Source organism: Rhineura floridana, chromosome 7, assembly GCF_030035675.1.
Source record: "Rhineura floridana isolate rRhiFlo1 chromosome 7, rRhiFlo1.hap2, whole genome shotgun sequence".
NCBI classification, from domain to species: Eukaryota; Metazoa; Chordata; class Lepidosauria; order Squamata; family Rhineuridae; genus Rhineura; species Rhineura floridana.
The window spans coordinates 154,807,868-155,052,277 of NC_084486.1; the positions used below are offsets into that span (position 1 = coordinate 154,807,868).

The window sequence follows — 244,410 nt, forward strand, 5'->3', positions numbered from 1 at the left end:
GCAAGATTTCCCCAGCCCCCCAACAACTAGCCCTCCCTATGGCCTTGCACAGGGGCAGAGGGACTCCAGGAGCACAGGGACTCACCCCCACAGCTCTTTACTTTGCAGAGAGCAGAGCATCCCACAGAATCATAGTGCCCCTTCATCCATGGGGCCCACGCCTGCTTCACAGAAGAGGAAGTTCCCTCATCCTGATGTCTATGGGACAGTGGGGCAGGAGAGAAACAAGCTTCTCTCTCTCTCTCTAAGCCAATGGCTCAGCAAGGGCTCAGGCGGTGGTTTCCACAACTAGGAGCAGGTACAACCTCAATGCAGCCCCAGGTGCCCTAAAGGCATCTTCAAACCCCACGAGCGTATTTGTGGCTACACGGGATGCCATAGGCATGACTGATCCGGTCCCTGTTAGGCCAGCCACTTAAGCATTGCCAAATATATACATATATATAGGATGCCAATTTGCATAACATTGGCATAATTACTCAAATTTAAATGTGAGGGGAAGATGGTGATCCAGAGGCCTACTCAGTCTGGAAATGCTCACTGGGGATGCCAGGGGGCACTCTAAGGGCCCTGCAGTGAGATCTTTCTTCTGATGGTTCTTCCTCTTGAAACTGGACTTGGGCTGGAGAGCCCATCAGACAGAGAACTGTCCTCTGCCAAAGGAGGGCACGTGGCCACCCTGCCCCGTCTGAAGAGCCTGCAGTGGGCACTTCCTTCAGTGGCCTCCCCTGCCCTGCCTGCAGCCTCTGCCACTCCATAACTCTTAAGATGTTTCTGGTTTGCTTGTTTTGAAAATGGAAATGGACTGCCTTGAACTCAATCCCGACTTATGGTTTACCATTGCCTCCCTCTGAGGCTGAGAGGCAGTGACTGGCCCAAAGTCATCCAGTGAGCTTCATGGCTGTGTGGGGATTTGAACCCTGGTCTCCCAGGTCGTAGTCCAACACCTTAACCACTACACCACACTGGCTTGTTTATTCTTACGTGAAGATCTGCTCTTTTAGCCCTCATATGCAACGCAGGGCAGCTTACAACAGTTTAAAATCACAGCACAGTAAGAAAAAAATAAAATATACAGCCTGGAAAATCCTTCTTGGGTTGTGTTTCTGTCCTTGAAAACTATCCCCGGAAGAAGTTTCTGTGGCCACAATGGCTCAACAGCCCCCAGAACACGTGGAATGGATTGCCTGAGTACCTGCAGAGCAAGACACCTTCCTCACCCGCCCCAAGGGGGGCACAGGTTCAAGCCCTCCCGAGGAACAAAGGAGACCCCTCCTTTATTATTATTAATAATTATATAATTATATATATATATATAATTATATAATTATTAATTATTAAAGCTAGATTAACTAAGCACATAGAAGAACAAGCCTTGCTGAAGCAGAGCCAGCATGGCTTCTGCAAGGGAAAGTCCTGTATCAGTAACCTATTAGAATTCTTTGAGAGTGTCAACAAGCATATAGATAGAGGTGATCCAGTGGACATAGTGTACTTAGACTTTCAAAAAGCGTTTGACAAGGTACCTCACCAAAGGCTTCTGAGGAAGCTTAGCAGTCATGGAATAAGAGGAGAGGTCCTCTTGTGGATAAGGAATTGGTTAAGAAGCAGAAAGCAGAGAGTAGGAATAAATGGACAGTTCTCCCAATGGAGGGCTGTAGAAAGTGGAGTCCCTCAAGGATCGGTATTGGGACCTGTACTTTTCAACTTGTTCATTAATGACCTAGAATTAGGAGTGAGCAGTGAAGTGGCCAAGTTTGCTGACGACACTAAATTGTTCAGGGTTGTTAAAACAAAAAGGGATTGCGAAGAGCTCCAAAAAGACCTCTCCAAACTGAGTGAATGGGCGGAAAAATGGCAAATGCAATTCAATATAAACAAGTGTAAAATTATGCATATTGGAGCAAAAAATCTGAATTTCACATATACGCTCATGGGGTCTGAACTGGCGGTGACCGACCAGGAGAGAGACCTCGGGGTTGTAGTGGACAGCACGATGAAAATGTCGACCCAGTGTGCGGCAGCTGTGAAAAAGGCAAATTCCATGCTAGCGATAATTAGGAAAGGTATTGAAAATAAAACAGCCGATATCATCATGCCGTTGTATAAATCTATGGTGCGGCCGCATTTGGAATACTGTGTACAGTTCTGGTCGCCTCATCTCAAAAAGGATATTATAGAGTTGGAAAAGGTTCAGAAGAGGGCAACCAGAATGATCAAGGGGATGGAGCGACTCCCTTACGAGGAAAGGTTGCAGCATTTGGGGCTTTTTAGTTTAGAGAAAAGGCGGGTCAGAGGAGACATGATAGAAGTGTATAAAATTAGGCATGGCATTGAGAAAGTGGATAGAGAAAAGTTCTTCTCCCTCTCTCATAATACTAGAACTCGTGGACATTCAAAGAAGCTGAATGTTGGAAGATTCAGGACAGACAAAAGGAAGTACTTCTTTACTCAGCGCATAGTTAAACTATGGAATTTGCTCCCACAAGATGCAGTAATGGCCACCAGCTTGGATGGCTTTAAAAGAAGATTAGACAAATTCATGGAGGACAGGGCTATCAATGGCTACTAGCCATGATGGCTGTGCTCTGCCACCCTAGTCAGAGGCAGCATGCTTCTGAAAACCAGTTGCCGGAATCCTCAGGAGGGGAGAGTGTTCTTGCACTCGGGTCCTGCTTGCGGGCTTCCCCCAGGCCCCTGGTTGGCCACTGTGAGAACAGGATGCTGGACTAGATGGGCCACTGGCCTGATCCAGCAGGCTCTTCTTATGTTCTTATGTTCACCCTCTGGGTCTGTTCCTTCGGACCTGACTGGCAAGTAACCTGCTGGAGACCATGGTGCCTCTTCCTCCTCCTGGTCCTCTGATGTTCCATAGCTCTGTTGCTCTTCGCAGTTGGTTCATCTGTTGGTGCTTTTATTTCTAGCTGTGGTCTCTATTTTAAGGTGTTGTCAGCTGAACAAGGGGGGCACGAGATCCCACTCTAAAAACATACCAAGCCACCAGAAGACACTCCCCGGAGCCTGCTGGGTCAGTCATGTCCAGACTCTGGAGACAATGACATTCTTCTCCCTCCCTGCCCACCCACTCCCTTTTTGTAGGTTAGATTTGGCTGGGGAAGAAACTACAGAAGGCGGAGGTGGGGGGAGAGGCCATCTGTGTGGACGCCTCCTCCTGATCCGCTTTGAAGAGGAGCTTGGCTTAAAGTGTCCTGGGGAGAAATTTGAGGCAAGTGGAGCAAAATCCCAGTTTCATTAAATGTTTGCACTTTTCTGACCATTCAAGGCTTTCTGTTCCTGCTAGAGAGGGAAGGCAGGCCCGGTGGAGGAGGCTGCCTCTTGCAGGGTTTCTACCATAGTGGATTCAGGGCTGGCCCAGAAAGAGAGAGGAGCTCAAGCAGGGTGTGTGTGGGAAAGAGCTGGAGAGCAGAGCAGGAGGAGCAACAGCCCCTTTCCCTCTGACTGGAGGCTGATGGTGCCCCCCTGACACCGCTCACCAGAGACACTCTGCCTGCCCCTTCTTGCAGCGCCCCTGCTGCTGTCTGCGGCGGGTGGTGTACTGGATTGTGTTGGAAAAGGGTGTGTGGACTTAATCCTCAGTGGGGACCGGGACCTGGTGCGAGATGTAAGTGTTGTTGAACCGATTGGGAGCAGTGACCACAGTGCTATTAAATTAAACATACATGTAACTGGCCAATTGCCAAGAAAATCCAACACGGTCACATTTGACTTCAAAAGAGGAAACTTCACAAAAATGAGGGGATTGGTAAAAAGAAAGCTGAAAAACAAAGTCCAGAGGGTCACATCACTCGAAAATGCTTGGAAGTTGTTTAAAAACACTAAGAAGCTCAACTGGAGTGCATACCGCAGATCAGAAAAGGTACCGCCAGGGCCAAGAAGATGCCAGCATGGTTAACGAGCAAAGTCAAGGAAGCTCTTAGAGGCAAAAAGTCTTCCTTCAAAAAATGGAAGTCTTGTCCGAATGAAGAAAATAAAAAAGAACACAAACTCTGGCAAAAGAAATGCAAGAAGACAATAAGGGATGCTAAAAAAGAATTTGAGGAGCACATTGCTAAGAACATAAAAACCAACAACAAAAAATTCTATAAATACATTCAAAGCAGGAGACCATCTAGGGAGACGATTGGACCCTTGGATGATAAGGGAGTCAAAGGTGTACTAAAGAACGATAAGGAGATTGCAGAGAAGCTAAATGAATTCTTTGCATCTGTCTTCACAGTGGAAGATATAGGGCAGATCCCTGAACCTGAACTAACATTTGCAGGAAGGGATTCTGAGGAACTGAGACAAATAGTGGTAACGAGAGAGGAAGTTCTAAGCTTAATGGACAATATAAAAACTGACAAATCACCGGGCCCGGATGGCATCCACCCGAGAGTTCTCAAAGAACTCAAATGTGAAATTGCTGATCTGCTAACTAAAATATGTAACTTGTCCCTCGGGTCCTCCTCCGTGCCTGAGGACTGGAAAGTGGCAAAGTAACGCCAATCTTCAAAAAGGGATCCAGAGGGGATCCCGGAAATTACAGGCCAGTTAGCTTAACTTCTGTCCCTGGAAAACTGGTAGAAAGTATTATTAAAGCTAGATTAACTAAGCACATAGAAGAACAAGCCTTGCTGAAGCAGAGCCAGCATGGCTTCTGCAAGGGAAAGTCCTGTCTCAGTAACCTATTAGAATTCATTGAGAGTGTCAACAAGCATATAGATAGAGGTGATCCAGTGGACATAGTGTACTTAGACTTTCAAAAAGCGTTTGACAAGGTACCTCACCAAAGGCTTCTGAGGAAGCTTAGCAGTCATGGAATAAGAGGAGAGGTCCTCTTGTGGATAAGGAATTGGTTAAGAAGCAGAAAGCAGAGAGCAGGAATAAACTGACAGTTCTCCCAATGGAGGGCTGTAGAAAGTGGAGTCCCTCAAGGATCGGTATTGGGACCTGTACTTTTCAACTTGTTCATTAATGACCTAGAATTAGGAGTGAGCAGTGAAGTGGCCAAGTTTGCTGACGACACTAAATTGTTCAGGGTTGTTAAAACAAAAAGGGATTGTGAAGAGCTCCAAAAAGATCTCTCCAAACTGAGTGAATGGGCAGAAAAATGGCAAATGCAATTCAATATAAACAAGTGTAAAATTATGCATATTGGAGCAAAACATCTTAATTTCACATATACGCTCATGGGGTCTGAACTGGCGGTGACCGACCAGGAGAGAGACCTCGGGGTTGTAGTGGACAGCACGATGAAAATGTCGACCCAGTGTGTGGCAGCTGTGAGAAAGGCAAATTCCATGCTAGCGATAATTAGGAAAGGTATTGAAAATAAAACAGCCGATATCATCATGCCGTTGTATAAATCTATGGTGCGGCCGCATTTGGAATACTGTGTACAGTTCTGGTCGCCTCATCTCAAAAAGGATATTATAGAGTTGGAAAAGGTTCAGAAGAGGGCAGCCAGAATGATCAAGGGGATGGAGCGACTCCCTTACGAGGAAAGGTTGCAGCATTTGGGGCTTTTTAGTTTAGAGAAAAGGCGGGTCAGAGGAGACATGATAGAAGTGTATAAAATTATGCATGGCATTGAGAAAGTGGATAGAGAAAAGTTCTTCTCCCTCTCTCATAATACTAGAACTCGTGGACATTCAAAGAAGCTGAATGTTGGAAGATTCAGGACAGACAAAAGGAAGTACTTCTTTACTCAGCGCATAGTTCAACTATGGAATTTGCTCCCACAAGATGCAGTAATGGCCACCAGCTTGGACGGCTTTAAAAGAAGATTAGACCAATTCATGGAGGACAGGGCTATCAATGGCTACTAGCCGTGATGGCTATGTTCTGCCACCCTAGTCAGAGGCAGCATGCTTCTGAAAACCAGTTGCCGGAAGCCTCAGGAGGGGAGAGTGTTCTTGCACTCGGGTCCTGCTTGTGGGCTTCCCCCAGGCACCTGGTTGGCCACTGTGAGAACAGGATGCTGGACTAGATGGGCCACTGGCCTGATCCAGCAGGCTCTTCTTATGTTCTTATGTTCTTATGTGCCCGGAGGGGGAACCTGGGACGACCCTCTGATGCCAACTGCTAGTCCTGCTGGGCACTCAGGGCCCCATAGGATGGCAGGCTGAGGAAGAGGAGAGTTTGCAGGTTTGCACATGTCTTTGTTCTACTAAAGGACTGATCCAGTTTATAATTAATGTGCTGTATTTATGCATTTCTTTATTTAAAATATTGTTCTCTGCTATTGCTGCCCAAGGCAACTTACATAAATCAAGCAGTAAAACAGCGTAATACAACGTTTTTAGCATCCAGGAGACAACAGAACAGTCAAATAGCACTGATGATGATGGACTGCCTTGAACTCTATTCCATCTTATGGCGACCCCACGAATAGGGTTTTCATGGTAAGCGGCATTCAGAGGGGGTTTACCATTGCCTTCCTCTGAGGCTGAGAGGCAGTGACTGGCCCAAGGTCACCCAGGGAGCTTCAGGGCTGCATGGGGATTTGAACCCTGGTCTCCCAGGTCATAGTCCAACACCTTAACCACTACACCACACTGGGTCTCAAATAGCACTAGAAAAATATATAATTGCAATAGAGAGTGAGAGAAGCCCTCCAATCCCCACACTGTAAGGCCCAGGAGAACCAAAAGGTTCCTACACTTATTTACTTAAAGACATGTATGTGCTGCTTAATCAAAGCAGTGAGCCATTGTGGTGTAGTAGTTAGAGCATTGGACTAGGACCTGGGACACCCAAGTTCAAATCTCAACTGAGTCTGAAGCCTGCTGTGTGACCTTGGGCCAGTTATTAACGCTCAGCCTCACCTACCTCACAGGGTTGTTCTGAGAATAAAATGGGAAGGGGGAGGAAGCATGTATGCCTCCTTGAGCTCCTTGGAGGAAAGGTGGGATATTAATGTGGTAACAAATAAATAACATTTCTAAGCGGTGTACATAAAAATAGACCATACAGAGAATAAAACAAAAGTCAGTCACCCTAAAACCAAACATGGGCACCGAAGGATAAAAGAGAAGATGATGGCACCCAGACCTCTCTGGGGAGGGTATTCCAAAGGCAGAGCACCCCCACCAGGAAGGCCCCGTCTCAGGTCACACATGCCCCCTCTAACTTCTGCAGGTGGAGCAGAGCCCAAGCATTGGCCTCAGAGAAGGGCAGGTTCCAGTGGGTGGGAGAAGACTCCCCTCTGGGCATTCCTCTCGTGCGCTTTGACGGGCACGAGGCTTTCTCTTCCCCTCCCATTTTATCCTCACAACAACCATTTGCCATGGTGGTGCCTCTCTGTAGCCCACCCCTCCAGGCCACCTAGGGAGGGTCCTTCCTGGCTGGGCAGGGCTTCAGCCTGGTTCTCCTCTTGCAACAAGAGGCTCTCCTTAGGCTGAACTCCCAGGAGGAGGAGGGGGAGGAGGGTGGCCTGGCTTTCCCACCCCAGAATCAGAAGCAAAAGGCTCAGGGCGAGGCCGTGGCTGTCCTGAAGGTGCATGTTGGGCAGCAGGGGTGGGATGGACGAATGAGTGGAGCCGGGCCCTGAAGGTGGTGGGGGCAGCAGCAGCCCTGGGAAGGATGCCCACAAGCTGCCTACCCCTGCCTGCTCACCCTCGCCTCCCGCTGCCACCACCACTGGCATCGCCCTTGGTCCTCTCACCGCACCTGCAGCCACCCAGCTTTCCCTGTGGACGTCAGCATCTCCTGCCTGCAGCCATGCCAGGAAAAGTCAACTCCCCAGAAGGGCTGAGAGCACAGAAGCTATTTCTGCCAAAGGAACGCTGGAAAATTACAGCCTGCCTTGCCCTGCCCTTGCCAGGAGGACCTAATGACGGCCTACTTGGGATTCGCCCACCGGCCACAGTGGCTCAGCAAGCCTCTCCTGCCCCAAGGACTTCATTCATCCTGTGGAGCTTCTCCTTCCTTCTTAACCTGGGCAGCTGTTGCTTCCACGGCAAGGCAGCGTGCTTCTGAATACCCGTTGATGGAAACCAGGGGTGGGTGGGTGGGGAGAATGCAGGTCTGGCTTGTGGACTTCCCATTTGGGCACCTGGCTGGCCACTGAGAAGAACAGACGAGCCATTTTGGCTGATCCGGCAGGTTCTCCTTGAGTCCTTGCAGCTGCCTTTCTTGCCCTCAGTCCAGATCCTCACCTGAGCACTGTCCTCTGGCATCAGAGCAGTAGAGGGTTCCCTTAGCCTGTTGCCCACCTTGAGCCAGCCTGCCTTTTAGGGCAGCCCCCCCCCAGCCCTGCTGCTACCAGATGCTCTGCCACAGGGCTGCATCTCCAGCTCACCAGGTGGTCAGCATCAGGAGGGTTCAGCCGGTGGGGCAGACAGATTCCTCCTGCACCCAGAATGCTGGCTCTCCCCCTTTGAAAGCACCCATGGGTGAGCCTGAGCCAGTTCAGTGGGGAGTCAATTTGCTGTTGCTCCTAACATCCTCTTCATAGAGAAAATGGCAGATTATTCCACAGGATGGCAACGATTCAGCTGAAGTAGCAGCATAACCAAACTACATTTTGAATGGGGGGGGAGTGTTAGAAAGGAGTGCTTCTGCCACTGTGAATGGCCACACTTTGGGGTTATTGTTTATTATCATTACTTATTCAATTTATATTGCATCCTTCCTCCCAGGGCCACAAACACACCAGTGACAAAACAAGTTTTTTAAAAAATCCTAAAAACAGTTTAAAAACATTCTCTCAACCAGTAATCTCAGGGTTGCTGGGGCTACTGCCTTTCAGACATCGAATGTCTGGCTAAAGAGGAATGTTTCTACATTGCTCCTGGAAGTCAACAATGAGGGAGACAGACACACACCACCAGGGTGGGCATTCCACAAATGGGGAACCACCACCAAAAAGGCCTCTCATGGATCAGTGCCAACCAGGCAGCCCCCAGTGGTGGTGCCACCAACAAGGCCTCACTTGCTGATTACAGGGTCCGATATTGGGGAAGGCGCTCTTCTAGGCACTTGGGTCCCAAGCAGTTTAGGGCTTTATATGCTAGCACTAACACCTTGGATTTGGCTTGATAGCTCAAGGGCAGCCAGTGCAGCAGATTCAGGGCTGGTGGCACATGGTCCCATCAGGCAGCCCCACTTACCAGCCTAGTAGCCACATTCTGCACTAGTTGCAACCAGACTGTCTTCAAGGGCAGCCTCACACATATAGTGCATTACAGTAGTCCAGACGGGAGGCCACCAGAGCATGCAGGTGGATCAGCCTCAGTTGGGCATAGGCACTCCTAGCCACAGAAGCCACTTGAGACTCTAGCAACAAGTTGGGATCCAGGAGTACTCCAGACTACGAACCTGCTCCTTCAGGGGGAGTACAACCCCTCCCAATACAGGTCACCCACCTAATTCCCAGACACAGGAACTACCCACCCACTGCACTTCTGTCTTACCAGGACTCAGCCTCACATTATTGGCCCCCCTTCCAGCCCATCACTGTCTCCAGACACTCCAGGGTTATTCTCTCTCTCTCTCTCTCTCTCTCTCTCTCTCTCTCTCTCTTGCAAGCAAAGTCATTCTCTGCAGGCAACTCAAGAACTGGACTACAACTTGGGAGACCAGGGTTCAAATCCCTGCACAGCCATGAAGCTCACTGAGTGACCTTGGGCCAGTCACTGCCTCTCAGCCTCAGAGGGAGGCAATGGTAAACCTCTGAATGCCGCTTACCATGAAAACCCTATGAGTAGGGTCGCCATAAGTCAGGATCAACTTGAAGATAGTCGCACCACCACCATCAAAGCTCTCATGCCTCATTCCAGCAGGGAAATCAGATCTGCAAGGATGGACGGATGGCGGCAGCTGCAGGCCAGCTGTGCTGATATGGCCTTTTCCAGGGACCCCATGTGGGTGGCGTGGGGGACAGATTTGCAGGTATAATCCAGTTTGCTGTGTGTGTGTGTGGCCAAATTCTCAGTGGAAATGTGAAGTGTGTGTGTGGGACAGAGAGATCTATTTGTGGTCCAGCTGTTCTGAGAGAGAAATAAGTTTTCTCATTGGTGGGGAGGGTACCAAATGAAGGTGAGCCATCATCTGTGTCTAACTGAAAAAGGCAGAGAAGATGAGACAATGCCCTTGACAAGTTTAAAATGGGTTTCAAACACCTGAGGCAAGCTTTTGAGTCACACAGGACTGTTTCTCATGCTGGAATGCCTACACTGTAGACTCCTCAGCTAGAAAGCACCCGTCCCTCACAGCAGCCTTTCCAAGGCCCACAAAAGGTGCCAGGCAACCCCCACACACACACATACATGCCAGAGGGGGACAGGCCCAGGCCCAGTCAGTTTTGTGTGCTGGTGAACATCCCAGATGTCCCAGGCGCTTACTTTTTGTTTCCAGAAAAGGCTAGAAGGGCTTCTGCTGCCTCCCTTTTCTGGGGAGGGGCGGGAGCGTTGCCTGACAAGAGTCCTTTCCTCAACTTTCTCTCTCTCTCTTTCATAAAGCACGTCTTTTATGATGTGCTCACAAAAGGACACACTCTGGCAAGAAGGGGGTGGCGGTTTCTGTCTCCCGCGGGCCTCAAATTCAGTGACCAAGTGGGGGATGGGTTCAAACATCTCCCTCCCCCCCAATAAAATAAAATGCAATCCGGCTTCTGCAGCCCCCTCAGCTGCCACATGCGCTTCAGCCTTGCTGCTGCTGATCCGATGCCTTTCCTAAGGGATGTGCAGCTCTGTAGCCCCTCTCTTGGGAAGGGAAGGCGCATGTCCCGGCAAAGCGCCAGGAGGAAGACGGCAAAGGAACAAGGCAGCTGGGCTGGCCGGGAAGCATGCCAAGCCGGAGGGGCGAGGCAGCCTTCTGGGGACGCTGGGCGGCCTGTAGATCCGATCAGGGGACATGCTTGCCGACTAGAAATGCTGAGGACCGCTCTGGCCCTCTGACTGGCAAGAGGACTGTGGGTGCCTCCAGTCCAGACTGTCAGGATTTTGCAGGAGGGATTCTGCACACCAGAACTTCAGGTTTGCACACTTAAGGCCCTAGACAACAAATCCACTTAAAAATGGACTTTTTGCATTTTGGAAAGTGACACGGAGATGCATTCAAAAGTGTGGGATCAATTAATGATTAACAGAAAAATGTGTAAACACCCCACAAGCAAATCAGGGTGAATGCAGGATGCAACCTCCTTGTTGCATAACCACCCCAGAAACAAATTAGAAGTCATGCTCAATCAAGAGTGAGCACAGTCTGACCACTGTGTACGTTTTGTGCAAGCAAATGAGGATGGATGCTGAATAAACAGGTCATTTGTGGGAGCTGTGTGTCATTGAATAATTTCCTGTCTACACCCAAAGAAATCTTTGCTGTCCATTGTACTATTCCTGATTATTCTGATTTCTTCCTTTGATGTTTGTTTGTTAATTTATATAACCTGTTGTTCTAACCCACATCCCACAAAAGAGGGACTTGGTTATTTCACACAAATGTGATGAAAAACTCCTAAAATAAAGAGTTGAAAAAACAAGAACTGGGAGATCTCAGAGCTGGACAAGGCTTCTCTCTGCCTGCACTTGGAATACTGTGTACAGTTCTGGTCGACTCACCTCAAAAAGGATATTGTGGAGCTGGAAAAGGTTCAGAAAAGGGCAACCAGAATGATCAAGGGATGGAGCAACTCCCCTGTGAGGAAAGGTTGCAGTATTTGGGGCTCTTTACTTTAGAGAAAAGGGGAGTCAGAGGCGACATGATAGAAGCATATAAAATTATGCATGGCATGGCGAAAGTGAATAGAGAAAAGTTTTTCTCCTCTCTTAACACTAGAACTTGTGGACATCCAATGAAGGTGAATGTTGGAAAATTCAGGACAAAGTTCTTCTTCACACAGTTAAACTCTGGAATTCGCTCCCACAAGAAGCAGGGATGCCTAACAACTTGGAGGGCTTGAAAAGAGGGTTAGATAGATACATAGAGGATAAGTCTATAAATGGCTGCTAGACATGATGGCTGTGCTCTGCCTTCACTGTCAGAGGAAGTAAGAGTCTGAACAGGCAGGAGGGGAGAATGCTCTTGCACTCAGATTCTGCTTGTGGGCGTCCTTTTGGGGCATCTGGCTGGTCACTGTGAGAACAGGATGCTGGACTAGAGGGGCCCCTGGCCTGATCCAGCAGGCTCTTCTTACATTCACCACGATGGTATTTCCAGGGCCTGCCTGCTCTTGCAGTAAGTGGCGGCCTCTGGCTCAGAGTGTGGTCCTAGGAAACTCTTGTCCTGGAACATTTCTGGCCTCAGCAAGGTCTAGGTGGGCCTCGTAACAAGCAGGTTGAGATTGTGCATCCAAGAACTGCAGGGGGGGCAGAGGAGCCCAAAGCAGTCCAGCCTAGCAGTTCACGCACTTCAGTACTGCGCCCAACAGCAGCAGGGATGTAGGGGTGAGACCAAGCTACAACAGGAACAAAGCCAATGGACAGGAAGAGATGGGAGGAGCAGGGGCTGCCACCAAGGAGGCCAGTGGACACACTCAGTGCTGGCATGGAGGAGGAGGAGGCTGGGACCCCTACCCAGACCAGGACACACTCTGGCCACCTGGGAGAGCCTTGCAGAAAAGCAGCTTCACCTGAAGAGCCCTTCAGGAGGACTGAGCTCAGGGTAGCCATCAGAAGAATTAGGGGCAATCGTCCTTGAAGGTGCAGCTTTGGGTTAACTGCTGGGAGACAGGAGAGAGAGCAACCAGTTCACCCCTGTGGCATAGAAGACTGTAATGTTCCTCCCCTGGCACCACCTGTCAGGCTCCCACCCGTGGCTCCCACCAGGGAGAAACACAGTTTTTATCGTTTCTTTAGCTCACCCTAGCACAGATCTCACAAGATCCCACTGCTAGGCAGGACCACCAGTCACTCCCTGTAAAAAATACCGTTGCAAAAATGCTGTTCGATTTCCCTGGTAGGCTGTCTCCAATAACCAACCAAGAACGAGAAGTTAGTCAGTCAAGGGTTTAACTAAGTTTTTATTCTCGAGAATAGAGACACTCTTACTATGCTTATGCATCAAAGTAAGTTGTCTGGCCATCACTGGCACAGGTCTGCTTTTATACATTATTTTACTATGTTTTTGCACACTATGCTTTTTAGAAGATGCAACAAGATGAAACTTAGAAAAGGCTACTACTCTTTGGCTGTATGTCATTCTCATCTATATCAATAATATCTACGTCAGTAACATCTACCATTTACATCAATAACATCTAACATCCACGTGGATAAGATAAGAAAATACGTAGGACAACTACGTCAATAAGATACATATTTTCAAGCTAACATTGTTCTCCTAACAAGATACATGTATCTAAGCTAACCTTCTGTTTTTCTTTGCCAGTTTGTCAGCATATTTCATTCCAAGTTTTTAGAAGGCCTTGAGACCTCTAACATAGCTATACTTTGGTTCAGCATTACATATTATTCACTAATAGGCAAAAAACATTGCGGTTTAAGAATCTATAGCCCACAGATATTTCTACCAAACTTTAAAAAGCAGGGAAATTGGGCAGCTCTAGTGAATGCACCAGGGGAGCAGGAGACCTGAACTCCTCTCTGAGACATTGTACTGCCCTATAAAGTTGTCAAAATGCAAACACAATTTGGGTTGGTCTTTCACAGTCCAATCCACTTCCTGTGTAGCTTGGAATAATTTGGTAACATGTGCCTCTGAGCATATGGTGAGTGGTGGCAACACCTGTAATCAGCCCAAATAATAGAAAGAAGACATGTCCTGTGCTGATCTTGTTTTAGCCGGGAGGAAGCAACATTATTAAGACAGTTGATATAGTTCAGATGGTCACTTTAAATATGTCTGATTTACTTTGCAATTTTAGTGAAGTTTTCTATAGGAAATCATTTTCTTTTGCTTTTGTTTCTATGAATATGTGAAGTACAGCAACACTTTGCAAAATTTATACTAAAAAACCTCCAAACAATAATTGTGGAATAATGGCACTGACTTCTGCAAAATAGTCTCCAGTGGACCTCAGAAGTGTCTCAATTTGCACAAGATAAAACAGTGGGAGGTGAAATATATTCTAGCAAAATTCTAGGTGTGCTCTATGTTTTTAATTGATCGTGAACACCTTGCCTTAAATAAAGTGGTTTAAACATAGCAGGCTGAAAACATGCATCCTCTTTTTTCCAACAACTAGAGTCATTGCTGAAGTACCACCCTGTTCAGAGTTTGTCAGTTAAGGTTTGTGGCTTCCTTTATGGAATCAAGCCATCTCTTGTTTGGTCTTCCAGCTATTCCGGCTTCTGTCTAGCTGCTAACAGCTGAAGGGCAACTTTAAGGGCTTGCCACCACCCTCCAGCTTGCATGTCTCCCTTCTGATTGTTCTTCATTCTTAAACCACACTTGGACCGGATGGCTCTTCAAACAGATAATGGTTCTCCATAAAGTAGGACACATGGCCACCCTAATTCTGGAATGTGTGACATGAGGCTAAAAAGGGAGAGTCTCACCAGTGTGGTGTAGTGATTACAGTGTTGAACTAGGACCTGGGAGACCATGGTTTGAATCCCCACACAGCCATGAAGCTCCCTGGGTGACCTTGGGCCAGTCACTGCCTCCCAGCCTCAGAGGAAGGCAATGGGAACCCCCCTCTGAATACAGCTTACCATGAAAACCCTATTCGTGGGGTCGCCAGGATTGACTTGAAGGCAGTCTGTCTCTATGTTTCACTTGTGTCTGAGCCAAGTGACATTCCCTGCCCAGCGTGACCTCAGCTGGGACTGATGTAAGAAACAAGAGAAGTGACAGGTGAAGAGTGGCATCCTTCTGGTGGAACTGATCAGAGGCTTTGATCCTCTTCTTGTGCAACAGTTATTCCCCACAGAGAAGTGCACCCCCGAAAGTTATGCTGGAATGGAAACCCACAAAGACCTTTAACAGGGTAACAGCTTTCTAGAACCTCCAGCTTGCAAATCTTTCACCAAAACCTGTTTCAGAAGATCCAAAATGTTGCACTCCTGGCCCTTCCATGGCTGTCCAGCGAGAATGGTTTATCTGGCTGCATTTTGAAGCAACTCTGCCCTCGGCTGGACACACCTCCCTTTCCCCACTGCTGACTTCAGACCTTTCAGGACCAGACCAAAGTGTGGCCAATCACTGTCTCTGCCTGACCCTACAGCAAAGCGTTTCCATTGGCCACACCTGAAGGGACAACGCATTGATCCACCAATCATTTGTGAAATCTGCCTGAAGCTGAATTAAAAAAAAAAAGGCACTCAAGCTGATCCCACCAGATTTTACAGAAAAAATGGGTGAGGTTTGACCAACGTCGTCATCGTGTGCCCCCATTTTCAGAAAAGAGAGGCGGAGACACACTGGAACCGGCAGAACAGTGGGCGTGTCTCTGCCCCAAGGGCTACAAGGCATAGCAGAAATAAATGTGTCTCTGGGTGGAAACCAGGCTGGTAGCTTGTTAACATGATTTTCCTTATGCCTGGCCAGCAAGCAGGTGCTACCTTTTGCTATGAGGTGGAAACGCCTTCTTGACTCACCTGTCCTGCAAGTTCAGCAGAGGAGGCAGACTCAGGAGGGCATTACTGGGCATTAGCATCCGTTACCAGAAAGAGCCTTTAAGTCCTCTGATCTTCTTGGCCTTCTTCCTGGGGATGAGTGTATGCGGGGGGGGGTGAGGAGGAGTTTGCATAACTTGGCCCTGTTCAGCCTTGCAGGTCTGCATAACCTGGTGCCTCTCAGCTTTGCGGGTGAATGATTCCCACACAGGAGGGTGCATCTTCTGCAGTCAGTCACTTGCCCTGCTGGTTCCTTGGTTTAGCACAAGGTGGAACCTGCAGGAAGCAAAAGATAAAGAGGGCCAAGAGGTGAGAATTGAAAAGGCGAGGATCGTCTAGCAGGATCAGACTAAAGTTGCTGCACTTCAGCACCCAGTTGCCCAAAGTGGCCTCTGTTAGCCAAATGCTTGAAGGCAAGAGCTGTCCCCTGATGTTTGTCTGTGGCATTTGGTACACTGCCTCTGAACATGGAGGTTCTATGGAGTCATCATGACCAACAGGCTCTAATACACCCTCCTCTACGGTGAGTGTCTCAAATCCCCATTTAAAGCAGCCAGTGGCCAACACCAATCACCACCTCTTGTGACCATGAATTCTGTCAGTTAATTAGTCACTGTGGAACGAAGATCCTTCATTTTGTCTGTCCTGAATCTTCTGCCGGTGGATGACCCTGCTGGGTTCTAGTGTGATGAGAGAGAGAGAGGCTTCTCCCTTGCCTCCTTCACACCAGGCATGTACTTCTACGCCCCAGTCATTGTCATCACCATCTTATTGAGGATAATAACGCTTCCACCCCACCCTTCCACCCAGAAGGCCTCCTTGGTCATCTCTGGCCAGAAGGGCTGCCCTCACAATACCCTCCTCCAGGTGGGATGCATGTGCATATTTACCTGTGGTTCCTGCAGCAGCTCACAGAGCTAAATTTAGCCCCTGGAAAGGGTTATAAGCTTTGGCTTTCAATCCTCCAGGGTTAATTGTTCTCCCAAGGTGACCCCATTAAGCCAACTGCTTCTCCTCCTCCTGCTCTCCCTGCTTGGGGGCATTTCTCTTTTGCCTTTTGCCTCCCTCCCTGTCTTGACCTGTAGCAAGATGAATGGACCTGGCAGCCCTGGGACAAAGCCAAACCTTGCAGCTTTGGAGGAGCCCTCCTAGTCAGGCGGCAAGAGCAGGCAGGCCCTGGAAATACCATCATGGTGAACATAAGAAGAGCCTGCTGGATCGGGCCAGGGGCCCCTCTAGTCCAGCATCCTGTTCTCACAGTGACCAGCCAGATGCCCCAAAAGGAAGCCCACAAGCAGGATCTGAGCGCAAGAGCATTCTCCCCTCCTGCCTGTTCAGACTCTTACTTCCTCTGACAGTGAAGGCAGAGCACAGCCATCATGTCTAGCAGCCATTTACAGACTTATCCTCTATGTATCTATCTAACCCTCTTTTCAAGCCCTCCAAGTTGTTAGGCTTCCCTGCCTCTTGTGGGAGCGAATTCCAGAGTTTAACTGTGTGAAGAAGAACTTTGTCCTGAATTTTCCAACATTCACCTTCATTGGATGTCCACAAGTTCTAGTGTTAAGAGAGGAGAAAAACTTTTCTCTATTCACTTTTGCCATGCCATGCATAATTTTATATGCTTCTATCATGTTGCCTCTGACTCCCCTTTTCTCTAAACTAAAAAGCCTCAAATGCTGCAACCTTTCCTCACAGGGGAGTCGCTCCATCCCTTGATCATTCTGGTTGCCCTTTTCTGAACCTTTTCCAGCTCCACAATATCCTTTTTGAGGTGAGTCGACCAGAACTGTACACAGTATTCCAAGTGCAGGCAGAGAGAAGCCTTGTCCAGCTCTGAGATCTCCCAGTTCTTGTTTTTTCAACTCTTTATTTTAGGAGTTTTTCATCACATTTGTGTGAAATAACCAAGTCCCTCTTTTGTGGGATGTGGGTTAGAACAACAGGTTATATAAATTAACAAACAAACATCAAAGGAAGAAATCAGAATAATCAGGAATAGTACAATGGACAGCAAAGATTTCTTTGGGTGTAGACAGGAAATGATTCAATAAAAGGTCCTCAATTGCAAAGATGTATCACTGAACACCAAAGTCAGGATCATTCAGGCCATGGTACTCCCGATCTCTATTTATGGATGTGAAAGTTGGACAGTGAAAAAGGCAGATAAGAGAAAAAGACAAATAATTGGGTGTTAGAACAAATTGAACCAGAACTATCACTAGAAGCTAAAATGATGAAACAGAGTGTAACCCATGCTTCAGTTATTGTTTATAAATACAGCATGCCTGTGTTTGCTGGCATTGGGTGTGGCTGTTACCCTCCCCTCTCTTCTAGAACCAGCTATAGGAGGATGCTCAGGAAGTACCCTTCAGGGTGGGCTGGCTTCTCTGAGAAGATTCTAGCAGACCAGCCCAACTCCAGAAGAAGGAGCTGCTCCAGAAGGGATGGGAAGGCCAGCAATCTTTGTGTTATTCACAGGCCTGCTTTGGTTGCTTTTAGGAGCCGAGCAGCGACGGTGGAAGATTTTGTCTCCTGCACAAGGAACTAGAAGCAAAGAGAAAGGACTATGAACGCATCGTTCTGTTTGGGGTTATTTTTTTTTATTTATATCTTGTTAATGTTGTAAAAGAGAAATTGTAATTTCTGCACTGCTATGAAGCAATAGCAGCCAGACTGTTAAGAATATTAAGATTAAGAACATAAGAATAAGAACATAAGAAGAGCCTGCTGGATCAGGCCAGTGGCCCATCTAGTCCAGCATCCTGTTCTCACAGTGGCCAACCAGGTGCCTGGGGGAAGCCCGCAAGCAGGACCCGAGTGCAAGAACAAACTCCCCTCCTGAGGCTTCCGGCAACTGGTTTTCAGAAGCATGCTGCCTCTGACTAGGGTGGCAGAGCACAGCCATCACGGCTAGTAGCCATTGATAGCCCTGTCCTCCATGAATTTGTCTAATCTTCTTTTAAAGCCGTCCAAGCTGGTGGCCATTACTGCATCTTGTGGGAGCAAATTCCATAGTTGAACTATGCGCTGAGTAAAGAAGTACTTCCTTTTGTCTGTCCTGAATCTTCCAACATTCAGCTTCTTTGCATGTCCACGAGTTCTAGTATTATGAGAGAGGGAGAAGAACTTTTCTCTATCCACTTTCTCAATGCCATGCATAATTTTATACACTTCTATCATGTCTCCTCTGACCCGCCTTTTCTCTAAACTAAAAAGCCCCAAATGCTGCAACCTTTCCTCGTAAGGGAGTCGCTCCATCCCCTAATTTTCTTCAATATATATATATTTAATTTTAATCCTTGTGTTGTTGTTTGTTTTTACTCCAACTGTGGAAGGGAATCACACTGTCAGAACAGACTGAACCCGCCCACCTCTCCTATGTAATGTAGGGATATTTGTGGGTTACAAGAGGTTATCATACTTTGGACACAAGAGATGGATTGATTTCATAAAGGAAGCCACAGACCTGAACAGGGTGGTTCATGACAGATGCTCTTGGAGGTCGCTGATTCATAGGGTTGCCATAAGTCATAATCGACTTGAAGGCACATAACAACAAGAAGAAATCCTGTACTTACCAGGAAGTAAGTCCCATTGAACTCAGTGGATAGATATGTATGCACAATTGAACTGTCAGAAGTAGAACTTAAGAGACATAACGTAGGTAAACAGAAAATGCACATATCAAAAGTAATCCACCAGAATAAACGTTATCCCTTCTCCTACAATTAAAAATGTGGCCTTGCCCAGCATATAGTGAAACTATGGAATTTACTATCACAAGAAGCAGTGATGGGCATCAACTTGGATGGCTTTAAAAGAGGATTAGACAAATTCATAGAATCATAGAATAGTAGAGTTGGAAGGGGCCTATAAGGCCATCAAGTCCCTGTACAATGCGGGAATCCACGGAGGATAAAGCTACCAGCAGCACCCAGCAATGATGGCTCTGTTCTGCTTCCACCGTCAGAGTCAGTCTGCTTCTGAATATCTGTTGCTGGGAATACGAGCGAGGAGAGTGCTGCCGGTACACTCAGGTCCTGCTTATGGGCTTCCCTTTAGGGCATCTGATTGGCCACTGTGAGAACAGGATGCCAGCCTAGATGGGCCACTGGTTGGATCCAGCAGGCTCTTCTTATGTTCTTGGATGTATTGCAACAAACAAAGAAAGTTACTTGTGGGGCCCTACAGATCAGGGATAACCAATGTGGTGCCCTCCAGTTGTTGTAGGACTACAATTTCCATCATCCCTGATAATTGGTTCCAGGGCTGGCTCCAGGAATGCGGGGGCCCTTGGGCATTAACCTGCCCCGGGCCACTCTGCTTCCCTTCCATGATCCCGCGGATTGCAAGACGAACTTCCGAACCGCCCGCCATCCCTAGTGCTTCACCTACCTTTGCTGTTCATGCAGGGTTGCCATCAATAAAGATGGTGGCCGAGGTTTCCATAAGGGACTGAAGCCTTTGCTCCCATCTTGGTTGATGGCATGCAGCGCACGCATTGCTGCCATCAACCAAGATGGCGGCAGAGGCTTCAGTCCCTTACGGAAACCTCGGCCGCCATCTTTATTGATGGCAACCCTGCGCAAACAGCGAAGAAAGGTAGGTGAAGTGCGGGGGATGGCGGGCAGCTTGGAAGCTCGTCTTGTGATCCGCGGGATCACGGAATGGGAGCAGAGGGCCCCTCAGGGGCCCCCCAGGGGCTCCTAGAGCTGCGGGGCCCTTGGGCCAGTGCCCAACCTGGCCGCCCTTTGGAACTGGCCCTGATTGGTTATGTTGTCACGACGCTGAAGTTGGTTCCTAGTTCCCAGTTCCTTGTTTGCTTAAAAGTTCAAAATACTAAAAAACAACAAAAGTTAACAGCTACAGCAACTCCATAGGAAAGTTAACATGTCTCTGAACCCCAAAATATATGTTGGGGTACCCCATATCATATATCGCTATGATCTGGAGACTCTCCCCATCAAGAATAATAACAAATGTATTAAGTCAAAATTATCAGGCTTCTGAAATACTCATAAATGCATAATGATGTCATAAAATCATAAAAAATAAGTAACTGAGGGTGTCCACCTGAAATTCTGTTCTTTGTTGTTATGTGCCTTCAAGTCGATTACGACTTATGGTGACCCTATGAATCAGCAACCTCCAAAGCATCTGTCATGAACCACCCTGTTCAGATCTTGTAAGTTCAGGTCTGTGGCTTCCTTTATAGAATCAAGCCATCTCTTGTTTGGCCTTCCTCTTTTTCTACTCCCTTCTGTTTTTCCAAGCATTATTGTCTTTTGTAGTGAATCATGTCTTCTTATGATGTGTCCAAAGTATGATAACTTCAGTTTCATCATTTTAGCTTCTAGTGACAGTTCTGGTTTAATCTGTTCTAACACCCAATTATTTGTCTTTTTCACAGTCCATGGTATGCGCAAAGCTCTCCTCCAGCACCACATTTCAAATGAGTTGATTTTTCTCTTACCCGCCTTTTTCACCGTCCAACTTTCACATCCATACATAGAGATCGGGAATACTATGATCTGAATGATCCTGACTTTGGTGTTCAGTGATACATCTTTGCATTTGAGGACCTTTTCTAGTTCTCTCATAGCTACCCTCCCCAGTCCTAGCCTTCTGATTTCTTGACTATTGTCTCCATTTTGGTTAATGACTGTGCTGAGGTATTGATAATCCTTGACAAGTTCAATGTCCTCATTGTCAACTGTAAAGTTACATAAATCTTCTGTTGTCATTACTTTAGTCTTTTTGACGTTCAGCTGTAGTCCTGCTTTTGTGCTTTCCTCTTTAACTTTCATCAGCATTCGTTTCAAATCATTCCTGGTTTCTGCTAGTAGTTTGGTGTTGTCTGCATATCTTAAATTATTGATGTTTCTCCCTCCAATTTTCATACTTCCTTCATCTTGGTCCAATCCTGCTTTCCGTATGATATGTTCTGCGTACAGATTAAATAAACAGGGTGATAAAATACACCCCTGTCTCACACCCTTTCCGATGGGGAACCAATTGGTTTCCCCATATTCTGTCCTTACAGTAGCCTCTTGTCCAGAGTATAGGTTGTGCATCAGCACAATCAGATGCTGTGGCACCCCCATTTCTTTTAAAGCATTCCATAGTTTTTCATGATCTACGCAGTCAAAGGCTTTGCTGTAATCTATAAAGCACAGGGTGATTTTCTTCTGAAATTCCTTGCTCCGTTCCATTATCCAACGTATGTTTACGATATGATCTCCGGTGCCTCTTCCCTTTCTAACTCCAGCTTGGACGTCTGGCATTTCTTGCTCCATATATGGTAAGAGCTTTTGTTGTAGAATCTTGAGAATTACTTTACTTGCATGGGATATTAAGGCAATAGTTCGATAATTACTGCATTCCCTGGGATCCCCTTTCTTTGAAATTGGGATATAGAATGCTTCCAGTCTGTGGGCCATTGTTTAGTTTTCCATATTTCTTGATAATTTTTTGTCACAATTTGGACAGATTCAGTCTCAGTAGCTTGTAGCAGCTCTATTGGTACAGGAATACCCCGCTATACGGACCTTCACTTTACGGACACTCGCCAGTACAGACATATTTACAGGAGCACCATTCCCCTGTTTACGTTCGCTCGCTTTGCAAGAACGGACACCACTGCCCGATCAGTTTCCAACTACAAACTTTTTCTTAAAATAAGGCCTACTGTGTTTATTTTAGTTATAAATGCGTTATTTACATCAGTTATGCCCGTATATGACGATTGCAGAGCAGTACATGCATTGATAAGTGAAAAATGGGCTTCACTTTAAGTACATTTTCGGTTTACGTACTCGCTCTGGACCCATTGCGTATGTTAATGCGGGTATTCCTGTATACCATCTGTTCCTGGTCATTTGTTTCTTCCAAGTATTTTAAGAGCTCTGCTCTGGGCTGGTACAAATCATACACCCCAGGAAAGGGGAGGGTGTCCTCTACGAGATGCCAGTGCTTCCCGCCTGGCCCACAACTTTTGCTGGGTGCAGGGCAGGGATAAGGGCATCTATGCACCACCAAAACGGACAAAAAGATGTTGGGGGAGGCTGATGTTTTGGTGTATATCTTGAGAACCAGACCATCTAGAAACGTAGGGGTTTTTTAAATGAAAGCTGAGAGTCTGGAGATTAGGGTGCTTTACCTGGAGACCCAGAGAGGACCCCAAAAGTCCAGAGTCTCTAGGTGAAAACTGGACACCTGGCAACCCTACTGTCAGGCCTCAGCCTCTTTCCACACAGACTAGCCCTGGGCAAGTTTATTTATTTATTTATTGTATTTATATACTGCCCCATAGCCGAAGCTCTCTGGGCAGTTTACAGTAACTAAAAACATTAAAAACAAATATACAAATTTAAAATACACCTTGTAAAAACAATTTAAAATACAATTTTAAAAATTTAAAACAATTTAAAAACACATGCTAAAATGCCTGGGAGAAGAGTTTTCAGGCCTTTGAGCGGCTGCCCGCTATGGCCTGTCCTGATAATGCCCCATGAGTCACTCTCAGGGGAGTCCAGCAGCCGAAAAGAGGCGGGGGGGGTCAGGAAAGGAATTTCCTGCTCTATGGAATCTCCAGGCCGGGTATGTATGTGTGTTTTTTTCTCTCTCTCTCTCAATAACAGGGAAAGCTGGGAATATCTCTGTCAAAACAGGAAATCCCCAGTTCCTTATTGCAGGCTCATGGACAAGGCAGCCCAATAAACAAGGCATGGGTTAGAAAGGGTGCCTGTACAGCAGAGCATCATGGGAGAGGAAGTGTGCCAAGATGGCACATCCAAGTGGCATGAGGGAGTCTTCCCTTTCCCCTCTCTAGGTGGGAACAAGATTGCCTGCCCTCCCAGGGGCAAGTAGCAAGCCCATTCCTTTAAATGCATGCATATTGTGGTGGGCTTCCTCCTTCTCTAATCAGGGGAAAGTTCACAGTCAGTGTGACTCAGGTCTGGTTTTCTCGAAGCACACGGCACTGGAGATGTGTGACATTTTCATAATATTTGCATGCATGCACTGATTCACTCACACAGCCTCTCATATCAGTCTCCCTCTATAGTTTGTGGGGAGGTCACCTTCCTTCTCCAAGTGCAGATGCCTTTCTCCTGTGGACATACAGAAAGGTTGCTTGCTATCTCACAAACATTCCCCTTCCATTAAACATCACCCAGACATCCTGTGCTATTAACAACCAAGGAAGCCTGGCCTGTGGCCCTGACAATATGTTGTTAAGCAAATAAAGATTGGTGGCCTAGGATTAACTCTAACTCTTCCCTCCTTCATCTGTCCAGAATTACAGCAGCCAGTTGACAGTCTGTGATTATGAGGAATTAGCTCTAGGGAAAGGCTGTTCATAGAATCATACAGTTGGAAGGGGCCTATAAGGCCATCAAGTCCAACCCCCTGCTCCATGCTGGAATCCAAGTCAAAGCATTCCTGACAGATGGCTGTCCAGCTGCCCCTTGAATGCCTCCAGTGTTGGAGAGCACACCACCTCCCTAGGTCATTGGTGCCATTGTCGTATGGTTCTAACAGTTAGGAAGTTTTGCCTGATGTTCAACTGAAATCTGGCTTCCTGTAGCTTGAGCCCATTATTCCGTGTCCTGCACTCTGGGACGAAGAGATCCCGGCCCTCCTCTATGTGACAACCTTTCATGTACTTGAAGAGTGTTATCATATCTCCTCTCAGTCTTCATTGACCGAAGGTTTTGCCTGCAGTTCCTCAGGCAGCTGGGGGAGCACAGCTGTGTCCATCACACATCACCCTGCCTTAGGTCAAGTGCACGAGGTCCATCTAGCTCAGTATTGTCTACACCAAGTGGCAGCAACTCAACTGTCCAGGTTTACAGACGGGGTCTTTCCAAGCCCTACTTGGAGATGCCAGAGATTGAGCCTGGGTCCTTCTGCAGACCCTTCCTCACTGAGCAAGAGCTGCCTCACCCCACCCCCAAGTCTACAATTTGTGCTTGAGTCAAAAACACCATCGTGAAGGCACAAGGCAGGTACAGGGATTTGGTGCTGGGGTGAAGGTTCCCCACATGCACAAGACGCTTGTGGGAAGGTGGAGGAGGGTGTGTGCAGGATCCTGAAAGCCCTGCGATGAAGGGGAGGCCTGATTGTGGTCTTCAGTATTAGAGGCCAGCGCCATGATCTTGAGACTGCTGCTGTTGCCCTTGTGGCCACACTGAGTACACCAGGGCTCTGCTCATGTTCTTGCATACATGAAGGTGGAGCAGCCTCTCTCTTGCTCCAGACAGAGAGCCAAGGGGTGGAAAGGGCAGAGAAGCAGATTTCATTTGAACATCTGGAGACCAAGGGAGAGAGCCAGGGCCCTCTGGCAGTGGAACAGCATCTGCCTCCTCCTGCTCCTGAGAAGGTGGTGGTGGCCTCTCCTGCGCTATGGAGGAATTTAAGCAGAGGCGGGGGGGGGACATCTGCTGGGGCTGAGCAGGGAGTTGGGCTAGAGAGTGGATTGCCAAACATTTGGGTCCCCGGAGAAACTCTTGCGGGCGCCACATGTACGCTCCAGCCAAGCAGACACCACAACTTACTCTAAGGGCTGCACTAGGATGCTGCTTTTGAGCCTCTTTTTTGGGGGGGGGGAGATTTTGGCTGAACAGCCGGAGACTTTTCCCAAGGGTAAAAGCCAGACCCCTCTGGCAGTGGAAGAGGGTATGCCTTCTCCTCGGGAGAAGTTAGCGGTGGCCTTTCCTGCGCTGTGGAGGAATTTAAGCAGAGCCAGGCAGACATCTGCCAGGAATACTGGAGCTGCATCCTGCATTAACCTGTGGGTCAGACTAGATGACCCCCAAGGACCCTTATAACTCAATGGTTCTTGTGACAAAGGGAAACAGCTTATCTGAATTGTGCCCCCCAGCCTGACCTGTCTTCTGTAGCATGTAGGCACCCTTGTTTTGATGGGGAGTGGGGAAGTGGGGGTATTCTCTAAAAAGCCAGCCTCTTTCTTCCTCCTGTCCAGTCCTCTGGGCTCTCTTCAATTGCCAGACTAGTGGACTCTTTTGCTATCAAGGTTGGAAAGTGCTTTATTTGAGCAGGGGGAGGGGTTATGGGGAGGTAGTGGGTAATGGATTTGGGCACTGGAAATGTATGCCCTCTGCCATTTGATGGAGGAAACGAGGCAGCCTTTCTGCCTAGGAAGTGCCCAAGGGAGTCATGGTGTGGGAAGCAGCAACAATGTCCTTGCCTTACTTCCCTCCCCCCACCCCCATTCCTGGCAAAGAATGCTTTAAAAATATTAGCTTTAAAATATTAAACTTCTGACAACCCAGAAAACATCACTTTGCATTCAGATGTTCCACATTTGCTGTTGTACATCACACTTCCCAAATGTTTTGGAATTTCAAAGTTGAAAGTCCTAATCCAATAATAATAAAATACTAAAGGAGGCGAGATTCAGCCAGAGCATAAGAGCATGTGCCCATCAACTGCTGGATCAGGCCAAAGGGGCCCATCAAGTCTTCTCTCAGTGGCCAGCCAGAGGCCCCGTGAGCAGGACACAAGCGCAACAGCAGCACTCCCCCTACTTGCCATATCAAGTAACTGGCACTCAGGAGCATGCTGCCTCCCACAGTGGAAGCAGAACGTAGCCATCTTGGCTAGTAGCCACTGATAGTAGCTTTATCCTCCTAGGGGAGAGTCTGGAGCTCAGTGGTAGGATGGGTGCTTAACATAAAGAAGGTCCTCCCAAATTCCATCCCAGCAATCTCTTGGGTGAAGATGACGGAGGAGAGCCTTTTCTGCCTGAAGAGCTCCTGCCAGTCAGAGGATGCAAGATTGATTGATTAGTTGATTGATTGAATTTATATCCCAGCCTTCCTCCCAAAATAAGGCCAGAGCAGCAAACAAAAACAGTAAAAGCACTCTAAAACATCTTAAAAACAGAAGACTTTAACACATATTAAAACAAAAGAGCTTTAAAAACATCTTAAAAGGCAGTTCCAGGACAGACACAGACTGGGACAAGGTCTCTACTTAAAAGTTTTCTTGAAAGAAGGAGGTCTTCAATAGGTGCCAAAAAGATAACAGAGATGGCACCTATTTAATATTTAAGGGGAGGGAATTCCACAGGGTAGGTGCCGCCACACTAAAGGTCCATTTCCTATGTTGTGCAGAACGGACCTCCTGATAAGATGGTATCTGCAGGAGGCCCTCACCTGCAGAGTGCAGTGATCGACTGGGTATATAAGGGGTAAGATGCTCTTTCAGGTATCCTTGTCCCAAACTGCATAGGGCTTTCTGCTGCAAAACTAGAACCTTGAACGTCAGGTGATTCAGACATTACAGATAATAGAGCTGGGTATCATCAGCATACTGCTGACACTTCGCCCCAAAGCTCCTGATGTCCGCTCCCAAGGGCTTCATATTGATGTTAAACAGCATGGGGGACAAGATGGTACTGTGCGGCACCCCACGGCACAACTGCCAGGGGGGCAAAAGACAGTCACCCAATGCTATTCTCTGCCAGCGACCTTGGAGATAGGATTGGAACCACTGTAAAACAGTGCCTCCAATACCCATCTCACCAAGTCGGCCCAGAAGGATACCATGGTCAATAGTATCAAAAGCCACTGAGAGATCACGTAAGAATAACAGGGTCGCACTCCCCCTGTCCTCCCGATAAAGGTCATCCATCAGGGCGACCAAGGCCCATTCAGTCCCATAACCAGGCCTGAACCCAGACTGGAATGGGCCATGATATTTGGAGCAATAGGCAAAGAGGTGGGCCCTCCCATGAATAGGCTAGGCTGCTGCCCTCAGGTGGAGTGGGGAGGGCTTTGCCCCATCCTCTGCAGCACCGGAGGAGGAGGATTCTGCTCCCCCAGTCCAGTCAGCTTTTGGACCTGGGGGGGTGTCTTCTCCTGTGGCTCAGGTAGCCAACCATCTTGGTCCAGGCCCACTTGGCAGAAAACAGCTTCTTGGGCTTGTGTGGCTGGCAAAATGCTGAGGTCCAGCTCCAACGTAACCAGGCCAAACAGGTGTGGGGTCTCTGTTCTGTTTCCACCCCACGGTTCCTCCGAGAAGCTCGGAGTGACATCTGCCTGGACACTCCCATGCAATCCCCCCATGCAATCTTCTAGCATCTAGGCTCTGCTCAGAGTCAGACCCCAAAGCCTGAACTCTGAAGCTGCATCATGCCCCTTCAGATGCATCTTTGCCTGAACGTGGGCATCAGGTGAATCCCAGTTAAGGTCTGTGTATATATACAGACACATGCGGCATCTGGAAATGCAGGCCTGTGAGTGACACCATCGCTGCTGAAGATTCCCGCTCTCTCCTGCTGGCTCCTGGGACATGCCCTTGCTAGTATGCAGGTTGCCACGTCCGGATGTTGCTGCTCCCCAGAATGGAGAAAGACCATCAGCTCAAAGGGTAGGCACAAAGGGAGCCAGCAAGCCATGCTGGGAAGTGATGAGCAGGCAGCTGAGCGGAAGACCAAGGGGTGATGCTTCCGCTCTGCCAAAGACGCCGCTGTTCCCCCCACAGGAGTCAGCCCAGGAGGAAAACAGCTGCTGTGCCGGCAAACAGGAGCAGCTCCAAGTCTGTCAGAGTGGCACCTCTCAGTGTTTATGAGCAAGAGGGCCAGCCTGGCCCAGGAGCACAGTGGCAGCGGCAGCAGCAGCTCTGGCCTTACCGGCTGGGCCATCTGGCAGGTACCTGTTGCTTGCTAAGGCTTGTGCTGCATCAAACCAGGTGGCAGATGGAGGAAATGGTGCAAAGAAAGAGGCTGCCCCTCCGGGCCCTCTTGGGAAGGAGGAGGAGGAGGAGGAGAGCAAAATCATCAGCCCAGCCAAAAGCTTGCAGCAGGAACTCATTCACCCCACCCCACCCTGCTTGAGCATGGCAGCCGGGAAAACAGGGACTCACCGTGAGACTTGCATGCCTAGTGCACCATTTCATGTGGAAAGGGGCACTTGTGAATGTGGTTCATGCAGGATGGGAAGTGCAAGTGGCAATTTTAAAAAACTGAATGGATACCCTCCCTATCCAATACGGGGTTCTTTGAATTACGGGAATGGGAAGTCATCCATACTCGACTTCCAGGACTTAGTTTGACCCATGGCTTAGCCCGGGAACACTTGCTGTGAAAAAGAGTTCTTCTGACCTTGTGCAGAGTGTCTTTCCACAACCACTCCTCACAGGGAGGTTTTGTGCTCTCCTGGGCACACAGCAGTTAAGAGCCCAGATTGCTGACGATACCCACCTCTGTTTCTCTGCAACATCTGAATCGGGAGAGGCCGTTGCAAGTCCTGGACCGCTGCCTGGACTCGGTGCTGGGTTGGATGAGGGCCAATAAACTGAGTCTGAATCCTAGCAAGACAGAGGCACTGTGGGTTGGTGGTTCCTGAGTTCGGATAAGTGGTCAGTTGCCTGCTTTGGATGGGGTCATACTCCCTCTGAAAGAGCAGGTCCATAGCCTGGGGGTGCTCCTGGATCCATCCTTGTCGCTAGAGGGACAGGTGACTTCAGTGGCTAGGAGTGCCTTTTACCAGCTTTGCTGGTAAGACAGCTGTGGCCGTTTCTGGACCAGGATAGCCTGACCACTGTTGTCCACGCACTGTTAACCTCTAGGCTGGATTACTGCAATGCGATCTATGTGGGGCTGCCATTCAAGTTGGTCCAGAAGCTGCAGCTGGTGCAAAATGTGGCAGCATGACTGCTCACTGGTGCAGGTTATCGCCAACATGTCACTCCGCTGCTGAAATAATTGCACTGGCTACCTATTAGCTACTGGACTAAGTTCAAGGTTCTAGTTTTGGTGTTCAAAGCCCTATACAGCTCTGGACCAGGATACCTGAAAGACCGGCTTATCCTTTATATACCCAGTCAATCACTGCACTCTGCAGATGAGGGCCAGTGCCTGAGGGTGGCCAGGTTGGGCCCTAGCTGAGGGCCTCTGCAGCCCAGAGGGGTGGGAGGGTAGCGTTCCCATTTTGCAATCCGCGGCAGCATCAACTCCCAACCCTTTGTAGATCACAGAGATGGAGCTCCGAGCCCCCCCATACAAGCTGTGTGGATCCGCAATGCCCATCCACATGCCCCACAGCCCCACTTATCTCTCCCATTGGGGTGAATGCTGTACGCTGCGCTTGCATACCTGCCATCAACCAAGATGGCGGCGGAAGCTTCTTTAAGGGGCTGATGCCCCTACCGCCATCAACTAAGATGGCGGTGCAGGTATCAGCCCCTTAGGGAAATCCCCGCTGCCATATTGGTTTATGGCAGCCATGCACGCACAGCATGCAGGGGATTCTTCTTAAGGACCAACGGAGACTCTGGATGCCTGGAAGCAAAGACCAATACGTTCAAGAAGGGCATTTGATGCGGGGGTGAGGGGTGGGAGGTGGAGGTTAGGCAAAGATAAATATTTTCTCCCTTGAAAAAGTTTACAAACAACCACAATTGCAGATCTCCCCCTGAGCGGCTGCCCAGTTTGCAGGCTGGCTAAAAATTAACCGCTGTTGCTGCTTCTGTGCAAATGCGCTTTTTTGCATCTGCACAGTTGAAGTTGCAGGGGGGGCCCCCCAACACCACACTATTGCTCTGATAGGTTCCTTTTTCCCTGGCTTTCCCTGGACATTCGCGCACATGTGCAACAGTGGAAATACGTGATTGGCTGAGAATGAGGGAAGGGATATGGGGAACCGCCCATGAAATGCCCACAGCTGTAAAGTCCATGGTATTGCATCCGAGTGCCTGAAGGTACAGTGGATGATTCCCGATTTAAAAAAGCAAATTGCATGATTTGCGGTATTGCAGGAGCGGATTTAACTGCGCGAAAATGCGCTAAAGCGCGCGGCGTCATATGGACGACCGAAAAATAATGAAAACGCAAAGCGATCATGTCACACATTTTACAGTCGTCTGGATGAGCCCTCTGTTACCTTTTCGACACCTACTGAAGACTTTCCTCTTTCAACATGCCTTTTAAGTAGAGACCTTATCCCAGTCTGCGTCTGTGTTGGAATTGCTTTTTAAGATGTTTTTCAAGTTTTTGTTTTTTAAAATATGTTTTTAAAGATGTTTTGTTTTAAGATGTTTTAAAGTCTTTTGTTCTTAACAACAACAACAACAATAATAAATGGTGATTATGATGATGATGGTGGTGATGATTGTGCCTGACATCTGTAAGAGGCAAGAGAGAATTGAATATATTTTAAGTTTTAAAACTGTAAGGAGCCTAGCAATATCTCTTTAGTTTTGCAAGTTTATGAGGAGCAGGCAAAGATCAATAAAAACAGAAGAAACCATAACCATTATATTTATTTACTTACTTATTAAATTTATATCCTGCCCTTCTCCTCCCAATGCACCAAAGAATTGTAGAGTTGGAAGGGGCCTAAGTCCATCGAGTCCAACCTCCTATATTCAGTGCAGGAATCCAGCTTAAAGCATACCCAACAGGTGGCTTTCCACCCACCTACCCACCCAGTGATTCTTATCAGGGGAACAGACGTTGAACAAGGAAAGAGGAGAAGGTGGCAGAAAGTTCTCTGGTCATGCATGGGGTCAGACTCACTACAGATCTGCCTGTCTCAAATGCACACTTCTCTAAAGCTCCTTTTGGCCTAAGCCAGGCACTAGGGAAGGCTGATCTAGGATTCAAAATTGAACTGAAAAACATGCTTTTAAACTGAGAGTGCTCCCAGGTGACTTTTTTATTGAGCATTCATCCTGATTTGTTTGCAGAGAGGCTAGACAATGTTGGGTCAACACAAGCATTAACCCTCTTTCCACTGCATTTTCCCTTCACTTCCCTTATTGCCAAAGTCCAATCTTTTGGGGGGAATCAACTTTAATTGCGCACTTGCTGATATGTGATTGAAAACAGTGACAGGCTGGAAGGGCCCCAAATTAAGGTCAACACCTGCACTTTAGCTTATGGGCTGTGCTGAAAGCTGCCCTAAGCTGGAACAGAAAGCTGAGCCTATCCTGCTCTTGCCAGGTCTGCGCTATGGCCCTTGTCAAAACTGGGTTTCGTCTAGATTTCTGGCTGAGGCTTAAGAACATAAGAACATAAGAAGAGCCTGCTGGATCAGGCCAGTGGCCCATCTAGTCCAGCATCCTGTTCTCACAGTGGCCAACCAGGTGCCTGGGGGAAGCCCGCAAGCAGGACCCGAATGCAAGAACACTCTCCCCTCCTGAGGCTTCCGGCAACTGGTTTTCAGAAGCATGCTGCCTCTGACTAGGGTGGCAGAGCACAGCCATCATGGCTAGTAGCCATTGATAGCCCTGTCCTCCATGAATTTGTCTAATCTTCTTTTAAAGCCATCCAAGCTGGTGGCCATTACTGCATCTTGTGGGAGCAAATTCCATAGTTTAACTATGCGCTGAGTAAAGAAGTACTTCCTTTTGTCTGTCCTGAATCTTCCAACATTCAGCTTCTTTGAATGTCCACGAGTTCTAGTATTATGAGAGAGGGCGAAGAACTTTTCTCTATCCACTTTCTCTATGCCATGCATCATTTTATACACTTCTATCATGTCTCCTCTGACCCGCCTTTTCTCTAAACTAAAAAGCCCCAAATTCTGCAACCTTTCCTCGTAAGGGAGTCGCTCCATCCCCTTGATCATTCTGGTTGCCCTCTTCTGAACCTTTTCCAACTCTATAATATCCTTTTTGAGATGAGGCGACCAGAACTGTACACAGTATTCCAAATGCGGCCGCACCATAGATTTATACAACGGCATGATGATATCGGCTGTTTTATTTTCAATACCTTTCCTAATTATCGCTAGCAAGGAATTTGCCTTTTTCACAGCTGCCGCACACTGGGTCGACATTTTCATCGTGCTGTCCACTACAACCCCGAGGTCTCTCTCCTGGTCGGTCACCGCCAGTTCAGACCCCATGAGCGTATATGTGAAATTAAGATTTTTTGCTCCAATATGCATAATTTTACACTTGTTTATATTGAATTGCATTTGCCATTTTTCCGCCCATTCACTCAGTTTGGAGAGATCTTTTTGGAGCTCTTCGCAATCCCTTTTTGTTTTAACAACCCTGAACAATTTAGTGTCGTCAGCAAACTTGGCCACTTCACTGCTCACTCCTAATTCTAGGTCATTAATGAACAAGTTGAAAAGTACAGGTCCCAATACCGATCCTTGAGGGACTCCACTTTCTACAGCCCTCCATTGGGAGAACTGTCCGTTTATTCCTACTCTCTGCTTTCTGCTTCTTAACCAATTCCTTATCCACAAGAGGACCTCTCCTCTTATTCCATGACTGCTAAGCTTCCTCAGAAGTCTTTGGTGAGGTACCTTGTCAAACGCTTTTTGAAAGTCTAAGTACACTATGTCCACTGGATCACCTCTATCTATATGCTTGTTGACACTCTCAAAGAATTGAGAATAGGTTACTGAGACAGGACTTTCCCTTGCAGAAGCCATGCTGGCTCTGCTTCAGCAAGGCTTGTTCTTCTATGTGCTTAGTTAATCTAGCTTTAATAATACTTTCTACCAGTTTTCCAGGGACAGAAGTTTAGCTAACTGGCCTGTAATTTCCGGGATCCCCTCTGGATCCCTTTTTGAAGATTGGCGTTACATTTGCCACTTTCCAGTCCTCAGGCACGGAGGAGGACCTGAGGGACAAGTTACATATTTTAGTTAGCAGATCAGCCATTTCACATCTGAGTTCTTTGAGAACTCTCGTGTGGATGCCATCCGGGCCCGGTGATTTGTCAGTTTTTATATTGTCCATTAAGCCTAAAACTTCCTCTCTCGTTACCACTATTTGTCTCAGTTCCTCAGAATCCCTTCCTGCAAATGTTAGTTCAGGTTCAGGGATCTGCCCTATATCTTCCACTGTGAAGACAGATGCAAAGAATTCATTTAGCTTCTCTGCAATCTCCTTATCATTCTTTAGTACACCTTTGACTCCCTTATCATCCAAGGGTCCAATCGCCTCCCTAGATGGTCTCCTGCTTTGAATGTATTGATAGAATTTTTTGTTGTTGGTTTTTATGTTCTTAGCAATGTGCTCCTCAAATTCTTTTTTAGCATCCCTTATTGTCTTCTTGCATTTCTTTTGCCAGAGTTTGTGTTCTTTTTTATTTTCTTCATTCGGACAAGACTTCCATTTTCTGAAGGAAGACTTTTTGCCTCTAAGAGCTTCCTTGACTTTGCTCGTTAACCATGCTGGCATCTTCTTGGCCCTGGCGGTACCTTTACTGATCTGCGGTATGCACTCCAGTTGAGCTTCTGATATAGTGTTTTTAAACAACTTCCAAGCATTTTCGAGTGATGTGACCCTCTGGACTTTGTTTTTCAGCTTTCTTTTTACCAATCCCCTCATTTTTGTGAAGTTTCCTCTTTTGAAGTCAAATGTGACCGTGTTGGATTTTCTTGGCAATTGGCCATTTACATGTATGTTTAATTTAATAGCACTGTGGTCACTGCTCCCAATTGGTTCAACAACACTTACATCTCGCACCAGGTCCCGGTCCCCACTGAGGATTAAGTCCAGGGTTGCCATCCCTCTGGTCGGTTCCATGACCAACTGGTCTAGCGAATAGTCATTTAGAATATCTAGAAACTTTGCTTCTTTGTCATGACTGAAACACATTTGCAGCCAGTCTATGTCTGGGTAGTTGAAGTCACCCATTACTACCACATTTCCTAGTTTGGATGCTTCCTCGATTTCATATCTCATCTCAAGGTCTCCCTGAGCATTTTGATCAGGGGGACGATAGATCGTTCCCAGTATTAAGTCCCTCCTGGGGCACGGTATCACCACCCACAACGATTCTGTGGAGGAGTCTGCCTCTTTTGGGGTTTCGAGCTTGCTGGATTCAATGCCTTCTTTCACGTATAGAGCGACTCCGCCACCAATACGTCCTTCCCTGTCCTTCCAATATAGTTTATATCCAGGGATAACCGTATCCCACTGGTTTTCTCCATTCCACCAGGTCTCCGTTATGCTCACTATATCAATGCTCTCCTCTAAGACCAAGCACTCTGCTTGACTCTAAAGCAGAGCTGAACACGCTTTGTTTCTATGGGATAATCCCCACTAGAATTCAGCTCTCACCCCACACACACACACACATCTCCCCTCTACTCCTGAAACTCAAGAGTCACTTGGTGGCAGGAGATCCCAGAATCCCAAGAGAAAGGTCTTCATGCAAATGTCTTATTAACTTATGGAACTCATTGCCTGAAGATATGGGGCTAGTCCCTACTGGCTTAGAATGGGATGTTAGTCATGGTGGTTATATGAGACCTGCAGTTCACAGGCAGCCTCCCTCCCTCTGAATATGAGATTGGGGGTGTGTGTCAGAGGCTGCCTCTCACCTTCCTCACCCCATCTCTGGGACCTGCCTGTGGCCACCAGGCTGACTACCACAGCAAGATATGTTCTGGCTGCTGGGCTGAGTAAACCTTTGCTCTGGTCTAAAAGGATTCTGCTTATGAGACAAATCCAGTTTCCCATGCGAGTGAAATGAATCGGTGCTCTCCATTCTCGATATTGGAGTTATCTCTTGGGAAGGGGAGAGTCCACAAGGCATCAGGCTTTGGTTCTATTTATGTTTATGAAACCATCTCTATATTGCTTTTCCTATAGTGTGCACCAAAGAACATACAACTTTTAAGCTGCAACAAACGGCTGCTCAGTTCTCTGTCTCACACACAGACACTTTGACTCATCTGTTCTTGGGGAGCCCTTTATGATTAGTTTCAGACAGATGCAGAAGAACAGGGACAGCCAGTGGGGCCTGTGGGAGAAGGGAGATCTTAAGGCCAGGAGCCCTTGAGACAAGGAGACCCTGCAATTTTGTCAGGAGCAGGAGACCCATGGCCAAAGGGGGCTCTAGCCGGCCCCCAAACAACTAGCCCTGCAGCCAGGCAGCCAAGTCTGTCCAGGCACGTTCCTCCTTGCAGGGAAGCTTCTGCCTGGGTGTGCGGCATTGTGCAGCATCGGCCCCTGCCTTGAGTGATGGTGGCTCCCCTCACCCGCCATGGTTCTGTGGGGAAGCTGGCTTTTGATTTCCAGGGGGCCTCACTGCACTTCAGAGGCGGCTCTCATTCATATAGGTCTTCCTAGGTTTCTAGTCCAGGCAAAGCTTGCCCTTTAAATGGGCTGCTGTTGCAGCTGGCAATGCTGAGGCGAGCCATGGTGGCTGAAGGGGAGGGAGGAGGAGGAGGAGATGTGGATGGGTGGGTGAGTTTTGCAAGATAATGCAGCAGAAGCATAACTGGGGGGGTGGAGAATGGGAGAACATGTTGTTCTGGCAGTTTTGTGTCAAGGGAGAGGGTGTCTGTGTGTGCAAGTGTCACTGACTGACTGTCCCAGGCCTGCTCTCCATCCGCCCTGCCCTGACTTCAGGATTTTTCCCTCCAGCCAAGAGGACCTTGGCGGCTTCAGCCCCGCTCTCATTTCTGCCCTCTGTCTCCGTGGGGGGGGGGGGGTTCAGTGTTCTGCTACCCCCTGGCACAGCAAAGGGTACCCGTCCTCTGGGGGTGAAGACCGAGAAACCGCAGGAAGAAAGTCTGAGGGCCACTTCATCAGCCCTCTCCTCTGCCCACCCCCACCCCTTGCAATTGCTGCATTTCCTAGATGTCCGGCTACTTTTGGCAGACCAGCCTCTTTCTCTCACATCTTCCAGAGGAGATTTCCCAAGCAATTTTTTCCACTGCCAAACGGTTTTTCCTGTCCGGAAGGGCTGCCTTCTATTCAAAACAGGAAGACCCGCTTAAACTGTTGGAGATTAAGCCAGGGATGGAGCAGCCTCCCTCCCCCCAAAAAAACACAGGATGGAGCCTCTGACTGCAGATCTCTGAATTTCAGAAGTTTGAGTTGTTGTCAGTACATTGGCTGCAAAACAGGAGAGAAGATTTGACTGGGTCACTTTGGGTTGTATTGAATTTAGCAGCCTGAAAACCTGCACCACCACAAGAACCTCCCTGCCTCCTCTCAGCACCCAAGCCACTGGGGCAAGAGCCAAGCTCAGTGGCATAGCATCTGCCTTGCATGCACAAGGCCCCAGCTCAGTCCCCAGTGGCATCCCTTGGCAGGGCTGGAAAGACCCTAGTCTGACACCCTGGAGAGAGCTGCTGCCAGTCAGTGCAGGCAACACTGAGCTAGATTCCTGACTCAGTATAAGGCAGTCCCGTCTTGCTGTTACGGCAGCAGTTGCCTAACCCCTTCCTGCCCCAGCTCATTTCCCAGTTTTCCACAAGAACTGCAAGTTCCTTCTCTCAGCCCGAGACTTGCAAGGCTCCTCAGTGCTTTGCTTCCAGGCTCTGTCACAAACACTTGCCTCTCTCGCACACACGCACTCTGAATCTGGACAGGCCTCTCTTGGCTGTTTATCTCACTGCCCCCCTGCCCCCCCTTTCCTCTACTTCCTTTACTTTGTTTTCTTCCTGCGGTGTTTGCTGAATTTCCCCATCACACTTGCAGGCCATTCAACCAGCAAGACAGACACCTTGTCAATTTCTGCTGCTGATTTCCTTTCAGCGGAGCCTCTGTGTGGTCCTGCAACCCAGATGCTTCATCAGGGCTGGCACCAGGCATGACTTTGATTCAAACTGGTCTACCAGTTGTGTCTGTTCCTGGAGGCAGTTGACTTGGCCAGTGACACATGCATTGATGACATTGAGACTTGATTACTGTAATGCACTCTATGTGGGGCTGGCTTTGAAAACGGTTCTGAAATTGCAGTTGGTTCAAAATGCAGCAGCCAGAATGTTAACTGGAGCACAGCACAGGGAGCATATCACCCTTGTGCTTTATCGACTCCACTGGCTCCCAATTTGTTTCCGGGCCCAATTGAAAGTGCTGGTTCTGACCTTTAAAGCCCTAAATGGCCTTGGACCAACATACCTGAGGGACCGCTTACTCCCATATGTACCTGTCCGGGATTTAAGATCATCTGCCTCTGGTCTCCTCTGCGTGCCTGGAGTGAAAGATGTTAGATTGACAGGCATGCAGGAGAGAGCTTTTTCAGCTGTGGCCCCCAAGCTTTGGAATACCCTACCCCAAGAACTCCGCTCTGCTCCCTCTCTGTTGGTTTTCCGGAGACTTCTGAAAATGATCTTGTTCTGGAGTTCCTTTGGGAGGGACTGAAGGTACAGCCTGACATTGATTTTATGCCTTCTATGTTAAATTTTACCTTTGTAGTCCCTTTAGTACTACTCCCTATATATGTGTGTGTGTGTGTATATATTGTATTTTATGTATTTTAATTTATTTTATGTATTTTAATTTATTTTATGTATTTTAATTTATTTTATGTATTTTAATTTATTTTAATGCTTTTGTGATTTTAGTGTTTACAATTTTATTATGTACGTGTTTGATTTTATTTTTGTAAGCTGCCCTGAGTGCCCTATTATAGGGTAGAATGGCAGGATATAAATATTTTAAATAAAATAAATAAATATTCCAAATAAATAAATATTAACAGGATGCATGCAAATATAACTGGGGCAAAATTACTGAGAGTAATTAAGGGGAAAATGAGCACAGGCTACCTTGGGTGCTGTGCTGTGTGTGGGCAGATGCGGCTTCCCCCAACCTGGTGCTGTCCAGATGTTTTAGACAATAAACGTGGCTATGCCAGCTGGGGTTTCATGGGGGTTGTGCACTGTGGAGGGCACCAGGTAAGGGAAGGCCGGTGACATTTGCCTCTGGTCATCTGGGCTTTCTATAAATCTCTAGGTGCCCAATGAGCCGCCCCCTTCACATATGCACGTTATGAGGATTACAGCTGGCCCTTGGCAGCGTCTCCAGGTGCACTTCCCCTCCCTCCGTGTCACCAGGAGTGCTGTCTACAGTTCTGATCACCTCACCTCAAGAAGGATATTGTGGGTCTGGAAAAACGCCCAGACAAGGGCAACCAGAATGATCAGGGTGGTGGAGTGACTCCCATGTAAGGGAAAGTTTAGGGGAAAGGCGAGAAAGTGTGTAAAAATAAAGCCATAAATGGCACATGGAGAAAGTGGAAGGTGACCAGGATGTGGGAGCAGATGGGCCCCTTTGGCCTGATCCAGCTGCAGGGCTCTCCTTCCTCTGCCCTTATGAGTGTGAGACAGAAGGAGCCTTCCCTCCCCTGTGGCATCTGTTGGAATAGGCAAATGTTGCATGTTCCCTTTAAGGGATATTTGGGAATATCCCATGTACCTGTTCACCATGATGTAACTTCCTTATGGGTGGGGTTAGTTACCTGGTTTCCTCCTCCTTTGTCCTGGGGGATTTCTTGCATATTCTCCATTGCTGATCAATCCACCATTGAGAGAGGCCGCATGGCAAATGATGCTCTCTGCTGAGAGCATCAATACCAAAGACTAAAGATGGACTGAATACTTTCTATTTTCTTTCATCTAAGCTACAGCCTATGATTCTAACATATGAGGAGGTTGTGAGTAAATGTTTTTATCTTTTACCTAAGAAGATTGTGTCGTTATTTATATAGAGAAAGGTGGGGCTGGTTACATTCTCACTCTGCTGCTTGTGTTTTTATATCTCTGCTAAGAAATAGGACCAACCAAATTAGTTCCTATTACTTTCTGGTATTTTTATAATACCAAACAGCATCTTGGGTGGAAATTCCAGAGAGGAGGCGCTGGAGCAATTTCCCATCTGCTTTATCCTTGGCTGGTCTGTGACCAAAATAAATTTTATTCATTCATCTGCTTTATCTGAGAACAAATTCCATGGGAGAAAGTTTGTCAGAAGCATCTTCCCCGGCTGAGTCCCTCTCAGAGCACATCAGGCAACCTCCCTGTGCAGGGAGGAGAGCATGTTTCGGGAAGGATCCAGGCTCAGGTGATGCAGCGTCTGGTGCCACTGCATGCAGGACGTCCTGGCTGGGGCCGCTGCCGTTGGCCCGCCATTCCAGGCCAGTCCCTCTTGCCTTCCCAACAGCTGCTCTGAGGCCTCTCTGGGCAACCTTCTGCCAGGGGGGCCACCAGCTTCTCCTTTTCCGTGGCTTCCCCTTTGAAGCCCCAGCTTGCCACCTGCAGGGTCCCTCTGCTTCCTGGCTGCTTCTTTTTAGAATGCTGATGGCATTGGAAAGAGTGTGCCCATGAGGGTCAGGATGTTGGGGGTCCCCCTTGCCAGCGGCAGGAGGGCATGTTGGGAGGAGAGGGAGTCTGCAGACTCTGCCCGAGGGTTGCTGCACCTCAGGTGCCTCCTGGACCTGGCCAGGCATGGAAATTTGCCAGAACTGAATTCAGCATGTCAAACGGGCGCTCACTGGCCCACTTGGAGCCAGGCACTGCTGCATCTGACACCCACCCCCGCCTCCCGGTCTGCTTCCAATGTTTGCCCCTGCTTAACACTCCAGCCTCTGAGCAGGGGCAATTTCAAGGAGCCACTGATCTGGAAGAGCTGTGCCACATGAGTGCCTCCAGTGCCCCCCCCCCCGGGACACAAGAGAACGAGAGAGCGCAAAAGAGGCGATGCTTCTCGAAGGGGGTGCCCTTGATGGCAAGCACTTACTGCTCCTTCCTATTGACTGGACACTTCACTGGCTGGCCGTGAAAGAGGAGAAGATCTTCCCAAGTGGGACACAAATGGTAGCCTATGGAGAGCTTGGAGGCGTTTCCTGGCTGGTGTTGTAAGAAACTGGGCCATGCCTTTCTCTGGTTGGTAAGGAGAAGCCAGACAGCAGTTTAGAAGAAAAATATAAATGTTTATTGAAAGGCACTCACAGAGACAAACAGCTATGTGGGTGCGGTCAACAATAATATGCTATAGCAATAATGGCGTTTTCTAGCAGACCAATTATCTTTATTACCCTACCCACATTATGGCTTCTTCTTATTTACACTTAATACTTGGATCATAACGCTGAATCATTGTCATATCCATCATAGTAAATACCTTACTGATGTAATCCTGATTGGGAGGCCATTGTGGACATATGCATGCTTGGTGTGAAACTTGAAACTTGTAATAATGATAGAAACACAAACCAACCAAACTTCCCAGCTGGATTCATTTCTACACCCATAGTACAGCCTAACTATACAATAACAGGAACATTAAACATTAAACAGTAAACAGGGTAAGATACGATCAGAAACATAGGCAATCACAGTACATCAAAAGAATAAAATACAACTGTAGCATCTTCTCTGGAAACCTTGGGGGGGGGGGAAAGGCATGGAGACTTTATTTCTCCAAACCTGCCTCCCATCGAGTGACTGTTGAAATGCCTTTTCTTCAACTGGCATGGGCTGAAACTATAACAGCCTTGGAATCCTTCATTGATATGTGTGAGGAGTTCTCCCAACAAACACTCTTGATTAAGCTGCTCTTGGAAAGTCGCCAAGCCTGATTCCAGCATGTCAGGGCAGGAAGTCCTCCACATCCTCCAAGCTTTGTCCAAATCGTCTGGAATTCTCCTGTAGCCCTTACTTGGGAAATCAAACCTGAATCAATGCTGTCCTCTTATCGAAAAGCCTTCCTCTCTTAACATTTTGGCAATATCTGCATCTGTTCCATCAGGAGGATACTTTGCAGAACCTGGGAAGGAATCAAAGGCTTTTAATTTAAAGTTAGTGAGTTCCTCACATATTTCCAATGTCTCTTTCTGCTCTATCTCAGAATATTTTCAGCCAGTCTCACTAGATTCTCTTCAGGCAATTTGTGTAATGGAAACAAAGCATCAGGGTCCCACGGTTGGGAGAGCATCTGCTGGATGTAATGTCCTTTTCACACGTGCTGCGTGTATCCAGGCCTCCTTTTTCTTTGCTTTAACTGCTATATTGGTGAATACAAGAACTGGAAAAGGTTGAACTCAAGAAATTACTACTTCTCACACATAATTCCCCCCCATTTGGTCATAACAAGGAACATCAGTGGGAAAAGACTGTGCTTCTTTAACCCTAGACTGATTACAATGCTATTCATAAAGTTCACTGAATATAATACAATACATAATATATATATAACTTTGATACCTTTCCCTGAGTAACTTTTTCCTTTGGCCTCAGAGATTTACATATCCATTTGGTCATGATTAAAGACAAACCCTATTTCAAACACTCTTTTATAGTTGATCTGGGTGAAATTTTGATTGAGTAGACTGATCAAAGCAATGAACATCTGTTTGAGTAGATTTACCATGACCCACAAAATCAGTTTGAGTTGCACCAGAAACATTGACAATATAAGGAAATGGAGAGGCCTGTTTGGACCAAGGGGTGGGGGATGACTTTAGAATACTGTCGTTGGTGCGAATTCCAGTTGTGCCTAGACCCTCTGAAGTGGATTCCTTGGTAGATGAGGACACAGCACTTTGGAGACTGCAAGGTCGATCCATGATATCACTGAGGTGACCTTTATTCACACAAAAAAAGAAAACCAGGGTGTATGGGCATCTGTAACATTCCCTCAAATTATAAGACTCAATATAGAACCAATCATTGTTTCGAATGAGGTATGGGAACATGTGTATGATTCGTGCATGTTCTCACGTAAACAACCAAACACTAAGTTGCAATGTTATTTTGCCATTGAATTTTGCACATGTCTGTACATACCGTACAACTATATATGCCTACCTACCCCCCTTTTTCCATGGCAAAACAGCATAGTCATAGGAGACATACATATACATGAAAAGACTAATATCAATTTAAAGCCAATATTCATGCTAATTTGCCACCTGCCAGATGGCCAAACACCACCATTTCCCCCTTACCACTGAATATATTTGGCGAGGATATCAACACTGGGACAATCCTAGGAGAGGATGCTGTCCCCCGTTTGTGCACTCATACCGATTGCAAGGAAATTGCTGCAAGACTCTGTACAGCCAAACAGCTTGGCCTTCAGTATTTGAAGACAGATCTTGACTGGAAGAGAAGGAGGGGTGAAACCCTCCTGCACCCTTGTGTCTGCACTTTTCGCAACCTTGTACACAGAATTAAAAGAAAGGAGAAAAACAACTTTAAAGAACTTAATTCTCTGCCCAGGAATTAAGGAACCGCAGTACCAGAAAACAAAACAAATTAAAGAAGAAAAAAATCCTTCTTCAGAAGATAAGCATACCAAAAATAAGAAAAAAAGGCTCGTTCGTTTGCTGTCTCCCTTTTAGTCAATTTGTTTGCAAATAAAATATTTCTTAAACCTTTCAAACCTTTGTTATCTGCAAAGTAAGATAAGCAGAAAACAGTCAACTTGGCTCCCCAGCCTTCTCCACACACCTTCTTCTTCATAGGGAATGTTTTAACACAGTTCCTTGGTCTCTAACTCTATCCATCTTTACACATGCTCTCACCTTCAGCTACCTTTCTTAAATCACCTAAGCAAACCTATGTTTTGTTCACGCATCAGACAGCAGGACACTCTTTAACAGTACAGCAGCAAAAGGAGCTCCAAAAAGTTTGTAAAAATCAAAAGATAAACAAGGACAAATGAGCAAAACAAAATACTTCAAAAACTATGCCTCCTTCCCAAAATGCCGAAGAACAGAAAGGTGGAGGGAAAATTCCCCCTACACCAGTGTAAAGACGAGTAGACATTTGTCAAACAAGACAGACAAACGAAAAACCCTTAATAAAAACAGATTCATGTCAGAGAATTGGAGGAAAGAATAGGAATTATGACTTCTGTATGGCTTCTGTTTCATCCTATAATCGAAAAGTTAAATGGGATAAAAGCATGAGATAAAGGTTAGACTTCTAACCATGTACAAAATGCATAGAGAAAACGCTTTCCCCTTGCAGGTGCCAGCAGAAAGTCTTGGGTCAGTCGAGGGCTGGATTCCTGTAATTTAAATTATAATTAACATGCTCAGAAACAAATGCAACCATACAACAAACTAAAAGACATGGTAGAATAATGTCAGGCTGTTTTCTAACAGGCTGTGGGGGGACAGCGGCTGTGTTTCCCTTTTGGCTGTTTATCTTCAAGTTGGGGAAAGGAAGGAGGGGTAAAGGAAGGAGGAAAAGGGGGGATTGAAATGTTGTTGAAAGGAATGTTCCTTCGCCAGCCTTTCTGCTAGCTTTTTGAAACTAGCTCCATCAATAATAATAATTTTACCTCTTTAAATGGCATAGGAAACATTTCTCCAGTATCTGGCTATTACTGCTAAATGAATGAGTGAAAAAACCCTTATCTCAGACTATCTAGCCTGCACTAATATGAGCTAATCTTCATCTGGGACAGGCTCCAAAAGTACATCAAAATCATCTGGGTTTCGATAAAGCCAATGAAGAATACAGGGACGTTGTCGTGAAAGAACTGGATATACGTCCCCCTGGTCATAATGCAAAGTAGACCATCCTGCCCGAAACTCCCAAATGGCATGATCCCTAAACACTACTCTCCATACAGAAGTTTGGTTCCAATAAAACTTGACAGTTATGGAATGTAATTCACTGTATTTTTTACAGAACCATATTGCCTTGCCAATGATATTAGGATGTAGGGCATGAAGCCGTGGCCATCCATACTTATAAGGTTGATAATCAAATTGCTGGGGATCCAAATGCTGAGTAAAAAATGAAATTACTTCTTTCATGCTACCTGAGCCTAATATAATATCTTTTAATGATTCCTGTGGACTGTCCTCTCTCTTCACATTGCTGGACTTTGTTTCTTCCATTCTCTCCTATTCTGAGTGAGCAACTGAATATAACTGAAGCTATGTAAAAAAAAGCTCTGATCTGAAACCAGGTCTCTCCCCAGTGCTGTCCTTGCAGTCCCTTGTTCCTTGAGGGCATGTGGGAGCTCTAATCTCCCTTCAAAGCACACATGTTTATCTCGCCCCTTGAGTTTTCACTCCAGCCTGGACAACACTTTTGCAAAAACAGTCTGATATCATGAAGCAGCCTGGTTGATTAACAAAGGCAGTAGCTATAGCCTTTTATTTCTCTCTTATTTTGTTGTGCAAATTTCTGTGCTCCTTCTGATAGATGAACATAGAAAGCATCTGGAAACCATATAGTTTTTTCATCAGGCACCTGAACAGTGTGGGATGTTTTGCTTTTCAATTTACCGGTTTTCTTAATTTCTTTGAGCGCTCTAAAAAAAAGGTCTCTTTTGCCTTTGCAAAAATTTGCCAATGGCCAGCCTGCACACGATCGTTATTCCAATCTGGATCGTGGGCAGGCCAGGGAGTAAAACACAGAGGGAAACATTGGCTGAGGGAAAAATCTCATCAGCCAAGGCTGCCCAGTTTTTTGTTTAGCCACGGCTTAAGAGCTTTCAATCTGCAGAAATCAAATGTCCCCTATTTTTTCCAAATCTGTTGCCTGCATCATTCAGAAAACGCTTCCAGTTGTAACATAGAAATACAAGCTGCTTTTCTTTTACTCTTTCCCGGCTGAACCCGGTAATTTTCCTTGTCCCATGCCTGTCATTATTCTTTAACGGAGTCCCTTCTGGTACTTTACTCTGGAACCCATTTCCTTCCCCAACCTTGTATGGCATTGACGCCCCTTGGAATTTCCACCTTTTTGCGGGGGGGGGTAGTCCTAGTGACAATCCAAGACCCCTTCCTTATCCCTGGGACAAGAGAGGCACTTCTTACTAAGCAGCCAAACACAAAGACATCAGGCACTCAGGCACACCACACATTCACAACAAAGCAATTTTTTTTTACCAGGGGACAAAAATAAAATAAAAAATACTTTAATTCTAAACTGCTGTGAAAATAACTCCGACCACTTTATAGCCTTTTACTTACCCCTCAGAGTCAATGGAAAACGCCACCTGTGAGACTCAAAGGATCTCTCCATGCCGGCTGGCGGCGGTCCAAGGCCACCTTGGGCAGTCCTGGCAAGCGAGGGGTGCCTTCGTGGTTGCCATTTTGTTGTAAGAAACTGAGCCGTGCCTCGCTCTGGTCGGTAAGGAGAAGCCAGACAGCAGTTCAGAAGAAAAATATAAATGTTTATTAAAAAGGCACTCACAGAGACAAACAGCTATGTGGGTGCAGTCAACAACCCCACTGTCTTTGTCGCTGATTTTTATACCCTCCAGTAAACAATTTACAGGAAGCTTACAGTAAAAGGTAAAGGTGTCCCCGCACTTATAGTGCGAGTCATTTCTGACTCTTAGGGTGATATCTTGCGACGTTTACTAGGCAGACCGTATATATGGGGTGGGATTGCCAGCTCCTTCCCCGGCCTTTCTTTACCCCCCAGCATATGCCGGGTACTCATTTTACCGACCACGGATGGATGGATGGAAGGCTGAGTGGACCTCGACCCCTTTTACCGGAGATTCGACTTCCTCCTTCCGTTGGAATCGAACTCCGGCCGTGAGCAGAGCTTCGGCTGCGTTACTGCCTCTTACCACTCTGCGCCACGGAGGGTCTAATAAGCTTACAGTAGGAACTCCAAATAAGGTAATACTACAGATCAGTAGGCATGGCACACATCCGGACTTTCCCAGATCCATCCCTGAGCCATACTTCCAGTCATGCCCTTGAACATGTCCCGAACGCTTTCTGGGTGCGTCATCAGCATGCATTGCTATGATGGTGGATATAGAACATCCGTTGTAAGATGGAGGTGCTTAGTGAAAACAGTAGATAATCCCCAAGGATGGCCCTCAAGGAGGCGCTTTAGTGTGTTAAAGGAATTAACCCTTAACACTGGGGAGTGAAGTGGAGGGGGACTTTATTTTATTTTATTTATTTATTTATTATTAGATTTATATCCCGCCCTTTCTCCCAGCAGGAACCCAGGGTGGCAAATAAAAGCACTAAAACACTCTAAAACTTCATAAAAACAGACTGTAAAATATATTACAACCGTTTAAAACATATTAAAACAAAACATCTTTTTTTGAAAGAAAAGCTTTAAAAATATATTAAAAAGCAATTCCAGCCCAGACACAGACTGGGATACAATTGGCACGTGGCTAGCACTTGAGCAGGCTGGTGGAGGAAAGGGTGCAGGGTGGGGCGGGGCAGGAATGTGGCTGTCTTGGCTCTTAGGAAAGTCCTCCGGATTTTTGCCTTCCAAACCCTCCCATCAAGGGGGGGGCAGGGGGAGCGGGCAAGATCACAGACAGCGGCAAAGGCACAGGCGGCTTTTTTTGCAAGGAATGCACGTTCGCTGCCTCTCGCTTTAAAACAGGTTTTCTTTGCTGGGAGTCGCAGCTTCCGTTAAGCTTGGATGGCTTTAAAAGAAGATTAGACCAATTCATGGAGGACAGGGCTATCAATGGCTACTAGCCATGATGGCTGTGCTCTGCCACCCTAGTCAGAGGCAGCATGCTTCTGAAAACTAGTTGCCGGAAGCCTCAGGAGGGGAGAGTGTTCTTGCACTCGGGTCCTGCTTGCGGGCTTCCCCCAGGCACCTGGTTGGCCACTGTGAGGACAGGATGCTGGACTAGATGGGCCACTGGCCTGATCCAGCAGGCTCTTCTTTTTTTTTTCAATTAATTTTTATTCAAATTTTCAAAACCAAAACAATACAAAAAGAAAAAACACAAATCAATAACTAACACAACAAGAAAAGAAAAAAAATATAAAAATATTGACTTCTGATTTGTCATAGTTCAGCTATAAATCTATAATATATAACAAGCCTGTCTCTTAATAGATTATAAAATCACCTTCCTCCAGCGGTTATCTTAATTGGTTTCAAATCTCATTAACATATCATTTTATTCTTCCACAAAAAGTCAAAGAGAAGTTTCCAATCCTTGAGATATATGTCCATCAATTTTTTTTTCTAGATAAACATGTCAATTAATCCAACTCATCAAGTCTACTAAGTCCAGTAATTTCAAATCGCTCTTCTTCCATTATCCATATTGGTTCCATCTTCCATTTTCCATCTTTACGCACCCAATAATCTTGCTGTCATAGTCATATAATAAGAGTCTGATAGGAATTTCCTTTATCACAGATATTTTCTTGCCATCAATTCCGAACGTATCACTGAAGTATTGTTGCAAAGCCGCATCTCTGTTCCTCTTTTTTACATGATACACTAGCACATCTCTTGAAGATTTTTCCATTGACACAAAACAGGGATTAAATCTGTTAACTTTCTCCATTTCAAGTTCCATCAAATCCTTCCAGTCCAGGAATTTTTTTGAACCAATAATATCTTTATCTCCAATCTCTTCAATTCCTTCAGGGACAGCGCTGAGTTCCAAACCGTAATATTTATCTCCAGGATCCATCACATCCAGGAAATCCAAATCTTTTTCCATGTCCATATTTAATCCAATCTCCATAGTTTGAACCTTGCCTTTAATTTCTCTTTCATCCTTTTTTGGTTTTCCAGATCTATCTTTATTCTCCTTTCTCATAGAATCCTGAATTTCTTTCAGCTCCTGTCTCATTTCGTCAAATTCAATTCTCAACGCTTGACTATTATTTCTCAGTTCTTGTTTTATTGACTTAATCCCATTCATTATTTTCTGAAACATGTCTAAAGATAAAGTCCCTTCTTGTACATCCATGATCTTCTTAATTGTCATTCTTAAAGCCAAAGGAACAAAACTCCTTCAATTTTCAATGTCCCAAGCAAAGAGCAGTTTATTTCTTTATCCAGTTACAAAGGAGTTAATCTTTCAAACCAACTGACGTCACACTCTAGACAGCCCTTATCTCTTATATGCCCAGAAGTGCAAAAACAGCTTTAGTTCACAGCGTCCAAATAACTAGTAGCAGAAGGAATGAGCAGATTCGTCAAAAAAAAGTAGATCAGAAAAAATAGTCCCAGACATGTGTTACACAAAAGTCTTATAAATCAAAAAGATTTTTCCTTTCTCTTCCAATCAGAAACCCCTCATCCGTTGTAATCTTTATAATGCTATTTTCCATGTCAGCTTTTTGCAATAAAAAAAAGATAGGCTATTTTTATTTTCTTCCCCCTTAGTTCCGTGAGTAAAAGAGAAGGAAAGTTTTGGCTCACCCAGGTTTTCTTAATTGCTGTTCCTTTGACAAATCTCTTTAGCTGTATAGATAAGAAAGTAATAAAGCGTAGACAGGAGAATGCTTGCCTGTTAGTCCGTCTTTCTTTAAAGAAAAAAAAAACGGGTCACTTTTTCAGCTGAGCTAGCTGGAAATCCTCGCTCCGTCCGAGCTGCTGGAAGACCTTCTTTCACAGACAATTCTGACGAATTCCAGTCTCCAACAATCACAACAAAGCTGTGTGGGAAATCTCACGTTTCTTCCTTATCCGGAAGAAATTATCCCCAGTCAAAAAAAACCCTTCTGACTGGATTTAAAACTGAAAAAGTTTCATCCAAGACGGGAGCCCGTCTCAGAGCTGCACAGGCGGAGGGATCCTCCTGGGAAGTCGATCCAGCAGGCTCTTCTTATGTTCTTAAGCTGCCACCCGGCTGCTCCAAGGCCTGTGTGGCTCGTCTGAAAGGCCGGCAGCTCTGGCACTGCCTGCCTCGCCCGCCCATCCCGGCAGCTGCAGCCTTTCATCGCAACTTCGGGGCAGAGGCTGATTGTTCTTATTTCCCCGCTGGAGAAGGCAGAGGAGCCGGGCCAGAAGCAGCTTTGCAACCAGGAAGCCTTGCAAGGGGTGGCGGCGTCGGCAGCAGCAGCAGCAGAGCTGGATCCTGCCCAGCAGGCCGCTCCCCTGGGGAAGCCCCGAGGCTTGTGGAGCTTTTTTCTGCGGGTGACGCTTTCTGTCTTTTGATGCCCAAAAATGCCCTCTGCCCCCCCCAACAGGGCCGGGAAAAAGATGTGGGGGCCAAGGTTGATTTGGGTAGTGAGTTGCGATGGGCATCATGGATGGGCAGAGCTGGCAAGTTTATGGAATGAGGCCAACAGCGACAAACCAACCCTGCCAACTTCGCTAGGCCTCCTCTGACGCTTCCTGACTTTTCAGGTGTTGGCACTTGACCTGAATCTGGCATAAGCCACGTACCCAATTGCCGCTTGATTGGTCAGACCAGTAGCCGGAGAGACAGCTGGCCTCTCTCTGGAGACACTGTCTCTAGTCTGACCCACAGGTTAATGCAGGATGCAGCTCCAGTATTTTGAAGACAGGGTCCAAAGTCAAGGAGAGTCGACCCAGCAGTGCTGTTCCACTCTCTTGTGCCCCCTTGATCCGTGAGCCTCTGAGCTCTCTGCCCTTTTTATCTAAGCAGCCAAGGCTCTGCTGTTGCTGCTGCTGCTGCTGCTGCTCAGATGGCAGTGACGTTACAGAAACCGTGGCTGTTTTTGACCCAGTTTCTCACTGCAGCAGCTGCAGGAACAGAAGGCCGAGCAGGCAGATGGTTGTCCTGGGCTCAGCTGGGCCTTCTCGGTGGCTGCCCCCAGGTTCTGGAACTGTCTTCCTAGGGAAGCACGAATGGCCCCTTCCTTGCTATCCTTCTGTCGGCAGGCAAAGACTTTTTTATTCTGATAGGCTTTTGGACTAGAAGATGTTTAAGACAGGGCCTCATAAGGTCTGTTGTATTGTTCTATGGTCCTATTCTTAATGTTTTAAATTGTCTTAGTATCTTAAATATATGTTTCATGGTTTTAATGTCACAAATAGTTTAATTCTATTTTAACTGTATGTTTTTGTATGTTTTTTTACCTATGTGTAGTTTTTATTTGTAAGCCGCCCTGAGTTCCAGTTTTGGAAAAAGGGTGGGGTAAAAATGAAGACTCATTCATCAGCTAGGGCAGCGGAGTGTGGCAAGGCCTTGCCAGTTCTGGATCAGCCCGGGGTGGAAGGGCCTCCTTTGCATGCCACGCAGCCTGTGGACGTGGCCTCTTTGCACCTCTGTGCTGCAGAGCCCCATTTGTAAGGGTTTAGACGGCCTTGCAATTGTATAGGAGGTGGCTTTTCCAAAGGGCTGCAGTGCATTTCATGTGTGAGCAAGGCTGCTCAGGGTCCCCAGGGCCAGCATAGATTCTCAAGGGGAAGGGACCCTAATGCACTCGTACAGCACGTGCCCCTTGGCTTTTCGGCTCCAAGAGCTGGGAGCAGTCGTAGCCATGTCCAGGCTATGAGGAAGACCCTCTCTGGACAGAGACCCAGGACAGCCACTGCTGCCATTTGCAGAAGCAGATCACATAGGCCAGAGACAGGCCAAGAGCTGGGGGATGCCCAGGCGATAAGGCAGGCTGCCCTTGCTATGCTCCAGAGATTAAATGTGGGGCTGAGCACTGGATGTTTGAGGACAGGAACGGCCAGCAGCCCACTGCTGTGGGGACAGAGGGCTGTTTTCAAGGGCTGGTTCTGACACAGTCAGTCCACTAAGATTTCTGCAACTGCTTTGTCTCCTACAGCAAAAACAACAGTGGCATCTTAAAGGCTAATTATTTTATTACAGCATCAGCTTTCCTATACTAGAGCCCACTTCATTAGATGTAGAAAGCGTAATCCTCAGTTGCAAAACAAGATGTGCTGATAATTGCGGGGGACTGGAATGCAAAAGTAGGGAACAGAGAAGAACTAGGAATTGTGGGAAAATGGGTTTTAGGAGACAGAAATGAAGCAGGAGAAAGACTTACTGGATTCTGTGAAGCCAATGATTTGTTTCTCACAAGTACATTTTTTGAGCAACTGAAAAGATGACTGTACACGTGGACATTGCCAAATGGTCAATATAGGAATCAAATAACTGGTAGCAGAAGATGGAGAAGTTCTATACTTTCTGCGAAAACAAGACCAGAAGCAGACTGCAGTACAGATCATGAACTGGTAATATTGAAAATTAGAGTAAAGCTAAAGAAAAACAATCATAGTGCCAAAATACAATTTAAGTAACATCCCAGAAGAATATAAAGATCAAATAAGAAATAGATTTGAGGCTTTAAATTTAGTTGACAGAGAACCAGAAGAACTATGGAGTGAGGTCAGAGACAATATCAGGAAAGAATGCAAAAAGACAATACCTCTTGTTAAAAAGAAAGACCTCAATGGATGACTGAAGAAACTCTTAAAATGGTTAAAGAGAGAAGGAAAGCAAAAGCAAAAGGAGATAGAAACACGGTCAGAACCCTAAATGCAACTATACAGCGACTAGTATGTAGGGACAAAGAACTATTATAATGGTTATTGTATAGAAATAGAAGAGGACAACAAAAAGGGAAGAACAAGAGCCCTATTCCAAAAGATTAGAGAAATTAAAGGGAAATTTAAACCAAGGGTAGGGATGCTGAATAATCAACAGGGAAACACACTGGCCGACTGAGATGAAATAAAAGGAAGATGGAAGCAATACACTGAACAACTCTATAAAAGAGATGCAAGGATGACAGATTCATTCACGGAGGAACCGTATGAAGAAGAACCAGAAATTTTAGAATGTGAGGTGAAAGCTGCTCTTAAAATACTTGGAACAAACAAATCACCAGGAACAGATGGCATACCAATAGAGCTGCTACAAGCTACTGAGACTGAATCTGTCCAAATTCTGACAAAATTTTGTCAACAAATATGGAAAACTAAACAATGGTGCACAGACTGGAAGCGTTCAATATACACCCCAATTCCAAAGAAAGGGAATCCCAGGGAATGCAGTAATTATCGAACTATTGCCTTAATATCCCATGCAAGTAAAGTAATGCTCAAGATTCTACAACAAAGGCTCTTACCATATATGGAGCAAGAAATGTGACATGTCCAAGCTGGATTTAGAAAGGGAAGAGGCACCAGAAATCATATCTCAAACATACGTTGGATAATGGAACGGACCAAGGAATTTCAGAAGAAAATCACCCTGTGCTTTATAGATTACAGCAAAGCCTTTGACTGCGTAGATCATGAAAAACTATGGAATGCTTTAAAAGAAATGGGGGTGCCACAGCATCTGATTGTGCTGATGCGCAACCTATACTCTGGACAAGAGGCTACTGTAAGGACAGAATATGGAGAAACCAATCGGTTCCCCTTCGGAAAGGGTGTGAGACAGGGGTGTATTTTATCACCCTATCTGTTTAATCTGTACGCAGAACATATCATACAGAAAGCGGGATTGGACCAAGATAAAGGTGGTGTGAAAATTGGAGGGAGAAATATCAATAATTTAAGATAGGCAGAAACCAATAATGATTTGAAGTGAATGCTGATGAAAGTTAAAGAGGAAAGCACAAATGCTGAATACCAAAGTCAGGATCATTCAGACCGTGGTGTTCCCGATCTCTATGTATGGATGTGAAAGTTGGACAGTGAAAAAGGTGGATAAGAGAAAAATCAACTCATTTGAAATGTGGTGCTGGAGGAGAGCTTTGTGCATACCATGGACTGCAAAAAAGACAAATAATTGGGTGTTAGAACAAATTAAACCAGAACTGTCCCTAGAAGCTAAAATGATGAAACTGAGGTTATCATACTTTGGACACATCATGAGAAGACAGGATTCATTGGAAAAGACCATAATGCTGGGAAAAACGGGAGTAGAAAAAGAGGAAGGCCAAACAAGAGATGGATTGATTCCATAAAGGAAGCCACAGACCTGACCTTACAAGATCTGGACAGATGCTACTGGAGGTGACTGATTCATAGGGTCGCCATAAGTCGCAGTTGACTTGAAGGCACATAACAACAACAACAATCCGCAGTTGCATGTGTGTGCGTTTGTGTGTGTGTGTGCACAGCTTCCTAACCTGGTGCCCCCCAGATGTTTTGCACTGTACTCATGGCTTTCAAGAATAGCTAAGTTTGAGCTAAAGTTGGTCAAGCTAAAATGGTTCAAGCAGAGGGAATTCTGGGATAGCTTCTGTTGGAGAAGTCCAAGGCTTTAGTGCCAGACAGGCAATTTGCTAATGTCAAGAAGATTCATCTGAACCTTATCTGTTATCTCTTAGCTGCTTCCTGAGATCAAAGTCAGGGAGAGTGGGTGTTGCAGATCAGGACCCCTGGGTGGGACTGTCTAGCCCCCCTTATCTTCAAATGAGGTGATCACGGAGGGCCCCCCTAGAATGGCTAATTGGCTCCCTCCCTGTTGCCAGCTAAACCCCATAAAAATGAAGGGTGATCCTTCAGTTACTTGTTCCTGTTCCCTATTTCCATCTACCTTGACTTACCGACAATGTGGGTAAGCCATTGGGGAATTAGGCATTCAACTTGAAGTAAGTGTATCTAGGTTAGATCAGGTTTGTTGTATTCCCTTTGTCTGCTTGAATCTCTCACTATTGTTATGCCAATATATCTCTTGTAAGCCCGGTTGAGGGCAATTAGCTTTAAAGGAAATAGATGCTGCTCTCTTTTTGTATGTACCTTTCTTTTATTTTAAACAGAGCTTGGAAAAGTTACTTTTTTGAACTACAACTCCCATCAGCCCCAGCCAGCATGGCCACTGGATTGGGCTGATGGGAGTAGTAGTTCAAAAAAAGTAACTTTGCCAAGCTCTGCTTTTAAATAAACTACCCTTTTATTAGGATCCTCCGTGGCGCAGAGTGGTAAGCAGAGTTCGATTCCAATGGAAGGAGGAAGTCGAATCTCTGGTAAAAGGGGTCGAGGTCCACTCAGCCTGCCATCCATCCGTGGTCGGTAAAATGAGTACCCGGCATATGCTGGGGGGTAAAGAAAGGCCGGGGAAGGAACTGGCAATCCCACCCCATATATACGGTCTGCCTAGTAAACGTCGCAAGACGTCACCCTAAGAGTCGGAAACGACTCACGCTACAAGTGCAGGGACACCTTTACCTTCACCCTTTTATTAATGGTGTGTTTTGCTTGGGGCTAATGACTCTAAATTCAGTCCTTGATCACTGGTCGCTACTGACTACCACTGGTTAGTGTGGGTTAATGCGCTAGAGCAGAAGGAATAACAAGAGGTCTGCTCTAGGATCTCAGTTAGCGCTCTGAGGTCCCCTTCCTCAGAGTAGGGAGCTAATAAAGGGGTGGTGGCAGTTCAACCATAAAACTCATCCTGGAAGAGGGACAGTTTGCCTGGGAAGCAGTGGCCCAAGGGAATTGGGACTGTTCTCAGAAGCAAAGAAGCCCTTTGGGGTGCTGAGGTCAAGGGACCCCAGGGGGACAATCTTTGACAATGGCTGTCTGCAGGAATGCTGGAGGAGGGTTGGTGGGACAAAATACATACAACATATATAGAAACAAACAGCACTGTTCCTGTCCAACCCTCTGCTCAATGAAGGAATACAACTTAAAGCATACCCAATAGGTGGCTATCTAGCTGCCTTCCTGAAGGCATCCAGTGCTGGAGAGCCCACTTCTTTCCTAAGTCATTGGTGCCATTGTCGTACCGCTCTAGCAGTTAAGATGTTTTTCCTGATGTTCAGCCAAAATCTTGCTTCCTGCAACTTGAGCCCATTATTCCATGTCCTGCACTCTGGGACAATTGAAAAGAGATCTGGGCCTTCCTCTGTGGGGCAACCTTTCAAGTACTTGAAAAGTGCTATCATATCTCCCCATAATCTCCTCAAGGCTAAACATGCCCAGTTCTGTCAGTTTCTCCTCACAGGGCTTTGTTTTCTTGTTGCCCTGCTCTGCACCCATTCCAGTTTGTCTGGAACCACTTAAAGTGCAGTGTCCAGAACTGGATGCAGTACTCAAGATGAAGCCTAGCCAGAGCTGAATAGAGGGGAACTAGTATTTCACACAATTTGGAAACTATACGTCTGTTAATGTAGCCAAAAATAGCATTTGCCTTTTTTGCAGCCACATCACACTGTTGGCTCATATTCAGCTGGTGATCAACAACAATTCCAAGATCCTTCTTGCATGTAGTATTGCTGAACCAAGTATCCCCCATCTTATAACTGTGCATTTGGTTTCTTTTTTCCTAAGTGTAGAACTTTGTACTTATCCCTGTTAAATTTCATTCTGTTGTTTTCAGCCCAATGCTCCAGTCTATCAAGATCACTTTGAATTTTATTTCTGTCTTCCAAGGTATTAGCTATCCCTCCCAATTTTTTATCATCTGCAAATTTGTTAAGCATTCCCTGCACCTCCTCATCCAAGTCATTAATAAAAATGTTGAAGAGCATTGGGCCCAGGCCAGGTTAAAATTGGTTGAAGCCTTGGAGTTGTACAAATTCACAGGGGGTAGGAAGAGAAAAACATGGGTCTTATAGTGCACTGTTATTGCTTCTATGGCTCTGAGGTTAAAGGTAAATGAAATGGAAACAGAAAAACAAAAACAAAAAACAAAAGATGCTTTCCTAAATGCAATAATGTAATGCATAGTGTAATGCCAGGTCTGTGACACAAAAAACATCTGTCATCCATGATATGATACTGGATGAGTGCGCAGACCTGGTGTGTATTACGGAAACCTGGCTGGACGAGGCCTCAGCTCCCATTCTTGAGGCCATGTGTCCGCCAGGTTTCCATTATGCGCAGCAACCGAGGGTAGGAAGGCGGGGAGGAGGAGTGGCAGTCATCTATCTGGAGTCTTTGATTTTCACCAGGCCTCTGCTCCCAAGGACCAAGTTTGTTGATTGCATGTACTAGAGGTTGGGCCCGAAGGGCAGTTTGGGGATCCTGCTTGTGTACCACCCGCCCCGCTGCACGGCAGACTCCCTGACCGAGGTGCTGGAGGTGGTCTCGGATGTACGAACTTTGACCCCAGAACTGTTAGTATTGGGGGACTTTAACGTACATGCTGAGACCACTCTCATTGGAGCCCCTCGGGATTTCCTGGAAACCATGGCTTCCTGGGAACTGCACCTTAGTAACACTGAGCCCACCCATGTAGCCGGTCATGCTCTCGACCTTGTATTTGTCCTGGGAGCGGTAGGAAGTGTTCTGAAGTTGGGGGCTGTTTCTTTCACCCCTGTGTCATGGTCAGATCACTATCTGGTGAATTTTGACGTCTCGATGCCACACTCCCTCCGCAGGGGTAAAGGACCTATTAGAATGGTCCGCCCTAGGCGCCTGATGGATCCAGAGGGATTCCTGACTGCGCTGGGGGAATTGGAACCTGCTGAAGGTCGCCCGGTCAAAACCCTGGTGATGGAGTGGAATGAGGGAATCACCAGGGCATTAGACCGGGTGGCTCCGAAACGTCCTCTCCCCCTGAATAGAACTCAGACAGCACTGTGGTACACACCCCGGTTGCGAAGTCTGAGACAGGAGGTGAGACGACTAGAACGCCGGTGGCGGAAATCCCGTTCTGAAGATGCTCAGACACAGGTTAGAGCAGCAATAGCCGCCTACCAGGTGGCAATAAAGGCAACAAAGAAGGATTTCTTTGCTGCCTCTATTGCATCTGCAGAGTGCTGTCCCAGGAAGCTGTTCCAAGTGGTCCGAAGCCTGGTCGGTCCAGTTGCTCAGGAACCCTTGGAACATTCTAAGGCTTCCTGTGACAAATTGGCAAAGCACTTTGCTGATAAAGTCGAGCACCTGAAGAACTCAATTCCGTACGCTGTGGATGCAGTAGGGGATCCAGAATTGACCAGCTGCAATCCGGTTCAATGGGATCGGTTCCGGCCTCTTCCTTCTGAGGATGTGGACAAGGTACTTTCAACGGTGAAGCCTACCACCTGTCTGATTGATCCCTGCCCATCATGGTTCCTTATGAACTGCAAGGAGAAATTAGGCGAAGGGATCAGGGCGGTGGTAAATGCATCCTTGAAGGAGGGTGTAATGCCACCGGCCCTCAAGGAGGCAATTATAAAACCTATTTTAAAAAAGTCCTCCTTGGATCCCCAAGTTTTGAACAACTTTCACCCCATTTCGCATTTGCCATTTTTGGGCAAGATCATTGAGCGAGTGGTGGCAAACCAGTTATCAGTACACTTGGATGAAACGGATTATTTGGATCCATACCAATCGGGTTTCAGGACTGGACATGGTACTGAAACAGCCTTGGTCGCTCTGGTAGATGATATGAGGAGGGCATTAAACAGGGGAGAATTCACCTTTCTTGTCCTCTTGGATCTCTCAGCGGCTTTTGATACCGTCGATCACGGTATCCTGTTAGATCGCCTGGAGGGATTGGGAATAGGAGGCACTGTTCTGCAGTGGTTCCGTTCCTTTCTCTCTGACAGGCATCAACAGGTAGCATTGGGAGAGGAGGTTTCAGACACTTGGCCCCTCACTTGTGGAGTGCCACAGGGTTCTATCCTCTCTCCCATTCTATTTAACATCTATGTAAAGCCGCTGGGAGCTATCATCAGGAGTTTTGGGCTGCGGTGTCACCAATATGCTGATGACACGCAGCTCTATCTCTCTTTTAAATCCTCACCGGAGTTGGCTGTGGAGACCTTGTCCAAGTGCTTGGAATCCGTGAGTGGGTGGATGGGAAGGAACAGACTGAAGCTCAATCCTGATAAGACCGAGGTGCTACTTGTGGGTGGCAGGGGAAGGTTGGGTGTTGCTGACCTGAAGCTTAATGGGGTGAGATTACCCCTGAAAGACCAGGTCCGCAGCCTCGGGGTTGTTCTTGATTCCAAGCTGTCCATGGAGGCTCAGATTTCGGCAGTGAGCCGGGCAGCTTGGTATCAACTACACCTCATACGGAGGCTGCAACCCTACCTCCCTATTCATCAGCTCCCACTAGTGGTACATGCCCTGGTCACCTCTCGGTTAGACTACTGCAATGCACTCTACGTGGGGTTACCCTTGAAAACGGTCCGGAAACTACAACTGGTACAGAATGTGGCGGCTCGTTTGCTTACAAACAGCCGCCGCCGTGATCACATTACGCCAGTATTATTTCATCTACATTGGCTTCCAGTTGTTTTCCGGGCCCAATTCAAGGTGTTGGTGTTAACCTTTAAATCCCTATACGGTCTCGGCCCAGTTTACCTGAAGGAGCACCTCCAGTACCACCAATTAAGCCACCCGACTAGATCAACCACGCAGGGCCTTCTCTCAGTCCCACCAACGAAAACAGCTAGGTTGGTGGGGACTAGAGAGAGGGCATTTTCAGTGGCGGCCCCCACTCTCTGGAACTCCCGTTTGATCTTCGCCATGCCCCTTCCATGGATACATTCCGCCAGGCCTTAAAAACCTGGCTCTTTGGACAGGCCTTTGGGATCTCCGGGGTAGGCTAATTTTTCTATGACTGTTTAAAATTAGTTATTGATTGCCCTACATTGTTCTATACTGTTGACTGCATTGTATTTTATTCTGTATTTATATTGTATATTATATTGTATTTTATTGAATTTCAATATGTACGTTGCCTAGAGTGACTTCGGTCAGATAGGCAACACAAAAATTAAATTTTATTATTATTATTATTAATATCATACCAACCACAACAAGATCCCTATGAGTAAGGCAGAAAACTCAACATCCTACAACCAGTCAGGATTCCTAACCAAAAACCAAAACTAAAAGAATCCTGGCAGCCAGTTAGCCAAGGTCACAGAAATCACCATGCAGCACAACCTGACCCGGGGGCTGCAGTTAGTGCAGAATGCTGTGGCATGTTGGCTGACATGAGTGATACCCTATCAGCACATGATACCTCTGCTCTGAAATCTGCATTGGTTGCTGATTTGCTGCCAGGCCAAGTTCAAGGTGTGCTTTCCATGTTATGGGTGCCACATAGTACTTGTTCTGCTCTTGTAAGAAATCAGTCCTTTCGTGTGGCAGCTCCTATGCTGTGGAACTCCCTGCCTATTGACATTAGGCAGATGCCTTCACTTTACTCTTTTCAGCACCTGCTAAAAACATTTTTGTTTAGGCAAGCTTACCCAGGCATGTAGAAGCTATGGTGTTTTTTATCTGTTTTTAACTCACTCTTGGTTTTATTATTTTGAATGTTTTTAAATACCTGTCTCTAACTGTTTTGCCAATAATTTTATTGTTTTAATTCCTTTTGTAAACTGCTTAGAAATTTTTTTACAATAAAGCTGTATATAAATGTTGTAAATAAAATACATAAATAAATTTCGGAGTCCCTGTGGCCCTTGGGTCTCTTTCCACTTTTAGGAACAAAGGAACCTGCCTTATACCAAGTCAGGCCACTTGGTACCATCTAGTTCAGTACTGATGACATGGACTAGCATTGGCTCTCCAGGATTCCAGGCAATAGTCTTTTTCTGAATTTTGGACCTTGCATGCAAAGCACATGCCCTACCACTGAGCTACAGCCCTTTCCCTGTATAAAAAAGTATCTTTTAAAATTGTTATTTTCAATTCACTAATGAATGCACAACATACCTAGGGCACATCCACATCATTCATTTAAAGCACATTAGACACACATTTGAAGCACATGAATCCCACTACTGAACCATGGGAACTGTAGTTTGTTAAGGGTAGTGGGAACAATAACTGTGAGGGGGAAACTACACTTCCCAGGATTCTTTAGCGGAAGTCATGTGCTTTAAATGCAAGTTGGATGTGCTTTAAATGTATTGTGTGGATCTACTTAATAAACTTTGCCTGCATGTAAATCATTTTAATTATTTTTTTACAATGGAAATTAGCTATAAAGTTTACTGGGTGACCATGGGATACTCACCATCTCTCAGCCTAATCTACCTCTCAGAATGAAAATAGCAGAGGGGAACCATGACCACCAAAGGAAGAAGAGCACACTGAAAATGTAGAGGAAGTAATAATTTACAACCATAGTGTGAAATACTTATCAGGAATAGTATGAAGAAACATTTATATAAGCATGACTGTCAAAGATGTTTATTATTTACATAACCTTTAAAGATATCTGTAGTGCAATCCTCAGAACTTGGAAAAGTTACTTTTTTGAACTACAACTTCCATCAGTCTAATCCAGTGGCCATGCTGGCTAGGGCTGATGGGAGTTGTAGTTCAAAAAAGTAACTTTTCCAAGCTCTGGCAATCCTATGATTGTTCCATAGGACTTACTGAAACAGGGAAGTGTGCGTTGCAGCCTCAAGTGATAAGGAACACTCACCCAATCCAAAATTTAGAATCATGCTACTTTAAGCTGTTTTGCAGCTGTTTATACTTTTTATGGTTATTGGATTTTAAAGGGATTTATTACCTGTTGTGAGCTGCCTTGGTTTCCAACTGGCAATCCTACCTCACAGGGTTGTTGGGAAGACTACACACACACACACACAGAGGAGATGTAAAAATGTATAGACCCCATATAATAGTTTATGTCAAAACCAGTTGGCCATTACAGAACATTAAAAAAAATAATATCAGTACTAGTTTCTTACATAATAAAAGCAGTGATACCCAGAGCTTGGAAAAGTTACTTTTTTAAACAGCTCCCATCAGCCCCAGCCAGCATGGCCACTGGATTGGGCTGATGGGAGTTATAGTTCAAAAAAATAACTTTTCCAAGCTCTGGTGATGCCTATGTAAGTTCTGCCTAATTGCTTTAAAAATAGGATTGGAGGGAGAGAGAAAAATTTACCACACAAACACAATCTTTTGCTATGTTCACTCAAAAGTCCCATTAATTTACAGCACAATCATAACCATGTCTACTCACAGGGAAGTCCTATTGAATTCAATGGGGTTTACTCTGGGTATGTGGGATTAGCATTGCAGCTTTACTCCCAGAAAAGCAAGTATTGGATTAAAGCCTCATATTGGGAAGGTTTCCAAAACATTACCCTCTTCAACAGCCCAGGAAAATTTAAATTCGTTTGACTCCTACATGAAACAGAAAAAAATACTTTTGTTACTGCTGAAAGTTATATACTTACTCAATTTATGAGATTTTTGGATAAATAGGAAAAAAACAACAGTTTTCTACCTTTGCAATGCAGTCTAGGTACTGCCTGGAGCAGAAATCCCTTGTCAATTACAACCCTGACTTCACTTATTGGCTACAAACCTGAAAGGGCAGGGTCAGAACAGCCAGCTAAGAGATAATTTCACAGAAATTGGGGGGGAGGGTGATGTTTTGGTGTATATCTTGTGAACCAGACCACCTAGAAACTTACTTTTTTTAAATGGCAGCTGAGAGTCTGGAGATTAAGCTGACTCGCCTGGAGACCCAGAGAGGACCCCAAAAATCTGGAGTCTCGAGGCAAAAATTGGACATCTGGCAACCCTAATCCGTGTATGTTTTGTGCTGCCTTCCTATGAAAAATATTCAAGACAACTTAAAACCACTGAAGTCAACAACCGAAAGAATAATCTTGAAAACACTAACAGTAATTTATACAGCCCTAAAGCGGCATCCTGATAAAAAAACTTTCACTGGTAGCTTGGGCAACTCTGTTGTTTGTTTGGACAGTCCCAAACTTGCCCATAACTCCTCTCAGCCATGTGTCTTGCGAGTGAACAAGAAGGCACAATGCAGGAGCCGCCAGCCAGCACAACAGCGGCCCCCTCCTCTTCCCCCTCATGCCCCATTCCTTGTATGGATGGTCACCACTGGCTGTCTGCTGAGGCCATTTCCTCCTTCTCCTCCTTTTAGCAGGGGATGGGCAACTAGTGGCCCGCCGAATGTGGTTAGACTACCACTCCCATCCATCCCTGGGAGCATGGCCAACCTGTCTGTTGGGGCTGATGGGAGTTTGGAGTCCAACAATATCCGGAGGGCCACTGGCTCCTCACCCCTGGCCTCGTTCATCCTGCCAGATACCCCCACCCAGGCCTGGCACATGCTCAGTTTTCAGAGAAGGGACCTTTTCATCCACTTCCCTTTGATCTGGTTGCCCTGCCTGCGCCATACTTTTTTTGGGTGAAAAAAATGATGCGCTAGTACTCAAAGCTTGATAAAAGTGCTGCAGGTGCCAGCCCCAAATGGCTGTCATGGACAGCACAGAGAGAGAGGGAGAGGTGGCAGTACAGGTTAATCAAAGCGGGGGGTGGAAGAAGCAGTGCTCAACAGACTTGCCTCCCTTCAGATTTGCCTTAGTAGCAGCAACTGGGGGGTGAGTCCCCCCCCCGGGCAAGGAGCAGCTTCAGAAGGGGGATTTGGAGTGAGGCAATGGCATGGACGAAAGGGTTAACTCTCATCCCCCCAGTGCCACACCCCCAAACTCCCCATGGCTGCTGCGGATACTTTTTCAAAGCAAGGGAGCCTCTGGCACTAGGGCTGGTTGCTCAAAGGCCTGTTGGTTTCCCTTCATGTCCCTCTGTGGGTGGGAATGTAAAGCCCAGCAGGCAGCGGAGAAAGGTGGAGCGCTGGCTTTGCATGAAGCAGGCCCCAGCCTCAATCCCAGCCTGGCAGCCTCTCCACAGGACTCCCGACTGAAATCCTGGAGAGCCACTTCCAGTCAGTAGGCGATGCTGACCGGGGATAAGGCTGCTTCCTCCTTCCTAACTGCGTCACGGCTCCCTCCCTCAGCTTATGAGATCAGGTAACTTGCCAGGAAGTGGGCACGAGTGTTCACACCCTGCCTTTTTCATCATGCCAAGAGTTCCTCTGGAGCAAGCCATTGGCCACGCATGCCTCAGTTCTGCTGTTTTTTGGCTCTCTGAGTGCCTGGAAATAAGACCTGTTGCTCGATTGCCAGTTGCAATGACTGACACATTTATCTCTCTGAACTTCCCACGTCTTCTTACTCTGTTGGAGTTCACACACAATTTTATCACTGCCTGTTGCCCGGCTTCCTCTTGTGGGATCTAAAATGAGGCTTCTGAAACACCCAACTTGGCAGCTGTAGAGAAATCGAACTATTAATTACACTCTAAAAGCCAAGCAGGGCCCATAATCTGGGAGGCCAAGGCCCAGTTGTAAATCCCGGCTGATTGCTCCAGAGCCTGGCGCAGAATGAGGCTGAGTTCTTGTGCGGCGCCCTGGAGTAAGCAGCAGCTCTCTCTGTGGTCCCAGAAAGTGGTGGGCAAGGATGGAGAGGAGCTGAACTCTGGTGATTGTTGCCTTATGTTAACCCAGACACGCCTGTTAGATGCAACCATTCCCCTTATCTCCAGACTTGAACCTCTTGCTTTAATTGTTGTTTTAACTATTTTAGTTGTTGTGCTGTTTGAATGGGCTTGTTTTATTGTACAGTTTAATTGTGGATGTTTAATGTTTTGATTAAATTGTTTTATTGTGTGTTTTAATTATGTGTGTTTATATTTTGTTGTAATTATTTTTGTATTTGTAAACCACTTCGGAGCCACTTTGGCAATTTAGCAGTAAATAAATTAATAATGATATTAAATATAATAATAATAGGGAGAAGTAGGTGTGCTGTGAGTCCAGAGGGCTTCCTTTTCCTAAGGAGGGCTTTCTTTCATAAGTAGTGCTGTGTTCCTGTTTCGGCCTGCGTCTTGCCGCTTGCTTCTGGGGCGGCCGGGTCTTCTGCCGCGGTGTGTGTGGGTCCGGGCTTGTCTGGAGGTCCTGTCTGCTGTCGCACGCTGGCGTCGTCCCTGTCGCTGCTGGGCTGGGTCCTTCGTTGTCGTTGTCGCCGCTTCTGCTGTTGCTGTCATTGTGTTCCGCGCTGCCGTTTCTGCGGGCTTTCCTTCCCCTGCTGCGGCTGGTCTGGCCAGGACGTGTTGGGGGCTCTTGTTGTTGCTGCGGCTGGATTGCGGGGGGTGCGGCTGGCCGTTGGACGGCCTGCTTCTCTCTCCGTTGCCGCGGCTGTGCCCACTGTGGCTGTCCCTGCTCTGTGCCTGATCTGTGGTTGTGGGGTGTGGCCGGGGCCGCCGCCACGGTTTGTGCTTCAAACTGGGGCTTTTGCCCTTACCATCATTATCATCTGCCTGGCGGCGTTTGGTGAGAAGAAGGAAGGTTTCATCTACTTACATAGTGTTGGACGATGTTGGCTTAGCAGGTTGAATTGTATAGTGTGATTACAATTAAGTGTATGTTGTATGTAGGGTGTAAGTTGTGTATTGTATGTTGTATGTCGTATATTATGTGTTGTATGTTTGTTCTATATATATGTTGTTGTATGTATGTTGGTTGTATATTGTTTTCAAGAAGTGTCTGGCAGCCCCCGGGGTGTAAGGGGTGGGTTTTTATTTTTATTTGTTTTATCGTTTAAGATAGGCCTGTCCAGCAGGCAAATAGGGATAGGGGCATGTGTAAACCAAGAAGGGATGGAACAGAGAAGCAGGGGGGCCAAGCTATACCAAGTTTGGGCAGCAGGTGCCGGATTGATGCTAGGGGCAGAGCATGTCAATTTAGAGGAACACGGGATAGATGCGTAATACCCATCCCATGTTCCAGGTCTGCCCAAAACCAGAAGTTAACTGGGGGAAGCAGGATTCCTACCGACCTTCGACTGCTGATGTGTAATGCCAGGTCTGTGACACAAAAAACATCTGTCATCCATGATATGATACTGGATGAGTGCGCAGACCTGGTGTGTATCACGGAGACCTGGCTGGACGAGGCCTCAGCTCCCATCCTTAAGGCCATGTGTCCGCCGGGTTTCTATTATGCACAGCAACCGAGGGTAGGTAAGCGGGGAGGGGAAGTGGCAGTCATCTACCGGGAGTCTTTGATTTTCACCAGGCCTCCGCTCCCAAGGACCAAGTTTGTTGATTGCATGTACTGGAGGTTGGGCCCGAAGGGCAGTTTGGGGATCTTGCTCGTGTACCGCCCGCCCCACTGCACGGCAGATTCCCTGTCCGAGGTGCTCGAGGTGGTCTCGGATGTACGAGCGTTGACCCCAGAGCTTTTAGTACTGGGGGATTTCAACGTGCATGCTGAGACCACCCTCAGTGGAGCCCCTCGGGATTTCCTTGAAAACATGGCTTCCTGGGAACTGCACCTTAATAATACTGAGCCCACCCATGTAGCCGGTCATGCTCTCGACCTTGTATTTGTCCTGGGAGCGGTAGGAAGTGTTCTGAAGTTGGGGGCTATTTCTTTTACCCCCGTGTCATGGTCAGATCGCTATCTGGTGAATTTTGACGTCTCGATGCCACACTCCCTCCGCAGGGGTAAAGGACCTATTAGAATGGTCCGCCCTAGGCGCCTGATGGATCCAGAGGGATTCCTGACTGCGCTGGGGGAATTGGAACCTGCTGAAGGTCGCCCGGTCAAAACCCTGGTGATGGAGTGGAATGAGGGAATCACCAGGGCATTAGACCGGGTGGCTCCGAAACGTCCTCTCCCCCTGAATAGAACTCAGACAGCACCGTGATATACACCCCGGTTGCGTAGTCTGAGGCAGGAGGTGAGACGGCTAGAGCGCCGGTGGCGGAAATCCCGTTCTGAAGATGCTCGGACACAGGTTAGAGCAGCAATAGCCACCTACCAGGTGGCAATAAGGGCAACAAAGAAGGATTTCTTTGCTGCCTCTATTGCATCCGCAGAGTGCTGTCCCAGGAAGCTGTTCCAAGTGGTCCGAAGCCTGGTCGGTCCAGCTGCTCAGGAACCCTCGGAACACTCTAAGGCTTCCTGTGACAAATTGGCAAAGCACTTTGCTGATAAAGTCGAGCACCTGAAGAACTCGATTCCGTACGCTGTGTATGCAGTGGAGGATCCAGAGTTGACCAATTGCAATCCGGTTCAGTGGGATCGGTTCCAGCCTCTTCCTTCTGAGGATGTGGACAAGGTGCTTTCAACGGTAAAGCCTACCACCTGTCTGATTGATCCTTGCCCATCATGGTTTCTTATGAAATGTAGGGAGAAATTAGGCGAAGGGATCAGGGCGGTGGTAAATGCATCCTTGAAGGAGGGTGCATTGCCACCAGCCCTCAAGGAGGCAATTATATATTTTTTTTTACAATAATTTTTATTCAAATTTTCATAAAACATAGAAAACAAAATCATAAAACATTCAAAGACAAAAAACAAAACAAAACAAAAATGATTAAACAAAAAAATAAAATAAAATAAAATGTTGACTTCCCATTTGTCACATATCAAATCAGTTATAGGTCTACAATATATAACAATCCTGTCTCTTAAATCATATTATAAAATCACTTTCCTCCAGTAGTTATCTTAATTAATCATCAAATCTCATAAACATTACTTTATTCTTTCCACAAAAAGTCAAAGAGAGGTTTCAATTCTTTAAGAAATATATCTATCAATTTTTCTCCAAATAAACATGTCAATTAATCCATCTCGTTAATAATTATAATAATCTTATTGTCATAACCATAGTCCAAATAAACATTTCGATTAATCCATCTCATCAGAATCTGTTAGGTCCGACTTCCGGGAAGGGTGACTTAGCCTGTGCCTGCTTTTGGGACGGGCTCCCGCCGCAAAAGAAGCTTATTCAGATATAAATCAGTCAAAACTTTTTTTTTTTTGACTGATGAAACTTCTCCCGGGCAGGGAGAAACGAAGAGATTAACCTCAAAGCCTATTTTTGTTGGGAGGACTAGATTTCATTGATTTATGAGACGAGGTCCAGCCGACAGAGAAAGACGGATTTTCAACAAGCTCTATCTGATAAAGCGACACGTTCATCTTTTCTTTAGAGAGAGAACGGACTAACAGGCAAGCACCCTTCTTTCTATATTTTTTTACTTGACTTAAACTGTTGCAGTAAAAGGAGATTTGCCAGATTGATCGGCTTTGGACATCTTTTCGGTGAGCTATAACTCTTCTCTGCTATGCACTAATTAACAGCTTATCTCTGTTTTTGTTGCAAAAAGCTGTCCTGGATTTGCATTCTAAAGATATACACAGAAGAGAGATTTCTATTCCTGATTTCTATTCTGAAGAATATTATATTGTCTGAGACTACTCTCTTTTTGGTTTATTTTATTTTGACGAATCTGTTTCCTGACGACGCCATTAATTGTTTCGATCCTGGGAACTACATTTTGTTTTCCTAAGCATAGTGAGATAAGGCTGGCTGCTCTGTTTATACTGTGATGTCATCAAGTTTGGAGTATTAACCCAATTGTTGCTGAAATAAGAAGTGGTTCTCTTATATTTTTCTTTTAAAATGGCAATCAAGAAAGTGGCTGAGAATCTGGAAGTAACTAGGTTTCAGAAAATAATGGATGAGATTGAGATAACGAAACGAACCCTGCGACAGGGTTGTAAGGAGCTGAAAATTGAATTGTGCAAAATGATCCAGGAGTTTAAAGAAATAGGGGTCCCTGTGAGAGAGGAGACCCTGGAGCCTGGAACAAACGTGGAACAGGAAAAAGATTTGGAATTTATGGATTTTAGAAATAAAATCTACTGTTTGGAATTCAATGTTATCTCTGAAGAAATTAATGAAGATATTAGAGATAAAGTTATCAATGGCATGGACAATCTTCTGGACTGGAATGATGTGATGGAGCCTAATATAGAGAAAACCTATGGAATTAACTGCAGCCATGTGACAAGGGAAAAACTTTCAAGAGATGAGCCAGTACATTTTGTAAAAAAGAACAGAGATATGATTTTACTGCAGTATTCCAGCAACCTATTCAGAATGGATGGCAAGAAAATATTTGGGATAGAGGAAATTCCCATTAGACTCTTACTATATGACTATGGTTATGACAGCAAGATTATTACGGAATACTGATAATGGAAGATTGGACACTGAAATTACTGGAGTTAACAAGACTATTGAAGATGGAAGATGGAAGATGGAACTAATAGGGATAATAGAATAATGGCTATTGAAATTATTGAACCTAACAGATTCTGATGAGATGGATTAATCGAAATGTTTATTTTGACTATGGTTATGACAATAAGATTATTGTAATTATTAATGAGATGGATTAATCGACATGCTTATCTGGAGAAAAATTGATAGATATATTTCTTAAAGAATTGAAACCTCTCTTTGACTTTTTGTGGAAAGAATAAAGTAATGTTTATGAGATTTGATGATTAAGTAAGATAACTACTGGAGGAAAGTGATTTTATAATATGATTTAAGAGACAGGATTGTTATACATTGTAGACCTATAACTGATTTGATCTGTGACAAATGGGAAGTTAATATTTCTATGGTTATGACAGCAAGATTATTACGGAATACTGATAATGGAAGATTGGACACTGAAATTACTGGACTTAACAAGACTATTGAAGATGGAAGATGGAAGATGGAACTAATAGGGATAATAGAATAATGGCTATTGAAATTATTGAACCTAACAGATTCTGATGAGATGGATTAATCGAAATGTTTATTTTGACTATGGTTATGACAATAAGATTATTATAATTATTAATGAGATGGATTAATCGACATGCTTTTCTGGAGAAAAATTGATAGATATATTTCTTAAAGAATTGAAACCTCTCTTTGACTTTTTGTGGAAAGAATAAAGTAATGTTTATGAGATTTGAGGATTAAGTAAGATAACTACTGGAGGAAAGTGATTTTATAATATGATTTAAGAGACAGGATTGTTATACATTGTAGACCTATAACTGATTTGATCTGTGACAAATGGGAAGTCAATATTTTATTTTTTATTTTTTTTGTCTAACTATTTTTGATTTTGTTTTTTGTCTTTGAATGTTTTATGGTTTTGTTTTGTATGTTTTATGAAAATCTGAATAAAAATTATTGTAAAAAAAAAAAAGAATCTGTTAGGTCCAATAATTTCAATAGCCATTATTCCATTATCCCTATTAGTTCCATCTTCCATCTTCAATAGTCCTGTTAAGTCCAGTAATTTCAGTGTCCAATCTTCCATTATCAGTATTCCATAATAATCTTGCTGTTGTAGCCATAGTCATATAATAAGAGTCTGATGGGAATTTCCTCTATCCCAAATATTTTCTTGCCATCCATTCTGAATAAGTTGCTGAAATACTGTTGTAAAGTCATATCTGTGTTCTTCTTTTTTACAAAATGCACTGGCTCATCTCTTAAGAGTTTTTCCATTGTCACATGGCTGCAGTTAATTCCATAGATTTTCTCTATATCAAGCTCCATCACATCATTCCAGTCCAGAAGATTATCCAAGCCATTGATAACTTTATCTCTAATATCTTCATTAATTTCTTCAGAGATAACGTTAAATTCCAAACAGTAGATTTTATTTCTAAAATCCATAAACTCCAGATCTTTTTCCAATTCCACATTTGTTCCAATCTCCAGGGCTTGTATCTTCCCTTTATTTTTTCTTTTCTCATCTCTGATCTCATTCTCCTCTCTCACAGGGTCCCCTATTTCTTTAAGCTCCTGCGTCATTTTACTCAGTTCAATTTTCAGCTCCTTACTACCCTGTCGCAGGGTTTGTTTCGTTATCTCAATCTCATCCATTATTTTCTGAAACATAACTACTTCCAGATTCTCAGCCACTTTCTTGATTGCCATTTTTAAAACCACGAAAACAAAGCAAAACAAAAATAAAGAAGAACCACTTCTTATTTCAGCAACAATTGGGTTAATATTCCAGGCTTGATGACATCACAGTATAAACAGAGCAACCTGCCTTATCTCTCTTGTGCAAGAATGCAAAACAAATTTAGTTCCCAGCATCAAAACAGTTAGTGGCGTCGTGAAGAAGCAGATTCGTCAAAATAAAATAGACCAAAAAGAGAATAGTCCCAGACAATATAATATTCCTCGGAATAGAAATCAGGAATAGAAATCCCTCTTCTGTTTATTATCTTTAGAATGCACTTCCAGGACAGCTTTTTGCGACAGAAACAGAGATAAGCTGTTAATTTCGTGAATAACAGAGAAGAGCTATATCTCACCCAGAAGTTGTCCAAAGCCGATCAATCTGACAAATCTCCTTTTGCTGCAACAATTTAAACCAAGTAAAAAAAATAATAGAAAGAAGGGTGCTTGCCTGTTAGTCCGTTCTCTCTTTGAAGAAAAGATAAACGTATCGCTTAAGCAGATAGAGCTTGTTAGAAAGTCCGTCCGGCATTGTTGGCTGGACCTTATCTCATAAATTAATGAAATCCAGTCCTCCCAACAAAAAGGAGGCAATTATAAAGCCTATTTTAAAAAAGGCCTCCTTGGATCCCCAAGTCTTGAACAACTTTTGCCCCGTTTCAAATTTGCCATTTTTGGGGAAGATCATTGAGCGAGTGGTGGCTGGCCAGTTGTCAGCACACTTGGATGAAACGGATTATTTGGATCCATACCAATCGGGTTTCAGGACTGGACATGGTACTGAAACAGCCTTGGTCGCTCTGGTAGATGATATGAGGAGGGCATTAAACAGGGGAGAATCCACCTTTCTTGTCCTCCTGGATCTCTCGGCGGCTTTTGATACCGTCGACCACGGTATCTTGTTAGATCGCCTGGAGGGATTGGGAATAGGAGGCACTGTTTTGCAGTGGTTCCGTTCCTTTCTCTCTGGCAGGCATCAACAGGTAGCATTGGGGGATGAGGTTTCAGACCCTTGGCCCCTCACTTGTGGAGTGCCACAGGGTTCTATCCTCTCTCCCATGCTATTTAACATCTATGTAAAACCGCTGGGAGCTATCATCAGGAGTTTTGGGCTGCAATGTCACCAATATGCTGATGACACGCAGCTCTATCTCTCCTTTAAATCTTCACCAGAGATGGCTGTGGAGACCTTGTCCAAGTGCCTGGAATCTGTGAGTGGGTGGATGGGAAGGAACAGACTGAAGCTCAATCCTGATAAGACCGAGGTGCTACTTGTGGGTGGCAGGGGGAGGTTGGGTGGTGTTGACCTACAGTTTAATGGGGTAAGTTTACCCCTGAAAGATCAGGTCCGCAGCCTCGGGGTGGTTCTTGATTCCAGGCTGTCCATGGAGGCTCAGATTTCGGCAGTGAGCCGGGCAGCTTGGTACCAATTACATCTCATACGGAGGCTGCAACCCTACCTCCCTATTCATCAGCTCCCACTGGTGGTACACGCCCTGGTCACCTCTCGATTAGACTACTGCAATGCGCTCTACGTGGGGTTACCCTTGAAAACGGTCCGGAAACTACAACTGGTGCAGAATGTGGCGGCGCGGTTGCTTACAAACAGCCGCCGCTGTGATCACATCACGCCAGTATTATTTCACCTACATTGGCTTCCAGTTGTTTTCCGGGCCCATTTCAAGGTGTTGGTATTAACCTTTAAATCCCTATACGGTCTCGGCCCAGTTTACCTGAAGGAGCGCCTCCAGTACCACAAATTAAGCCGCCCAACCAGATCAGCCACACAGGGCCTTCTCTCAGTCCCACCAACGAAAACAACTAGGTTGGTGGGGACTAGAGAGAGGGCATTTTCAGTGGTGGCCCCCACTCTCTGGAACTCCCTCCCATTCGATCTTCGCCATGCCCCTTCCCTGGATACATTCCGCCGGGCCTTAAAAACTTGGCTCTTTGGACAGGCCTTTAGGATTTCCGGGGAGGGCTAACTTTTTTGGGATACTTATTATCTATTGATTGCCCTAACTGATCTCATGCTGCTGTGATTAATGACTTCATTGTATTTTATCTGTATTGTATTGTATTTTACTGAATTTTAGTTTGTACGTCGCCTAGAGTGGCTTCGGCCGGATAGGCGACACAAAAATTAAATTTTATTATTATTATTATTATTAGAATCATAGAATAGTAGAGTTGGAAGGGACCTCTAAGGCCATCAAGTCCCAACCCCATGCGCAATGCAGGAATCCAAATCAAAGCATTCCCGACAGATGGCTGTCCAGCTGCCTCTTGAAGTCCTCCAATGTCGGAGAGCCCATGGCCTCTCTAGGACATTGGTTCCATTGTCGTATGGCTTTAACAGTCAGGAGGTTTTTCCTGATGTTCAGCCGAAATCTGGCTTCCTGCAACTTGAGCCCATTATTCCATGTCCTGCACTCTGGGACGATGGAGAAGAGATCCCGGCCCTCCTCTATGTGACAACCTTTCATGTACTTGGAGAGTGCTATCCTATCTCCCCTCAGTCTTCTCTTCTCCAGGCTAAACATGCCCAGTTCTTTCAGTCTCTCCTCATATTTTATTGCAGGGTGTTTGTGTGTGCTGGTCTCAGTTTCCGGGACTTTTATCCAACTGCACTTGGCTTAATTGTCAAAAGTCTATCATCTCCTTGAATCCATGATCAGTTATTACTTATGACTAATTATATATGAAGTACCTATAAATTGTGCTGTAAAGGAAAAGAAGAGCCTCATGTTACCAATGGCCTTCTCTCTGGGGGGGGGCTGTGCTTCTGTGGTTCTGCTTTTAACTGCATCCAGATGTTTGGTGCATTGTGGTCCAAGAAGCTGTAGTACCATAAATCCCAATTTCGCATGTCAGATTGCGACTCTCAAAGTGGGTTGATCCTTCAGAATATTAGTTTACACAACCGACACACTCTGAGGGTTTTGATTTTTTCTTCCCCAACTTTACCCTCAAAGTGCCTTGGAAGTGGGCCTCTGAAGGGTTTAAAACACAATTTCCTGGAGTTGATGTCAACAGACCTCTGACAATACGGAAAAGCTCCACTGGATGGCTACTTGAAGATGAGATAGTGGCAGAGAATTTGGCCTTCTTCGCGACCCTCACCGCCACACAGTAGGCACGGTTATGATGTTTTACTCGTGCCCGATCAGCCTCACAGCACGTCTTCCACCACTTGCACTCTAGCTGTTGTGCAGCCTGTTTCATTGCCCTTAGCTCACTGGTGTACCAAGGTGCAAGTTGGGCTCCACAATGCTGGAGAGGGTGCTTGGGAGTAACCGTGTCAAGAGCCCGATGTACCTTGCTGCTCCACAGCGTGACAAAGGCTTCAGCAGAGTCACCTGCTTTATCTGAGTATATAAGATTATGCATGGTATGGAAAAAATGGATAGAGAAAAGTTTTCCTTCCACTCTCATAACACTAGAACTCATGGACATCCAATGAAGCTAAACAATGGAAGATTCAGGACAGACAAAAGAAAGGACTTCATGCAGCAGCGCATAGTTAAACAATGGAATTGGGTCCCACAGTAGGCAGGCACAATGGCTGCGTTCTATCCCCAAAGTCGGAGGCAGGATGCTTTCGAATCCCAGTTGCTGGAAACTGCAGGAGGGGATAGGGCTCTTGCACTCAGGGCCTGCTTGTGGGCTTCCCCTGGGCATCTGGGTGGCCAGTGTGAGAACAGGATGCTGGCCTAGGTGGGCCCCTTTGGCCTGATCCAGCTTTGGGGCCATTCTTATGTTCTTATGATCGAAGGGGAGCTTGCTGGACACAATGCAGCTTCCATGTCTATTTTTAACATACATTTATTCTGTTATTGGTGCTCAAAGGTTGTGCCTGTCGCCACGCGTGGTACAGTGCTGGTATGGAAGAGGCAAGGCTGAGCAGCCGTGGATTATGTTCGTAGTTCATAGAGAGGTGGGGCGACATTTTCATTTGGGGGGGAAAGACCCTGTTGCAGTGGCAACCGAGACTTCTAGCTGTTTTCCTGCTGCGCTGATGGCCTTTGCTCTCATAGACTGAATCCTCTCAGGTCAGCTGCTCTTCATGGTGCTCATGGGAAAAGGCGCGCCTGTGCAATTTTGCTGGCTGAGAAATAATCTCCACCCCCCTGCTGAGGCTAGAATACAAGGGCAGCCTCCCAAGCAACGAAGAAGCACGCTGCACCCCAAGTGGGTTAAACAATCAGCAAACCATTCCAGCAGGAAAGGCAAGTCAGAAGCAGCCAGAGGAAGCGAAGCCGCAGTTGGTGCAAACTGTCTGCTGAGGCACTGCAAAATAAAACTGTGGCATTAAGGCTGACGAGCACTTGGGGGACAGGGGGGAGAGAGAGGGACAGTCAGACTGTATTCTCTGTGCGGAGTTTAATTTCATTGCATCAGCAGCTCCACCCTCTCTCGCAGGCCGATGGGTTTGGCCAATCTCTCTGGCTGCCCCTCTGACATCTGCAAATCCATCTTCTGCAGCACTATAGCCCCTTTTGCTGCTTCTCTGGGGCCAGTTAGCACCACAACAGCACCCCACACACCCTGCTGCTTCCTAGTGCACATTCTTAAAGCAGTGAAGAACATGGAATGTCATGTCTGCAGCGTTCCCTACGCAGGTGGCACAAAGGAGGCACTGAAGAATCGGGGCCATAAGGGGCAAGCAAAAAGTGCTCCAGGGTTGAGTACGCACCTGTGGAATTCCCTCCCCTTAAATATTAGGCAGGACCATCTCTGCTGTCTTTTCGGCGCCTTTTGAAGACTTTCCTCTTCCAACAAGCCTTTTCAGTTGAGACCTATCCCAGTCTGCATCTGTGTTGGAATTGCTTTTAATATGTCTTTTAATATCTTTAACCCTTTTTTTAAATTAAAGATGTTTTTAAAGTTTGTTTTTTTAAATGTTTTTAACATTGTTTTGTTTTAATGTATTTTAAGGTCTTTTTATGATGTTTTAAAGTGTTTTTAGTGTTTCTGTTTGCTGCCCTGGGCTCCTCCTGGGAGGAAGGGTGAGATAATAATAATAATAATAATAATAATAATAATAATATACTTGAAGAACATTTAAATCTCATGGCTTCCCCATGAAGAATCCCAGGAACTGGGAATTGTAGCTGTATTTTATTTATTTATTTATTTAATTACATTTCTAGACCGCCCTATAGCAGAAAGCTCTCAGGGCGGTGTACAACAAATAAAATCACAATTAAAATATGAGCAAGTGTGGAAAAAAATATATATATATAGTACAATTATAAAACATTAATAAAATTGCCATTGAGATTTAAATTAAGATCATATTAAGTTTAAAATGTTAAATTAAAATATTTAAAAATTTACAAAATTTAAAAAGCCTGGGCGAAAAGGTAAGTTTTTACCTGGCGCCGAAAAGATAACAGAGAAGGCGCCAGGCGTATCTCGTCTGGGAGGGCATTCCATAGTTCGGGGGCCACCACCGAGAAGGCCCTAGATCTAGTTGTTGATCTCCGGGCCTCTTTATGGGTTGGAACCCGGAGAAGGGCCTTCGACGTCGAGCGTAGTGAACGGGTAGGTACATAGCGAGAGAGGCGCTCCATCAGGTATTGCGGTCCGATGTATGAGGTATAAACTACCTTTCTCAGGATACTTTGGGGGAAGCCATGAATTTTGTGTGTATGGTGTGTATGCAGCCTTGGAATGCTTTTCTCCGCCATTTTTCTTTTTGAGTGGAGTGGCCATGGGCTTGAGAACAGCTTGTAGGGTTGCCTCAGCAGCTGAGGTGTTGTGTGGGGACCAGACAATGCCCCATTTTCACTGACCAGGGCTGGCACTACTGTGGCAGTAGCATGGGCACACTAGCACATGCACACACTTCCCTTTTTTGTGGCCTGGAAGCCCTTTAGTTTTCGAGGTGCCACAAGGCTTTAGGAATGGAGTCCAGAGTCTTGTCTTTCCTCCTTCACCAGCAGCCAGGCTTGTGCACTTCCACTTAAGAACATCAGCCCTGAAGCCGGATCAGGCCACAGGCTTACCTAGTCCACCCTTCTGTTCTCGCAGTGGCTAAACAGATGCCCCAAAGGGAAGTCCACATGTAGGGCCTGAGCGCAAGTGCACTCTCCCCTCCTGTGGTTTCCAGTAACAGGTATTCAGAAGGATATTGCCTCCGACCATGGAGCCGAGCATAGCCATCCTGGCTAGTAGCCACTGATAGCCTTTTCCTCTCCCATGAATTTGTCTCACCCTCTTTTCAAGCCATCTAAGTTGGTGGCCGTCATGGCCTCTTCTGGGAGCGAATTCCACAGTGTAACTATGTGCTGTGTGAAGAAGCACTTTCTTTTTTCTGTCCTCCCAGCTGTTGTGTTTGGGCCCTTCTGCATGGAGATTTCCCCAGAACTTGGATGCCCCGACCCCAAAGCAGGCGCATGATGAGACTCCGCAGAGGCACTCTCTGGTGTCCTCACCAGTGGCTGTTGATGTGTGGCTTCCCTGGGAAGAGGCAAGTAGCCAAGGAAGTCCAAAACTCCCACCGTGGCTGCACCTTCAATTGCTCCTGATTTCTCCTCCTAGGGAAGAGAGCGAGAAGGACTCCCCACCACCACACACGGATGTGCTCTCTCGTCCCCCCCCCCCGGCCTTAAGGCTGCCTTCTCCTCGCTGGAGGCAGCATATTGAGGAGGGCATCTTAGCGTCTGGAGCTGACCACAAGGACGTGACCCTCCCCCTGTGGGCCCAGGGGAGAAGTGTGTCCCTCATCAGCCCCTTCTGTGGCTGATGGGAGCCCAGGGAGGACCTGCGAGGAAGAAGATTGGGCTGCCCGATGGGAAGGAGAGTTTTTGGGCGGGTGGGGGACCCATACCATTGCCTGGTGTTACAGGAGAAGGGCACACCCGGAGTCATCAGCCAGACAGCTCTGTGTGCAGCAGCATGCTGAAGGAGGCCAGGGAAGTGGAGGAGCATGCGCGTGCGAGTGCGCACATGCACGACGGCCTCCTTTCCTCAGCCCCCCCACCTTCCTTCAGTCCTCTGTGGATGTGGCTGCTCTGCCTGACGTGAGCCAGTGACATGGCTCTGTTCAGCTTGCTTGTGCTTGCTCATGCGTGTCCTACTCCCCAGAATGACTCTCTGGGGCCAGGCTATGTTTAGCGCCCTGCCTGGCAGTGGAACCAGACCCGGCTCTGAGTGACTGCCCTCAGGCCTTCCTGTCACCCGCCTGGCCTGCCTCCACCTTCACGGGCGCAGCCCTTTGCTCCACGCGGTGTGGCCCTTCCCTGCAATGCCCCCCCACCTGGCCTCTCCAACCTGGGGCCCTCCCTGCACCTGCCTGTCACACTCCTGGCTGGCAAGACCCTCCCCTGACGGCTGCTCAGCTAGGTGATGCCAGGTGCCCAGCTCAGCCCCCCCCCAGCGACATCTGCCGGGCTGGGCTTTGAATGTGCAAGGGAGCAGCTGGTTGTCCTGCCCCCCCCGCCCCCCAGGGCCTGAGGAGGGGGATGTTGATTCAGCCTCTGCAGCGCCTGCTGCTACCAGCCAGACCAAGCAGCCCTGAGACTGAGGGCAGAGTCTCTCTCAAAAGAGGAAATAATCCGGCGGGGTGTGGGGAGGCTGTCTCCTTCCTTTCCTGCGTCAGCAGAAACACACCCTCTTTCCCTCCAAGGAAAAACCCTTCCTGCCCCCTCCCTCCTCCCCACAAGATATCACACACTTAACCCTTTCATGGCTGCAGTCACCGACCACCACTTGGATGAGAGGAGGGGCCCTTCAGAAGATGAGCACACACACACACTCCCCAGGCCTCTGGTGTTCCTATATAGGCAGGTTGAGAGGCCGCCCTCTGCAGACACCTTAAGACTCCGGCTTCGGCTTGTAAGGACAGAAGCCACATACTTCTTCGCTAGAAGATGGGCCCAATGGCTACTGAGGGGTGAGGAAAAGGCACTCTGCACATGATCAGAGGCACTCTCCTCTTCAGCAAAGCTTCTCAAGCTGCTGAGAGATCAAGGAGATGCAGCATGGCTGCCCTCTCTCCCAATGAAGGGCATCATCAGTCAGGGTGACCAAGGCTGGTGATAGGCCCAGGCCTGAATCCAGACTGAAGTAGGTCCAGGTAAACCACAGAATCATAGAATAGTACAGTTGGAAGGGGCCTACAAGGCCATCGAGTCCAACCCCCTCCTCGATGCAGGCATCCAAATCAAAGCATTCCCAACAGATGGCTGTCCAGTTGCCTCTTGAAGGCCTCCAGTGTCGGAGAGCCCACTACTTCTCTAGGTCATTGGTGCCATTGTCAAATGGCTCTTAACAGTTAGGAAGTTTTTTCTGATGTCCAGTCGAAATCTGTCTTCCTGCACCTTGAGCCCATTATTCCGTGTCCTGCACTCTGGGACGATTGAGAAGAGATCCCGGCCCTCCTCTGTGTGACAACCTTTCATGTACTTGAAGAGTGCTGCCATATCTCCCCTCGGTCTTCTCTCCTCCAGGCTAAACACACCCAGTTCTTTCAGTCTCTCCTCATAGGGCTTTGTTTCCTGTCCCCTGATCATCTCTGTTGCCCCCCTCTGAACCTGTTCCACTATTCCACTTCCTCAAAGCATGCCTGAAACTGGCCATCCACCCCCCTCCACCCCCTTGCCCCCAAAAGGGGATATTTACCACTATGCAGTAATTAAACAGTCTCCCGGTTATATATGTATTCTCTCCGGTCATAATCTTAACTCCAAGTACAAATTGGCCAGGAGGCTTTGCTATTCCTAAAGAGGCTTTGCGCTATTTATTCAGCAGAATAGTCCTGCCTTCATTCATTTCTCTCGTTAGTTTGTTAGATTGGAATCCTTTCTAGATTTACAGGTGACTTCAGCTGCCTCCAGACAGGGGCTTTATGTCGCAAACAGTTAATTCTGCTCCCCACTGCCACTGCAATGACATCTCCCCCTTGCCCCAAACAAGAGGGGAGGCCTTTTGCTGAAGCGGCAGAGTGTCTTTCAGGTACGCTGAGGACAGGTGTCTGCCTATAAAACCCAGGAAGGGAAGACTTAAAAAATAAATAAATCATTTCTGTATTGTTCGTGGCCCCCCTGATTACTTTCCAAGCCCCCTGGGGGTCATGGCCCCCCAGGTTGGGAACCGCTGCCCTAAACCAAACGCCTCCACCATTTGCCCCTCTTGCTGCAGCTGTACCTCGTCTTGCCTGCCTGACCTGTATGTGTCACGCTACCCATGAAGGTGTCTCTGCAGGCGCATGCAGGCTGCTTACATAGATATAATATAGGCAGGCACAAGTCTTGCACAAGACTGATATCTTGCTATTCTGGAATTCTGGTAGAAAGGTCTTGCACAAGTGACTGTATTAAAAAGAAAAATGTGATTATTTATTTATTTATTATTTGATTTATATCCTGCCCTTCCTCCCAGCAGGAGCCCAGGGCGGAAAACAGAAGCGCTAAAAACACACCAAAACATCATAAAAACAGACCCCAAAATACACCAAAACAAAACAACTTTAAAAACATTAAAAAAAAAAAAAGCTTTTAAAACATCTTTAAAAAAGGGTTTAAAAACATATTAAAAAGCAATTCCAACACAGATGCAGACTGGGATACGTCTCAACTTAAAAGGCTTGTTGAAAGAGGAAAGTCTTCAAAAGGAGCCGAAAAGATAACAGAGATCATTGGCGATCACTCGTGGCCGAGTAAGATTGTCTTCCAAGATAAGGTCTTTAACGGAGGGTCCGTAAGTGACTGTGGAGGCCAATTCTGGATCCAGACAGCCTCCCACAGTGAGGACATAGGTTTCCAGATGGAAGATGATCACCGTGAGGATTTGCTTGACGTGCCTTCCTTCCACTTAGCTCGTTTGTCCCTTTCGCCCTGTACTTGTGCTTCTTCAAAGTCCACAGCACCTTTTATAATGGCCGACCTCCATTTGGGACGTTCATGGGCCAAGGCTTCCCAGTTCTCGATGTTCATGTTACATTTTTTTAGATTAGCTTTGAGAACATCTTTAAACCTCTTTTGCTGTCCACCGATATTCTGTTTTCCATCCTTAAGTTGGGAGTAAAGTACCTGCTTTGGAAGATGGTGATCAGGCATTCGAATAACATGGCCGGTCCAGCGAAGTTGATGTTGAATGATCATTGTTTCAACACTGGTGGTCTTTGCTTCTTCCAATATGCTAACATTAGTCCACCTATCTTCCCAAGTAATTTGCAGACTTTTCCGGAGGCAGCGTTGGTGGAATCTTTCAAGAAGTTGGGAGTAGCGTTTATAGATGGTCCATGTTTCACAGGCGTACAGTAAGGTCTGTAGTACAATGGCTTTGTAAATAAGCATTTTGGTCTCCCTGCAAATATTCCGATCCTCGAACACTCTACGCTTCATTTGGGAGAATGTGGCACTCGCAGAACTCAGAAAATGCTGAATTTCAGTGTCGATGTCAGCTTTTACAAAGAGATGGCTGCCAAGATAGGGGAAGTGATCAATGTTCTCCAAAGTCACACCATTAAGTTGGATTGATGGTGCTACAGAGGGATTGGTTTGCACTTGCTGATGAAGCACTTTGGTTTTTTTGATGTTAAGCGAGAGGCCAAGCTTTTCATATGCTTCTGCAAAGACATTTAGGATAGTTTGAAGATCTTCCTCTGAATGTGCGGCGACTATATTATCATCGGCATATTGAAGTCCTATGACAGAGGTTGACATTACCTTACTTTTTGCTTTCAGCCTACTGAGATTAAAAAGCTTTTGTCTGTTCGATATGTGATTTCCTCACCAGTGGGAAGTTTCCCCTCAACAAGGTGTAGCGTCATGGAAATGAAAGTAGCAAATAAGGTCGGACCAATGACGCATACCTGTTTGATGCCTGATCCCACTTTGAATGGATCACTTTGAGAGCCATTGTTATCCAAAATTGTTGCCGTCATGTTGTCATGGAGGAGTCGCAAAATATTCACAAATTTATCAGAGCATCCAATTTTCAGAAGGATGGTCCAGAGAGCAGTTTGATTTACAGCATCAAAGGCCTTAGTCAGATCAATAAGCACCATATACAGAGGTTGGTTTTGCTCCCTGTATTTTTCTTGAAGCTGTCGTGCAGTGAAGTCATCTTGTCCACTGTCTCCCTGGAAGGGCGGGAACCATTTTGGGATTCAGGGAGGATGTCTTCTGAGATAGGTAAGATGGCGATTTGCGAAGATCCTTGCAAGGATTTTACTTGCGGTAGCTAGAAGACAGATGCCTTGGTAGTTCCCACAATCTGTTCTATCACCCTTCTTGAAAAGAGTGATAATTATGGCATCCCTAAAGTCTTCTGGGATCTCCTCCCTCATCCAGATTTTTTCGATGAGCTTATGAAGTTCTTGTGTAAATTCAGGCCCACCTTCTTTAAAGACTTCAGCAGGAATCCCATCAGGACCACTAGCTTTGTTATTCTTCATTTGATTAATGGCTTTACTGACTTCATCCAAATTAGGGGATGCTGCAAGCTCATCTCTAATTTGTTGTTGTGGGATTTGCGAGAAGACCTCATCAGCCACAACAGAGTTACAATTAAGGAGGTCGTGGTAATGCTCTTTCCAACGCAGTGCAATAGACTCTTTGTCCTTTAGAAGTTTGGTACCATCTATTGAACGTAAGGGATTTGTACCATAATTTGTTGGTCCATAGATTGTCTTTGCGGCATTAAAAAAGCCCTGTGCATCAAGAGCATCTGCAAAGTGCTGGATTTCTTGAGCTTTCTTTATCCACCAGGCATTATAACAGAGATGACACCTGCCTAATATTTAAGGGGAGGGAATTCCACAGGGTAGGTGCAGCCACACTATAGGTCCATTTCCTATGGTCTCCATAATCCTCCACACGTGTTGAGATGTTGAGATAATGGGTCCTCCACAGAGGGTTGCTGAAGTTCGAATGCGCTTTCAGCATCTGGCAGTTGGTGGAAATCAACACAAGCTTATTGTTTGGGTTGCCAGAAACAAAATGGCTGGGTGGGTCTCAGCCTTCCACTTCCTTTGTTGTTTGGCAGGGATTTAAGGGGCAGACTCTGCTTGTTCCTCCCCAAAGAGGGCCGATGTGGACATTTGCTAAAAGGTCACCTCTTCCTCTCTACAAAGGTGGGGGGTGGGCTCAGCTCTGTGCGGTGACTGTGCCAAGTCAAAAATCCTGCCTTTCTCCCATTCACAGCAGCCGAAAAGGGCTCCTCCCTCCCCTTGAGTGACCCCAGCCAGTCTCCCTGCCCCAACGGGCCACAGGACTTCAAGGCAGGGTTGCGGAATAAAGCTGCAAGAATATAGCGAGTGGAGCCCTGCAACGGCTGTGTGTGAGACACATTCCAAGCGTGGCTGGCTCCGATGGCTGACCTGCGATGATCCAGATCCTGGAGGCCGAAGGAGTGCAGGGGTTCCTGGAGGAGGGTCGGGGGGGAGGCAGGCAAGGCCGGTGCCAGAGGGTGGCCAGGGTGGGCTCCGACTGAGCGCTCCTGAAGGGCCGCTCCTTAGGGTGGGAGGGTAGCCTCCCATTCTGCGATCTGCGACAGCATCGGGTCTCAACCCTGCAGCAGATTGCAGAGAGGAAGCTCCTGGCACCATCCATCCAATACAGTCAGTGTGGGCTTCAATAAGGCCCCCCTCACCTACCTCTCCCATCTATATGAATGACAATCAACCAAGATTTATTATTTATTTATTTATTTATTTATTGCATTTGTATACTGCCCCATAGCCGAAGCTCTCTGGGCGGTTTACAACAATTAAAAATATTGGGGGACTTCAACTACCCGGATATCTGCTAGGAGACAAACTCTGCGAAGCACAAAGCCTCCAACAAATTCCTGATGGGCCTTGCTGATAATTTCCTCTTTCAAAAAGTAGAAGGAACAAGGGGATCGGCAATCCTGGACCTGATCTTAACTAACAGGGACGAATTGGTCACGGGAATTAAAGCGGTTGGTACCTTGGGGGAAAGTGACCACGTAATGCTGGAATTCGTGATTCTGGGGAAAGCCAAAGAAGAATATAGTCAAACATGAACCTTGGATTTCAGGAAAGCCGATTTTAGCAAGCTCAGGGAAATGATGGGTAGGATCCCGTGGCTAGATAGACTAAAGAAAAAAGGAGCCCAAGAAGCGTGGGAGTTCATGAAGAAGGTATTACAAAAAGCGCAATTGCAAACAATTCCAAAGAGGAAGAAAAACGGAAGACATCGGAAAAAGCCAATGTGGCTACATGGAAGACTGGTGGAGGAGGTAAAAGTAAAAAAGAGCATGTATAAAGAATGGAAGGAAGGACGCATCACCAAGGAAGAGTACCGCCGAGAGGCTCGGGCTTGCAGGAATAGCGTAAGGAAAGCTAAAACCCAGAATGAGCTGAGGCTGGCGAGGGAAGCAAGGAACAACAAAAAGGGGTTTTTCAGATATGTTCGAAGCAAGAGAAAGACCAAGGAAATGGTGGGACTGCTGCTCAATGAGGATGGCAAAATGTTGACGGATAACAAGGAAAAGGCAGAACTGCTCAACGCCTATTTTGCCTCCGTTTTCTCCCAAAAAGGGAACAGTGTGCAACCTTGCATCGGTAGCAATCTCAGTAAGGGGTCGGGATTGCAGTTCAAGATTGATAAGGAGATAGTCAGGAAATACCTAGTTAACCTAAATGAGTTCAAATCTCCAGGGCCTGATGAACTGCATCCCAGAGCATTGAAGGAACTTGCTGATGTACTCTCGGAACCTCTTGCCATCATCTTTGAGAAATCCTGGAGAATGGGAGAGGTGCCGGAGGATTGGAGACGGGCAAACGTCGTCCCGCTCTTTAAAAAGGGTAAAAAAGAAGATCCGGGGAATTACAGGCCAGTCAGTCTGACTTCAATACCGGGAAAGATATTAGAACGGATAATAAAAGAGTCCATTGGCAACTATCTAGATGACAATGCTGTGATTAGTAGGAGCCAGCATGGGTTTGTCAAGAAAAAATCCTGTCAAACTAATCTCATCTCTTTTTTTGATCAGGTCACTAGCTTAGTAGATGGTGGAAATGCTGTAGATGTCATCTATCTAGATTTCAGCAAGGCGGCTGACAAAATCCCCCACGACCTTTTGATTAGCAAACTGGTCAAATGTGGACTAGATGGAAATACTGTCAGGTGGATTCACAACTGGTTGGAAAACCGTACTCAAAGAGTGGTCGTCGGTGGCTCTGCTTCAGACTGGAAGGAGGTTTCGAGTGGAGTGCCATGGGGCTCTGACCTGGGGCCGATACTCTTCAACATTTTTATCAATGACTTAGATGACGGGGTGGAGGGAAGCCTTATGAAGTTTGTGGATGATACGAAACTGGGAGGGATAGCTAACACAATGGAAGACAGGAATAAAATCCAAAGGGACCTGGATAGACTAGAAAATTGGGCTGAAATTAATAAAATGACATTCAATAAAGACAAATGCAGGATTCTGCATTTAGGCCACAAAAACACAATGCATGGGTACAGGATGGGAAATACCCGGCTTAGCAGTAGTGCGTGTGAGAAGGACCTTGGAATTGTAGTGGATCGCAAGCTGAACATGACCCAGCAGTGTGATGCTGCAGCAAAAAAGGCAAACGTGGTTTTGGGCTGCATAAACAGAGCTATAGTTTCCAGGTCAAGGGAAGTAATAGTCCCACTATATTCTGCATTAGTCAGGCCTCATCTGGAATACTGCGTTCAGTTCTGGGCGCCTCATTTTAAGAAAGATATAGACAAGTTAGAGCGGGTTCAGAAGAGGGCGACGAGGATGATAGCCAGTATGGAGAACAAGTCTTATGAGGAAAGGTTGAAGGAACTTGGCATGTTCAGTCTGGTGAAGAGAAGGCTGAGGGGCGACATGATTACACTCTTTAAGTACCTGAAGGGCTGTCACATAGAGGAGGGTACAGATTTGTTCTCTGCTGCCCCAGAGGGTAGGACTAGGTCTAATGGTTTTAAGTTGCAGGAGCGTAGATTCAGATTGGACATTAGAAGGAACTTCTTGACAGTAAGGGCAGTTTGGCAATGGAACCGACTGCCTAGGGAGGTGGTGGGATCCCCTTCGCTGGATGTCTTCAAGCAGAGGCTGGACAGCTATCTGCGGGAGATGCTCTAGCTGTGGATTTCCTGCTGTGAGCAGGGGGTTGGACTCGATGGCCTACAAGGCCCCTTCCAACTCTATGATTCTATGATTCTACATTAAAAACAAATATGTATTGTGACCTATGTCAGGAGAGGGACAGGAATCCCTGTTGATTCTTCTTGGCCTCTAAGCAGCCTTCAGTCCCATCAGTCATGGTGACCTTCTGGGGAGACTGAGTTGGGGGTCCTCTTTGGCAGTGGTCCTACATCAGTGGTTGTCTCCAGAAGGCAGTGTTGCTCAGCCCCATAGAGCCACCAATGAGGGTTCCTCAGGGTTTGATTTTATCCCCCATTCTGTTTGACATCTTCATGAAACCACGGAGTGGGGTCAGCCAGAGTTCTAGAGAGTGTTGTCATCAGTCTGCAGTTTAGAAACATGTCTTGGAGGCATGAGCAATGCTGCAGAAGCCAATCCAAGGGCGCCGTAACAGCGTCTCTCCAGGTGCTGGCTTTGACCAGCAGGTTTTTGAGTAAAGCTCAGTGGAACTGCAGAGGAGGAAATTGTAATGTCCGCCAAGGACCCCTATATAGAGCAAAAGTGTTGGGCATGTTGCTCCAGCTGGAGGGAGGAGAAGGGAAGAGGGGGGTCACCCCCATGGAGGGATTTACCTGTTGGACAGAAGCTCTAATGGTTTCAGGGCACCTCGACACACCTTTGCCCAACTGATCAGCAGCTTTTCACATGCCAGCGCATGAGAAAAGGGAAGTCTGACAAATCAGGTAAATATTAATGGCATCATTAAAAGGCCACGGAGGACAACAAGAGCAGCAGGGGGCATGTGAATGTGTCACTGTCAGAAGACAAGCTGGCAGGTCATGCGCCTCTTCTCCACCCACTGACTCTGCCCCTTTCACAATCCAGATCTCCTCTCTTTGTTTGGGTGTTTGAGAATCAGATCAAAGCTTGTAGCTCTTCCAGAGGCCTCCCTTGCGGCCGCTGTGCCTTATGGTGGCTGTGTGTCCGACCTTACAGAGGACAGTCCTCTGTTGGAAGGGCTGGCCCAGTTCAAGCCCAGTTCTGTCTTTGAAGGACCCTAGGAAGTTTATCATACTTTGGACACATATGAGAAGACATGATTCACTAGAAAAGACAATAATGCTGGGAAAAAACAGAAGGGAGTAGAAAAAGAGGAAGGCCAAACAAGGGATGGATTGATTCCACCAAGGAAGCCACAGACCTGAACTTACAAGATCTGAACAGGTTGGTTCATGACAGATGCTCTTGGAGGTTGCTGATTCATAGGGTGGCCATAAGTCGCAGTCGATTTGGAGGCACATAACAACAACAACAACAGGAAGGGAGAACAGTGGTGTCCTTGATGAGGGGGCACCCACAGTGAGCAGGCACACCCAGGTCACCTGGTTACAGGCTTCCCCGCTGTGGTGAGATGTACTCATTTCAGTTTAAATGAATTATTCCAAATGTTCATCTATACATACAGATTAGTTTATGCAAACCTGTGCCCATCTTTTCTGGCGATGCCCTTGTCCAGCAAGGGATTAAGTGGCCCACCTACTCTGCCTTCCTGTCCCATTTGACCAAAAGCTCTCCCATTCTGCCCAGGAGGGACTAGTTCCTTCCAACCTTTGGCTCCAGGGGCCCCTATCCAGAGCGGTGGTCCCCAAGTGTTTCCACCGTGAACCACTTGACAACTGATAAAGGTTTTGGTGGACTGCTTAATGATTGGTCTGCTTGCTGTAGCAATTGCAATGTGCTATCGCTTCTGTATGATTTTTAATTTTATTTTTAGACATGCCGCAGACCAGCTGAATGAGGCTTGTGGACCACTACTGGCCCCTGGACCACAGTTTGGGAACCCTGCCTTAGAGGACCAGTATGCAAAGCCTACATTTATTTATTTAAGGTATTTATATACTGCTTAATTAATATTCAGAATTTCAGCATAGCAGAAGCCTTCATTTTGGCTATGCTTTTAGGTGGGGTAGGCTCCAACCTCAGGGAGTGGAGCCGGCTGCCGCTGGCTGTGCTGAACTCTCCACCGCTTGGAGCTGAGCCTTCTGTGTCCAAATCGCCATCCTCTCGTCAAGCTGCAGGGAGGCTTCGAAGGCAGCAGTGCTGCTTCACTTTGCTGGAGAGGCCTGCAGGGCCCACAGGTCACCTTTTCAGCCTATTCCCCTCCCCCTCAGTCTGGGGCGCCCAGGGGAGGAGAACTGACTCCCCTTTAAACTCTCCATGAGTATTTAGTTCTGCAAAGGAGGATTTGCGAGGTTGGAGAAGGCTGGATGATATCGCTGGATCCACAGCTAATTGATTAATTGACTGAGCCAGGAATCTGGAAATACAGACCAGTAAGTCTGACATCAATCCCGGGGAAATTTTTGGAGCAGATTATAAAGTGTTCTGTCTGTAAGCACTTTGAAAACAATGCAGTGATTACTAGAAGCCAGCATGGATTTATATACCCACTGACAGACTAGCTGTGTAAGGCACAAGGCGGTCTTTCAGGTATCCGGTCCTAAGTGATATAGGGCTTTGTGCACCAAACCAGCACCTTGAATTGGAGCAATTCTTCCAGGAGCGGGATAACATATTGGTGATCTCCTGCCCCAGTGAGTAGGCATGCCACTGCATTTTGAATCAGCTGCAGCTTCTGGACCAACCTCAGGGGCAGACCCACATAGAGCACATTACAGTAATCCAGCCTAGAGATTACCAGTACGTGGACAACAGTGGTCATGCTATCCTGGTCCAGAAACAGCCACAGCTGTCTCACCAGCCAAAGCTGGTAAAAGGCACTCCTAGCCACTGAGGTCACCTGGGCGTCTAGTGACAAAGATGGATCCAGGAGCACCCCAAGACTACGGACCTGCTCTTTCAGAGGGAGTACAACACCATCCAAAGCAGGCAACTGATCAATTATCTGAACTCAGGAACCACCAACCCACAGCGCCTCGTCTTGCTCGGATTCAGACACAGTTTATTGGCCCTCATCCAGCCCACCACTGAGTCCGGGCAGTGGTCCAGGGCTTGCAAGGCCTCTCCAGATTCAGATGTTACAGAGAAATAGAGCTGGGTATCATCAGCATACTGCTGACACCTCGCCCCACATCTCCTGATGACTGCTCCCAACAATTTATATAGATGTTAAACAGCATGGGGGACAAGATGGTACCCTGCGGCACCCCACAGCACAACTGCCAGGGGGGCAAAAGACAGTCACCCAATGCTATTCTCTGCCAGCGACCTTGGAGATAGGATTGGAACCACTGTAAAACAGTGCCTCCAATACCCATCTCACCAAGTCGGCCCAGAAGGATACCATGGCCAATGGTATCAAAAGCCGCTGAGAGATCAAGTCAGAATAAAAGGGTTGCACTCCCCCTGTCCTTCTCCTGATAAAGGTCATCCATCAGGGCAACCAAGGCAGATTCAGTCCCATAACTAGGCCTGTACCCAGATTGGAATGAGTCAAGATAATCTGTTCCATCCAAGAGTACTTGCAACTGCTGCGCCATAACCCTCTCAACCCTAAAAAGGGAGTATTTGTGACCGGTCAGTAATTGTCACAGACCAATGGGTCCAGAGTGGGCTTTTTCAGGAGCAGGTAGATCACCGCCTCTTTCAGGGTGGCTGCAACAACTCCCTCCTGCAGTGATGCATTTACCCAGAGCTTGGGAAAGTTACTTTTTTGAACTACCATCAGCCCAATCCAGTGGCCATGCTGGCTGGGGCTGATGGGAATTGTAGGTCAAAAAAGTAACTTTTGCAAGCTCTGCATTGACCACACCCTGGATCCACTCGGTCAAACCCCCTGGGCAAGCTTTAATAAGCCAAGAAGGGCAAGGGTCGAGATGACATGTTGCTGGCCGCATCATCGCAAGGACCTTGTCTACATCAACTGTTCCCAAGATGTTGCAGCAGAGGTTGCACTGGACACCTCATTGGGGACTAGAGCAGATGTGGATGGGGCATCAAGATTGCTATGGAGGCGAGCAACTTTACCCTCAAAGTGCCTTGCAAACAATTCACAGTGGGCCTCTGAAGGGTCTAAGACTCCGTTTCTTGGAGTTGATGTCCCCTGACAATACTGAAAAGCTCCACTGGACTGCTACTTTTGGATGTGATGGTGGCAGAGAAGTGGGTCTTCTTCGCCACCCTCACTGCCACACAGTAGGCACGGTTATGTTTTACTTGTGTCCGATCAGCCTCACAGCACGTCTTTTGCCACTTGCGCTCTAGCCATTGTCTGGCCTGTTTCATTGCCGATAGTCCACTGCTGTAACAAGGTGCAAACAGGGCTCCAAAATGCCAGAAATGGCACTCAGGGGCAACTGTGTCAAGAGCCTGGCACATCTCATTGTTCCACAGTGTGACAAGGGCTTCAGTATGGTCACCTGCTCTATCTACTGGAAACTTTCCAGGACATTCAGGAACCCAGTGGATTCCATTAGTCTGCAGGAGTGGACCATCTTAATCTGCCTATCATCTCTTCAGGGAAGGATCGGAGCCATAACTTTGCCAGAAGATGGTCTGACCATGACAGTGGGGTGACATCCACCCCCCCATCTCCAGACCACCCCTTCCTCCATCGGGAGCAAAACCAAAGTCAATGGCATGCCCTGCCCTGTGTGTCAGACCAGTGACAACTTGAGCCAGCCCCATGGTTGTCATGGGAGCCATGAAGTCCCAAGCTGGAACACTAGAAGCAGCCTCAGTGTGGACATTGAAATTACCCAGAACTATTGTTCTGGGCACCTAAAAGAACATAAGAACATAAGAAGAGCCTGCTGGATCAGGCCAGTGGCCCATCTAGTCCAGCATCCTGTTCTCACAGTGGCCAACCAGGTGCCTGGGGGAAGCCCGCTAGCAGGACCCGAGTGCAAGAACACTCTCCCCTCCTGAGGCTTCCGGCAACTGGTTTTCAGAAGCATGCTGCCTCTGACTAGGGTGGCACAGCACAGCCATCATGGCTAGTAGCCATTGATAGCCCTGTCCTCCACCTCCAATGCCACAGCCAAGAGGACCTCCACCAGCTCCATCAGAGAAGTTGCTGGACAGCAGGATGGATGGTACATGAGCAGCAGCCCTAGTTTACCGTCTCCTTGGCCCAACACCAGGTGCAGGCCCTCACAGCCAGCTCCAAGGCAGAGTGGTTTTCTGGTGGCAGATGGAAGTTCTTTAGACCACAGCAACCCCCGTCCCCTGTCCCTGCAGCCTGTGCTGGTGTTGCATCAAGTCAGATCAACTCCTCCCAGCTCACCCACCCAGGTCTCAGTAACGCACACCAAATCAGCACCACGATCAAGTCATGGATGAGTGTGGTCTTATTGTAGACGTACCTGGCTTTAATAGCAGCACACACAGGCCAGTGGGCACAGCAGATGACCTGTCCCGCTAAACTCCACTGCCACACTCCTGTTAGCTCTCCCTGTTTGCTCGTTCTGTTCGCTCGGCCTCTGAGAACTAGCTTGCGTGCATATCTTCTGCACCAGCTGAGACACCTCCCTTTGCTCTGCTCTGCTCAGTTAGGAGTCAGGAAACAGAGTGAAGCTCCCAGGACACACAGCTGCTGCTACTTGCATTCAATATTATGCCCAATACTTTTTTTCAAAGTCTGGAAGCCTCCAATGAAATAAAGAGCCTGAATCTCTGGTTCAGGAGGGAGGGAGGCTGATGAATTGCAGGGATGAAGAGGTGGCATCCTTCCTGGTTGAGGTAACACAATAATTCTTGCCTCTTCACATGACCCAGGGATTGTCCATTTTAATAAAACATTATTAAAGAGGTTAGGAAGAAGCTGAAAAAGCTGTTCTTGAAGCTTATATGAAACACAGGAGAGAAGCCACCCCTGTTCCCTTGCCTGGTGCGTTTTGCTGTTTTCCAGCTTTTCTGTAGCGTCTTTGACCTCATTTGTTGCACTTGCCTGATCAAGGAATGCAGCATCTTCTAAAAGAAGAGGGTATTGTTGGCTAAGTTAGTTTGAAGAAAGTGAGGAGGGAAAAGATAGGATCTTTTCCATCTATAAGTTTCTAATTTATTTATTATTTAATTTGTATCCCACCCTTCCTCCCAGCAGGAGCCCAGGGCGGCAAGTAAAGCGCTAAAACACTTTAAAACATCATAAAAACAGATCTTAAAATACATTAAAACAAAACAGTGTTAAAAACATTAAAAAAAAAACTTTAAAAAAAGGTTAATGTGTTCTTAGTTTGCTTAGCAGTAACTGTACTTGTGGTTTGTTGAACTATTTATATTTTATAGATCAATCTGTCGGAGAGTCGCGATGCTGGGAACGGAGAGTTCTGAGCGAGCTTATGTGGGTGTGTTTGAATCCTTGCTAAAGATTCTACCTTCCCTGCAAATTAGTCAGACAGAGACTTTAAGCTTTCAAATAAGAAATAACTACTTTTTTCTGGAAGTACATACTTGATAGGAAAGAGTCCTATATCTAGCTAACTAGCTAAGTTGGAGCTGCAAACACTGACCCCAGTGCTTGCCCTCATGCTTGGAGAAGAGGGAGAGACAAAAGGAATATGTCTGCTCTCCCTCACGAGAGAAAGAAGAAGACTGGGAAGGAGGGAAGGAACTGGGATCAACATCCTTTGCATATCAGTCTAGCAGGAAGGAAGAGACAGCAGGAGTTCAAAGGACAGGTATAGCCTAGCAACCAAGAAGATCTCCTCTCTAGCTATCCTTTTTAACCCCATGCAGACTCATGGGTAGCATGAGATATGTACTCTCCCCCGCTGTCAGAACAAAGAATTTGTGGCTTTCTCTGAAATTTAGTGGTCACCATTGCAACATATTCCTTGAGTTTCTGAAGCATTTGCCCCTTCTCCTTCAGCATATTGATTACAGTGAATCTTGTGAATTACAGTGACTACAGTGAATAGTCATCAATAAACTAACAATGTATCTATTTCCACCATTTGAAGGAACTGGCATTTCACAAATGTCGCTGTGAATCAACTCTAGGGGGCGCTTAGTCTTCCTTTCACTCTGCTTAGGAAAACTTGGTCTCGTCCCTTTAGCCTTCACACAGCATGTACATCTCCCCTTTTCTTGGCAGGGTTCAATTTTCATGCCTCTTACTAAATTATTCCTTTGAAGGGTATTAATCTTTGCAATGTCTTTGTGCCCAAGCCTCCTGTGCCATAGGTGCAAACATGACTTGTTACAGCAGTCCTCTACAACATTCGCTTCTGGACTTTGTTTATCAATTTCATACATTCCCTTTCTCTTAGTAGCTGTGTATATAATTACACCATCTCGAGAAATTGTGCAGGAATCTTGTTCAAATAGCACTGAACATCCTTTATTGGTTGCCTCACTGACTGAGATAAAATTATTAGAAATTCCTGGGGTCCAGAGTGCATTCCTAAGGTAAATCTCTTTTGTACCGCTTGGAGTCTGGCAAACCAGCTTTGCATTTCCTCCCCCCCTTATGGGCACTTCCCGTGAGTCAGCGACCTTGACTGAGCCTCCACGTGGGGTTAGAGTTTCAAACAGGGTCTTTGCATTTATCAGATGAGCACTTGCTCCTGAATCTACATAGACTTTATTATTACAACATTTTTCAACATGAGTTACTTGTAAACTGTTGGCATCTTTCTTGTCTGTCTTTTTAAATCCTTTATTTTGTCCTTCAGACTTCCCTTTCTTGTTGCACTGACTTTTAAGGTGAGTTTCTGAACCACATAAATAGCAGCATTGAGATCTAGCATCTTTTGATTGCCTCCTTTGTTTTCTAAATCTGCATGTGACTGGCAGTGGCCAGAAGTTTGTTTACTTAGGAAAGAGGAGACGCAGTCTGTTCCTGCAAAGTTTCTTTCACTCTCCTGAAAGAATTGTTCCCTGACTTCTGATATAATTTCATTTAAAGTCTTTTTCTGTTGTTGCAATATAAGGGGGAAAGTATCCATTGATCTTGGGAGGGAATCTAGAAACAAAGCAATCTGTACGGGCTGGTCCAGCCTCGCGCCAGCTTCTTCTGTTCCCTGGGTTAACACCATAAATTTAGTGAGGTGTTCTTCAAATGAATCATCCCTCATTTGAAAGTTAATAAGACTTCGTAGCATTGAAATTAAATGCCATTGGCCTTTTGGCTGGTGGTTAGACTCCAGTGCAGTCCACATCTCTCTGGCATTCTTACAATTTATGATCAAAGGGATTTGCAAGTTACTCACGCATTTGACTGAGGTCCTGTGCTTTTTCGTCTTTCTCCCTCCAAACGCTCCTTATTTCCTGAGAGGTATCTGGTCCTGGTTCCGCATCTCTGATCACTTCCATCAGCTTCTGTTGCTTTAAGAACATAAGAAGAGCCTGCTGGATCAGGCCAGTGGCCCATCTAGTCCAGCATCCTGTTCTCACAGTGGCCAACCAGGTGCCTGGGGGAAGCCCGCAAGCAGGACCCGAGTGCAAGAACACTCTCCCCTCCTGAGGCTTCCGGCAACTGGTTTTCAGAAGCATGCTGCCTCTGACTAGGGTGGCAGAGCACAGCCATCACGGCTAGTAGCCATTGATAGCCCTGTCCTCCATGAATTTGTCTAATCTTCTTTTAAAGCCATCCAAGCTGGTGGCCGTTACTGCATCTTGTGGGAGCAAATTCCATAGTTTAACTATGTGCTGAGTAAAGAAGTACTTCCTTTTGTCTGTCCTGAATCTTCCAACATTCAGCTTCTTTGAATGTCCACGAGTTCTAGTATTATGAGAGAGGGAGAAGAACTTTTCTCTATCCACTTTCCCAATGCCATGCATAATTTTATACACTACTATCAGGTCTCCTCTGACCCGCCTTTTCTCTAAACTAAAAAGCCCCAAATGCTGCAACCTTTCCTCATAAGGGAGTCGCTCCATCCCCTTGATCATTCTGGTTGCCCTCTTCTGAACCTTTTCCAACTCTGTAATATCCTTTTTGAGATGAGGCGACCAGAACTGTACACAATATTCCAAATGCGGCCGCACTATAGATTTATACAATGGCATTATGATGTCGGAAATAGCAGGTGGGCAAAGGCTGCTGCAGTCACAGGTGGACCGGGCTTGCCAGGGCTGAAATGGCCCACGCTCCTCCCTGTTGGCCTCAGTCTCAGAGCCTGGGGGGGGGATGGGGGGAGGGAGGGGCACCAAATATTGCACTGCACCAAATGTGGCTCTTTCTGCCTTTGTGACTCCCCCCCTGCAGGGAGTTGGCTTTGTGGTCAACAAGGGCCTCCACTAGCCTCCCTTGCAGGCAAACCAGGAAGACAGGCAGGCTCCAGAACAGTCCTGGCAGCCTCTCACTGGTCCCTCTAGTTCAGTATTGTCAACATGGACTGGCAGCATCTTCCCAAGGTTTTCGGCCCAGGGTCTCACCCAGCCATTCCCGAAGATGCTGCCACCATTGGGATTGAACCTGGGACCCCCTGAATGCACCGCTGGCGCTCTGCCTCCCACGGAGCCCCAGTGGCATTGCTCGCTCTCCTGGAAGTACAGGGGCGCCCTCTTGGGGCAGAGCGGTGGCCAGGGGGGAGGCACTCACTAGGGGACTCCAAGAAGAGCCTGGCGTGGGCATTTGGGGTGGGGGGGGCAGAGGCATTTGGGGCATCAGGCTCCACAGGGCAAGCCTCCCTGGTGCCATGACCAGTGTGATGTCCCTGTATTTTAATATCTGTAAATATGGTAAGTGCGGGTTTATTAAGCAATATATGGTAAGTGACTGAGTGAGAGGGGGAGTACATGGGCTAGAATGCTGGAGAATGTTGGATGATGATTGGCTGAGTGTTTGAATGGCAGAAGGTATAAATGAGAGGATGACAGTTGAGTCAGGGGGAGTTGTTGAGGAAGTCGGTTGGTTGATGAGAGGGATTTTGGAGGAATTGGTTGGCAGAGTTATGAGGGAGGCTTGGATTGTATTTGGCTGATATTTAGGCAATATATATATGACCAGAAACATAAAGAGTGACACTATATGAAACCATACGCTTGTTAAACATACCTTACATAATCTTGTTATTTCCTGGTGTTTATAAATAAATATTCTATTGGTTTACCAAAAGCCTGATCCTTGGCTGGGACTTTCACATCGTCTTTTGTTGTCTTTCAGGCTGTAGTTGCCTGATGGACCTTGTCCCACTAGTAGCTTACTGCAATCCCAGCATCTCCTAGGAGGATGGGCATAGCCCCCTCTGCCCCCTGAAACCCTGGCACAGAGTTGCGGCCTAGACAAAGGCACAAAATTGAGCATGAGTAAAATATGTGAAATGCCACTAAAATATGTATCAAAAATATAATTCAACTTGAATTTTATGAAATTTCTAAAATGCACTCATTATGAACACAACAACATAAAGGTGATGTCTGGCCATCAAGCTCATGTGGCCAACAATACTGAAAACAAGTTGCGTCTCAGCCCACAAAGGGTCTTCCTCAGTGGTCAACAAATGTATAAATCTCAGCATTGTCATGACAGGTGAATCATTTGGTTGGTCTGTATAAATACCACGAGCTGAGCTATCTTATCCATAGAATTTTTGGGCACGTACAGTAAGTCTGGAGAGAGATACAAGGTGGTATTTTCCTAGTGCCCCAGCCATGTATATTCCTAGGGCTTTCTCCAGATTTCTAGTTATTAAGAGTCAGCCATACAACTGTGCTTCACAGTGCTGCTGCCAGTCAAGGTAAATAATAATAATAATAAAAAATAATAATTTAATTTTTAGGCCGCCTATCTGGCCGAAGCCACTCTAGGCGGCGTACATATTAAATTCAATAAAATACAAAATACAGTAAATACAATAAAATACAAATAATCAACAGTGACAGAATAGCAGCAATTGTAATACATAGCAGCGGGGATTGAGTATATAATTAGCCCATCCCGATAGTCTCAAAGGCCTGACCAAACAGCCAAGTTTTTAATGCTCGGCAGAAGGTATCCAGGGAAGGGGCATGTCGAAGATCGAACGGGAGGGAATTCCAGAGAGTGGGGGACGCCACCGAAAAAGCCCTCTCTCTAGTCCCCACCAACCTAGCTACTTTTGTTGGTGGGATTGAGAGAAGGCCCTGCGTGGCAGATCTTGTCGGGCGGCATAGTTGGTGACGCTGGAGGTGCTCCTTCAGATAAACCGGGCCGAAACCGTATAGGGATTTAAAGGTTAACACCAACACCTTGAATTGGGCCCGGAAAACTACTGGAAAGGTAGGCAATACTGAGCTAGATGGGCCAAGGGTGTGACTCAGTCTGAGGCAGCTTCCTGTGTCTCCATTGGCATTCCCTGACCCCAGAATTCAGTGGAGAAAGCGGGGCTTGTGGGGGTGGAGGGTGCTGCAGAGAGATGAAGAAACCCAATCCTGCCTCTTCAGGAAGTAGCAGTCGGAACTTCTGCCCAATTAGGAATTGTTACATCATACACAGGGAAGACACCGCATCTCCTTGACAAGATTTCTAGAGGCTGATTTTGCAGCCCTCGTTCCAGGAGAATGCCAAAACAGCTTCCTCCAGGTAAGGGAAAGGGCTCTGAATAGAAGGGTAAAGCTTTCACTGCATTGGACAGACCAAAAAAGCATTTCTGCACACAGGGCATTGTGAGCTGAATACGCTCCCACAAGAGGCAGCAATGGCTACCTACTTAGATGGCTTTGAAAGGAGATTAGATAAATTCATGAAGGGAAAGGCTATCAGTGGCCACTAGTCATAATGGCTACGATCAGCCACCATATGTGGAGGGAGTATGCTTCCAAATACCAGTTGTGGGAAAGTGCAGGAGGAGAGAGCACTGCTCTTGCACTCGGGTCCTGCACGGGCCACTGGCCTGATCCAGCAGCCTCTTATGACCTTAGCATTGCACCAGAATGAAATGTGGAAAGGAGCCTCCCTGAGCCCTCTCCCCTCCTGCCGTTTCCAGGTTACCAGGAAGACTGCACTTCGCCCAGAGGAGCCCACCTGCACTGTCCTGCCAACATTTGAAGCTCATTTGGAGGGAACCTGTGAGAGGGCGGGGCCTTCTCGGTGGCTGCTCCCAGGCTGCACAACTCCTTGCCAAGAGAGGGCCGCCTAGCCCAATCTCTGGTGAAATCCCACCGGCAGCAAAGGTACATTTATTCAGACAGGACTTCTGCTCGTAAGCCAACATGTAAAAAGGTGGTCATTGGTGGCTTTTTATGTTTAACTGCCTCATTTTTATTTATTTTAAAAGTATTTATGAATTGTCTTTATGCCCACAAGGCAATATACAACAACTGAATCCATCAAATACTCTAGTTAAAAGCCTTGGATTGGCATCAAAGTTCAGGAGGGAAAACATTTTCTTGGGCCAAGCTGGACGACAGGCCACTTCAGAAAAGACCCTGACAGCTCCCTTCCCTCCAAAGCAGCAGCCAGATCAGGCAAAGGTCCCACCTGGTCCAGCATCCTGTCCCCACAGTAGCCAACCAGATGCCCATGGGAAGCAGGGTCTGGTGGTGGGCCACACAGAGGGCACATTTCAAGCAGGGGGGGGGGGCTGTATGCTTTTCACGTTGTTTTCTTGTTATTGCTTTTAGCCACCATAAGCACCACTGGGTGAAAAGGTGGGGTGCAGATTTTAACAATTTAACAAAACAGTTCCCTGTGGCTTGATCTTACCTGGCTTCTGAAGTGGGTGCTTAGGAGGTTCGCTCCACCCCCCCACCCCTCCTTTGCTCCCTTTCATGCTGCATTGGAGTTTGTATAGATTTAACAGAGAGAGCGAGAGAGTTTTCTCCTGGAAATGGGGCGGGCAGGCAGGTGAATAAAGCCAGGCTGGTTCATCAGTTGACACGAGCCCGAACTTGCCATGGGCAACCCTTCCTCATTTGAGGGGTTGCTCTGTGTGCGGCTGTCATATACTGGAGTCCTGGTTCCCTACAAAGGTCAGCAGTCAAGACATTCCCAAGAAGGGACTGTCCTTTGGGGAGGAATGTGAGAAGGCCCTGCAAATGACAAGGCAACCCAGGGCAGAACAGCATATTGGCAGGGCAGGCCTTGGATGCGGCAAGCACTGGCTAGCAACTGCTCCCAGCATGGCATCTCCAGGCAGCTTAAGCAGGCCCACCTCCCAGCACTGGGCAGTTGAAGAGGATGCAAGAGCCACAGGAGAGGTTATGGCTTCCTTTCCTGCAGACAGATTTCTCCTGGAGAGGCCTGCATCTCACGGGATGACAGCCTCCTGCATCCTCAGGGCTCCTAAGGATGTACAAGAAGGTACAGTCAGGCTGCAAGAGCGTTGTGCTGCTTGGCACCTCAGTCCCCAAGCGCCACTGCTGCTCAGGGACCTCAGAGGCCGCTGTGGAGAGCTTGACGAGGATGCTGACCCAGTGTGTGACAACTGTGAAAAAGGCAAATTCCATGCCAGGTATCATTAGGAAACACACTGAAAATAAAACTCAAAAAGGATATTGCAGAGCTGGAAAAGGTTCAGAAAAGGGCAACCAAGATGATCAGGGACATGGAACGACTCTCTTGTGAGGAAAGGTTGCAGCATTTGGGGCTCTTTAGGGAAAAGGTGAGTCAGAGGTGACATCATAGAAGTGTATAAAATTATGCAGGTTGGAGAGAGTTGATTGAGAGAAGCTTTTATCCTGCTCATAAAATCTTAAAAGACTAAAATTGTCCCAAGACTCTTTTGTGTTTGCTGCAGCAGACACACACAAATGCAAACACATGGCTGTCTCCTCCTGTGGACACTGGTTGCATACAGTGCGAACTCAGTGGTGTGTGTGTGTGTGCCACTCAGTTAACTTGACTGGCTGGCGATTTGGGATTGACAGGAGGTTCACCAGGGGAGGGCGGTTGAGAGGCCCGTGCCCCCCCCCAAACAGTCCTGCTTTCCCTTCCTCCCACCCCCTTATCAGGTTGCCGTGGGCTTTGGTGAACATGAGCAAATCTGCTCCACCAAGTCAGCTCCATCCCACCCAGCTTCCAGTGGGAAGAGGGGATTAAGCAGGCTGCCCTGCACATCAGCTATGGGTGATCTGGCATCTCTCCATAAACGCCCGTGCTAAAAATATTTTGCAGCTGCCGGCTGCAGTGGGGATGACAGATGCACCCCTTTGATAAGCTGCAATTACAGGACAAGTGCCTTGGCTTTAATAGTGTGAGAGACATGAGGGGTGTGTGCGTGACTCAATCCTAGGCAGTGTCATGGCCCCATCAGAGGACTCATCAGATGAGGATGACTCGGGAGTAACAGCAGCAGACCCAGGAGCAGCAGACCCAGAAGGAGACATGGAGGAGCCTCCTGAGAACCCAGCTCCTTCTCCCCCTCAGCTGCAGAGCACCCCAGACACAGCTGAAGCCCTTCAGCCAGACGCAGACAGTGAACAGGAGACTCCCCCCTCACCTGCAGAACGTAGACAGCAGGTCAGGCAGAAGAGGGGCAGGCCTGTCCACTTAAGGCCCAAACGCTGAGGGCTCACACCTGCTGACAAACCTGCTCCTTAAAAGTCAAACCTGCTCTTTATAAGGCACACCTTGGCTGCAGCTTGTGGCTGACTACGTCAGGCGTGACCGCTGTGTGTCTTCCTATCCCCTGAACCTTGACTTGGACTGATCTCTCGGCAAACTAGACCCGGACCTTCACTGACGGCTCTTCTGGATTTCTGGCTTGGCACGTAAGCTTCGAACGGCCTCTGCCCTTATCTTGCTTCCTCCTTGCTAGCCTGGCAGATTTATAGCCAAGCTGCCGGCTGAGGACTTACGGCCTGGCAATGACCAAGGAATCTCCAGCCCTGCCTGCACCCCCACCGACACTGCTGTCTCAGTGAACAGCTGACAGGCAGCCTCAGCGGGCAGCAAAGCACTCTTAGGGAAAAGCCCTCTGGATCCCGCCTAGCAGATGCTTGGCACAGCCTCTTGCTGGGACCTTGCACTTTCCAAAAGGCAGCTGAGCTGGCTGGGATTCAGGACGTGGCAGAGCAGGAGACTTCAACAAGGCTGGTGCAAGAACCACCTATGCTGCTCTCTGTTGTTCCCAACTCAGCAAACGGCCCTCAGCTGTCCTGCCTTCCTCTGGGGTCTTTTGGTGGGCTGTGGGATAGAAAGGGTATTTCCATAGTGGTTGCTGAGAGCTCTGGCAGCCCAAGCAACAGTTCAGGCTGCTGCACTCTAGTTTAAGGGCAAAGGCTCTCTTCCTTCCCAAGCTGGTGCCTGCCAGGTAGGAGGCTATGCTGGCTACTGGGAGTTACGAGTCCAAAACGGCTGGAGGGCACCAATTTGGGGAGGGCTGCCCCAGTGGTTGCTAAGCTAAACTCGCCGTTAAACAGGGAGTGTGCATGCATCGGCCAGCAGCTGGATCCTGCACCAGAATATTTCCCTGTCCTACATCGCAGGGGCATTGAACTTGTCAAGGATTATCAATACCTTGGCACAGTCATTAACCAAAATGGAGACAATAGTCAAGAAATCAGAAGGCTAGGACTGGGGAGGGCAGCTATGAGAGAACTAGAAAAGGTCCTCAAATGCAAAGATGTATCACTGAACACTAAAGTCAGGATCATTCAGACCATGATATTCCTGATCTCTGTGTATGGATATGAACGTTGGACAGCGAAAAAGGTGGATAAGAGAAAAATCAACTCATTTGAAATGTGGTGCTGGAGGAGAGCTTTGCGCATACCATGCACTGGGCCTTGATTAATGCTCTGCTCGGTTCCTGCTTTGTGTTTGGAAGGAGCGTTTGTCATGTTAAACATCCACAGGCCAGTTGCACAAAAGCACAACACTGGATAGAGAGGAATCCTGTTCAAAGAAAGGGTGCTGCCAGCATAAATAAAGCAAGCACTATTTGATTGCTTCTCCAACTCTTAAAGGTCCAGGTATTAAATATTTAGGTGTCGATTGCTGTAAGCAGGCAAACCTTGGTGGCACTTTCACTATGTTACTGAGACACCAGCCTTGCAAAGGCTGCCAAAAAAGCAGATGCAAGCACAGGCTGCATTAACAGAAGTAGCGCCCTCCAGGCCATGAGATGAGTAGCTATCCTACTCTTTTCTGCCCTGGGCAGGCCACACCCAGAGTCCGTTTTAGGATGGATGGAAACTGACCAACTGGATCATGCACAGAGAAGAGTGATGACCAGGATGGTGGCAAGGAGTCTGGGAGCCTAGTCTAATGAGGAATGGCTGAAACAGCCCAGGGACGGGGGGGGGGGGGAGGTGTGTAGCCTGGAGGAGAGATGATCAAGGGAAGGCGTAACAGGAGCCTTCAAGTATCTGAAGGGCTGCCACTCAGACTTGTTCTCTACCGCTCCGGAGGGAACGGCTAAAAGAAATTGCAAGGAGAAAGAACTGGGCATGTTCAACCTGGAGAAGACTAAGGAGAGACTAAGGAGAGATATGATAGCACTCTTCAAGTACATGAAAGGTTGTCACACAGAGGAGGGCCGGGATCTCTTCTCAATCCTCCCAGAGTGCAGGACACGGAATAATGGGCTCAAGTTGCAGGAAGCCAGATTTCGACTGGACATCAGGAAAAACGTCCTAACTCTTAGAGCCATGCAACAATGGAACCAATTAGCTAGAGAGGTAGTGGGCTCTCCGACACTGGAGGCCTTCAAGAGGCAGCCGGACAGCCATCTGTCAGGAATGCTTTGATTTGGATTCCTGCATTGAGCAGGGGGTTGGACTGGATGGCCTTAGAGGCCCCTTCCAACTCTACTATTCTCTGATTCTCAGGAAGCAGATTTTAGCTAACCATCAAGAGAAACTTCCTTAATATCAGGAGTTGTTCAACAATGGAGCAGTTTGGAGGCGACTGCATCCTATACTGAGCATGACGCTGAACTGGATGACCTTCACGGTCCCTTCCCAGTCTATGAGGCTATTATGGAACTATTATAAAATAAGAAAGGCCAAACAAGAGATGGATTGATTCCATGAAGGAAGCCACAGACCTGAACTTACAAGATCTGAACAGGGTGGTTCACGACAGATGCTATTGGAGGTCACTGACTCAGAAGGTCGCCATAAGTCATAGTCCACTTGGAGGCACATAACAACAATAACATAAAATAAGGGAGGGAGTGTGCTGACCACATTAATACAGGCCAGATAGCTGCAGGGATATAAACTGTGACTGTTGATCTACTGTTATTGAATTTTTGTAAATTGTATTGCTTTTACTGTATTTTTATACCCGTGTTTATTTTTCTTTGTAAGCCGCTGTGAAGGCCTTTGGCCGAAAGGCGGGGTATTAATAATAATAATAATATATTGTTATAGATGGGTGGGGAACCACAGCCCTCATCCTTGTCAGGCTCTGTGATGGCCACCCCTCTGGAAATCACTTGCGTTTCTGCTTCGTGGGCATGGACGTGCCGGAGGGAAGGGGGCAGCAGAGAGAGAAAGCTCAGCAGACGCAACTCTGTGCAGTCTGCCCACCCCTGGCTGCAGCTCCTGACTGACTCTTGCCCGTGAGGACGTCACAGGACAAGAGATTTCCGTTATGGAGAGGTTGCTTCCATTTCTTTTACTTAACGGGGTTCTTCTGTATTGCTTTCCCACATCAGTTTTCAAGGTTGTCTGCACATAAATAAGCATTGCAATGCCAAAATACAACCAAAACCTTCCCCATAGCTCTGTACCAGCCACGGTTCTTGCTGATGTTTCACATAATTTTTAAGGCCTCCAGATCTCTTTGCCAAGGAAGCAGAATAGCCGACTCTTGGGAACTTTTAAAGCCCAGCCCCCAGATTTATGCACGATGCTTTGCACAAACAAGTAAGCGCTCAGCCTAGAGAAAGTGCAGATACCTCCGTCTGAAAACAGGACTTGATGCTGGGCCGCCCACTGATGCAGATGCCACCCTGCCCACTGCCTGGCTACTTGGGCAGACGTTGGGGCAGGGCAGGGCAGTCACCACGTCCCCAGCCACAAGGATGTTGGGAACCTCTCTGCTGACATGGGCGACATCACCCTGGCTTGACCCGGTTCCATCTGCAGTTCAAACACTGATCAACTTTAATTTCCTCATCATAATGTAATGTATGGGCGGGGAAAGGTGTGAGCCCCCCCGCCCCTTCCTTGCCAGGTACCTCTTCCTTCCAATTCACCACACAACGCATGTGGGAAATCTGTCTAATGGTCTTTCACCACAAACATTGCTGTTCATTGCCCCAAAGAGAATCATAGAATTGGGCCTTGTAGGCCATCGAGTCCAACCCCCTGATCACAGCAGGAAATCCACAGCTAGAGCATCTCCCACAGATAGCTGTCCAGCCTCTGCTTGAAGACATCCAGCAAAGGGGATCCCACCACCTCCCTAGGCAGTCGGTTCCATTGCCGAACTGCCCTTACTGTCAAGAAGTTCCTTCTAATGTCCAATCTGAATCTACGCTCCTGCAACTTAAAACCATTAGACCTAGTCCTACCCTCTGGGGCAGCAGTGAACAAATCTGTATCCTCCTCTATGTGACAGCCCTTCAGGTACTTAAAGAGTGCAATCATGTCACCCCTCAGCCTTCTCTTCACCAGACTGAACATGCCAAGTTCCTTCAACCTTTCCTCATAAGACTTGTTCTCCATACCGGCTATCATCCTCGTCGCCCTCTTCTGAACCCGCTCTAACTTGTCTATATCTTTCTTAAAAAAAGGCGCCCAGAACTGAACGCAGTATTCCAGATGAGGCCTGACTAATGCAGAATATAGTGGAACTATTACTTCCCTTGACCTGGAAACTATAGCTCTGTTTATGCAGCCCAAAACCACGTTTGCCTTTTTTGCTGCAGCATCACACTGCTGGGTCATGTTCAGCTTGCGATCCACTACAATTCCAAGGTCCTTCTCACACGCACTACTGCTAAGCCGGGTATTTCCCATCCTGTACCCATGCATTGTGTTTTTGTGGCCTAAATGCAGAATCCTGCATTTGTCTTTATTGAATGTCATTTTATTAATTTCAGCCCAATTTTCTAGTCTATCCAGGTCCCTTTGGATTTTATTCCTGTCTTCCATTGTGTTAGCTATCCCTCCCAGTTTCGTATCATCCGCAAACTTCATAAGGCTTCCCTCCACCCCGTCATCTAAGTCATTGATAAAAATGTTGAAGAGTATCGGCCCCAGGACAGAACCCTGTGGCACTCCACTCGAAACCTCCTTCCAGTCCGAAGCAGCGCCACCGACGACCACTCTTTGAGTACGGTTTTCCAACCAGTTGTGAATCCACCTGACAGTATTTCCATCTAGTCCGCATTTGACCAGTTTGCTAATCAAAAGGTCGTGGGGGACTTTGTCAAACGCTTTGCTGAAATCTAGATAGATGACATTTCCACCATCTACTAAGCTAATGACCCGATCAAAAAAAGAGATGAGATTAGTTTGACAGGATTTTTTCTTGACAAACCCATGCTGGCTCCTACTAATCACAGCATTGTCATCTAGATAGAGGCTGCCATGGAGGCGCAAGAGGGAGCCCCTGGCTTCGCACCCTCCCTCTCAGGCCTCGGGGCCTCATTTATCAGCCGCGTGGGGCAGCTGCTCCCACCGCTCCCTTGCAGCCTGCAATGACAGCCCGCATCGGCAGGCCTCCCTGCCCCTCTCTCGGCAGCTAGGATCCTTCCCCCTCTGCCCAGGCAAAGGGGGTCAAGGGGGAGGGGCGCCTCTCGTCTGGGCCTTGTCAGACCTGGCTGGTGACGCCTCATTGTGAGGAGTGCTCTGCTGCTAAGTGCCTTTTGCCTCGTAAGCAGAAGGGCAGCAGCCAAGTCTTCCTCAGCTGAGAAGCCCCGCAGAGCCAGGCTGGGTAGGCACCTGCAGCTGAGGGGTCCTGAGGCCTCAGTCTCCCCACATCAAACCCTTTTGGATCCCTAGACAATCTTCTGAACTTGAGCCCCCAGAAGTGGCTTGACTGCTTCTGTTCAGTCCCCTACCCCACTCCTCAGCCAAGTTCAAGAGGGGGGAGCCGAGATGCAACGCCAGGGAAAGAACTGCCCTGCAGAAACCTGGACACAAGTTGCATTCCCCTTGCCTCTAGCTGTGGAGGGAGGGAGGCATGCACACTGCCCCACACCATGGGGCCAGGCGAAGAGGGCAACAGGCTCCCCTGCTCAACGGTGGCAAGTCAATGCCCAGGAAGCTGGTTCAGACCAGGGGAGGTGCTTGGTTCATCTAGTGGTGGGGAGCCCCCGGCCCTCCCGGACTACAACTCCCATCATCCCTGAGAACGGGGTGTGCTGCTGGGAGCTGCGGTCCAACAACCTGTGGAGACCAGAGACCCTCCCTTGCCCTGATCTAGCCCAAGTCGACCACCTGCCAACTCTTCCACCTTTCTCCACCATCTGCTTCCAGGCTCCTACTGGGAGAAAGGGTGGGATATAAATCAAATCAATCAATCAAATCCTTTTAATGGGCGATGCTGCTGGGGGCTGAACCTGGGACCTTCTTCACACAGAACAGGGGCTCTGCCACTGAGCCACAGTCCCTCCCCTTCTGAATTTTCCCATGATCTTCCAAAAACCAAGTTAGAGGGACGACCTGTGGCAGGATCCCCGCAGCGCATTTTCCCCCCGGTCCCTCCCCAGATGAGAGTCAAGTTGTCTTGGAATGCGTTTAATTCTTCCCCCCCCCGGAAGGGGCTGCCACGCGGTGAATGTACAGAGCCCCCTTCCATCTAGGCCTCCTGCCCCCGACAGCCAGAGGCTGAACATCAGGACAAGCCACGTGGCGAAGTCTCCCCTCAGCCCAGCCAAAGCTCAGCAGGCGCTTCCCTCGCGCAACTGGCGCCTTCAGGCCAGCCCCAAAGGTTCAAGGTAGAGGTACCAAAATGAGCCTTTTTGCCCCCAACTTTGATGCGAAGACGCAGGAGGAGAAGGCTGGGGAGTCTGGCAAAAAGGGGCAGAGAAGGGAGCAGGCGGTCCCTTTAGCATCCAGGTTTGGTCCACAAGAAACGACGTTGCTTTGGGAGCGCAGCTCCTTCATGTGCATTGCAGGCTGTGATTTCAGAGTCAAGATGCTTCTGAATCCCAGGTGCTGGAAACCGCGGAGAGGAGAGCTGCCGTTGCGCTCGAGTGCTGCTTGTGGGCTTTCCCTAATAGGCACCTGGCTGGCCACTCTGAGACAAGATGATGATCTGACTGCAGAACATCCCTCGGGCTCTTCTGTGGACGGGAGGAAGCACTCACAGCCCGAGGAAGGTGGCCTGGTCCCCAAGAAGCTTCAGCGCAGATGCCCAGAGAGGACGGCTGTTCACCTCCCTCACTCTCCATGGAGTCTCTGGGGCCCAACCCGTGACACCCATCTGCTAGAGAGGGGAAAAAAGATTGGCAAGCCCCCCCCCCGACCAGCCAACCATCTTGTGGCAATCCAGTGTTGGAGGGCTATCCTGGCTGGAAGCCCCTCAAGGGTTCCCACTTGCCTACCAAGGGGGGCTGTTCCTGGAAGAGCCACTCACAGCCGGCCTGTAGGAGCCACAGCCCAGCCCAAGACCCTCACGCTTCCCCTAAACTTCAGCTCACCAGCCAGGTACCCCCACAGTCCCTCTGCCGTGGGTGGCAACAGCAGTGGCAGTGGCTACTCCTCTGGGATGGGCGTGTTGCAGTTGCCATGATAGATCTTGATGTGGCCATCACACCGGAAGTAGCGGTCAAAGATCTCGCTGTAGCCATGCTCACGCCACCACGTGCACAGCTGCCGGTTCCAGGTGCAATCCAGAATGTGGAAGAGCTCTGGGTGCTCCATGCCCACCAGGGAGAAGAAGTCCTGGTCCCCCAAGTGGCCCTTGAAGTGGAACTTGTTGGCCAGCTGCTGGATGGCTCCCGGATCTAGCAGGCGGTTGTAGAGATCTGAGTGGCGCATAGCCTCCAGGTCTAGCAGTAAAACGCCACTGTTGAAGCCGGGCATCCCGTCTGGGGGAGGCTCTCCCACTCTGGTCCCCGGGTGCTCTTTCCGGTACTGCCACAAGATATGTCTGCAAAGAGAGAAACACAGAAGGCAAATTAGGGAGGGAGGGGCCTTTCCCTGCCTGCCCCACCCAGCTCCCCACAGACCCCCTGACTCAGCTGCCCACACCCTTCCACTGAAAACTGGCCAGCTGGTCAGCAAATGAACGCTGTGGCAAATGTGCCAGTTGAGGGGGGACCCACTGGATGCTTGGTTCAGCAGGGTTGATAAAAGTCAATTTAAAAAATCAGATTTTTTATTTAAATCAATTTTTCAAATTTAAATCCGATTTCAAAATTTTCTTAAAACAATTAGTAAAAAAAGAGCCTAGGTCAAAGGTATCATTATGAATACTAGTTATACAACTCGTAATTATATTCTGTGAATAAGTTAACAGCAGTTTATGGAGATGGTAGACAATCTGATCAGCCCTGTTCTGCCGGTGGTGTAGATGAAGAGCTGTGGCTTTCCCTCTCTCGGCCTTGCCTCTCTCTAAGGGCAAAGACAGGGAAGGTCAATGAATTGAGAATTTAAAGAGATGGAGTAGATCTGAACAATGAGACCACTGAAGTGGCAATCCAGCTCTTAACAGCAGTCGCCTCTTCTGCAGGTGTGGAGAGAACTTTTTCTTCCCTTGGACTAATTCACTCTAAGTTGAGAAATAAGTTGGGAACTGAAAAAGCAGGAAAGCTTGTATTTCTTTTCCAGACAGCGCACAAGGAAGACAAAGGTGAAGAAGTAGTCAGAGTTAACTGAACCACCCAATTAGGGTTGTCAGGTCAGAAGCATCCCAAAACCTGAGATTTTAGGGGCGGGCCCAAGTGATGTCACGGGGTGGGCCCAAGTGATGTCATTAAGCATGATACCTTAAGCATCAACCACAGTTGCATGGAGCATACAATTAAAAAAAACATCTGACTGGAAATTAAGCTAGAGATAGGAAAAAAGTGGATGTCATTCAATATAACAAGTGGTAGGAGGGAGGTGCCCAGAATGACAAAGCAATATGATGAAGGCTATATGTGATTAGCCGAAACGCGTTGGGCTTTTTATATAATTTTTATTCATAAAAACGGAATAAAATTGTGACTTTTTATCATATTGCTTTGTCATTCTGGGCACCTCCCTCCTACCACTTGGAAATTAAGATAGACATCTTAGCTAAAAGATGGAGCCTGGGTAGGGAACATTTAATCTAGCCTACTTGCTTTTGGCAAGAAGGGTTTAAGTGCCTTCAGGCCAGGCCAGTCACCAGAAGGCCATTGTAGGAAGAAAGGAGCCTAGTGTTGTGGAGATGTTAGATGGGAGCATTTGGGAGTAAAGATGGATGCCCCTGAAGGCTGCAATTTTAAACACACGTACTAAGGGACTAAGCCCCATAGAACTCAATAGGACTTACTTCTGAGTAGATATGGTTTGGATTGTGCTGTTGGTAAAGCTTGACTAGGGATCCTCTGCAAAGACATCCATATCCAAGCAGGGTTGGCAACCCCCTGTCTCAAATGCCCTGCCCTTATTTTTTAATGTGGCTGCTCCAAGCGTCTTTACAGATTTGACCCTTCACTTCAGAAAGAGGTCTGAGAAATGAGTAAGAGTAAGAAGATTCTCTACCCTTTCTGTCTGCATAGATGCCCTCATCCTTCCCCTGCAGATTTTGGAGTGGGCACCCCCAGTTACTTATTTTTTCCTGTATGTTTTGGTCTGCTTTGATTTTGCATAGATGCCCTCATCCTTCCCCTGCGTCCAGCAGAAGCTCTGGGCCAGGCAGGATGCAGTGGCATCTCGTAGAGGACACCTTCCCCTTTCCTGGGGTATATAATTTGTCCTGTCCCAGAGCAGAGTTTGGGGTGGGCACCCCCAGTTACTTATTTTTTTCTACGTGTTTTTGTCCATTTTGATTTTGCATAGATGCCCTCCTCCGTGCCCTGCACCCAGCAGAAATTCTGGGCCAGGCAGGACGCAGTGGCATCTCATAGAGGACACCCTCCCCTTTCCTGGGGTATATGATTTCTCCTGTCCCAGAGCAGAGTTTGGGGTGGGCACCCCCAGTTACTTTTTTATGATTTTATGACATCATTATGTATTTATGATAATATCAGAAGCCTGATGATTTTGATTTCTTAAATGTATTGTTATTCTTGACGGGGAGAGTCCCCCGATCACAGGGATATATCATACAGGGTACCCCAACACATATTTTGGGGTTCAGAGACATGTTAAGTTTGGTTTGAAGTTGCTGCAGTTGTCAACTCTTCTTTTTTAGTGTTTTGAACTTTCAAGCAAATAAGGAACTGGGAACTAGGAACCAACTTCAGTGTCGTATCAGTTAAATAGATTAAACAGTCGTGGGGTGGCTGCTGACGTTTTGGTGTATATCTCGGGAACCAGACCACCTAGAAAGTTTTTTTTTTAATTGAAGCTGAGAGTCCGGAGATTAAGAGGTGCTAGCTGGAGAGGGCCCCCAAAAACCAGAGACTCCGGCCGAAAAACGGAGACCTGGTAACTCTACACCCAATATTTTAAGTTTCTCATGTTGACTTGGTTGAAATTGCCTAAATTATATTTTTTAAAGAATTTTACAATTATCGAAAAACTGGTAAATTTTAAAATACACGCTTAAAGATGGATTACAAATATCTAACTTGGAATATAAATGGAGCCAACACAGCGCAGAAGAGAAAGAAAGTGTTTCATTATTTGAAAAAATTAAAATTGGATATAATTTGTTTACAAGAAACTCATATTAAGAAGAAAGATTCCAAATATTTGATTTGTAAAAATTTGGGTGAAGAATTTATTTCGGCTGGATTAAAAAAAAAAATGGAGTTGTTCTTTACATTAACCCACAATTGCTTCCTAAATTGATATTACTGGATGATAGTGGTAGATTTGTGGGGGTTGAAATTACTTTACAGGGCATAAAAATTTTGATAGTGGGTATTTATGCCCCCAATGAAGATAAAACAAGGTTTTACACAGGACTTACGGAAAAATTGTCAGAGTTTTCATATGATCATTGGTGTGTCATGGGTGATTGGAATGGGGTAATCTCACCAAAAATTGATAGACTTTCTGAAAAAAATATTAAAGAGACACAGGGTAAATTACCGAAGATTTGCTTTGAATTGATGGAAAATTTAGAATTGGTGGATACCTGGAGATATATAAATGATAACGCAAAGGAATTTACTTATTTTTCAGAAAGACATAAAACATTTTCCAGGATTGATATGATTTGGATGTCTAAAAATCTAGTGAAAGATATTTTTAAAATGGATATATTACCAAAAACTTTTTCGGACCACAATCCTGTGATATTAACTTTCAAAAAAAAAAAATCTTGGATTTAGATGGAGACTAAATGAATCTTTATTACAGAATGACAAAGTAGTACAAGAATGTAAGAAGAAATTAAAAGAGTTTTTTGAACATAATTTACATAAAGGAACAAATGAAAATATTGTTTGGGATACAAGTAAGGATTTATGAGGGGATATTTTATTAAATGTAACTGAATTTAAAAAAAAGAAACAACAGAAAATGCAATTAATTTTGGAAGAAATAAAAAAAGAGGAAGAATTGAAAAAGAATCCAACTAAAGTTTCTATTGTAAATCAAATTAAAATGTTACAGAATCAAGTATCAATGCTGACAGTTAGAGAAATTGAAAGGAAACTAAATTTTGCTAAACAAAGGACTTTTGAATTTGCAAATAAACCGGGGAAATGGTTAGCATATAAATTAAGAAAAGAACGTCAAAAAAATATTATTTTAAAGATACAAGAAGGAGATGAGATGCTGACAGATAATGTAAAAATCAAAAAGATTTTTCATCAATATTATTCAACATTGTACAAGTGTCAGGAAATCCCATCTGAAAAAATAGAAGAGTATATATCTAAACAGAATTTGCCTAAAATTACAGATTTTCAGAGACAAGCTATTAATGGCCCTATCACGTCAAGAGAGATATCTGAAGCTATAAACAAAATTAAATCAGGAAAGGCGCCAGGACCAGATGGGTTATCTGCAGTGTACTATAAATGTTTGGAGGAAGAACTCTTGCTACCTTTACAGTATACAATGAATTCTATTTTGCAAGAGGGAAAGATACCGGATAGTTGGAAAAATGCTAACATAACATTAATACCCAAAGAGGAGCAAGATTTAACTAAAACAAAAAATTATCGGCCGATATCTCTATTGAATAATGACTATAAAATTTTTACAATGATTTTGGCAGAAAGAATGAAAATAATATTACAACAATTTATCCAGGAAGATCAATCGGGGTTTTTACCTAAAAGACAATTACGTGACAACGTCAGGAATGTCTTGAATGTGTTGGAATATTTAGAACAACGAAATGATAAACAAGCAGCTTTGATTTTCTTAGATGCTGAGAAAGCATTTGATAATTTGAATTGGAAATTTATGTTTCAGGTTTTGGAGCAAATGGATTTTGGAGACAATTTTATAAAATGGATTAGATCGATTTATACATCTCAGAAGGCCCAGATAATTGTTAATGGAGATTTAACGGATTCATGTGAAATACAAAAGGGTACAAGACAGGGATGTCCATTATCTCCTCTTCTATTTATTCTGGTCTTAGAAGTGCTGCTTAGAGATATGAGGCAAGATAAAAGGATTTCGGGATTAAAGATAAAAAAAGAAGAATATAAACTGAGAGCATTTGCTGATGATTTGATAATTGTATTAGAAAACCCTTTGGAAGGAATTAATGCATTGATGGACAAATTAAAAGAATTTGGACCGTTAGCAGGATTTAAGATCAACAATCAAAAAACAAAGATGTTGGTGAAAAATTTAACTTTAAGGGAACAGAAAGAGTTAATGGACAAGACAGATTTTACAATAGAGAAAAAGTTGTAATATTTAGGTATTATTATGACAAATAAAAATTCAAAGTTGTTTCATAATAATTATGAAAAATTATGGACAGAGATTAAGAAAGATCTGCTAAGATGGGATAAACTACAATTGTCATTAATGGGTAGAATATCTGTGATAAAAATGAATGTATTACCGAGAATGATGTTTTTGTTTCAAACAATACCTGTAATATCCTCTGATTTACCTTTTAAACAATGGCAAAAAGATATCTCTAAATTTGTATGGCAAGGAAAAAAACCAAGAGTTAAATTTAAATTACTACAAGACGCCAAAGAAAGAGGAGGACTGGGATTACCAAATCTGAGACTTTATTTTGCTGCCTGCTGTTTAGTCTAGATAAAGAAATGGATTTTATTGAGGAATAAAAGACTATTGGATTTGGAGGGCCATAACCTGAAGTGGGGATGGCATGGATATCTATGGTATGACAAAGTAAAAGTAAATGTAGACTTTAATAATCATTTTATAAGACGTCCTCTGTTGAAAATATGGAATAGATATAAACCAAGGTTTTATTCGAAAATACCATTATGTGTCTCAAGTCAAGAAGCGTTTTACAGAAGAGAAATGGCTGGAAAAGAGAAATGGTTAACTTATCAAGAACTATTAGAAAATGTACATGGAGAATATATAATGAAAGAGAGAGAACAACTGACAAAGGAAGGATACAGTTCTCAATGGTTTGCCTATTTACAATTGTTAGAAAGATATAAAATGGACAAGAAAATGTATGGGTTTGAAATAAGTAAATCTGATTTTGAAATAGGTTTGTGTACAAATGATGAAAATACAATTGCGAAAATGTATAAACTCTTGCTGAAAATGGATATGGAAGAAGAACAAGTAAAAGAGTGTATGGTAAAGTGGGCAAAAATTTTTGGTTATAACATACAAATGGATCAATGGGAAAATATGTGGAAAAAAGGCTTGAGATTTACATTATGCTATAATCTTAAAGAAAATTTCTATAAAATGATGTATTGTTGGTACATGACTCCAGAAAAGTTGTCAAAAATGTATAGTAATGTTTCTAATGTTTGTTGGAAATGTAAACAACAAGAAGGATCATTTTATCATATGTGGTGGCTGTGTAAAAAGGCAAAATCATTTTGGGCACAGATAGGTAGGATGATGCAAAAAATTCTAAAGATAAATATTCAGTCAAAACCAGAATTTTTTTTATTGGGTTTTATGGATAAACAAATAGAAAAGAAATATGAAAGAATAATATTATATATGATTACGGCAGCAAGATTATTATATGCACAAAAGTGGAAAATGGAATCAACACCAACAACAGAAGACTGGCTATTGAAATTAATGGACTTAGTAGAGATGGATAAATTGACATGTTTACTTAGAGAAAAATCGACAGACACATTTCTTAAGGAATGGAAGCCTCTCTTAGACTTTTTGTTGAAAGATCAAAATAAAATGATGATATTGGGATTTGACGATTAACTAAGATAGCCTATGGAGAAAAGTGATCCTATATGTATATATTAAGGGACAGGTTTGATATATATTATATACTTATAGCTGATCTGCGACAAATCGGAAGTCAACTATTTTATTTTATTTTGTTGTATTGTTATGTTTTTGTTGTTTGACTTTGTTTTGTTTGTCTTTTGAAAAATTTGAATAAAAATTATTAAAAAAAAAAGAAAAACTGAAAAAGTTAACCATTCAAATATCCCTATATGTGTTTTATTAATGTTGTTTATTGAAGAAGAAAACTAACCAGAAGAATAACTAATGTTATTAGCACAATTTAAAAGTCTGTTTGGTGGTGGTGATTCTAGCACATCATGAGAAAATAACCATGATTAACTGAACAGTTGGAGCTGGTTCATCTCCTGAATGACTTCACAAGTCCGTTCTGCTTTAGTGCTAAAATGACCAAATTGTCATCCCATTTTTTGATGAAAATGAATCTGAAAACAATTTAGAATAATTGCTTGGGGTGTACCTACCAAAGGTTCTATTAAACACTAATGTATTTCTACTGAAAACGATTAAATAGAATTTTCCTCATTAGCGATTTAAACTGTGATTTAATTCATTAAAATTGAGTCCTTCAGAGAAGCGATTTATATCATGATTTAAATCAAATCAATGCTGGTTCCAGGACTCACTACCATACTATCAGGTTTTTCGGTGCCCCAATTCAAGGGAGAAGTCAGAGGCAGCTCTGGACTAAGAAAACGCTACTCACATTGGCACTGCTTTTCCCCACATGGTGCCGGATGGACAGAGCTCCCCGTAACATCGGACGTGACTGAAACTCTCCTCCCCAAAATGACCCCAGCCAGCTGCAGGCTCCTTCTCACCTAAGGGTGCTTGTGATGTTCCTATATTAATGTATATATGGTAAGTGTTGTTGTTTTAGAAGATACATGGTAAGTGGAGTGAAAGAGGGGGAGTGAATGGGCAGTAGAATGCGAGATGATTGGCTGAGTGTTTAAAATGGCTGAATGTATAAAAGAAAGTGAGAGTGGAATCGGGGGGGGAGAAGAGAAAGAGTGGATTGCTTGGTGGGGTTTGAGAGAGTTGTTTGTCAGGAGAGAGTGAAGAAGGAGGGAGGTGGAGTTCGGATTAGTATTGAGTAAAACCATATGCTTATGTGCCTTAAGAAGAAATCCTGTTAATCTTGTTAGTTTTGTTATCTGTAATAAATACTTAATTTGGTTTACCAAAGGCCTGATCCTTGGCTCGGGTTTCACAGACCAGAAGGGAGGGTAAGGTAATGACCAAGGCTGAAGGGGAACTGTAACAAATGGTGGTAGCGGTGAAGAGAATAACAATACCAGTATTCAGAGTCTCTGGGAATACTAGTATTGGGACGTTACTGGTGGCTGCCTAGCAGGGGGATCTGTTGAGATCTGTGCTAGAGCGGATAGGTAAACCGTAAGAGAGTGCGGTCCGGACTGGTGGAGTCCCTGGTGGTGCCTAGTAACCACGAGCAGGTAGGAACCTGACAGGGAGAGCCAGGGAAGGACGCATCACATGTGGTGTCAGTAGCGGTGGGATACGAACAACAGAGAATCCAGGTACGAACAACAGAGAATCCAGATACAGTGGTGTGGCAAACAGAAATAACAAAACAAGATTTCTCGTGAGAGTGACTGGCAAAGAGTGTGTGGCAAAGAGTGAGTGACCATGGCTGAATACATAAAAATGAAAAGAGAGGAGCTGGTGGAGAAGTGCATAACATTCAATTTACCTCACGAGGGTAAAGGGGTAGATGAATTGAGGGTAGCACTTATAGGATTTGCAACTGCCCAGCAAAAACAACCTGTCAGGGAAGAGACCCCAGAAGGATATTTAAGCAATCCCGCTTATATAGAGTACTTGAGAGAGAAGTTAAGATGGGAAGCTGAGGAAAAAGACAAGCAGAGGGAGTTGGAAGCTGAGAGATTGAGGATGGAAGCTGAGAAAATGAGACTGGGGTTTGAGGAGAGGGAGAAGCAACGAGCAGTGGATGCTGAATTACAAGTAGAAAAGTTAAAATTTGATAGAGAGAAATTTCACTCTGAGGAGACAAGGAAAGACAGAGATGGAGCAAAAATAAAAATTACCCCAAAGGACTTTGCTGTCTATGAGCCTGGTCAAGATCCTCAAATTTACCTCAGCACCTTTGAAAAAGCAGCTCAGTTGTGGGGGCTACCTGAAGATAAATACATGCAGTATTTATCAAACCTGATTAAAGGGGAATTGGCTGAGGTATACCAATATTTCCCCTCAGACAGGCCCGTCACCTATGCTGAATTCAAAGAAGCAGTGTTTAAAAGATTCAGACTGGGGCCTGATTATTTTAGAAAGCTTTTCAGAAACTGCCAGATACAGACAGGGAGGTCTTTTGTGGAACTGGGAGCAAAGTTGATGGATATATTTGGAAAGTGGATGAGTAGTGCCAAAGCTCAGTCAGTGGAAGAGGTGAAAAGCCTCATGATACTGGATCAATTATACCATCAGTTACCACCAGAAATAAGGCTCCTGGTCAAAGACCGTTCCCCTACATCTGTGCAGGAGGCCGCAGAGATGGCGGATCACTTCGCCTCCAATAGAACTGGCTGGGTGGGGAAAACATCAAGAGAGTTTAAACCCAGACCATATAGTGCTGGCAGAAGGGACGTGGTACCACAGCGAGTGAGTCCTCCAGTAAAATCCGAAGGGCACAGGACACCCCAGAGTGGATCTGTATACCCTAAAAGTGAGGAGAAATTATGCTACAAATGTGGTAGACCGGGGCACCTACGTTTTCAATGTGAGGTTGCCAACCCCATTAGTAATCCTGCTCAGACAAGGGCAGTGAAAACAGAGCCCAAGGCTTTAGAAACAGCGAAAAAGGTTCAGTTCTGCCAGATAAACTGGACAGAAGTAACAGACCTTGATTCAAGTCTGAGAGAGGAAGTGAGTGTACAAGGGGCAAATTATTGGGCATTGCTTGATACTGGTGCCGCTCAGACATTACTGAGGCCAGATTTAATAAAATCTGAGGTAATATTACCTCAGGAAACTGTGACTATCCAAGGAGTGAGGGGTCAACCAGAAAGTTTGCCTGTGGCCCTGGTGGATATGACTTGGAGAGGCCGAGAGGGCCGATATAAAGTAGGCATTAATGCCCAGCAACAAGAACCAGTAATACTGGGAAGGGATGTAATGGGCGCCCAAGGAAAGATCTATGTAGTGACCAGACAGCAAATTGGCAGAGAAAAAGAAGCCATATTAAGGGGGGCTGAAACAAACAGGGTGGAATCTGTTAACCAGCCTCAGGTCACCATAACAACCACTAGCAGGCCTGCTGAAGAAGACAAACTGTATCAAGTGGTCTCTGGGGAAGAAGCAGATCAATTCAGGGAAGAGCTGCATAAAGATATAAGTTTGAAGCAGATAAAGGAACAAGCGCTGACCCAACAGATTCCTTTCACTGACAAACTGAGGAATCAAGTTGTGTGTGAGAATGGGATTTTATATAGACTGTGGATGCCTGCTGAGAGAAAGGATGAATGTGAACCAGTGAAGCAATTGATAGTACCTAGCAAATACAGAACCAGATTGCTAGAGGTAGCCCACGATGTCCCATGTGCAGGACATCTGGGAATAAAAAAGACCAAGAGGAGATTGGCTGCACATTATTATTGGCCAAATATCTCCAAGGATGTAAAACAACATTGTCTATCTTGTGGAATATGCCAAAAGGTGGGAAAGAGTGGAGTAAAGACCAAGGCACCCTTAAAGCCCCTTCCTATAATTGGACAACCCTTTTATAGAGTGGGAATAGATTTGGTGGGCCCTTTTTCCAAACCCACAAGGCATGGCAAGAAATATCTAGTGGTGGTGGTGGATTTTGCCACCAGGTACCCAGACGCAGAAGCACTGAGATCTGTAGAAGCCCCTGTAGTGGCAGAGGCTTTATTAAAAATCTTTATGAGGCTGGGTTTCCCTCATGAAGTGCTGACAGATCAAGGCAGTGTATTCATGGGAGAAGTGATGCAATGTATGTGGAAATGTTGTGGTCTAAAACATCTAAAGACCACTACTTACCATCCCGCCACTAATGGGCTAACTGAGAGATTCAATGGCGTTTTGAAGGGCATGATCAGAAGCTATGTTCAAGATCACCCACAAGACTGGGATGAACGTTTGGGATGCTTCTTATTTGCATACAGAGAAGTCCCTCAGGAGTCAACAGGCTTCTCACCCTTTGAACTAATGTTTACTAGAAAAGTGAGGGGACCTTTGGAACTGCTAAAAAATTCATGGGAAGGAACTTTGGGAGAGTACAAAACTTCAGTAGTAGATTTTGTATTGGAATTCCGCAATAAATTAACATCAATGATGGAAGTGGTGAAAGAGAATTTGAGTCATGCACAGGAGAAGCAAAGTTACTGGTATGACAGAACAGCCAGAGAACGTGTGTATGATGTGGGAGATATGGTTATGGCATTCATACCCAGGAAACATGACAAATTACAGGCTAACTGGGAAGGACCATATACCATCAGAGAAAGGCTTGACACAGTGACATATGTAATCACCACAGACCAATTAAACAAAAGCAAAGTGGTTCATGTAAATATGTTAAAGCCTTACCATACCAGGGATGCAAAGGTGTTGCAAGTTATCTTATTCCCTGAGGGAAGTGGGCCTGAACTTCCAGATTTGGTACAGGAAAGCAAAGACAAAGGAGGGGTAGATCAAGTGGAATGGTCAGAGGAGGTGAAGGAGGAAGTAAAAGAAGAGATTCTGAGAGTTTTGAAAACCTATAGGAATCTCTTTAGCAACAAACCTGGCCGAACCAGTATAGTTATACATTCCATTGATACTGGAGATCATGCCCCAATCAGATCTGTTCCGTACCGTGTGAATGGGAAAGTTTTGAATGAGATCAAAAAGGAGGTGGAAGATATGCTGGAATTAGGAGTGATCAGGGAATCCATCAGTCCCTGGGCCTCAAGTATTGTCCTGGTTCCGAAAAAAGATGGAATGACAAGGTTTTGCATTGATTATCGGCTAATCAATAAAATTACTGTCCCAGATGCGTATCCTATGCCTAGGGTAGACGCAATGTTAGAGTTATTAGGGGCAGCAACCATTATCTCTACACTAGATTTCTGTAAAGGATTTTGGCAAATGGAACTAGACGAGCAATCCAGAGCCAAAACTGCCTTCAGTACACCAGATGGGTTATATGAGTTTGTGACCTTACCCATGGGACTAAGGAACTCACCAAGTTCATTTCAGAGGCTAATCAATACTGTGTTGCGAGGCATGTCAGATTTTGCAGTGGCCTATATCGATGACATGGCCATTTTTAGCAAGTCGGTGCCTGAGCATGTCCAACACCTGACAACAGTATTGGAGGCCTTAAGAAAAGCAGGCCTCACAATAAAAGCTAAGAAATGAGCGACTTCCGGGAAGGGTGACTTAGCCTGTGCCTGCTTTTGAGACGGGCTCCTGCCTCAAAAGAAGCTTATTCAGATATATCAGTCAGTTTTTTCTTTTTTTTTGACTGATTAAACTTCTCCCGGGTAGGGAGAAACGAAGAGATTAACCTCAAAGCCTATTTTTGTTGGGACGACCAGATCTCATTAATTTATGGGACGAGGTCCAGCCGACGGAGGTGGGACGGATTTTCAACAGCAAGCTCTATCTGTTAAAGCGAACGTTCATCTTATCTTCTAAGAGAGAACGCACTAACAGGCAAGCACCCTTCTTTCTATATTTTTCTTTTACTTGACTTAAATTGTTGCTGTTTAAAAGAGATTTGCCAGATTGATCAGTTTTTGACATCTCACTGGGGAGCCATAACTTCTCTCTGCTACGCACTAATTAATAGCTTATCTCTGTTTTTGTTGCAAAAAGCTGTCCTGGATTTGCATTCTAAAGATATACACAGAAGAGGGATTTCTATTCCAGATTTTTATTTTGGAAAATATTATACTGTTTTGAGACTACTCTCTTTTTGGTCTATTTTATTTTGACGAATCTGTTTCTTGACGATTGCCATTAATTGTTTCGTTCCTGGGAACTGCATTTTGTTTACTTAACTATGGAGAGATAAGGCTGTCTGCTTTGTTTATACTGTGATGTCACCAAGTTTGGAGTATTAACCCAATTGTTGCTGAAATAAGAAGTGGTTTTCCTATATTTTTCTTTTAAAATGGCAATTAAGAAAGTGGCTGAGAATCTGGAAATAACTATGTTTCAGAAAATAATGGATGAGATTGAGATAATGAAAATTGAATTGAGTAAAATGAAGCAGGAGATTAAAGATATAAGGGTCCCTGTGAGAGAGGTGACCCTGGAAGGGGTCCCTGTGAGAGAGGAGACCCCGGAGATTGGAACAGGGGTCCCTGTGAGAGAGGTGACCCTGGAGACTGGAACAGGGGTCCCTGTGAGAGAGGAGATCCCGGAGATTGGAACAAACGTGGAACAGGAACAAGATTTGGAGTCTATGGACTTTAGAAATAAAATCTATTGTTTGGAACTCAATGTTATCTCTGAAGAAATTAATGAAGATTCTAGAGATAAAGTTATCAATGGCATGGATAATCTTCTGGACTGGAATGATGTGATGGAGCCCAATATAGAGAAAATCTATGGAATTAACTGCAGCCATGTGACAATGGAAAAACTTTTAAGAGATGACCCAGTGTATTTTGAAAAAAAGAACAGAGATATGATTTTACAGCAGTATTTCAGCAACCTATTCAGAATGGATGGCAAGAAAATATTTGGGATAGAGGTAATTCCCATCAGACTCTTACTATATGACTATGGCTTTGACAGCAAGATTATTATGGAATACTGATAATGGAAGATTGGATATTGAAATTACTGGACTTAACAAGACTACTGAAGATGGAAGACGGAAAATGGAACTAATAGAGATAATAGAACAATGGCTACTGAAATTACTGAACCTAACAGATTCTGATGTGATGGATTAATTGAAATGTTTATTTTGACTATGGTTATGACAATAAGATTATCATAATTAGTAATGAGATGGATTAATCGATATGCTTATCTGGAAAAAAAAAATTGATAGATATATTTCTTAAAGAATTGAAACCTCTCTTTGACTTTTTGTGGAAAGAATAAAGTAATGTATATGAGATTTGATGATTAAGTAAGATAACTACTGGAGGAAAGTGATTTTATAATATGACTTAAGAGACAGGATTGTTATATATTATAGACTTATAACTGATTTGATCTTTGACAAATGGGAAGTCAATATTTTACTCTTTATTTTTTATTTTTGTTTTTTTTTTCTTTTTTTCTTTTTGTTTAACTATTTTTGATTTTGTTTTTTGTCTTTGAATGTTTTATGATTTTGTCTTGTATGTTTTATGAAAATCTGAATAAAAATTATTGAAAAAAAAAAAAAAAAAAAAAAAACAATAAAAGCTAAGAAATGCCAGTTTGGACTAAAGGAAGTAATCTATTTAGGACATAAGGTGGGGAGTGGGAAAATCACCCCCTTATGGAGCAAGGTGGAGGCAATACAAGCGTGGCCGATCCCCTTAACCAAAAAACAAGTAAGGGCATTTCTGGGTGTGGCTGGATTTTATAGGAACTTTGTGAGAAATTTTGGGGAAATAGCAACCCCCTTGCATGAATTAACAAAGAAGTGTTCTGAGCGTGTGGTATGGACGGATGAATGTCAGAAGGCTTTTGATCTACTGAAGCAAGCCTTGTGTCAAGGACCCATATTAATAGCACCAGACTATGAGAAACCATTCATCGTGGCTACAGATGCGTCGGACCTGGCGCTGGGAGTCGTCTTGCTGCAGGAGAGAGAAGGCACCAGACATCCAGTGGCGTACCTGAGTCGCAAGCTGACGCCGAGGGAGAAAAACTATTCGTCGGTCCAGAAGGAGTGCCTAGCGGTCGTGTGGGGACTGAACAAGTTGCGCCCATACGTGTGGGGACGAAGATTCACAGTGACTACGGATCATCAGGCCTTGTTATGGTTGCAGACTATGAAAAACCATAACACTATGCTGCAGAGGTGGTCCTGGGCCCTACAGGACTATCAAGTGGACTTCCAGTTCATCAAAGGCAAGGACAATGTACTGGCCGATGGACTTTCCAAGCAAGTGGCTGGGACTGCAGTGACGTGACCAGACAGAGGAACAAAGAAAGACATTTTCCCCATAGAGACTTTTGTTAACGCGACGTATAAATCCTGGAACAGGAATAATACTCTGCTGTTGTTTAAGGGGGGGGGGGAAATGTGATGTTCCTATATTAATGTATATATGGTAAGTGTTGTTGTTTTAGAAGATACATGGTAAGTGGAGTGAAAGGGGGAGTGAATGGGCAGTAGAATGCGAGATGATTGGCTGAGTGTTTAAAATGGCTGAAGGTATAAAAGGAAGAGTGAGAGTGGAATCTGGGGGGGAGAAGAGAAAGAGTGGATTGCTTGGTGGGGTTTAGAGAGTTGTTTGCCAGGAGGGAGGTGGAGTTCGGATTAGTATTGAGTAAAACCATATGCTTATGTGCCTTAAGAAGAAATCTTGTTAATCTTGTTAGCTTTGTTATCTTTAATAAATACTTAATTTGGTTTACCAAAGGCCTGATCCTTGGCTGGGGTTTCACAGACCAGAAGGGAGGGTAAGGTAATGACCAAGGCTGAAGGGGAACTGTAACAAATGGTGGCAGCGGTGAAGAGAATAACAATACCAGTATTCAGAGTCTCTGGGAATACTAGTATTGGGACGTTACTGGTGGTTGCCTAGCAGGGGGATCTGTTGAGATCTGTGCTAGAGCGGATAGGTAAACCGTAAGAGAGTGCGGTCCGGACTGGTGGAGTCCCTGGTGGTGCCTAGAGACAGGCAGTAACCACGAGCAGGTAGGAACCTGACAGGGAGAGCCAGGGAAGGACGCATCACAGTGCTCCCTTACTAATCATCACTCAATGGTATGTCCCTCACAGACGGATGCCTCCCCTGTGTCCAACTCTGCCGATTCTGCATTTATGCCCCTTGCGTGACCCCATTGCGTGACCCCTCCCTGCCCACCTCTTAGCCAGTCTGACTTCAGCCAGAAGCACCTAATGGACAAGGGGGGAATCAAGGCAAGATCAAGCCCAGGAACATTTTGGGCAGGAGCCCCAGTTTGGGCAGCAAACAGAATGGCCACGGATGGGGTGGCGGTAGGTAGCGAGTTCAAGGAAAGGCTCAGAGTCTATGCAGGAGGATGAGCAAAGCCCAAAACCTTGATCCAGGCAGGCCCGGGCGATGGGTGAAGCAAGTCTGTCAAGCATCTGAAACAGAATTGTTTTTAGAAGTTTGTGCATTTGCCGCCCTCAGCTCCTGGAAGACCGGGATGTAAGTTTCCTTAATAATAGAAGTGATAGTAGTAGCAGTAGCAGCCCCTGAGGGGCAGCTTGGACTAAGGACTATTTCTAGAGATGTAATATTTCTGGAAATTTTGAAGCCATGGAAAAAAATAGTCCCCTCCCCCATTTTTCCCCCAGAAAAGAAGATTTTTTTTGGAAATATTGAAAAAATGCAGTATTAGCACTTTTTACAGATTGAAAGTCACTTTGTTACTTCAGGAACATCAAATGTAATTACGTACAAGTTGGTTTGGCATAAAACTTTCACATTTGGTATTATTAACAGTATATTTTATTCAAACAATTATTACAAATTGAATTTACTTTTTAAAATTTTTACTTTTTTTTGTAATGGATCTACAAGATCCTGAACTGTAAGGAACCTCTTTCTTTTTGCCAGTTTATGAGGAGCAGGCAAAAAACAATTAAAAAACCCAGAACAAACCATCAATATTAGTAACAAAGAACATTATTTATGTCTCTGCTAGTCCTCCACAGTGTAAGGCATTCAGTCTCATAAAAAGAACTGAGAAAAAGGGAGAACAAGATTCATGAAACATTTTATTCATCATGCTAAAATAAAACATTCCATAATCCATTTTTTCAATGTTTCCAATTTTTTGGAAAAACAAAAACGGCTTCAGGAAAAAACGTGTCCCCCCCCCCCAATTTTTCTGTTTCCCCCCCAGGCCTTCACATCTCTAACTATTTCCTGAATGTCTTTTGTGTAGAAGAGGTGGGGAAAACATTTCAGCCCAAGGGCCACATTCCCTGGTTCCCGGGGTCCACATGGCAGTGGTGGAAGTGGGAGGAGCAACGGGTGCGACTCGTGCCTCTGCACAGTATTCTCCCTTCCCCCCAGGCAAAAGTCAGCGTTTTGGCAGAGACCTCCCTTCGTCCGGGCGAGCAACAGGCATTACTTTTCCTTCATGTTAAATTCTTTGTTTATGTTTGCTGCCCTCTACTCCTTTGGGAGGTGGGGCGGGATATGCATCAAATAAATAAATACAGCCACCATCTCCGTTCAAAGACGCATTCAGCCAGGCAAAAGCACTCCAGGAAGGTGAGAGGCCTGGAGAGAGTCTCTGGGCAGGGGAGGGCCGGCCTGCCGCCCCCCCCCCGGCTGTAGCACAGCACCACTTGCATCCAGGTGTGGGGGACGCTCAGTCTGTGCCTGCTTGTTGCACACAATCATGGGCACTCTGTGTGGGAAACTGTCCTGTTCTGAGCAGCAGGACCAGGAGGAGGAGAACAAGCGCCTGCCCCCGAGGCTGCAGGGCCCCCTGTGCCCCATCTGCACCTGCGAGAACAGCCCCTGGCACACAACTTCAGCAGGCGAGCACAGGATCCTTGGTGCCGTTCAGGGCAGCAAACAGCAAAGCCAAACACTGCTGGGAAAAGGCAACAGGTGCAGGGGGGCAGCAAACGGCAGGCTGTGTGTCCCCCCCCCTTGGAGATAGACACCAGCAGAGATCACTCCCCCTCCCCCCAGGGTGAACACCAGCGCCTGGTGAGCGCAAAAGACATCCCTTCCCTTCTGCCCCCCTCCCCACATGTCAAGGGCCCACAGCATCAAATCCTGGGAACGGGTAGGGGTGGATGCTTTGATGAAGAGCCCCCAGTGAGCACGGGGGGCAGGGCAGCTCAGCCACACCCAACGTTTACCACCTGGGGCATCATGACGACTTAAAACCAGCAGACGTCAGAACCATGAGGAGGAGGAGGCAGAAAACTAGCATCGCAATGGAGCATTTCTTTCAAAGAATTGTTTCTCAGCAAATGAACCCGGCCGGAGTTGGCCGACATCCAGCCTGACATGACAGGTCAAGGACTCGAGCAGGAGGCAAAAAACAGCCCCTAAAAATAGCCAGCCCCACTTGGAACAATGAGCCGTGTGTGTGTGAAGTGGAGGAGGTCTCTGGCCCACAAGCCTCTCTGCCTCACGGGCTGCAGGACGTGTTTGCTCCTAGTGGTCATAGGGAGAAGGCAGCTGAGCCGGCAGGAAAGCAGCCAGGAAAACAGCTCCCTGCGAGGGGCCAGACCGCTTGCCTCCCCGCTGGCTGCATCTTCCACAACCCAACAGCCAGCGCAGCCTCACTGCCCTCTGTGTCCTGGCCCACACACCCAATGCCAGCCTTGCCCACCAGGAATGCTCCACCTCCACTGCTGCAGCCCTGCCAAGGAGGCCCGCAGGAGGAGATGGCCAGAAGGCGACCCCCATGCTTGCAGGGCTCCAGGGGAGCGATTCTATCCCAGCCACTCAGAGGCCAAGGCACTGGATGGCCTCCGACCCACACACAGGCTCACGGGGCGGGGCGAGGGGGGGGGAAGAGCGGCCACCTCCACACCCACAAAGTTGCAGCTCAAGCTCGGTGGGGAACGGCAGAGCACGCTGTGATGTTCCTATATATTAGTGTATATATGGTAAGTGCTGGTTTTTTAGAGTATACATGGTAAGTAGTGAAAGAGGAGGGGGAGTGAATGGGCAATAGAATGCTTGATGATTGGCTGAATGTTTAAAATGGCTGACAGTATAAATGAAAGGATGACGGGTGAATGTGAGGTGGTGAATTGTGGAATAGGGGGGAGAAGAGAAAGAGTGGATTGCTTGGTGGGGTTTAGAGAGTTGTTTACCAGGAGGGAGGTGGAGTTCGGATTAGTATTGAGTAAAACCATATGCTTATGTGCCTTAAGAAGAAATCTTGTTAATCTTGTTAGCTTTGTTATCTGTAATAAATAATTTGGTTTACCAAAGGCCTGATCCTTGGCTGGGGTTTCACAGACCAGAAGGGAGGGTAAGGTAATGACCAAGGCTGAAGGGGAACTGTAACAAATGGTGGCAGCGGTGAAGAGAATAACAATACCAGTATTCAGAGTCTCTGGGAATACTAGTATTGGGACGTTACTGGTGGTTGCCTAGCAGGGGGATCTGTTGAGATCTGTGCTACAGCGGGGAGAGAAATCATGAGAGCGGTCCGGACTGGTGGAGTCCCTGGTGGTGCCTAGAGACAGGCAGTAACCACGAGCAGGTAGGAACCTGACAGGGAGAGCCAGGGAAGGACGCCTCACACACGCGCTCTCAGGTTCAATCCCTGGAAATGTGATTTGGAATCTATGCATCTGTTAACACAGCCTAAAACAGCATTTGCCTCTCCCCCCCATTAAATTGAATTCTATCGTTTTCAGCCCAATGCTCCAGCCTATCAAGGTCCCTTTGAATTTTGTTTCTGTCTTCCACTGTATTAGCTGTGCCCCCTAATTTTGTATCATCCACAGATTTGATAAGCATGCTTTGTACCTCCTCATTCAAGTAGTTAATAACCACGTTGAAGATCTTGGGTCACTGTCAAAAGCTTTGCTGAAGTCAAGATACATTATGTTCACAGCATTCCCACAGTCTACCAGAGAGGTTACCCGATCAAAAATTGAGGTAAGATGAGTTTGGCAGGGTTTGTTCTTGATGTTGGCTTCTAGTAATCACTGTCTTGTTTTTAAGGTGCTTACAGATTGACCGCTTTATAATCTGCTCTGGAATCTTCCCAGGGATCGATGTCAGACTAACTAGTCTGTAGTTCCCAGGTTTCTCCTTTCCCCCCTTTTTGAAGATAGGGACATTAGCCCTCCAGCACTTCACCCATCCTCCATGATTTCACAAAGATAATAGACAGTGGTTCCAAGACTTTTTCATCCAGTTCCTTCAATACTCTACGATGCAGTTTATCGGGTCCTGGAGATTTGAACTCATTCAAAGTGATTAGGTATTCCTTGATCACTTGTCTATGAATCTCAAGCTGCAATCCTGCCCCTTCAGCTTCACGTTTCCCAGGAGGGTCATAGACCCTCTTTTGGGAGAAGACTGAGCCAAAGTAGGAATTGAGCACTTCTGCCTTTTCTTTGTCATCTGTTATCATTTTGCCATCCCCACTGAGTAGCTGTGGCACCATTTCTTTTCTCTGTCTTTTACTATGGATGTACCTGAAGAATGTTCTTTGTTGCTTTTAGCATTCCTCGCTAACCTCAGCCCATTCTCAGGTTTAGCCTTCCTGACGCCATCTCTGTGATACCTGTCTAGCCTTCCTTCCACTTCCTGTATGTGTCCTTTTTCGTTTTCAGATCATGGAAGCCATATTGGCTTTTTCTGCTGTCTTCCACCTTTTTTCCTCGTTGGAATTATTTGTAATTCCAAAGGCAATTCTTTTAGAAACTCCCACCCATCATGGACTCCTTTTTCCCATTAGGGTCACTTGCCACAGAACCTTTCTTATCACTGTTCTGAGTTCATTATAATCAGCCTTCCTGAAGTCCAGGGTACACGTCAGCTTTTGCTTCTGGTAAAATCAAGAATTCAAGTATGGTGTGGTCACTTTCCCCCAGTTCCCGTCACTGCCACTTCATCCACTAAGTCATCTCTGTTGGTTAGAATCAAGTCCAGGATAGCTGATCCTCTAGTTGCTTCCTCCACTTTCTGTAAGAGAAAGTTATCCCCAACACAGGTCAGGAATTTCTTGGAGGGGCTGTATTTTGCAGAATTTGTCTCCCAACAGATACCGGGGTAATTGAAGCCCCCCATTACTACTACATCATGCCTCCTCGAAACATTGGCAATTTCCTTTTCAAAAGTTTCATCCTCGTCTTCTCCTTGTTTGGATGTTTGTTAGTAGACTCCAACCACCATGTCCCCCTTATTCCTTGCCCCATTATTTTACTCCAGGTACGCTTGGTGGGGCTACCAAGCTCATCCTGTATTTCTATGGAGGGATATATATTTTTAATGTATAGTGAGACTCCGCCTCCCTTTCTATTCCTTGTTTTTTATCCTTCAATTGCTGTATTCCAGTCATGGGAGTCATACCACCAAGTTTGTTATACCTATCAAGTCGTGTCTACCCTCCCTATATACTGGGATTGAAGCTGTTTTCATGTGTGAAATTGATGAATGAAACTGTAATGTATGTTTTATTGTGTACTCTGAAATTGCTTTGAGATGCTTCCCAGAATGCAATTCAGAAATGCAAAGCAATGTGTTTTCGCATGGCCTGCAGCTGGTGGGGGCTTAGAGAGAGAAATCCTCAGGGACCCACTTCTGAATTCTGCTGTGCTCCAAGTGCCCAGTGTTGGTACATACCGATAGACCGGCTGCATCTCATGGGCAATGCCAATAACAGCTCCTTCTGGGAAGTTGTCGAATTCTTCAAACAGTTCCCGGATGTTGGTCCTGTATTCCACATCTAGGTCCACCTGAATGATCCGTGAAATCTCTGGAGGGGAGAAGAGAGAAGTCAGCAACCTGAGGGGCCCCTTAAGCCTCCCCACTGCCATCCTCAGCAGGCACCAAACCAACCACCCAGATAAGCAAGGCGGGACGACCCCCCCCCCCTGTAGGGCTGGAACCGGATACCAGATTCTTGCTCCTCCAGTAGCATCTCCGCCGCAAAGGAAGCCTGCTTCAGTGGTCCTCCCATGTAGAAGCACCACTGCAGGCTCTCTTCTCCAAAGATAGCCAGCAGCAGGGGCCAGTGGACTCCTCAACCCACCACAGGCAAGAAGAGGAGCCTCATCGATTGTGCCAGACGGCCCCTCCTCTCCCAGGTGCCTCTGCAGCCCCCACTCCCACCCCCATTCTGGAGGGAGCAGGTAGGGCTGCCTTTCACCCCTGAGCTGACCCGGCTGGAGGAGGAGGAAGGGGGGCACCGCACGCCAACAGCTTCCAGCAAGGTAACCCCACGCCCAGCCTCCGCGAGGTCTTGCCATGCGGTGCCACATCGGGACCAGGAGACCTGCCTCTCCTGCACAGGGCTGTGGAGCTGCTGAAACAGATTCACAAAGTCTCAGCTCTCTTTTCTTGCTGCTGCCGCCTTGTCTTGGGCACCACCCTGCTTTTTTGAGACTGGCTTTACTGGACACACAGAAGGTCATTGCCAGCCTCGCCACCAGAGTCCTACAGCGGCAGGATCAGGCCAAAGGGGCCCCCTCTACCACAGTGGCCAAGCAGATCATGCCCCAAAGGGAAGCCCACAAGCAGGACCTGGACTACCAACCCCCCCAGCAACAGCATTCTATCTGGCCCCACAGTGCCCTGGGGCAATGCCACACGAAAACAGGAACTCCACTCCCACCCAGGGGAGTGTGTGTGTGTGGGGTAACTAGGACCCTAGAGCACACACGACACCACACTTGGGGCAGGTGGACGTGGCTTGGGGGGATGGCCTCGGAGGCCAAACTAGAGGCCTACCGACTCTCGGGGGTGCAGAGCTGCTGCTCATACAGAAACAAGATTCCGGGTTAGGAAAGCGACAAAGGAGCCAATCAGAGAAACAAACCATCATCCCGTTTGGACATAATGTTATTTAGGGGTCAAGGTTTGTTTCTTCCCTCTGCTAGCAGAAGCGTGCAAAGCGGGCGTGATCAACACATTCTCAGTGAATTGGGGGGGGGACATGTGGCCCGCCAGATGTCAGCGGGACTCCAACTCCCAGCATCCTCAGTGGCCGTGAGCAGTCTGGGATGGCGACAAGGACGAGAGAGTTGGAGGGCTTATTCCTCGCAGTCTGAACACGCTTTGATTTGGATTCCTGCACTGAGCAGGGGGTTGGACTTGATGGCCTTATAGGCCCCTTCCAACTCTACTACTCTATGACCCTACAACAGCAGAAGGCACAGAGAGGAGCACGACCCCTCTCCCCCCAGAGAGGCATTCAGTTCTCAGTTAGCGGCTCAAGTCCTGCAAAGCATGTGCATGGGGCGTGTGCATGCGTCTCTGGGTTAAGCACAGTGCATGTCCCCCTCCATGCTGCACCAAGAAGACAAGGGAGGGAGGGAGCAAACCTTTGTGGTATATTCTGGGGCAGCAGAGTTACCACAGATGCCTGTGGAAGACCGGGGGGGGGGGGGAGACGGGAGATGCCTCCCTTGCCACTTAAATCCCCGCAATCCCCTTCCTGTCTTCCGGCGCCAGCAGCTGCTGGCCTGAAGGCTTCTGTTGCCAGTGACAAGGGAGGCTCCTGGGAGGCTTAATCTCCTTCTACCAAATACAGGAGCACAAGTCATGTTTACAAGCGGCTTTCCAGACTGTCTGAACTGCTCAATGGCCTCTTTGGATCCTGGAGCCGGCAGCGGAAGTAGCGCCAGCAGGCAGCGGCTCCATTTCTAACGAAAGGCACCAGGGACCCACCAGGCATGTGGGAATTGTAGGAGGCAGCAAGCAGTTCAGAGCAGGCAGGATGCAGCACAGGGGTCGCAAGGATCCCACCACAGCCGCGCCACACGCTTGTGTGAGCCCCAGAGAATCAGACCTGGGAGAGAGCACCTCCGCTGCAGCAGTACCTGAAAGGCTGCCCAGCCTGGCTCTATCTGGTCCCAGGCTGCGGTCTGAAGGCACACGAGGCCACCACCTTGGTTAAGCTAAGCAGGCCTGAGGCTGGTCAATGTCTGGATGGGAGACTGCCTGGGAACCATATGCATCTGCCTTGGGATTCTTGAAGAAAGACAGGCAGGGCAGAAATGTTAGAAAATGCATCAGTCAATGTCACCTTGGTGCAACAGATTTTGCACAGGAACACCAGTCAACATGGCAGCTGCTCCTTCCAAACACCCAAAGGAATTCTAACTTCCGCAGGGCCGCCAGATGCCAGGCTAGGCCCCCAGGATGCTTTGGCAAAACAAGGCAAACTTCATTTTATTTGCTTATAAAAATACTTGCACACAGCTATTTAAATAAAAAAATTAAAGAGGTTTACAACAAGTTTTTTAAAAAATAAGTACAGTAAAAACCACTTAAAATAAAGTAAAAACAAAGGTCAACCATTGCAAAAAGACATCTCCTTAACTGACTTCATAAACCTGGAGGAAGAGAAAGATTTTCAGCAGGCATTTAATTTTTAAATTGAAGAAGCCTGCTGAATCTCTTCTGGCAGAGCATTCCAGAGAGCTGGGCTCATGACACTGAAGGCTCATTTTTGTGTCGGTGTTTAATGAGCTTCGCCAACGTGGGGGACGACCAACGCCGCTCCTGCAAATGATCTCAGTGATTGAGCTGGGATATGAGGGTTCAGGTTGTCCCTAAGGTACAGTGCCTTGCAGAAGTACTCAGACCCCTGACCAGTGCTCTCATATTACTAAACTACAAATGGTACATTGTAGTTTCGTTCTGTATGGTATTTCATTTTGAAACACTGAAACTCAAAATCAATTATTGTAAGATGACATTGGTTTTAATTTTGGGAAATGTTTGCAAGAAACATAAAAAATGGAAACATGTTGCTTGCTTAAGTATTCAACTCCTGTGCTGTGGAAGCTCCCAGATTACACAGAGGAAATTGCCCTGTTGAGGACAGAGTTACCTTACCATTGGCCTCCACCTGTGAACCATTAAAGTTGCTGTCACATTGTCAGGATAAACCCCCCACTGCTGAAGGCTCATTGGTCAGGCTGTGGATCTGAAGGAAAATGAAGACTAAAGAGCATTCTACAAAAGTGAGAGATAATGTAATGCAAATGCATAGATCAGGAAAAGGGTACAAAATAATATCCAAGTGTTTGGATATCCCAGTGAGCACAGTTGGATCAATAATCAGGAAGTGGAAGCTGCATCACACCACCCAGGCATTGCCAAGAAAAGACCTTCCCTCAAAGTCAGTGCTTGAACAAGGAGGAGACTTGTGAAATAAGCCACAGACAGGCCACAATCACTTTAAAGGAGCTACAGAGTTCAGTGGCTGGGAGTGGAGTAATGGTGCACCAGTCAACCCTATCAAGAGCTCTGCATAACACTGGCCTGTACGGGAGGGTGGCAAGAAACAAGCTGTGACCCAAAACGTATCATGTCAAAGCACGTCTGGAGTTTGCCAGAAAGCATGAGAGTACCCAGGCTGCGATGTGGGAAAAGGTTTTGTGGTCAGATGAGACCAAGATAGAGCTTTCTGGCCAAAGCTCAAAGCGCTGTGTGTGGCGCAAACCTAACACTGCCCATGCCTCAAGACACGACATCTCTACAGTGAAGTGTGGTGGCAGCATCATGCTGTAGGGATGCTTCTCGTCAGCAGGGACTGGGCATCTCGTTAAAATCGAAGGAAGAATGGATGGAGCAAAATATAGGGAAATATTCCAAGAGAACCTGCTTCAGTCCACTAAAAAACTGAAGCTTGGGAGGAAATTCACTTTTCAGCAGAACAATGATCCCAAGCACAAGGCTAAAGCAACATTGGAGTGGCTCAAGAACAAAAAGGTGAATGTCCTACAGTGGCCCAGTCAAAGTCCTGATCTCAATTCCACTGAGAATCTGTGGCGCTCTTTGAAAATTGCAACATCCACAAGCGACGTCCAAATGACCTGAAGAGAATCTGCCAAGAAGAATGGGCCAGAATCCCTCTGACACTGTGTGCAAAGCTGGTACTTACCTCCCCCAAAAGACTTCAAGCTGTTATTGCAGCGAAAGGTGGCTCTACCAAATATTAACGTATGGGGCTTGAATACTTATGCAAACAACATGTTTCAGTTTTTTATGTTTCTTACAAACATTTTCCAACATAAAACCAATGGCTAGTAGCCATTGATAGCCCTGTCCTCCATGAATTTGTCTAATCTTTTAAAGCCATCCAAGCTGGTGGCCGTTACTGCATCTTGTGGGAGCAAATTCCATAGTTTAACTATGCGCTGAGTAAAGAAGTACTTCCTTTTGTCTGTCCTGAATCTTCCAACATTCAGCTTCTTTGAATGTCCACGAGTTCTAGTATTATGAGAGAGGGAGAAGAACTTTTCTCTATCCACTTTCTCAATGCCATGCATAATTTTATACACCTCTATCATGTCTCCTCTGACCCGCCTTTTCTCTAAACTAAAAAGCCCCAAATGCTGCAACCTTTCCTCGTAAGGGAGTCGCTCCATCCCCTTGATCATTCTGGTTGCCCTCTTCTGAACTTTTTCCAACTCTATAATATCCTTTTTGAGATGAGGCGACCAGAACTGTACACAGTATTCCAAATGCGGCCGCACCATAGATTTATACAACGGCATTATGATATTGGCTGTTTTATTTTCAATAACTTTCCTAATTATCCCTAGCATGGAATTTGCCTTTTTCACAGCTGCCGCACACTGGGTCGACATTTTCATCGTGCTGTCCACTACAACCCCGAGGTCTCTCTCCTGGTCGGTCACCGCCAGTTCAGACCCCATGAGCACATATGTGAAATTCAGATTTTTTGCTCCAATATGCATAATTTTACACTTGTTTATATTGAATTGCATTTGCCATTTTTCCGCTCATTCGCTCAGTTTGGTGAGGTCTTTTTGGAGTTCTTCGCAATCCCTTTTTGTTTTAACAACCCTGAACAATTTAGTGTCGTCAGCAAAGTTGGCCACTTCAATGCTCACTCCTAATTCTAGGTCATTAATGAACAAGTTGAAAAGTACAGGTCTCAATACTGATCCTTGAGGGACTCCACTTTCTACAGCCCTCCATTGGGAGAACTGTCCATTTATTCCTACTCTCTGCTTCTTAACCAATTCCTTATCCACAAGAGGACCTCTCCTCTTATTCCATGACTGCTAAGCTTCCTCAGAAGTCTTTGGTGAGGTACCTTGTCAAACGCTTTTTGAAAGTCTAAGTACACTATGTCCACTGGATCACCTCTATCTATATGCTTGTTGACACTCTCAAAGAATTCTAATAGGTTACTGAGACAGGACTTTCCCTTGCAGAAGCCATGCTGGCTCTGCTTCAGTAAAGCTTGTTCTTCTATGTGCTTAGTTAATCTAGCTTTAATAATACTTTCTACCAGTTTTCCAGGGACAGAAATGAAGCTAACTGGCCTGTAATTTCCGGGATCCCCTCTGGATCTCTTTTTGAAGATTGGCGTTACGTTTGCCACTTTCCAGTCCTCAGGCACGGAGGAGGACCTGAGGGACAAGTTACATATTTTAGTTAGCAGATCAGCAATTTCACATTTGAGTTCTTTGAGAACTCTCGGGTGGATGTCATCCGGGCCTGGTGATTTGTCAGTTTTTATATTGTCCATTAAGCCTAGAACTTCCTCTCTCGTTACCACTATTTGTCTCAGTTCCTCAGAATCCCTTCCTGCAAATGTTAGTTCAGGTTCAGGGATCTGTCCTATATCTTCCACTGTGAAGACAGATGCAAAGAATTCATTTAGCTTCTCTGTAATCTCCTTATCATTCTTTAGTACACCTTTGACTCCCTTATCATCCAAGGGTCCAATCACCTCCCTAGATGGTCTCCTGGTTTGAATGTATTTGATGGCCTACAAGGCCCCTTCCAACTCTATGATACTATGATTCTATAGAATTTTTTGTTGTTGGTTTTTATGTTCTTAGCAATGTGCTCCTCAAATTCTTTTTTAGCATCCCTTATTGTCTTCTTGCATTTCTTTTGCCAGAGTTTGTGTTCTTTTTTATTTTCTTCATTCGGACAAGACTTCCATTTTCTGAAGGAAGACTTTTTGCCTCTAAGAGCTTCCTTGACTTTGCTCGTTAACCATGCTGGCATCTTCTTGGCCCTGGCGGTACCTTTTCTGATCTGCGGTATGCACTCCAGTTGAGCTTCTGATATAGTGTTTTTAAACAACTTCCAAGCATTTTCGAGTGATGTGACCCTCTGGACTTTGTTTTTCAGCTTTCTTTTTACCAATCCCCTCATTTTTGTGAAGTTTCCTCTTTTGAAGTCAAATGTGACCATGTTGGATTTTCTTGGCAATTGGCCATTCACATGTATGTTTAATTTAATAGCACTATGGTCACTGCTCCCAATCGGTTCGACAACACTTACATCTCGCACCAGGTCCTGGTCCCCACTGAGGACTAAGTCCAGGGTTGCTGTCCCTCTGGTCGGTTCCATGACCAACTGGTCTAGGGAATAGTCATTTAGAATATCTAGAAATTTTGCTTCTTTGTCATGACTAGAACACATATGTGGCCAGTCTATGTCCGGGCAGTTGAAGTCACCCATTACTACCACATTTCCTAGTTTGGATGCTTCTTCAATTTCATATCTCATCTCCAGGTCTCCCTGAGCATTTTGATCAGGGGGACGATAGATCGTTCCCAGTATTAAATCCCTCCTGAGGCATGGTATCACCACCCACAACGATTCTGTGGAGGAGTCCGCCTCTTTTGGGGTTTCGAGCTTGCTGGATTCAATGCCTTCTTTCACGTATAGAGCGACTGCGCCACCAATACGTCCTTCCCTGTCCTTCCGATGTAGTTTATATCCAGGGATAACCGTATCCCACTGGTTTTCTCCATTCCACCAGGTCTCGGTTATGCTCACTATATCAATGCTCTCCTCTAAGACCAAGCACTCCAGTTCTCCCATCTTGGTTCGGAGGCTCCTAGCATTAGCGTACAGGCACTTGTAAGCAGTGTCTCTCTTCAAGTGTCTTTGGCACTTGTGGTTTGGCCTGTGGTAATTTTGCCCTTCTGAATTGATATCCTGTGCCCCTGCTCTCACAATGCCTACTTCTAGGCCTACCCCTTTTAAAATTTCATCATTTCTTTGGTCTTTATCCCAGGGGGGAGGTTTATTCCGAACCGGACCTTCCTCAGCTCCTGTCAGGTTTCCCCCCTCAGTCAGTTTAAAAGCTGCTCTGCTACCTTTTTAATTTTAAGTGCCAGTAGTCTGGTTCCATTCTGATTCAAGTGGAGCCCATCCCTTTTGTACAGGCCTGGCTTGTCCCAATATGTCAGTAATATGAGAGCATTGATTACTTTTGCAAGGCGCTGTACTCTGGACCTAAGTTGTTCAGGGCTTTGTAAATTAATACAAGGACCTTGAACCTGGCTTGGTAGTGGATGGGCCACCAGTATGGATGTTTTAAGAGTGGTGTCACATGTTGCCAGTCATGTGCCCCCACCAGCAGTCCGGCTGCCGCATTCTGCACCAGCTGAAGCTTCCGAACCAGGCCAAGGGCAGCCCCACATAGGACACTTTTCAGTAATCCAGGCTTGAGGATACCAGCGCATGGGCTACAGTGGTCAGGCTACTCCTGTCCAGGAACAGCTGTAGCTGGAGAAACAGACAGAGCTGGTAAAGGCACTCCTAGCCACAGAGGACACTTGAACTTCTAGTGATAGAAATGTAATCAGGGGTATCCCAAAGCTATGGACCTGCTCCTTCAGAGGAAGCACGACCCCATCCAGAACAGGTAACTTGCCTATCTCCCGGATGTGGGAACCACCTACTCAAAGAGCCTCCGTCTTCCCAGGATTCAAGCACAGTTTATTGGCCCTCACCCAGCCCAACACTGCATTCAGGCACCAATCCAGAGCGTTCACAGCCTCTCCTGATTCAGAGATTACGGAGATACAGAGCTGAGCGTCATCAGCATACTACTGACACCTTGCTCCAAAACTCCTAATGACTGTTGCTCCCAACAGCTTCAGATAGAAGTTGAAGAGCACTGGGGAGAGAATAGTACCCTGCAGAATCCCATAGCACAAGTGCCAGGTGGCCAAGGAACACTCACTCAGGGCTACTCGCTGGACTCAGCCCTGAAAGTAACAGTGGAGCCACCGTAACACAGTGCCTCCATTACCCATCCCACTGAATCGGTCCGGGAGCATACCATGGTTAACAGTATCAAACACTGCTGAGAGATCAAGCAAAAGTAGCTGGGTTGCTCTCCCCCTCATCTCTCTCACAATAAAGATCATCCATCAGGGCAACCAATGCTGATTCTGTTCTGAAACCAGGTCTGAATCCAGACTGTGATGGATTTAGATCTTCAGTCTTAACCAGGAATACCTGCAATTCCTCTACAACCACCTTCTCCACCACCTTTGCCAATAAAAGGTTGTTGGTGACTGGCCTCTAGTTGTTACACTACATTGGGTCCAATATGGGCTTTTAAAGAAGTGGAGACATCGTCACCTCTTTAAGGGCAGTGGGCATCACACAAAGATGCGTTTACTACCCCTGTGACCCATTCAGCCATCCCACTCCAGTTTGCTTTAATAAGCTGGGATGGACAAGGATCTAATGAGCAGATGGCCGGCCGCATCACTGCAAGTATCTTGTCCGCATCATCAGGCCACATTAGCTGGAACTGGTTCCACAAGACTGGGTTCAACATTGCATTGGACACCTCTGTTGGAAGTACCACAACAGCAGGGTCTAAATCACTGCAGAGCCGAAAGACTTTGTCCTTGTAGTGTTAAGCCAGCTGGATACAGCTAGAGACCGTGTGCTCCAGAGGTCTGCCCCCCTGGTCAGGGGTGACCAACCTCTGGACCACATGCAGAGTTGTTGAGACAGCTGGGCCACTCCTCAGCGAGGATGCTGAAGTCACCCTAAGCCACCATTCTGGGCTCCTCCAATGCTGCAGCCGAGACAACCTTGGCCAGTTTGGTCAGGGAAGCTGTTGAGCAGCAGGGTGTGGGGCACTCCAGCAGCAACCTAGCCCACCCTTTCCCAACCAGTGTGCCTCCAGATGTTGTTGGACCACAACTCCCATCAGCCTCAGCCAGCATTGCCAATGGTCAGGAAAGATGGGAGTTGTGGTCCAACAACATCTGGAGGCACACTGGTTGGGAAAGGCTGACCTAGCCTGTCTCTTTGGCCCAACACCAGATGCCAGTCCCCAAAAGAGAGGGGCTTACCCAGTGATAGGGAGTGAACTGTTCAAGCCATTGAAATGTTCCACACAGAGTGCAAGACATGGAATTATAGGCTCAAGGTTACAGGAAGCCAGATTTCGACTGGACATCAGGAAAAACTTCCTAACTCTTAAAGCCACGCGACAATGGAACCAATGACCTAGAGAGGCAGTGGGCTCTCCGACACTGGAGACATTCAAGAGGCAGCTGGACAGCCATCTGTCGGGAATGCTTTGATTTGGATTCCTGCATTGAGAAGGGAGTTGGACTGGATGGCCTTAGAGGCCCCTTCCAACTACACTATTGTAAGACTCTTTGAACTCCTACAGTCACACCTCCCAAACCTCCAGTCTAGGCTGATATCACACTGAGTACCTGGGAGGGCAGATCCGAGTCAAATCTGGGCCAACCAGCTCCCCCACCCAGATCTGTGATACGTGCAGGTTGGCCTGTCCATCTGCGATCAAATCACTGACCGGCACGGTTTTATTATGGACCGACCTAGCGCTCCGCAGTAGAGCCACCGGGCTGCCGAGGACAGTGGTAGAGCACCCAGGAGTATCAGGGATGGGGGAGATCCCAGAGAGGGATATCGGGTGCCAGCACCTGCCACCACCCCTGCGATGCCTCCTTCTACCATGCCTCCTCCCCATCACTGGGATAAGATTGCTCTTTGCTGCTGCTGCTGCAGCCTGGGGCCTCCTGAGGATGCAGCTACTCTCCTCTCCTCTCCTCTCCTTCCCTGGGCAGGCAACTTCAGTCAGGTCTGAGCACCAGCCCAGGAACCAATTGAATGGCCACTGGAAACATCTGGGAAGGAGAAAATGGTCCCTCCAGCTACCAGTGTGGAACACGGTGGGCTCCCAGAAGAGGCAGCCTGAATATCGACCCCTGAGCAACTGGGAGAGGAAGGCAGCGGCCCCACTTGTAGATGGCAGAGGGGAGGAGTTCTGCTTGGAGCCCCACCAGGCCTGCCCTCCTCCACCTCCTCACCCCTGCCCAAGGCGCCCTCCTGCTGCTCAGCTCAGCTCAGCCTTCTTGTACTATGTCCAGAGGGAGCAAGCGCTCTGCAAAGCAGGGATGCTGTGTCTTGGGCAACTCAGGAAGGCCAGCGAGCCCCTTGCGCCCCTGAAATATGCCTGCTGGGGACAAGTTTAAGGCCTGGCCTCTTAACCTGCAAGCTCTAATTTCTGGCCCCTTTGTTGTGATGCGGTCTTTATACAAGGCTCACAGGCTACACCAAGCAGCCCCGCCTGACCCCCAAGGCTCTGGATGCTGAGCCTCGTTCTGGCCTCCACAAATTTACCTAGGGCTGCCAGCTATCCTGATTCCTCTCCTGGACCCTCGAGGACAGAACGCTTCAAAAGAGAAAAAGGGAGGCCAACGTCGCAAGGCTCTCTGGCACTCACCTTTAGGCATGACCCGGTGCATGGCCAGAGAGAGGAAGAAGATGGAATCGCTGTAGTAGGTGCCGGAGCCTGCGCTGAACAGCCTCTGCATGGTCTCCACGACTGGGAGCAGCTTCTCTGTCAGAACATCCACGTCATGGAAGACTATCTGGAAGGGGGGGGAGGAACAAAAAACCCAACCATCAAGGGAAGGGAAGGCAGCCCTATGGGGGCAACCCGCCCCAAAGCCCCCCCGCCAGGCCTATGGATAGGCGCGCAAAGACCCACGCAAAGAATCGCTCTCCGTGCGCATCTCTCCCTACGTCGAGCCGCGAACGCTATACGAGCCGGTCCGGACGAAAAAGTCGACGAGGCCTCCAGAGAGACCCACGCGACCCGTTTCCATTACTTTGGGCGGCGGTGCTGCTAAAAGGACCCCCGAGGCGAGGCGGGCTGGGGCGGCAGCACATGGAGCAGCGCCTGCCCCTCCACAGCTGCTGAGGGCGGCCTCGAGGGACGGGATACGCCGTTCGGAGCGAAGAACCCGCCGCACCGGGAGGGAGAGGAGGCTTCGAGGGGAGCCGACGGCGCAGCGCCCGGGAAGCCGCTCCGAGGCCCCGCCGCCTCACCTTGTACTTGAAGGGGGCCTGGCGGAGGGCGTCGCGGAGGAGCGCCTTGCCGAGGCTCTTGCTGGCGGCGTCGCTGAGCAGGTGGAGGACGAGGGCCTGCCGAGGGCCCAGCTTGCCGAAGCGCACGAGCGAGCGCAGCGCCCCCTCCGCCTTGGCCCGCAGCGCTGCGTTGCGCTCCGCCTTGGCCAGCACCAACAGCACGTGCAGCTCCGCCTCGCCCGCCGGGGGCAGCGCCGCCGCCAGCAGCTCCTCGCCCGCCTTGGCCTTGCTCTCCCCGACGGCCACGGCCACGGGAAGCGGCGGGGCGCTAGTGCGCGCGGGGCCTACCCCGCCGGAGCCCGCGTAGTAGAAGGCGCACAACACGGCCAGCGCCGCCGCCGCCGCCAGGGCGCACGGCTGAGGGCGCACCATCACCCCTGCCGCTCCTGCCGCCGCCGTCCCGGTCACCGGGCGGCGCGCCATGGCCGGGAGGGGGAGGAGAGGACCGCTTCACTCCGCCCACAGGAAGGGCGGGGACGCGGAGGCGGGGACTTCGGTATGGGGCGCTTCTCGCCGCAGGCAGTCTGCCCCCTTCGGAGCCCCTCCGCGACTGAGACGCGCCTAGCAAACGAGAGTGACCCACGGCCGAGGGAGCCGGCAGGTAGTGGGAGGACGCGGGGCGCCATGTCCCCGGCCCTGATCCACAGGCCCTGGCCTCAGAGGAGGGGGCGGGCAGCTCGGCTGGCCTTGCCCTGCCACGCCACAGCAAGCGGTCTGTCGGGCCTGCAAGCATCTCCGCCCATGGAAGAGCAGCTGTGCACGTTGCCGGTCCAGGCAGGCTGGGGGGCTCTGTGTCCCTTCGCGTCTCACACACACTTTCCTCAGCGGGGCCTTTGGGCATCATTACGGGCGGACAGGAGGCCGGGCCGAGGTGCTGCCTTCTCGCTCTCAGGTGCAAGACTGGCGCTACACGATGAATTTCCCCCGCGGGGTGTGCGCCAAGCCGAAGCACACCGCACCGGCGGCAAAGGCGAGCCCCTTGGCGGGAAGCGGCCGCCCCGTGGCAAAAGCTCAGCTCGATCACTGGGGCTGCCCCTCGATGCTGCTGGGTAGGAAGAGTTCCAACGCACAGGCGGGGCCGGGCCGATGGCGAAGCCCAGTGACTGGGCCAGGCCCTCGGCCCTTTGACCTGACATAAAAACACCACCACGACAGGCCTCCACCAGCCCCTTCGGCTACAAGGGCGCCAGCACCTCCGAGATGGGAAACTGGCCCTAGCAGGCAGCCAGCGATGCAGTCGGAGCTAGACGCACCCGACTAAAGGGCAGCAGTCCCCTGCCGTGGGGAGGGGGCGCCAGCCGTTTGCAGCCGCCGCCCGGAAATGAGCCATGCAAGGAGAGCCCGGCCTCACAACCCTCCCCGCCAGCCTGAGTCCCTCAGCACACACCCCCGTTGCCTTTCACGGGTGATACAGCTAATAAATTGCAAACAATGTATACATACACATATATATATATATTTAAAGCAGGTTTATGTATAAAAATGGGGAGGGTAGGCGAGGGCTGCTCCAAAGAGGCAGTGGGGGCTGGGGGAGTGTTTCGTCTTGCTCGTCGTCTCCCCCTCCCCCCTTTGAGGTTTCAGGGCTTCTGCATATCCGATGCCTGAAAGCGGTTCAGCTTCTCTGGATGATTGGATGCCATTTGCGAGAAATCGCGGAATATGTCCTGGTAGGTTTCATCTCCTGCAACGGAAGAGAGGAAAAGTCCTCACAGGAGGCAGGAGAGAAAAACAGGCCCTGCTCCCCCCCCCCTTCATATCAAAGGTTTGTTTCTGCTCCTCTGCAATTAACACCAAGCTCATTATAGGGAACCAAGCAAAAGACGAGGTTTTCTGAAATTCTCTGCAGACTGCTCTGACAGTTGAAGCAACTGTCAGGCAAGAACCAAATGTCCCCCCCCTTCAAAGTAGCATTTCCATTATGAGGATCTTGCACATTCCCAGCACCCAGAAAAAGCAACATTTGGCGGCAAACTCCAGTAGCAAATACAAGGTGGCTGCTCAAGGTGGCCCAGCTACTTGCTGGAAGGTGAATCCTCTACTGAAACCCCTCTCATCATCATCTTGTGAACTTTAAAGATACTTTATTTAGGAGTCAAGTGCTCCCTAACCAGCAGTCACAGAATTGCTCATGCAAGCCTTCAAAAACGAAATAAAGCATTGAGCAGTCAAGATGGCTGCCACCTATTCATATGCCGGTACTTCCCCATTGTGACTTCCAATTTGCATGCACACACATTTGCCATTCCCATTAGGTGGACGTGGTTTTGCTCTTTAATTTAAAAAGCCACCCCAAACTGCACACAAGCACTGCAAAAGCAACTTACAACAACAACAGACTCTACCTGAGGAGAGAACCTCAAAGGCAGCCATAGAGAGGAAGCTCAAAGTTAGAGGGAAAAAATAGTAATGAAAGGTGCCAGAATGACAACCGAGGAAGAAAACAAGCATGTACACGGACCCAGGCAAAAAGTACACTGAAAAGGCTACCCCAAGTGCTGGCATGGGGCGGATGTGACAAGCTGCAGGGGGGGACATACAGAACCCTCATGGCCATTTGTTTTGCAGGCGCTGCTGGCCATTTCCACCTTCTTGCATGCCTTTAATATTGGTGCCTTCATTGCAAGTCATCTTCAGAGTGATAGCAACACATTCAGTAAGTCCCAGGAGAGGTGGGAAGGGACAAGGAGGCATGGGCCTCCTGCCTGCTCTCAGGCCCACAGCACATGGCCTGGGAGGGTTTCTCTGCAGATATGCCGTGTGTTTGCCAAGATTATGTCAGTGGTTTTGCTGGGTATTATACAGCTGGTATAGCCCAGCGGGGAAGGCAGCCTGGCTGGGAGTCCACAGTCTGTGAATTCAAATCCCTGCTCGCATCTCCTGGGTGTCAAGGGCCAGCTAAAGTTCACCCCCACAGGGAGTGGCTCAGGGGTGACGTGCCCTGCCACCTGTGCAGTCGTGGGCAAGCTGCATAGTCCCAAGGAGCCCAGTTGTCCCCCAGCTGGCAATTGCGGACAAGGAAGGGGCTGGCTTGTGCAGCTGTGGCAAGCTGAGCAGGCCCTGGCCACCTGGGCTTGTCTCAGAGGGAGGCAATGGGAAACCCCCTCTGAATACCGCTTACCACAAAACCCAATTCATAGGGTAGCCATAAGTCGGGATTGACTAGAAGGCAGTCCATTTCCATTTTGCTGGGTATTTGTGCTGCATTTACTGAAGTGGCAGATCAGGAGGACCAAGGGAAAAAAACTCAAAAGGGGACCAGGCCTAGCCTCCAACACTTCCGTCACCCTATGGAAGCTGGCTCTGGTGCATTTTAGGAATGCACAAGGCCGACTGTCTCTCTTTGCAACCAATGCAGCAGCTGGAACTTTATGTCAGGACAAAGGCTGCTTTGGATGTTTGTGTTCAATTGTTGGCTACTCAAGGTAAATCCCTTACAAAAATAGAGGAAAATACAAAGCGCCCTTGAATTTCACACAGCATTGCATGCAAATATCACTAGTCTGAAACATTCAAAGTACTGCTTTAGATTAAAAGTGCAAAATTATTTGTGACTCTATTGCTGTTTCACCAACCCACAACAGCAGAAGCCCAGCTGGAAGAGTCAGCACAGCACCAACAGAGTGAGATGCTTGCAGGGACTCAAATCTGCCGGTGGCACTTGGCTGGAAGCGGAGTGGAAGACACGCAAGAAGCCAAGCATGTGAGAGGCCAGCACTTCCATACGACAATGGAACCAATGACCTAGAGAGGTAGTGGGCTCTCCGACACTGGAAGCATTCAAGGGGCAGCTGAACAGCCATCTGTTGGGAATGCTTTGATTTGGATTCCTGCATTGAGCAGGGGGTTGGGCTTGATGGCCTTATAGGCCTCTTCCATCTCTACTATTCTATGATTCCCAGTCAAGAAAGGACCCACAGCAGCAAGGCAGGCCCCTATCCCTGCACTGCCTGAGCTGGGCAGGTAAGTACAGCAGACAGCAGGGCAAGATCTCATTTCCTGGATCCAGAGTAGGACTGCTTTGGAAGAAGCTCAAGTTCTGCTGCCTGGAGGAAGACTGTGGGCAGGGACTGCTATGGGGGTGCGTCACCAGAGCCAGAACTTAGCCAGGATGCAGCTCGGCTCCATTTGGCAGAATTATGGGTTTGCCTGTAGCTGCCCTTCTTAGCGAGGACCCTGGACTCTCCTTCTGGTGATGATGGTCAGCGAGAGACAAGGAAGACAACTGTGCACTATCCCCCCCCCCACATAACTTCTCTTAATGCTCAAGGGGAAGGAAATGCTCTGGGTGGAGGGAGATCCAACGTCTGCTCCCGCTGGGATGTGCCACCCCCCCGCCAAGGGCAACCATGCAGCAAGTCGGGCCATGAGGCCCATAAAGAGCCAGGAAGCTGGCGCAGCATTTAGCCGCTGAGCAACTCAAGGTTTACCTTATTGTCAGTCTCTAACCCTGATGTCTCATGAAAGTGGCCATGCCTGAAGTCTCCAGGCAACGTCCAGGAAAATATTCCAAGCCAGAGGGGTGGGGGTGGGGTGGGGGCTCAGGTCCCAGTGCCCTGCAGAGCTGCCCACTCCAGCTAGCAGAAGCAGCACAAGGCAGATATATGCAAGGGCAGTTCATTTGCAGAACTGTACAGATCACGGAATTCAGCCTTTCTTGGCTGAGAGTCCTGGGATGTTCTTAGCAAGGAGTCCTGTTGGCAAGTGCCTCCACATCCACCTGATCCTGCAATTGCTGCCGCCTTCCCATTACACCCCTCCTGGCCATCCTGTGAAGAGCACAAGCGGGCGCTAATCCCCCCCCTGGCCGGAAGAAGCACATTTAAAAGGGGCTTCTCTGTCACACACGCACATGCACATCCCAACCATCTCCTTAGCTCTCTTGGTGTGATTACACAGCAGAGGAACATGTTGGCTTTTCAGTGTGCCAAAAGCACACCCTCCACCCTGCGTTTCTCAAGACTGATCTGTGCCAAAATGGGTTTTGTCAGGTCTTGGCACTTGTGCAGGGCGAGGCAGGCAGGGCAGGACAAGGCCACCCACTCTAGGCATGGCTTTGGGACACGAGGGGAGAGAGAGACGGTCCCTTCCTTACTCTGCTTCAGGGGCAGCAGGATGCTGAGCAGTAGTGGGTGTGAGCGTCCCCCACCCTGGGAGGTCCCAAGCAGCCCTGCTGTCTTGTCTGAGAAACAAGCAAGCAAAGGAAAGCCACACAGGATTCTTCTCTGGCTGGAGGAATTACGACTCATCTAGCTGCAAGCTAATGAACTCCTGAATGCACTTCCGGTACTGCATCTCAGTGTGGTCATTAGGGGCCTGACCTGGCTGGCCGTAGAGTCCTTCTGATTCACGCATCTCTTCGTTCATCCTGGCTAAACGCAACCTACAAGTGGGAGGTTGAAGAGAACACAACTAAGAGAAAGAGAGTGAGAGCCAGGATCCGAAGCACAGCAGGCCACCCAAACACCACCCAGGCCGCCCGCTCTAAACTGACCCTCCTTCCCTAGCCTCGCCAAGGAGGGGAAGGTCCATGGTGCCCCCCAGACATGGTTGGGCTGCTGCTCCTATCGCCACTGGCCAGGCTGGATAGAAAGACACCCAAGGGGCCACCTCTTCCCTGCCCCTGACTGTCTCAAGGTCCTCGGCAAGGGATTTTAGTTTGTGAAGGAGGAACCAAAGATTAAGAGAGTTGCAGAACAACTCAGAGGGGACTTGAAAGGACCAGCGAGGAGCATTGGGGGGCCTCCCACCAAACTGGCTGCCTTTGGTAAAGGAGATCATATCTGGATTGTGCCTCCGAATCCCAAGATGGAGATTTGGGTTCAAAGCAAAAAGAGGTTTCCTGTGGCCCAGTGGGGGAGAACAGAAATGCCTCTGCTGCTCAAAGTTCAGCTGAAATGGGCACTTCCACTCAGTGTGGAACCCCTCGCTAGAGGGGCTGCATATGTAACTAAGTGGGAAATGTAGGGCTGGACCCACCAAGCACAGCATCGTTGCTGTTCTGGGCCAGGCATTTTCTCTCTTTCTCTCTGCCTCCCCTCCCTCCCCTGGACCTTCTTAACATAATGGCTGGTCCATCCCTGCTGCTTACCATTTCTCCATCTCAGAGGCTGGTTGAAGGATATGGGCCAGGGCCCCCAGAAAATGGACCGACTGACCCACTTTCCCTCCCTCCTGAAACTTTCAGTCTGGCCCGAACTGACGGAGTTTGTTGTCTGACGCTGACCGGGGGGGGGGGGGGGGAGTCCAACGCGTACTTACAGCGTCACGATATCTGCATTGGCGGCCTCGATGGCAACACTCAAAGGATCTTTCCCTTCCTCGTCTTTGGCGTGCTGATTAGCACCTCGTTTCAGGAACAAACACACTTGCCTGTTAAAAGGAACCACACTGTTGCAAGTTTTCTGCACCGCACTTTGCCGGGACAGGAAAGGGTTAAAGGCAGCAGCCCCTGAAAGGAGGGGGGGATTCCTTTCAGATGGATTTTAGGGGCTGAAGGTATATATATAGGGCACATTTTTAGCCGGTACTTTTCATATCACTTGGAATCCTTGACAAAATAATATTTTGTAACAGCTCTCTTCTACACCCATGAACCCCCCTTTACACTTATGAACAGCAACTCATGTGAAGAGCGAATGTGCTCATAAGGGACAGCAGAATGGAGAGCAAAGTGGCCCCCACACTTGTGAAACATGAACCCCTGCCCCCCAGCGCCCACCATGGAAGCCTGCAACTCAGGATGCAATGTGGGAACAAACCATCGCAGAATTTCCAGGATTCCCCCAGTCCCTGCTGGTCACCACTTCTGCCAAAAAGCACGCCGTAGAAACATTTTTAGGACTTTGAGGAATCCTGTGAAAGCAGCGTTGCCCTAATGGAGCACTCCAGGCAAATGAGGACAATCTCCGGAAGACAGTTCCTCCTCCAGTGCTAAGAAGCGCCCAAGCGGGACTTCCGGGAAGGGTGACTTAGCCTGTGCCTGCTTTTGAGACGGGCTCCTGCCTCAAAAGAAGCTTATTCAGATATATCAGTCAGTTTTTTCTTTTTTTTTTGACTGATTAAACTTCTCCCGGGTAGGGAGAAACGAAGAGATTAACCTCAAAGCCTATTTTTGTTGGGACGACCAGATCTCATTAATTTATGGGACGAGGTCCAGCCGACGAAGGTGGGACGGATTTTCAACAGCAAGCTCTATCTGTTAAAGCGAACGTTCATCTTATCTTCTAAGAGAGAACGCACTAACAGGCAAGCACCCTTCTTTCTATATTTTTCTTTTACTTGACTTAAATTGTTGCTGTTTAAAAGAGATTTGCCAGATTGATCAGTTTTTGACATCTCACTGGGGAGCCGTAACTTCTCTCTGCTACGCACTAATTAATAGCTTATCTCTGTTTTTGTTGCAAAAAGCTGTCCTGGATTTGCATTCTAAAGATATACACAGAAGAGGGATTTCTATTCCAGATTTTTATTTTGAAAAATATTATACTGTTTTGAGACTACTCTCTTTTTGGTCTATTTTACTTTGACGAATCTGTTTCTTGACGATTGCCATTAATTGTTTCGATCCTGGGAACTGCATTTTGTTTACTTAACTATTGGAGAGATAAGGCTGTCTGCTCTGTTTATACTGTGATGTCACCAAGTTTGGAGTATTAACCCAATTGTTGCTGAAATAAGAAGTGGTTTTCCTATATTTTTCTTTTAAAATGGCAATTAAGAAAGTGGCTGAAAATCTGGAAATAACTATGTTTCAGAAAATAATGGATGAGATTGAGATAATGAAAATTGAATTGAGTAAAATGAAGCAGGAGATTAAAGATATAAGGGTCCCTGTGAGAGAGGTGACCCTGGAAGGGGTCCCTGTGAGAGAGGAGACCCCGGAGATTGGAACAGGGGTCCCTGTGAGAGAGGTGACCCTGGAGACTGGAATAGGGGTCCCTGTGAGAGAGGAGATCCCGGAGATTGGAACCAACGTGGAACAGGAACAAGATTTGGAGTCTATGGACTTTAGAAATAAAATCTATTGTTTGGAACTCAATGTTATCTCTGAAGAAATGAATGAAGATTCTAGAGATAAAGTTATCAATGGCATGGATAATCTTCTGGACTGGAATGATGTGATGGAGCCCAATATAGAGAAAATCTATGGAATTAACTGCAGCCATGTGACAATGGAAAAACTTTTAAGAGATGACCCAGTGTATTTTGAAAAAAAGAACAGAGATATGATTTTACAGCAGTATTTCAGCAACCTATTCAGAATGGATGGCAAGAAAATATTTGGGATAGAGGTAATCCCCATCAGACTCTTACTATATGACTATGGCTTTGACAGCAAGATTATTATGGAATACTGATAATGGAAGATTGGATATTGAAATTACTGGACTTAACAAGACTACTGAAGATGGAAGATGGAAAATGGAACTAATAGAGATAATAGAACAATGGCTACTGAAATTATTGAACCTAACAGATTCTGATGTGATGGATTAATTGAAATGTTTATTTTGACTATGGTTATGACAATAAGATTATCATAATTAGTAATGAGATGGATTAATCGATATGCTTATCTGGAAAAAAAAATTGATAGATATATTTCTTAAAGAATTGAAACCTCTCTTTGACTTTTTGTGGAAAGAATAAAGTAATGTTTATGAGATTTGATGATTAAGTAAGATAACTACTGGAGGAAAGTGATTTTATAATATGACTTAAGAGACAGGATTGTTATATATTATAGACTTATAACTGATTTGATCTTTGACAAATGGGAAGTCAATATTTTACTCTTTATTTTTTATTTTTGTTTTTTTTTTCTTTTTTTCTTTTTGTTTAACTATTTTTGATTTTGTTTTTTGTCTTTGAATGTTTTATGATTTTGTCTTGTATGTTTTATGAAAATCTGAATAAAAATTATTGAAAAAAAAAAAAAAGAAGCGCCCAAGCGGAGGGCAAAAGCTATGGTGCGGCTGCACTTGGAATCCTGTACCATCCCATCGAGAAACTCGGAGGGTGGTGACTAGAAATAGGGCCCCCGAACTGTGGAATGGTCTTTCCGATGAGGTGCGCCTGGCGCCGACGCTGCTATCTTTTCGGCGCCAGGTGAAAACCTTTTTATATTCCCAGGCATTTTAATGTGTACTATTAATATTTATTGATGTATTTTGCTGCTGCTTTGATTTTTGTTTACGTCTGTTTGGTTTGATTCCATTGTATTATTGTATTTATATATTTTCTGATTGTTTTATTGCTATGTACACCGCCCAGAGAGCCCTTGGCTTAGGGCGGTATATAAATTAAATTAAATAAATAAAAAATAAATAAATATTGTAGAGCTGGAAAAGGTTCAGAAAAGGGCAACCAGAATGATCAAGGGATGCAGAGACTCCCCTGTGAGGAAAGGCTGGAGGAGCATTTGGGGCTTTTCAGTTTAGAGAAAAGGGGAGACAGAGGAGACATGATAGAAGTGCATAAAATTATGCATAGCATGGAGAAAGTGGACAGAGGAAAGTTCTTCTCCCTCTCTCCTAACACTTCACAGACATCCAACGAAGGTGAATGCTAGAAGAGTCAGGGCAGGCAAAAGAAAGTCCTTCTTCAAAGCGATGGGATTTGCTCCCACAAGAGGCAGTGTGGGCCACCAACATAGATGGATTTAAAAGATGACTGGACAGATTCCTGGAGGACAGCCGTATTAAAGGCTGCTAGCCACAATGCTACACTCTGCCTGCACAGTCGAAGGCAGTGTGCTTCTGAACACCGGTTGCCAGGGGAGAGTGCTCGAGTGCTCTTGTGCTCAAGGCCCTGCTGGTGGGCTTCCCATGGGCCACTGGGAGAACGGGAGGCTGGATTAGATGGCCACTGGCCTGATCCAGCTATGGGCTCTTCTTACGTTCAAAGGCAAGGATACCTACCCGGTGTGCCCCAAGACGGTGGCGTGGTGAAGAGGGCCCCTGCCTTTCACGTCCCTGAGGTTCACGTTGGCTCCATTCTGGAGCAGGAATTCACACGTGACCAAGGAGCCCTGTGGAGAAGACCAGAAAGGAGCCATTATCCCCAAAGAGACCTTCAATCCCTCCTCAACATGGCAGAGCCACAAGGCAAGGGTGGTGACTCTGCACGTCACTTTGGGCTGCCGCCTCAGCCAGCGAGGAGGCGGGAGCTGCTGGCAGGAGCGCCCAGGAGATCCTCACCCCACGGACTGCCTGGATCAGAGGTGTGGATCTGTCCTCCGCTGTGTTGACCCAGTTGACGTCTGCCCCGTGGGCCAAGGCCTCCGCCATCTGAGGAAGGTTCTTCTGGTAGGAGGCCAAGTATAGCTGCAGCCCTGGGAGGAGGAAGCACCTGGAGTCTTTGGGAGCAGCAGCAGCAGCAGCTTCCGCTTCATGCCTTTCACCCTCTGGGAAAGAGGCCGGGGGGGGGAGGAGAGACAATGACCTTCCACAAATTCTGCTCCCAGCAGAGCCCACCATGTGCCCTTGCGGAGCAGAGCCAAAACCTCTCAAGAGCCCCAATCCATTTGAGAGCGGCAGGTGCCCACCCAGCCTGAGCTCTGCAGACAAACGTTCAGGACGTTCGTAGAATCATAGAGTTGGGAGGGTCTATGAGGCCGTCCATCCTCTTCCCCTGCTCAATGCCCACAACACAGGGCATGGCCCTCCCACTTTGTAATTCCCAGCCCTTCTCCCCCCCACAGATCCCTTTTTCAAGGCTGGTGGTGCATTGGCTGCTTTCCAGTCCTCTGGCAAGGAGGCAGTTTAGCAACGATCAATAATTTCACTTTTGAGTACTTTAAAGACTATCCGCTGGCTACCATCTCAGTGACTTGTTTTTGTTGGAACTGTTACATGCAACTCCGTCATGTGTCTTTTTATTATGTTGTAAATCACTTCAGGATGCCTCATGGGAAGAGAGTCATATATGAGATAAACAAACAATGGTTTCCACAGAGGGCGTCTCTGTGATGTCCAATTAGTCCCAATGCTGAGAGCAATCTACACTTTACACTTACTCACGCTTATCTTTTTTTTTTTTTTAAGTGCTTAAAAACTAGCCACTTTAATTTTGAAGTAAAAACACCTCTGGGGCCCTGATCTGGAACATGCTCGCTTGCCAGTTTCCTGCTGAACTTCCCATCCCACCCCCGCACCCCCTTCTGGTTACTATTTGCAATAACCAGATTTGGGAGGACAATAACAGTAAAAAATAAATTTGGGGGCGGGGGGGGACATAACTGTTTGATTACACGCTGTTTCATAGGCTGGCGCCGGCCAGCAACACCCAGCTGCCTTGTACAAGGCATTTGCTGAGACAGTTGAGGCCAATGGCTCTCTGCTGTCCTCCGTGCCGTGCTGGAAGCCGCTGTCGTTACTTCGCACTGTTTTAAGAAACGGCAGAGAGTTAGGGCAGCTGCCTTTTCACAGAGAGTAGCACAAAGGCAGCTCCCTTTTGCATTTTGCTCCCAAACCAACCATCCTGAAAAAGGGGAGCAAGCCACAGCAGTCACCAAGAGCACCCCTTAGCTCTGTCGCCACCCCCTGCTCCCCCCCAAGGCGTGCACAGCAAGCAACAGAAGGAGAGGCTGGACGTGGAGGGGAGTGAGGACAGCTCCTTCTCCCAGAGCAACGCTGCAGACGGGAAGCAGCGGAGCGGAGAGGCCACCAGAGCAGCTGGGAGAGAGGTACTTACGACGACGCAGCTTTGAGGAGGTATCAAAGTAGGAGAAGAGCGAATCTAGCTCATCGGGACAGAAGAGAGACTCCCGCCTCGCCTCGTCGCTACTTACACCAACCACTGGGGCCATGCAAGTTAGCAAAGCAGAGTGCAGCAGGCAGGAGAAGGAAGAAAGGAAGGAAGGAAGGGAGAGGAGGCCGTGAGGAGGAGGGGGAGGAAATCCGCTGTTAGTGCATGGCAGAATTTCAGCACACCCCACCCTGGCCAAAACGACAGCCAGGGAGCTTGGACGGACAAAAGGACACACACACCCGCCACCTTCAGTGCGTCCTCCAGTGTTGCTGAGTCTTCTGCATCTGCACATCTGGGAGAACTTCCGACTCCTCCCTTCCCCTCTCTCCCGATGTTCAAGCAGCTGCCAAATTTGCCAAAGCCAGCATGGTTCTCAGCCCGAGATGCTGCCTCCCTTGGCCCACGCTCTGGCACCTGGCACCAGCCTCATGAGGCTCCCCCCCAAACATCTCCTCCCACCCACTTCCCCACCTCTGCTACGAGTGCCAGAGCTCACCTTCTGCCCCTGCTTGTGGGGTCTGCCCCCTGCCTGCCCCACCCTTTGCAGCAAGACGTGCTTCCTTCCGGGCTCTCGGACCTGCCGCTTCCCTTCCCCCTTGGACTACAAGCTACCTGGCAGTGACCACATCTCTCCTGAGTTCCATGTGAAGTATGTGCTGCAGAGGAGCGTTTTGCACGCCTGCTTTGGAAGAGGCACGGAGGCATCGCTGAACTAAGGTGTCCTCCATGCAGCAGGAACAGGCAAGGGACAAATGCTTTTGATGCTGTTCTGTCATACTTATGTACGCAGAAACAGAACACAAAATCTATGACGATGTTGCTTCTCCCCCTTCCCGCCTCCTTCAAGGTATGAAAGTAAGAGAGAGAGAGAAAGAAAAGAGCGACAGAAGTTTTCTCCTGGCTCCTCCATGCTGAGCACTTGCCACTCTCAAATATAAGATGCCAATACCCTTTGGAGTTGCTGCTGCTGCTGCTGCTGCCGCCACCATTTGCTCATTTGCAGCTGGAGATTTCTCCGGGCAACTGTGCCTTTTTGCCTCTTGGCTCGGAGGCTGAATTCTTCCTCCTGGGTCTGCAGAGGCATCAGGACTTCTTTCCACAAATCTCCTTTCCACGTATTTTGCCCGGATATACTCCTCCTTCTCCTGCCTGCACGCAGAAGACACAGCAAGTGAGTGCTCAACCTGCTTCCACAGTGCCTCCCTCCTTGTTTTATGGGGGTGCCTGGAGGGATACGGGATCATTTTTATCCTTGCAAAGCCCTAAAAGAATTCACCCAATCCACATCTCCCAGAATAATGCGCAGATCAGAATGAGGTTCTCCTTCAGATTTCACATCACTCTGGATTTTGAAATGGACTGGGCTCAAAAAAGGTACCAAAATGTGCTTCAAATTATGTATTTTACACTATGTTTAGAAATATGTGGGGGTTTTGGGGGGGGTACATTCAAAAAGCCACATCTAAATATGAATTGTGTTGGCTTTTTCCAAAATGCAGATTATGCAGAAGCAGGCCAGAATTTGGGCTCCTACATGAGAACACACGCAGGCCGGAAGCAGATGGGTCCGGCCACGAGGGACAAGGCCATTGTCAGCCAGCTTCCCCGCCTTGCGCCAATCACTCGTTCCTCCGATGCAGACGTGGCTCTTGGCCCTGCCAGGAGCCAGAGCTACCAAAACTCTTCCCCTCACAGGCCACTTGACAGTTGCTGAGTGTCTTGACAGACCACTTAACGATTTGTCTGCCTTTTGCAGAAACTGTAATTCGCTGTGCTAGATACTGCACAATTTTTATTGCATTTTTAGACATGCTGCAGACCACCTGAAAGAAGCTCATGCACCAGTTGGGAACCCCATTGCCATCAACTGTCTGCCCAGGGCCAACAGCACGTGAAATGAATGGAAGCAGTGGGAGGCAGAGCAGCCCAAAGAGGCCTTTTACGCATATGTAGCTCAAGCGTGACCTTATTGGGCCTCCCACCAAAGTGAATGGTGAACAACCACTGTCACAGATCTCCCCCCCCCCGAGCAGAGAGGTAAAAGTCAAATCCTGACATTTTTTGTACTCTGCATTGGTTCCCAATGTCACTGTCATCTGCAGTTTATAAAAGCACCTGTGCAAGGCGCTGTACAAAAAAAGCAGCCCCGGCTGCCTCTGTAGGACCACAATCCAAGAAATATGACAGAGGAGGAGGAGGGAGTTTGAGGGGGAAAGGAAACTCTTCAGAAGAACCGTGCAGCAGCTGAACCAGGCCGGTAGGGGCAGGGGGAGCCCATCTAGTCCAACATCACACTGGGAAGCCAAAGAGCATTCTGCCCATTTGTGATTCCAGCAGCCGGTATTATTCAGAGGGGTAGGGCATCCAACATAATCATTGTGGCAAGTAGCCATTAATAGCCTTATCTTCCATGGTAACTATGCACAAGTAAGGAGAAATCGTAAAAATAAAGGAGCTACATAAGACTACATAAAAAAAAAAAAACAGAAAACCAAGGTATGTTTTTAATTTTGTCAAAAAAATGAGACAAAGAGGCCAGCTGAATATTTACTACAGGGGTGGAGAACTTGCGGCTGAATAACATCCGGTGGCCCTTGGCCTAGTTTCGTTTGGGAATGGGAGAAGCCCGAAACTGCTGGAGCAATGGGGTGGGTGGGGAGACAGCCCTCCACAGCAACCAGTTCTGTCCCCTTCCTTCCTCAGCACAGAGGCGAAGCGGGGGGGGGGGAGCAGAAAAAGAGAGACAAACGGCTTTTGACTCTCGTTCTCTAAAGATTATCTCCGGATTCTCTCTCTCTCTCATCCCCCCCACCAGTGGGAACGCAACAGGAAAAGGTTCCTCACCCCTATCTAAAGAGAGGGAAATCTACCAAAGGGCTCCCGAGAGTTGGAGGAAGAGGGGAGATGAGGCGGGGCCCACCAAGTACCTCTGGCTTCCAGGCTGTGGCTTCTTGACCCCCATTCTCTCCGCTTCCGCTTCATACACCCTGTTTATGATGTCATTTCCCAGTTCACACATAAGCTGTAAGAAAAGTCGTGCAGTGTTGACATGAAGGACAAACATCCACAGAGGGTCTCTTTTGCCTTTCAGCGGCATCTCTTTCGACACAGACACACCATTTCCCTTTCCTGCTCCAGAGGAACTGCTGCTTCTGCCAAACACAGCAAAGATTCAAGGATTGGGGGGGGGGCAGAGGTGGAGAGAAATCTAGTCCCCCGCCTTGGATGCAGTCCACCTCCTTCCAACTAACTGCGCAAAGGACACCAGCCGGTGCCCGGTGGCGTGGAGGCCCATTGCTGGGACCTGCAACTTCTCTGCCTGTCCTGCAGACCCCCCCAAGACCACCGCCCCATACAGGTGCCAAGTGACAGGCGGGTGGGCAGGCAGGCGGCATGTTCTGCCTCAGTGTGAATTAATGAGCAGCCTGTGGGGGCCTTCTGGGCAGTCCCTCCCACTTCCCACTTTTCTCAGGGTGATTTTGAAAAGTTATTATAAAGACTTATCTGCCACTCCAAGTGACAACGCGCATAAAACCCGAAGCAGAACATGCCAAGCGTCCAATTAAACAGCACAGAGACACCTGGAGGAATATGTTCCATTTCTAGGTGTGAGCTCCACACAGCCGTCAGGGCTGCACCAAGATGTCAACGGGCAGCAGGTGCCCCCCGCATTCTTCCATCCCCCCCCCCATGGGGATGAGTACCTTCAGAAGCTCTGGCTCCCACGAGTCGAGTGTCAAGGACCTGACTTTGGAGAAATGGACGCCCAGGCTCCTAGGGAGAGAGTGGGACAGCAAGGAACTCTTTGTGGAGGAGGGACTGCGCAGAAGGCACTGCAGCCCTCCCCTGTGGGGGGAGCCAGGTCTCGGCACAGCTCCGCCAGCCAACAGACTGCCCACCTGTGGATGCCAGAGCACTCTATGCACAGCGTGATGCCCAGGTTGATGCTGGCCCACCGTGGGTCCGCCAGGCTGCAGTCGCAGCAGGCGGCATTGCCAGGGATGCTCTGCACCCTCCGGAGGGAGCTCTCGCCTTTCAGCACCTTCTCCTTGGGCTCTGCGCTGGACTCTGGGCTGCCCATGGAAGGGGAGGGTTTCCTCTCTACCTGTGGGAGCAAGAGGGGCAGGGACTCAGGACGGCAGCCTCTCTGTGGAGCCGCCCCCCAACACAACTCTCCGGGCCCCTTGGCCGCCTTGTTCTCTGGCCTACTCCGGCAGGGCAGCTCCTGGGCACCCTTTTGCCTGCAGCCTGGAGGGTGACAGGAGGAAAGCCAGCAGCGCCCACCGCAGGCAGCCATGGCAGGCCTTAGGAGCCACTCCCCTTCTTTAAATATCTTCCACTGGCCAACTGCAGCTGGAGTCATAACACTTTCTCCACACCCAGAACTGGTGAATTGGCTAAAAGGAGCTTTCGCCACTTCAGGGGCAGCGGTCGCGCCTTTGCTCCTCAGTCCACTCGCGATGCCCCTCCAAAGGCTGCCTGCTGCCGTGCCAATAGAATGTCCCTGCAACCCGCCCTGCCCCTTCCGCTGGACGGGGAAGCAGCTCTACTTGCCTCCACACCATCCCCTTTCTCCCTGTAGGCCGTGGCAATGCTGGTCTGCACCGCCTTAATCCAGGCTTGCCGCAACTTCTCCGAATCTGCCTGAAGGATGCAACTCCTGCGGGGGTGGGAGGATAGACAGACAGATGCTGAGCCCTCACAGACCCAGTGTGCCTCACACATCAAGTGCTACTTTCACCAATCAGCGGCTTGTGGGATGGGCAGCAAGGACCACCAAGCACAGCCCTGTTGGGGACCACAGCCCAGTGGATCTCAGCTCCAGTGAAGACACGGCCCTTCTGGTCCTCTGGGGAGCCACTAAACTATCCTGCCAGTCACCCCCTAGACCTGCCCATCTCTACCTCCACCTTGAACCAACAGTTTCAGGTTCCACAAAGGACCAGCTGCCAAGGCGGCAGGCAGCACTGGGTCCGAGGACCACAGGCGGCAGGTGCCTTGGACTGAGTCAGGCCTTGGTCCCGGGGACGGAGCATCTGCGTGCAAAGGGGGCGCTCTGCCACTGAGCTGCAGCTCGACCCGTTTGTTCCAGGGACACACACACGGCTCAGCGGCCGAGGGGAAGCTGGCCTGCATCAGCCAAGATGTGCCTCGAAATCCCCAAGGAAGCAAAACAGCCTGAAATGTGCCATCAGGAGCAGGGAGGAGGAGTGGCTCCTGGCCCTTTGCCTGTGTTTGGGCGTGTGTCATGCATTCAGACTTCTTTTAAAACAAACCAAATTTGGGCCCAATTTGTATTTTAAACACATTAAAAATAAAAAATAGTGAAGTATCTTATTTAAAGAGAGCCAGTGTGGTGTAGTGGCTAGGACTACAGCCTGGGAGACCAGGGTTCGAATCCCCACTGGGTGACCTTGGGCCAGTCACTCCCTTCAGCCTCAGAGGGAGGCAATGGGAAACCCCCTCTGAATACCCCTTACCATGAAAACTCCATTCATGGGGCTGCCATAAGTCGGGATTGACTTGAAGGCAGTCCATTTTTTATTTTAGCAGCTATTCACTCACTCTTTAGTCAATTCTGCACGGGGGCCAACTTAGATAAGCAAACTCAAGAGCTGTCTGGCCTGCAACCCTTGAACTTGTCACCTCACATTTATATCCCTTCCCGGAGCTCATGTTGGCAGCTCTGGGGGTGGGGGTGGTGAGGAGTCCCATAAGCTCTCTGGGAAGGGGGGAGGTTTCCCTGGGAGACCACTCCAAGGCCCTCCAGACAGCTGCGGGACTCAGCAGGACCCTGAAGGCCACTTTCCACGGCCTGAGCCCAGCCGCTTCACCTCCACACTGGCTCTCCAGCATCCCAGCAGAAGGGAAGTCTTTCTTCTGCACCTGTTTTTTTAAACCCCCACCAAACTGCCCCTTCTTCTATAAAGCCTTCCCAGGACTCCTTACTTTGTTGGAGAGACCACCTCGAAGCAGAAGCGCCTTTCTGTGTCCTCACAGTGCTTCACTGTGCACAGCCGCAAGTCTTCAACAACCACAGTGGGGTTATCCTAGGGAGAGAAGGGAAGAGGGAAGCCAAGGAAGAGGCACAGAGGCTGCTCTGGCCTGCTGTTAGCCAGCGCAAGGGGGCAAGGCTCCACCCCTTCTGGCCGCCCTTTTCAGGCACTGCTGACTCCACCTTTGCTGGTCGGAAACGTGGGAGGGAAACCATGCCAGCCCCTGGAGGGCGCCACCACAGGGTCTGTTAAGACCTCCCACCTCTCACGGGCTCATGACCAAGCCAGCCTCCACAGCACAGGGGTTGGAAGCATCTCCTTTTTGGCTGGGGCCATTTCCTCTCCTGCCTGCAGACACTATAAAGGCTGTTGCTCCAGCCACATCTCACAATGCTAGGAAGGGGTGGAGTCTCCTGAGAAGTGGGGCCAGAAGCAGCCTTCTCCCACAGCACATGGCCGGCCAGCCAGCCAGCCACAAGGGATGCCACGGCCAAGTCCATCGAAACCTCAAGCATTTGCATTCACCATTTCCACTGGGTTTCTCGCTAGCAATACTGTTGCCTGCCCCCTGCGCAGGGAGGGAAGGAAAAAACTGCTAAATGGCAGGTGGTGTTGCCAAAACAATCATGCGCACCCCCCCTTCATGTGCTTAATACTTGCAAACAGTTTGGGTTGTCAAACTGGCAGACGCGGTCACAACCTTCTCTTGCACTCCCAGCCCCGAGAGCCCTCCCCAAATTAATGCTTTTACAGGACTCACCTTAAATCTTTTCTGGTAGACTAGTTGATTGTTCTGTATGGAAAACCAGCGCCTGCACAAACGAAGGGAGCAAAATCAATCCCACTCATCTGGCAGTGAGAGACTACATCCCAGGGAGAGAAACCACCTTAACACGAGAGAGCTACAAGCCTTCACTGGCTCAGTGGCACATCAATCAACAAAAGCAAGGAGAGTTGGGGCCTGTATATGGGAGAGGGGTGGGGGTCTTGAGGGCAAAGGCTTATTGCCCGTACTTCAGCAAGTCACCATTCGCTTCCCTCTGAAAAACAGGAGCTAAACCTCACAGTGTTGTTGGAGGGTCAGCCACCGACTAAAACTAAAGCGCTAGAAGAAGGAAATTACTTCCCCACTGAGGAATGTGCGCAGGTCAAGTCAAGGCTCCGGGGCTCTTGGAATGGAGTCCATCATGCAGAACCTCTTTTCTGGGCCAAAACTGGATGACAGGAGTTTTTAAAATTGCTACTTCCAATGGCTGGTTTGTACCCCAGTGCAGTGGAGTTTGCTTCCCTCTCATGCACAAAAACATGGAGAAGAAATGTGCATCAAAACCCACTTTTTAAAAACAGAGCTGTTCTCCCCTTGCTTTGGGGCAGCAGGCCCAATCTCATGCCTCCGAGGAGCTTGTTCCAAAATGTGTCCAAGGGTGGCTGAGCGGTTGCCCTTGAGATGCTGCTGGAATCCCTCCCAGCAGTCAGCACAGCCAATGACTGAGGATGACGTGGGAGATGGAGTCTGGCGGCATCTGGGAGGCGCTGCTTTGCTGCTGGCTCTGCCCTCCACCTGCAACGGCCTGCCTTGTGGGACGGGGGGCTCCCTGGCTCTCTTCTGTTTGGACGACTGACACTCTTGCTGCCTTTCAAAGGTAGTGCATTTGGCAATACTATCCTGGGATCAGGACTCCATCTCTCACAATTACGGCATGTGGTGTAGGAGGTCTCTGATGAGGGGCAACATTAAAGCCACCCAACTACAAAGAGGCAGGGGTCTCCCCAATTCACCCGGCGACACAACATCCCAGTTTCTGGATAACCCTCCCAGCCACATGTTAGGGCTACCCGACCGATCCCCCGTCCCTTCTCAGGGTGCCTTTCACACTGTTGATCAGGCAAGCTGGCAAAACGGAGGCCACGGAAGGCAAGGAGCCAGGCCCGGCTCCACCCAGACTAAGCTGCTTCCCCCATGCCCACTTATTCTGACTGGACTCTGGGCAGGTCTCTCCCAGCCAGCCCAGCTACCTGGCAACAAAGATGACCTCAAGAACATCTGCCTGCAAAATGTAGTAAGTGTGTGCACCCCCCCCCAAGCTGTGGGCTGTGTGACTTATAGGGCATTGATGGAAATAGATCAATAAGCATCCCAGGAATATTAGTTTGGTGGGTCAATGTACAATAATCCTGGGGTGGGCAGAATCTAGACTGAGATCCTCTGTCAGATCCCCAGGTGATGTGCAGTAGGTCATCAAGGACCTCTGACTCCCACTTCTTCATAATGGTGGCAACAACTCCCCCACCCTCTGCAAAAAAATTAGGCTGTGGAAATGAAGGTAGCATGGGAGGGGGGCAAGGCCAGGACTGGACTTGTGCATGAAAGGACTGTGAGCCCGGTTCTGCTACTGAAAATGTATTCCCGGAGGAAGATATGCCTGGGGTTGTATTCAACGTAGTGCTGAAGTGAACTCTCCTCCTTGCGCAGCAGAACATTCTCCCCCTCCTCCCCCCTAACTCTGTTCTCCAGAGAAGATCTGGGGTGGGGCACACGCAGTGGGAGGAGGGGGAAAATCCTGTTGTGCTAGTGCAGCTATATAATACCACCCCCACAGAATTAGAGAGCAAGGCACCCTCTGAGCGTACATCCGCCCTCCTCTCTAAGGAGCCACCCCTTGGCATGGCTCCAGCTGGTGAACCACGAAAAGACACTGGTCCATGCAAGCCTGACGTCTGTCCACCACTACAATAAGCCACCAACCGGCCTAAGAAGTGCCGCAGCAGCAGTGCTCTATGTCTGTCCTATGGCGCTCCCAGGCTAATAACGCTTAGCAATGCTAATGGTCAAGTGGTATATAAATGCCTAAAATAAAGTAATAGAAATATGTGGGGCTACTCTTGGGCCTGGTCTGGAAGCTGCAGCTGGACTGCTGGTGGGGACAAGCAACTTCCAACACACAAGACTGGCACCTAAAAGCTTGCACTGGCTGTCCATGTGCTGCCAGGCCAGGTTCAAGGTTCTCGTGTTGGTGTCGTGGAATTCCCTTGTGGCTGAGACGAGACAGGCACCCTCATGACTAAGATGTTCTTGTTCCATCAGTAGCGTTTGATTTTATGAATTATTTTCTATATGGTTAATTTTTATGTACGCCGCTTAGGAATTCTAATGATTAAGCAGTTTAGAAATGCCTTAAATAAATCAAAGAATAACCCTTGTGCAGTTTCTTCCTACAACGTTGGGGACCGTTGTGCTGCCTGCCAAATAATGGTAAAAGTCGTGGGGTTTGGTTAGGGAGTTCTGATTAATGATGCATTTCATATCCATAATCCAGAAGTGGCAAGGAACGCAGAGGCCCATAGACAGAGCTGTGTGGCGTCAGCAAGAGCTCCTCTGCTACATTCCACAGTGGCGGATGCATGTCGAGTGCTTAATTGACAAAGGCTAATGAAGACACTATCATTTTAAAGCAAGTACTCCACCCAAGAAGTTAGGTTTATACACGGTTAAACATTATCCCAAATTTATGATGGAAGTCATGACTGCACTTTAAAACACATCCAAAGTGTTTATTGCAAGGAGGAGAAGGCAGCAATCAAGCAGCTAATCCAGACCACGGTGCAGACAGAAAAGATGACAGATCTTCAGGGCTGCTCTGGGTGAGGTCAAAGCAGGGAGAGAGAAGGGGCTGCAATGCCGCCAGAGAACATGCAATGGGGCAAAACTCAGAACAGCCAGCAGGAAAAACAAAGGAAGACCCACAGTGAGCCTAACAGGGTTTCTTGCAGTACCAGTCGACAGAGATCAGCAAGGGAGGGGGGTTCATTAACCAGTTGGGGGGTGTGCGTGTTCTAGTTTTGTTGCTAGCAGAGATCACTGCTCTTTCTTTGCTGGGGGGCAGGGGGACACTTTCAACTGACACTTGTCTGCCTTGAAGTATGTGTGTGTGTGTGTGTGTGATGGGGCAAGGGGAACGGGCTGCTGATTTGGCATCCTGTAACGATGTACTGCACAGATGGTCATGGCCTGCTCTTCATCCGGCTCCAGGCCTGACATTAGCCAGAGGGACAGCATGTCAATTTCCAGACAAGTCCAACCCTCTGCCCAGAAAATGGGAGGGGGGCACGACCCACCTGCCCTCTTCCCATCTGGCGAGCGTGTGGCGCTCCTGCCCACCACCGCCAGAGTCGCCGCTCTATCTCCTGCTAGGCTCAGAGAGGCCCCTCCCTCATAGTGCCTCTGAAGTCCAGCGTGTGACTTCCAAGCTGGGGAAAGGGAAACTTCAGAGGGACCACCAAGGCCTGCTGAAAACCTGTAACTCTGCACATGGGAAGCCATCTACTTACCCTGTGGGAAATGGCAGAATTAGGGGGTCAGGAGAGCCCACTCTGCTTTGCTCTTTCTGCCTGGAAGCCCATTCGGCTTTCTACACATCGAATGCAAAGACACATCTCATGTTGTGCCTACTTGGTGCTATGGTGCTTTTTTTAAAAAAAAACAATAACATTTTAAACTTTTTTTTAAGATGTCTTGAAAGCTTTTTAAAACAATGATTTTAAAGATGTTTTATTTTAATGTATTTTAAAGTTTTTATGATATTTTAAAGTGTTTTTAGTGCTTTTGTTTGCCACCCTGGGTTCCTGCTGGGAGGAAGGGCGGGACATAAATCGAATAATTGATAAATAAATAAATAAATAATATCACACACCCCAGCCCCTGCTTCGACCAGAAGAGCAGGGTCAGCTGCAGGAACTGTGCATGGAGGGAGGGAGGAGAGAGGAACAGTCAAGCAGGAGATGTAGCCAGGAGGTCCTTTAGACATCACTCGCTGCAGCCTCTTGCCTCCCCAGCTTCATAATGCTTTTTGGGGGGCAGAGAGCAAGCAGACAGGAACTGAGCACCTAATGGGGACCCAGGGACCTTTCTCCCCAGCCCCTGGGAAGCCACTTCTTCTACATTAAATATTAGACAGGCGCCATCTCTGCTATCTTTTTGGCGCCTATTGAAGTCCTTTCTCTTTCAACAAGCCTTTTAAGTTGAGACCTTATCCCAGTCTGCGTCTGTGCTGGAATTGCTTTTTAATATGTTTTTAAACCTTTTTTAAAAAGATGATTTGAAACCTTTTTTAAAAAACAAGTTTTTAAAGATGTTTTGTTTTAATGTATTTTAAGGTCTGTTTTTATGACGATTTAAAGTGTTTTTAGCGTTTCTGTTTGCCACCCTGGGCTCCTGCTGGGAGGAAGGGCGGGATATAAATCGAATAATAAATAAATACATTCTAAGCCCAAGACAGTGCCCTGCGCTCCACCTCTTGGATCTGAGCAGAAAGGGGACAGTGGGCACCTACTCTGGCCATCCAACACTGGCTGCTGCAGACCTACGGCTAGAGAGGGCAGCAGCAAAGTCAGCTTCAGATACACAAGACAAAACCTCGCCACACTTCCCATGATTTTTCTTTTAAGAGAGCATGACACCAGCAATCAAGCTGATAAATTCTCAAGCCAGTCTTGTCAGAGGGGAACCTTTTTGCTGGTTCTGGAGAGGCTGAGACCTCTAATGCATCTGACACAGGTGACCCTGCAGCACTCTGTAAGCCAGTTCACCCAAAATGCCAAGGTTCCCTGTGCCATGAACAAGGGCACATCTGCGTGGAAGGGGGCCCTTTTCTCCGTGACCCTAAATCCATCAAACCTGCTTAAGCCACTGAGCAACAGGAAGGGGCCCTCCTGTGAGGCTTGTTATCCACTGCAAGTCATCAGAGTGGAAGGGGGGAGGTGTTAGAAGATTCAGAGCTTGCATGCGTGCCCAGAGAAGGTGGTGAGGAGGAGGGGAAGGGATGGCAGAAGCTGAGCAGTACCTGAGGCCATCGGGCTTTTTCCTGTCATGTGGAGAAAACGGGGAGGATTAGAACATAAGAGGGGAAAAGATGAAGAAATGAGCATGTACAAAGTAAAAAACCCAAGCAAAATAAACAGAGCGCCAGCATGTTGTAGCTCAGAAAAGAAAGTGGAGATGCCAGCCTCAGCCAATGCAAAGATACTAACCCAGATTCATTCTCTCTCTCTCTCTCTCTCTCTCACACACACACACACACACACACACTCACACACGTAGGTCAACGTTGCCATCTACAGCAACTAGGGGAAACACTGGAGTATTTGGCACTGCTTGAGAGAGTAGTTTGTGCAATATGGAGCCCAACCCTCCACATTACAGGAAATTCAACATAAATGGAAAACACAAAAACAATTAAGATGGAGGTAAACACAAAGCAGAATGATAAAACAAAGGCTAAAAGAGGGCAAAGACCATAAGAGCCAGATAAAACCAAACCAGGATACTACAAGTCTAGCCCAGAAGGCCTGGGAAAATAAGGGGGTCTTTGGCTGGTGCTGGTGGGACACAGCAGGCACCAGGCAGGCCGCTCTGGAGGAAGCGCCCGATTCTCAGGGCACCGTTGCCAAGGTGGACCTTCTCCCTGGTAGATAACCCTCAGGAATAAAGCCATCACTCCCAAGTCAAAGGGTTCAAACACGCGCAATTCCTGCACGCGTATCACTGGAAGTGACCCTGGGACCTTGTGGTGAAGAGCTTGTAAGTTTTCATAGATGCATAAAAAGATCCCCACAGGCGAAATAAGGAAAGCCACTTTCCTCAAACATCAGTGTTGACACTGTCGGCTGCAAGTGCTGGGCTCACACACATCAAACTGGCCCCGAATGAAGCAGGCAACTACCCAGGCCAGCAGCAGAAGCAAACTTTCCTACTTCTTAGGAATTGTGAACATCAGGGACATTCGGAGCAGGGAAACAAGGCACCAAGGCAACCAAAACCTAAGTCTGGCATATCTTCTCTTCTCAGTTATTATTATTATTATTATATTGTTAGATTTATATCCCGTCCTTCCTTCCAGTAGGAGCCCAGGGCAGATTCTACGCCCGTTTCCAGCATGGCAATAGGAGGTACAGGATGATACCCACTGGAGTGCCACAGGCCCACTAGCAACAGCTTGGCAGAGGCCATTCTCTGGCTTGCGAGTCTCTACCATCAGGAGAAAAGACCTGGACCCACCCACAGGAGACAGCATGGCCTGTTGCTGTCCACACGTACAGCAGCTGAGGTCTCAATCAGGGTCTTGCTTCAGTGTTTTGTTCCAGGAGAGTTAAGCCCTGCTAAAGAGGAAGCAGCTCTCTGCAATATTCATCTGGACAAGCAGGCTTGGAAAGAGCATTGGCCCACTTCACCTCACTGCTTGAAATAGCAAGCTGGAGTTGATCTCATTGTGAAGAACATGCTCGAATCTCCTTGTTTCTCATTATTCCTGAGCTGGGAGTCAAAGGGCAATGAAATGCAGCAAATGGGAATGGAGCAGGCACAACCTAAAGGGGGTGGTTTTCAAACATAGTCAGACACACCGAATTAATCAGATGCAGCAGACAATTCAATGATCCTACTGAAAGGCGAGAGATGAGCCTGTGCAGCATACCCCAACCCAAGGGAGTTGGACCGAGGCTCTTCAGAGTGACTTCACCTGCGCCCCCAAGAGCCCCCATTTCACACCATCTTCCACCACTAACATTAATCTACAAAGAGAAAGACAACAAAATCACCTGTAACTGATTTAACTTGTTGTCAGCCAAATATCATAATGAACAGCAGCAGAAGGAGCCTCCAGCCAATGGAAAGGTACGATTCCCACCCAGTATGGCCATGGACAGACAGATGCTCACAGAAAACAAAATGGGGGCTGGAAAGGTGCATCTTCACAGCCCTGCACCAAAAGGGATTCGTCCCAGTTGGGGGCAGACAGAAGAGGAAGAGGCGGCCTCAAATACCAGCCCAACGAGTTGGCGAGGCGCAGAGGGCAGTCCGCCAGGGAGCACACAGCAAAGCCCAACGCGGCGGCAGCAGCATTACCTGTTCCAGGTCTTGAAGGCATTGCTGGCTCGCTTGAAGAGGTAGCCCTCCATGACAATGCCACTGGCTGCATCAATGTTGTATTCCAGCTTAGTGTCATCACTGGAGAAGTCCTAGCAGGGAAAAAATGACACCGTCCTGTTCCACTGAAGCGCAGGAGGAGCAACAAAGAGCATCATCATCAAACAGCCACCTGAGCGTCTCACCGGCTGGTCTCTCTTCCTCTCCCTTAGTGAACCACAGAGCAAGTGGCAGCAGACCAGGAGCAAAGCCTTTCTTCCGGGCTCTAGTGTCATGACGCCACTTGCACACCTCAGTCAGCCAGATGAGCACAGGGCTGCAGGAGGCCAGCAAGACAGTAGGGAGGGAAGCCTTGCTGAAGAAGAACCCTCATGGCTTCTGCAACGGCAAGTCCTGCCTCACCAGCGTGCTGGAGTTCTTTAAGAGCGTCAACAAGCACACAGATCGAGATGATCCGGTTGACATGGTGCCCTGTACTTTCCAAAAGCTTTGGACAAGGTCCCTCACCGAAGACTCCTGGGTAAGCTTAGCAGTCATGGAATAAGAGGAGGGATCCTCTTACAGGTCAGGAACTGTTAAGCAGAAGGAAACAGAGAGCAGGAATAAATGAACAGTTCTCCCAGTGGAGGACTGTAGAAAGTGGAGTCCCTCAAGGATTGGCATTAGGAGCTGTGCTTTTTAACTTGTTAAAACAAAAATGGATTGCTCCAGAAGGACCTCTCCAAACTGAGTGAATGGGTGGTAAAATGGCAAAGGCAATTTAACGTAAGCAAATGTAAAGTGATGCAAGTTGGGGGAAAATCCACAATTTTTTCAGATATATGGTCATGGGGTCTGCACTGGCAGTGACTGACCAGGAACGAGACTTTGGGGTTTAAGTATGTGTGGCAGCTGTGAAAATGGCAAATTCTATGCTAGGGATCATTAGGAAAGGTATTGAAAATAAAACTGCTGATATAATACCTCCTACTGGGAGGAAGAGTGAGATATAAATTAATTAAATAAATAAATAACGCTGTTGCATAAATCTACAGCGCGGCCGCATTTGGAATACTGTGTACAGTTCTGGTCACCTCACCTCAAAAAGGATATTGTAGAGTTGAAAAAGGTTCAGAAAAGGGCAACCCAGATGATCAAGGGGATGGAGCGACTCCCCTCTAAGGAAAGGTTGCAGCATTTGGGGCTTTTTAGTTTGGAGAAAAGGTGATTAGGAAGGGAAATGATAGAAGTGTAAAAAAGTATGCATGGCACGGAAAAAATGGATACAGAGAACTTTTTCTCCCTCTCCCATAACACTAGAACTTGTGGACATCCAAGGAAGCTGAACGTTGGAAGATTCAGGACAGACCAAAGGAAGTCCTTCTTCACGCAGTGCACAGTTAATCTGTGGCTCCCAGAGGCAGCAGTGATGGCCACCAACCTGGATGGCTTTTAAAGAGGGTTGATTCAAATAGAGGGTAACAGTATGAAAGGCTACTAGCCATGATGGCTCTGCTCTGCCTCCCCAGTCGGAGGCAGAATGCTTCTGAACGCCAGGTTCTGGAAATCTCAGGAGGGGAGGGAGCGCTTGCACTCAGGTCCTGCTTGTGGGCTTCCCACAGGCATCTAGTTGGCCATTATGAGAACTGGACTAGATGGCGCCCCACTGGCCTGATGCAGCAGGCTCTTCTGATGTTCTAGGCACAGGGCTCATCAACATTTTTATTAATGACTTGGATGAGATGTAGGGAATGCTTATCAGATTTGCAGATGATAAAAAATTGGGAGAGATAGCCCATACCCTGGAAGACAGAAACAAAATTCCAAGGAACCCTGATAGGCATTTGAATACAGCTGACAGAATCAGTATTTGGGCTGAAAACAACAGAATGAAATTTAACAGGGATAAGTGCAAAGTTCTACATTTAGGAAAAAGAAACCAAATGCACAGTTATAAGATGGGGGATGCTTGGCTCAGCAATACGGGAGAGGTTTGGATTCTGGGACCATTCTGGGAATACTGCATTCAGTTCTGGGCGCCTCATTTTAAGAAAGATATAGACAAGTTAGAGCGGGTTCAGAAGAGGGCGACGAGGATGATAGCTGGTATGGAGAACAAGTCTTATGAGGAAAGGTTGAAGGAACTTGGCATGTTCAGTCTGGTGAAGAGAAGGCTGAGGGGTGACATGATTGCACTCTTCAAGTACCTGAAGGACTGTCACATAGAGGAGGGTAGAGATTTGTTCTCTGCTGCCCCAGAGGGTAGGACTAGGTCTAATGGTTTTAAGTTGCAGTAGCGTAGATTCAGATTGGACATTAGAAGGAACTTCTTGACAGTAAGGGCAGTTCGGCAATGGAACCGACTGCCTAGGGAGGTGGTGGGATGCCCTTCGCTGGATGTCTTCAAGCAGAGGCTGGACGGCTGTCTGCGGGAGATGCTCTAGTTGTGGATTTCCTGCTGTGAGCAGGGGGTTGGACTCGATGGCCTACAAGGCCCCTTCCAACTCTATGATTCTATACAACATGTGAGAAAGATCTTGGAATTGTTGTTGATCACAAGCTGAATATGAGCCAACAGTGTGATGTGGCTGCAAAAAAGACAAATGCTATATTAGACATCATTAACAGGAGTATAGTTTCCAAATTGCACTGGTTAGGCTACTGAGCCTAGTTCCGGACACCACACTTCAAGAAGGATGCAGACAAACTGGAACAGGTTCAGAGGAGGGCAACAAGGATGATTAGGGGACTGGAAACAAAGCCCTGTGAGGAGAGACTGAAAGAACTGGGCATGTTTAGCCTGCAGAAGAGAAGACTGAGGGGAGATATGATAGCACTCCTCAGATACGTGAAAGGTTGCCACACAGAGGAGGGCCAGGACCTCTTCTCGATCATCCCAGAGTGCAAGATCAGGAATAATGGACTCAAGTTGCAGGAAGCGAGATTTTAACTGAACATCAGGAAAATTTCCTAACGGTTAGAGCGGTACAACAATGGAACCCGTGACCTAGGGAGGTGGTGGGCTCTCCAACACTGGAGGCATTCAAGAGGCAGCTGGACAGCCACCTGCCAGGTATGCTTTAAGGTGGATCCTTGCATTGAGCAGGGGGTTGAACTGGATGGCCTTAGAGGCCCCTTCCAATTCTACTGTCCTATGATTCTAAAACAACTGAATTCAAAGAGGCAGGGAAGTGGACCTGGGGAGGAGGGCAGGCAGGGGAGAAGAGTAGAGTCCTGGCTGAAGTAAATCATGGAAACGTCAGCAGATCCACCTCAAGAGGGTGGGGGTGGGGGGCTCTACCAAAGCAATCAGATGGAAAGATCTTGGCTCAACTACTCTTGAATGCAGAGCGTGAGGAAAGGCTAGAGGACCTTCACCAACATTTTATCAGTTGCTTTAACTGGAGCTTTGCCCAACTTGGGGAGTTAGGAGACACCTAACAGGCTCAGGTTTAAATTCTTGACAAACACAATGGACCCCTCCACTTCAAAAAGGCATTTGAATACAGCTGACAGAATCAGTATTTGGTTATCAGGTGGAGAAACTACAGTAACCCTGGTTGGCAGATGGCCACCTTGAACCTTAAGGACTTAAGGATCAGGGTTGCAAGCCATGCAGCCCGTTGGAACTCAGGACTGGAGCACAGCCGGCCTCTCCTCTCCTTGCCCTTGTGCAGTCTGTGATGTGGCGCTAAGGGCAGCTGCTGCAAGAAAGAGATGAAGGCCTGCATGGGAAGCAGGAGCTCACTGGGCAGCTCTCCAGCCCCATGAAGCTGCCGGCGGTGTGCTCAGTGCAGCCATGCCCCGTGCAGGAGACAAAAGGGTCCAGACAGTTGCATCCAGCACCCCTCGCAGTAGTACCTTTTGCTGAATAGTGGAATGTTTTTGCTCCATCTCTCTTTTCTCACGTGCAGCATCTGCAGCCAGCCGGTCAAGCTGCAAAAAAAAAGGAGGGGGGATGCACACTCTTGACACTTCACGGGCAACAGAGATGGTCTTGCTTTTTGTGTGTCGAGCCCCCCCCTTCCCGTCACCCCCCAGGTATGCTCCCCGCACAGAAGACTTTCTTCAGCCTGCCTGTCTGCCACTCTCAGACTCCCATGGTGCTTTCCTGGCTTAAGGCTGGGCCAGGCCTGCCCCGCTTCCTGCTGGCTTCCCAGACGATCAAGGGGGCCAGAGATCAAGGGGGCTGCTGCATTGCAAGGACCGGCCCGAGGAAACGGTGACTCATGCCGCCAGAGCAGCTCTCGGTGCCTGGCCAGCCTTTCCCACAGCAGGAGCAAAGAAGTGGTTCTCCCCAGTGGTAGGAGCAAGGGCTCAGCTCAGACTCCCCACCAGCACAGCCAGCAGAGTCTGCTCCTCCTGTCCACTGCGGACTAGGGGAGAGAGCCATTTCGATGCTGCCGCATCAGGCGAGAGCCGGGCAGAGGACTCTGTTCAGGGAGGCTGGCCATGGGCCAAAGAGCCCGTTAAAAGGCAGCTGCGGCCGCAGGAAGAGGATGCCAAGGCATCCTTCACACAAGCGGATTGTTAAGAAGGGCCCATCGGCACCTGGATCAGGCCAAGGGGGGCCCCCAGACCAACATCCTGCCCTCGCAGGTGCCCCAAGGGAAGCCCTGGGCAGCAGGCCCACAGCGCACGTGCAGCAGCGCTTCCCAGCTACTAGTGCCTGACAGGCAGGCGGCCTCCGACAGCAGAGGGTGCACGCAGCCATCCTGGCTACTCAGCCTTCCACAACCTTACCCCAGCCCTCTCTGGGTTGCTGCTACAGCGTGCACCTCAATACCCAAGAAAGAAAAGTTGGCCTGGCACTTTCACTGGGTGCAGAACAGAGCCTACTCTTAGTGCACCAGGAAACTGGAAGGATGGGGAGCAAGGAGATGGTATTCCCAATGCCCAACTCCAATAGCGGGATTTTTATGGAGCAAAGCAGAGTGCAGGACAGCGGTGGTCCTTCAGTATTGCTGACTTCAACTCCCAGCATGGGCCAGCGGCTGAGGATGATGGGAGCTGCAGCCTGGCAACATCTGGAGCTCTGCAGGTTCCCTACCCCTGTAGTAAAGCAATACTTTTGTGTCTTTCCACTGTGACCCTGCTAGGGAGGTTGGCCCTTTGCCACATCCTCACATTGGGGGTTCAACATGTAAGCCATTCTCATCCAGGCAGAGCCCCAGCGGACCCACCCAAATTTAAGCAGCCTGCTAACGGTGTTGCCAAGTGCAGCTTACTCTAGGTCTTCCTCTCCCTTCCCTCTCCCCCCCCCGTGGCAACACCCCTGGAGGGACGAACCTGGCCACAGCAACCCATTCCATTTGTTACCTGAGCTCCAAGGTCATTCATGTAAGGTCCAAGTTCACTAAAAAGGTCGTAGCCTTGATGGAAAAAGGCCAAGTGGGCATACATGAAGGACAACATCTAGCAGGGAGAAAGGTGCAGGTCTGAGAAGACAGCGTTTAAGTTGGCTTCCAGCATCCCTCATATTCATCACTCATACCCAGGCTCTCAGGATCCCCTCTGCCCTCTGGCACCTTGCAAAACATGCCACACCCACCTTTCTCCAAAGGACACACCCACTTCCAGCAGTTCCCACACAGCGGACTGTCACTGTGCATGGAGCTCTGCCGAAGATCAGACCCCAGAGAGAGCTCAGGGTCACTTTTGTTAATCAATTCCAACTCAGCAGTTCCCTTTTTTTTTTGCATGTGAGAAGCTTACCGATTTTAGGATCTCTGATCTCCTCTTTGATTGAAGAACGTTAATCTAGGGGGGAGGGAAATTCATTGCTTCAGTACGCTAACAGAGCTAGAAGCTTCCATAGCAATGGTGCAAGACTGGCAACAAAGGCTGGAAAACAAACAGGAGAACTGCTGCTTGTGGTCAGAAGAGCTGGCAACTCAGACCAGCTCAAGCAAAGGCTGCAGGACGCATTAAAACCTGCTTCTTTTTGCAAGTCACACACTGGGTTTACAGCCGCAGAGCACCAAATTTCTAGCAAAAGCTAATGAGCTCATCAACCTTCAAAGACGTCTGGCTTGATCAGACTCCACACCAGAAGTTTCTCTCTAAGCAACTGAGTATTCAGACTTGCTATTGCTCAGAATCTCAGCTTTGCTCCTTTTCAAGCCAATGAACTTTTCCCAGTGCCAGTCTCTGAAGCCCTTCACTCAACTGCCCAACACACTTGACCTTTTTCTTCCTGCGCATCTCAGTGCTGCGCCGCTAAAAGGTCAACTAACTTTCCGGAATCACCTTTGGGAAGAAGAGTCAACATTGTTTTCAAGGCTACTTTGGAAATGAATAAATCCCTCTGTCTGGTATCAGCAGAAGCCAACAAAACCCAGACACACGAATAAGGAGACTCCACAGGACCACCCTGGTCTTCTGTGACTCAAACTGGGTATGGACAGACAGGGGAGGGTATCTCTTTCCATAATCCTACAGCTGTCCTTCAATTTATTTATTTATTTATTTATTTATTAGATTTATATCCCGCCCTTCCTCCCAGGAGGAGGCTTATACTGGCTTCATGATGGAGTTCGGCAAGTCTATGGAGATGTGGACCAGAAACCACAATCCAGCATCTCATCTGACAGCAGCCAGGCACACGGCATCAGAGGAAGAGGAAGCAGCCTCACCAAGGCACCAGCTCCAGCCATTGCAGAGCCTTCCACAAGGACGGCTTGTGGTGCACAAGCAGAGTTGGGGGACCGGGTGGAGGTGGGTGGGAACACCTCTGGAAGACTCCTCTCCCATCCAGCTCTTGCCGGGGTGGGGGATGGGATGAAGGCTATTTAAAACTTGACGGAGAATGACTCTGCTGGGAGATGGCCAGGCACCAGCCTCTTCCCTTGACTCGCCTAACAGAGCTTTCACCGGGCTCCAAGTTTCCTGCCACTCTGCCTGGCCTTTTATCTCCAGCAGCTTGTGCCCCCTCTCTGCCCCCCAACCCAGCCCTGATGGGGAAACCTGGAGCAATCTCACCTCTGCCAGAGGAGCTCCATTATCAGGGCCCCCTAGAAGCACAACAGACGTCCTTGGAGCTGAAAGACCACCTGAAACGCCCCTGGCGAGCTCACCTGCAGCACATAGTCCAGCGCAATGTGCCGAAAGCACTTCCTGGTTGCCGTCAGAAGGTTGGTGGCCTCCTCCACTTCGTGCTGCTTGTTCCTTGGAACCTGCGCATTCTTGGCAAGGGCATTCTCTTTCTCTTCGCTGACTTTCTCAAACTGCTTTTTCGCATCTTTAAATTTTCTAATATCTCTAGAGCACATAGGAAATAAATTGCCACACTCCGTTGCCCTCCTCTGCCCTCCTCTCACCCTCACTGCTTCTTGTCCTGTTTCCAGAGGACGCCTCCCTCTTAGGCCAGCACTTCAAACATGTGGAATGCCAACATTTTAACCCCAGTAGATACTGACATATTTACCTTCACAACAAGACTCATTTTCTGGAACCTTTGGCATTTTAAAGGCTGCCCTAACTCTTTCCCCAGTTGATCAACGGACATCTAAATCACATGGGATTCCAGAGCCAAGCCAAGGTCTCTGAACTTCATCTCACCACTACCAGCCACCATCATGCAGGCAGCCCTGGAAGTGAAGGCACACTTCTCTTTCTGCAACCATTAAGCAAGCCTCAGGCTTCACTTTCACAGTCCCATGAGGGAAACACCGCTTTAACTTGGTATAATTCTCAGTTAAGGTCTGTTATGCCACCTTCAGTCTGCAGGATGGGTGGGGCTGCTTTTTGGGGGGAGGGGAGAGAGAGGCAGCAGTGCCAACATTTCCAGCGGCAACAATTCAGACCCCCTTTTGATTTAATAATAAAAAAAAAGGGTTGCACCTTGGGCCAGGCTTCATTAAGCATAGCTCTTAGCAAAAGTGAAAGCTAACTTACTCTTTAACAAACATCTGAAGTTGTGCTTTAATTGATCTCTGGGTTTGGTCAAACAGGATCTGAAATGGAGAAAATATTTGGTTCAAACAAGCACCTGGGAAGTTAGACTCACACACGCTCCATGCACCAGCCTATCAAGCCCCTAAATTCTTCATGCCTCCATCGTGGTCTCCAATGGCCCTGGGCAACGCACAGCGCGTCAAAGGAACACAGGAAGATCACTGCCTCATCTAGCTCCGGACTGTCCACCACAGCAGACAGTAGTTCTCCAGGGCTTCAGGCAGGGAACCTCTCCCAGCCCAACCTGGGGATTGAACCCGGGGCCTCCTGCAGGCAGAGCAGAGATGCTCCACACTGAGCTCCAGCCCTTGACATGAGCAAACAGCTAAATCTTTCCCTTCTCTTTTTTTAAAAAACCCACAAATGATATTCCAGATTATGACGCACCACGGCCACCACCAAACCCTACACAAAGTACCAAGGGGTTGGGAACGCTTCCATGGCAGCTGACCCCTGAATGCATGGTCATCCAAAATACATCCATCCAGTGGGGCTCAGGGCTTGTGCACCTCTAAGAGAGCCCTACCAAGTTCGATCAGACAAAAGAAATCTAGAGGTGCTTTGGACAGAGTTAAAAAGACACTCTCCCCAGCCCCACGCTGTAGAACGTCGACAGAAATGAAACCCCCAAGTGAGATCAGCCAAAGAGTTATAGTGCAGCGCCATCAGGATGTTGGTTAACACCCAAATCTTTAGACAGCAACTGACTGAAGAGCACCACTCTGGGCAACTCGAAGATTACTGGTGGAAGAAAGCCTGAACTGTGTTTTTAAAATATTTTTAACTAGTTTAGAATGTTTTGACTGTGTTTTAGCATGATAATTGTGTTTAAAATGTTTTCGTTGTGACTTTAAAATCCCCCCCCATTTTGTTAAATTGTTCGGTTTTTATGTTTGCTGCCCTGGGCTCCATAGGGAGGAAGGGTGGGGCAGAAGTTAATAAATAAATAATAAAATTTCATTCAATTTGGCTGAGGAGGTGCTGAACTGGTATTTGGGTTTCATATTGGACTTGATTAAGGCTAAAACACTGAAGGTCCGTTCAAGTAAGACAGAGGTTCTATTGTGGATCGTTTCTCTGCCTTGAGGGGTGGCGCTCAAAGTGTTCTGGACAGGGTTGCACTCTCCCTACAAAGATCAGGTTCACAGTGCTGAAGTGCTGTTCAATCTGCTTTGCCTTTGGAGATCACCATGGCACAAGCACTTTTCATCAGAAGAGGCTGGTACTCCAGGTATGATTCCACCTGGAAAGAGATTCCCTGGCCACTGTCATCCTTGCATTGGTAACATCCAGGTTGGGCTACTGCAATGGGCTATTCGTGGGACTGCCTTTGAAGACTACTCACACAGCAATTGATCCAGAATATGTTTGCTAGATCTTTGCTGATAGGACCAGCCAAATGAAATCTTGCTCACCAGTCCCTGAGCAACTTTGCTGGCTGCTGACTACTTCACGGCACTATCAAAGCACAGATGTTAACCTTTAAAATCCTATACAGTTCGCGACCCCGAGTTTCGGAAGGGCTTTGGTCAGTTTTAATTCCTGCCTGCTATGCATTCTCTGGTTCTTTTTCTGTAGCACGGCTTTAATGCTCTCTTTCCAGTATTTGTCACTGTACGGTTTGAATGTTATAAGCCACCACAGAGACCTTTCTCAGGGTCAAAAGGCAGGACACAAACAGTTTTGTAAATCAATGGACCAATCAGACAAAGGGCTCTCAGGTGCAAATATGGCTTTTCTCCACTGCCCTCAATCAGCGGGGATCAGATTTAGCATATTTAAACTGACTTTTTTTTAGCTCTGTTCCCTAAATGTAAATTAACCTGACATATATGCTTCAAACAACATGGCAAGGAAAGCCTGGATGCACATTCTGCCTCCTGGCCCAAAGGCACCAGGAAGGCCATTGTTTCCACTGGAGGGAGGTTGTGCTTCCCCTTCTGAGAATTACAAAGGGCCTCAGGAGAGGCAAAAACCTCAGGCTGCAACCAAAAACAAAACAAGTGACTGTGCACATTTAAGGAACACATGTCCCAAGTGTCCAGAAAAGACTCCGGGGAGAAAAAAAACCACAGAGTACCAGGATGGATGGTTGGAAGGCTCAGCTTAGTGCTCCTGCTCCTGTTGTTCCCCAGAAACCATGAACTGGAGATGCTGACAAAGGTGACAAAGTCATTCACCATTAAGCCCAAAGGCCATGGAGATGGAGAAGCTGCTCCAAACCAGCCAGAGAAGCAGAGCTCTGCTCGTAAGGACACAACTTCCCCACCAGGGCACAAGGCAGCAGCAGCAGCAGCAGCTCCCCACCCCGGCCCCTTGCGGCAGCCACGTCTGCAGAGCTCAGCCAGCACTTGGGGAGCCACACGGTCGGGAAGAGAGGGGGTGGGGCAGCAGCGCGGCCAGGGCTCCACCAAATGACCAGCAGCTCTGCCGGAGCAGCCCAGGGGATATCCACCCTCCTGTCTATGCCACCACCCGAGACACCATGCTCTGCTCCAAAAGGAGTCCAACTGTCAAGGCCTCCCAAAACCTCGCCCTCCTCCCAGCAACATCCATGCACTTGCTGACAGCTTAGCACCTTCAGCGGAGCTTCAAGCAGAGAAGCTCCCTCAGCAATTGCCTCACTGTGTTGACTGAAATACAGTCCCACTGTGGCAAGGCCGTTCTTTAGTGTTCCTGTGTGGGCGTGAGCAAGGGAGGGAGGGAGGAGGGAGATGCTGGATTCTTAATCGCACCTTCCCTGTGCCCTGGATCTTCTTCATCACAAGCATGATTAGGAAGGGAGCAGCAGTAAGGCTGCAAGATGGAGGGCCAGGAGGAAGCACAGCACCTGCTTGAAGAGCAGCGGCAACTCCATGCTTAACACCAGCCTGGCTGGCTCCACCTGCCTGCCCTCACCTGCCCTCTCGGCCTTTCCTAAAGGACCACACACGGTGCCCGCCCTTTGCCTGGAGCATCACAAATAGTCTCCTCCTCCAAACTCTGAAGGGCAGCGGGGCAACCACAAGGCCTGCGATGACACAGAGCAGTTAGTAGCACAGCTGGAAAATGGGGTGGGAGCCTTTGCCAGGACCACGGGCTGTTTCATCTGTCCTGTGCTTGTCTTCAACTAGGTTAAAATGGGATGTTTTACTTTTTGCCCTTATTGTATGTTTTGCTTGCCTGCCTTCTAACAGAATTGTTATTTTTTTTTACTGGACCTCTTTATATGATTTATGTAATTTTTGTATATTTTTGTTTATCTTCATTATTTCCCCCCACTCTGGGATTGATATTATCCAATTAAGAGCAGGCTCCAAATACTGTAAAGAAACAAAAAACAAGCAACCAAATAAATAAAGAGCAGGCAGCCCTCGGGCCTGAGCTACGGCTCCTGAGGAGGGGTGACCCCTCAACCACTCAGCGCATGCCAGGCTGAACCCTCCAATCAAGCAAGATCTCAGGTATCAGCCTTGGGGGGCTGCTGAGAGGAGAGGCCCTCTGGGCCCACCTTGCTCAACAAGGGCAGCTTCCTGTGCTTGGTCAGTCTCTCCACTGATGCGCTGCCTCTTGCTGGCCATGTGCCTTCCCTCAGGGGGCACTCAGAGGGCAGCTAGCCAAGAGATGCCACCAAGTCAGAGACTGAGTTGGGACTCATTTCAAAGGTCCACAGTCACAGTTATGCTCCAGCAACGCACTGGTTATCCAAGGAAGCTGCAAGAATGTGGGGGTGGGCGAGAAGACAGCCCTCAGCTTCCTTCCGTCTCTCTTGCTCTTTTCTTCCGCCCATGCCAGGAAGAGGCAAGACTGACAGTTCCTTTTTTCTCTGTGCTCAGCAGAATCTGTCATAGTCTGAAACATGTTACACCACTAGGCCAGCTGCAATTAGAAAGATTCCGCTCTAGCAACGCCTCTAAATTAAAAATGCTAGAAATCAAGATGGGGATGGCAATCCACAGACTCCAGCTAGAGATTCACCCTGTTGCCTGATGGAGGGAGGGACAATGCAGAGTTTCCAGATGGCCAGCCAAGGCAGCTGAAACACAGTGCCAAGATCTATTATGTTCCAGGAAGCCTGGAACAACCAAGTCACATACGCTCCATCAGGACTTGTTTGAGAGAGAGAGAGGAAGGGAGGGGGGGAGAGAGGAAGGGAGGGGGGGAGAGAGGGAGGGAGGGGGGGAGAGAGGGAGGGAGGGAGGGGGGAGAGAGAGAGAGGGAGAGAGAGAGAAATGAAATTCACTAAAAGAGGCATTTCCATTTCTAAGTTTCTTAGAATGCCCTAGAAACATAGTGAAGAAAAACTTAAAATACATTTATAGGAGAGAAAAGCTCATTACTAGTTGTGCTGCTGCTGCAACTTACCGTGTGATAATTAATCATCTCTTGGAGGCTGTTGGAGAACTTTGTCAGGCTGCCCTGTAGTTTGGGGGGTGGGGAGAGGAACAAGGCAGGCAAGGTTATCTCTGCTAAAGGCACAACATGAAGTTACCCCAAACAGGACCAAGGTGTCACAGCCACATGAGGGGCCAATCTCAGATGTCCATTGGGATGGATGCTTTGGATTTTGCTTTTGCAAACATTCCCCTTCTCCAGTCATTCTCAAGGCATCAAGATGAGTTACAGAAATATTTACAATTTAACTTTAAAGCCTGAAGAGCCAAATATGTTTAGCTTAAGAAGGTTAAGAGGGCAGATATTGGGAGGGCCAATATTTAAGGAGGAGCCCGTCTAAGTTCAAACAACACTACCTTAAGAGCAGTCCCCCACTGGATGAGGCTACTTGGTGAGGCTGTAGAAACCCCTCTTGCTGAAGAACAGCCCAGACAGGTATCCATCAAGGATACTTTGAGCCTAGCCAAAGCTGGCAACAGGTAGCCTCCCCGACTCTGCCCCATTTCCCACCCACCCCCAGGTGGAGTTGCAGATCCTAGCTGATGGGAAGCGCTAGACGTGCTAGTTTGGGACTTTCCCAGGCAGCCCACTTTCAGGCAAGCTTTGCACCCAGCACTTACCTCCACAAGCGTATCCTTACTGGAATATTGAGCAAGGTCCTGAATGCCGTTGATGAACTGCTTGTTGGCCACGCAGAAGGCCTTCCCCGTGTCAATCATAGCAATGCAAAGCTTCACTAACTGGAAGAGAGAGGGGATATCATAATTTTAAGATCTAGAGGCACCTCTCGGCCCTGAACTTAGGTACTCTACAGTGAAGAACCCCTACAAATGCTGTGTTCTTCAGACATCTGGCAGGCTGTGAGGCGTCCTTCCCTGGCTCTCCCTGTCAGGTTCCTACCTGCTCATGGTTACAGCCTGTCTCTAGGCACCACCAGGGACTCCACCAGTCCGGACCGCACTCTCTTATGGTTTCTCTCCCCGCTCTAGCACAGATCTCAACAGATCCCCCTGCTAGGCAACCACCAGTAACGTCCCAATACTAGTATTCCCAGAGACTCTGAATACTGGTATTGTTATTCTCTTCACCGCTGCCACCATTTGTTACAGTTCCCCTTCAGCCTTGGTCATTACCTTACCCTCCCTTCTGGTCTGTGAAACCCCAGCCAAGGATCAGGCCTTTGGTAAACCAAATTAAGTATTTATTAAAGATAACAAAGCTAACAAGATTAACAAGATTTCTTCTTAAGGCACATAAGCATATGGTTTTACTCAATACTAATCCGAACTCCACCCCCCTCCTTCTCCACTCTCTCCTGGCAAACAACTCTCTCAAACCCCACCAAGCAACCCACTCTTTCTCTTCTTCCCCCCCAGATTCCACTCTCACTCTTCCTTTTATACATTCAGCCATTTTAAACACTCAGCCAATCATCTCGCATTCTACTGCCCATTCACTCCCCCTCTTTCACTCCACTTACCATGTATCTTCTAAAACAACAACACTTACCATATATACATTAATATAGGAACATCACATTTCCCCCCCCCTTAAACAACAGCAGAGTATTATTCCTGTTCCAGGATTTATACGTCGCGTTAACAAAAGTCTCTATGGGGAAAATGTCTTTCTTTGTTCCTCTGTCTGGTCACGTCACTGCAGTCCCAGCCACTTGCCTGGAAAGTCCATCGGCCAGTACATTGTCCTTGCCTTTGATGAACTGGAAGTCCACTTGATAGTCCTGTAGGGGCCAGGACCACCTCTGCAGCATAGTGTTATGGTTTTTCATAGTCTGCAACCATAACAAGGCCCGATGATCCGTAGTCACTGTGAATCTTCGTCCCCACACATATGGGCGCAACTTGTTCAGTCCCCACACGACCGCTAGGCACACCTTCTGGACCGACGAATAGTTTTTCTCCCTCGGCGTCAGCTTGCGACTCAGATACGCCACTGATGTCTGGTGCCTTCTCTCTCCTGCAGCAAGACGACTCCCAGCGCCAGGTCTGACGCATCTGTAGCCACGATGAATGGTTGCTCATAGTCTGGTGCTATTAATATGGGTCCTTGGCACAAGGCTTGCTTCAGCAGATCAAAAGCCTTCTGACATTCATCCGTCCATACCACACGCTCAGAACACTTCTTCTTGGTCAATTCATGCAAGGGGGTTGCTATTTCCCCAAAATTTCTCACAAACTTCCTATAAAATCCAGCCACACCCAGAAATGCCCTTACTTGTTTTTTGGTTAAGGGGATCGGCCACGCTTGTATTGCCTCCACCTTGCTCCATAAGGGGGTGATTTTCCCACTCCCCACCTTATGTCCTAAATAGATTACTTCCTTTAGTCCAAACTGGCATTTCTTAGCTTTTATTGTGAGGCCTGCTTTTCTTAAGGCCTCCAATACTGTTGTCAGGTGTTGGACATGCTCAGGCACCGACTTGCTAAAAATGGCCACGTCATCGATATAGGCCACTGCAAAATCTGACATGCCTCGCAACACAGTATTGATTAGCCTCTGAAATGAACTTGGTGAGTTCCTTAGTCCCATGGGTAAGGTCACAAACTCATATAACCCATCTGGTGTACTGAAGGCAGTTTTGGCTCTGGATTGCTCGTCTAGTTCCATTTGCCAAAATCCTTTACAGAGATCTAGTGTAGAGATAATGGTTGCTGCCCCCAATAACTCTAACATAGCGTCTACCCTAGGCATAGGATACGCATCTGGGACAGTAATTTTATTGATTATCCGATAATCAATGCAAAACCTAGTCGTTCCATCTTTTTTTGGAACCAGGACAATACTTGAGGCCCAGGGACTGATGGATTCCCTGATCACTCCTAATTCCAGCATCTCTTCCACCTCCTTTTTGATCTCATTCAAAACTTTCCCATTCGCACAGTACGGAACAGATCTGATTGGGGCATGATCTCCAGTATCAATGGAATGTATAACTATACTGGTTCGGCCAGGTTTGTTGCTAAAGAGATTCCTATAGGTTTTCAAAACTCTCAGAATCTCTTCTTTTACTTCCTCCTCTACCTCCTCTGACCATTCCACTTGATCTACCCCTCCTTTGTCTTTACTTTCCTGTACCAAATCTGGAAGTTCAGGCCCACTTCCCTCAGGGAATAAGGTAACTTGCAACACCTGTACATCCCTGGTATGGTAAGGCTTCAACATATTTACATGAACCACTTTGCTTTTGTTTAATTGGTCTGTGGTGATTACATATGTCACTGTGTCAAGCCTTTCTCTGATGGTATATGGTCCTTCCCAGTTAGCCTGTAATTTGTCATGTTTCCTGGGTATGAACGCCATAACCATATCTCCCACATTATACACACGTTCTCTGGCTGTTCTGTCATACCAGTAACTTTGCTTCTCCTGTGCATGACTCAAATTCTCTTTCACTACTTCCATCATTGATGTTAATTTATTGCGGAATTTCAATACAAAATCTACTACTGAAGTTTTGTACTCTCCCAGAGTTCCTTCCCATGAATTTTTTAGCAGTTCCAAAGGTCCCCTCACTTTTCTAGTAAACATTAGTTCAAAGGGTGAGAAGCCTGTTGACTCCTGAGGGACTTCTCTGTATGCAAATAAGAAGCATCCCAACCGTTCATCCCAGTCTTGTGGGTGATCTTGAACATAGCTTCTTATCATGCCCTTCAAAACTCCATTGAATCTCTCAGTTAGCCCATTAGTGGCGGGATGGTAAGTAGTGGTCTTTAGATGTTTTAGACCACAACATTTCCACATACATTGCATCACTTCTCCCATGAATACACTGCCTTGATCTGTCAGCACTTCATGAGGGAAACCCAGCCTCATAAAGATTTTTAATAAAGCCTCTGCCTCTTCCCCAGAGACCACTTGATACAGTTTGTCTTCTTCAGCAGGCCTGCTAGTGGTTGCTATGGTGACCTGAGGCTGGTTAACAGATTCCACCCTGTTTGTTTCAGGCCCCTTAATATGGCTTCTTTTTCTCTGCCAATTTGCTGTCTGGTCACTACATAGATCTTTCCTTGGGCGCCCATTACATCTCTTCCCAGTATTACTGGTTCTTGTTGCTGGGCATTAATACCAACTTTATATTGGCCCTTTCGGCCTCTCCATTCCATTTTCACTAGGGCCACAGGCAAACTCTCTGGTTGACCCCTCACTCCTTGGATAGTCACTGTTTCCTGAGGTAATATTTCTTCAGATTTTATTAAATCTGGCCTCAGTAACGTCTGAGCGGCACCAGTATCAAGCAATGCCCAATAAGTTGCCCCTTGTACACTCACTTCCTCTCTCAGACTTGAATCAAGGTCTGTTACTTCTGTCCAGTTTATCTGGCAAAACTGAACCTTTTTCGCTGCTTCTAAAGCCTTGGGCTCTGTTTTCACTGCCCTTGTCTGAGCAGGATTACTAATGGGGTTGGCAACCTCACACTGAAAACGTAGGTGCCCCGGTCTACCACATTTGTAGCATAATTTCTCCTCACTTTTAGGGTACACAGATCCACTCTGGGGTGTCTTGTGCCCTTCAGATTTTAATGGAGGACTCACTCGCTGTGGTACCACATCCCTTCTGCCAGCACTATATGGTCTGGGTTTAAACTCTCTTGATGTTTTCCCCACCCAGCCAGTTCTATTGGAGGCGAAGTGATCCGCCATCTCTGCGGCCTCCTGCACAGATGTAGGGGAACGGTCTCTGACCAGGAGCCTTATTTCAGGTGGTAACTGATGGTATAATTGATCCAGTATCATGAGGCTTTTCACCTCTTCCACTGACTGAGCTTTGGCACTACTCATCCACTTTCCAAATATATCCATCAACTTTTCTCCCAGTTCCACAAAAGACCTCCCTGTCTGTATCTGGCAGTTTCTGAAAAGCTTTCTAAAATAATCAGGCCCCAGTCTGAATCTTTTAAACACTGCTTCTTTGAATTCAGCACAGGTGACGGGCTTGTCTGAGGGGAAATATTGGTATACCTCAGCCAATTCCCCTTTAATCAGGTTTGATAAATACTGCATGTATTTATCTTCAGGTAGCCCCCACAACTGAGCTGCTTTTTCAAAGGTGCTGAGGTAAATTTGAGGATCTTGACCAGGCTCATAGACAGCAAAGTCCTTTGGAGTAATTTTTATTTTTGCTCCATCTCTCTCTTTCCTTGTCTCCTCAGAGTGACATTTCTCTCTATCAAATTTTAACTTTTCTACTTGTAATTCAGCATCCAATGCTCGTTGCTTCTCCCTCTCCTCAAACCCCAATCTCATTCTCTCAATTTCCAACTCCCTCTGTTTTTCCTTCTCTGCACCTTCCATCCTCAATCTCTCAGCTTCCATCTTCAATCTCTCAGCTTCCAACTCCCTCTGCTTGTCTTTTTCCTCAGCCTCCCATCTTAACTTCTCTCTTAAGTACTCTATATAAGCGGGATTGCTTAAATATCCTTCTGGGGTCTCTTCCCTGACAGGTTGTTTTTGCTGGGCAGTAGCAAATCCTATAAGTGCTACCCTCAATTCATCTACCCCTTTACCCTCGTGAGGTAAATTGAATGTTATGCACTTCTCCACCAGCTCCTCTCTTTTCATTTTTATGTATTCAGCCATGGTGTTTGAGTTCACTCACTCTTTGCCACACACTCTTTGCCAGTCACTCTCACAAGAAATCTTGTTTTGTTATTTCTGTTTGCCACACAACTATTAGGGATTGTCTAGTATTCGTATCTCACTGTTACAGCCAACACCTGTGACGTAGTCTCCTTTGTCACCACGTGTCTTTGGGACTCTCTTTGGTTCGTATCTGGATTCTCTGTTGTTCGTATCCCACCGCTACTGCCACCACATGTGATACGTCCTTCCCTGGCTCTCCGTCAGGTTCCTACCTGCGCATGGTTCCTACCTGCGCGTGGTTACTGCCTGTCTCTAGGCACCACCAGGGACTCCACCAGTCCGGACTGCTCTCTCTTATGATTTCTCTCCCCGCTCTAGCACAGATCTCAACAGATCCCCCTGCTAGGCAACCACCAGTAACGTCCCAATACCAGTATTCCCAGAGACTCTGAATACTGGTATTGTTATTCTCTTCACCGCTGCCACCATTTGTTACAGTTCCCCTTCAGCCTTGGTCATTACCTTACCCTCCCTTCTGGTCTGTGAAACCCCAGCCAAGGATTAGGCCTTTGGTAAACCAAATTAAGTATTTATTAAAGATAACAAAGCTAACAAGATTAACAAGATTTCTTCTTAAGGCACATAAGCATATGGTTTTACTTAATACTAATCCGAACTCCACCTCCCTCCTGGTAAACAACTCTCTAAACCCCACCAAGCAATCCACTCTTTCTCTTCTCCCCCCAGATTCCACAATTCACCACCTCACATTCCCCCAGATTTACCTGTCATCCTTTCATTTATACTGTCAGCCATTTTAAACATTCAGCCAATCATCAAGCATTCTATTGCCCATTCACTCCCCCTCCTCTTTCACTACTTACCATGTACACTCTAAACAACCAGCACTTACCATATAGACACTAATATATAGGAACATCACACAGGCCACTATCAAATACAGATGGACAGACCCTGCTTGATCACAGAGCAGCCCTGAAGCAGCTGGATCAAGGCAGTGGCCCATCCAGTCCAGCATCCTGTTCTCACAGCAGCCAGCCAGACGCCCCAATGGGAAGCCCACAAGCAGGACCTGAGCTCTACAGCATGCTCCCCACCTGTGATTCCCTGCAACTCACTGGCAACTGTCGTGCCATTAGATGACCAGCAGTTGAGGTAGCCTAAGGCTGCTGTCAATGAGGCATGAAATAGTGCAGGTGCACAACTGGCACTTGGGTTGCTCAGCCTGGGCTCTCAGATCGCAGCTTGATCACTGAGATCATCTGATGGAGTCCTGCCAGTTTTAGTCCCTCGGGTTTTAGAGGCCCAACTGGCTTCACCCAGAAGCCGGGCATGTAGGGCCACCAATGCCATGCTATAGAATGCTCCTCCAAGAGACTCACTTCCCAGCATCTCGTGAACACCTTTAAATGCCAGGAAGATTACATTTTCTTAAAATGAGCCACTCCCCTCCTCCTTTTTCGTTATTATTACTACTGCTTTCATGGCCCCTTATGTTTTACTGTACTTGCATGGTGCTGTTGTACACCCCCTTGGTATTTTATATGAGCAGGCAGTTTATATATATTTTTATAACTAAACAAACATGGACAAGAGAGTTCATAGTTCATGAAGACTAAGAGGCTTCCCTCTCTATTGGAGAAGTCACATTCTCCCCCTCCCCTCCCCTCCCCAGTAATCATTTCTTCAGCAACAGCTTCCTCCCCCCCCCTTTTCTACTGTCTTTCTTCCACCCTAATCCTCTTATCCCATTTTCACTGCTTGGATAGTCTGTCCTCCAGACAGGGAGCAAAATACTCCTGATGCTTGCAGAGAGCATAAAGACAGCCCTGCTGCGCATTTTCATGTTTCTTGCATACGCTGGGTGCCACGGAGCAGGGCCACCAAAGCTCCCCCCCCCCGGGGTCACAAGAGCTCCCCTTTTGTATGTGTGATGTATTGACTAAGACAAACCAGCCACAATGGCAAATGTGGCAAAAATGTTTTTCCCCCTTAAGAACTGGGCAAAACACCATGATGAAAATTGGTGGTGATGTTTCCACTGACTGAGGCATTCTGTGAGCAAAATGTCCAATTTTTATATTAACCTCCTTTTGAGATATGAGGACTCAAGTTACTGACAATGTTAAAAACAGACAACTTTAGGATTTTTCCGCCTTAGAAGAAGATCCTTAAACTAAACTCTGTGGGGTTTATCTTTCTCTCCTTTGGGTAGGGAAATGATTTTAAAAAAACCAATGACACTCGTGATATTGAAATTAAGGGCCTTATGGAGGGGTCAAAGTTAGCAAAAAACCACAATTCTTGTTCTTTCTTTACTTGCTTGATGCTCACCCTTTATTTGGTGCACAGTAGTTAACAACTATATAAAAATCACATGCAGGCTACAGTGAATAAAACCTTTTTTGGTTGAAGTTGATATCTTTTGTAGAAGCAGAGAAATGGAAGATCGTGCAAACCCTTGCAGCGCCATTTTTAGATGACCCCCCTTGTTTTCTGCGCCTCGTGTAATCCGGGGTGCCACATAATTTTTTCCTAACTATGTTTTTGGTGTCTCAATGTGGTTAGGAATGATATTTAATTTGGGGGGGGGGGGTTAAATGGTGCAGCAACCACTTATATTCAAATCCGGGGAAATCTACTGGAATGACCCAACCTCTTTTGCTTTACCAAGGCCTAATCAGATGTTCACCGGGGAAACTTTTAAACTCTGCACCCCTTCAGCAGCAGCTGCCACCGACAACAGCAAGATGTGTGTTGAGAGTTCATGTAGACGGTCCCACCCCCACCCCCCTCTCTCAGACCCAGACCCAGAAAACCACACCTTGCTAACAGTGGGAAGACTGTTTTCCATCAACCCTTCCCACATTATTTCATTTCCTGGTTCCCTCTTTTCATCCATCAATAATGCCTTTTGTGAAAAGCCTAAATGTAAGCTTGCAGGACACGTTTAGAAACATTAGACATGGAACAAAGGCTAAGAACAACTCTTAAAACCTGCATGTCCTTGAATTTGGGCCCTGAGAAGCTCATAATACTGGTGGCATGACATCTTGGGAAGAGCTGATGACGTGCCCAGCCACCATGGAACCAGCCAGCCACGAAAGAAGGGCCACCCTCCCCCACGTTACAGAGAGTGCATGACTCAAGGCTGAATCTTGGCATTTGACATTTCTTGCTCCAGCAGCAGAAGCAGCCACCGCCAAACCCATTTTCAACAGAGAAGTGCTACTTTATTTATTTATTTAATTATTTATTTAATTAAGCTTATATACCGCCCGACTAGCAACAGCTCTCTGGGCGGTGAACATTAAAAATACAATGAAAATAACACAAAACTGTACACAAAACTGTACAGTCTAAAATCAAAATATAATAATTTACAATTAACAGGAATTAAAATGCCTCAGAGAAGAGAAAGGTTTTAACCTGGCGCCGAAAAGATGATAGTGTCGGCGCCAGGCGCACCTCCTCGGGGAGACCATTCCATAGTTCGGGGGCCACCACTGAGAAGGCCCTAGATCTTGTCACCACTCTCCGGGCTTCCCTATGAGTCGGAACCCGGAGGAGGGCCTTCGTAGTAGACCGTAGTGTACGGGCCGGTTCATATCGGGAGAGGCGTTCCAACAGGTATCGTGGTCCCGCGCCGTATAAGGCTTTATAGGTAAGTACCAACACTTTGAATCTGGCCCGGAAGCATATTGGAAGCAAGTGCAAACGGGCTAGCACAGGTGTTATATGCTCAGACCGCTTAGTTCTTGTTAGCAGTCTGGCCGCCGCATTTTGCACTAGCTGTAGCTTCCGAATCGTCTTCAAAGGTAGCCCTATGTAAAGCACATTGCAGTAGTCCAGACACGAGGTTACCATAGCATGTACCACTGATGAGAGGTCCTCCTTACTCAGATAGGGACGTAGCTGGGCTACCAACTGAAGTTGGTAGAACGCATTCCGGGCCACCGAGGCTACATGAGCCTCAAGTGTGAGGGAAGAGTCTAAGATGACTCCCAGACTACGCACCTGTTCCTTTAGGGGGAGTGTAACCCCATCCAGGACAGGGTATATATCCACCATCCGATCAGAGAAACCATCCACCAACAGCATCTCAGTCTTGTCAGGATTGAGTCTCAGTTTGTTAGTTCTCATCCAGTCCATTGTCGCAGCCAGGCAACGGTTCAGCACGTCGACTGCCTCACCTGAAGAAGATGTAAAGGAGAAGTAGAGCTGCGTGTCATCAGCATACTGATGACAACGCACTCCAAAACTCCTGATGACCGCCCCCAGCGGCTTCATATAAATGTTAAAAAGCATGGGAGACAGAACCGAACCCTGCGGGACCCCACATTGGAGAACCCACGGTGTCGAGCAATGTTCCCCAAGCACTATCTTCTGGAGACGACCCGCTAAGTAGGAGCGGAACCACTGCCAAGCAGTGCCTCCAACTCCCAATTCCTCAAGCCTCTCCAGAAGGATACCATGGTCAATGGTATCAAAAGCCGCTGAGAGGTCAAGGAGAATCAACAGAGTTACACTCCCTCTGTCTCTCTCCCGACATAGGTCATCAAACAGGGCGACCAAGGCAGTCTCAGTGCCAAAACCAGGCCTGAACCCCGATTGAAATGGATCTAGATAATTGGTTTCATCCAATAGCGCCTGGAGCTGGTCAGCAACCACACGTTACAGGATCTTGCCCAGGAACGGAACATTGGCTACTGGTCTGTAGCTGCTGACATCCTCTGGGTCCAAGGAAGGTTTTTTCAGGAGTGGTCTCACTGCCGCCTCTTTCAGACAGCCAGGGACCACTCCCTCTCGTAAAGAGGCATTAATCACTTCCTTGGCCCAGCCAACTGTTCCTTCCTTGCTAGTTTTAATTAGCCAAGAGGGGCAAGGATCCAGTACCGAAGTGGTCGCACGAACCTGTCCAAGCACCTTGTCCACGTCCTCGAGCTGAACGAACTGAAACTCATCCAACAAAACATGACAAGACTGTGCTCTGGACACCTCAGTAGGATTAACTGCTATTAAATAGGAGTCTAAGTCCCGGCGAATGCATGAGATCTTATGCTGGAAGTGTTCAGCAAATTTATTACATCGATCTACCGATGTATCTGCCGTGTCTTGTAGGCCTGGATGAAGTAGGCCACGAACCACTTTAAAAAGCTCCCGTGGGCGTGAGAGAGATGACTGAATAGTGGCGGCAAAATGTTGTTTTTTTGCCGCCCTCACCGCTCCTACATAGAGCTTAGTAGAAGCACGAACCAGCTCATAATTGCATTCGTCGGGAGTTCGTCTCCATCTCCGCTCAAGCCGCCTCCTGTCTTGTTTCATCGCTCTCAGCTCCGGAGTATACCAAGGAGCTGTATGAGCTCTACATAGGAGAGGGCGCGCAGGAGCGATCGTGTCAACAGCCCGGGTCATCTCTGTATTCCACAGATCGACCAGGGCTTCGAAGGAGCGCCAGTCTTATCAGCCGGAAAAACCCCCAGAGCCTTTTGAAAACCTTCAGAATTCATTAGTCTCCGGGGGTGGACCAATTTAATAGGTTCCCCACCCTTGCAGAGGGAAAAGGCTACTGAAAGTCTAAACTTCAGCAAGCAATGATCTGTCCATGACAACGGGAGAGATGTAAAACTCCCCACATCCAGATCACTATCCCCATGTCCAGTAGCAAAGACCAGGTCAAGAGTATGCCCCGATGTATGTGTTGGGCCACTAACATATTGAGACAGCCCCATGGTTGTCATGGCGGCCATGAAGTCCTGAGCTGCCCCAGACAAAGTAGCCTCAGCATGAATGTTGAGATCTCCCAGTACTAATAGTCTGGGGGATCTCAACAGTATCTCCGAGACCACTTCCGTCAGCTTCTCTATCTATTGCTCTCTGAGGGAGCGTGACTCAGCCCAACAATGCCAGAGTCAGTGTGGTGTAGCAGTTAGAGCACTGCACCAGGCTTCAAATCTCCACTCAGCCATAGAGCTCATTGGGTGACCCTGGGCCAGTCACAGTCGCGCAGCCTAAGCTACCTCACAGGGTTGTTGTGAGGAGAAAATGGAGAAGGGGGGAAGCCATGTTTGTATGCCACCTTGAGCTCCTTGGAGGAAAAGTGGGACATAAAAGTACAAGGAACAAAAATGAACTATCAGGTGAGCCATGAGGGAGATTGGACGCCCCTGCCTTCCTCTTCCACTCTCACACCCACTCCGTGGTCTAGAGGACAGAACCCTCTGAGGGAGTGAAAGGAATCTCAGGTGCGAACGGGGAAGGGAGGGAGGAAGGGAAGCACACCCCTCACCTTGCCAGGGGAGTCTGGGAGGCTAAGCTGGAAAGTTTTGCACACAGATAGGCTTAAGCCTCTCATATAAAAGCCAAAAGCAGCTCCAACAGTGGCCCACCCAGCACTATGCAAATGGGCCTTGGCCTGAGCACGAAAGCAAACAGGCCTGTGGGCCCATCCTGGAGGATGGAGCAGCCGTTTAATAATAATAATAATAATAATAATAATAAATTTTATTTTTCAGCCGCCGATCTGTCCGGGTTAGGGACACTCTAGGCGACGAACAACAAGAATAAAAACAATACATATAGATCAACATAATCAAATTTTAAGCTAAAAAACCATTCATTAATTCAGAACATAAATTAATCTGTCCCAATCTTGTAGGCCTGCCTGAACAGCCAGGTCTTCAAGGCTCGGCGATAGCTGGACAAGGAGGGAGCCTGTCTGAGATCGAAAGGGAGAGAGTTCCAGAGGGTGGGGGCCACAACAGAGAAGGCCCTCTCTCTGGTCCGCACCAGCCTAGCTGTTCTCACCGGTGGGACCGAGAGAAGGTCTTGCGAGGCTGATCTCGTCAGGCGGCACAATCGGTGATTCTGGAGGCGTTCCTTCAGATATACTGGGCCAAAACTGTATAGCCCTTAAAGAGAACCGCCAACAACGCAGCTCCACACATTTCACCCCACGGAGAGACACACCCTCCCCAACTATGAGGGTTACCCACAAACATATTTTGAGAGGTATACGCTTGCTGTGAAAATAAGACTGGTGCAAGGTCTCCAGCAAGGGCACACACTTGCCCCTGCCCTGTGAGACTGCAAATGGGTGCTTATTCCTGCCCTACAGCACACTCCGTGCTAACTGTTTTCCTTTGGCACAATTGTCAGACAAGGCCTCTTGCTGCTCCTTAGAGAAGAAGGGCAGGCTGGACACTGGAGAAGGAGCAGCAGCAGCAGCAGCAACGCTGTGAATGCCGGGCAGCCTGCCAGCCAGGGCAGATCTGCCTGGCCCAGCTACCTGGAGACGGGACACCAAGTGGCTGTGTGAAGGGAGGGGATATGCCTGGTCAGGTTTAGGGGGTCACAGAAGGACAACGAAATAAGCTCTAAGCCACAAATGGGGAACCTGTGGTCTTGGCAGGGGGGCTGTGGTACTACAGCGCCCATCATGCCTCAGTGCTGGCCAGGCTGGCTAGCGCCAATGCAACTGGAGGGCTCTAGCAGTTCCCTACCTGTGCAAGGGGCTGGACTCTTACTGGGAGGATGGGCGGGATATAAATCTAGTAAATAAATAAATAAGGGACGGAAGTTAGTTGAAGCGCTTCCCTGTGGCAGCCTCCTCCCAAGGCCAACGGCGGTGGCATCCATCCTCCAGCAAGGAGCCCATCCTTATCACCAGGCAGCCATGCAACTCGCAGCAAAGGGCAGGCTTCTGAGCCAGGCTTTTCATATATTTCCCTAACCTCCTCTAAACCTCCTTACTAAACATAAGCTTCAAAAACATTTACAGCCATACAATTATCCCAAAGCATTATAGCCACAGGAACTCTGGGAGAAAGTGACCACACTATACTTGGGTTTTTGATTTTCAAGAAAGCAAAAGCTGAGAGTAGCCACACACATACCCTGGCCTTCAGGAAAGCCAGTTTCAATAAACACAGCACTTAAATGGTAAGTACGGTTCCATGACAAGCAACCCTAATGAGAAATGGAGTCCAAGATGGGTGGGAGTCTTTAAAACAGGAAACTCTAAAGGCACAATGGCAAACAATTCCGTCAAGGAAAAAAGGGGGAAGACAGAAGAAGCAGCCAATGTGGCTTCACAAAAAGCTTAGAGATGACCTGAAAACAAAAAAGGACACATACAGGAAGTGGAAGAAAGGCCAGGCCACAAAGGAAGAGTACAGGCAGGTATCACGGAATTGCAGGGATGGCGTCAGGAAGGCTAAAGCTGAGAATGAGCTGAGGTTAGCGAGAGACGCCAAAAGCTTTCTTCAGGTACATCCATAGTAAAAGACAAAGAAAAGAAATGGTGGCACAGCTACTCAATGAGGATGACAAAATGATAACAGATGACAAAGAAAAGGCAGAAGTACATGAAAGGTTCCACATAGAGGAGGGCCGGGATCTCTTCTCGATCGTCCCAGAGTGCAGGACTCAGAATAATGGGCTCAAGGTGCAGGAAGCCAGATTTCGACTGAACATCAGGAAAAGCTTCCTAACTGTTAGAGCCATACGACAATGGAACCAATTACCTAGAGAGAATGTGGGCTCTCCGACATTGGAGGCCTTCAAGAGGCAGCTGGACAGCCACCTGCCGGGTATGCTTTGATTTGCATTCCTGCATTGAGCAGGGGGTTGGACTTGATGGCCTTAGAGGCCCCTTCCAACTCTACGATTCTATGATCCTAAGAAGGTGATCCCAAAGGTGAGGCCACCTATTTCAGCATCCCCTTCTCACACTGGCCTACCAGGTGCCCCAACAGGAAACCAGTAGTTGCACGAAGCCAGCCCCAGGGAGTGGGTCTGCAGAAAGCATTTGGCAAATATTTAACCAAGAAAACTTCCAAGCAGCAATGAGATGTTGAGACATGTGGGCGGGGCTTCCCTCTCCAGTGGACAGCAAGGAACGTCCCTGCGGCTCCGGGGGGCATCTGGCCATGATCAGAGTATTTAAAGCGCTGATCCTTGTTCTGGCCTTCATACCACTCTTGGTGCATAGTTCAAGGCCAGTAAAGTTACAGCACACTTTGTGGTAAACACGGATGACCCTTTTGGAAGCTCTCTTGCTTTCAACAGGTCCCAATGGACAAGGGCTGCGGCCCCTGGGTGGTCTTGGGACCCTCATGAGTACAGAGAAACTGTAACTGTCCAGGTTAAGTTCACTCACCTTGTCTAGCTTCAATTCTAGTTCTGTCACATCTCCTTCAACTTCTTCCAAAGCAGCCCTGCAAAGTGAAAGACGGACAGTGAGACTTCACCCAGCAGACACTCTCCAAACACAGCGTGAGGTTACCAGTTTTCAACCGAAGACACTCGTACACAAAGGACTGCCAGCACTGCAACCTTGGAAAGGCAACCCTGGATAGCGGAGGGATCAGAGCCTCATGAAAGAAACACAAAGGAATGTTCCATTTCTGGCAGAACAGAAGGGCAAAAGAAACTGGGCGGGGGGAGAAGGATAGCAAATGGGCACATGCCACACTTTGACCCTGATCGTCACACACTTGAAGTCCCAGCAGCTTCAATGTAACTTGCTTCCCCACCTAAGTATGGTCAGACGCACATTTTTTGCACACTAACAGTGAGAAGGAAAAGGCTATGTAAGCAAAGTGCAAACAGCCACAACCCCAGCAGAGCACCAAGGGCAAGTTAACGGAATTATTTCCATCTCAAAGGATGCAGGAACCAGAGCCTATTCAACAGCATTTGCAAGGCTATCAGAGCACTCCCTGGACCATGCTGGGGACATAAGCGCTCTCCTGACCTTGGCCATCATGTGCCAACCCATCTCTCGGGAAAAGGCAGGGAGAGCACGCTGTTAGTGATAGAGCAGGATGGAGGACATCCTTCACTTCCTATGCCTTTTCCAGGGTGCACCTCTTAATAGCACCAAGCCCCCCCCAAAAACTCTGATCCCCACGTGGCTGCATGTTGGGTGTGAGCAATGTAGCCAACCTGGAGGTTACCAGTGCATGGATAATAGCGGTCAGGTTATCCCAGTCCAGAAACGGCCACAGCTGTCTTATCAGCCAAAGCTGGTAAAGGACATTCCTAGCCACTGAGGTCACCTGGGCCTCTAGCGACAAAGATGGATCCAGGAGCACCCCCAGGCTACAGATCTGCTCTTTCAGAGGGAGTACGACCCCGTCCAAAGCAGGCAACTGACCAATTATCTGAACTTGGGAACCACCAACCCACAGTGCCTCCATCTTGCTAGGATTCAGACTCAGTTTATTGGCTCTCATCCAGCACACCACCGAGTCCAGGCAGCGGTCCAGGGCTTGCACGGCCTCTCCAGATTCAGATGTTACAGAGAAATAGAGATGGGTATCATCAGCGTACTGCTGACACCTCGCCCCAAATCTCCTGATGACTGCTCCTAAGGGCTTCATATAGATGTTAAACAGCATGGGGGACAAGATGGTACCGTGCGGCACCCCACAGCACAACTGCCAGGGGGCTGAAAGACAATCACCCAATGCTGTTCTCTGACAACGACACCGGAGATAGGATCAGAACTGCTCTAAAACAGTGCCTCCAATATCCATCTCACCAAGTCAGCCCAGAAGGATACCATGGTCAATGCTATCAGAAGCCGCTGAGAGATCAAGTAAGAATAACAGGGTCGTACTCCCCCTGACCTTCTCCCGATAAAGGTCATCCATCAGGGCGACCGGGCCGATTCAGTCCCATAACAGGCCTGAATCCAGATTAGAATGGGTCAAAATAATCTGTTTCTTCCAAGAGTACTTGCAACTGCTGCACCACAAACCTCTCAATCGCTTTCCCTAAAAAAGATGTTGCTTTATCTTATGGCAGGCTATGCGTTTTATTGCTTCACTCTGAATGACCTAGAAGAGTGAGCTGTTAAACGTTTGTATTTTGGTACATTTATGCTATATGTATTACATTAATATTTATCAGGTCAATCATATTTATGTAGGGTAACACTTATGTAATATTGTCTTATGAACATACTCCTCTTGATTTCTGTATTTATCTTTGAACAATAAATAAATAAAGACTGTTTGACCGTATAATCGGAAATGAGATGGTGCCTGGTTCCCTCTCGGCCTTCCCTGTGCGACCATGCAAGAGGCCGACTAAGGACCTCAGACCTCCCCTTGAGGCAACAGGCAGGCGGCTGAGCTGCTGGATCTCAACTCAGCCCATGACGGAGGGAAATCTTCCTTCCACCAAGGAAGCCTGGAGCAACGGAGTGGGGCTAAGCCCATGAGGGTTTGGGGGTGACCCTGTTCTTGACAAGAAACCCTCTGCAATTGCTTCATCTGCTGAGAGGTGTGTGTCATGTTATGCTTCCTCACACTTTTCAACAATTACTATGGGTGAAATGCTTAAACAAAATCAAGTAAAGGCCATTGAAAGCCAGCACCAAAGCCACAACGGTCTTTGAGTAAGAACAGAGAAAGGCAAAGTGGGAGATGTGCCCCCCCTGCCTCTCGCAAAGTACTGGGAGGCCTCTAGGCTCAGGGATTTCACTTATGACCTTTATACCTCAATCCCACCCCCTTCCCTGCCAGACACCCAAAGCAGCTTTCCCCAGCATGGTGCCCTCCAGACGTTGTTGGACTCCAACTCCCATCAGCCCCAACCAGCACGGCCCGTGGGCAAAGAGGATGGGAGATATAGCCCAAAGCATCTGGGCAGCACCAGGTTGGGGAAGCCTGACAAACAAAAGTGTTTCTAGTGAAACAAGAATATGCAGAAGTCCTCATTTATTGTCTAAAAGGCCCTAACTTATTTCAAGAATTAATTCTGCAACCAGCGTTGTTTGCTGCTGGTTGAGTAACTCCAGAGAGATTCCTGTGGGGAACTCCCCTGACAGGGAAAGAGGAGATCCTGGGAAGGGTTGCGGACATAGCGAAGGCAGCTCCTGCTGCTCCGAGGGCCAGAGGGCAGGCGCAGCTGTTTGGCTCCATTCACTACCGCTCTTGAGATCAACAAACGAAATGAGATTTCATTTGAGATCAACAAAAGCCTGCAAATTCTCAGGTCCCACTTCCATGGAGCAAAACTTTGTTAGGCAAGCAGCAGGGGGTCAAGTGGAGAGGGTTACGTTGCATAAACTTCAGCATCAACTTAACAGGAAAACTAACCCCCACCAATGAAGCAGGAACTCAAGGGATGCCATATAAATAGTTGCAATTGCAACCACTCAGTATAATAGAAAGACTGCAATAGCGATCAACAACAAAACCTACAACTGAAGCCGAACAACGAGGGAGACTGACCCACATCCCACAGCGGAAGCATCATTTGGCCACAAAGAAGCCAGTCCAGAAAACTCCAACTCATCACCTCCTGCTTTGATCTCTCCTTTAATCATGAAACAAAGTGAGGCGTAAGAATGTAAGGAGAACCTGTTGGATCAGGCCAAATGGGGCCCATCCAGTCCAGCCTCCAGTTCTCACAGTGGCCAACCAGTTTGGAAGCCTCCAACCATGGACCATACTTCGACCATCAGTATTAGGAAGTTGTCGCATGCTTTCTTCCAACTTCATTTTGCTCAATAGTGTACAGACATAACAACAATACGTAATGTGAACAGAGCCACTGGCATGTAAGAGGACAACTCAATGAACAGTCCTGTTCCATTTGTGAACAAAGCAAGAAATGGTCAGCTCAGTGGGTCTCTCTCTCTCTCTCTCTCGGAGGATTTCTGAGAAAGTGGAGGTTAGGCCGAGAGGCAGTGACTGGCCCAGGGTCACCCTCATGGCCAGCACGGCTTTCAGCCCTGGTCTCCCAGGTGCCGCCACACCACGCTGGCTCGTCACCCACCGACAACCCTGCAGTGCCACTGCCAGTCAGTGTGAACAGTGCTGAGCTAAATGGGGAAAGGCAGCTCCTGTGTTCCTGGTAAGTGTTTAAACCCTTCCACTTGGAAGGGTGAGAGTATGTTTCCGTGCCTTCACAGCTGCCCCATGTGTTGTAAACATTTGCCAAATGCAACAGCTGCATCCGACAGCACTGTCTGAGTCGGGGGGGGGTGGCAGCACAGGAGGGAGCGCATGTCAAGTCATTACACATGGCGGCATTTAGGCAGCATCTGAAAAATGTATATCCTATTTGCAATGCTGCAGCAACAAATTGCAAAGCCACCACAGTCTGCACAGGATAATTGCAGGATGATGAGCTGGCAGCCAAACACCCTCCTTCCCTTGGGCCCAAGACCACAAAGAGATATTTACACCACGCATTATGTGACAGGATGACTCATCATCCAAGCCTGACTTCACCACACATTCCTCTTTGGGATCTCTCAGAGTTAAATACTGACCAGTAGAGAGATGAGGGCCTGGAAGGGTGGGGTGGCTTGGGAAATACAGTTCCCCTCTTCACCCCAAAGTCTTTTCCTTAACATTAATAATTATTTCTCTTTTAGAAAAACACTGGTCTATGTTTGCAAGTATAGGAGTGGATCATAAGGTACGTTAAGTAATTCTTGCAGGAAACGTTTCCCAACCCCAGCTCCCTCATGCAGCCTCCTGCACCTCCCAAAAAGCCTCTGCAGAGGGCTGCCCCCCCAAACGATGTGGAATGGGGTGCAGAAGGCTGCAGCAGGGAGAGAGGGGAAGTCTGCCTTCTGTGAACTTCCTTGAAGGAAACTTAGGATCCAGGCCATATGTACATGAAGAAACAGGGCGATGATATGAGAAAGAGCAGAAAAGCTGGTTTCAAAGTATGCAGGTTCTCCCAAGGACACAAAGATAAAAACAACACACTTGAAGGTGGTCTTGACTTTAAATGAAAGGCAAGTAAAAGGTGTATAAAATTATGCATAATGTGGAGAAAGCAGGTCTTTTGCTGCCCTCCCTCAGTGAGCTTCTTTCTTTATTACAGAAGGTCCAAGGAGCTCTTGTTAGTGGGGCCCCTGTTGGGACGTGGGCCTTTGGCAGATGCCCGACTATGCCAACCCTCAACAAGGCACTCCACCAACACTCGTATATGCCAGACATCCTGGGACAGGGGCATCCTTGGGGCAGCTGCCCTCCTGTCATCCAACCAGCTATCTTCTTTGCTCCAGTGGGTAAGGGACAAAAGCAAAAGACTGCGAGGGTAGTCTTAAAGCTACACAATTTCTTCCAGGCCAAAACAGAAGAATTCAGCGAGTAAGAAATTGCAGAAGGGCTTCTCCCTCATTTCTCCTGGATCTGGGAATGGCCCCCATTAATGCTGACACCAAGCAAGGAAGCCAAGAGGTAAGAGCAAAGGGACACAGCTTGACATGGACCCGAGGAAAGGCAAAAGGGTTCTGTCCAAGGAGGCTAAATAGCCACAACCAGCTCGACAGGAATCCATTTGCCTGAGCATCTCTCGGAGGGATTTTCTTCTACTCCCTTCAATGCTACATTTCAATATATTTCTACAACCAAAATCAGGAGAATGGACTTGAGGCACCTTAGAAGATCCATTATCCCAGACCACCCCAAGCAAATAGTAGATCCAGCTTTATTACTAAAGCACCAACTAAAAACAATCCACAGAGCAGATCTTTTTATGTCCCGAGAGAGAGAAATCCCAACAATGGGTCAAAATAATCAGTCTCAAAGAATGCTCAAGGAGGGGATCTGAAGGAGCCAAATCTTTGGACTCTGGTATGTACATACACACCAACAGCCCTGCTGGATCAGGCCAGTGGCCCATCTAGTCCATCGTCCTGTTCTCATAGTGGCCAACCAGATACTACTCAGAAGCATTTACTGCCTCCAACACTCCATGTTCTTGATAACATCCAGCACTCATATTGCACTTTCAAGCTTCGCTGGGCTCGTGCTGGGAGGAAGGGCGGGATATAAATCAAATAATATATAAACAAATAATATAGGTTTTCATTAGCTTTGTTTTTTCTCTCCAACAAGTCATATTTCAACGCTTATTTTGCATCTGGTATGATCAGAGTAGAGGCCAGGACATGGGAAAGAGAAGGAAAGCTGACTACAATTTTTGTACCAGCCTTGTCTAGACTGCAGTTTTCATCTAAAGATGTCTTTTTTAAAAAAAATCACTGGACAAGCAGCAAAAAGGAATGACAGTGCCCTAGAATAGTTGGTCATGGAACCGACCAGAGGGATGATGAACTGGGACTTAATCTTAAGCAGTTCCCAGGACCTGGTGCAAGATGTAAGTGTTGCTGAACTGATTGGGAGCAGTGACCATAGTGCTATTAAATTAAACATACATGCACATGGCCAATTGCCAAGAAAATCCAACATGGTCACATTTCACTTCAAAAAAGGAAACTTCCCCAAAATGAGGGGACTGGTAAAAAGGAAGCTGAAAGGCAAAGTCAGGAGGGTCAAATCACTCCAAAATGCTTGGGAGGTGTTCAAAAACATAGTATTAGAAGCTCAACTGCAGTGTATACTGCAGATCTGGAAAGGTACCACCAGGACCAAGAGGATGCCAGCATGGTTAATGAGCAGAGTCAAAGAAGCTTTTAGAGGCAAGAAGGCTTCCTTCAAAAAATGGAAGTCTCGGAATAAAAACCAAGACAAACTCTGGCAAAAGACAATAAGGAATGCTAAAAAGGAATTGGAGGACCATGTTTCTAAAAACATAAAAACCAAAAGCAAAAAATTCCTTAAATGCATACAAAGCAGGAGACTGTCTAGGGAGATGGTTGGACCCTTGGATGACAAGGGAATCAAAGGTGTGCTAAAGCAGGATAAGGAGATTGCAGAGAAGCTAATAAAGCGATTATTTGCATCAGTCTTCACAGATCCCTCTGCCTGAATTAACTTTTGCAGGAAGGGAGTCTGAGGAACTGAGGCAAATAGTAGTGATTAGAGATGAAGTCCTAGGCTTAATAGACAAAATAAAAACTGACAAACCGCCAGATCCGGATGGCTTCCACTGGAGAGTTCTTAAAGAACTGAAATAGCTGATCTTCTGACAAAAATATGTAACCTGTCCCTAAGATCACCCTTTGTACTTGAAGACTGGAAAGTGGCCAATGTAACACCAATCTTTAAAAAGGGATTGGGGGGGGGGCACATCCTGGAAAGTACAGGCCGGTTAGCTTAACGTCTGTCCTGAGAAAACTGGTAGAAAGTATTGTTAAAGCTGAAATAACCAAGCATATAGAACAGCGAGCCTCACTGAAGCAGAACCAGCAAGGCTTCTGCAAGGGAAGTCCTGCCTCACTAACCTATCGGCATTCTTTGAGAGTGTCAACAAGTATGCAGATAGAGGTGGTCCAGTTGACTCCAGTTGACACAGTGTACTTGGACTGTCAAAAAACCTTTCAACAAGGTACTTCCGACCAAAGGCTCCTGAGAAAGCTAAGCAGTCATGGCATAAGATGACACGCAGCTCTACTTCTCCTTTTCATCTTCTTCAGGTGAGGCTGTCGGTGCCCTGAACCGATGCCTGACCGCAACAATGGACTGGATGAGGGTTAACAAGCTGAAGCTCAATCCAGACAAGACTGAGATGCTGTTGGTGGATGGTTTCTCTGATCGGATGGTGGATATATACCCTGTCCTGGATGGGGTTACACTCCCCCCAAAGGAGCGGGTTCGTAGTCTGGGAGTCCTTTTTGACTCTTCCCTCTCACTTGAGGCTCAAGTAGCCTCGGTGGCAAGGAATGCGTTCTACCAACTTCGGTTGGTAGCCCAGCTACGCCCCTATTTGAGTAAAGAGGACCTTACATCAGTGGTACATGCTCTAGTAACCTCACGCTTAGACTACTGCAATGCGCTCTACGTAGGGCTACCTTTGAAGACTGTTCGGAAGCTACAGCTAGTGCAAAATGCGGCAGCCAGACTGCTAACAAGGACCAAGCGGTCCGAGCACATAACACCTGTTCTGGCTCACTTGCACTGGCTGCCAATAAGCTTCCGGGCTAGATTCAAAGTGTTGGTATTAACCTATAAAGCCTTATACGGCGCAGGGCCACGATACCTGTTGGAACGCCTCTCCCGATATGAATCGGCCCGTACACTACATTCCACAACGAAGGCCCTCCTCCGGGCCCCGACTCATAGGGAGGCCCGGAGGGTGGTGACAAGATCTAGGGCCTTCTCGGTGGTGGCCCCCGAATTGTGGAACAGTCTCCCCATGGAGGTGCGCTTGGCGCCGACGCTGTTTTCTTTTTGGCGCCAAGTGAAAACCTTTCTTTTCACCGAAGCATTTTAATTTAGTTTAATTTAAATTTATACAAATTGTTGTAATTGATTTTTGATTGTTTTTATGTCCTGTGGTATTGTATTATGATTTTACTGTACTTTGTTCACCTCCCAGAGAGCTATTGCTAGTCGGGCGGTTTATAAGCTTAATTAATAAATAAATAAATAATAAATAAGAGGAGAGCCCCCCACAGGTTCTCCACCTCTGGGCTGAAGCGTAAAAGGTAAGCAACACATTACAAAGTGTCCTCAACCTCTGCCTTATGAGCTGTTGACGTTTAAGTACAGTAATACTGTACCTCAGTTTATGAATCCGCCAGGAATGAAGCTCCTTGTAAGGAAGTCTTTTACAGGTGAAACTGACCAGCTTTGCTTTGCTATGGAGAAACTTTCAAGTATGTGCCTTTGCTTTGCTAGGGTGAAACTGACATGCCTGTGTCTTTCCTTTGCATTAAAGAGATCTCTTGCTTTCTTCCAAGGAGGGTGCCAGGTAAGCACCCTTTAAAGCCCCTGTTGAAGCTGCCCCCACCAGAGCCCATTCCTATTCTTTCCATGTTATTCCTAACTCTGGTAGCAAAGTTTCTGTTAAAACAGCAATGACCAGGAACGCAAGTACTTTGTTAACTGAGGTATTACTACACTGTTTCCTGTGCTTTGAAGAAGCATCATCTTTCTCCTTGCAATCCAAACAAAATGTTTGCTGAGGTGTTGCTCTGTAGCAACACTGGCACACAAAAGGGCCTGCACTAATTTATTTCTCACAAGGCAATCCCAGCTTGGAGCCCTCCCTCAGGCAACGTCTGCATTTGGTATCTGTCATTTGCTCAACGGGGCAACTTGAGGCCTGTTTTCTTGTTTAACTCCAATGGCCTTTGTCAGGAGGAAACTAAGGAGGCGAATCCCAGCAATGCCTACTTTTTCATTTGAGCATTTCAAGGCAGCCTGGCAGGCCATTGCAAAATTACTAGCAGTCATAGAATCATAGAATAGTACAGTTGGAAGGGGCCTATAAGGCCATCGAGTCCAACCCCCTGCTCAATGCAGGAATCCAAATCAAAGCATTCCTGACAGATGGCTGTCCAGCTGCCTCTTGAATGCCTCCATTGTCAGAGAGCCCACTACCTCTCTAGGTCATTGGTTCCATTGTCGTGTGGCTCTAAGAGTTAGGAAGTTTTTCCTGATGTCCAGTCGAAATCTGGCTTCCTGCACCTTGAGCCCATTATTCCGTGTCCTGCACTCTGGGACAATCAAGAAGAGATCCCGGCCCTCCTCTATATGACAACCTTTCATGTACTTGAAGAGTGCTATCATATCTCCTCTCAGTCTTCTCCAGGCTAAACATGCCCAGTTCTTTCAGTCTCTCCTCATAGGGCTTTGTTTCCAGTCCCCTAATCATCCTTGTTGCCCTCCTCTGAACCCGTTCCAGTTTGTCTGCATCCTTCTTGCAGTGCGGAGACCAGAACTGGACGCGGTATTCAAGATGAAACCTAACCAGTGCTGAATAGAGGGGAACTAGTACTTCACGCAATTTGGAAACTATACTTCTGTTAACGCAACCTAATATAGCATTTGCCTTTTTTGCAGCCACATCACACTGTTGGCTCATATTCAGCTTGTGATCAACGACAATTCCAAGATCCTTCTCACATTTCGTATTGCTGAGCCAAGTATCCCCCATCTTATAACTGTGCATTTGGTTTCTTTTTCCTAAGTGTAGAACTTTGCATTTATGCCTGTTGAATTTCATTCTGTTGTTTTCAGCCCAATGCTCCAGCCTATCAAGGTCCCTTTGAATTTTCTTTCTGTCTTCCACGGTATTAGCTATGCCCGCCAACTTTGTATCATCTGCAAATTTGATAAGCATGCTCTGTACCTCCTCATCCAAGTCGTTAATAAAAATGTTAAAGAGCACTGGGCCCAGGACCGAGCTCTACAGTACCCCACTCGTTACCTCCGCCCAGTTTGAGAAGGAACCATTGATAAGCACTCTTTGAGCACGATTCTGGAGCCAATGGTGGATCCACCTGATAGTTGTTTCATCCAGCCCACATTTAGCTAGCTTGTTTTGTTGTGCCAGAGATTTCTCTAGTGTCATCAATATACACAAACACTACATTCAGATATCATAATAAATCATGGCTTTATCATGATAGCAACAAGCCCAGGCAAGCCTTGGCTCATACATTACTTCTCCTCCTACACAAGGAGCTTGGACTTTTGTTTCTGATTAACTGCAGCATGTCGCATCATGCGAACCCAACAAACTATAGTTATGAAGCTGACTGATTAACCACAGTTTGTTGGGTTCAGATGCAGTGCTGAAGTGGCTATGTGAAATCGGGAACCGGAAGAGGAGAAGCACATTTACCAAGGGCAGGAGTGCATTTCCTGAGGCTCACCCAGCCCAGTGTCCTTCACAACAAACCACGGTATTCATGACATCTGAACACATCTTGATGTATATCCAACACTGTAAATCTGAGAGTATTAGCAAGAACTACAGCTCTCTCATCCTTTGCTCTTCCTCCATCTCAGCTACACATCCAAGGAATTTTAAAACTGTGTCTGTGTCAGAATTGCTTAATATGCTTTTTAATAATGTTTTTAACCCTTTTTAAAAAGTTTTTAAAAATGTTTTTAACACTGTTTTGTCTTAATGTATTTTAAGATTTGTTTTTATCATGTTTTAAAGTGTTTTCAGTGCCTTGTTTGCCGCCCTGGGCTCCTGCTGGGAGGAAGGGCGCGATACAAATTAAACAAACAAACAAACAACAACAATAATAATAATAAACTTGAGAAGGTTCTTGGAACCTATTGAGCCACTTCTCCAGGGACGTTATACAAAGAATCCCATCTGCAAAGCAAAAGCCCTAGGGAGCCTGTCCTGTGAAGTGCTGCATGTCTTAGAAGCCCTGTATTAAGTGAAGATGCAAGTAAGACGTAAATCACTATTCATTTGGTAAACATGTACAGCAAAAAGAATCATTTTAAAGGCTAGTTACTGTGCTTTAAACTTGATCAGCTCCAGAATCTGAGAATTTACATCCATTAAAGTTAGTAAAAATCTTATGGGAAGCAACCATCAGGCTTGCAAAGTAAGCCAGCCTCTTACAGGGGTCTTCCTTGCTTACTTTCCTTTGAAGCACCAAGCCCACCCAAGATGAGCTACTGGATCAGAGGAGCCATACTCAGTCTAGCAAGGAGACATGTTATAAACAAGCAGTACAGGAAGGGTGGATACATAAATGATGCAAGTTAAGGGTTGAAATGTTCCCATAGGAGCAGATACACCTGCTTTTTCAAAGCACTACGCCATCATACTGTGTATTCTAACTAAAGTGGTTACTAGAATTAATATATAGCAGCAGCCCACACAAAATAATATTTAATTTATTTGATTTACTTATTTATTCGTCGCTTACTACCCAAAGTTCTCCAAACAACTTACAACATAATGAAAAGCCAAAGTCATATATCATACATAAAACAAACAAAAAATAAAATAAAATAACTAACACCATAAAGTTACCAAAACCTTTGGCAGCACTCTAATATAACAACATCATCTCAGTCTGTCAAATGCCTGGGGAAAAACAAATCTTTACTGGAACCGAAAAGATTACAATGAAGGCATGAGACAAACCAAACTGGTGAGCATATTCCACAGATGGGGAGCCACAACGGAAAAGGCCCTCTCCCTTATCACCACCGTCTGAGCTTCCTTCAGAGGGGGGACCTGGAGAAGGGCCTCAGAAAAAGATCTAGAAGTCTGAGTAGGTTCCTATCAAGTGAAGCGTCCCAGAAGATATTGGAGTCCCGAGGTGTAAAGTACTCTATAGATTAAATTTCAAAACCAGCACTTCTAACTGGGCTTGGGAGGTTAGAGATAACCTGAAAACAAAAAAGGACACATACAGGAAGTGGAAAGAAGGCCAGGCCACAAAGGAAGAGTATGGACAGGTATCACGGAATTGCAGGGATGGCGTCAGGAAGGCTAAAGCTGAGAATGAGCCGAGGTTAGCGAGAGACGCCAAAAGCAATAACAACGCTTTCTTCAGATACATCCATAGTAAAAGGCAGAGAAAAGAAATGGTGGCACAGCTACTCAATGAGGATGGCAAATGATAACGGATGACAAAGAAAAGGCAGAAGTGCTCAAATCCTATTTTGGCTCAGACTTTTCCCTAAAAAGGGTCTGTGACCTTCCTGGGAAATGTGAAACTGAAGGGGCAGGACTGCAGCTTGAGATTGATAGACAAATGGTCAAAGAATACTTAATAACTTTGAACGAGTTCAAATCTCCAGGGCCCGATGAACTGCATCCTAGAGTATTGAAGGAACTGTCTGGAGAACTCTGTCCGTTATCTTTGCAAAATTGTGGAAGATAGGCGAAGTGCCAGATGACTGGAGGAGGGCTAATGTTGTCCAAAAAGGGCAAAAAGGAGGAAATGGGGAACTACAGACCAGTCAGCCTGACATCAATCACTGGGAATAGTCTGAAGCAGATTATAAAGTGGTTAGTCTGTAAGCACCTTAAAAACAAGGCAGTGATTACTAGAAGCCAACATGGATTTATCAAGAACAAATCCTGCTAGACTAATGTTATCTCATTTTTTGGCCGAGTATCCTAGGTCCCTTACATGCACCTGGGGATGGCTTTTGTTAGTGTGGTCTCCCTTTAACAGCTAGGGCTCCTTCTTTCCTTGTAATGTCAGTCACTGACATCTTAAAAACTGGATTCACTGAAATACCATTAAGAACATAAGAACATAAGAAGAGCCTGCTGGATCAGGCCAGTGGCCCATCTAGTCCAGCATCCTGTTCTCACAGTGGCCAACCAGGTGCCTGGGGAAAGCCCGCAAGCAGGACCCGAGTGCAAGAACACTCTCCCCTCCTGAGGCTTCCGGCAACTGGTTTTCAGAAGCATGCTGCCTCTGACTAGGGTGGCACAGCACAGCCATCATGGCTAGTAGCCATTGATAGCCCTGTCCTCCATGAATTTGTCTAATCTTCTTTTAAAGCCGTCCAAGCTGGTGGCCATTACTGCATCCTGTGGGAGCAAATTCCATAGTTTAACTATGCGCTGAGTAAAGAAGTACTTCCTTTTGTCTGTCCTGAATTCCCCAACATTCAGCTTCTTTGAATGTCCACGAGTTCTAGTATTATGAGAGAGGGAGAAGAACTTTTCTCTATCCACTTTCTCAATGCCATGCATAATTTTATACACTTCTATCATGTCTCCTCTGACCCGCCTTTTCTCTAAACTAAAAAGCCCCAAATGCTGTAACCTTTCCTCGTAAGGGAGTCGCTCCATCCCCTTGATCATTCTGGTTGCCCTCTTCTGAACCTTTTCCAACTCTATAATATCCTTTTTGAGATGAGGCGACCAGAACTGTACACAGTATTCCAAATGCGGCCGCACCATAGATTTATACAACGGCATTATGATATCGGCTGTTTTATTTTCAATACCTTTCCTAATTATCGCTAGCATGGAATTTGCCTTTTTCACAGCTGCCGCACACTGGGTTGACATTTTCATCGTGCTGTCCACTACAACCCCGAGGTCTCTCTCCTGGTCGGTCACCGCCAGTTCAGACCCCATGAGCGTATATGTGAAATTAAGATTTTTTGCTCCAATATGCATAATTTTACACTTGTTTATATTGAATTGCATTTGCCATTTTTCCGTCCATTCACTCAGTTTGGAGAGGTCTTTTTGGAGCTCTTCGCAATCCCTTTTTGTTTTAACAACCCTGAACAATTTAGTGTCGTCAGCAAAGTTGGCCACTTCACTGCTCACTCCTAATTCTAGGTCATTAATGAACAAGTTGAAAAGTACAGGTCCCAATACCGATCCTTGAGGGACTCCACTTTCTACAGCCCTCCATTGGGAGAAGTGTCCGTTTATTCCTACTCTCTGCTTTCTGCTTCTTAACCAATTCCTTATCCACAAAAGGACCTCTCCTATTATTCCATGATTGCTAAGCTTCCTCAGAAGCCTTTGGTGAGATACCTTGTCAAACGCTCTTTGAAAGTCTAAGTACACTATGTCCACTGGATCCCCTCTATCTATATGCTTGTTGACACTCTCAAAGAATTCTAATAGGTTACTGAGACAGGACTTTCCCTTGCAGAAGCCATGCTGGCTCTGCTTCAGCAAGGCTTGTTCTTCTATGTGCTTAGTTAATCTAGCTTTAATTATACTTTCTACCAGTTTTCCAGGGACAGAAGTTAAGCTAACTGGCCTGTAATTTCCGGGATCCCCTCTGGATCCCTTTTTGAAGATTGGCGTTACATTTGCCACTTTCCAGTCCTCAGGCACGGAGGAGGACCCAAGGGACAAGTTACATATTTTAGTTAGCAGATCAGCAATTTCACATTTGAGTTCTTTGAGAACTCTTGGGTGGATGCCATCCGGGCCCGGTGATTTGTCAGTTTTTATATTGTCCATTAAGCTTAGAACTTCCTCTCTCGTTATCACTATTTGTCTCAGTTCCTCAGAATCCCTTCCTGCAAATGTTAGTTCAGGTTCAGGGATCTGCCCTATATCTTCCACTGTGAAGACAGATGCAAAGAATTCATTTAGCTTCTCTGCAATCTCCTTATCATTCTTTAGTACACCTTTGACTCCCTTATCATCCAAGGGTCCAATCGTCTCCCTAGATGGTCTCCTGCTTTGAATGTATTGATAGAATTTTTTGTTGTTGGTTTTTATGTTCTTAGCAATGTGCTCCTCAAATTCTTTTTTAGCATCCCTTATTGTCTTCTTGCATTTCTTTTGCCAGAGTTTGTGTTCTTTTTTATTTTCTTCATTCGGACAAGACTTCCATTTTCTGAAGGAAGACTTTTTGCCTCTAAGAGCTTCCTTGACTTTGCTCGTTAACCATGCTGGCATCTTCTTGGCCCTGGCGGTACCTTTACTGATCTGCGGTATGCACTCCAGTTGAGCTTCTAATGTAGTGTTTTTAAACAACTTCCAAGCATTTTCGAGTGATGTGACCCTCTGGACTTTGTTTTTCAGCTTTCTTTTTACCAATCCCCTCATTTTTGTGAAGTTTCCTCTTTTGAAGTCAAATGTGACCGTGTTGGATTTTCTTGGCAATTGGCCAGTTACATGTATGTTTAATTTAATAGCACTGTGGTCACTGCTCCCAATCGGTTCAACAACACTTACATCTCGCACCAGGTCCCGGTCCCCACTGAGGATTAAGTCCAGGGTTGCCGTCCCTCTGGTCGGTTCCATGACCGACTGATCTAGGGAATAGTCATTTAGAATATCTAGAAACTTTGCTTCTTTGTCATGACTGGAACACATATGCAGCCAGTCTATGTCCGGGTAGTTGAAGTCACCCATTACTACCACATTTCCTAGTTTGGATGCTTCCTCAATTTCATATCTCATCTCAAGGTCTCCCTGAGCATTTTGATCAGGGGGACGATAGATCGTTCCCAGTATTAAGTCCCTCCTGGGGCACGGTATCACCACCCACAACGATTCTGTGGAGGAGTCTGCCTCTTTGGGGGTTTCGAGCTTGCTGGATTCAATGCCTTCTTTCACGTATAGAGCGACTCCGCCACCAATACGTCCTTCCCTGTCCTTCCGATGTAGTTTATATCCAGGGATAACCGTATCCCACTGGTTTTCTCCATTCCACCAGGTCTCTGTTATGCTCACTATATCAATGCTCTCCTCTAAGACCAAGCACTCCAGTTCTGCCATCTTGGTTCGGAGGCTCCTAGCATTAGCGTACAGGCACTTGTAAGCAGTGTCTCTCTTCAAGTGTCTTTGGCACTTGTGGTTAGGCCTGTGGTAATTTTGCTCTTCTGAATTTATATCCTGTGCCCCTGCTCTCACAATGTCTACTTCTAGGCCTACCCCTTTTAAAATTTCATCATTTCTTTGTTCTTTATCCCAGGGGGGAGGTTTATTCCGAACCGGACCTTTCTCAGCTCCTGTCGGGTTTCCCCCCTCAGTCAGTTTAAAAGCTGCTCTGCTACCTTTTTAATTTTAAGTGCCAGCAGTCTGGTTCCATTCTGGTTCAAGTGGAGCCCGTCCCTTTTGTACAGGCCCGGCTTGTCCCAAAATGTTCCCCAGTGCCTAACAAATCCAAACCCTTCCACCCGACACCATCGTCTCATCCACGCATTGAGACTGTGAAGCTGGGCCTGTCTGGCTGGTCCTGCGCGTGGAACTGGTAGCATTTCAGAGAAAGCCACCTTGGAGGTCCTGGCTTTCAGCATCCTACCTAGCAACCTAAATTTTGCTTCCAGGACCTCACGGCTGCATTTCCCCATGTCGTTGGTGCCAACGTGCACCACGACCACTGACTCCTTCCCAGCACTGTCTACCAAACTATCTAAACGACGGGCGATATCCGCAACCTTCGCACCAGGCAGGCAAAACACCTTGCGGTCTACACGCCCATCACACACCCCACTGTCTATGTTCCTAATGATCGAATCACCCACTACAAGGATCCCTCCACCCCCTGGAGATATATCCTCGGCACGAGAGGATAGCTGCTCATCCCCCAAGGAATGGGTCCTTTCTAAGGGATCGTTTCCCTCTTCCTCAGCTGGATGCTCTCCTTCCCCGAGACCATCGTTCTCCATGATAGCAGGAGAGCTATCATCGTTGGAGTGGGACACAGCTATAACGTCCCTGAAGGCCTCCTCCACACACCTCTCAGCTTTTCCAGGTCCGCCACCTTGGCCTCAAGGAAATGAAGTCGTTCCCGGAGAGCCAGGAGCTCATTGCACCGAGAGCACACCCACGACTTCTGTCCAACAGGCAGATAGTCGTACATGCTGCAGGCAGTGCAAAACACTGGAAAGCCCCCACACCCCTGCTGGCTTCTTACCTGCATAGTTTTGTTTAAGGTTTATTACGTCAATGGGTTGGAGACTGCGGTTTAGTTGAGGTCAGGGGACAGACGGCAGAGTGGGGGGCCCTGGCCTCCTCGCCCTGCTGCCGAACTCGCTCTGCTGCTTAACTTGCCTTGACGCTTTGTCAGCTGGGGCTCCCTCTAGCTCATGGACTACCTTTTGTAACAAGCCCTTATATAAATCCCATAGTGCAGAGAGGAACACTGAAGGAGAGAGAGCAGCAGCATGCATGCCTATGGCAACTGCAGAGTAAGAAGGATTTTGTCCAGGAGCTCCCAAACTATGGGCCATGGGCCACTGGTGGTCTGCAGCGCTTCTGTGGATTTGTGGTTGAAGACAGGAAATGGCACCTCCATCACATTAAACGTCCATATGGATTGTATTTGTATTTTAATTGCTGTTTTTATTTCCTTCACTGTGCTTTATGGTATAAGAATTTGAATTCTATGACGTATAACACAATAGGTAAGAAACAATAAAAATACAGTTAAAAATCACACAGCATCAAGCAAAGTGCATCACAACTGCTACAACAAGCTGAAAAATCAGAAAGTGATCCACAAAGAGCTGCAGCAGTTTATTATTTATTTAACTTCTATCCTGCCCTTCCTCCCAGAGGAGCGCAGGATAGCTGACAAAGGACAAAACACTGAACACACGTTAAAACACCTCAAAGCAAAACATCTAACACACATTTTTTAAGTGGTCCGTGGCAAAAAAAAGGTTGGGAACCACTGACCTAGTTTGCAACAGAAGACGCCTAAGGAAGCAACGGCGTCTCCACAGCCGGCAGAGGCAGCTCGCTTACGAGAATCGCACTCGGGCACTGCAGGGGTTCGCACGGCGACCGCACTCGGGCGTTTATTTCCATTCCGGCCCGTCCGGCCGGCCCTCCCTCGCGTGCAAGTGGGACGCATTCCAAGCACTGAGCTCGGGCGACCGGCTGCTGGCCAGAGCCAGGAGAAGAGGCGCAGCCGAAGCACCCGCACTTTACCACCGCTTACCGAATACAGCCCCACGCGGGTCCTAGTGGCAGCTGACGCTCGAGATAAAGCAAAACCTGCTCGCCCGGTCCCGGCCCATCACTCGCTGCGCCGCCAGGCGGCCGGGCCAAACCTTTCCCGAGGGCCACAAGGGCCGCCCCACCTGGCCCGCAGCTCTCCCCCGACGCGCAGGGCCCGTTGAAGGCCCTCAGCCGCCCGGGCAGGCGAGCCGGGTCTCCCGACCCGCCAGCCGCCTCTCTGCACACCCACCGGCCCGGCCAGACACGCCGCGCAGCAGCCCAGCAGCGCAGGAGGAGGGGCGCCGCCGTCAGAGGCCCCGCAGGGCAGGGAAGAGCAGGCAGAGTGAGGAAGGGAAGGAGGCAGGCAGGGAAGGGGCGAGCAGACGCCCCCACCGGCCAAGCCGCCTTCAGGGACCCCCCTCCGCCACCGCCGCCGCCGCCGCTTTCCCTGCCCGCCAGCCCGGAAGGAGGAAGCGGCGCAGGCCGGACTGGCACCCTCCCCCAGGTACGGAGACCCGCCGGGCCCCGCTGCGGAGACCCGCCGGGCCCCGCTGCGGAGACCCGCCGGGCCCCGCTGCCTTCACTCCCCCGCGCGAGGGGCCACCGGGACCCCCACCCACGGCTCACCTGAAGCGGGGCGAGTCCTTGAGGCACTCCTCGAAGTCCACGGCCACCCTCATCGCGACGTTCCCTCCGATCCGTGGCGGCAGCCCCGAAAAGGGAAGGGCCGGCGAGCCTCGAGGCGACCAGGAGCAGGAGGCGGCGACGGCGGCCTTCGGGAAAGCGACTCCTCGGCGGCGGCGGCGCTGACGGCGAACAACACCCACCTCAACACCACACTTGGTAGCCAATCGGGAAAGGAGATGCTACCGACAGCCCAATCGCTGCCAGCAACGGGACTTCCGCATACCGCTCTCTGCAAGTGTGTGTTTAAAAGGGCATTTCTGCGGGCCAATCGCGCGAGGGAGTGCGGGCTGCCCGCACCAAACCCTCCACCCTTTGATAATGGACAGCCCGGCGATCTAACAGCTTCTGCAAAGCACGCACACATTTCTCTTCCCGCGAAAGCCAATCAGGGAAGAGAGCCGCGGGAAGGGGGGCAGTAACAGTTGCTTCGCGACCAAGCAGACCCTTTCTCCCGGGTGCAGCCTGCCTGCCCGCCCCCTCCAGAGTTCCTTTGATCCTGCTAGTTTCACTCCTTCGTCATCTCTTGGTTCGTGACGTCATCTAAGAGCCTTTTTTGGCAGATTATTTTTTTAACATGGGGGTCGCCCCCCCTTTTCTCAGTTTTTACTGGTTTTAGGGGCTTTCCCCGCCCTTTTGCTGGGGCGCGTGGAGACCCCGCTGCGGGAGGCCTTTGAGGCCAGTTGCTGTGCCGGCCGCTCCCCTTTTTCTCTGGACTAAATACCCCCCCCACATTGCAGGCCGTTACCTACAGAGGAAATGCGCCTCCCTTCGCCATTTGCAGTTCCATTTGCTGCATATTTTTACAACTCTTCCTGCTCTACTTTCTCAATTATCCAGTGCGCAGGTGGACAGGAAAAAGGCCTCACCTGGATAAGTACTTCATCCAGTTCTGGTCTCCGCACTTCAAGAAGGATGCCGACAAACTGGAATGGTTCAGAGGTCATGGAGGATGATCAGGGGACTGGAAGCAAAGCCCTATGAGGAGAGAATGAAGGAACTGGGCATGTTTAGCCTGGAGAAGACTGAGGGGAGATATGATAGCATTCTTCAAGCACATGAAAGGTTGTCACATAAAGGAGGGCTGGGATCTCTTCTCAATCATCCCAGAGTGCAGGACACAGAATAATGGGCTCAAGGTGCAGGAAGCCAGATTTTGACTGGACATCAGGAAAAACTTCCTAATTGTTGGAGCCATACGACAATGGAACCAATTACCTGGAGAGGTAGTGGGCTCTCCGACACTGGAGGCATTCAAGAGGCAGCTGGACAGCCATCTGTCGGGAAAGCTATGATTTGGATTCCTGCATTGAGCAGGGGGTTGGACTGGATGGCCTTAGAGGCCCCTCCCTATTCTATTATATGATTCTACGGAGAATTCCATGGAATGAATAAACATTTTCATCAAGCTGTCCACCACCACAACCTCAAGGTCATCTTCCTGCTCAAATAATGATGGACCACAATCAAGTAAACAGGCAGGTGTTTTGAGTATTTAGTTACTGACCTAGTTTGAATGATTCAGACACCCAAGAACCCACTGAAAATCTTGGAAAACTAGACAGATGGCTTCTACCCCTCCACAGTCACTTACGGACCCAGTTAAAGACCTTATCTTGGAAGACAAACTTACTCGGCCATGAGTGATCGCCAATGATCCCTTGACTTTTTCACTTGCGTTATAAAAGGCAGCCCTGTAGATATATCCAGCTTGCATTGGAATAAGCCCTCACAACCAGCTTCCCCTCAAAGACGCAAATGCTCACCACTGTTGGATTCTAGAAAATTTGTTGTTGGTTTCAGACATTACCATGCATATGGGGATTCATGCACATATTCTATTTTATAGAAGACCCTGTCAGCTACTTCCATTATTTACCCTGCAGCACTATGAACTCTCATTTTATATTACATCCTTTTAATACTGAATGTGGTTGTCTTGTACTTTATGCGCTCTGTGAAGCATCAGTTTGGTTCAAAGTTCATCAGGATCCAACTTTCCCCCACAAAGGATTACTGTTAGAACTGTCTAACAATAAACAGCACCATTTCTCCTGCCCCCACCAGCAGGCCCTGCTCATTAAAATGTTGAATAAATAAAAACACATACAGTTAAATCAAGAACTTTATTCTTGAAGTAATAAAACCAAACAACCCAAAACATATTCTGCAAGAACAGCCAATGTTATGCAGAGCCCCTGCAGTTACAACCTGGTTATGGCAGTGATGGTGAGCGAATGGAGAGGAAGCAGCCTGCTGAAGACACCCAGCTGTTTACTAAACTTTAACATACTGTGGGCAACTCTTTGTGCCTTTGTCACATGGTGGGCCCTGCCATGTTCCTCCAGCGGAGAAAAGGAAGGAGGAAACAGCCTCTCAGGAGGGCTCTTTTGCACTTTGGAAAGAGAGCCAACAATACAAGCCTGTGCACCCGGCTTGGTGCAAGAAGTTTGCTGGGAGGTGTGTGGGCTGCTGCCCTGGTGCTTGTTGAGGGCAGTTATTATCCCCCCCCCAAAGGATTAACAAAAACCTCTCCCAAGAAAAATTCTCAAGGTAAGGGGAATGGGGGGGGGAGGGAGGCTTAGTCATGGAGCTCGCTTTTGTCATGCCACAGAACTACACAGAAAAGCCAACCAGCTGCTGAAGTAAAATGCAGGGTGGATAAAGAGTACCTGCTTGGCATTTCCTTAATGCCTGCAGGCAGATCCAGGGATTGAAGAAAGGCAACCTGAAGCATGCCGGTAAATAGACAGTAAATATCACTCATGAGAAGTTAAGGCAGATCCCAGAACAAAAGCACACTGGTGAATTTGCACCATAAACCAGAAATCACAGAACTGGTTTGAGAGTGCCCATCAAGCGTCCTCACAAGATAGCCAGAAAGGTCCTCTCCTGGAATCCTTACCCACTTTCACAGCTCATGCCAATGACAATGAAAGGCCACAGAAGTCTCACTCTCATCCCAAGACAGGTGACACAAGAAGTTATTTTCTTAGTATGTAACTCATGTGCATGCACCACAAGTTATGCCGGAATTCATTTCCTGCATGCAACATTAGGAAAGCGGATGTTAAACTCAAGGGCTGCCTTACAGACTGGGGATGTGCTGCACTAACCGCCTCAACAGGAAACGTTGAGGCCCCATAAAAAAGCAGCAAGACCAGCAGCGCCAACAAAAGATGTGAAAGCAAGTGCCACTGAGGTGTTCATGGGGAAATAACCATCCAAATAAGCCTTTTGAACACAGAGATATCCTTCTGCTTCTCAGGCTCTTAAGCCAATCAACCGTAGAATTTGCTATGGTAAAGTGGTTATTAATTTTACCTGACTTGTAGTTTAGGGAGATTATAGAGGAGTTTCTTTGCCCACTATCTCCACTTACCACATCATGGTGAAAAACCAGCACAAGCTCAGGTGAGCTCACTTAGGGAGCCCTCCCCCCCCTCACACAAACACATTGCCATGAGTCTGTAAATCCTGACAGGAAGACAGAAGAAGGGAAAGCTCCGGCTATCAGCTCCTGAATAGTCCACTCTACTGTTTATTTTTCATAATGTTTATCCTTTGATTTGGTCTCTTAAACGTTGCACCTTGTCAGAAAGAGTCAACAAATGCAAAATTGAAGGCCCAGGGGCTGTATGCACCCAGCAGCTCCAGAATCAGCACTGGGCAGCCAGCTCCTCCCAGTCATACCGAGAAGCACTGATCTTAAGACCATCCCTTTCCCATCCTCTTGTCAGAGGAGCCTCAAGTTCCAAGTAGGGTTCCACAAATGTTGGGCCACCACAGAGAACAGGCCTAAAATGCCACAACAGCAAGGGGAGAGTTTCACAAGCTATCAGGATGGCTTGAGGAAGCAAGCAAAGTGTATTCGACTCATTTATTTAGTGCCAGTGCTGTCCAAACATGCCACATCCCTGTCCACAGGGCTCACAATCTAAGAGCCGAGGAGGAGGGCAACGGCAACTCAACAAGGTGTCCTGGAGACGCAGTTCACTGGTGCCAACTGGGAACAGGTCAATTTCACCGTACCATGATTTTCTCAAGAAACCAGAACCAAGCCTCATCCTATCAAGCAGCCCTATGAGCCTTCGGATGATGTTGGACTCCCAGCAGCCAGCCCAGCAGATGGTCAAGGATGGTGGCATCTGGAGTGCAACAGTGATGAAAACGTCACTATCCATTTTCCCATGAGTTCTTCTTGTGGGAAAATGCAGTCAAAGAAAAGTACCCTTTTACTTAAAATGCCAAGAATAAACCGCAAATGAAAATCCAGGAAGTCAGGCACCAATTCTGGTGTAGTAAAGTGGCTTGTAATTCAGTACAGCCTGGACCTTTGTGGAAAGATTTAGCTTGTTATAGTGTCCCACATTATTTTATATGCATTCAGCAGCTACACACACTCCCTTCTTTCTTGTAAGATACAAAGAGCCTAATGTTTTAAGAAAGCCCTGACGTTCAATATAACTATAAAATAATTTTCATTGTGTTATTCAGACTCCACACATGCAGTAAACAAGATCACCTTAAAATGGAGCCAGAGAGTCATATGGAGTTGTGCCAATGTATTGCATTAGAAAGCAGGATTTTCTATGTACTCAGTCTGGTAATTGGAGCAAGAACTAAAACCATCCTCTCCCCTCCGTTGCATTCATCCATCAGCCAGGACACTTCTACTTGCAGCCTCCAGCATGAAGTCCAGTCTCTCTTCCAAACCATTTACAGGCTATCTCCTGCTCCTCCCACTGGACTACTCTAGGCCACCCTACAGACAGATGCCAGGGGTTCTTCCAGACAGCACACTCTTCCAGCATGGATTTTCAATGCTGGCTTTTCTCTGAAATCTAGCAGTGCTCAACTATGTGCAAGGGTGGCAAGACCAAGGGACGCCTTGTCTGGCAAGAGTGGCACGCAGCAGCTGGATGGAGACACATGATGAAAAGAGACAAAAAAACCCACTCCAAAGCCAGGCCCATCACAAGCAGACAAGATAGATAAAGTTACCCAACATAGTGAGGTTGGCTCATCATTTCCAGGTTCAGAACATCCCATACACAACAGCTGGGAGGCTCTGGGAAACTGCAAGAGAATGCAAACCCTTTCCCCCCTCATTTAGCTATCAATATCAATGCAGCCTCTCTCTTGCTCTCACTCTGACAGCTGTGGCATACAGATGAGCAAAATTCATACAAGGGGAAGGAATCTAAAACAAGTAGTCAATTAATTCCTTTTTCAGGACATCTTGTCAATTGCTAAGTAGTTCGATGTAAGGGTGAATCTATTCTAGTCGTAAAATTTGGCACATCAATGCGAAAGCCCTTCTAAGAGGCTCGTGAGCCACTTTAAGTCCTAGAGGATCATGCCAAATACAAGACGGGGAAGCAAAGTAACTGGATGTTTCCAAACCAGGAAGAGGAGCAACACGGATGTACCAAGGTCACCAGCATTGTACATCAAGTTATTCTGCTGTTTATGAGTGAAGCCATCTTCTCTGTGGCTACTAGGCACAAGGACAAGCCAGTTCAGCGACATTTCCGTGTGCCTAAGAGGAAAGCCTCGCCCGTCACCACCACTCTTGGCAATACAGAGAGAGCCAACCTGCTCCACAGTACTTGAGCCACAACTGCAGGTGTGCAATGCGGTGAATACAAAGGCATGGTTTTTTAGAAGGAGTTACAGTCCTGAGCAGACCTCTTCTAGGCTGTGTGCAATTTTCTCAAGCGGGTCACTAGGATCAGGTGCTGTAGAAAAGAGAAAAGAGCAGACATGGGTTTCTCACCAGATACAACATGCATCACAAGAGCTCATCACATCAATGGGGTAGACATTTGCCCTCCCAGACTCTCAGCAGCCTCCAGGCAAGATGTTCCATTTTCTTTTAACCAGGGTGGAAGCGCTGCTACCACAAAGAAAAACTGAAAGTTCAACTTCATGTGCACACCTCCTAGCACCTGGACCCTTCCCATTCACTGTGGAAATCAACAGCCCTATTAGGCATCAGTGCTTCAGTTCCAGAAATGATGCAGAGCGACTGCTTGGCCGACATAAACACCTCAGTCAGCCTTACAAGCGGCTCCACAAGGGTCCTTTGCCCACACACACAAATGTCAGCCACACCAGCATTTCAGCCATCCGCATGCTTCAACTGCCTTCTTGCTCACAAAAGCTGCCGTCCTTGCCTGCCACAGGAGGCCAGGTGAGCTGCTATTTACAAGCCTGGAGGCACCTTGAAAATAAATCCAACTTGGGCAATCAAGCCCTAGAGGTTGGGGCATGTACCCCTCATACTCTGGCTTCTGCACTAGCCACACAGCGTCCTACCAAGAACTAGAAGATCCAAAGATGTTTGGAAGGATTAGCCCCAAGTCTAGCACTGTTTATAAACAGGCCATCACAGGCTCAGGAGGTACATCTACCTTAGAGAAGGCCAAGGAGAAAGACATACTGAGGGGCAGAAATATTAGCCCCCCCAATAAAAATATAATCATCAAGCAGGTGGTTTAAGAGGCATGAGAGAAAGGAACAGCACCCTCAATTAACAGCAGTGCACCACACGATCAGGCAGACCTTCTGGGGGAAGGGATCAGCAATCTCAGTACCGTTAAGGAATTGCTGCCGGCTCTGTTCCAGATGTCTCTCCTTGGCCACCTACCCTACGGTACAAGTGACCAACCACACAGGGAGGTCAGCAATACACTCAATGGTTTAGCTTGGTGCAATGGCATCTTGGTGCACCATTTACTGCCCAGACACCCCCACCATGTGCTAAAGGATTCGGTTCATGGAACAGACACATTTTTGTATTGTTGTAACCAGCCCTGAGAGCTTTTGGTGAAAATCAGATACAAAATCCAATAAATAACAATTTTTTTAAACCCCTGTAATCCCATTTCAAAGGAAAGAGGCCTTTAAAAAGTCACGGGGGGGGGTTGCTTGCAGCTTGGGCAGCTGAGCAGCGGATCCAGCGCCACACGCAGCCCTCAAGCAGTTCAGATGCTGATAATGTGCAGCTAACGACAGGAGGCTCAATCCAGATCTGCCCGTTCCCATCCCTGCCGAGAAGCCTCAGGTGGGAGAAGGAAGAGGCAAGCAGCTGCTGCCCATGAGTCCACAGAGGCTGCAAGCGAGGATGGCGCACAGAAGAACGAAGGAGGGGATTAGTCAGTAATTGTGAGAAAGGCCAGGCCAGAATCATGGGAATGGGACTGGTGAAGGTGATAGGAGAGAGAAGTTGCAGACACTGTGAGGGGAGCTGAATGCGCCCCGCTGGGGAAGAAGACAAGGAGCCAGCACCACCTGGGCCACCCATTGCTGGATGCCAACACGCTTTGACTTGGATTCCTGCATTAAGCAGGGGGTTGGACTTGATGGCCTTATAGGACCCTTCCAACTCTACTATTCTATGATTCTACAAGGAGAGGACCAGGGAAGAAATGAAGAATCCCAGGACCCGAGTGAAAGGATTGCAACCCCTCCTCAACTGCAAATCAAGATTCAAGGAATGTTCTTGACCAAATATTGTACTCTGAAGGAAGATGAAGTCTCCTACGGAGAGTTCTAAGTGACTGAGACCTACAGGAAGAAGTTCAGAAAGTTGACTGCTTCAGCTTCCTTTACTCTGTGAACAAAACAGCTTCCTAAGAAAGATCATCCGCAGAATTATAACCAGTTTGTAGTCTAGTTCACAGCCGCTAAACAGCATGACGTCCTCAGGGTTCTGGTGGGAAGATTCATTAGGCCTTGATTTGATTCTCATCTGTTTATTCCTATTATTCTGAATGTCATGGCTAACATATTATTCAAGACAACAGTCCCAATCTGTCAGAAAGAAGACAACAGTAAGAAAACTCACCTCAGTCAACAGACATACACACAATTTGTTTCATAGACTGCCCAAAATATAATGAGGCAGGGACTCAGTGTGCTAGTGCAAAAATAAAAGAGTTTATGGAATTTGCTGCCGGAGGACGCACTAATTAAATTAAATTAAATTGTTTTAAATTTTTTAAACTGTGTTTTAAATTGTTTTTAAAAGATGTGTTTTAAATTGGTATGTTTATTTTTGATGTTTTTAGCTGCTGTAAACTGCCCAGAGAGCTTCTCCTATGGGGCGGTATACAAATACGATAAATAAATAAATAAACTCATAAGAACGCAAGAATCCCTCTGCTGGATCAGGTCAAAGGCCCTTCCACTCAAGCACTCCGTCCTCACAGTGGCCAACCAGATGCCCCCGTGGGAAGCCCACAGGCAGGACATGAGCGTAACGGCACTCTCACAGCCTCGGTTCCCAGCCATTGATATTCAGAGGCTTATGACCTCAGCCAGTGGAGGGAGCACACAGCAGCACCTTGGCTAGTAGCCATCGACAGCCTCCTCCTCCATGGATTTGTCCAGCTTGGACGGCTTTAAAAGAAGATTAGACCAATTCATGGAGGACAGGGCTATCAATGGCTACTAGCCGTGATGGCTGTGCTCTGCCACCCTAGTCAGAGGCAGCATGCTTCTGAAAACCAATTGCCGGAAGCCTCAGGAGGGGAGAGTGTTCTTGCACTCGGGTCCTGCTTGCGGGCTTCCCCCAGGCACCTGGTTGGCCACTGTGAGAACAGGATGCTGGACTAGATGGGCCACTGGCCTGATCCAGCAGGCTCTTCTTATGTTCTTATGTTCTTAACCCCGTTTTAAAGCTATTTAACTTGGTGGCCATCACTATCTCTTGCTGGAGTGGATTCCATAGTTTAACTGTGTGAAGAAATACTTTATTTTGTCCATCCTGAATCTCCCACCATTCAGCATCACTGGAAGGCCCCAAGTTCTAGTATTGTGAGAGAGGACAAAGACTCCCACTTTCTCCACGTTGTGCATAATTTTGTACACTTCTATCTACTCTTACGTGCCATTTCACTCAACTAAAAAGCCTTGAATGCCGCAACCTTTCCTCATAGGGGAGTAGCTCCATCCCCCTGATAATTGCAGTTGCCCCTTTCTGAATGTTTTCCAGTTCTACAATATCCTTTCTGAGGTGAGGCAACCAGAATATTCAAAATGCAGTTGCTCCATAGATTTGTATAACAGCATTATGGTATTGGCAGTTTTATTTTTCTTTTCTAATGATCCCTAACATGGAATTTGCCTTTTTCACAGCTGCCACGCACTGGATTGACATCTTTATCAAGATATCCACCAAGACCCATGGTCTTGTTCCTGGTTAGCTCAGACTCCAGGAGCTTTTTTGGTGAAATTTAGATTTCTTGCTCCAATGTGCATCACTTTACACTTCCTTACATTGAACTTCATGTGCCATTTTACTGCCCATTCATTCAAGTTTGGAGAGATCCTTTTCAAGCTCTTTACAATCCCATTTCATTTTAATATCACCCTGAACAATTTAGTAACATCAGCTAAATTGGCCACCTCATTGCTCACCCCTAACTCTAGACAAGTTAGAACAAGTTAACTATGAACAAGTTAAAAAGCACAGGTCCCACAGGAGTCCTCCACTTTGGGGACTCCACTTTCTACATCCCCCCATTGGGAGAACTGTCCATATATTCTGCCTCACTGCTTTCTGTTTCCTAGCCATTTCCTGATCCACAAGAGGACCTCTCTTCTTATTCCATGACTGCTAAGTTTACCCTTTGGTGCTGTCGAAAGCTTTTTGAATGTCCAAGCACACTATGTCCATTGGTTCACCTCTCAAAGAATTCTAATAGATTAGTGACACGGGACTTACCCTTGCAGAAGCCATGCTGGTTCTGCTTCAGCAAGGCTTGTTCTTCTATAAGCATGGTTATTTTAACACTGCTTTCCACTAGTTTTCCTGGAACAGACTAAGCTAACAGGCCTGTAGTTTCCAAGATCTTCCTTGGAATCCCTTTTACATTGGCCATTTTCCAGTCCTCAGGTACAGAGGCTGATCTTAGACACAACATACATTTTTGTTAGAAGTTCTACAATTTCACACTTGAATTCTTTAAGAAGTCTCAGTTGGATACCATCTGGACTCAGCAATCTGGCAGTTTTTATTTTGTCTATAAGGCCTAGAACTTCATCTCGTCACCAATATTTGCCTCAGTTCCTCAGACTACTCTCCTGTGAAAGTCAGTTCAGGCACAGAGATCTGTGATAAAGATGCAAAGATACTTCTCGGCCAATCTTCTTATCCTCCTTTAGCAAACCTTTGACTCCCTTGTTATCCATAAGTCCAACACCTCACTAAGTGGTGTCCTGCTACCAATTAAATATTTTTTTGTTGTTGGTCTTTATGTTTTTAAGCAACGTGCTCCTCAGTTTTTTTTTAATCATCCATTATTGTCTGCTTGTATTTCTATTGCCAGAGTTCTTTTTTCCCCTCCACATTTGGTCAGGACTGCCATTTTCTAAAGGCAGCTATCCAGCCTCTAATAGCTTCTTTGCTTTTTAAGATTTTTTAGTTTAGGTATTAATGTGTATGTCACCCTCCCAAAGGAGCCCAAGGCGGCCTTGTTTGTGAACAGCCTTAGTATTTCTTCTTGAAATGAAAGGGAGTATACTACTACTACTACTTACTACTAATGATATAGTAATTGACTCTGCTCATTAACCACACTGGCATCCTCTTGGCCTTGGCGGTACTTTTCTTGATCTGCAGCATACGTTCTAGGTGAACTTCTAAAACCACATTATTAGAAAGTATTTGGGAGTGATCTGACTCTTGATTTTCCCTTTCAACTTCTTTTTTTAACCAATCCCTTCATTTTTGGGAATTTCCCTCTATTAAAGGCAAATGTGACTGTGGTGGATTTTTTTTGACAACCGTCCATTTACATATATAGCACTATGGTCACTATTCCCAGCTGGTTCAACACCACTTACATCTTGCACCAGGTCCTGGGCTTCACTTAATATTAAGTCCAGGGTTGCCACCCTTCTGATCAGTTCTATAGCCAACTGTTCTACTGCATAGTCCCAGCGTCTAGAAATTTTACCTTTTTGTTACGGCTGGAACACACATGCACTCAGTCTATGTGAGGATAGTAGAAGTCACATATTTCTACAGCATTCCCTCTCTCCATCTCAAGATCTCCCTAAGCATTTTGGTCAGGGGACAATAGCATGCCCCAGTACTAAATTACTCTTGGGGTATCACCACCCACAACTACTCTGTGATGCGTCTTCTGCCCCTTTTAGGATTCCTAGCTCGACATCCTCTTTGACGTCAGAGCAACACCATCTCCAGTATGCCCTTCCTTGTCCTTCCTAGACAGTTTGTAACTAGAGATAACAGTAACCCACTGATTCCATTCCACCAAGTTTCCATTATGCCCCCTATATCTATGTTCTCCTCTAAAATTAAGCATTCCAGGTTGTCCATCTTGGTTCAGAGGCTTCTAGCATTCACATATAAACACTTATACACCGTGTCTTCCTCCAAACGTCTTAGAATCATAGAATAGTCAAGTTGGAAGGGGCCTATAAGGCAATCCAGTCCAACCCCCTGCTCAATGCAGGAATCCAAATTAAAGCATATCCAACAGGTGGCTTTCCATCTGCCTCTGGAATGCATTGGCTCCATTCTTGTACTGCTCTAACAGTTAGGAGTTTTTTCCTGATATTCAGTTGAAATCTGGCTTCCTGTAACTTGAACCCATTATTCCGTGTCCTGCACTCTTTAGCATCTGTGTTCCGACTTGCAGTTCTTTGGCCTCTCTGATTTGCTATCTTGTGCCCCTTCACGCTCAATGCCTAATTCTACTCCCCCGCCGCCTGTTTAAACCACTGTAGCAGTTTTCACCTTCATGCAGGTGGGAAGATTTGTTCTGAACCAGATCGTCCTCAGCCGCTGTCAGCTTTCCCCCACAGTCAGGTTAAAATTTGCTCTGCAACCTTCTTGATTTTAAGCATTAGCAATCTTGTTACATCCTGGTTCAAGTGGCGCCCGGCCCTTTAGTACAAGCTCAGCTTGTCCAAAACATTCCCCATTGTCTAACAAATCCAAGCCCCTCCTGACATCATTATCTCATCCACACATTGAGACTACAAATCTGTGCCTGTCTAGCTGGCCCTGCACATGGAACAGTAGCATTTCAGAGAAAGCTGCCTTGAACGTCCTGGCTTTCAACATCCTACCTAGCAACTAAGTTTTGCTTCCAGGACTTCATGACGACTTTCCCCCGTTTCATTAGTACCAACATGCACCACACAGGAAACATGGCCGTCTAATACCAAATCAGACCGTTGTCCATCTAGGCCTGTACTGTCTACATTGAATGGCAGAAGATCTCTTGGGTTTCAACAGGGAGTCTCTTTCAGCCCTTCATGGAGATGCTGGGGATTGAACCTGCAACCTTCTGCACGCGCAACAGATGCTCTACCCTACAGCTGTGGCCCTTCCCAACAACTCCTCCCCAGCCCTATCTACCAGGCTAAGTAGACGATGGGGGATGCCCACAGCCTTTGTTCCAGGCAGCCAATTCACCTAGCAGTCTGCAAGCGCATCACACACCCAGCTATCTCCCTAATGATTGTATCACTCACTGCCTACCAGAATATCACCCTTGACACAAGAGGACAACTGCTCAGCCCCAAGAAATGGCTCCCTTCTCAGGGATCACTCCCCCTCCTCCTCAGAGTAATGTCCTCCTTCCCAAAGACCTTCATTCTCCATGGCAGCAGGGGAACTGTCCTCTCGGGAAAAAGGCCACAGCAATAACATCCCTGAAAGCCTCGTCCACCCGCCTCTCTGAGCATCAACTCAGACAGCTTTAAACAGACCAGACGAATTCATGGCCCATATCAATGGCTATTAGTCATGACACACTCCCTCCAGGATGCCTCTGAATAACAGTTGCTGGGGGGAAACAATAGGAGTGTTTTTGCACTCTTGCAGGTCCTGCTGGTGGGCTTCCCTAAAAGGCAGCTGGTTTGCCACTATGGGACACAGGAGGCGGGACTAGACCAGCCCCTTTTGGCCTGATCCAGCAGGACTCTTCTTATGGTTAGTTTAGCAGTAATTTGAACTACTGTGAAGTCAGAAAAATCCTAGAGGCAGCCGTTAGTGGCCTGTAAACAGTGAAGCAAGTTAGGCTTTGGTCTGTGCCAGCCTTCCCCAGCCAGGCGCCCTCCAGAGGCTGGCCAGGACTGATGGAGGCTGTTACCTAAAACAACAGGAGGATGCCAGTTTGGGGACGCCCAGCCTACGCAGCTGACAGGGCAGGAGACACCCAGGAAGAATCAGCAGTTACCAGCCCCAGTTGAGCAGGTGGGTGATGAAGCGAGAGATGAACAGCAGAGAAATGCAGTAAAGCTAGGCCCTCCTTTCTCCATTCCCAACCCCACTCTCCCAAACCTTTAGGTGGCCTCTTTCACTTTCCTGTCATGTGCATCTATAAGAGCAGGGGTGTGAAACCTTCGGCCCTCCAGATGCTGCTGGACTACAGCTCCCATCATCCCCTGACCACTGGCTAGGGCTGAGAGCAGCTGAAGTCCAACATCCCCTATGAAGAGTGTATTTAGGAAAGGGTGTTCATCATCCCAGAGTGCAGGATATGGAATGATGGGCTCAAGCAGCAGCAAGCCAGATTTCAGTTGAACACCAGGAAAAACCTCCCAACTGTTAGAGCCATACGTCAATGGAACCAATGACCTAGGGAAGTGGTGGGCTCCGTGGCACTGGAGGCCTTCAAGAGGCAGCTGGGCAGCCACCTGTCAGGTATGCTTTAATTTGGATTCCTGCATTCAGCAGGGGGTTGCATTCAATGGCCTTATAGGACCCTTTCAACTCTACTATTCTAGGATTCTCCCCTGAAGCAGGAGGGTGGCAAGCAGAGCTTCCCCCCGCCAAACCCCATGTTAAGAGGGAGAAGCAGAAGGGGTAGGCCTCCATGCTGCAGGAAGCCCTCACCACTTACAGGACTGCTTCCACTGGAGACAAAAGCTCTTAACAACTGCTGTCAGGCCGAGGCTTATACTTTGCTTTTCTATATAGTAAACTACTTGCAAAAACATCCAGGAGAACGGTGGGATAAAAATAAGATAATAGGTCTCAAACTCTACAGAATTAAAATTCCCTAACATTTTTCCCAGGACTAAGATGCGCCAGTCCCCTGTATATCCTGGCTCAGTTCTGGGAGCACTACAAACATCCTCCACATTGACTAATGCAAAAGCAGCCCTCTGCACTGTGAAGGAACTCACAAGTCTGGCTTATCCTGGTCTTGCATGATAACTTCCAAAAAAGGAGTTTCACCCTTACTCCAATGTAAGCCCATTTCCACTGCCAGCACCCAAGATTTATCCTTAGTGGGGGAAGAGGTGCTTTTTCTACAAGCTTCATGTGCCCAAGATGCTTCAGCAACTTCCACAAAAGTGTATCACTGCAAGGCTGCAAACCCATGAAAATGATCAGGCAGGAAAGACCTAGTGCACAGCACAATACTTCTAAGGAGGCATGTGGAGAGCCGGACAACGGGCTCCCTTTCCAGAACACAAGAAGAGCCCTGCTGCTGGATCAGGCCAAAGGGGGTTCTCAGAGGCCCTAATGGGAAGATCCCCACAAGCGGACCTGAGCACAAGGGCACTCTCCCCTCCTGTGGTTCCCGGCAACTGGGATTCAGAAGCAGGCCGCTTCCAACTGTGTTGGTAGCACAGAGCCATGGGTCAATAGCCAGTTATAGCCTAGTTCTTTTTCTGATGTCTTTCGTGCATCAGTCCAAAAGGAAACTTCCCATACTGGGCATTAGGTTGGCTGCTTGTGAGAAATGAATCCAGGACTGGAAGGGCCCCCTTTGGACTGATCCAGCGGCTGCTCCTCTGATGGCTCTCCAGAGGAGGCTCAACCAGGGAAATGTCAGGTGTGTCTTACAAATGGCTCTGCCATCAAGGGAAGGTGTGGCTCACTGCACTCTCCTAGAACTCACAAATCCTGCTCTCTAACTAGGCATCTGCCACTGTTGCTGTTCCATATAAGTATGTATTCTTTTGGTACCAATGCCTTTTTCTTTAGCCCAGTCTTCCAGTATATGTCTCTGTGTGTGCCACATGTTTGTAAGTTCATATGGGACATGAATATATTGAGATGACATCTGGGGGAGAAGCTGAATGCCCAGGGTTCAGGCAATGCTAGCACTGCTATTTCCAAAACATATTTATGAATGAACCTTCCAGGGAAGCGACTGGAAACCAGATTTAAAATTTCATTGACATTCTGCAGCTTTTGAAATTCCAAAAGAAGCATCCGATTTATTCATGTGAAGAACACCCCAACAGTGGGAAAGCAGGGTCTTGGGAGGAGAAAGCAGCCTCGCTCTCCCCCCAAAATGGGACACCGAAGGAGAGATGCCACATTTAAGAGACAAACAGGTTCAGCAGCAGCTAAAGGAGCAGTTCTGCCCGTGGGATGCTGCATCTGGATAGCAACTACAAACTGCAGATTCAGAAAACACGCCAGCTGAGCAGCTGCCAAGTCCAGAGACACGAACTGGGCCGTTCAGGTGAAGCTGCAGGGCCTCCTTTGACACCACTTCACCATGCAAATCCTAGCAGGTTTGCCTCCCAGCAAACTTGAAGGAGAGTGGGAAAACAAAAAAGGCAACAAACTGCCCCTCTTTGTATCCCTCCCCCTCGGTCTCTGCTTCTACCCGAAAGAGCACAGCCCCCACAAACAGGAACATGATTGCCCAATGGAAATAGACCTGGCTCGAGCAAAGGCTCTTTGGGGACAGCCAAGGCACCAAGAGCACCATCGAGGAAGCACAGAGGAGGGCAACAGAGATGATCAGGGGACTGGAAACAAAGCCCTATGAGGAGAGACTGAAAGAACTGGGCATGTTTAGCCTGGAGAAGAGAAGACTGAGGGGAGATATGATAGCACTCTTCAAGTACTTGAAAGGTTGTCACATACAGGAGGGCCGGAATCTCTTCTCGATCATCCCAGAGTGCAGGACATGGAATAATGGGCTCAAGTCGCAGGAAGCCAGATTTCGACTGGACATCAGGAAAATCTTCCTAACTGTTAAGAGCCATACGACAATGGAACCAATGACCTAGAGAGGTAGTGGGCTCTCTGACAATGGAGGCATTCAAGAGGCAGCTGGACAGCCACCTGTCGGGCATGCTTTGATTTGGATTCCTGCATTGAGCAGGGGGTTGGACTCGATTGCCTTATAGGCCCCTTCCAACTCTACTATTCTATGATTCTATAACCCCGGCATGGGGCTGCCTAGGAGCCTGCCTGGAGACTTCATGCTGGCACCTAATGATCTGGAACACTTTTCCAACCCTGCAAAATGCACTCCTCCATGTAGCTCAGGGGTGGGGAACAGAGAGGCCTGGGGACCAAATGTGGCCCTCCAGGCCTCTCTGCCTGGCCTCGCAACTTGCCCCAGACCAGACCACACCCCTCACCGTTCCCCCTTCACACCCCATGTGGTTTTCCCAGCTGGAATGTGCCACTGAACTGTGATCCGCTTCTCACTTGCCTGGTGGAGGACAGAGAGGGGCGTGTGTAAAAGCATGTGCAAACTAGCTTACTGAACAGAGGCACAATTTAAATTCTTTGCTCTGACCACTTTTGACTCTGGCGCACCCACCCCCCCTGGTGCGTGGCCCTCAGAAGGTTGCCCAGAAGGGAATGCGGCCCTCCATGGTCTGATAAAGGTCCCCCCGCTGTTGCAGCTGATACATCCAAGTAGCAAAAGCAAATGAAAATGTGCTCTAATGGGCACCAGCCATCTGTACTTTGTGAATAAGCTGCTCACCAAGTTCTACCATATCCCGTATCTCTTCATCGTCACATTCCTCATCATCTTCATCATCGCATTCCTCGTCATCTTCATCATCTTCTTCATTGGTTGCCTCGCCATGCAGCTCCTTTGCAATTAGCTGCCTGGCAAGTTTGATGTTCTTGCCTTCATTGTAGTGAATTTTCCTCTTCATTTCGAACTGCCTCTTTTTCTCTGCAGAGAGAGGAAGCGCTTTCAGTTTCATCGGCTCCTCAGCCATTACTCTTCAGATGCTACGTGTCCTGGAACCTCATACCATTTTGCACACTCTGCTAAAGATATGACTACCCAAAGCTGCTCCGAGAAACAAGAAACTTAGACGAGAGAATTGAAGCCCACCACAACAGCCTTGCTTCAAAGTTTAAACAAGAAAATTAAAACATTCCTCAAGAGATACTCCACATTCTGCAAGGGGTCACTGTGGAATAATGGGTTAGACAGGAATTATGAGTTACTTTATCAGGATGCACTTTTAAAAAATATTTATAGCCCATCTCAGCCCAAAGACAATTGGCAGGAAACAGGAGAATCATCAGGGAACAGAATACGTTTTGGTCAGAGCAAGAACTTCCACAATTTCCAAAAGTACAGCCATATTACTCTGGAGTTAAGCACCGGGCAGAGGAGTGGAGAAGTTTCAAGGCAGCAAAAGAAAAAAGACTCACCACCCCCCACCCCCAATGCAACCCACTATCCTCAAAGTCAACCAGCCTCTGTTCAGACAGCCATGGAACAAACACACTTGTTCAACAGCCCCTGCAGTAGGTTACAAAGAGAAAGTTAGTTTACATGTCTCCATAGCTTTTGTTCACTCCCTCCCCCAGATAATTTATGACATTATTTAGCCAAAAGAACTGCTGGGTTTGAAAAAGTGAAGTGTTCTATGCATCACTAAGAGTCTGAATCAGAAATTTAGTTGAAAGATTTAAGGGGAGAAAACATTCAAAATCTTAACTGTCAATTCAATGACATATGGCGTCTCTAACACTAATAAACTTTTACATTTTATCCATCCCACTACAACTACATTTGTTAGAAGTTCTATTTCTTGCAGCTTAAGGATTGAATCCAACTAAGTCATCCTCAGAGTATACCCACTGAAATCAATCGACTTAAGTTAGTTACATCCATTGATTTCAATGGATCTCCTCAAAGTATGACAGCTGAATACAACCCTAAGTAGTATCTTCCAAGTCCTAACACCTTATTTTTACAGACTGTAACTACGATGTGCTCAAGATCCAAATTAAAGACTTTGTTCCTTGGACTTTAAACCCACCTCCATGCTGCACCTGATAGGCAAATTACCACCCTGTGTCTCAGTTTCCCAACTGTAAATGCAAATAACCTACACTTAATCCATAACATTTTTGGAAGTATGAGCCATAAAAACTATTTAGCCCTTTGCAAACTTCAAGTGTCCTGCAATAGGTTGCTTCCTAGCTACTACCAAAACAAGACATACCAAGTTCTTCCGGAGATAACTCTGTCTCATCGTCCTCTTCATCGCTGCTGTCTTCTTGCTGAGCGAGGACCTTTGGCCCCTTACCCTCCACTGCAGCTGCTAACCTGCACAGATTTGGTTATTTGTTATATCTCAGAATATTTTTAGCCTGCCCTGCATTTAAAGTTCTTAGGACAGGCTACAATACTTAAAATAACACATCCAGTTAAACAAATAACTGCAGGTAAAAATGCAAATTTAAAATGGCAGCATAAAACCTAACAGCAGACTAATGTCCCATAAACAACCAGAGAAAAAAGATGAACCTTAGCTTGGTGCCAGAATGTCAAAAGCATCAATGCCAGGTGTATTTACAGGAGGACCTTCTACATTTGGATACCACCAGAGAGAAGGCCTTATCCCGTGCTGAACCAGTCATATGGCCCCAGTAGGACAATGCAAATGGCCGGTAAGAACAGAGCCAGGTTGATACCAGGATAAATCTTCCTTCAGGTATCCGGGGCCCAAGTCATTCAGGGCTTTATAGGTCAATATCAACGTCAAATGGAGCCTGGAAAGACATTGACCCAAAGTGCAGCAGCTGTGAAAAAGGTGGAATCCATTCTACGGATCATCAGGAAAAGGTTTGCCTTTGTAAAATCCATATGATGTGACCACACTTGGTGCATAGTTTTTATTTAATTAATTTATATCCTGCCCTTCCTCCCAGAAGGAACCCACATCTCAAAAAAAGGATATTGCAGGGGTGGAAAAGTTGCAGGAAAAAAGCAGCCAAAATGATCCAGGGCTGGAGCAACTCCTCTATGAGGAACAGTTACAACATTTGAGACTTCAGTTTAAAAAAGGTGAGTAAAGGGGGAGGAGTGACAGAAGTATTTACAATTATGCATGATGTAGAAGAAGCTGATAGGAAGAACTTTTACTCTGTCTCTCATAACACTAGAAACCAGGGGGCCACCAAACACAGATGAATGGGGAAGGAGATTCAGGACAGAAAAAAGAAAGGGGGTGAGATGGGGAAATGATATGAATTTATAGAACTGTACATGGTACAAAGCAAGTGGAAATATGAATAGAACCCCAGGGCCTGAGCAGAGAGCAGGAAGGCAAGAGGCAATACTTCCAAAGGAAAACGGACCAAGAAACAAAACTGTGGACCTATGGCATAGAGGGAATCAAGAAGAGGATTGTCAGCTGTACCAAATATGATTTTTAAATATCCGTCTTAGTTTAAGTCACGATAGTTTTATAGACCTTCCAAGTTCAAATGCAGTTGCCACAGAGTGTGACCTGCTGGGGAGCAAGAGCAGGGATGGCTCCGTACATCATGCCCTGCTTGTGGCTACTATCCACGATGGCTGTGCTCTGCCACCCTACTCAGAGGCAGTATGCTTCTGGAAACCAGTTGCCGGAAGCCACAGCAGGGTCCTGCTTGCGGGCTTCCCATGGGCATCTGGTTGGCCGCTATAAGAACAGGATGATCCAGCAGGCTCGTCTTATGTTCTTTTCCTGCTGCCCACTGTGGGAAATCAGGCACCGGACCTGGGATGCCTGTGATCGGATCCAACAGCCACCAGGCTCTTCCTAGATTCTTCATTTCAATCCACCCTGCTCCCAGCAGCACTTACTTTTTAGCCAACACATCCGCAGTGACTGCTGCACTGGTTTCTGTATCACTGCCCACCTCTTCATCTCCCATGCTGCAAAGACAAGACACAGAGCACATCAAGAGGATTTGCTGCTGACAACACCACCTCAATTAGCAAGAGAAGTGCCAGGTGCCATTTGAGATACCTTTAAGTGCCAGCTCTCCTTATAGTATGTCATTCTATTTATTCAACTTATCAGCTGCCTTTCTGTGCTGTCAGTACATAGAAAATCGACAAAAAAAAAATTGATATCCAACTAAGGCTGCAACCCAATACATGTCTAATCAGAAGTAAGGTCCATGGGTTCAATGGGACTTACTCCCAGGTAAGTGTGTATTGCAAACACACTGAAATTATGTAAGTTCACCTATAAGAACAAAAAATACAACGAACTGACAGTCATTTTAAAACAGAACCACATTAAACCAGCAGGTGCCTTTAGCAGAATAAGCGTAAGGAGAATCCATACTAGCACAATTGGCCCAATGCAAACAAAAACTATTAAAAAATGAGGAAGGTCTTGTTAAATAGAGAAGGGTTTTTCCCCCATTTTGTATGCATAAACTTGTTGGAAGATAATTAATTTTCCTCAGATTATTTGCAAATAATTTGTAATTGAAGCATCTATACATACTTTACAAAATCAGAGCATGCACACAAGCACACAGTAATTAATCAAAGTAATCCCTGCTTTAAAAAATTCAACCCACAAAGAGATCACACAGCAACCAAAATATGTGGCATTCTAAGAGAATACACTAAGCCTGCCATGCGACCTTTTCACGTTAGGAGGCCAAGTAGCTTATCCAAATTTCCTTTTCCTGACAAAGCACATAGGTGAAATCCAACTTTTAATCACCCTTGCACGTGGTTAAGGTCCAAGCAGGTTTACCTATGGTAGGGAGTACTTGGCTCATCTATCTTCATTAAGCCGTAATCTTTGCCTGCTGGATGGTAGGTAGCCAGAATGTTCATTTCATCCCACTTCTGGGACTTCTTACTAAAAAAAGCAGAGAACAAGAAATGGATGAAGAGAACAAAAAGATACATTAGTTCTTCTTTCTGGAAAGTTTGTTCCCCCCTCCCCCGAGCAGGAAAACTCACCTTATATTTATTTATTTGCCCATTTATTTTCTAAGTGTCTAATGCCCTAGTACTGTGGCGGCTCACTTTAAGGTGCCTGCTCAACTACAAAGGCCATTGGGTAGTCTTGGGCACTAAGGCTCTGTCCGACCTCCCTCACAAGATGGCTGTTCCAGTAACAATAATGAAACAATTCCACCCTGAACTCCCTAATGAAGGGCAGCGCGCAAAATGTGGCACCCAGACCACCAACACAGGAAGCGCAAAACAACCGCCGTCCCAGCAAGGCAGCTGCCCGTCGCCGGTGCTGCAAGTGAGTGGGAGGCGACACCGACATATCGCAGGCCGCTCCCCAGGAAAGAGCCCTCCTGCTCGGAAGGCGCCTGGGAGCGCCGCACGGGGAGGGTCGGCGGGCGGGGGCGCGCAGGGGCGCCTGCTTGAGGCGCCGGAGGGCTGGGGCAGGCGCCGGAACCCCCGCCGACGTCACTAGGGCGGCTGGCAGGCCGCCGCCGCCGCCTCTTCTCCTCCTCCGCAGCCGCCCCGCCCGGTTTTCTGGCCGGCAAGGCCAGGCCCGCCGGCGCATCCCCACCAACCTCTGGACTTCCGGGCGGGCGCTCTCCTGGCTGCCGCGCTGGGACTCCGGGCGGGCCTTCGGGGCGGTGGTGGGGGCCGCCGCGAGGCCGAGCCCGCTGCCGCCGCCGCCGCTGCCCGAGCGGTTCTTGAGGATTCCCTTCACGGGCCTGCCGGTGCTCGACGACGACTTCGCCTCCATCGCTGCCGCGGCACGAGTGGGACGGCCCGGCCGCCCCGCCCGCCCGCCTGCCTCCTCCTCCTCCTCCTCCTGCCTGCCTGCCTGCCTGCCTCCGGTCGGTCGGTCTCCGGCAGCGGCAGGCGGGGGGGCAGTAAGCGGAAGAGGGAGCCGTAGGCCGCCTCGCAGTACTGGCTCTCTGCGCACGCGCAACAGGAAGCCTAGGAGGGCCGCTGCCGTCATAAGCGTGGGGGCGGGGATCTGCGGGAGGGGAGGAGCCGCTGCAGAAGCCGGAAAGGGCGTGTGACGTATATGACGACGAAGACAGCGACAGTGCCTCTGAGCATGCGCCGAACAGAAGGAACGCTGCTGCGCGAGCAAACACTGCCGAGAGGCCTCGACCCTCCTACCCGCTGGGCTGGCGGCGAATCTCCGGCCGTGGCTCTCCGGGTCCCTGCAGAGGGAGGGGCCTTGGAGCAACAGCACCTCCCGGGGGCGGGGCGTGTGAGTGTGCTTAGGGCAGGCACACACTCTGAAATGGCGCAGTGCGGACTGTGCCTGCGCTGTGCTCCCCAAGAAAACAGCTAGCCTGGCGGGAGGAGGAGCCGAACCGCCCTTAGCGCCGCCTCCTCGCCGGCCAGGAGCCTCCGGGCGCTCCGACCGCAGCTCTCTTCCGCCTGTGCCCTGCCCTGCCCTGCCTGCGCAGGGGAGGTGCGCTCCAGCAGCGCCCGGAGGGTCCCAGGCCAGCGAAGGCCGCCCCAGGCCGTGAGTCCTCCCCTCGCCTCAGGAGGAGGAGAAGAGCGGCAGACATGTCCGTTAGGGGGAGGGGAAGCATCCAAAGAACAGCGGAGCCACCGAGAGGATTCCCCGGGGGTCGCCTCTGCGAAATGAAGGTGCTCGCGAAACGCCAGGGCGGGCAAAACAACGCTGTAGACGCTGAGAAGGAATGCAGAACGAGAGATAAAGTGCCTGGCTGCCCAGAAATACTTAGTCTCCAAGCAAGAGGTGCCTGAAAGTCAAAGCGAAGACGCCTGCCCAGTCCCCCCTGGAAGAGTTTTGCACAGCACAAGACCAGTGACGCCATCTTAGTTTTTTATTTATTACATTTATATCCCACTGATCCTCCAAGGAGGTCAAGGTGGTGTACAAACACAGGCCTCCCCCACCTAGTTTTATCCTCACAACAACCCTGTGAAGTAGGTTAAGCTGAGAGACAGTGACTGGCGCAAGGTCTCCCAGTGAGCTTCATGACAGAGCGGGGATTTGAACTTGGGGCTCCCAATCTAACACTCTAACCACTGCACCACACTAAATGCCCAACATCTAGTTTAGTCGGATTTAATTAAATCAAATCTGTGTATAAGAAGAAACAATAATTCCAAAGTAGAATTTGCTGAAGGAGAAGGAGACTTAGAACTGAAACCTTTTTTAATTGGAAAAAAAACACATTCAGTTGAGGGCATATTGTAGTCAATGTTTTAAAAATCAAATATTGCAGAAGAGTGGTAAGCGGCGGTAACGCAGCCAAAGCTCTGCTCACGGCCGGAGTTCGATTCCAACAGAAGGAGGAAGTCGAATCTCCGGTAAAAGGGGTCAAGGTCCACTCAGCCTTCCATCCATCTGTGGTCGGTAAAATGAGTACCCGGCATATGCTGGGGGGGTAAAGAAAGGCGGGGAAGGAACTGGCAATCCCACCCCATATATACGGTGTGCCTAGTAAACGTCGCAAGACGTCACCCTGAGAGTCGGAAACGACTCATACTATAAGTGCGGGGACACCTTTACCTTTTAATAACAGACCACATCATCCCAGCCTATCCAGCGCCTGGGGGAAAAATAAGTCTACCTCGCCCTGAAAAGATACCAAGAAGGCACCAGGCAGACCTCACTGGGCAACATATTCCACAGATGGGGGGCCACAACTGAAAATTTTATTTATTATTTCAATTTATATACCGCCCTTAGCAAAATAGCTCTCAGGGCGGTGAACAAACGAGATAAAATACAATATATCATAATAAAAATACAAAAACATATACGAACAAACAACAAAAAATGCAACAAAAACAAATACTACAAAAATTAAAAATGCAGATTAAAAGATTGAAAAGGCTCTGTTGCACTTGTACTTCTCCCAAGGAGCTTTAAGTGGTACTTATCCCATTTTATCTCTAAATAAAAGCTATGTTTGGATGAGGTTAAAGCCAGGCTAAGGCCGCACAAGAAAAGTTGTGCCTGACGAAGGAATTGAAAGGTACACTGGCCTTCACAAGGCACTCCAAGAAAGGGCTTCAGCAGGCCAGCTCTTGCTGTCAAGAACATAACAGGCTCTCCTGCCTTCAGGCCAGGAGGCTGATCTACTACAATGATACTAAGACCCCGGGGCCTTGATGGCTCTCTAACTCCACCTCAGGTACAGCATGTCGGGAGGGGTGGAGAGCTCTCTGCTAGCAGTATTCTGTGCCCAACTTATTATCATTATTTATTTATTGAATGTATTAGTCGCCCATCTGGCTGGCTGTCCAGCCACTCTGGGCGACGTACAAAATAGGCATACAATACATAGACATTAAAAATCTAAAAACAATGATAGAATCTAACCCACCTCAAAAGCCTGCCTGAACAGCCAGGTCTTCAAGGCCTGGTGGAAACTCATCATAAGCTCCAGGTCCACCCACACCTCTTCATGCTCACTCAGGGGAGTTCTTTGCTGCAGGCTGTGAAGGCACAGGGATAGCAAGCACATGAGGGTGCACCAAGCTGAGCTGCAAGGATTAGGGTTTACAGATCTGCTGTCAGAACAGCTTTAACAAGTCAGCCATCTCTGAGTACTACAAAAGTCTCCCTTCAGGGGTCACAGCATCAAAGCAGCAGCAATCTGTTCCAGGCAGGAGGACATTCTACCCTGCTTGGCTGCTAATCAGGGCGATGTGTGTCAGCCTATTTGATTTTCTCCTTTCATGGCAAGAACTAACAAGTGATGGGGTGGTAAATTACCATGGATGATGAGGGCAAAGCTATCTACACCTTGTTCCTCCCACTCCTCTCATGGATGGGTTCCTCGCGCATCTGCTGTGCCCACTGGCCTGTGTGTGTTGTTTCTCAATGCCAGATTAGTACACAGTAAGACCATACTCATCCATGATTTGATCGTGGATGAAGGTGCCGATTTGGTGTGCATTACTGAGACCTGGGTGGGTGAGCTAGGAGGAGTTGATCTGACCCAGCTTTGCCCACCTGGATACTTGGTGCAACACCAGCACAGGCTGCAGGGACTGGGGGTGGGGGAGGAGTTGCTGTGGTCTACAGAACTTCCATCTCTGTCACCTCGAAACCACTCGGAGCTGGCTGTGAGGGCCTGCACCTGGTGTCGGGCCAAGGAGACAGTAAAGTAGGGTTGCTGCTGGTGTGCTGTCCACCCTGCAGCCCGGCAGCTTCTCTGACTCAGCTGGCGGAGGCCATCTCTGCTGTGGTACTGAGGAGCCCAGAACGATAGTGCTGGGTGATTTCAATGTCCATGCTGAGGCTGCCTTTAGTGTTCCGGCTTAGGACTTCATGGCCTCCATGACGACCGTGGGGCTGTCTCAAGTTGTCACCGGCCCGATGCAAAGGGTAGTGCACACCCTCAACTTGCTTTTTGCTCCAGATAGAGGAAGGGGTGGTCTGGAGATGGGGGGGTGGATGTCACCACATGGTCATAGTCAGACCACTTCCTGGTGAAGTTTAGACTTGTAGCTCCAATCCTTCCCTGCAGGGGTGGTGTATAGATTAAGATGGTCCACCCCTGGAAACTAATGGAATCCACTGGATTCTGGAATGCCCTGGGGGAGTTCCCAGTAAATAGAGCAGGTGACCCTGTTGAAGCCCTTGTCACACTGTCAAACAGCAAGGCATGTCAGGCTCCTGACATGATTGCCCCCGAGCGCCCTTGTGATGTTCCTAATTTGTTACAGCCCTCTCCGGCACTGTCGAGTCCGGTTTGCACCTTGGTACACCAGTGAGCTAAGGACAATGAAACAGGCTGGATGACGGCTAGAGCGCAAGTGGCGAAAGATGTGTTGTGAGGTGGATTGGGCACAAGTAAAACATAACCGTGCCTACTGTGTGGCGGCGAGGGCAGCGAAGAAGGCCCACTTCTCTGCCTCCATCGTGTCGTCAAGAAGCCGTCCAGTGGAGCTTTTCCGTATTGTCAGGGGCCTGTTGAGTTTTTAGACCCTTCGGAGAGTCACTGAATTGTTTGTAAGGCAGTTTGAGGGTAAAGTTGCTTGCCTCCATAGCAGTCTTGATGCCCCATCCACATCCACCATAGTCCCCAATGAGGTGTCCAGTGCAACGTCTGCTGCAACATCTTCGGAATGGTTTCAGTTGATGCGGCCTGATGACGTAGACAAAGTGCTTGCAATGATGCAGCCAGCAACATGTCCTCTCAACCTTTGCCGTTCTTGGCTTATTAAAACTTGCCGAGGGGGTTTGACCAAGTGGATCCAGGGTGTGGCCAACGCATCATTGTGGGAGGGAGTTGTTGCAGCCACCCTGAAAGAGGCGGTAATCCAACAGCTCCTGAAAAAGCCCACCCTGGACCCATTGGTGTGCGACAGTTATCGACTGCTCACAAATACCCTTTTTACGGAAGGTGATTGAGCGGGTTGTGGTGCAACAATTGCAGGTACTCTTGGATGAAACAGATTATCTTGACCCGTTCCAGTCTGGGTTCAGGCCTGGTTATGGGACTGAATCAGCCTTGGTCGCCCTGATGGATGAAGTTTATCGGGAGAAAGACAGGGGGAGTGAGACCCTGTTACTCTTACTTGATCTCTCAGCCGCTTTTGATACCATTGAGCATGGTATCCTTCTGGCCCGACTTGTTGAGATGGGTATCGGAGGCACTGTTTTAGAGTGGTTCCGATCCTTTCTCCAAGGTCATTTTCAAAGAATAGCATTGGGTGATTCATTGGGTGCCGCAGGGTACCATCTTGTCCCCATGCTGTTTAACATCTATGTGAAGCCCTTCGGAGCTGTCATCAGATTTGGGGCAAGATGTCAGCAGTTCACTGATGATACCCAGCTCTGTTTCTCTGTAACATCTGAATCGGTAGAGGCCGTGCAAGCCCTGGACCGCTGCCTGGACTCTGTGGTGGGCTGGATTAGAGCCAATAAACTGAGTCTGAATCCTAGCAAGACGGAGGTGTTATGGGTTGGTGGTTCCCAGTTCAGATAATTGCACTGACTACTCATTTGCTACCGGGCCAAGTTCAAGGTTCTAGCCTTGGTGTACAAAGCCCTATACACTTTGGGACCAGGATACCTGAAAGACTGTCTTACCCCTTATATACCCAGTCGATCACTGCACTCTGCAGGTGAGGGCCTCCTGCAGATACCATCTTATCAGGAGGTCCATTCTGCACAACATAGGAAACGGACCTTTAGTGTGGTGGCACCTACCCTGTAGAATTCCCTCCCCTTGAATATTAGACAGGCGCCATCTCTGTTATCTTTTCGGCACCTGTTGAAGACCTTCCTCTTTCAACAAGCCTTTTAAGTAGAGACCTTATCCCAGTCTGCTTCTGTGTTGGAATTGCTTTTTAATGTTTGTAAACCTTTTTTAAAAAAACAATATGTTTTTTAACCTTTTTTTTAAGATTACTTCAAAACTTAAAAAAGAAATGTTATTAAAATTGTTTTGTTTTAATGTATCTTAAAATCTGTTTTTATGATGATTTAAAGTGTTTTTAGTGCTTTTGTTTGCCGCCCTGGGCTCCTACTGGGAGGAAGGGTGGGATATAAATATAATAAATAAATAAATAAGTGCACTATTTTGCCAGCTGTCAGCCCTGCCCAAACCAATAGGCAGGTTTTCTGGAATGATCGAGATAATGGCTGGTTGAACCTGAGCTGCTGCCAGCTCATCAGGTCACGGAATATTGTGAGGACTGCCAGGCTGCCTCTGCTGAAGCAAAAAAATGGCCAAGATGGGCTTTTCCTTGAGTGCTGTTTAGTAGTAGTAGTAGTTGTTGTTACTTAGATTTATATCCTGCCCTTCCTCCCAATAGGAGCCCAGGTAGTTGCATACCAGGATGCTTTCTTGACCTGTCACAGTGGCAGCAGCATGGTAGGGCTCTGGATTGCTCCGTGGAAGGAAGGCCATGGGCATCCTTCATGCAGCAGGGTGGGTAGTGGTGTCACTTCAGCACACATTCACCTGGGGGAGAGTTCAGTTATGTGGAGGTTCCCAAACAGTGGGGGGGGGTCAGGAGTTGGGGTTGTAGGGCGGGTGAGTTTTCTGTTCAGTCAGGAATGATAACCGTGTGGGGTGGCACTTTGTTGACTCCCAGCTGAAGGAAGGAAGCAAGCAAGCAGGGCTAGCACAGCATCATAGCCAGCACCACACTGATCAGCATATTGTCCCCCCTCCTGCAGACTGAGGAAGGCACAAGGAGGATAATAACGCAGGCTTGGTGCATTGCAGAGTCACACTGACTCTCAAGGGCAGCCATTGCTCTGGTCCCTGTGTGGTGCTCCTGATCTGAATACCAGCCATTGGAAAATCAAAAGGTCCAGTGGAGCTTGAGCACCAGAATGGTTATTTGTGGTCTGTGGGAAATGGGATTTTTTCATAACTGGTGGCAATATCTGAGTTAAGGACTCCTTGGACCAGCCAGGGGTCTGGGGCTCACAGCTGGGTCGGAAGGAGAGGCCAGAAGGCAAAACTTCAGGTTTAAGAGGCAGCCCCGTCAAGGGGGAAAGGAAAGGAGACACCTGGAGGGTGACGACACAGCTTCTTTCAAGCAGAGCCTTCTCAGACAGGAAGAGATGGGCGAGGGCAGTCATAGGCTTGCTGCTCTGCCAATTTTCTCCTAGCCCAGCCTTTCCCAACTAGTGGGCCACCAGATGTTGTTGGACCACAATTCCCATCTTTCCTGACCATTGGCAATGCTGGCTGAGGCTGATGGGAGTTGTGGTCCAACAACATTTGGTGGCCCACTAGTTGGGAAAGGCTGTCCTAGCCCGTCCAGGAATCAACTGTAAAAGTGCCCTAGTTAATCAGGTAGCAGATTTTTTAAAAAACTGTTTTGAATAAGTCCTTACAAACAAGGACTTACAAATAATAAGAGTCCATGCTGCAGCCCACATGTGTGCTTCATCTAAAAGCAGTTTGTTCTCTGCTTCAAAAATGCTGTTTTTACTCATTCACATTTAATTTTTGTTTAATTCTTGAAGGACGTTGCAGTCCTGAGCCCTCATTTGCTAGTATTAATTAACTATTGCAAATATATGGAAAGGTGCTGTTTTAGTGTTATAATCTTAACTTTATTTTTTCAGTATTTTATATTTTGACTTTGTATGTAGGCCACCTTGTTGGAGGGTTCTGGCCCTGAACAGCTGTGTCACAATACTGCCAGTGACTGAATTAATCAGCAAGCCAGCAGAGGCCACATGCAGCCAGAAGCCCCAGTGAGGCCACACGGTGGGTGCCAGTTTCAGGAATGGAGAGAGCCACCTTGAAGCCCTGCAGTGCTGGTCCAGCACCAGCTCCCTGCCAAAGGGCTCTGGCGCCCCAGTTGCTTGGCTCCAGGCAATCCACTGGGTGGTGCTGCAGGCCCACCTGACTGACTGGTTTGCTTATTCTATAGGTCAAAAGTCCAGCAGCTGCCTGAAGGAACAGAGCAGGTGAAGAACCAGTCAGCGCCCCATCCTCAGCCTGATTGGACCAGCTCATGTTTAGTGAATTATCCTTTCTCAGGCTAAGATCAGTTTCTGTCCAATTTTTGTGTCTCCTCAGGAGCAGAAAGCAGATGCTACAAGTACTGGCAGGCATTACCAGTGTGGTGTAGTGGCTAGAGCGTTGAACTGTGGGCTGATTTGCACGTCATGGTGAACCATGTTTAATGGCTTACAGTGAATGAGAAGCCAACTGCTCCTGTTTGCAGGAGCAGGGAGGGAACTGGTAGGAAACCACCAACCTTGGAGTTAGTGTTGTGGCCAAACTGAGGAAGGTAGGGCCCCTCCAGACTAGTAGGATTTTGCAAGTGTATTCTGCAACATGTCATTTTGGATTTATACTGGACAGTTAGCATGTCGTTTGGCTGCGATGACTCCTCAATGACGCTGCATTACTGCTACCCGGAGTGGCAACTCTTCCGCTATGAAAAAAAATGAAACGTACTGCCTTCAAGTCGATCCTGACTTATGGCGACCCTCTTAATAGGGTTTTCATGGTATTCAGAGGGGGTTTCCCATTGCCTCCTTCTCAGGCTGAGAGGCAGTGACTGGCCCAAGGTGACCCAGTGAGCTTCATGGCTGTGTGGGGATTCGAACCCTGGTCTCCCAGGTCATAGTCCAACACCTTAACCACTACACCACACTGGGTCTCTTCTCTTGCGCTATAGCACACCCAAAAGAAAGGAATTAAAAGAACCAACAAACCCAGAACATTTGTATGATTAAAAGTTACAGGATTTCAGGAGGAAGCTACAGCACATTCACTGACTAGAAATGAAGCAGTGTGTCTGACCTGGAACTGTTGCAAATGCAAACAATACTGAAAGTAGTGTCGCGTATGACCAACCCGATACCATCACGAATGCACAATAAAAAACAGACATGTGGAGCGGCCCATCGTTTGTTGCGCTCAAATAAACCATGCCCAGAAAGCCAAAATCAACCCTTGGCTTCACGGTGTTATTTGTTTGGAGCCAAACCAACCATGACCTCTGGTTCAGCCATCGCACTAAATAAGCTGTGGTTTATTGCTTGTTCTGGGAGGAGCCAAGTGGAAGCTGTAGCCATTCAGCCATTCATTGTGACATGTGAATTAGGTCTATGACTGGGGGTGGAGGGACAGATTTCCACTCACCTATGAAACTGACTGTGAGATATTGGGGCAGTCATTTTTTCTCAGCCTAAACTACCTCACATGATTATTCTACACTAGGGTTGCCAGGTTAGAAGCATCCCAAATCCTGAGATTTCAGGGGCAGGGGTGTAGTGATGTCATTGGGGGCATGGCCCTGGTGATGTCATGGGGCAGGGCCCTAGTGATATCATTATGCATGATACATTAAGTATCAACCACAGTTGCTTGGAGAACACCACTCAAACAAAAAAAAATCTGATTGGAAATTAAGATAGAAATCTTAGCTAAATGAGGGTGTTGCCAAGTCCACCTGAAGTGACAGGATCATTCTCACGTGCTTAGAGAGCTTGGATAAGGAACATTTAATCTGGCCTGGTTGCTTCTGGAAAGAAGGGTTTAAGTGCCCTCAGGCCAGCCTAATCACCAGATAGCCACTGTAGGAAGAAGGGAGCCTAATGTTGTGGAGATGTTAGATGGGAGCACTCAGGATTAGAAATGGATGCCCCTGAAGGCTGCAATTCTAAACATATTAACTAAGGCACTAAGCCCCATAGAACTCAACAGGACTTGCTTCTGAGTAGATATTGTTAGGACTGGGCTGTTGGTAAGGCTTGACTAGGGATCCTTTGTAACGATATTCATATCAAAGCAGGGTTGGCAACCCCATGCCTGGAATGCCCTGCCTGCCTTTTAACATGGCTGCTTCAAACTTCTTTGCAGACTTGACCCTTCACTGCAGATAGAGGTTTGAGAGTTAAGAAGATTCTCTACTCTTTCCTGCCTACTCTGTGGGCTGCTATAAACTCACTTTGATACCCAACCCAATTCCAATCAGTAATAATTGACAGAGAGAAAACACACATGGTTTGGTCTATCTTCATGGGAATGACAGCAACTGAAGCCACACTCCCCAGTATGTGAATATTTACCACTGTTGGGCAAGAGACAAACCATAACCACAAACCATAACCACAAAATAACAAGGTGCATCATCAATGGCTGTAAGGGGGTTGAGCTGACTGTATGGAACCACTGTTGTTGCTTCTATGGATGTAAGGGAGTAAGGTCAGAGGTAAATGAAATACAAATAGAAAAACAAAAGACAGTGATGATTTCCTAAACACAATACCATACCAACCACAACAAGATCCTATGAGTAAGGCAGACAACTCAGCATCCCACAACCAGCCAGGGTTCCTAACCAAAACTAAAAAATCCTAACAGCCAGTCAGCCAAGGTCACAGAAATCCCCATGCAGCACAATCTGACCCAAGGGCTGCAGTTAGTGCAGAATGCTGCGGCATGATTGCTGACATGAGTGAGACGCTTTCAGCACATAACACCTCTCCTCTGAAATCTGCACTGTTTGCCTATTTGCTACTAGACCAAGTTCAAGGTATGCTTTCCATGTTAAGGGTTCCACATAGTACTTGTCCTGCTCTTGTAAGAAATTGATCCTTTAGTGTGGCAGTACCTATGCTTTGGAACTCCCAAGCCCCAAAAGAAAGACCAGGTGAGTGACCTTGATGCCTGACAGTGCCACAAACAGTGGAGGCTGTCGGTGTTGCCCTCAAAAATGCAGAATATCCATACTGGAAGACTCAGATTAAAACATATGTTACTAAAACTATTACACAATTTGAAAAGGTTTTATTGGAAAATGGTTATCATGGAAAAGGATTGGTATCCAAGGTGTACAAAATACTGTTGGAAAGTAATATGGGAAACCTAGAAGGATTAAAAAAACCAATGGGAAAAGGATTTGGGATATGGCTTGGAGATATCTGAACGGACTTCAATATTTGCATCTAAGTACATTAAAACTATTTCAACCACACATAAAGAAATTTTCCTGAAAACGCTGCATAGATGGTACTCACCACCAGGTCAGGTTTCACATATTTCTTCCTCGATGTCACCTCTGTGTTGGAGGGGTTGTAAGCAAAAAGGAACATACTTTCATCTTTGGTGGACTTGCTCAAAAATCAGCAAATTTTGGGTTTAAATTTGAGAAGCACTCAATAAAATCACGAAAGAAATGGTACAGTTAAACCCGGAACTATTTTTACTGTCTTTAGACAGTTAAGAAGGTGAAAATAGTACATTAAAATCAAAACATCTGATATCAAAATTATTAATGGCAGCAAGAATTTCGATATTGCAACATTGGAAACATCTGGATGAGCTGAACATACAGATCTGGTACAGCAACATTTGGACAATCGCAGACAAAATAACGTTGCATCTTCAATTTCTGAGAGGCACTGAAAAACCAGAAACATTCATATCAATATGGTGGAGATTCATAGACTATACCTCACAACAAGACATGCATAAACAACTCTCTTCATCAACAAAAGCTATATGGTTATCATAAATAACCAATCTGGTCCAAGCATTATTATATTATACTAATCGTTCAACTGCAAGATACTCACCTCTATATTTGCACTTACCTATGTACCCTCACACTTCTGCATATATGATATATCATGATTATATTGGCTCTGGGGAGGGGGGAAGGAATTGAGGTTACATTTATTTTGTTATATTATTTTTGTAAAATTTTGTATAACAATAAAAGGTTAACAGGAATCCCCGCCTGGCACTTCAAACACTTCCTTGCCAACCAGCTTCCCGCTCCCTGAAGGCGAGCCATCATCTAGCGAAGCCCTGCTGTCAGATGGGCTGACGGAGGCTCACCCCATGCGAGAAAGGGGACCTTGAGAGGGTGGGATTTCGGAGGAGCCATTGTTTATGAGCGAAGACCTTCCCTACTTAAGCAGGTGCCTGCCCAGGCTCCAGTGCTGATTCAACTCTCCCCATACGCTGCAGAGACTGTTTAGGTAGCTAGAGTAGACAGGTTTATGAAGCACACTGCTTTGGATATAACCATCACCCTAATAAAACAAGAATTAAACCAAGCCTCGCCTCCATCTCGTGTCATGGGCTCTAGGCAGGACACTCTGGCTCTTTGCCTGGGTTGGGGTAGGGAGGGGTCAGGCCCTGCAACCTCCCCGAACCTGCCCTCTGCCATTGTCACCTTCATGCAGCCTATCCCGCCCAGGATCTGGGCATCTTCATTGCCCCCATCCAGGCTGACCCCTGGGGGAACAAACAGCCCTTGGCAGCAAGGGCAAGCCAAGCTGAGCCAGCCCCAGGAGCCCCCTTCCCAAGCTGGTGACTGCCCTGGACAAACCGCCCCCCTCTGTGGCCTGAGGCTGTGTGTGTGTGCGCGCTTGTGTGTTTCTCTCTCTGTGTGTATACCATGCAACACCCAGGGCAGAAAAGGAGGGGAGGGCAAGGGGAGTCCCCCAAGGACAGGGGCCTATTAGGACCTATGCGTTTTAACTTGCTCATAAGAGACCTGGGGTTAGGAGAGAGTGATGAAGTGACTAAGTTTGTGGATGATATCAGATTGTTCAGAGGTAGAAACAGAAAGGGATTGCAATGAGCTCCAAAAGGATCTGTCCAGTGAATGGGCAGTAAAATTAGAAATGTTATTTATGGGCCCCTCCAGACTGGTGTTTTATTGCAGGTATATTCTGGAATATGTTCTTAACACAAGAGTGCATTAGTTGTGGAATTATTCTGCTTTAGTTTGTTTTGGAAGCTTCTGCACTGCTGCCATATTATTGCTTTCCGGAGGGCCTATAGCACAGCAGAAGCAGAAGAGAAATAAACCATAACGTTTGTG

At 47.5% G+C, this 244,410-nt stretch overlaps 3 protein-coding genes and 1 long non-coding RNA gene across 8 annotated transcripts; all 4 read right to left on the reverse strand.

Annotated features, from left to right (window-relative positions):
- Positions 1–40,206: 40,206 nt before the first annotated feature.
- LOC133388587 (uncharacterized) lies at positions 40,207–45,716 on the reverse strand. Its single transcript, XR_009763867.1, has 3 exons — positions 45,512–45,716; positions 45,196–45,348; positions 40,207–41,840 (listed from the first exon to the last, which is right to left on the reverse strand). It is a non-coding gene; the product is annotated as an uncharacterized LOC133388587 (long non-coding RNA).
- A 58,841-nt stretch (positions 45,717–104,557) lies between these two features.
- XXYLT1 (xyloside xylosyltransferase 1) lies at positions 104,558–140,207 on the reverse strand. 2 transcript variants are annotated; one of them, XM_061637679.1, is made up of 4 exons: positions 139,128–140,207; positions 138,193–138,340; positions 127,302–127,434; positions 104,558–106,432 (listed from the first exon to the last, which is right to left on the reverse strand). In XM_061637679.1, exons 1-4 carry the CDS (start codon positions 139,260–139,262, stop codon positions 106,036–106,038), a joined length of 813 nt encoding a protein of 270 aa, XP_061493663.1. In that variant the 5' UTR covers positions 139,263–140,207; the 3' UTR covers positions 104,558–106,035. The 2 variants fall into 2 exon arrangements, with proteins under 2 accessions (XP_061493663.1, XP_061493662.1); XM_061637678.1 differs by having other exon boundaries at positions 104,563–106,432; positions 138,801–140,207.
- Positions 140,208–140,293: 86 nt separating this feature from the next.
- Positions 140,294–210,464, reverse strand: ACAP2 (ArfGAP with coiled-coil, ankyrin repeat and PH domains 2). Of its 3 annotated transcripts, none has more exons than XM_061637675.1 (23): positions 210,098–210,464; positions 191,598–191,655; positions 177,437–177,556; positions 176,787–176,840; positions 172,383–172,441; positions 171,563–171,746; positions 170,202–170,246; positions 169,806–169,901; positions 168,348–168,422; positions 164,487–164,599; positions 162,427–162,447; positions 157,347–157,398; positions 156,540–156,640; positions 155,145–155,250; positions 154,490–154,695; positions 154,295–154,364; positions 153,518–153,612; positions 151,540–151,739; positions 149,039–149,244; positions 148,760–148,869; positions 145,098–145,208; positions 144,158–144,219; positions 140,294–140,520 (listed from the first exon to the last, which is right to left on the reverse strand). In XM_061637675.1, the coding sequence occupies exons 1-23, from the start codon at positions 210,148–210,150 to the stop codon at positions 140,417–140,419; spliced, it is 2,301 nt and encodes a 766-aa protein (XP_061493659.1). In that variant the 5' UTR covers positions 210,151–210,464; the 3' UTR covers positions 140,294–140,416. The 3 variants fall into 3 exon arrangements, with proteins under 3 accessions (XP_061493659.1, XP_061493661.1, XP_061493660.1); XM_061637677.1 differs by lacking the exon at positions 210,098–210,464 and adding an exon at positions 209,472–209,757; XM_061637676.1 differs by lacking the exon at positions 162,427–162,447.
- Positions 210,465–212,266: 1,802 nt separating this feature from the next.
- Positions 212,267–232,623, reverse strand: PPP1R2 (protein phosphatase 1 regulatory inhibitor subunit 2). Of its 2 annotated transcripts, XR_009764149.1 has the most exons (7): positions 231,705–232,215; positions 230,921–231,028; positions 230,008–230,079; positions 228,380–228,483; positions 226,891–227,088; positions 217,731–217,972; positions 212,267–215,895 (listed from the first exon to the last, which is right to left on the reverse strand). XR_009764149.1 is itself a non-coding variant. In XM_061637651.1 (6 exons), the coding sequence occupies exons 1-6, from the start codon at positions 232,100–232,102 to the stop codon at positions 215,828–215,830; spliced, it is 948 nt and encodes a 315-aa protein (XP_061493635.1). In that variant the 5' UTR covers positions 232,103–232,623; the 3' UTR covers positions 212,267–215,827. The 2 variants fall into 2 exon arrangements, 1 of the variants encoding a protein (XP_061493635.1); XM_061637651.1 differs by lacking the exon at positions 217,731–217,972 and having other exon boundaries at positions 231,705–232,623.
- Between the last annotated feature and the right edge of the window lie 11,787 nt (positions 232,624–244,410).

Bases quoted from the DNA above. Each gene is read 5' to 3' on its own strand.
- XXYLT1 (XM_061637678.1), bottom strand. From the start codon at position 139,262: ATGGCGCGCCGCCCGGTGACCGGGACGGCGGCGGCAGGAGCGGCAGGG. The intron at 138,341-138,800 runs GTGAGGCGGCGG...CCCCCCTTCCAG, and splicing joins AGGCCCCCTTCAAGTACAAG to ATAGTCTTCCATGACGTGGA. The intron at 127,435-138,192 runs GTGAGTGCCAGA...TCTCCCCTCCAG, and splicing joins GCACCGGGTCATGCCTAAAG to AGATTTCACGGATCATTCAG.
- PPP1R2 (XM_061637651.1), bottom strand. From the start codon at position 232,102: ATGACGGCAGCGGCCCTCCTAGGCTTCCTGTTGCGCGTGCGCAGAGAG. The intron at 231,029-231,704 runs GTTGGTGGGGAT...TGCTTTTTTTAG, and splicing joins GCCCGCCCGGAAGTCCAGAG to TAAGAAGTCCCAGAAGTGGG. The intron at 215,896-226,890 runs GTGAGCAGCTTA...TCTTTTCTACAG, and splicing joins ACGGGATATGGTAGAACTTG to CACCTGATCCTAGTGACCCG.
- ACAP2 (XM_061637675.1), bottom strand. From the start codon at position 210,150: ATGAGGGTGGCCGTGGACTTCGAGGAGTGCCTCAAGGACTCGCCCCGC. The intron at 154,696-155,144 runs GCAAGTAGAGCT...TTGCTCCCACAG, and splicing joins AGAAAGGGGATGGTGTGGAG to GTAGAGAGGAAACCCTCCCC. The intron at 153,613-154,294 runs GTACTCATCCCC...CTTTTCTTACAG, and splicing joins GGGAGCCAGAGCTTCTGAAG to CTTATGTGTGAACTGGGAAA.